Source organism: Dunckerocampus dactyliophorus, chromosome 2 (assembly GCF_027744805.1).
Source record: "Dunckerocampus dactyliophorus isolate RoL2022-P2 chromosome 2, RoL_Ddac_1.1, whole genome shotgun sequence".
Lineage (NCBI taxonomy): Eukaryota > Metazoa > Chordata > Actinopteri > Syngnathiformes > Syngnathidae > Dunckerocampus > Dunckerocampus dactyliophorus.
Window position 1 is genome coordinate 16,502,652 of NC_072820.1, and position 288,358 is coordinate 16,791,009.

The 288,358-nt window shown below is 39.8% G+C and overlaps 6 protein-coding genes and 1 long non-coding RNA gene across 17 annotated transcripts in view; 4 read left to right on the forward strand and 3 right to left on the reverse strand.

The window, feature by feature from the left end:
* agap3 (ArfGAP with GTPase domain, ankyrin repeat and PH domain 3) overlaps positions 1–47,873 on the reverse strand; it is a 179,842-nt gene extending 131,969 nt beyond the window's left edge. Inside the window, exon 1 of the mRNA XM_054763781.1 lies at positions 47,017–47,873. Within this exon, the coding sequence (XP_054619756.1) occupies positions 47,017–47,386 (370 nt within the window). The 5' untranslated portion in view covers positions 47,387–47,873. The remainder of the gene's footprint in view (positions 1–47,016) is intronic.
* Positions 47,874–56,009: 8,136 nt separating this feature from the next.
* rb1cc1 (RB1-inducible coiled-coil 1) lies at positions 56,010–66,740 on the forward strand. The gene is made up of 23 exons (XM_054763477.1): positions 56,010–56,335; positions 56,863–56,983; positions 57,072–57,198; positions 57,764–57,934; positions 58,169–58,371; positions 58,803–59,208; positions 59,299–59,469; positions 59,729–59,913; positions 60,593–60,779; positions 60,960–61,041; positions 61,129–61,193; positions 61,282–61,385; positions 61,538–61,664; positions 62,193–63,919; positions 64,010–64,190; positions 64,362–64,470; positions 64,560–64,824; positions 64,973–65,024; positions 65,631–65,678; positions 65,921–65,979; positions 66,168–66,295; positions 66,386–66,456; positions 66,585–66,740. The coding sequence occupies exons 2-23, from the start codon at positions 56,913–56,915 to the stop codon at positions 66,660–66,662; spliced, it is 4,617 nt and encodes a 1,538-aa protein (XP_054619452.1). The 5' UTR covers positions 56,010–56,335; positions 56,863–56,912; the 3' UTR covers positions 66,663–66,740.
* Positions 66,741–77,035: 10,295 nt separating this feature from the next.
* LOC129173071 (uncharacterized) lies at positions 77,036–77,806 on the reverse strand. The gene is made up of 3 exons (XR_008567154.1): positions 77,700–77,806; positions 77,399–77,589; positions 77,036–77,323 (listed from the first exon to the last, which is right to left on the reverse strand). It is a non-coding gene; the product is annotated as an uncharacterized LOC129173071 (long non-coding RNA).
* On the forward strand, positions 77,583–139,823 carry st18 (ST18 C2H2C-type zinc finger transcription factor). 8 transcript variants are annotated; one of them, XM_054763534.1, is made up of 23 exons: positions 77,583–77,680; positions 83,670–83,850; positions 104,483–104,586; positions 108,276–108,321; positions 108,985–109,021; positions 110,723–110,910; positions 115,301–115,999; positions 117,019–117,153; positions 122,195–122,285; positions 122,403–122,495; positions 122,958–123,166; positions 124,332–124,534; positions 128,182–128,427; positions 129,686–129,792; positions 131,854–131,916; positions 132,101–132,169; positions 132,380–132,442; positions 133,374–133,454; positions 135,940–136,161; positions 136,243–136,331; positions 137,438–137,541; positions 137,638–137,784; positions 137,902–139,820. In XM_054763534.1, exons 1-23 carry the CDS (start codon positions 77,678–77,680, stop codon positions 138,040–138,042), a joined length of 3,321 nt encoding a protein of 1,106 aa, XP_054619509.1. In that variant the 5' UTR covers positions 77,583–77,677; the 3' UTR covers positions 138,043–139,820. The 8 variants fall into 8 exon arrangements, with proteins under 8 accessions (XP_054619509.1, XP_054619502.1, XP_054619473.1 ...); XM_054763527.1 differs by lacking the exon at positions 77,583–77,680 and adding an exon at positions 82,623–82,730 and having other exon boundaries at positions 137,902–139,821; XM_054763498.1 differs by lacking the exon at positions 77,583–77,680 and having other exon boundaries at positions 83,594–83,850; positions 137,641–137,784; positions 137,902–139,823.
* Positions 139,824–140,981: 1,158 nt separating this feature from the next.
* sntg1 (syntrophin, gamma 1) lies at positions 140,982–219,819 on the reverse strand. 3 transcript variants are annotated; one of them, XM_054758939.1, is made up of 19 exons: positions 219,328–219,819; positions 198,931–199,170; positions 197,946–197,999; positions 196,877–197,011; positions 191,556–191,612; positions 191,364–191,421; positions 191,230–191,273; positions 188,524–188,565; positions 188,258–188,360; positions 185,267–185,349; positions 183,511–183,641; positions 180,161–180,290; positions 175,590–175,628; positions 173,630–173,746; positions 173,176–173,247; positions 171,229–171,381; positions 171,004–171,096; positions 165,252–165,362; positions 159,572–165,182 (listed from the first exon to the last, which is right to left on the reverse strand). In XM_054758939.1, the coding sequence occupies exons 3-19, from the start codon at positions 197,970–197,972 to the stop codon at positions 165,000–165,002; spliced, it is 1,578 nt and encodes a 525-aa protein (XP_054614914.1). In that variant the 5' UTR covers positions 197,973–197,999; positions 198,931–199,170; positions 219,328–219,819; the 3' UTR covers positions 159,572–164,999. The 3 variants fall into 3 exon arrangements, with proteins under 3 accessions (XP_054614931.1, XP_054614914.1, XP_054614923.1); XM_054758956.1 differs by lacking the exons at positions 159,572–165,182; positions 165,252–165,362 and adding an exon at positions 140,982–143,873; XM_054758948.1 differs by lacking the exon at positions 198,931–199,170.
* Positions 142,735–160,190, forward strand: pcmtd1 (protein-L-isoaspartate (D-aspartate) O-methyltransferase domain containing 1). 2 transcript variants are annotated; one of them, XM_054758974.1, is made up of 6 exons: positions 142,735–142,960; positions 152,454–152,765; positions 153,332–153,434; positions 153,994–154,165; positions 156,192–156,315; positions 156,518–160,190. In XM_054758974.1, the coding sequence occupies exons 2-6, from the start codon at positions 152,459–152,461 to the stop codon at positions 156,898–156,900; spliced, it is 1,089 nt and encodes a 362-aa protein (XP_054614949.1). In that variant the 5' UTR covers positions 142,735–142,960; positions 152,454–152,458; the 3' UTR covers positions 156,901–160,190. The 2 variants fall into 2 exon arrangements, with proteins under 2 accessions (XP_054614949.1, XP_054614942.1); XM_054758967.1 differs by having other exon boundaries at positions 142,738–142,960; positions 152,311–152,765.
* Positions 219,820–224,003: 4,184 nt separating the features above from the next.
* On the forward strand, positions 224,004–226,172 carry snai2 (snail family zinc finger 2). Its single transcript, XM_054767643.1, has 3 exons — positions 224,004–224,241; positions 224,318–224,848; positions 224,959–226,172. The coding sequence occupies exons 1-3, from the start codon at positions 224,163–224,165 to the stop codon at positions 225,138–225,140; spliced, it is 792 nt and encodes a 263-aa protein (XP_054623618.1). The 5' UTR covers positions 224,004–224,162; the 3' UTR covers positions 225,141–226,172.
* The last annotated feature ends 62,186 nt before the right edge of the window (positions 226,173–288,358 follow it).

A 288,358-nucleotide genomic window follows, 5' to 3' on the forward strand; every position in this document is an offset into this window, starting at 1 on the left:
TCTTCGGCACTACTTCGAATGTCCAAATGGACAAGAGACAACTGATTTCCTCTGGTGTCCATGTTTTCATAGTGTTTTCAATTTACTAAAGTTGCAATGCAATGTAATAAAAATGAATGTAATTTGGTGACTTTTTTAGGCCACCTCATTAAGCAAACTGTTCGCTCACTCGGCCCTAGAAGCTTTTGGATCCAGAGTTGAACCAAAAAATACCCTTTTTGTTCGAACCAATTGTGGAACCATGACAGTGGAAAAGCAAAGCTCTGAGAACCAGCTCCAAAAAAACCAGTCACAGTGGAAAAGGGGTAATGCTGGGTTCACACAGGAAATAATGTAAAGTGAAGTCATCAGTTCCAGAGTCAAACTGTCACCATCATAAAAACCTTTATTAAGTGTTGAGGCTATATAAGCAACATTTTAACACTTCCAACTCCAACTTCCAACAGTAAAAAAACGTTAACCCCTGTGCAATAGAGCTGCAACAATTTGGGGATTAATCAATTCCCCAATTAATCTACAACTATTTTGGTACTTGAGCAATCATTTTTTTATTTAAAAATGTAAATATCCTCTGGTTTCAGCTTCCCAAATGTGAATATTTTTAAATTTCCTTTAGGGGTGCAACGGTTCCTCAAATAATTTGAGTACCTCGATTACAAAAAATAATCAAGGATTTTTTTTTTCCTGCTTCGAAGAATCGCTTATGTCATCAACGTGCTTACGTCACACACACAAAGGACGAAGAAGGAAGCGGAGGTTTGAAGGGGCGGGAGAAGGAAACAAAATGCAAAAAAAAAAAACAAACAGAATACTAAACAGCAAGTCGAACACCGTGAAGTGTCTCCGTTGTAACGCGGCACTTACATACCACAACAGGACATCTTATATGTTGCATCATCTCCTACCAAATGGAGCGGAAGATCCCAGAAAAGGTTAAATGAACGTAGCGCAAATCAGGGAGATTAAGGTTAATGTACCTTATTAACATAACCTTAGGGCTAGCTTTCTCTTAATTACGACTACTGTCAAATGTGTGGCACTTTATTACACAATGGCAACGTTATTTATTCCAGTGACAGGGAGAGAGACGGTGACAGTGCCTAGCGATGTGCCTGCTCACAATAGTAATTATTGAACGTTAATGTGGCTCAAAATCTGCCTTTGCTACTTCAAAATTAAGGCACAAATATAACTCCATAGATGTGCACCTTCAAAAAACGTTGATCGTTAGGACTTACTGTTTAACGCAGGCACTCAACCACCACAGGTCGCCTTCGCCAACAAGCCGAAAGAAGTTTTATTTTGCTCATAGAGCAGAAGCCACTAGCCCGACCCAGACGAAGATCCACACAAGTAGTGGTGCCCAAAGTGTGGCCTAGGGGCCATTTGCGGACTATGGCTCATTTGTCATTGCATTACTGCAGAAATTAAATTAAAAAAAAACAGCAAAATGGTAATAATAAAGCAAAAGGTAAAATGAGAACAAGCTGAAATGCTGACGCCAACAGCCAATAATAACACACAGCTTTGTATTTAAAGACAAAGCTTTAAATATCACTTTTTAAATTTACTTTAAAAAACCTTTCTACAAAATAATAGATAAATACAGTATATATAGATAAAAATATAGAGTAACATATAGATACATTTATTACTCAGTTAGTTGAAAGTAATGGGTTCCACTACAGAAGGTGTTTTCATTTTACTTTGAACACTGCAAAAAGTCAATATCAGACTTCCCTCTCCCCGGCCACTTCGTCCAGCTCCTCCCGGTAGATCCCGAGGCGTTCCCAGGCCGGTTGGGAGACAGTCTCTTTAACGTGTCCTGGGTCTTCCCCGAGGCCTTCTACTGGTCGGACTTGCCCTGAATACCTCCGCAGGGAGGCATCCTGACCAGATGCCCAAGCCACCTCATCTGGCTCCTCTCAATGCGGAGTATTATTATCTTAAAAAATTAAACCAATTGGTCATTCAATATTTAGTTAAATGTTTTATTTTCTCGTCTATTTATAATTGCTGTCTAACCAAGCAAAAATGTTTTTTTCCGATTACTCGATTAATCAAAAACATTTTCAGTAGAATACTTGATTAATTTATTTCTTCAGTCATCCACGAAAGCAGACCTATTATCTTTGCGCTTTAGGCAAAACAAGATATTTACACACATTAGCTTTGACATTGGAAAACAACGATCGTCTCTTTGTATGTTGCGGACAAAACCATGAACTGTTTGTGTGCCTGGTTCATATTGATTTGGTCCATTTAGGGCCTAACCGATTACAATTAATCAAAACAAGCTTCAGATTAAGCTTCAGCCCCTGAAGAAGCGTCACATAATGGAGTAGGAAGGTGTTTAGAGAATAATACACTTAGTGGCATTTTATAGGCACTGCTGGAATTTGTAGCAGAAAGTTAAATTTCCGTTCTATGGTTATAATTACACTTCACCCTTTGTCATCATCAGTGGCCATTCTGTGGTTATTTCCGTGATTGTTTATGGGAAAGTTGATTTAAATTGTTCAAAGTGGGAGGTGTCAATGTACTTTTGAGGTAGCATGGTGCCACTGCGGCGCCCTACTTGTGAAGGTCTGGCAGGAAGCAGCAGAGAGAGACTTGATGTCTGTGCAAAATATAACAGTCCAGGGCGTGTTTTCTTCTAGAGTCAGGGTCAGCGTTTGAGGATGAAAAAGTGGTCAAAAGGGTACGTTATTTCCAATGAAAGGACGTAAGGCAACGTAAAACTACTGAATAGGGCTGCAGCTATCGGATATTTTAGTAATAGTACAGTAATAATTTATTATAATTGATTTTGTTATTTGGCCGCACGGTGGTCTAGTGGTTAGCACGTTGGCCAACACAGTAACAGCTTGGAGATCGGGAAGACATGGGTTCGATTCTCCCTTGGGCATTTCTGTGTGGAGTTTGCATGTTCTCCCCGTGTGCGCGTGGGCTTCCTCCCACATTCCAAAAACATGCAGGTGAGGTTAATTGGCGACTCTAAATTGTCCATAGGTATGAATGTGAGTGTGAATGGTTGTTTGTCTATATGTGCCCTGCGATTGGCTGGCGACCAGTCCGGGGTGTACCCCGCCTGTCGCCCAAAGTCAGCTGGAATAGGCTCCAGCATGCCCCCGCGAGCCTAATGAGGAAGAAGCGGATTTTGTTATTTCTTAAATTCACATTTTACATACAAACCCTTATTCACACTCTCGCTCGCCTCTTTAATCTTCCTGCTCCTTCAATAGACAGCTGCTTCTTCTTCTGTGGGGGTGATGTAATGCGTTGGTGACAAACGCGCTACGATTTCTTAAAGCAGGAAAAAAAATCCTTAATCCATCCATTTTCTATGCCGCTTCTCCTCAGAGGTACACCCTGGACTGGTCGCCAGCCCAGGGTGTTCCCAGCCTGTCACCCGAAGTCAGCTGGGATAGGCCCAGCATACCCCCGCGACCCTAATGAGGAGAAGCGGCATAGAAAATGGATGGATGGATGGAAAATCCTTAATTATTTTTTGTAATGAAGATACTCTAATTACTCAAAGAATCGCAAACTAAAGTACTTTTTAATTTTACTACTGAAACTATTTTTTCCCCCACTTTCATTGAATGCTGTGAAACCAACAAGCAGTATTGACGTTGACGTGATCTGATGTGAATTTTCTTTCATGATGAAACGCCATCAGAAAGAAACACCGCGACAGCTCCAGTCCCTGGTAGCAAATGTAGGATGTTTAAATTGAAAAGGGAGGCTGAAAGTTGTCTAATTCAATCTCCATGCAGGGAGAGGAGACAAGTGACGCCTTTGTATTAGATAACGTTTGTATAATGGCTATTTTTTTCCAAGCAGGTTTATGTATTTAAACTGCTTTTCAGCTCCACAACTCTTCACCACTTCTGCTGCAGAAATACAAATGTCTTGCATTCACAAATGATTCACTTTAACGAGCCGTTAAAAAGGTGCAAGGATGTTATGATGCTATCCCATCATATAATTAGGATGAGTGGTGACAGCATGTGGCTATATTCCCAATATTTGGAAGAGGACAGACAATCTTGATGGTAATTTCCTGCTGCTCCAATTGCAAATTAGCTTCCAGTGTAAGCGGTGTAAAGAGGTAAATACATGTTTGCTGTTGATACCGCTTGACAAATAAAGCGGCCAGGATTCGAAACCCTCGCTTCCCACCCCATCTTGACACACGCAGATTTCCGATGACACCTGAGTGAGAACCTACAGCATTATAAATTGGAGTCCACCCCCCGCTGCCAGGACGCCGCAGGGCACGCTGACCGCGAGTAAACTCTCCTGGCTGCTCGCATCAAAATACAGTCATGGAAAAAAATCACTAGCCCACTCTTGTTTATTAAATTTCTTGTTCATTTTAATGCCTGATACAACTAAACATACATTTGTTAGGACAAATATAACAATGATAACAAAAATAGCACCTACGAGTTAAATTTTTAGGCAGTACAGTGCTATAGCTTTTCATGTAAGAACTTAAGTGATTTTGGTTATTATCAAGAAAACCATGAAAGTTTCTAGATATCAGCTCTTAAATTAAACTCTTATGAGCTATATTTGTTATCATTATATTTGTCCAAATAAATGTACCTTTAGTTGTACCAGGCATTAAACTGAAGAAACAAATGTGGTCTAATCATTTTTTCCATGTCTGTATGTGTAGGAGAGGGATTGTTAATTATACTCTTCACATGCAAATGGTTGCCCAGCACTCTGTAATCCACAAACCCTAATGGGCCAACAATGAGTCTTGCTGCTATGGTTCTCAAGCCTGAAGGAACGCATGAAGTTCACACACCGGGCTCCTTTATTAAGGCAGGAATTATTACTACATATTCACAACATTAAATACATCTCCACTGTCTAATGAGCTACAAAATCAACACCTCTGAGAGATATTAATTTAGCAATATATATTTTTATTGTGTTTGTAGTGATGTACTAGAGGTATATTGTGTTGTAAATGACAATAAATAACACAATAAATAAACATATTACCAGTAAATTAATGACTCTCTAATAGTGTCAATCAAAACTGAGCATTATTATCTTTGTAAAGGCAGATTTTTGTTTTAGATCAAATATCCCACACATCCCATATCCCACACAAGGGAAATGTACACTGTAGAGCAGCAAGACCACAAATAATGACAGCCTATTTCAGTTGAATGTTTTTTGCCATCAATAGCTTTTTCAAAATGATTTTCTTGTCTCACTCCCATTTCTTCTTTTTGCATTTTGAAGCTCTACTTAGAGCCTCCTAAAGATCCAACAGTGCAAAATGTAAATTCTTTACATTTTTCAACTGATCTTAAAAATTTAATCAGGACTGTATAACCCATAAGACACGCTGGGTAACTTCCTGTCGGGAAAGTGTGTGCATGAGCTTCCCAGCATGCCTTGTGAATTACAATTGTTGATTTACTGCAATAGCACCTCCTCAAGCCAGTTGAAGGTTGCTTCTGTCTATGTTCTGTGCAACTCAATCTTGTCACAGTACACTGTCATTCAATGCTGATACGTACTACAGTATATTGACATTATGTAACTGATGACTGTAAACTATTACTAATCTAGGGTAAATTAGATGGTTTTTCTGCCAAATAATGGCCTAATTATGAAGACTAAAAAGCACAAAAATGTTTTTCCCCCAAAGAAATGACGTCTGAATGATTAATCACAATCACAATTTTTATTTATTTATTTATTTTACCGGCACCGCCATGAGTGGCTGCCTTTCAAGCAGCTATCCATCTAGCTACCTAATCACACATTTACCTTGGGCCTAATTACGTAGACTTTATCTATTGAATTACTACAATTGGTTTGGATTTTGTTTTGAGGTAAAAGAGCTTGTACTTTTAGTTATATTGTACTGCCCTTGCAGTGTGTTTCTTTGTGCAAAGCTCGACAGCCAGTTAACAGCTAAATGTCCTCTGATAGACACACATATTTTAGTGCATTTGTATTAATTGTATGTGTATTTTCTTGTATTTGTAAGTTTTTCTGGAAAGCTGTAGTACAGAAATATAAACCTATCAGAGTGCTGTAATAATGTTAACCATATTTAGAGAGTCGTAAAGAGGCTTTCTTTGCTCTAACTACAAAATATTTCATTTGTAAATAAGGAATTCTACTCGGAAATTCACTTATTAGTATTCCAGTATTCCCAAAAGGAAAGGTTTCGGACACATTTTAAGTGTGTGATTAGACATGCTCCCCATCTTAAAAATTGAATATACTCTGGTCCACCTTGACCTCTCATCTCAAAATAATCATGAAACATTGGCAGGTCGAGTAATGAGGACGCAATCTCTGACTTTTCTTCCCCCGCGCCCTCCCAACTCTGCCGATTAAATGCCAAATTGACACATAATGAGGCAACCACCATGGAATCTGTGCACCGCGGCCGCAGAAATGACAGCTGCAGAATGTCAACAAACGGCTAATCTGACTTTAGCCAACACACCAGCGCTGCCTTTGCTACAATAAACGCAGCAGATTCCACTCAAATCCCGACATAAGCTTGAGTCTGTGTAGCGCATATAGAAACACGGGTCAACACGACCTGCTATATTTATGCATGCAGAAGTATGTTTCACATTGTATAGTTTAGCCTGTGTCCTACAGTTCAGGGCTGTAGTAGCAAAATGCTACCAGAGGGGGTCACTGTTGTGGTATGAGAATTGCATTGCAATCATTTGCAGGTATTTTTTTCCTTTGGCTTGCATTTCAAGTAAATGCAACTATAAGATAATATAGAACAATGAAATATGAAAAAGGGCAGGTAATATAGGGACTTGTTAAAGTGTGACAAACATTCAAACACAAAGGAAAACTGTTCAAAATGCTGAAAAAATATTAAGTTGATTTACTGTAGCTTCATTTTGGAGTTTATTTGAAAGAAAACAAGCGATAAATATAAATAGATACATCCACACTGTGTCTCCCTCTGTGTAAATTACTGCACCAGTATGCACAGAGAGTCTGCAAGACTGATATTACATAAGAAGCTCATCAGTAGGGTAGTGGCCCACGCACACACACTGCATCCTCGCTGGAATCTTTGTTCGCTGTTCGTCGGCGTTTTCACTGGAACTAAGAACAAAATGGCTGAAGCAACGTGTTGCCAGAGGGGGGAAGAAAAGGGGGAAAATATGCAACAGAGATGTTGCAAATTTATGTGGAAAAATTAACAATTAATGAGCCACTACCACGTGAAAATCAAACATTAACACTAGATGCTACCGGACCTTTGCTACAGAATAAACATAATTCACGTATGATTAACAATATTTTATATTACTGTTTACCCACAATCCGCCTTTTAACAAGACAGCAGAGTGCGGTCAGCTGTGTGTGCACTGTGGTTGGGATGTGCAGTCATGTAAGAACCACAAGGTCTTTCACCTTTAAAGCTATGAGCTTGCATGTGTTCTATATCGTGGTTGACATTACATTCATATACTCACTGGTGTCGGAAAGATGTAGTGTTCCACCGCAGACCCACATCATTTCTAACGTTACCAAATATTTGATTTAATCACTCACAATCCCGGAATTATCAGATATACTCTAGCTGAAGCCATCCCGTCAGAGCAAAATGTGGCTTAGGAGGCAAAGTGGCAGTCTAGTAAAAGTGGTTTGACCACTAGATCGCCCTCCACCCAGACTGTGTCACGGTGTCCTTGAGTAAAAAAGTGATAGTTGTCTCCGGATGATTGGGTGGGTGTCGTGTCGTGTCGTAACAATTACAAGCTCTCAGACAGACTTGAGAAAGACATTCAATTCCTACAAAAATGGTGAGAGAAGAGAAAAACTGGCAAGAAATTCTGTTGTCGAGTCAAAATGTCAAAGAAATAAACTTAGGACTGCATTATTTCCTCATACATCACAGCTGTGACTATGATGTTTAGTTATTATATCAGCACATCATAGCAATGCCAACATTTTACTGCATGCTTGTCCAAACTCCAATTCCTGCAAAAATGTTTACAGAAAATTTCAACAATGTTGCAGCTGAGTTAAAACAACAACATAAACAGACGACAGACAGACAAGTTGGTTAAGACATCGGAGTATATCATAACAATCCCAATATGTCATGCATGTTGGACAAAGTGCAATTCCTACAAAAATGGTGAAACAAAACGTAGAGAAATACTGCTGCCGAGTCAAAATGCGAAAGAAATAAATGAACCAATGACTATAATGCTGGTTGGTTAACACATTACAGTGTGTCATAACAATGTCGAGATACTCTGTTTGACAAAATGCGTACAAAAATGGCGAGGGAAGCTTTCGAGAAATGCAGTCGCAGAGTCACAATGACAAAGATAAGTACATGTAACAACGTTGTGCTGGTTAATCACAGTCTATCATACTATTATATAACATTATGCTTATTAACAATAAGCATATAATGCTTATTAACAAGGCGGGTGAACCCTCACGAAGCTTTGAGGCTTTCCTTCAAATTGTGCAGGAAGAGCCGGCTTTGGTGCTTCAGTAAAAGCAACATTAGAGACAGACGTCAAACCAATGACAGCCACCACTAAGAATTAAAATACTGCCTGGATATCACATCACAGCATACCATAATAATCCTAATACTATATAACATGTATGTTTGATCAAATTTGTACAAAAACGGCAGCATCCAGAAATGCTATCGCAGAGTCAAAACACAGAAATGTAAGACTCTATTACTGCTTAATACTTAAAAGCATGTCATAACAATCCTTATACTTCATGCCAACTTGAATGACAAAGTTCAGATGCTACGAAAATGTTAAATATTTCACTTTAGACACGTATATTATTTGTATTAAAATATTTCATTTTGTTAAGTACTTCCACATATCAAAATTCATAATTTTGAGAATCTACAATGTAAATAGTCATGAAAATAAAGATAACGCATTGAATGAGGAGGTGTGTCCAAACTTTTGGCCTGTACTGTATGTCAGACATCTGGACATTAAAATAGTTAGGTAGTTGCCGGTGAATTCCTCAACATTGAACGTAAAGACTGTTTACATCTCAAAGCCCCTTGAGAACAAACTAAACATGACATGAAGCAGCCACAAAAAGACTTCAAAGACAACCAGGTGTCCCGTTCCAGACTGAGATGTTCCCACATGCTACTGTGAAGGCATGCCATAAAAGGGGGCAAAGAGAGTCCCTCACAGCACGTCACACGTTGTCGCCACACTCCTCATTTCCCGGCAGATGGACCGAGGTCGACAGGTCACAGGCTTAAAGCCCCCGTGCGGCATGCGCTTGCGTGTCGATCGACTGCCTCCGCTCGCAGCGGCCCACCACAAACCCCTGTTGACTCCACACCTACTACTTGCCCATCCATTCCACTGGCAAGCAGTTGCCTAGGCAACCCTCAAAGCCCCGGAGCCTGTTTGAGCGTGCAGACAAATGGCGGTTTTTAAACATTTTATCGTGCCAACATGACATTTTTCTAAAGTGTCCGGGTGAATTTGGGAACACTTGGAAGTGTAGTCGCATCACATGAAGATAAATAAGTGCTGTGGGCTTGAAAAAGCAGGAAAACGTCCCAATTACCAAAAGACGTCACCACCAGAGTGATGTCAAAGTGCAAAGTAAAGATCAAGTGTAACATCATGAGTGGGATCATTGCTGTTTTTAAAAAGACTGGGCTCTTTCTGGAGGACTGTCACAGTGTGCTAGTGACACTTTTTTTTAAGATACATTGGTAGGAACTGTTGCAGACACACTGAAGTCATTATTCAAAAATCCATCTTGCAACCCTGCAGTTTATTTGTAGCTTCAAATTTACATGTGTACCAAACAGTAGTCATATAAATTACATTAATATTACTGGAAATGCTGGCGTTATTTCCCGAAACCGCAAATGAAGATGTTAACCAGAAGCAGATGATAACATTATACTGTATACTGGGTACTGAGCTGCAATAATCATTTTGAAGTGCATGTGAAAGTGGAAAGGAAAACATAGCTTTCTTTGACCATATGATCATTAATTAACAAGTACTGTATATTGCGCAACAATAGCTCTCATGAACGAGTATATTGTACAACGGCTACAGAACCAATGTTGTACAAGTAATAGCAATAAGGAGCAAACTGCTTAGTCAGCATTAATAGCGATTGTAAAAAAAAGTGCAACATGTATTTTCGTTTCACACACACGTGAGTAGCCCAATTGACATTTTTAAGCGCATGGAGAGGTAGATAAAGCTGCAAGTGGTACTTCCAAGGCAGCACCTGCCATCTTGTGTTGTTAATACAAAAACTACATCAGGAGGTTGCCTACAGCCACACCCAATTCATGCGCCCGACGGCAATAGGCGACTGTGGTGAATTGAATAGATGTGTTCATTGGCCAACACTCCACCGTTCGAATTTCACAGCTTTACTTTTATCACGGTTTTTCAAAAATGTATTAATAAATAAATCATGCTGTTTTGTTTATTACCACCTATTGTTACTCAAAAATGTGCATATTGAAGCTAATTTTATGTATTGTTTTTCTAAATTAATCATTTTCAAGCATAAAAATAGCTGAATGAACTAAAATACAAATATTAGGCATTCAGAAGATGCATTCAAAGATGCTGTGAATAATATGTAGTATTCTACGCTGGTCACTTGTTCGCCGGAGCAAGAGGCCTTTTCCTGTAGGTTTGAATTATCTCACAATAGGCACAACAACACCTAATAAAAGTCCCTAATAAAAACAGGAGCCACTGAACCGCTGACATCACTTCCTGTCCGCCTGCCACTCCACTCCCCCAGAGAACACATTTATAACAACACACACTAGCACGAGTCTTATTTATGTCTTAAATGGCTTATTTACTCTTATTATATCTACTACATTTGGTAATACAAGTATAAAGGTGACAACCGGGTTATTTCATGTGTAGGGCTCCAATAATGTTCAAAACCATATTTGGAAGGTTGTAAACAGGTTTTCTATGCTCTAATTCCGAATATATTCGATTTATAGGACATTTATAAAGAATCCCACTCTACAGAAATTCACTTGTGACGGTCAGGTCTGGAACCAAATAACCGTGATCAACGAGGGATTACTGTATACCTCTCATACTATATTATGACTCCTCTGCTACTATGTTGGTGGCACAGCCACTCCTTAGCTCATGTAGCTGGTTTGAATCCATTTTAAGTTCGGACACATACTCTATATACATCCGGAACACAAGTTAGCATGTTTGTTATCCATACTGCCAAAACCACAAGTCAGTTCGCTGAAGCTTATTAGCTTAGCCTCAAACAGGGTATTGAGCAAAACAAAACACTATCAGAGCGTAGTAGTAAACCATAATAACACTCCTCTGCAAACCTAGCACTTACAAGTGTACCTCATGTTATAGCTTGTGGAGGTACAGAAAGGTGTGATATTCTAGAAGAAAATGTCTATTGTATGGTGACAAGGAATTAAAAAAGTAGCATTTAGTTGAGCACAGCTGCTGCTGCAACCATAAGCTCCAGGCAGTTTGTCAAGGGGGGTGACACACACACACACACACACCCACAAATGCGAGCGTACACAGCGGCGCCAAGCCACTCTGCACAAATCACAGCAGGAGTGCGGAAGATGGAAGGGAAACGTATTTGCCGTGTTTCGCATCGTGATGAGGCAACAAAGGCTTAATGAGTCACAAACATGACGACAAAATGTGTGAAAATCAATACACAACCAATTTTTAATACCGCTGTCTACCAGATTACGGTGGACAGATTACTGTTACACTTCCACACCAACACCAACAAGCAGGCAATCTTTATCATGACTGCCTCGGTGTTTCCATGGGTGTTGTTGTGTTCGTTTTATTCCTCGTCTGTAAACGCAACAGAGCACTGCTGTCATGCTCGCTGCAGCCGCCCACGTTCACCCTCGCAGAAAGAGAAAGCTGGGAAGGGATGGAAGGATAGAGAGGAGTGGGAGGGAGGAAGAATATAAAACCTTGCTTTCACAGCGAGATACATTATGGGCGGACAAACCATATTGGGCCGTGCTGTTTCTTTCCTACAATCCACTACAGCACCAAACAATGCATGCACATATTGAAAGACTCCAAGGTGCCACGCCAGGCATTGCTTACTACAACCGCTCAGCGACAGTCAGTGGAGCCAACAGGAAACACATACACAGACAGGTTATATTTATTAATGCACAGCTGACGGGGATATGTTTAGCAGTGATTTCCTGGTAAATTAATACAAATGAAAGAGGGGGAAAAGCTAATTTCCTTTCAGAAGCCATACTGAGACAGGCAGGTTGTGTTTATCCCTCAGGTCAGAACAATATTGATTTCTTTTCTACACAGGATTAGACCAAGGAGACACACAGAAAACATAATGTTTGGACACATAGAAGAAACAATGTCGAACCATGATAAAACTTGTTTGTTGCAGATACACTCAACAGGCAGCAAGTTACTGTAGATTATACTATAATAAAATACAGTGTTTTTATATAATGGCAATTATACACTGTAAAGCAAACTCAGATATGCTTTATAGTGTACAGCAGTGGTCTCCAACCATTTTTCTTGTGAGAGCTACTTTCACAAAATGAAAATGGCCAAGGGCTACTCATTTTTGTAACATTTATTTTCATAGCTTATTTCAACCCAAAGAAATTATATATGCTTGTTTTACCAGAACATGAACAAAATGCCGGTATCCACAACTCACATTTTGTATTTCAGAAAGCATTTCTTTCTCGTGTTTTCCCATTATTAACTGAAAACCTGAATGAAAAGCAGGCTTGCGGGTGCCTCATGTGATCGTGGAGAGGCTACCTGGTGCCTGCAAGCACCGTGTTGGCGACCCCTGGTGTACAGCTTGAATGGCAGTATTTACTATCCACTGACTCAGCACACAGCCATTACTGTCTAAATGTCTGGCAACACCAGTGAGTAACAACATCATTGTGCCTTGCCTTCAGTCAAGCATGGCGGTGGTAGTGTCGTGGTCTGGGGCTGCATGAGTGCTGCCAGCATCAGGAAGCCGCGGTTCTTTAAGGGAAACATGAATTCCAACAAGTAAGGTAAAAAGGAGACTAAACACACCTCCGAGATGACAAGTACAAGTAATTTTTACAAATTTTTCGAGGCACACAGAATATTGTGTTCTATTGCTATATAAGCATGGAACTAGGCCTGTCACAATAACAAATTTTCTTGGCCAATAATTGTCCTACAAATTATTGTCAATCAATATTATTGACATTTTTTAGACCATTTTTTCATTAATTATATGGCATAATAATGCAAGTACATATCAAAAGCAATGAACTTTAATTTCTCAGATGCAACTGTAATATCTTTATTAGTGTAAGCTATTTTTATGACACCCCGACTTTATTACCACTATTAGACAGTATGTGCGCCACTCTTATTTGGAAGGCCGGAAGTGTGAGGAATTTTTTTTTTTGGATTATGGCTAACTGACACAGCTATCGAGTGCCTCTTGAAGCCGTGGCTGATGTCTCTATTTCACACACAACTTGCACAAAGTCAGCGACCAGCCTAAAACGCTGGGTTACATTTAGTAGCACTAAAGCACAACTCACACACAGTTGCATTAGCATGCTCCGCTAAACCAAGCTAACCCAGCTAGCTTATACTGGCTATTGCTGTAAAAGCAATAGCAATAGCTTACTTACTAGCACTGGCTAGTAAGGGTATCATAGTTTATTCACCAACTTAGCCGATGTTTCCAGTTGCCGCCTCGACATGTTTAGTTCACGAGGGGACCGGTTAGTGTTTCTGAGGACATGCCACTGTGAATGAGCGGTCCGCTGGGGAAATATTTCCACACACTCTTCCCGTGCGAGCTCACCACACTATGAGAGAGCAGTCCGTGTGACGGGGAACTACCGCTAATAATTTACAACTAGGGATGTCCGATAATGGCTTTTTTGCCAATAACCGATATGTTCCAACTCTCATTTTCCGATACAGATATCAGCCGATACCAATATCAATATGTGTAACATGACATATCTTCTGTGGTGGAATTAACACATATCTGTTGTGAAGCTAACGGATGGGAACATTAAAAATGTCCATCTGTACAGAATTTTTTTAAATATCGGTTTTCATTATCGGGAAAAAAATCAGACACAGATGTCCACCGATATCACATTTTTCTGTGATATTGGGCCAATATTATCGGTGGGCCAATATTATCGGACATCTCTACTCAATATATATTCTATATATTTATAATAGGAGGGAGATCTTTGGGACTTAGTAGCTCGCACGCTAAAAAAGTGTGAGCACCCGTGCTTTAAATTATTTGAGTGATGTTTGGGAGACCAAATGAAAAAGGCCACCTATTGAGGACCACTGTACAACAGTGTAAGGATAGTGTTCAACTTTGGAGGTTCCGCTGTAGTTTAATCTTGACTAATGACCATTTGGTTCCTTAAAGAAGCTTCAAAAGTGGTAAAACAAGAGAAAAAACGTGCAAACTTGACAGTTCTCAAACAGCCCAAACAACCACTAAAGACCATCATGCAGTAATCTTGCTGAGAGAGGGGGAAATCACAGAGTCTCCTGCGGATTCAATTTAAAAAAATTATATTTTTCCACCATGCCCCAAAATGTAGTGCAGCCTGTGAGGCTTCCTTGGCCCATGCGACATGGCTCCATGAAAGTGTCTTTTTACCCTAATCCTGCTGACACTTGAGCAGACATCGGTTTAGCGTATCCCCTAATGTCTTGCTGTCTTACTAAGAGCTTTGGCTCATCTTGCTCCAACTCCAGACTTTGCTTGTCTGATTTCGTTTTGCAACTCTGCTGTGGGGATCTAAATTTGTACTGGAGTGACTCTAGTGTTGTGGTTTGTTACTGATTCTGAGCAGCTAAAAAAAAAGTCTGTTACGTGCCAAACAAAGTGGTCTGAATCAGCTGCCAATCATGTTGGACTAGATAGGACGTTCTGAGGATGACCCACATTATTGTAGGGAAAATCCATCCAAGTTGGGATCAGCATCTCATGGTCATAGTGAAGTGATTGGGAACACACTCTTTGGCACAATCTCCTCATCTGTGCAGAGGTTAAAGCAGAGCCACCCGTTCCATGCCGTGGTAGTTAAATGAAAAACAGTCTGAAGGCAATAATCAGATGTTCTGGCAGCAGAAAACTACTGAGTGCCCGGAAATGATTTCTCCAAGTAGCCTCAATTCCATCTGGATTACCCGACCATACTGACAGTGACAACACACTCCTTATGGAAGACTGCTATAAGCATAAAACCAAGGTAACCCAGTGAGGGCTTCCACTTTCCATCTGACCTCACAGCACCAATTACCAAAATGAAACAAGAGGTTCACAGCTAACAGTGTCTGCTGCATTTGCCATCACAAGCACCAAGAGTAGCCCCGTTGATAAAGAGGATGACAATGTCAGGCAACACAAAAGTGAAGTGCACGGCTAGCACATGTACCGGCTTTGGTGAGTCTTTGGCCTCATTATTTTTTTTGTGGCCAGGTACTAGGCAGCATGCACGCTCATTACTTAGGAATGAGACAAAAAAAGAGCTCTGTAGCGCTCACAAGGAGAACCTTTGGGCGAATGAAACAGGAACCTTGGACACAAAAATTGACCTTGAGGGCCTTAAATTAGCAAGTGGGGAAAGAAAAGTATGTTATGTTGATCAGTACTCTTAAAAAACTGTGAAATTCACAACTTTCACAAAACAGCGAACAAACAATGCAAATTTTATCCAAGAGGAGACTGAGGGCAGCAAGAAAATGGCGCACTCCAGCAAAGTGGAGACTGTGGAGTATAATACAGGACTGCAGCATCTAGTGCTAAAGCTATGTGTGTTTATTTTCGTCATTTGTAGAAGTTTCTAGCTGACCAGGTACTAAAAAATTGTGCCTTGTAGGTATGGATGAGACTTCAGACTACATTGTTTGATTAATTAGAAGGAAAATTAAAACACAACTGATTATATGTTTTTAAGTAGTATCTTTAACAGGATGGGAAAATCCCTCTCTGAATGTTCTGTACTTCTGTTTTAATGCACATAGCATAGGTATTCTAGGAAGTATGACTTGATGTTCGTCTTTACACCACAAAAGTCTGAATCAGCAGCACCACTATCAGCTTCAGTCAAGTTGTGCACAGATGTGCTTAATCAACAAATCAATTACACAAATCAATCAGAATTCGTAATGACCAATTAGTATGCCTGTCGAAACGTACAGTGTTTGTTTATTTAACTTCAACTCCTGAACAAAAGGTTGAAAATTTGTGAAAAACAGTCCCCTCTTCTGTGTTGCGTATGCTATTGTTTCTGATAAATACAATATATGATGACACTGTCTGACCTCCAAAGTCGGATTGGCTTAAAATTTCTCACAAAGCTCAATGGTCTTACAAAACACTCACTGTAACTTTAGGGTTTTTAGTAGGGATGAGCGAGTACACCACTATCTGTATCTGTTCACCCATCTAAATTATTCGTATCCATACCTCTACTCCGAGTGGAGTAATTTATTTTTACTCACCGTGTACTACTACAAAAAAGCATATTTGTAATTATCCACAATTAAAATAAACACGAAACAGATTAATTTACTTCCATTAGCTTTTAATAATTGGACGGTTACATCTACCACCATATTTCCCAATGCACAGAATCAGCAGGAAAAGTAAACTGCACCAGTAGCAGCATGTATAAAATTAACAAACTTCAGCATATTCTGAGTAACCAACATTAAAAAATCTGCCAATATTCACAAATAAATTGACTTCTGAATTCGCACTAAAACCCGGAGCATAGAATCTCTGACAAGATAATATATTTTTAAATATTTCTACTGCTTTCATACAAAATATAGTTTTCTGTACAAGCTTCTCTCGTACAAGAATAATGCTTGCAGACGTCAGTATATTATGAATAACCAAATAAACTAGGCTGCCCTTATTCACAATTGCAGTGCCAGTGAAATAACGTCGCGATGGGACCTTGTATGTATGGGTTCCAAAGTGCACAACAAAACATGAAAGCCCTGCTTCTCAACAAGCAAATACGGCCACAAATCCTTCGCAATAAAAGTTACGATCGACTTTGTGATTCGCCTTTTCCGAGTTGGGTGGAAAATTAGTTATCACCTGTTCACGTGATAGGAAGGCACTCCAGCGGGTGATCAAGACCTCACAGAACATTGTTGGGGCAGCCCTCCCCTCACTGCAAGACATTTATAAATCTAGAGTCCTACGCAGAACACACAACCTCATCAAGGACAGCACACATCCACAACACTCATTATTCACACTCCTACCGTCAGGCAGACGCTACAGGAGTTTAAAGTCCAGGACCACAAGGCTGACAAACAGCTTTTACCCACAGGCCATCAGGCTCCTCAACGAAGCACTCGCACACGCCGCACGCAACACACGCACACACTCATAGCACTTTATTTATTTATTTGTATTATTTATTTGTATTAATGTCTCTTCTGTTGTTGTTGCTTAATTTATTGGTATATATGTTTATGTGTTTATGTTTCTTATGTTCTTACTCTTTCATTTGTTTTCTTTCTTTTCTTGGGAGAATGAACAGAATAAGATTTTCATTGCATGGTATAACTGCTGTTGTACTATGCACATGACAATAAAACTCTCTTGAATCTTCAATGGTTCTCTGGTTCGCAGCAACTTCAGCTGGCTGTTTTTCCTCCTGGTTCGGGTGGAAACGTGCTATGTGGTTTCTCATATTTCTCGTGTTCCCCAAATATTTTAAGCTTGTATGACAAAGTTTGCATATTGTCTGGCTTTTTGTCCAGTTCATTTTTACCATCAACTACGTTAAAGCCAAAGTGCTTCCAGACGCTTGCTTTAAATCTAGCGGGTGCGGGTCGGAGTTTATGCTTGGCCATTTTGGTAGCGTCTTACACTTGGGTGCACCACCATAAACTGTCAGGGCAGCACTTCCACTTTCCGTCTTTTTGTTCCGTCAGCATCAATTATTGAAATTTATGAATTAATAATAATCGTCAATGTCCGCATCGCGATGCATCTAAGAAATCAATTATTTCCCCAAACCCTAATGAGTGCCCGGCAGCCAGAGGGAGCTCATGAGCTCCCAAAGGCATGGCTAGCAGGCATGCAATTTCCAACTGGTTGACAAGATCATTGTGAGTTTTCTCATAACTCATGATTGGCTCCTGTGAAATAAAGAGCTGCCTGGCTTTCACAGACTTGTGTGAGCCACAATATGTCATTTTGTGACGTGGACATGTGCGACTTCTAGTCCGTGCGGCTTATATATGTACAAATCTGTTTCTCTCTAAATTTAGTGGGTGCAGCTTAGACACCGGTGCATCTTATACACTGGAAATTACGATACTTATTTTGTAGTGTGGCATGGTAAAAAAGGCTTGATCAAGTGATATTACTGAAACAGTAACAACACTCCCACCTGTGACCCTAATGAGGACAAGCACATATGTATAGAAAATAAACGGCTGGATGGACAATATAAATGACTTGAGATGCATGTTTCCTGTAAATTGATGCTTCGCTGCAGTCTGTGACTAATACAAGCTCAGGAGATTTACTCTTACGGGCATGTTTTGGATGCCAGATGAGCTGAATGTAGGGGCGACCTACGTCAGCACTGCGGGCGGATGTCCAACTCCACAGTGCAGGGTCATAGGACAGAAAAACGTGAACCGCAAAAAGGCCTTTTTTCCCCCTCCAGGATCCTCCCCCCACCCCCACTCAAACCTGGCGGCACTCCAAGGCAGAGGAGTCTAATTCTGCCACCAGGCCAGACCCTGGCATCCTCTCCAGATGGTAGCGAACAGTGGGGTGAGCAGAGAGACATGTGGACAAGAGTAATGACTAGTTCATGGCCACACATCGGGTGGACAAGTCCTCCCCCCTCCCCCTATTCAATGCCAGCCAATATAAAGACTAGATGCTAGTTGCGTTTTTTCTGTGTTCTCTGCAAGCTAGAAGAAATCTCATAAAATCTTCAATACCACAAGAATGCAAAATGGCCTGTAAGGATGGAGAAAAAAAGGATGCAATGAATGCATGGAGCTGCAGCCCAAGACTGACAGAGAGAGTGCACATCACAGCAAATTTCACACTAAGCTAATGACCTGGCCCAAAAGTCTGTATTCTACTGCCATGGAAAGAGTTGCACTATTTTCTCAAGGTTTTGGAAGACTTTCAAGGGATACTCCGGCCAAAGCTCTGCCGTGTGGCACAGAAAGAATGAAATCTGAGACTTAGTATGGGATAAGGCTGCTCTAAGAAATGGTGGCATGGGAAAGTGTCCACTTTGGAGAAAAATAATCCATTCACTGATTGTTATTTTTTAGATATTTTTAATAGGATGCGGTACTTTCACAGATGTAGGTCAACTTGCTATTGCCGACATCATGTTGTTCTATAACAGTGATTATCAACTGGTGGGTCAGGCCCGAAAAGTGGGTCAAGGATCCATTCTTGGTGCGTCATAGACAACTCAAAAATTACATTAAAATATGTAATGTACAATCTCTGACTTGTTTTTTTATACTGAAGTGAAATTAAGCAATAATTAAGCAATATTTTAGGCATCTTCCTCCTTGGTATATACTCATTACAAAGTGACGTGAAAAATCTGATTTTGCGGTCTTATTTAGCACAATTTTGATATATAATTTTAATATCAGCATTATTTGTATGCAAGCAGTTATGTTCCTCCTCCTTTTCATTAGAAAATGCCTTAAAAATGCCTCTAAAATACACTTTGGACATATAATTACATGTATTAATGTTTAAAAAGATGACATAATGGCGATTTTGAAAAACATATTTGTTTGGTTTGATTTAAATAAAAATGGGCGACGACTGTTGGAAAATGTGGGTTCCCGGTTGAGACCATTTGAGATTGATCTACAACAGCACCTCTGCTGGTTGCAGCAAAGTTGTGCACCCCATTTTGCTTCTTTTGACCACGAGTGACAATATTTCCACATTTAACTTACTTACTGTACAAAGCATGACGCTATGGATCTTATAAAAATCCAAATATCAAGCCAATGTTGCTTTTTTTAATAGACCTGTATAAACTTTGCGGTCATTAGAGAACAAAGAGACTAAATCTCAGGATGATAAAAGCCCCCCATCAACAGATGATGCTATGAAGCATTCACTACGCGCAATGCAGCACTAATGTGACAAAAAAAAATCCACAAATCACCTAAAAAGCCATCTCAGTCATGTTCAACTTTGATCTGACACACGGTGATATGATTGTATATTAAAAGTAAATGAGCCAATTTTCCTTAACTGCTGCTGAAAGCACTATCAACAAATGTGTGTGACTATTAGCACTGTGGCATGGTGAGAGTTTTTCTAAAAAGTCTAAATTTAAAAGTGCAAACCTGTCTTTGAACAAAATGAAGACTGTCATAACTGCTTCATTGTAAGGTGCTCTCCACGCGGAAACGTTTTCAGGTCAAAACGGCACAGTATTTTATTTTTCCTGCCTTGCTTCCACACAGAAACGCCGTTCTGGGTGCCCTGAAACTGTATTTTTTTTTGTAAACGGCTTCCAGAGTGGAAAATCTGATAACGCTGTCGTTTCCATGTAGGCGAGCAAACCGCTTCTTTCTGAAAACGATGAAATCACCGCACTGTCACGTGACCAGAAGTTTCAACCTGACAGGTCACAACTTTGACTGGCATGACTCACCCTAGTCAACTTTCTCCCAATATTTTGTTGGTTTATACTCCAAAATGACTCACAGAAGTAATCCCACTTTGTCGTAAGTCAAGACAAGCCGGCCAACCGGAAGACAACAGACTTGTGCGCATGCGTTCTCTTTTGTCTTGTACTCCGGATGCGCTGCACACAAAGAATACCAGAATACGACATATAACTTGTCTTTCAATATTTTTGACTAACAATAGGCCATAGTCAACTACAAAACTGCAACCATTTATTTATTAATTGATTTTTAGGGGGAAAGCACGATACTGTGACTGAGCGATGTTCAAATCGCAATGTAGTAACATGCATCGCATACTGTGTTGCCTGTGCTATTACTTTTCTGACAATTACACCACATGGTGGTGCTGTTAACACTATATGTCTGATTGATTTGAAATTTCTCACACAGCTCAACGTGCTGTACAAAACACCCACTGTAACTGTAGGGTGTCACCACCAAATTTGCTCCACACTTTTAAAAGACTGACATGTGACATGTACATGTGTGTCAAATTTGAGCAAAATTGGTTGAAAAACATGGACCCAATCAAGCAAAACGTCTTTGCAAGGGCACAAGCACGACTTAACAACTAAATGCCCATAAGTCATTTGTCCATTTGTCAAATGATTATAAAATTTAGGATCTGAATCTGTATTTCAAGTTCACTAGCATGTCCAAAGCATTATGAGTAACACACCATCATATAGTGTCCTAATTTATTTACATGACTGAATCAGGTATTACAGATGTATCAATTACTCACAAGTTTACTGGGGAAAAAATTCCTGATCTTTTTAATGGAGCCAGGGTGTTCCTAAATGTGGGGATGTTCTGCAGAATATCCAATGTACTGTAGCAGGACCGAATTACAAATGAATAATTACATAGCTGACTTAGCTAGAGAAGAGGATTGGGCTGATTGGACAAATTGGTCTGCATTGAAAGTGACAGGGAGGGGAGGCTGGAAGGATGACATCCATAATTTGGGATCCTCTCTGGAAGCTGCACGCTTCAGAGGACAATAATATACATTATTGCTGCTTATTAGAAACTACATGCTTTGTGGAATTGCATAAAAACTAGGGATGCTCCGATCAGGGTTTTGTGCCTTCGATTCCGATACCAATCATCCATGAGTGAGATCAGCCGATACTGATCACATAGCTTAACTGTACCTTTTTCAATTTATTCATGAAGAGTGCTATTGGCCAGTGGCGCCATTAGACAATTCCAAGGGTCCCTGGCAAATAGGTAATTATAAAAAAAAAAAAAAAAAAAATCAACTTTCGGCGGATTGTCTTTTTTTGCCTTTTTAACTTAATTTGATGCATGCTTTGGAGTAATACGAATACATAAAGAATTCAATAACTATTTTTTAGCTCACTATTAGAGCTGTCAACTATTTGTGTTTTATTTATGACTGGCAACATTTAAAATTGTACACTACTTTATTTACCAAGCAAATATCCACTCAAACAGTGTGGCCATTGTCTTTGTGCTACTTTGTGCTCATTTTTCATTATATAAAAAGGCATAAAGTCTACATTCAGCAGTTATAATAAAAAACTACTAAGAGTTGAAGCAAATATTCTTTGAGCCTTTGTGAACAATTCAATACCAGCTGGTGAGCTAGGAGACCCACTGTGACAGTGTCACCATCACAAGGCTGGACACACTATGCGTTTATGTTCATTAAACAACCGCACGCAAATAGTGTTTTGAAGACAAGACACAGTTAGTACAGTACAATGACAACAAAGATTAAAATTGTTCAGTGACACTTGAAAAAGTTAGCACGCACCCCATGAACGTGATATCCATTTGTGGCTTCCCCGTGGGACAAAAACACATTGCTCGTTTGTTTTGAAAACAAAATGTCACTGTGGTGGTAAAAAGTCACATTGGGGGTCCGAAGACCAGAAGCTAGGACGTATAACGCTAGTTAGCTGCCGCCGATGCAAAGTTCAGCCAATTGCAGCTAGGCAAAGCATGTAAACAAAGATGAGAGACTAGTCGAACAGAGATGAGTTTGGTAATGGAGTGATCAAACACACTGGCATCAATTGCCCTAGCCTGTGGCAAGCTCAATACGAGAAGCATCATTTTGTTGGCAATCCTACGTGACACAGCAGAAATGCACGCTGATCGTTTTTTGTGATCGGCTTTGAAAGGTGTTTATCGGCATACGCTGATCACGTGTTTTTTTTACAGAAAGTGGCCAATCTATCGGAGCACCTCTAAGAAAAACCAAAGATGGAAAAAGGAATAGCAGATAAGAAGATGGTCCTTGAGGCTGCAGGCATGCATGTCCAGATGGCCTTGGCTGCAAAGCATCCAGTCACTGACATGCAGGTAGTAATGCTGCGTAAAACAGCTGGCTATTAGAAGCACCGACGGTGAGCGGTCAAGAAGTCGGGACTTGTCAGCTTGAGGATGCAGAGAAGTCGCAGCCCAGTGGGGCTGTCTAGGTAACACTGAATCAGTGTGCTATGTAGGCAACCTTATGTTCAAACTGTGCACTTTTGTGTATTTTACAGAACAATGCGGTTGCTGCTCTGGAGTTCATCAAAAGGTGTATGTTGGTCAAGCTTACCTGCAGCGGCGGGATGATGTTGGTAGTTCATCAAGATGGGCCAGAGGCAGCGGAGTATATGTGAGAGAAGAAGGGGGAGAAAAAAAGATCAGTTGATGTTAAATTGGATTTAACAGTGTAGTTGAAGGTTACTCAATTACAAATACAAATATATACAAGTATTGGGGACAGTACAGTACACAGAGAAGTGAAAATATAAGAAAATATGCCTCCTGCCCCCTTACACCTATATACAGCTTCAATGGAGCTTCCATGCTATTCCATGAAATAGCTATTTTAGCAGATATAGATTTAAAACATTGGACAATAAATGACATAGAAAAACAGTAGAAGATTAGTAACAGTAATTTATAGTCTCAGGTTGATGTCAAACTTTTTTAATTGGCAGAATCAAGGTACATATCTGCATGGTATTCCTTTGTTGACAGATACATGCGAGACACTAAAAGTCAGCTCAGTCAATGAGTTGAATAATATTCATAATATGAAATGAATAATTCATTAGATAATAACAGAGATAAATATTGTCAGGATAAGAAAAAAAACATCGCAAGCATTTTTCACATTCCTCTCATGTGTCAAACAATATGTCAAATCTAGGTGATGAATAAAGAACATTTCAACAACATTTCTTTTTCCGCAAACACGTCATTTTTTTTACGTATACGTTCACTTTCATCTGTCCAGGAGAGCAACCAGAATGTTTAACTAATGAGAAATCTTCCTTTGTCTACCCTGATGTTTGACGAAAGCTTTGTAGTAGCCCAAGACGAATAAAATAATTACATGCAATAAGTCACAAAAGTGAGTTCAGCCCTCACATTTCAGCAACTATTTTAGTATATTGTCGCATGTGACAGTACTAGAGACGATAAACTTGGAAACTTGGAAAAAGTAATCCCTTGTTTATCACGGTTAATTGATTCCAGAGGCGACTGTGATAAGTGAATTTCTGCAAAGTAGGATTCCTTCTTTATAAATTGAATATTTTTGTAGTTATGGCATAGAAAACCTGTTTACAATTTTGTAAATATGGTTTTTAACATTATTAGAGCCCTCTAGACATAAAATAACACCCATATAGTTACCTTTACATTTGTATTACCCAATTTAGTAGATATAGTCAGAGAAAATAAGCCATTTAAGACATAAACCTTGTGTTATTATGTTATTATTGTGCCTGTTGTGACATCATTTAAACCTGCCACAAAGGCTTGTTGTTCCACCGATCAAGTTCTTTATTGTTTATTTTTATTATAGACACCTACTGACCGATGTAGAATACTACATTCACAATTTGAATGAGTCTTCTTAATTCCTTGTATTTGTATGTTACTTCATTTAGCCATTTTTATGCTTGAAAATGCGTAATCTAGGCAAAAAAAATATGTAAAATTTGCGTAGTCAATTTTTTTCTACTAATAAGGTGTATTCCACAACATAAAAAGGCATGATTTATTAATTCATGTTTGAAAAAAACGTGATAGAACCACGATGTGGCGAGGGACGACTGTACTTTCGGATAGTCTAGAGAAGTTTCAGATTTTTTATCTACTGAAACTGACTCAACACACAGCCATTGTTGACTAAAAAGCTGGCAATACATGTGAGTAACAAGATAATTATGTCTACAGTCAAGCAAGGTGCCGTTAGTGACATGATCACGGGCTGCATGAGTGCTGCCAGCACTGGGAAGCTGCAGTTATTGGCAGTTCTTGACACTTGATGGTCAATACTACACGTAGGCGACATCTTCTGCATACCAATGTACTGTATTATAATTGCTTCAAGATGTGATTAATCAAAAAACTGATTCCACACAATTGACCAAATGAATGCATCATTTTTATAATAAACATTCAGCAGTCTTATGACTTTACAAACAAGCAAGAAAAATGTTTGTTGATGGCCTTGTTGAGCGCTAAAAGAAATGTCGTCATAGAAGTATCTGCACGAGATGATGTGAGATTTATGGGCCTTCTACAAACTTGTGAATTGTTTGTCTGGAACTGCTTTCAAGCCCATTGGATAGTTTAAGAAAAAAAATTGCAACATCAGAAAAAACAATTAATTCTCCTCGCCATTTCTTGGTCATATTACGAATGTGGAAAGTGTAACTATTTGGGGGTTTATATTTGGATTACAGAATGGAAACCCTTGTTGTAGAACTTTGAATGATCTGCAGCAAGGCAGCAAAATAACATAAGAAGCCCAAAACCACAAACGATAGCTCAGGCCAAAACATCTTCAGGGCACTAAAACTGATGAGATCTGATCCCTTATTTTGTCGTGACATGAATGGAGTCCAAAACCAGCTAGAGACAGTCGGTTTTGAGCTGGCAGCAACTGGAATTCAAGGACATTTTTCCGTCGAAACATGAAGATTAGAATCCAGAGACAGTAAGTACTGCTGCGTAAACCATCGACAGACTCAACCCCACAAGGGCAACTTTTGACTCTCTTACACCACACTGCAGCATCCCAGCCCCCACCCTTAAACGGCGCTCTCATTGCATTCATCTCTGGGGGTTATCCACTCACCAGACACCCATCCATGTCAGAGGCAGAGGCCTACGAGCACAATCACACATCCACAAGGGTAGCACAAACACACTCACCACACAGAGCTGCTCTTGCCACCTACTTGTATTACATAACATCATGCTACTGCCTACCCGTCCACCAGCTGAGCTCAGCCAATGATGGGAGACGCATCACCAGAGCCACAAAAAAAAACTGTAACAAATCCGCATCTACACCTCTCCACAAGGAATCCTCGTTTCATATAAGCAAGGGTTTCTACACTAAATGACCCACGTCTCTCCCAACATAGAAAACAGAGATTTCAGGCACAGCGTGAGAATGTGAGAGGTGGAAGCCAAAAGGATTTCTTTTCAAAGTGGACTACTAGTCGTGCCCAAGCTCTCGCTCGCCAACCCACTGAAAGTAGGGTCCTATTTACTAAAAGCGCCGCTGGCATGAGGAGAGACCACAGGAAGATTGGTTTTATCATGTAAAAGAGACAGAATGCGGCTTTAAATGCGCCTGGACCTACATTAGCGGCCAATTTGTTTTAGGCCAGAGCCAGACTTGGTGCCAGATTCTGACACAACAAAAAGACACTTTTTGTGGAATGAAAGCCTCTTGGAGCCAAATATGTGAAAAGCCACAATTTAGTAGTGCAAATATCTTCACAGACTCTCAATGTTAGTAACGTGAGCCATCACTTGATTACAATGTATTTTCATACTGCTACTGACACAAAACATAATGATACCGAAGTCTATTTCACAGAATATCTATGATTATTCTGAACTCCTCTTTCCACATCAGTGTCCTATTATGTAAGGTTGCTTGTTATGCAAAATAGACTTTTTAATGATGTTCCAACAATAACGTGTGTCTTCCTAAGAGCACCAAACATGAGATAAAACTAAACAAAAAAAAAAATCTATCATCACTTTTGAGAGAAGAGGCGCTCTCAAAAGTTTAGAAATAAATATGAAACCACCTCTGGCCCGCCTGTAGCCAGATGAGCCCGCCCAGTGTATACGCCCACCACTTTATGGAGGAAGAAAAAATAAAAAGCAGGCTTCACTACACATATTTTTTAAAAAGCCCAAAACGCTGCCAACAGTCAGCTACGGGCGTGGGAGCTGTACATTTTATCGTTTTGTTTCTCTCCAGCGAATAGCTTAACCTAGCATAATGTTGCTGTTAAGATGTGAGTGTAACATTAGCGCTGTAGCTCACATAGCTATGCTGGTGTTGCGAACGTTTGTGTCCTCCTGTCCCACTTTATGTCAAAATTGTGATATATGGCATCTGTGACATGGACAAACACAGCTCATTAGCATTAAAGCTACAGCCACACAAAATGGCATGTTCCCAGTAGGGTTTACTAAAAGCACTTTTAAACCGTTTGTCCAACACACTTACACCAATACAATATTATGGGACCTCTGAGACTCATTAAAAATGTGAAAAAAGAAGAATATAAAGGCCTAGCTCATCATCCCCTATCTGATGTCAGTTTATCTTGTGGAGACAGCAAACTAGTTGAGGCTGTGTTAACAGCAAGTAGTAGCACTCCATTTTGCTTCAACTGCTTCAAGGCACAATTAATTGATTATTATGCCCACTTTTGTACTTGTTAATGGTCCTGTACATTACAGCAAGAGAATGCCACTCCACACACAGGGCCCGAGTCATGCCATATTGTGCTATCACTGTTCCAGTGCAGTACTTGCTTGAATTCTTCCTCATGGGCAAACCAAAAACTGAGAAAGCGCATCATCTGAGAATAGCATCAAACTGCTGAACGGGAGCCCTTTTCATGGCCGAGTCCTCAGCGAGGAGAAGCTCATCCAAAAACAGGGGCTATTAGAAACAGCATGAACACAGCCCTGAGCAACTCCTCTCAATGGTCCTTGCAAAGTCTGTTCACCCAGAGGAGCATTCAGCCTCATTTACAACACAGCATCACATAAGCGACACTAGCATTTTTTTTTTTCAAAGGAGCAAATGTTGCTCAGCAAATACCCCATGCTTCAGAGTCTTTGCAGCTCGTACCGCAACGCAGCAAGCTTTCCATATGTTCACACACACGCATTCTGATGGCTAACTTACAAATAGATTTTAAGTAACATGTGAATGTTATTCATGTAAGCACAGGGAAAATCCCCAAACACACAAATTAGTTTTAGGATTAATGTTTATGATAAATATCACAGCTTTGTCGTCACTTGGTCATAAGCATCCTCTTTTATTAGCACACATTTGAACAGCATCACCACTATAACAAGATCAACAAATCCAGATCCTGTTTTTAATCACCTTAAGCTATTATTATAAGGGGAACATGTTTGTACATTGTAGAAATCACAGTTGAGCACCTCCCAAGTGTCATCTATTGGTGGAAAAGTCACGTACGGGTAAACATTCAGTCACTGTGTGCCAGAGAAGCTCAATTTCAGCGCTGATGTTCCAAACTATTAAGAGGCCGCTCTGTTTTAGTAGTTCCAACCCAAACGGAAGAGCGGCTGCAGTCCTTGAGGGGCCGTAGAACACACAGTTCACATACCCCGCCACATGACAAATCCTGGGTCACGGCCAGTGGGATTCAGCTGTGGAACAACTTTAGGTTAGGTTATTCCATTAAAAAAAAGAACAGGAAACAGGGGTATAAACAGCAAAGGGGGTCCTGTTACACTTCCTCTCTAGTGATTCCCAGAGAATAAAACATCTCTTCGCATCAAGCCCTCCGTGGAGTAAACAAACACATGTGACCAAAATGTCTCCAAGTTTAGCAGCACAACTCATAAGAAGAGCCGACATTTGAAGTTATTGACATGGAAAAAAAAAAAAGCACAGAAAGCAATGTGTGCATGTTGTCTGAGAAAGCCCCTATGATAGGCAGCAAACAGAAGGCCAGAAAGCATGTCAGGACACCAGCAAAACAGTGACATTGCCAAAAGGAATGTAGGACCTGGGTGATAAGATGCATGTTAAACATGTTGTAGTCGCATAAGGGCTCACATCTGAAAAAAACGCAAAGCTAACCAAAAATGAAAGCTCATGAATGCCCTTGAAGAGATGAAGAAATAAATCAGTGACTTGTCCCTAAGCTATTAAATGAATTACGTTGAATTTCCACAGCCCTGCATCCTTTAAATAGTCTGCGTTCTCTCAGTGACACAGTTCTCTAAGAGCAGCAGTAACTGGCTTCTCGGTTATAACAAGCATGCATATAAACAGGTCACACTTTCCCTACATTTTTCTTTTCAGACAAGAAAAGCCCATGAATTGTCAAAAGAAAATGGGCGACCCAATCCAGATCACTGCTTTTCTAAACGTTCTTTGCAGCAAAACCCTCTTTCGTCCCTTGCAGTCATGTCCAAAAAATGTTTGTATGCATTTGTTTATATAAGTCATCTTTCCTCCAGTTGTATAAACACTATATAATATAGCTAAGTAGAAGTAAAATACAGTAAAAAATTTTCAAAGAGAATAACGCAGAGAAAGGATAAAAATGTCTAATTTATTGGCAAGCAAGGGTGACATTTTGTCAAAAGATGCACTCATATTGTGCTGCCTGTGCTATTATTTTCTGACAAATTCAGCACATGGTGGCGCTCTTATTAATCCCAAAAGTTTGACCCTCGTTAGTCACCCACCTACAGTGGCAACTTCAAGTCCAACACAATTCGTTCCAGAACTATAACGGTTTTTATTATAAAATACTTGTCGAGACGCAGTTTTGAGTAACATTTATCATTCTTAATCGTCATGCAAGTATAAAGACAAGGTAATCAATGTATAACAACACTGAATAAATCTAAAATAAAGTAACCCATTCACAAAGAAGAGAAAGCAGCTTGGCTGGCCCGTGATCATTCTTATGTTGGTCATTAGCCGTTCTCCCTTCAGCTACGTGCTATACAGTATGTTCACATGACTACAGTGGTACCTCGGTTTTCATTATTAATTTGTTCCAAAAGGTTAGACGAAAAACAAAACATACAAAAACAGAGGCAATTTTTCCCCACAGGAAATAATGAATTAGGGTTGGGCGATATTTTAAAAATATCAATATTTACTTTAAGTACGAAACCAAAACCAACCATATCGTTTATATTGATAGACTGGATTTGAGCTGTATCTCCCTCATACCTGCATGCAGGAGGAGGGAGGAGGAGCGGAGCAGAAGCCCAACGGCTGCAGTCGTCCTGTTGCGTTCCTCGTGAAAGGAAAAGCAAAGTGGTGTGCTATTATAAAGAGGTGTCCTATCACATTGCTAAGATATGGTCCCCTTTGCAACAGTGGAAAGAACAGCTTTAAAAACCTGCTGAAAACGATGGACTCGCGATGTCCAGCAAGCTTTGCAGTCACAAGTATTTAGCACGACAAGCTCTACCACAAATGTACAAGGAAGTTAGACAGACAGTTGCTAAGCCTGATGCAGTTGACAGGTTGGTGTCCCTGGGACAAAATAAGGACATGCTTGTGTCTTCTAAAAATCTTTACCTAAAAAATACTGCTGTTCAATTTAAAGTATTTTTGAGTTGCTGACATTTTAAAATTTCCTCTTAAACTGGGCACTCCTTCATATTTTGTTCTTTTGTTATTAGCTGAGGATTTCAGCATAGCTAAATGTTTGTTATAAAGATTATATTTGACTTTTTGTATATTTATTTCAAAAAGAGAATGGCCTGCTTTATTTTAGAGGCTTTTTTTAAGATACGATTTTTTTTATGTGCATCGTGCACGACGCTTTCAAATTTCAAAAAACATCCTCATGTTCAGTATTTATTTCAAGAAAACAACTTGACACGCATATTTGGCTTTGATTTTGTCTAAACTCACTATGCTTAAATAATATTGGGATATGTATCGTATATGGATATTCAATCTAAATACATCAGGATATGAGGTTTGGTCCATATCACCCATCCCTAATGGAAATCTAATGACTCTGTTCTAGACTTCCAAAAATATTTAAAAATAATTTTCTAGAGAATGTGTATAATTACAGGCACAAAACAATGTGAAATCATTATAAATGACAAATGGATGGAACTTATCGTTGATGTGGACTTTGAGATTGAATTCAATAGTGTTGCTCAACTGCTTTATCAAATTGCTGGTACTCGCAAATTGTTATTTACTTTGTAGTCGCACTAAAAAAAATGCACAGACAATGAGTCAGCAACGTATAGGGTGCTTTGTTTGAGCACTCGACTTCATGGAACAATACTGTACAGGGCTTACGGACACATTTGCTACGTGCTGTACTATATATGAAAACCAAGGCAAAATTTTGACAACCATTTTAAATGAAAACCAAATCCTACAATAACTGGGTGTACGAAAACCAAGGTTTAACTGTGTTTAGCCCCTTTTCCACCAGATGTTCACATTTTAAAGTTCAGGGTAGTATATTCAAATCAGGCGTCAGGGGGAGTGGTATATTTCTACATAAATTCAATGTAAATAAACAGCATCTCAGCTTTTGTGATATAGGTGTAAATGTATATTGAACTTTGCTCTTTTCTTCTTTTTTTAAATTTTCCAAATATTTCAACTTTCTTCTTAAATCTTCGTAAACTTTTTTCCGTAATATTATGACGTTATTCCCATAATATTTTGACTTTATTCCCATATTATAACTTATTACCTATAACTTCCCCCTACTAATTTTCCAAAAATGTATTTTTTGTTTCTCATATTATGACTTAAAAATAATAATGCATCTAAAATGACATTTTTCCTCATTAATATTCTTGTAAAACTGTGACTTTTTTCTTCTTCGAATACAACTTTTTTCTCTTAATATTTTCACATTATTCTCATAAAATTACAGCTGTTTTTCAATTTCTGCTGCTGTTTTTTTATATAATTTTCTAACAATGTCAGCTTCTTGTAATTTTTTTCCTCGTAATTATTACATTATTTCTACAATATTTTGACTTTATCCTCACAATATAACTTTTTCCGCAACCAAAATTTCTATACAAAAAAAAAATTAGAACTTTTTTTGCTGTTTTGTTTGTTTCTCATAATTTTACCACAAAAAACACATCTTTTTCAACTCTAGGCTACTAAAATGACATGTTCTCATTAGTTTAGAACTTTTTGAAAATGCTCTGTTAAATTAAACTTCCCACATTGTCCAATTGTCCAAGAATGTGCCGCAGGCCAATAAAAAGACAGCCGCGGGACGCAAATGGCCCTCAGTCCACACCTTGGACACCCCTGCCCTGGAGAAACTTTTTTTACCCAGGTAGATTTTAGTGGAATCACAGGGGGGTATTTCAAACTACCAGGATAAATAAGAAAGTTCCTCATAAAGTTCCTGCGGTGAAAAAGGGGCTTTTGTTTGCGTAAGCTAAGCTAACCCTTGTACTCCTCAACAACTGCATACAAAACGGTGAAAATTTGTAAAAAAAAAAAAATAAAAAATTTTAAAAAAATTTTTAAAAAACCTGCACACTTCCGTGTCGCCTGTGCTATTATTTTTCTACAAATACATTGAATTGACTTAAATTTCTCATACAGATCAATGCACCCTACAAAACACCCATTCGAATCAGCACACAATTTGGTACACACCTTTAGGGAAGCACAAGCATGTGTCTGTAAAACTGGAGCAAGATTGATTAAAAAACATGGCCGCCATCTAGCAAAACCTTTGAGGACATCTGTATTATTGCCAGCATGTCTGACTGTGGGAAAGGGGTAGTGGTTCTTTAAGAGTTGGGACACCATGGAAAGATTCCGGTCAGAGAATCATTTAATCATCTTTATTATGTAGGTGGATGGGCTCTTTAGAAATGTGTGTTAGTCCATTGAAATTGGGTTTGTCCAAAGGAGTGGATTTGTCCAAGTAGCTGTGTGTCCAAAGGCTTGTATGTGTGTGTCCAAAGGCTTGTATGTGTGTGGTCTAAACAATAGGAAAACATGAAATTACAACAATGCCAAATAAAGCAGCCAAATAGCACTCACATGACACAAATAAGGGCATGCACAGTCCACATATCAAGTCATGCTAAGAGATGATGACGAACATGCTAGTCAGTGAGCCAGCTAGCAAACAACCACAAGCACATGGCTCAGAAGTGTACCCCAATCACACCACATCCAACAAACTAGCTTTCATTTAGCTTCCTACACAGCATCAATCATGCAACAACAAACACTCCTAATGCAGAAAAGAATCATCAAACTCACCTTATTGAGTCATACAACGCACACCAAGGATGGACACTTCATACCCCACATGGGAAGCAAGTTCATACTAGCAAACTGCTACCAGTGCTCAGCTAGTTCCTTTTGTAAGAAGGTTGCATTCAAGTGCATCTCGTACCTCCCAGGAACAAGTTGCTGCTGCATTCATGGACACTTGGACATCACAGAAAAGGCTACAAATGTTCTACTTATAACAGACATCAAAGTTACACAAATAGACTTTCAGACACTTACGAAGAATGTCATCTGTCATATGTCATTTACAGTCATGACAAAAAATATATACGGGTATATAAAATGAGAACCACGCCATGTTAGATTTCCAAAGACACCCTGTCCTCAGATAACCACGTCTACTCTAAGGAAACTTCATTCTTCACCGTGGTAGTCTGTCCTGTCCTACCTAACCTGGATGAGGGCGGAATCTTCCCACAGCTTGTCACGGGACTGCTGGCAGGATGAAGGGACTTGGAGGCATATGCGACTTTCCATCTGTTGCTCACTCACTGCTATCCAAACCCCTTCCCCAGTCACTAGCCATCTGCTTCCAGCCCTACCCCACTGGCAGGAAACATGAGTACTTCCAACATAGAATATGGATGATGCACACTTCTGAAAAGAAATTTAATTGAGCATCTCAAGTATTACTAAACATAATGATAAACACCAGACGATAATATAACCTTAGATAAAGAGCAGTTTACATGTTGTTTGTTCTTGGGCACTGCTTATGTAACAATTGCACTAAATGCATCTGCTATACCTAGCGCACCAAAATCCAAAGATATTATTGCACCTTACCGTTAATGAGGGATATTTGGCACTATTCTGCCACTGACCACTCCTGTATCAGGATAAAAGGTATTTTGTGAAAATCGATATATTGAGAATAAAAACATACTTATGAGGTGTCATGTCAAATGCTGCGAAAGTCCTACAATTTGGAGTTCAAGCAAAATTTACTAGAAAAATATGCCCCAAAAGTCAGGCAAGTAGTGATTCATTCCAGCAATGCATATATGCCACTAGGTAGATACTTTATTGATCTCCAAGAGAAATTCCACTTGGTGACACTAATGCTCTGCCGACCTTCCCTGTTCCCGAGTGAGTCATTGTACTTTAAATTTGTTTTATTTCGTTATTTTTAATACCGTAATGAACTTCTCCTTATACTTACTCGTATTACAGTCAGGAATGTGAAAACATTACTTAAAACATTGCCTATACAATTAATAAAGATGCGGTTCTTAACACTGAGTTGGGCCTCTTTAAGAATCCAGCTGAAGCTATTGACCCCCTCTCCAAGAAATAATGTACTTTATTTATTGAGCTTTTACTGCCTATGGTCAAAAATAAACACACCAATACTCAATTTTAATCAAGCCACTCATTTATGCAAAGGTTCCTTTAATAATAGTATTCTATCACACTTACACTATGTGGCTTCATCTCATAGCACAAAGAGAATTACTTTATAAATCATAACTTGATACGCCAGTCTCTTTTTCCAATTCACAACATCTAATCCTTAATTCATTGTCTCTTTTGTGGCAGATGACATTTATTTTTCTCTCCAGAAAACAGATGAAAGTGCTAAATAAGCCCTGCTGCATGCTTGGAACAAGTAAGTGATAAGGAAGTGATTGAAAGCCAGCTGAGTGCAATATGACACCTCAGCTGAATTAAACATTAGAATGGAGCTATTCAACACTGTCCATTAACACAGTCGGAATGACAGAACACAAACAAGACTCTACTTTTCGCTCCAAAGACTTTAGAAGTATATATTTTAAATGTTCCTTTAATTGAAAAAAAAAACCTATAACCAGCTCCATCCGGCTCCTCCACATTCAAAACCCACCAAAAAATAAGCTGGCTGTCATTGCCAGTGAGAGAGTCTTTGTTCGGCAGCACAATGGAGGACATTCTGCCGTGGAGGATAGCATCACACTCAATGAGCCAAAGCTTCGGCAGGGAGAGGACAGCATGTCAGAAAGGCACTCCACCATTCAGACCTCCAGGGCCCTCAGTCCAAGGCTGTGTTTACAGCTCACCAAGTCAGCTCATCTCCGCTGACCTGTGGTCAGCAGTCCGACCAGTGCGATCATGAATGCTCCAGAGGAGAAAAATTGTCAAAGCTAATCACAAAACACTTTTGTTTATTTATGAGAATGTGGAATATGTAAACCCTGCTTATCTGGTGTGCATCTGTCAAAGAGGGTGTCTGTTTGACTCCTGAGAATAAATGTGTGACGTAACTGTGCCATTCGAGGTGTGTTTTTCCAGCAGAGCTCTCGAGGATTAAACATTAAACAAACGCTTGATAGGGGCTGCAGTGAGAAGGTGGCTTCAGATGCTGTCGCAGATCTGAAAATATATCCCACTTGATCAAAAAAAAATCAAAAAGAAGATTGTAATTCATCAATCCCCATTCGGGCAGCTAACACGGGAGCTTCATAAGCATTCCGGGTCCTCGGATTAATCTGTGTTTCCTCACATCAGTGAGCCCGACTGAACGCGTGACAGTGGTGCTGCAGACCTCTGAGTCACATGAGATGCATTAATTAAAGCTCTTCCTGCTTTCAGTTGCTGGATCAATGTTTTGTCAAACATAGAGCAGCTAAATGTCTGTCATATGAGAGTGTTGTGTGTTTTGATTTTAACAAATATTCGGGCGGTACTGTAGAGAAATCAAAACAAGCTAAAGAAGACAAACCTAAAACAGACCCAGAGTTGCGACGAGCTGTGTACATCATAGCATTAGCTGCATTCATATTTTAAAAGGGCAAAATAAAGAATCATATTTTCTGCTTAATTTCAGACCTGGTGAGGGACTCATGAAATAACAGGCACAAAATCAGCAGGGGGCCGCACAGTGCACAAGTGGCTAGCATGTTGGCTTCAGAGTCAGGGAATTGAGGGTTTGAATCTGCGTTTGGGCATCTCTGCGTAGCGTTTGCATTTTCTCCGGATAATTGAAGACTGTAAATTGTCCATAGGCATGAAAGTGAGTATGAATGGTTGTTTGTCATACATGTGCCCTGCAATTGGCTGCCGACCAGTCCATGGTGTACCTCATCTATCACCCTATCTTGGCTGGGATAGGCTCCAGCTCACCCATGATCCTCATGAGGACAAGCAATATAGGAAATGGATGAATGTAAATCAATAATAACCACTACTTACAGCGAAGAGCAAATGTACAGTATTCCCTCCCTCTATCGCGGTTCACCTTTCACGGGCTCGCTGTTTCGCAAATTTTTTAGTGCAATTTTAGAGCTTTTTTCACAGCGTATGAACGCTGTTACAGGCCGAGTCTGGCCCTTTAAGAGGAATTGCATTGTGGGAAGTTGAGTTTTGTAGTTCTGTGCCTTAGCAGGAGGCAGCGGTGTCTCTCTATCCTCTTGCTTCTGTCTCCACCGCCCATTGTTTTCTGTGTCCTGATTGGCTGTAGACCACAGTCAATCAATCTCCTTCATGCCGTCTCCTGTTGTGGTCATGGCTACCAAACTAGCTACGTAACCTTGTGAGTTGCTTTCTTAACCACTAATACTGTAAACAATACAAGAAACAGAAGAAGCTAACCGTCAGTAAATACGACGACGGGAGCAATACAAAATCGCTACAGCCGAACAGCGCCAGGGCGATGCCGAGGCACGGTCAGTGTTGCTTGATAATTTATTGTATCGTGTAGTGTAGTGAAGAACGTTAACATGTTACTTTTAATATTCCCTGTGAATGTTTTGGTTAGCTGGCCACTCCTGGGAAGGTTCACCGCTATTCCATGTTTTCGCCATTTGTGGATAATGGCTCTCACTGTGTTTCGCTGGAGTCCCACAGCTTTAGAAATGGCTTTATAATATTTTCCAGACCGATAGCTCTCAAAAACTTTCTTTCTCATTTGTTCCTGAATTTCTTTAGATCTCGGCATAACGTCTAGCTTTTCAGGATCTTCTGGTCTACTTCACTTTTTCAGGCAGATCCTATTTAACTTTATTTAATTTTTTCGTCTTTACAGTGTTTCCAACACTTGTTTAACATACATAATAATAATAAATCATAATAATTTGAATTAATAAAATTAATAATAATAAACAAAAATACATAAAAAAAATATTTTTCCTTCCTTACAGTGCTACTAATGTTACTAACAAGCAACATTATTATTATTATTACATATTATTCAGTATGGATAATTCAATATTAACAAAATAACATGCAAGCGTGGGTACGACCACACATGGCATCATTCATTACCATTCCATTAATCCATGAATTCCCTTTCCTGAATTGATTTTTTTTTTTTATTTTAAAATGGTTATTTTTTCATGACCATAAGGAACAACAGGAATGTGATTTAAAAGTTATTATATTATATGGCTATTTAACTGGCAGTATTTACACAATGCAATATTTATTTCAGTAATGGCATTGATCATACATTTGACAAACTGTAATCTAAATCATCATCATCACTGACTTAACATTAATTCAACTAATCACCCAGAGAAACAAATTAGCTTAACCAAAAATTGTGTGGGAGTCCAACACAATATGCACTTAAGTCTTGTCCCCTGTTCTCTTTATTTGCAACAACCAGTGATACAAATCAACATTTATATGACACATACCTGTCTTTGTTTTTGGGGAACTTGAAAAATGACAAATTTGGTCTTCTGGACCGTCTATTAGAGCAATTAATGGCTGAGCAGTGTGTCGAGGAGATGTTTTCAATGCAATCTTTCCCGGTTCTGCTCACCATCATGGCAGCCAAACCCATGCAGGGCATAATACGGAAGTGGATGCTGAGTGGGCGGTCACGTTTTAACCCCAGTATGCTTGTGCGCCGTGAAGCGTTCAGGTGCACTCCTAATTGTGAGTGTTAGGCGCCTATTTTTTTTTTCATTTTTATTCATGTACCCCCATGACAACTGGTGTACCTCTTGGGATGCGCATATCCCACTTTGGGATCCTAGGCTGTATAGTATACACTAACTGAGCTACTTCATCAATGTTAGCTTTACAAATTAATATACAGAAAGAGACACGGCCGCCGGGTATCAACTGACCTTTCAAAATCTTTTACGGTTACTAATCCATATTCACAGATACAGTTTTGAAATCTAATGAGCCCATTGTGAAGACCTTCTTTGCCAGAAGTTGCTTCGACATTTTCCTACCACAGATGGCCAATAGTGATGAATGTAAACTTGGTTCATCAAATAAAAACTTAAGACATACGAACTTTGCCTATTATAACTGCCACCTTAACAGAGGTTTTCACTGAAAATGTATTGACTGGTCCCTAATTTGGATATGTGTCCGCAAACTGGCATTATTCACTGTTTTTTTTCCAAGATGGAATGATAATACAATGTGATTTTGCGACTTTCTCTCATAAATGCTGAAACATATACCTCTTCTATAATAAATCTTATACTGTAAGAGGTGTTAAAAGGTTCAACAATGTCTTTTAACTTAACTAATTCGATCCCAGCCATTTTTCAAAAGACAATCCCTTCAGTACTAGCCATTTCAGACGATTTTGACTGACCTTTCAAAGCACACAGAATATTGTGTTCGATGGCTATATACAGTAACCTACCACAAGAAAGATTAGACTCCCGTCTTTCATCAGAAAAAAAAGTCTGTTTCTACATTTTTTCCTTTTTTTCAGTAATCAGCAGGAGAAAATAGGTAATAGGCATGAACGATTCGGTTCACTACATCGATGCATCGATTTATATTCCTACAATTCAACTGCATCGATCTGGGTTCTCAAGTTTTCAGTCAGGACAAAATCTACTGTATATTGATTGATGATTAACCTTGGTTAATCTGAAACGCGTTGTTTGAATTACTCAAGTAATCGATTTGGCCCTAAACTGACCAAATCGAAATGAACCAAACACAAACACTACATGGTTTGGTCCACAACATATCAAAAAAGAGGCAAAGATGTCGCTAACTTCCTGTCAAAGCTGATGTGTGTAAATATTTGGTTTGGCCTAAAACACAATATATTCAATATTACAGATATCACCTTCATGGATAACTAAGGAAATTTAAAAAGTATTCACATTCGAGAGGCTGAAATCTGAGGATATTTATATTTTTAAATTAAAAGAACGATTAATCGAATACCAAAATAGTTGTCAATTAATTGGATAATTGATTAACTATCAAATCAATGATTAATTGTTGCAGCTCTACACAGATAATATTGACGAAGTACAGGGACTTTGGAAATCCAATAACAATCGTTACCTTTCATGTCCACCTCCACCACACTCATTAATTAGTGCGGAAAACACCTATAACGTGTTCTGTTTTGCTTCTAAAACACAACAGCTGCAAAGCAAGAAAGTAGGCTATAGTTGTTGTACCAAACCTCTTACTCACTTGCTGTGAATAAATCGTTAAGTAAATTATGTATTTTCACCTTAAAAATCACGTGGTATCCAAACCATCACAATTTGTTATCACTGACATGAACGTTTTGTGAGTGCACGATTTTATTTGCCACTATTTTTCATGAATTTAACTTTTGACTTTATGATATGGTGGTGATTTTGAGTGCACATCAACTTTAAATCTTGACTCCCTTGACAGGTTTTTAGTCAGCTCGGTGAATGTGTTATATGACTGACTTGCATTAAAATATGTTCAAGTCATATCTACAATGACCCCAGTGTGAATCTAACTTCTTCACCCTTTAACTTAGTGATCGTGATTGACTGCAGCTTAGAGTGTCACTTTGGCAGCATAAGAGGATGTTTGACACTAGGTTTGGATCATGTTTGAGGTTCATCAATGCCACTAATTGATGTCACTTAGGTCTTCATTAGACAGTAAACTAGTTGGGACTGAATAAAAAGTGTGTCTGCTGGTTGCAGCCAAGTAGTGCAAGTAGTGCACTCTATTTCACCACATTCTTGATGATCAATTAACAGATTCATCTATAATTATACCCATCCCTAATTCTGTTTGCAGATGAAACATCCTTCACAGGGTCTCTTTGGCAACTCACTAAAGAGAAAAGCTGAGGCATCAAAACACCAGCAAGAGAGCTTTGAGGTATGCCTCACTCTGCCGCCCTTATTGCTATTTGAGCACACAATATCCCAGTGTGAAGGCCTATTAGTCATGTCTTAAAAATCCCCAGTGCCACTCTGAAGCGGAAAGTGGGTTCAGGTGATTGCCCTTGCTCCAACACTGCGCTGTCAGTCGGCAAGAATGTCATCCATAGATTTCGCAGCTTTGGAAAAAGGCAGCTAGAAGGGACTGCGCCAATAATACATAACAAACGACGCTCTAGAAAATACACTGAAAAACGCACGAGTTAGTGTTCTGGAAAAACTGCTGTTGAGGAAGTGAAAAAAGTAATTTGGAGGTAAAACTTGCACACAATTCACATTCTTAGAAAGTGCTTGCTGTTAGCAACGGTCCAATTGGGAGCAGAACTCAAGTTCATAGGAACATAAATCAGGGAATACAATCAAGGATCCAATAGAACCAAAAACAAAAGAACAGTCAAAAAACAGAACCTATTATTGGAAACCAGCAGCTAACAGCTGACATTTTACACATTATTTTTGTACATTTTCATGCTTTAATTGTATTCCCTGATTGTTGGTTGGTTTTTATTGTTGTGTCTGTAAGGTGTCCTTGAGCACCCTGAAAGTTGCAAAACAAAACAGTTACTTATACACTATAACATTTGTATCAGCATTTGAACAAAATATATCAGTCTACCTCTTTGGCTCAAAAGCTACAATACCAAATAGGTAATTACACAACCGGGACAGTGGATATCTGGTTGCATTCATTAGCTTGATCATCTGAGCCTAACCATTGAGGTTCACAAAGACCTTTGTTTCCCTTTTAGCTTGGCTCTAAGGTCAACAGCAAATGTATGAAGGTTGAAGGCGTTATATAAGCGTGGAAAGAGACTTCTGTGTCCGTTCAGAGGTGCGATCGTTCCGTATCCCTCGGCCAAACACTTCAAAAGAACAGAGTTTCTGCTGCATCATCAACGCTAGCATACCAAAGATGCACATCAGCATTTAATTAAGACACTGCAGCCTCTCTCTATACCAACTGGACACAAAATCAATACTGTTATACAGTGACATGACTTCTACACCTGAACCGCTGCACACACAAGGGCGAAAATTAATTAATTAAAGCAATCCAATTAATTAAATAGCAAAGTTCAGCTCCATAAGTTGGACTGACTGCGATTGGCTGGGGACCAGTCCAGGGTGTACCCCGTTGGGATAGGCTCCAGCATACCGCCGTCCCTTGTAAGGATAAGCGCATTGAAAATGGATGGATGGATGGAAGTCGGACTGACTGACTGAAATTTGTCATACATCTCAATGCACTCTGCAAAACACCCGCTCTAACCTTATGATGTTAGAGGAAAACTTTGCCCATCATCCACAATCCTTGTTTTAGACACGTGTCTCTTTTCTGTCCGTTTTAAATATTGAAGAACTGCTAGTACAAGACAGCTAACAATGCACGTGATGGCGTTCACCCATTCAGCCCTCTATGAAAACACCTCCATGAGCATTTTATCGTTTTATATACAGGTACATGCTGTGACCATGTGGTAGCAGGCACATTCATGATAACACGTAATACTTACAGTATTTTGGTTATTTTAAGCATTACCAGAGATTCCTTCCTGTGCGTATTGATTTCGCAGAGCTAATAGCAACGAACGCTACTTCTGTCAACAATAGTAGCATAGAAAGAGCAACACTATGTGATTCTCGTAGCGTTAGCATGTAGCACTAATGCTAAAAGCTTACAGTAATTGACAAAATAAAACCAAAATGAAACAGTCACTTACAATGCCTGCTTTCATTGGGATGCTAACTGTTGAGATGGCTGTTTCTTTCAGCACAACACTTGTGCTATCCATTGAGCTAGTACAGTGGTCACCAACCACGCCTCACGCCTCGCGTAACAAACACGCGTTAGTTATGTTTGCTGTCAGCTAATGATTTGCCAAAGTTTAGCTACTCACGTTAGCTTTCTTTGGATGTATACCTATCATAACAACAGCATTACTGAAAATTGTTGGTTGCTTCTCTGGGACTGCTTTTGTGTGTGTACGCGCTACAGACATGTACAGTAATCTATCAAATCAGTAATTTGCTTGTTTTGAACCACAAAACAGAATTATTTATGAATTAACATATTATTGAAAAACCGTGATAGAGTGAAGCCGCAAAACCAGAACCGCAAAGTGGTGAGCAACGACTGTACATGAATACCAGACAGACATGAGTGACCAGTCATCTCATTCACGTCAAACGACAATTGACGGCAATGTTTATACAGTTTAATTTGTAATTGTAAAAAATATATCCACTTTTTTTTGTTCAATCTATTCTTTTAAACCACTATTGGTAACATAGGCTAGTCGGGTTGAAGAAAAAAATAATATTGAGCCGGTGGCATACAGAGAAGTAAATCTAACCAAGACGCAAAACAGTTCAGCCAAATCATTGTCCGCAAAATAAATGGTACCTTTCGGTTGGGTTTAATTTACCAAGTGTCACGTAATCATGACAAATTTGTTTTAGGATCCTTGCTCTCGGTGCTGCAGATTGCATTTTCAGCCACTTATCAAGCAACTTTGATTAGTTATGAAAACTCAAGACTTTCACGCTGAATCATCTCGGACCACTTAGTACTCCCACACCATATTTCTGCACTGCCATTTTGCTCACTTCCTGACCATGTCATTCTTGTACATTATGATGAATTATTATACAAGCTTGTTTCATTTGCAGCAGTTTCATGACATACAAGTAAAAAGAGCGCGAGAGAGAGAGTGAAGCCAACATGTCTTCAGTATTTAGAAAATGCATCCTGATTACTAATAATCACTGCGAAGTGAATAACGCATCATCAAATGAAGGTCTTATTGATAAACAAAACCGCAGGGAGACCTTTGAATGGCGGGAATTCATTTTGTGAAGGCTGCAATTTCTATTCATTCTTTCTTCAATGTTTTTCAACTAAATACATGAGCCACTGGTTGGTTTCTTAGCAACAGACTCTGAAATGATGTGAGATTGAAGAGAGAAAAAGATCTGCAGTTCTTCTGTGCAGGTGACGGCAAGTCAGACAACAACGTCTCTTCAAAAGGGCCATTAAGGCATCGAAAAAAGACAATCAACCAAAAGCTAATGCACAAAACTACCTGTTAATCCTTCTGTCACGTGGTGTATGCCTGCATGTATGGTGAGGAATATCAATTAAGTATTTTTTGTCAGAGAGGCAGCAGAGGTGAGGAAACAAGTGGTAAATTCACTACAATCAACTATCATGACAGTGTGTTACTGTTTAGAGGTAAATTCACTCATTAACTGTTGGTCTTTACATAAACAATAGGCTTCAGACTTAGCATGCAGCGCTTAAGATTTTGATTTGTATGCAAAAGTTGCTGCACGCATAAAAATGAATCGAGTGCAGCCACAGGTCTAGGGACTTTGAGCGAGTGAATATTACCACTGAAGTTCCATCTATCCGGAAATGGCCTTGACATTGTTTTCCAGACCAATAAGATTTCTGATTTTAAAATAACCAACCAATGATGCATATAAATAATTACAGAAGTAGCCTAATGAAGTGATTTTTGTCAGCATATCCCAACATATCCCCGAAGTGTTTGCTTTATGCATGCTTTCAGAAGCTTACATGATGCAAACAAAATGGCAAATCTGAGCAAGTACATTGACAATTCCTCTGTAAACAATTGCATATGTTGGTGTAGTTTAATACTTAACCATAAGGAACTCTAAACCAAACTAGCAGACCTCCCATCCTCCAGTCGGTAGGGATGGGAATTGATATGACTTTTACGATTACGATTCTGCTTAACGATTCGTTTCTTTATCAATGCTCATTTGGAAAAAGAAGAACAAACAGGTCAATCAGCATCAACTTTGTTTAATTTGGAAGTAACATGACCTTACAAACCCAACATGTAGGTGTTAAGAGGCCCACAGCCGAGGGCTACTCGATGAGCTGCCAGGGGGGTCCCCAGGAAAAAATTTTGTTTTGTAAATAAATAATTATTCTTCTGTAGAAATCAATGAAATACATGAATTATTCTGTGGCAATTACAAAACAATGGCTTTGAATGTGTAGAAAGGCGTTATATAAATCCAATCCATTACCATTATTAGTACTACATGGGATGTCTAAAGTGTGGCCCACAGTTTGTTTTTTTAATTGGCACTCTGTAGAAATAAAAATATAGTCAGCCCTCGCCACATCGCGGTTTGAATTTCGCAGCTTTACTCGATCACGTTTTTTCAAGAATATATTATTAATGAACCACTCTGTTTTGCGGTTGAATATGACCTATAATCATAAAAAAAAAATGCCTATATAAGAAAATTGAACGTATTGCTTGTCTAAATTAAGCCTTTTCAAGCATAAAAAACCACTAAATAAACTAAAATACAAATAAGTAATAAGTAACTGTTCAATTTGGAAAAAACAGCCACATGTGACTCGCTGATGCTGTGAACACCAAGGTACAGTAGGTTGGGTTGCAAGGCGTGCCTAAAGCACTTAATGTGCACTTCCAATAATGCCTTGCACACTGCCACTTCCATATTACTGTATTATCATTCATCGTAGCCATGCCATAGTTCACATTCTTGGTTGGCTTCTGGCTGCCTGTTCTCATGCCACACCTTTTCTCACCCCTGCTGTACACTGACTACTCTAGTATTGTCCCTTGAGAAGACATACTATTTGCTAAAATTCGAGGGGTGTACTCGCTAGGGCTGTCTTTGACTAAGGATTTCCATAGTTGAATTTAATTCATTAGAGTATGTCCATATGTGACTAATAGTCAAATATTGTTTTTTTTTTGTTTGATTTTTTTTAAGTGTACCGCTAATGGCAATCCCTACAAATAAACAGATCGCATTTGCAACTTTTTCCTCCTCAAAGAAAAAGGCTAAAACACTCAGATAAACAAATAACATGGTAGGTGTGCAGCATCAGTACCTTTATTTATTTAGTGACACAGAACAGAAAGCAGCTGAGGCACAGTCCTTTGCCTTTAGTCTTGCCGGTTTCGGCCGCTGTTCTATCTGCCCGAAGTGTGTGGCGGTCAACTAGCTCAATAGCATTGTCCAGTACTCCACTGTTTAGTCTTGTCTCATTGAAAATTATGACGTTGCAGTGCAAAAGTCTCTTACTGTTGATGATATAAAGTCATAACTCGACCATTTTATTCACTAAAGACCGCACATTAGGAAAATGCTCGGTAAGGAGAGTCTGTGGTGTTAGCTTGAACTTAGCTTGTATTATTCCGCTCCGTTTACATTCTCAGAGCCACCTGCGAGCACTTCCACCCATCTGAGTGGTGTCTGTAGACTCTGGTACTCTTGAGATCTCAGGGACGAGTCGAAGATTGGTGATAAAAATGTTAACGCTGCAAAATCCAATATCCAAAAGCGCTTGCCGAGTGTAAGATGTTAAACCAGACCCAATATGAGCAAAATAATAACTACAAAACTGCAAATCTGGAAGAGACACTGGGCTTCGCTGTGTGTACGCGCTGTCATCTTGATTAAGTACAGGTCTTCTGTTAAAACACACACATCATTAACACAAATGAGGCTGAATTTGTATTAAAATAGGCTATTTATTACAAAAAAAGAGACATTTTATGTAAAAATGTACGCTTAGCAGCAGTGATGGACACCCCCATGTCAGAATAATACAATCTTGTTCACATGACATTTTCATATGATTCCACCGCGGAATTGATAGTCGAATCAGACACCTCGAATCCAATCGGCGAATATTCTCAGACATCCCCAGTACTCACTTTTGTGAGATACTATATATGCACCTCCATCCATCCATCCATTTTCTATGCTGGTTATCAAGGGTCACAGGGGTATGCTGGAGCCTATCCCAACTGACTTCAGGCATGAGGCGGGGTACACCCTGAACTGGTCGCCAGCCAATCGCTGGGCACATACAGTATATACTAAACAAAACATATAGACAAAAAACCATTCACACTCACATTCATGCCTATGGACAATTTAGAGTCACCAATTAACCTAACATGCATGTTTTTGGAATGTGGGAGGAAACCAGAGTACCTGGAGAAAAGCCACGCACGCACGCACGGGCAGAACATGCAAACTCCACACAGAGATGCCCAAGCGGAGATTCGAACCCAGATCTTCCTGACTGTGTGGCCAACATGCTAAACACTCGGACTCAGTGCGGCTCTATATGCATGTTTTTTTTTTGTTTTGTTTTTTACAGAGGAATTAGGAAAAATGCCCACACTAGTTCCACACCCCAAATGAATGCCAACAATTTAAACGACTCAATAGAAGTACAATTACGGACGCCAACATACAGTTTGTAGTTTGTTTCCACATAGCAGTTCTTACTTTACAGTCACCATCATTCTTCACTGTGCAGACAGTAACATCAACCCAGATAAACCATCCAAGAGAGACCATAACAAGCCCATGACATACATGGTGGGATTTCTACTCTACATTATGTTTTGCTGTCTATCAGTTTGTGTGTTGGGGGGTGCGTGCGTGTGTGTGTGTGTGTGTGTTTGAGCCATAAGTTTCATGTGACATTCAGACAGCTTCATTGACAAGCATTCAAATCAAGGAAACAATCTTTGCAAGGGGGTCACACTATTATCTTTTGGAGTGCAATGCATTCGTGGTTCATTGTGGCAAAGGGAGCGTACGGAGACAACAAAGTATGATTGTTGACTGCGTGTTGGGCCCACAGCAACACCCCCACCTAAACTAAACCGTCAATGAATGAAGCACTGAAAGCAGAACATGGTTCCCTTGTCTGCACACTCACCTTCAATGGAGATCACATGCTCTCGGATCTGGTTCTGCAGGGCCAGGTCGTCGATGCGCTCGATCAGGTCGTAGATGGCGTAAATGTTGGGATGGACCGACTCGAACCGGTGTATCTCAGCCCGGATGGCAGCAGAGTTGGACAGAACAAACTGCGAGCCAGCTGGGCCGGACTGTGTCGCTTGCCCGGAGACAGTCCCCGAGCCGAACTGACCGGCCCCGGAGCTTGCAGACGATCCGGATCCGAACTGAGACGGGATGGACTGGGGAACCGGCACGGGCACCGGGGCCGGGACCGTTCCCGCGGTGGGCATGGCTGGCTGGGACTGCGGCGAGATACCGGACACTGGGACGCTGGATTGGTAATTCATTTTTCAGCTTTTCTTTTTGTGAAGGAGGGGGGTCGACCTACGAGACTTTCTTGTATGTTAGCAACAAAACAAAAATGTGCACACTACAATTTGCGTTGTCGACGAACAAAAGACGTCCGCGCGGGTTGTGGTGTTGTGGACAACGCTGGCTGGAGAAGCATCAATAGTTGCTCGCCGATTGCAACAAAACGCCACGATTCTTGCTCATATTCAAACTTGGTGCATACTCCGTTCTTTGGCCAGATGTACCAGATGGGCCCCCTTTTTCTTCTCGTTCCCCGACAGCCGACCACTTGGACGCGACACTCCTCGGTGGGCTGTACCGCTTTTTTGGGCCGAAGCCGCTTCCCTAGCAGGAGACAATGGGCTCGGCTTGTGCACGGCGCCCGGGTCTACTGCCTTCAATGGTAGCCTTCAATTTGGAAGTATTGTTGAGTCCTCCTCTGGCCAAGTGGTCCCTGCCCAGTACCCTCCTCCGCATGCCCAAACGTCACTATCACGTCATTGTACTTGAGATGGGGGAGGGTGTGATTTCATTCGGGTGGTGGGAGGGACAAGAGGTGGGGCTGAGAGGGGCTGATGCACATTGTCCTACCTGGCGGTTATGTAGCTGCAGCAAAAGGCAAATTTTGACACACTATAGAGCTTCTAATTCTGTCATTATTGTAAAATTGTAATAAAAAATGTTTCCAGATAGAAGCTTTTCTTCTTGGTTGTTGAATGACATATAACATGAGACTGGCAAATACGCCACCTAGAGGCTGGGAGTAAAATAGGCAGGACATCTTTTTTGAGACCAGGGGGGTTATTTTGCATTAGAACAATCAACCACACACCACCAAACACTCAATGAGTGCATCGAGTTGGATCATGGCACCTGCCAGTTTCTGTTTGTCAGCATGTTGGCAGTAATATAATGTTGCAGAAGCATTTATTACATACCATGACTTTTTACATCCTGGGTAATGTTCATAATGTAGGTGTGACCTCATTATTATTGCTAATCAGAAAATAAAATACAGAGAACAGTCATATGTGGAGGCTTGCAGTACTTACTTACATCCTGAAGGGGTGCGCGTGTGCATGAGCTGGAAGGTGCTTGTTACTGCCGTCCTTCCATAGAGAGGAAAAGCCAGCTTTTTTTGTTTTTTTGTTTTACTTTGACAGCAGCAGCACCAGCTGGTGAGCAGCAAGACAAATGCAAGATAATATACATAACATACAGTACATCTAAAAATAAGTGTAAGACCACAAATGTTTTGAAGTTAATAAAAAATAAATAAATGTGACTTAGTAATATGTGAAAACAATTTGAAAAATGTTTAACCCAAGCGAATTATTCCCTTCTTTATTTTCGTCTTTGTCTTATCAACCTAATGAGCAACCTATATTTAAAAAAAAAATTAACTCCAAAGGAGTCAGTGCCTCACCAGCCAGGAACCCCACCACGGCAGAGTGGTTAGGAATCACTGGTTAATGATAAGACTCTTTACATTTTGAAAAAAATGTGTTTAGATGGACAAATGTAGTAACTCACCAACCTGAAGGAATGCTATTATTTATTTATGTATGTATTTTTGATTGCAATATAATCTGTAGGGAAATAGCGATGCTATTACATGTTGTTAAGATGTGTGATGTGTATTCATTTTAGTTGTTCTATTACATAATAATTATTTCTGTCATTGATTATCTCACTTAAATGTGCATTTTCATGTAAACTGATATCGTACAATTTATTTTATGTTTGTCTGCTTTTTATGTGGACCTTCAGAAGATAGTTGTATTACGGTTACGACTAAGTAGCTGAATAGGAAAACACATGTTCTGGCTACAACCCTAAAGACTGTTAAGATACACTTGGTCACAATTGTTGGTATCCTTACGCCAAAAAAGAAAACAGAAATCCAACAATCCTTGCATGCATACTTAGGCAGATTTGACATGTCTAAGAAAGAGCTTGCGTTAAGGAATCTCTATTGAGCTGATGGGTCACAATAGGCCTTTTATTTAGTAAACAGTCACAGCAACAGAGGCCCCTGCTGGCATGAACTTGTATTACACCAACAGCTGCGTCAAACATAGGCCAACTGAGACAACTGTTATTGAATTCCTCAAAAGCTATGCAGAAATAGATCAGCCATTGAAGCACTGTAAAAAAAAAAAACGTTCTGAAATGTACCATAACAGATAAATATACACATTTTTACGTTGTGATCCTCACATTGTGATAGTAATCTCAGTCTTTTTTTTATTGAGCTTTCAATTTAGACCATCATATTTAGAGTTATTTCACGAGTATTCCAGCAAAAGAATATATAAAGAATACTGTCTTAAACAAACACACTCCTTTTTCTACAACAATGAGCCAATTGTGCCATCTTGCAGCATCAAGTTTGGATATTTCCAGCGCTCTGCCGCCACCTGCTGAAACAAATATGGAATGTCCCCTTACAAATTGTGCCTGCAAAGGCACTTTATTTCATAACAAAATTAACATTATTTACATCATCATGCTGGCTTGTAGAGTTTGGAACCACAAGCTGATCAAATCTGGTTTTCTATTTGTACCAGCAGCTTGTATCTTATGTATCTTATTTGCAGTTTATGTATGCTCTATGGGCTTTTATGTTCTATGGTATTTATGAATAATTCTCTGGGTGAATGAGACATATGATTATGTTGGCATGACTGTCATGGGCCATTCTTTTGAGCTAAACCACATTTGTCTTCCTGGGTATATTTTAAGATAGACGGAGGGATAGCTCAATCTATTGAGATGTACTATTGTGTCTAAAAGAAATATGTACAATCTTGTTGCAAATTATTTCAGAAAGTGATGGAATGCATTAATCAGTTACATGCTGGTATGGTATTAATCAGTATGTCGGAGCCTATCCCAGCTGACTTTGGGCGACAGGCGGGGTACACCAGCCAATCATATATATATACAGTACATTATATACGTGTAGACAAACAACCATTCACACTCACATTCATACCTATGGACAATGTAAGGTCAGCAATTTACCTTTTTGGGATGTGGGAGGAAACCGGAGTACCCGGAGAACATGGGGAGAACATGCAAACTCCACAGAGATATGCCCAACACAGATTCGAACCCAGGTCTTCCCAATCTCCTGACTGTGACTGTGTGGCCAACATGCTAACCACTAGACCACCGTGCGGCCCCTGTTCAAAATACCACTTTCACATATTTTACTTTGTCCTCTGTTTTTTCTATTGTTGTATATTATGTCAGGAAATTAAACCTATTTAAAAGCAGCAGATTCAGGGCAGGACTTTGACTAGGCCACTTTGACTAGGCCACTCCAAAGTTTTCATTTTGTTTTTCTTCATCCATTCAGAGTTGTAGGTGCTGGTGTGTTTTGGATCATGTTGTTGTGGGGTCTTTTGTGACCTCTTGGATGAGTCATTGCTGCGCTCTTGGGGTAATTCTGGTTGGCCAGCCACTCCTGGGAAGGTTCACCACCATTGGCGGATGGCTTTCACTGTGATACGCTGGAATCCCAAAGCTTTAGAAATGGCTTTATAACCTTTTCCAGCCTGATCGATCTCAATTAATCACAGTTAAATTATGCTTTAACAGGGGAGGCAATTACTTTTTCACACAGGGCCATGTACAGTAGGTTTGGATTTTTTTTCCCTTAATAATAAAAAGTTTCATTTTAAAACTGCATTCTGTGCACATGACAATAAACACTTTGAATCTTGAATTTTGTTGTGCGGATCGATACTAAAATATCGATACTTCCAATACTAGCTCTTCATGATCTAAAATGGATTTTCAAATCAAAATATTGATACTTTTTATACTTAAATAATTTCAGGTCATGTTTGTCTGAAACGTTTGTCAGTTGAAATGATGACGAAACCCTGTGTGAATTGTGATTACAGTTTTCATTCTTATAGTAGTTCTTAATAATTAATCATTTATATTAATGGTTTTATTATTTTACTTATTATTATTGTTTAAAATACCACTTTCACATATTTTATATGAGTTTGTCCTCTGTTTTTCTATTGTTGAATATTAGCTTGGCTATATTGTAAATTACCCTTTAATAACTTAAATTAATTACTAACTTAATAATTTATTTAAAAGTTTCATTTAAAAATTTTATTTTGGGTTCGAATATATATATATAAATGCATTGATGTATATATTTTTATTTAATTTTTTTCGTGTATGCATATACATGAAAACATTTCATACATTTAACATACATGCATATTATACATTGAAAAGGTGTTTGCCCCCTTTCTGATTTCTTATTGGTTTGCATGTTGCATGTTGCATGTTAGTCACACTTGAATGTTTCAGATCATCAAAGAAATTTTAATATTAGTCAATGGCAACATAACTGAACACAAAATGCAGTTTTTAAGTGAAACTTTTTATTATTAAGGGAGAAAAAAATCCAAACCTACATGGCCCTGTGTGAAAAAGTGATTTCCCCCCAAACCTAATAACTGGTTGGGCCACCCTAACAGCAACAACTGCAATCAAGGGTCTGCGATAACTTGCAGAGACTCTGACAGCTGTGGAGGAAATTTGGTTTAATTCAGCCACATTGGACGGTTTTCGAGCATGAACCGCCTTTTTAAGGTCATGCCACAGCATCTCAATAGGATTCAGGTCTGGACTTTGACTAGGCCACTCCAAAGTCTTCATTTTGTATTTCTTCAGCCATTCAGAAGTGGACTTGCTGGTGTGTTTTGGATCATTGTCCTGCTGCAGAACCCAAGTTGGTTTGAGCTTGAGGTCACGAACAGATAGCCGGACATTCTCCTTCAGGATTTTTTGGTAGACAGCAGAATTCATGGTTCCATTTATCACAGCAAGTCTTCCAGTCCTGAAGCAGCAAAAGAGCCCCAGACCATCACACTACCACCACCATATTTTACTGATGGTATGATGTTCTTTTTCTGAAAAGCGGCATTACTTTTACGACAAATGTAATGGGACACAAACCTTCCAAAAAGATCATCTTTTGTCTCACCAGACTACAGATTATTTTCCCAAAGGTCTTGGGGATCATCAAGACGTTTTCTGGAAAAATTGAGACAAGCCTTAATGTTCTTTTTGTTCAGCAGTGGTTATCATCTTGGAATTTTGCCACAAAGGCCGTTTTTGCCCAGTGTCTTTCTTATGGTGGAGTCATGAACAATTAACTGAGGCAAGTGAGGACTGCAGTTTTTTGGATGCTGTTGTGGGGTCTTTTGTGACCTCTTGGGGTAATTTTGGTTGGCCGGCTACTTCTGGGAAGGTTCACCACTGTTCCATGTTTTCGCCATTTATGGAAAATGGCTCTCACTGTGGTTTGCTGGAGTCCTAAAACTTTAGAAATGGCTTCATAACCTTTTCCAGACTGATAGATCTCAATTAATCTCAGCTACGTTATGTTTTAACAGGGGGCAGTCACTTTTTCCACACAGGGCCATGTAGGCTTGGATTTTTTTTCCCTTAATAGTAAAAAAATTTCATTCAAAAACTTCATTTTGTGTTCACTTGTTTTGTCATTGACTCATATTTCAATTTGTTTGATGATCTGAACACTTTTTCACACCACTTTTTTTTTTTTTTTTTTTTTTTTCCTTGACGGGGAAGAACGTGTATGGCAGGAGCTCTGTTGATGATACTGGAAATTTTAACTATTTTGGTGCTTTCCTGACTACACTTCATGAGCACAGGACATGGCACAGCACATGGCTGAATCCCCCATCTGAATTCCTTTAACTTGGATAGTCGAGAGGTACAGATACAAGTATAGATACCTGCTAGCAAGTCTAGCTAGTTAGCGAACTGCTGAAGTTCAAAGAGGTTGCTTAGCAACAATGTCAAACACAAAGGAAAATTATACTGGCTCTGAACTCGAAGAGGAAAATGATTCAGGCTCTGACGCGGACATAAAAATAGAAGCCCTTTTTCCAGGATACCTAGAGTTTAAGAAGGCTACCAAGGAGTTCCTCGAGGGTAGAGAGATCACGCTACCACAAATAATGCAAGCAATTGAGAAACTGCATTCAATGGCAGAGAAACATTCAGCTTCAAATGCAGTGATAAGGAATGGTATCACAAACATTATGGCAGAAAATAGAGTACAGAGTAAGTCAATCACAAACATCATGGAAGAAAATAGAGCACAGAACAAGTATATCAAAAAACTAAGAAAAGAGGTCAAGAAGTTGCAAGATGAAAATGCAGACCTGGGTGCTGCTCTTAAGGAGGTTAAATACCCTGTGGAAGATATCAAGGCTCTGCAGGACGACATTAAGGTACTGTTGAATGACAATGCTGCCTTGCGCTCTGCTCTTCAGGAAGCGATAAACCGTAAAGAAAATACAGCATTTTGCAAGGATGTTAGGGTTCTGCAGGATGACATCAGGGCATTACTGGAAGACAACGCTGCCTTGCGCACTGCTCTCAAGGATGCTATAAACCATATGGAAGCCGCCTCACGTACCGATCTTAAGGATGCTAAAGACCCCAGGGAAGAAAATACAGCACTATGCAATGATATCAACATTCTACAGGATGATATCAAGGCACTATTGAAGGATAATGCTGACTTTCGCACCACCCTTGAGGGAGAGAAAGAAGCAAAGGAGAATATCAAGGAGCAAATGAAAAACTTCATTGACGAGATGGATCAGATGGCACGAATGAATGATGTGGTCCTCACAGGGCTCCAAATCACATCCAAGTCAAGAGATGTTCCTTCAGTAAAGCAACAGATTGCTAACTTCCTTTTAACTTCCTACAGTCGAAGGAGGTGGATGTCGATGTCAACAGTATTGACACTTGCGTCCCACTCCATGGCAGGAACAACACCACACCTGTCATCATTAAGTTCACCAACAGGGAATCCAAAACTGCACTGCTGAAACAGGGAAAGAAGCTAAGAGGCACCAACGTCTACATGAATGAGCATCTCACAAAACGCAATTCTGACATCGCCAGGAAAGCACGAGACCTGAGGAAGCAAGGAAAGATTCAAAACACTTGGAGCACTAACGGGAAAATCAACATCAAACTAAAATGAAGTCCAGGAGTCGCAAGAGTGCTTGTTGTCCAAGATATCAGTGATCTGGATGCATATTAAACATTATATTACTATGATAATAAGCATAATGGAGGAAACACCCTACAAGACAGAGAAGGACTACATTCCACAGCAATAACCTCGACATAATTAATAAAAGGAACTCTTGTATACAAACCCAGCGTCACTAGCAGTGCAACACTAAAGACGATGTGGATATCAACAGGAGAGAAAGGACAGGATAAATAGAAAGGGAAAAGGAAAGGAGAAGGAGGAAAAAATGGAGAAAGGGAAAAAAAAAAAAACTTTTTTTTTTTATCATTTGTGTACCTGTATACTGTATATGTAAAAATGTGCGTACTTGTGTAGGTGCAGATGTAGGTGTATATATATGTATGCACGTGTTTGTATGTACACACATGTATTAGCAATTGATGTGCTACGAAGAGGGGGTAGGATTAAATAAGCTCTGCTTCTTCCTACTCCTTTTCGGACATATGCGTGTTCGAAATAAATTAAACCATATTGGTATATATGTTCATGTGTTTATGTTTCTTATGTTCTTATTCTTTCTTGTGTTTTCTTTCTTTTCTTGGGAGAATGAACAGAATAAGATTTTCATTGCATAGTATAACTGCTGTTTTACTATGCATATGACAATAAAACTCTCTTGAATCTTGAATCTTGAATATTGTATTTATATGTTTTAGGAGCAACAGAGTGTATTTGTTGATTTATTTCCAAAAAAGTAGAGCAAAGAGTAAAATTCCTAACACAATGCATACGTTTATCAAAATGCTTAATATTGGTTGTATGTACATTATTAATATGTATGTTATTTATTGCACATTATTTCAGAAAGTTAGTTTGCTGAAATTAAGTGTGCACTTTGATACATGTATTTTTTGAAAGGGGATATAATGCTCCATGTTTTGAGGGCAGGGTGTGCATTTCTTAAATTGTCAGTTTAAACATAAAAATACATAAAATACAGAATGAATTACGAAATAAAAAATAATGAAACAACTATGTGCTTCCAGTTTCCATTGGAATGGTGCGCCAACATTCCTAAAATAAATGTTGTTTCCTGCAGCAGAAAGCGCATCCATTCAGGCTCACTGCAGGACACTTTGACCACACCCCTTCTCATGTTGCAGCAAAACACTTGATGACGTTATTTTCCCACAATGCACCTAGAAAGTGACAATGACGTATGCATGCTCCGATGTGGCTTTCCATACATTTTTCAAGATCAAACTTTTTGAACGTTATGTTTTTTCCTACTCGTTAACACTTTTGCATTTGCATTGTGTCAATCGGATTTCCTGTTGTTGAAATGATAAAATTAAAAGAGTAGAAAAATTTGGGAACATTCGTCAGGGCATACATGTATACTGTAGCCATTTTATTAACGCTCTTATTAAATGTTGCTTTTAATTTAATGGAAGTCAATTATAAATACAAGTGTAAATGTACAATATAAAAACTGCTACTAATATAAGACATCTTGTGACAATGTGGAAAATTGGCTTCAAAGAGCTGATCGTTTACGTATCACCCACAGAAGATGACAACAACAAAACAGACCGAGCGGGTGTTAGCGTAGTTAGCTCCTCGCTTTAAACAACAACCCTTTTGCTACGCCACCCCGGCGTGGATGCTAGGAGATTAACCCTATTTAAAAGCAGCAATGTCGTTAATAATTAATGTATTGACTGTCATTAATCCAAGGCTAGCCAAGTCTAGCTAGTGTTGCTAAGGTAGCTCTATGTATGCCAAACCAATACAGCTTAGCTAGCTAGCTTTTTTGCTAGCTTGGTAGCTAGCCCACTCGCCTTAGGTAAGGTGGACAGCAAGAACAGGGATATGCGGATAAAGTGAGGTAAGCCTGTCGATTAAGCGCTATTATTTTGACATGTGGAATCACATACAAGCCAATACATCTATAGACTGCTGATGTCAGACACTGTGAATACATTTCTAAATAATCGACGGTAGCGTTCTAGCGCTAGCATGACAGCTGTGGAGGCTAATGGCTACTTAGCGCAGTTAGCGGTGTATCATTACAGACTGCTTAGCTTGCTAGCAGCTTCCAGTTGACCCGTTTCTGACAATTACTCAACTTTAATGACACCGGTTACTTGTTTTTTTACACATTTAGATGGAGATCCGCTGGTTACTTGCAAGCCAACTGCACTACGTCTGGCAGCAGCATTTGCTGTGTTGAATTCTGTCGTTGGTAGTTAACTAAGTAAATAGATTTTCCACACCGGGCCAGCATACTATGTACATAATTTTTTTTGCAGTGTTACAAACAAGTCTAGTTTCATGTAAGGATCAAAGGTCCTAACTGTAAAATGTTGTGTTTAAGATTTTGCGATTGATGTTGTGTGTGCTTGCTCTTTGCAGGGTGGAGTTGAAAGACTAAATGAGCGACACAGTCAGAGAACAGTGGCAACATGAAGTTGTATGTGTTCCAGGTTAACAATGGCAGCACGCTGACATTTGACACTGATCTCGCTGTCCAAAGGTAAGAGAGCCCACTTTGTAACCACCCTGAGAAACTATTTTGTCCTCTGGCTGTGTAGATATAACATGTCTCTATGCTTTTGTTTCAGTGTACTGGAGCTTAAACATGCCATCCAAGCGAAATATAAGATTGCCATTCAACATCAAGTCCTTGTTGTCAATGGAGGGGAATGTATGGCTGCGGAGAGGCGAGTCTGCAGCTACAGTGCTGGCACTGTAAGTACTTTTATTTTCATGTCAGCTATCTGAAAAATATATTGTTGTATGTTACCCATGAGTTTGAATTCAGAAACATTTTTTCCTCCTCGGAAAAACAGTTTTTTGTTGGTCAAAATCGAGCCTTGATGTAGGAATTTAGACAGTTGAAAGTGCTTTTAGTAAGCCCTACTTTTGTCTGTAGCTTTAATGTTCACGAGCTGTATTTGACCACGCCTGTCTCTGACAAGATTGTATGTGTCCAAGAGGCACTATCGTACACTTTATCCACTTTTTACTTATACAGTAATCCCTCGTTTACTGCAGTTATTGGTTCTAGACCCAACCGTGAATTTCCGTGAAGTAGGACTCCTTATTTATAAATGAAATATTTTCGTAGTTAGAGCGTTGAAAACAAATATTACTCTTAGAACATCATTGAAAAGTTACTCTTGCACATTAGGGGGCTTGAGTCACACCAACCAGCACATTTTAACATTAACACTTTAATATTTTACTTTATACTACTATACTTCTTCTATATTTTACTTTGATACTTTTTCTAAGGTTTAATTTCTCGCTCTAGGAAACAAACCCCATATTCCTCTTCAACAAAGAGATGATCTTGTCTGACCGGGATCCCACAATCCCCAAAACCACCTTCTCCATTGAGAGTGAGATTCAGGTGAAGGTGGAAGAGTCGCTCCTGATGCCAGCCGTCTTTCACACCGTTGCCTCTCGAACACAACTTGCTCTGGTATTTATGCTTACAGAAATATGCTTGTCGAACACATTTTAAAGAATAATGCGTTTGGGCTGTTAAACTTAATTAACATAAACACATGGAAGATGCCCCCTGGGATATGTTGTGGTCATCTAAAACCATGTTTTTGTAGCTTTGAGTTTTGTACAAGAAAATTAGTCTTTCAACAGTTGTCCAAGTAATGACACTATCATCCTGACTTTGTTGTGTTCAATCTGATGTGCACAGGAAATGTTTGAAGTTGCCAACAAACTTAGCTCGTTCTGTGAACGTTTGGTTCATGATGAACACCTCCAGCACCAAGGCTGGGCCGCCATCATGGCGAACCTGGATGACTACACTCTGTCTTATCAGAAGCTGCTCATGAAATTTGACACTGCATACGCTACATATCAGCACGACCTGGAAGAAATTAAGTTCAAACTGACAAAGTAAGTGTCGACGTAGTTGTGAATGCAGTGTTTCCCATATTGTTTTCCATTTATTTCTTTTTTTTTATTGCTTGTGCTTGTCATAAGGTGAACGCATGCACATCTAAGGTTGCACGAAATGAAACTAACATCCATAAGTCAATAACTTCGTTCTGTTGTTAAATAAGGTTTGAGATAATATTGCACATTTTTAATGACACAAACCAAAAATCTTTGTTTTACCCATCCATACACAAACGCTGAATTTTTTAAAATCTCCACTCTGGCCGGAGTTTTGCATCATGGACAATTATGCAAATTAGAGGATGCCCCCCCCGCCCGGAAACCCAACGCCACAGACATTGCAGTCCTATGGGAAACACTGGAATTTATGATACAAAGTGTTGCCTGTTTAGTACCGTTTGTGTATTTATTGCCTTTACTTATTGTAGGTTGGGGACAGCAGTCGCTGTGATGGCCAGGATACCCCTGCTGGAATGCTTGACAAAACAAAGTCACAGAGAGAACATAAAGAAGTCAGCCTCCACGTCAGATAAAGATTCAGATGCGACGGAAGAACAAAAATCGACAGAGTCCGTGCTGTGCGCCGCGGATGTTCAGAGGGCCCACAAGGTACCAGGTTTGAGCTTGTCGGAGAAGTGTCAAGGGGCTAGTGACCAGGACAGAAATCCAATGATGGACAGCGGTGGACTGAGAGCTGCTCTGCTAGATGAAGACACCCCAGAGCTTGGAAATACGTCCCAATTCAATGTCACGCTCTTAGACTGGATCAACGTGCAGGATCGACCCAATGACGTGGAGTCAGTTGTTAGAAAATGCTTTGAGTCCATCAATAGGGTGTGTCTCTCTTTACTGTTTTAAGTCTTTGTAAATTTGTGGTGTATAAAATTAATGCGCTAAAATATATTTTATTTTTTTGCCCCACAGCTTGACCCACGGATCATTCAACCTTTCCTAGGAGACTGTCGCGACACAATAGGCAAACTTGATAATCAAAACATGAAAGCTATCAAAGGGCTGGAGGACAGGTTGTATGCGCTCGACCAGATGATCGCCAGCTGCAAGAAGCTGGTCAATGAACAAAAGGAACTTGCTCAGGTATTCAGACTCGATAACTATTTAATTCCTTAGCAGCACTGTGGCTGGCACTACCCACTAGGCCTTTTTATTTTTCCCCCCCACATAAAATGAAATACAAATACAGTGGAGCTTCTAACACTATCCATGAGGTAGCACTGTATGTTTCATTTTTAGCTTCAATTGCACTTTGCCCGCAACTCAAATGAGCAGAGGAAAATGGATGGATGGATAAACTTAATCCAATTGTCTCCACATATTTTTTATGTATCTCTCACAGGGATTTTTAGCCAATCAGAAGCGTGCTGAAAACCTGAAGGATACATCTGTTCTGCCTGACTTGTGTCTGAGTCACACCAACCAGCTGATGATCATGCTGAACAACCACAGGAAGCTATTGGACATCAAAAAGAAGTGCACCACTGCCAAACAAGAACTTGCAAACAATCTCCAAGTCCGACTCAAGTAACCCAAAGCCGCCCTCATGTTTTACATGCTCTAATCCAGTGGTCCTCAAACCCCAGGCCGTGGGCCATTTGAAAAAAGAAAAATAATTTCCATTATTTCATTTTTTAATGTTTTATTTTGAAAAGTGGCCGGACTCTCTCTGTTACATCCGTCTCACTTGACGCATGTCTATTGTGCGTGTGCTAACTTTATCTCATGCCGCACAGATAGACTACTACTGTATTTTTACCATTTTTCTTTCACCTCACATTTGGTGTCAAATGCTGATACTATGTGGGAATGCATAAAGGTAAGTTTTAATGACTTATTGAGTGCTAATGTGCACATTTGTCTCAAGTTAATTCATGCTAGCGCACTGCCTTTTACCACACACGTCAAACAGCGATGTAATAATCTCTCTCTGGAAAAACTTGGCTGGAACTTGAACTGGTGGATGGTGGGTCGCCATTCATTTTGTGCTTTAACTTGATGTTATTCATCTCTTAGTTTTACACAATACATAATAAATAACATAAATTAGATCGCTATAATGTGCGACAACCCCCCCACACCCCGGTCCGTGGGAGATTTGTGGGAACACAAGCCGGTCCGTGGGTCAAAAAAGGTTGGGGACCACTGCTCTAATCAACAGCTTCGTGATATTTTTTAATCAACTGTTGCTTGATCTTGTTGTTAGATGGTGCTGCTACGTGATGCTCCATGCAGACCAGGATGGTGAGAAGCTTCAGGCTCTGTTTCGACTCCTTACGGAACTGGTGGAACGGGTGCGGGTGGTGGAGGCCCTCAACACTGTGCCCCAGATGTATTGCTTGGCGGTGGTGGAAGTCGTGAGGAGGAAGATGTTTATGCGGCACTACAGAGAGGCCAGTACTCATCAGAATTTTTGGGCCGATATCTTGACTCAAATGTGTATTATTGTGGTTGTAATGTGCAGCTGCATTGTATCATACAATGTATCGTACAAAGAGGTGTTACTAATATTTCTATTACCTTATTCAAAAATGCCCTGTTGGTATATAAATTGTTCATTGTTGTCTTTCCAGTGGGCCTATGCGCTTGTGAAAGATGGCAAACAGCTGTACGAGGCGGAGAAGTTCAAAAGGGAGACATTTGGGAAACTCTTCAGTAAGTCCAAACAATGCGTCATATCTTACTTGAGAACATTCTAATGCCACAGATCAGTTCGGCTTGAACATCTTGTACCTTCTTCAGGAAAGTCGTTCCTCAGAAATCGCTTGTTTCGAGGTCTTGACGCATGGCCTCCTACATCCTTTTGTGTAAGTCTTAATTTCTCTTGTACAAGAACATTTTCAATGGATATTTCATAACTATGTTATATTAAGTTTGGTCTCAATTTGTTCATAGACACGAAAACCTAGGCGATTTGATGATGAACTTCCAGACATCTCCCTTGACGACTTGCAGTACTTGAAATCGTGTTGTCCTGTTGAAGTGCAGCCTTTCCTAATGTAAGTTGCCAGTTGCCAAAAAAAGGAGTTAGCAAATATAGTATCTCAAGTTTACATTTTGGTTTTCTATAAAATATAAATATAATAAATAAATAAATGTAAATATAATATGCTTTACCAATTTGGTGTTAATTTGTGTTCAATTCTGGTAGGGTCCCGACAATGTGTGACTTTGAGCCCTTGAATCAGCATGTGGAGAAGTTACATCGGCTGGTCCAAGCTGCACAGAGTTTGGATGAAATGTCTCAAACTATAACTGACCTGCTAAGTGAACAAAGGGTAAGTGCAATTCAGTCACAGCTTGACTTGACTGACAATGCTCCATAATGAAAAGTTGTCCAGCCAGCAAATGTGTCTGAATTGTAGACGCACTGGACTTGGAAGTTTGCTTAAATTGTACATCCTGTCATGACACTACCTTATAAATGTTGAATGACATACTCCATATGGACAGAAATAACATTTCATGTAAATAATGGTAAATTTCTACTGTGTACTCTCCCCACGCACATAGAACGCTACTTACTGCAAGGCTAGGTAGGGCACACCCCCTACATTCAGCATCATAGGATATGCTGAACTTGATTGTGGTGTTTTTTTGGTAATCAATGAAACTGCTTGATTAATTAACTTCCATTGATAAATGAAGGTAAGTTAAAATGTCAAAATGTTCATATATTGTCAAATTGTCCTCCTAAACTTCAATATGGAAACTCCAGAAAGTAATTTATCAAAGCAGTATGAGATGTTATTTTTGAAATTTCACTTGCAGTCTCTTACCATTTGTCTTTATGTTCTTCTTTCAAGGCGCCATGTAGTCAGAGTTCGCACAGGTCAACCATGTTAACGCCTCAGTCTGCAGAAAGTCCGCCTGGGCCCTCCACAGCCACGCACTCCAAAGCCCCTACCTCTCTCAGCCTTCAAGGACCCAGCTGTCAGCCACTCCACGTTCCCGCCCCAGCCCCTTTAGAGGACCTTTCTCCAGACAGCATCGATGCACAGACATTTGACTTTGAAACCATCGGCCATCCCAACATGGATCCCGTCCTGCATCCCGGCTCCCTTGACCTGGATTCCTTGGCAGAGAGCCCCGAGTCTGATTTCATGTCCGCCGTCAATGAGTTTGTAATAGAAGAGAACCTGACTTCTCCGAACCCCATCAGTGACCCCACAAGCCCTGAAATGATGGTGGAGTCTTTGTATTCTTCTGTCATCAATGCCATCGACAACAAGCGCATGCAGGACACCACAACGTTTGAGAGGGAAAACTCCAGGATCACGGTTCTGCATCAAATTATTGACAACTATAGATCAGCTGCGGAGGAGTCCCATTCCAATTTGAGGTGTGTAAAGGATGACCTGTGTCACCTCCGAAGTCAGGTCTTGAAAGAAAAAAATGACTTTGGCTTTGCCCTGAGGAGTATGAGCACAGAGGTTTGCAACATTGTGGATGATGTCTGCCACACGCTTAAACTGGAGCTGAAAGAGGAGCATCAGAGCGAGATCGTCGCCATTCAGCAAACTTTTGAGAAGCAGATCCGCTCTCTAACGGAGGAAAACGTAGACCACCAGAATATAGTGCGAGATGTGCAGCGAGCAATGCTGGATTTGGAAGGGCTGATGGAGCGCAAAGAGAAAGAACTTACTCAGCTGGAGAGCGACAAGGCGCAGTGGCTTGACACAGAGGGAAGCCTGAAAGAGAAGATCAAGAAGACGGAACAGCTAATGTGCGATCAAACCGCAGAGCTCGAGACCCTCCTGGATTCCAGAGACTCTCTGAAAAGGCAGCTTGAGAATCTGCATTTTGAGATCGAACGCGGCCAGCAGAAGATCAGGCAGGAGTTGGAGGCTGTGGAGCAGGTGCATTTGAAGGAGCTTGAGGACAGAATGATGCAGGAACATCTGGCACAACTCAACACCCTTGCTAAGGATCGTCAGGAGGCTCTGGAACAACTTGCTGCTGAAAATAGGGCTAAGCTGAACGAGACAACAGAACAGTATAACTTGGCTCTAAAAGAAAAAGACATCCAAATAAAAGACCAGGAGGCTCATATTACTGAGCTTGCAGAACTGCGATGCAAACTGGAGATAGAGATTGCACACAAAGAGACAGAAGCAGAGGAGGTGAGGGCCCTATTGGAGGACACCAAAATGCAGCAGGCCGAGGCTGTGAGGTCACAGGTAGCCAACAAGGTGCAAGTCCTCAACGAAGAGCTCACAAAGGTCAAACAGGAGCTTCAGGTGAAAAATGAGGAGTATGAGACGGACCGAGCCAAGCTGAAGAGCCTCTTGAAGATTGAGAAGGACAATTGCATCTCAGAGCTGGTGGACAGACATGAAGAAGAGATTTCCCTGTTGCAAAGCGAGCTCTCCTCCTTGCAGCAACAAGCCCAGGATGCTGACAGGAGCCACGCAGAGCAGCTGCAGAACCTCAAGCAAGAGCTGCAACTACAAAAGGATGAGACCGAAAAGAGGCTGTTAGATAGGATTAGACAACTTGAAGATGAGTTTCATGACAGGCCAGCCTCATCAAGGTAAATGTATACAAAAACAACAAGACAACAACCATGTGCACGTGCTGATCCTGACTACAAGATATGATTCTCCTGTCGTCTGCTTTTCAGCGACACAGGGTTGCCACTGTGCGCTGAGAGTCGCACAGATGCACCTCTTTCTTTGGACTCCGCACTACAAGAGCGACTGCAGCAGGAGAGGGCCTCCCTGCAGACCCAGCTGGAGCTCCTGGAGAGGAGGAAGAATGAGGAGATTCAGAACCTCAAGACCTCTCTGATTGCAGAACAGCAGGTACTTTTGATGTCGACCCTTCACCCAGCCATCCCTCTATCATTTGTTTAGGCTCTTTGCAAGGTTTCTTCCAGTTTTGCTTTCACTGATGATGCATATGGGAAGCTTGAATACCCATTTCCTACCTATTTGTATTTTCTTTGCATCTTAAGTCTTCTTGTACGTCTTTAGACTAACTTCAACACAGTTCTGACTCGTGAGAGGCTGAAGAAGGAGCAGGTCATCAGTGAACTCACAGAGAAGCTTCAGAATGTCACCCAACAGCAGGAAAAGGACAAAGGTTAGAGACTTGCATGTTTTTGGTCTTTAGGCTGTTAGTGCATTGTTCCTTTTACCTCATTCTTCATTGTATGTTTTTGTTTTTTGTAGCTCTGATAGAGACTCTATCTGAGGACCGAGCAAGTGTCATGCAGGAGAAGAAGCACCTGGAAGAAGAGCTCAACCGCTTGCGCAACACCACTCTGGTCTCCTCGGCCATCTTCACTGGCACCCCCTTAGCCCAAGAGATCGGCGAAGCAGCAGGCGCATGCGCCTCTGAGCTCCTGGCTGACACCGAACGACTGGCCTCTGTGGCGGCCTCGAGGGATGAAGAGCACGTCGACTCCGCAGTGGAAGCTAGCATGGTGACAGTCCAGTAAGAATCATGTCCTAAAACCAACCATTTTTTAACATTGACATGAAGAGTTAGCGTACAGGTTGCTGCATCCTTAAATTGCTCTCCTTCTTTTGCGTGTGTGTGTGTGTGTGTGTGTGTGTGTGTGTGTGTGTGTGTGTGTGTGTAGTGATAATGTCCTGATGTCAGAGGAAAAGCAGAGGATACTTCTACTTGAGAGGGTATTTACGAACACACACATGTATGTAGCATAAGCCAATCTTCCACCATGTGGTTTAGTTCAGTACAACACACCACGGTACGGTTTTGATACCAGTGTAAATAGTGTGACATAGCAGCACTAAACAAAAGACAATACTGGAGCACTGCCAACATGGAAGTGACAATTCTCTTATTAGCCAACCAATAGACAGCATTGTGTCTAACTCCACCCTTACTACTGTGGTTGATACCCCAAGAAATGTTAAAAATTGTAGTATAACTGTACTGCTTTGGGGAAAAATAAGTCTAAAGCAGGGGTTTTCAGAGTTTGAGGAAGGCCTCCCCTGGGAAGCACCAGAAGAATTGATGAGATGTGTAGCAGCTTGAGAAAAATAAAGAAAAACATAATTTTCAAACCTGCTAAGCTAACTTTTATTATGTTGAAGGCAAAATTAATTGATTTTTAGTTCCTGTGATGAGACTCCACAAAATATGCTCCAGAAAATAGGGGTGGAGGGTAGGCCCCAGCTGCATTATATTCTCTGAGAGGACTTCAATTCTGCCACACTCTGAAAACCCCTGGTCTAAAGAAGCTGCACTAATCAATGATCAATGATTTGTTTCAGACCTTACATATGAAGGAGGAAGAGAACAAGCGCCTCAGTCAAAGACTGGTCAGTCAATCATTTCTGCTATGCTAGAGCTGCTCCACTAAGTGGCAGTAGCATCAAAGAGTAAAAAAACCTACTTTGAAATTGTAGCCTTTTGGATTCTTTCTTGTACGGTATGTAGGCACTGATACAGTTATAGCCCTATACTGAATGTACATAAATCACAAAATAACAGTTAGTTAATCAGGGAACTCATGTCTATATAATACATTTGACATTGAACTCATTTTATTTTTTATTTTTAGATGTCTCAGAGCATGTCGTCTGTATCTTCACGGCACTCAGACAAAATCGCCATCCGAGAGTAAGTGAATGAATCACTTCACAATTCACATGTCAAAAAAACTCACGTCAAAAAAAAAAAAAAGAAAAGATGAACCTAAAATTCAGAGCATCAGTAGATGCAGTGTAATTATACTCTTAATGGCATGATTATCCTTTGGTGCTAACAAGCCTGTGGGTCTTTACGCCCTTTTTGTTTTCATCCGTCAGTTTCCAGGTAGGCGATCTGGTTCTAATCATCCTGGATGAAAGACACGACAACTACGTCCTCTTCACCGTTGGCCCAACACTCTACTTCCTGCACTCAGAGTCGCTCACTGCCCTGGACCTCAAACCAGGTTAGACTTAGGCCATCACCACTGTACTATTAGGAAGAAGGATTTCTTTTAATTTCTTATTTGTTTTAAAGAGTATCTTTTGATTTTTAGCATCAGGGACATCAAGGCGGCCGTGGGTTCTTGGAAAGGTGATGGAGAAGGAGTATTGCCAGGCTAAAAAGGTATTTAATCTAATTACAACAGCCAATATTTAAGATAATAAATACTGATAACTACTGATAACATTATTTTATATGTATTGAGTTTGAGCTTTCTGCCTCACAAAGCTCTTCCTTTGTTCTCTTACCAGGCCCAGAACAGGTTCAAGGTTCCTTTAGGAACCAAATTCTACAGAGTCAAAGCTGTTCCATGGAACAGAAAAGTATAATATCCGAGTCATACGTGTAGAAATATATATATATATATATATATATATATATATATATATATATATATATATATATATATATATCCCCCCCCCCCCCAAGAAAATCACATTTCAGTGGAAGAACTTAAAAAAAAAATAAAAAAAAAAGACAACTATAGGTCAGCATCATGCAATTTTCATTTTAAACACTCACCTGCTACCACTTTTTTGCTTTCTTTTAAACCCAAAATTTGGTTTTGCGGACCAAATGCTATTAACGTAATTAGGGCCTTGCCCTATCCAGTGTGGCATTAAGCCATATGACTTGCGTGTAAAAACTGAACAAATTTGGATGTTAAACAATTTGCATTATCGGCATTTGTCCTTTTGTGGAAAATACTGTGTCATTATCAAGATAAATGAAAAAAAAATATATACAGTACATTTATTATTGTAAATGTTTATGGAGGTATGTTCATGGCATGCATATTGATATGTTTTCTTTGATTTTACTTATCCAGATAAGTGTCGTAGTTGGAAAATGTAGTTAATGCTGTTTGCTCCTCATGAAGCAGTAAAGGCCCTCTTGTGAATAACTGACATGTACATTACAGCGGACTGGGGGACAACAGTCACCTTTGCAATCCTCAAAATGCACTTTGAAAACAAAAACAAAACATAAAAAAAAAAAAAAAAAGGTTTTTGTTGATTTGAAAAGGGAAGTGATGGTGCTGTCATGATGACCATGTCAATGTTTCAGCACATACTTCTCCTAGAATATCGACATGTAGAAAGGAACTCTTTGTGACCGTGTTTCATGATACGACTACATTGTACATTACCCATTAAAATCTCACATGTAATAATAAAAAATGACTGTATTGTAAAAGATAGAGTTTTGAAACAATAAAGGATGGATCCCAAAATAAAGTCTGCTAAATTATTACAAGACTGGTGGTTTTAATTTGGGATACATTCATACAACAACCTCTCTTAAAAATAATGACTGGTAACTTTCAGGGCATCTCTAATAATTAATTGCTCTAATCAGGCTTTTATAATGGTCAGGGGAATTCGGCACACTATAGTGCATTCATTTAATTTAGCTTTTGAGGAAACGTTGGAGTTGGCACGCAGCTGCAGGCAACAGACTTCAAAAAGGCTTCAAATGGGGGCCCGAGAACGCCGCGGCCCTCATGGAGAAGGAAGCCCACCAACATCACTTTCCCAGTTCACAGCGGGGTGCATCGCAGCTCGCCGCCGAGCGCTCTCTTACCATGTGGGTCTTAGGGGTGTTTTAACAATGTTTAGCTCTATTTCCTCCGCTTACCATACGCCTCTTGTCACATTTGGATGGCTCCTTCATAAATTGATGGTGTGATTCCTACAATTTCGGGACAGGCCTGAATGACAAAATATGCAACACAACATTCGATACCGAGGTGGCTGGCAAGCACCGAGCATGTGCACTGGACAGGCTCTTAGTGTAAATGTTTACAACCCCCTGCTGAGCTCAGTGTTGCTGGGAGTCGCTCTCGTTAGGCTGAATGGGATGTCACGTTGCCATGTGCGCCTCTCTTGGTATGGCGCCGCCATAAAGTGAAACCTTTGAATGGCTGTCAAACTTCTCTCTGCAAACACTCGACAACCTCTCCTGAGTGCCGTCCAGTTTTAAATTGGCACTTGGAATGCAGAAAGTAGAGTAACAGGACTTGTAGTAGGGACTTTTTGCATGAATAAAATCTGATGTGACTGATTTCAACAGGAAATATGTACAAATATTAACAATAAATACGGCAACATTAGAAAATGTACATGTTGCAAGAACTATTAAAAGGTGTGATTAATATTAACAAAAAATAGTTAGGATTTGTCATAACATTTGGCATTAGTTTACTTGAAAAATATACTACCAATAAAAACATGTCCATTTCATTAGTCATGATAATTTTTTTGCATCATTTAAGATATTAATTTGAGTGTAAGTTCTAGTAATAAAATAAGTATCACTACACTTATTGTATATCAAACGATGATTGGATGCTTATGACACAAGAATGAGCGCTGTAACTACATTTCCTGGCCAGAAAACATGAGAATCCTTTCATATAACAGAAAAAATAGCCCTGCAAAAAAGAAAGCAAAATTAAAAATCACACTTAATTATTTGAACACATCAGAATGGGTCTGACACGGAAATAATGCGTTACTGCCCACTTGTGTACGGTCCTATTTGTGTTATAAGTCGATCATTATCATTCGAACTCGTCTATTTTGTGAAGTTTTCGCCAGAATGTGAATCAATGTATTTTGCCTTGAAAGTAACTGAAATTTGCTTGGCCAAGTCAAAGCTATATTTTTCTTCATTTTTCTCAAGCTGCTGTGCTCTTCCTTTAGTGCTCAGGCATTGCAACATGCTTACAGACTAGTTTGTAATATTTCACGTACCTTATTTAGCTACATGAAATATATACAATACATTGTAAAGAGTTGTCAGTATGTTGTAACTACAACCACATTTTACTGTATACATTTGTGATTTGACTTCATTAGCTTCAAGTGTACCGAATGTTTTGACTGTATGCCTCCTTATAGAATAACAAACTTTTTTTAAAGGCACAATTTTACCCTCCTATACAAATAATTATATAAGGTGAATACAGCTTTAAATGGCCCCGGCTGCAATCCAAAGGAACATCACAATGCCTTTTCTCCGCATGTCAACACAGGCTGGAGACGCTCAATGAAGGTTTAGATGAGTAAATGTGAAATATCAAGACGATGTCAGAGATGATTCACAAAGAATGTCAGTCTCAAATCTCGCCCTTTTGTCGCTGGCATCATCCGTCTTTTGCAGATAATACACAAGTTGTTTTTTTTTTTTTTATTTCATTCCCCCTCAATATCTCTGACACTCTGCTAAGATAGATGCCATTGTAAATAAACAAACATTGTTTGCCGAGGAAAATATATGCATGAACTTCAAATGACAGATAAATGAAAATAAATAGGGAAAGGCTTCACGTAACATTTTATACTGGTGAAATCTAAATGGAGCGTTGAAGAAGAGCCAAGGGGAATTAAGGCTGAAAGTGCAAAGCAAGGAGGAAATAGACTTAATGCTGTCACATTTCCGCCCCATTCATGCCTAAGAAAAAAAAAAGTGAGAGGAAGAGATTAGGTTATACAGTATATCTGCTGTCAAGTGGAGAACTTCACCTAAACACAATGATGATCAAACAGACATGCTTTAACAGACATGCTTCATAATCTCATCGCTATTGTCCCGCTCTGCCTCGACTACAGGTTGAGTAGGAAATCTAAGACAGGGCCAGATTAAATGTGTGATGAAATGTCGACGAAATATGAGGAGAGCACACTAGCACATTTTTTTTTTTTTTTTTTACCTCAATCCACATGACGAGTATAATCGCTATTAGTAACACACATCTGCATACATTTGAAATTTGAACACATTTATCGGTTTTGTATTGGAAGTTGTCACCATCTGATGGCACAGTTTTACGGCCAATTAGCAGCATGAAAGGAGAGCTTTTGAGGCTCAACTCGAATGGGGGGGGGGAAAACATGCGTAGGTTTGCTTGTGAGCCGTACCCAAATGTGTGGAAAGTTTGACTAACGAGATTGCATCTGGAGAGCGAAAAAGTGTAGCTTTTAAAGTAGGCAAAATCTTTTCACATTAAGATCAATAGCGAGGGGTAATCCCTCCAAATATAGACAGAACTGAGGAAATAATTATTCAAATAGCTGGTAGTGCAAATCGCATTAATATAGCGTGTGACACCGTTTTTGATTCCCCGCCGCAAAACAAAGCAAAACATTAACGCGCGTTGTCTTATTTCTGTAATCTGCCGGTTTACACTGACAAGTCAATAATCAATACAAATAGTTGTGAAGTGTCCCGAAATAGGCGGACGATTTCAACTCTTCTTTTTTAACAGGCGCGCATTTTGCAGCTGCAGTGCGGTGTCGAGCAAAATGACACCGGCTTTGATGGCTTGTATAGCTTTTTGAGATGAGCCTCTTTATGCCGCTTGCCGCGCCATTATGGCTTTGTTGGAAAGCTTGTTTACCTGCTGATAACATACACTGGTGGATTCGGGAGCAGCGATCCAAAAATCTGCTGCCAAAGTCACTCAAGTCTCATTGTGCTGCAGGAAGGGGAAGAATGAAATGTTTATGCGGAGGGGAATGCAAATGCTAAATGTGAAATCAAACTATGGGACCAATAAGGGATCAGAACAACTTTGCCAGGTTTTATTTTTAGACCAGTTGCAATGCTACATTTGTGCAACTCTTTTCCACTCAGAGGCTGAAAAAGCTCTTCTGATCTGACAAAAACTCTAAAACTGTTGAGGTTCTTTGTCATTTTAGCCATTGTGAAAGAAGACAGTTTCTCTCTCTGTGACATGGTACAATCGCAGGGTGTATTTAATGCCTAGTTCCAATTTTTGTCTGTTTTCAGGTTAGCTATATCTGACATCACCATGCTACATAAACAGAAAAACGCCTAAAGCAGCCACCCATAATGCACTCATCTTAAGTCAGAACATTGGGCATAAACTTCAGCCATCATCTTCTAGAATGACACACCGATACAAAACTGAAACAGAAGTGAAAGCATCCGCCAAGGATATACAGTCGTCACTCGCCACTTCGCGGTTCGAATTTCTCGGCCACACAGTTTTTCAAAAATCTATAAATTAATAAATCATGCTGTTTCATGGTTGAATAGGGCCTATTATTTAAGCAAATGTTACATGTTTTAATATCTTTCTATATTTTTTGCCTAAATGAAGCATTTTCAAGCATAAAAATAACTAAAATACATACATAAGACATATAAAAGACGCATTCAAAGGCATTCATGAATTGTAGTGCAGTTGTCGCTCATATATTGCGCTTAATTGGTTCCAGACCCGACCGCCATAAGTGAATTTCTGCAAAGTAGCATTAAATAATAATAATTTGAATATTTTTGTAATGAGACCATAGAAAACCTGTTTATGACCTTCTAAAACATTTTTTGACATGATTAGAGCCCTTACGTGAAATAACACCACTAAAATCACGTTTATACTCATATTCCCTAATATAGTAGACATGATAAGCAATAATAAGACATAATAACTCACTGTTAGCATTGGGAAAGTTCCTTGTTGTAGTATCTCGAAAGTGCTGTAATGTGGGTCGATCGCACATGACATTTAAAAAAAAAAAAAAAAAAAAAGAAAAAAGATTGACATCAGCCTGTCATCCATGTTCACTATGGCATTTGTCACTTGACTTGAGATAGAGAATAGCCAGTATGACATGCACCTGGCATACATAGACGTACACAATACTGCTAGCTTTGTTTACATCACATTGCACAATGCTTAGGCGCAGACTATGGGATCTCTGAAATGACGCAAGAGACGGCTGCCGCTTTAAGCATAGCAATATACCGAGCTACAGTAGCTAGTTAGCCTCCTGTTTATATATTCTAAAATTAAGAATGGGTTTGAGGAGGAAGGACAAAATAAGCAGCCAAAAACGTACCACTTCAATACGGAATAATAGGCCATAGTCTACCAAGAAACAGCGATCATTTATGAATGAATTAATTTTGAAAAACCATTATAGAGTGAGGGAGCGATAGTCGAACCATGATGTAGTGAGGGACGACTATTCTACACTGGTCACTAGTTGTCATCAATAATGTCACTGTAATGTTTGTTGAGACATCACCAGATTTTATCGCTGGAACAACAGGCTTTTATTGCAGGTTTGAATGATCTCACAACAAGCACAATAATCCCTAACAAAAACACTGGCTACTTTTGCGGCTGTTAACCATGCAAAGCTGAAACTCAGCTCTGAACCGATGATGTCACTTCTTGTCTGTCCGTCTTTCAGGTCTTGGTCAGGTCAGGTCCTATAGTAACACACACAAACACAAGTCTTATTTATGTCTTAAATGGCTTATTTAGTTGTGTTATGTCCATTGGGTATAGTATATAGTGTAAAGGTGACTATAGGGGTGTTATTTCATGTGTAGGGGGCTCTTAATAATGTTATAAAACATATTTAGAAGGTTGTAAACTGATTTTCTATGCTCTAACTATGAAAGTATTCCATTTATAAATCAGGAATCCCACTTTGCGGAAATTCACTTATCACGGTCAGGTCTGGAACCAGTTAATCACGATAAATGAGGGATTACTGTACGGAAATGGACGCAAATCGGTTGATTTTTAGAGTTTTTTTTAATTAACCAAAGATCAGAATTATACATACTGGAGAGTCAACATACAATCACCTAAATCTTAGAAATAAGTGGTGCTAAAGGTTGCGGAAGGTCTTTCAATAGCTTAATTACAGTTTTCATGATTCATCATGATTAATTATGCCCATTTTCACTGTATTGTTACGAACAGAAAGATAAATGAAAGGACATGATTATACAGTGTGTATTTAACATACTGTATGTTTATTAGCAGCTCCAAACGAACTGAAAATTTCAAAATCCCGCTAAAACACTGCACACCATAATCTTTGAAATGTCTCTCCACAGTTCCTCTTAACTAGGCTATAGGCTTGAGTTGTCGGTTTTTAGAACTGTACTGTAATTTTCAAACGCAGTACAGTAAGAATAGCAAAACTAAGAGATACCACACTTTTATCCTAAACAATTAAATTGGGCCATCTTGTGGTATTGTGATGGGGAAGGAGGAAGCGTTCCGTGTTTGTGAGTTGGACATACATACAGTACAGTGGAACCTCAGGTAACGTCAAAATTTACCACAGTTTTGCCTCGGTTTGTGTGCATTCTCCAGTTAGCGTACAATATGACACGCGTCTTGTCGTGTTGTTAATTTACTGCGTGAGTCCAACTGTGTTCTTAAAGGGATAGTTCGGATTTTTTGACATGAAGTTGTATGACATCCCCATCAGCAGTGTAGTGCATCAACGGTGACTTACCCCCCCGTTTGGTCCCGTCCGCCCAGTTCTGGTCGGATTTTGGGGATGAAGAACGTAGTTCTGATTAGTTGCTGGGCCACTTAAGTAAAGAGTTTGGCTCCACCTTAAAACAACTGGGACACCTCTACATATTTACACACTCATTATCAACTACAATTGTACGATTTGTTTTCCAATCGAGACCCAGAGAATGTAATGGGACTCCATCTGGCAACAACTTGAAGATAGAACACGATCAAAAACAGATCAAAACCCGCCCCTCTCATTGTGATACCTTATTTTAATGCGTCGGATTTGATGGTTAGGACAAAATAATGGGTCAAAGGGATAGCCTTTTTTGGTTGGCGCATTAAACAGGATTGGCTAGACCTTTGTTAGCCACGCTTCCCCATGCAGGCAGGTCTCCAGGGGGCCAGCAGGACCCCACAGACGGGCGACTAAGGGGGCCAGGTGACCCTGTCTCTGAGGTTAGCAGGAAACACTAAAGAGGGATGGGCCGGGAGCTGAGGAGCCACTGAGTGCGAGTGTGCGAGGCTGGTGATGGCAGCTGTCAATGGTTTGGAAGGAGAAGCAGACAGATTGTGCGTTCTGTTGGTGCAGCCAGTTCGCCACCTGGCACGCTTCTCCTTGTTAGAACTTCTTGCTGTTTCTCTCCTCATCACAGAAAATGTTGCTCCTCTTATCCTCCCGCCGTCGTCAGGGGAAGTTGGATTTGTCAAAAATGTTTAAATACGATTGCTCAATTCGGCAATTTCTACGATGATCTGTATTACCTATCCAGTTATTCCAAACGTGTATGGTATCCTTCTTCGCCATCTGTTTATTGCAAGGAATCACTGTTGTTTGAGATGAAATAATGTCAAAAAGCCCAATATTGTTCAATGAAAAGCCTTTATCTTCAGATTTGGAGTCTTTTTTAGTTAGTCTGATAGTCATAACTGTGCTACTTTTTTTCCATATTTCATGATCTGTTCTAGTTATCTATCCAGTTACCATGTAGGGCAGGGGTGCTCACAATTTCTCAGCCTGCGAGCTGCTTTTAAAATGACCAAGTCCTAAATATCTACCTCCTACTATAAATATATAAACTATATATTTACTGTCTTGTTAAATATGAGTATACTTTGTACATGTACATCGGGGTGCACACACTTTTTCAGCATGCAAGCTATAAGTCAACATGATCTCTCTTTCTATAAAAAAAAATATATATATATATATAAAACATAATATATAAAATATTAAATATAAAAATAATATCTCAAATAATAACATATATATCAAATATACCGGTAAACTTATAAACTACTATACTAAATACTAATGATTAGTATTTCACATTCACAGTTTCAAATTTTACAGGTAATCAAAGTAGCTGATATCGTTCACAAATAATTCACAATTCAATTCAATATGGCAATTAATAGAATTACACGTAATTCCTCAATAGTTGTGTACATAACCTGAATACCGGTAAAATGTCCGTCAAAATAGCTACGAAGCGTTCAATAGACACACAGTTCATGTGTTATGTCCAGTTAGCATTTGCTATCAAACATTACCGATATACAAGAAATGAAAATGATTATGCCAAAGTCAAGGCAACATATTAAAAATGTTTTAGCAATGGGCATTTTTCCAATTCATCATGAAATAATAGTTTAAGAAACGGAAGTGTAGAAAAACAGGCATTTCTTTCGTGGAGTTCATGATGCGAAGCAAAGTCCTTTTTTCGACATAACTAGCCGTTACAAGTGAACGGATAACTTTTGTTGTGGATATAAGCATCTTACCGCTGAGTTAGTTTATCCATAATCGTAATAACAAAGATGAAAGTTGCATCTATGTGTGTAGTTTGAGACGTGACGTTCACCATTGCTGCGGGGGAGGAAGAGCGAATCGGGAGCTTTATGACAGCTGACTGATGTCATATGACATCTAAGAAGTGACGTTTATGCGACTGACCCAAACTACCTTCGCGATTGACCGGTAGCTTGCGATCGACATAATGGGCACCCCTGATGTAAGGTATCCCCATGTAAGCTAGCTAAAGGGACTGTATGCAACTTGCTTTTTGAAACCAAAAAATATAAGCTAGCATCTGTTGCCAATAGTGGTTTAAAAGAACAGATTGTAAAAAGAAAAAAAAAATGCTATATTTAAATTTTTTTTTGTTATGAATTTAACTGCATAAAATTTGTCATAAATTTTCGTTTGACACAGACAAAATAACTGGCCTTCGTGGCTGTCACTCACAGCTGTTGGTATTCACGTCGATGTCGGAGCGCGTGCACACACACAAAATAAGTCTCGGAGAGGTGATCAATTTACATTAATGTTACAATTGTAGCAAAATTTTGCTACATTAGCTGACAACAGACATAACTTGTGCGTGTGTTACATGGGTCATACTTTCGTACTCAAATCAGGAAGACGACGGGATGTACAGTAATGCTAGCAGTACGTTCGAACGTTGTCGCCCTATGGGCAGCTAGAGATCATATTGCACATACACAGTCCCTTTAACAGGTACATTTTATTTGCCATTTTTCATATATGTGCTTCCTAGTTGTCCAAACAAGTAAGACGTCCTACTTGATCAGTTATCCTTTGTATGATAGCTAATTAGCTGTGCAAATAAGCTACATTTTTCTTTTGTGCAATTGGTAGCTTGCTAGTCACCCATACAAGTAAACACTCACTCCAGTGTCTTATCTATTAATTACATAGATAACTAAACACTGTTTCTTCGGCTAACAAACTAATTGAACATAAATGAACAGAAAACAGGCAGAACACAAATGACCAAGGCATTTGACAATTTTATTTGTTCACCGATAAATTTAAAAACACCTAATCTTTCAATGACCGTATGCAATGGGTTCATCCAGCTGCCTAACGGTGCCAACATTTGAACGTACCGCTAGCTTTATATCCTGCCTTCTTTCTGCTTTGAATACGACGACATAACATACGCATGCACATTTTTTATGTTGGCTGTCAGCTAATGATTTGGCAAAGGTTAGCTATCATTGAATGTATAGCTGTCACAACATGCATGTCAATTATTGAACGCCTTTTCGAGACTGCTTTTGTGTGTACACACCACTGATGTGTACATTTTAATGCAGTTGAATTCGTAATTGTGAAAAATAGACTTTTTTTTGGTACAATCTATTCCTTTAAACCACTAGTTGGAACATATGATATACGGTGGTGGTGTTCTTATATTTTTTGGTTTCATAAAATGTCATTTGGAGAAAGCTGCATACAGTCCCTTTAACAAAAGTGAAAAGAAATTCCTGGTTCCACACCAAAAACCCTGGAAATTGGTTTAGTAGTTTAGGTAGTTGGGTATATGGCCGTATATGTCTTTTAGGTGCCATGAATATTATCATTGTGCCACTGCAACTATTTTTAAAGTAAAGGCTTTTATTGACTTATGAAAAGAAATAATCTGTAACTTTCAAATCCCGTCGTAGCAGTAAACACCTCTCCATGTTTCAGTTCAGTGGTTAAGGGAAAAAAAAACAGGAACAGCTTAAAAGTACATTTAAAAATCACATTTGGCAGTCATTCCTTGTTCCAACAGGATTAGAAAAAAAAGTCTTTCATTGGATATAAATATATGCAAAGCGAGTGGCGTGGTGATCTGGGTGCCAGAGGTGGCGCTTTACTCGGGATATTCTGGCTTGGGCCTGTAAGGGACATAAATTAACATGAATTAACACATGCATGCAATAAGAAAATAATTAATTCGAGTTATCAGTCACCTCTTCCATTCCAGGAATCTGATTGACAAGATAAAGTAATGTGCAAACTGCTTTTTCAAAGCTAACAGCCTGGAGCGCCCCTCCTATTAGTTAGTCATTCCCTCAGTATCACACCCGGAATCTGTCATTTCACAATTTTCTCCTAGAATGCATATGTGCCGCTCTCACCACTCCACTACAGCAACTGCCATCTAACAAGTTGACACAGAGGATGACACCATTCACGTCCAGTATTCAGCTCCATATACAGCAAGCATCTGAGGCAGACGGGTCAAGAATATGGTACATTCTGTTCTCCTACCATTGAATTTGCTCTTCCGCAACTCCAGAACCACCATAAAGTGTCTTATACAACATAAATTGTATCTAGCGCTTAAGCGAGTAAGCTCTCCTTTTCAGTCTTTCATCTGTTAGCTAGCTAGTTTTCATGTACAGTAAGTGAGCGCTCGGCTAGCTGGCTAGTTACCCAAACGGATGTATTTACTGTCTTTTGTCGTATATGTGATTACGTTAGGGTGACCATATTTTGATTATGGAAAACCAGAACACTGCAATGAGATACTCAAATGATACTGGAAATTTACTCAGCTATGGCTCATAATTTCAATACATTTAAAGTATGCCTCCGCTGTGTGGATAGGCAATTCTTATATTACGAGTATAACAGTATAACCAAAGACACAAATTCTGATATGCTTCTCAGAGGTTGCTCAACATGTTTTATTATGCCTCAAAATAATATCTCTTTGATGTTTCAATGATGCAAAAATAACTTTAAAATCCCTGGAATTAAATTATGGCAGAAATAATGTCTCTTCTCTATTACAAAAATTGGCCTGTAAGATAATAATACACCGACCATGATAAGTGAATTTCTGCAAAGTAGGATTTCTTCTTTATAAATTGAGTATTTTCGCAGATAGAGCCTGGAAAACCTGTTTACAACCGTCTAAATAAGTTTTTTTTTTAATTTATCGAGCCCTCTAGACATGAAATAACACCCCTTTAGTCACCTTTACACTTATATTACCCAGTTTAGTAGAAATAAATAAAATCAGCCATTTAAGACATAAATAAAATGTATCATAGGCTCACATGTTAACATTGGTAGAGTCGCATTATACTTCCTGCAGAAGCTATTGTCTCTTCAATGTAACTTTACTGACACCCAGGGGCGTATTTAATAATTTGGGGGCCCAATCACTTTTTTCACAAGCTGGACTCCTCCATCTTTGATATGTTACCAAATTAGTAGTTTTTCATTTCTTAACCAACTAGTTAGTCACACAAGTGTCATAGCCATCTAGTGACCTAATCGAGTAAGTTATATTCGGTAACTTTTTAGCCCAAATATATAGCTTTTCCTTTCTGAATTCTCCAAAGAAGTTATTTTTTTGTCATTTATTTTCTTCACTGGCTCGTTAACGGTAAAGGTAAGCTATACTCCTTCATCTATCGTTTGTTAACTTGCTCTGGAGCCTAACATGTAAGTTTTTTTTACCAGCTAGATAGTAAAACAAATGAGCTATTCTCTGTCTTACATCAGGTTAGCCACACAATTGAGTTATCATTCTCTGTCTTCCATGCGTTCACTAGCTAGTTAGGCAAACGTGTGTTTCCTAGTTAGCCGAACTGAGCTGTTTTGTTTTTTAGTGGGCCATTAAATTGACCAGCATTAGGGCACTCTGCTGCATGTGACGTAACCCCCGAGAGGCTGCCCTTTGGGCGTCTTTTTGAATTAGCATTGACAAAAAGCTGCAAAAAGTCAAAGAAAAAGCAAAACATATGCAATTAATGCTTGACGCTTGCCGAGGAAGACTCGTAAAATTGGGAGCGTCATGCGCCAGTTCAAACTTCCAATTTCTTGAGACTTTGGAGGATAAATTGTTCCCAAAAATATTGGTCACATTGCAAAAATTGTAACAACAATTTTCTATCCATACATAGGAGGCATACTTTAAATGTATTGAGATTATAAGGCATCTTTGGGTAAACTTTGAGTATTGTTTGAGTATCTCATTACCGAGCAGAGTGTCCTGGTTTTTGGTAATCAAAATTTCTGTCTTTTCTTAACGCTCTTAGAACTGAACTAGAAAGTAAGTCTTTTACGTGCAATTGTATTAGTTAACGTAGCTTTTATTGTTCTTATCTTGGATTTGTATTGGTGTATTTTATTTAAGCGTGTGAAAGAATGTGTGAACTGCTGTGACTTACAGCTGTGGTTGTGATTCTGCCTCAGGACACGCTTGTATTTGTAATCTTAATGAGTTTTTATCCTGGTTAAATAAGTTAAGATAAATAATAATAAATGAAAAGTAATAAATACAAATATGGTCACCCTAAGCTAGCCAGCTAGTAAGTTAGCTAGCTACAGTCGATACTTGTCAGTCCTCCGATTTCCCCGAGAAAACTTGCGCATTTTACCCTTCTTCTTTGTTCTCCCGATTACCGGTAAATAGTTTTCTGTAAATATCTTGTATTTTACCTTTCATCAAAAAAATAAATCTCCGGTACTGCACGTTATAATCAATGAATTTGACAATGGGGTTTAGAGCAGTGGTTCCCAAACTTTCCACAGTCACGTACCCCTTCAGACATATGACTGGAAGTCATGTACCCCCTACTCCTGCACACTTAAAAAACATAAAACCGCACAATGAAACATGACATTATATTAAAAAATCATGTCTTATTTTTCCACTGCGCACACAGGCTACTAATTTAAAACCGAGAGGGTTTTAGAGGACTAAGATATCCCCTGGTAGGAAGTACACCACTATCTGTATCTGTTCATCCATCTAAATTATCTGTATCCATATCTGTACTTGGAGTGGGTGGGACATAAACCAAAAGTGGGCGTGGCTTAGCTGGAAATGTGTGGGGCTTAAATTGGTACGTTAGTTTAAGTCTGAAATTGACATGGATTGATCAGAAGTTGCTATATTTATTGTTTATTATTCAGCTATTTGTGTACTGTGTATGTGTGTAAGTGATCTGTAACACTTTATTATTTAATCATTTTTTAATGATCTGTGTGAAGTTGGTGATTCATGCAAACATCCAATGATGGCAAACAAGGAAATAATCTGTCAGCTTGTTTACTGTAGTTTTCTCAAAAGCACTGCGTTCAGTACTACGAGCAAAGTTTTCCAACTGACTTTATGTCACCAGCCAAATTAGAAGCAAGCGGACAAAAAAAACCCCAAAACATCGGCAGTGACCGACACAACACAAGCCATTTACAGCTCTGTCTTGTCAAATGCACCGCGTACTCTTCTCTCCGGCTGTAGGGAGTCTGTAGAGGGTGGGGTGGTCGCTGTGTGTGACTGGCCAATCACAGGCGTGAAGAGTGAATACATAAGTAGTTATCCAATGAGGATTTTCCTTTATCACGATTACGGATAATGATGAGCTCTACTCGTTTCATGCTCGTACTCGTTCTATTCTATTCGTCTAAAACGACTATCCAGCTCAGCCCTATCTCCTGGCAGGTTTGTCGTTTGTTTGGCAAATTTATTTGTATTTGTATGTGTATATTTAAGCGGTGACAAGCTGTGGTAAAATGGGGTTAACTGTGATCTTTATGCTCTTTTACCCTACTTTGGTCCGCAACAACTTGGAAATAATCAGTACAATGCAACTAATGTTACCCGTAAACATAATAATTATAAATAATAATGAAAACAAAGGCACATAATGTACAGAAATCAATAAGGAAATGAATTCAATACGAGGCTTATTAGTGATTAGGGTTTGAAGAATGTGTTTTACTGCCACCTGGTGTCTACAGGGTATCTGCGGGGTCTTAAAATAATATAATTCAAATTTAAGGCCTTAAAATGTCTAAAATCCTCTTAAAATCTCAAAATATGATTTTTAAAAGTGTTAAATGTATTAATGTTACTTTTATTTAAAACATGCATGTTCAGTCTCACATAACTACAAAACACAACCAAACGTAACTGTGCTGCCCGGTCAGAATTGATAATCATTTTGTACTTCTCTGCCAGTATGGGTGTGAAATGGGTTTAAATTATATTTGTTATGGTCTTAAAAAAGGATGAAAAAGTCTTAAATGTGACTTGTTGAAAACTGCAGAGACCCTGGTCTACTTCAGTACTATAAGTTAGGTTTTGTTACTGTGTGTGGTAAGAAAACGAGTGAAAGACCATAACTGCAGGTGTATTGACGATACCCCTGAGCTGCAGCACTCTGCGAGGACAATGGTGCGGCGCATTGGCAGTGAGGAGTTTGATCTTTCCACTGCCCCTCATTTTCTGGAAAACCTCCCTTATGTTCAAATGCAAAAAAATATGTCAAAGTATGAGTTAGACAAACACGTTGCTCTTGCTAGTTGCCTGTCTAAATAAGCCCTACTTTACCATTATCCATTTGTTAGCAAACTAGTTTCTTGGAAAGTTAAGTTGTACTTTTTGAAAAAATAAATCTTTCATCTGTTAACTAGTTAGCCGAATATGAAAAAAGTGCTTCTACATTTCATCAGCTAGCTACTTTGTCAAATGACTAAGTTAAAATGATCTGTTCCAGAAGCTTGCTGTGCTTGTTTATCCTGGCTAGTTTTGGTTTAAAATGTTTGTGTAGGTGACTGTGATGGTCATACATTATTGATGAAACTTTTGCTAAAGACAGGTTTTGATGTTTTGTCAAGTTTCGTCTAGTTAATGTAAAATATACCTGTTAGCAAGCATTAAATTTAGCCAATAATGCTGAAACCATTTCGACAAACTTTATCCTTCTGGTAACCCCAGACTGGACCACCGGTGTTTTATTTCAAAATTAATTAAATGTTCTCAAGTTCTTTTCTTTTCTGTTATAAAGAAATGTTATTCTCAGAAGAACACACTTGAACCTTCTTTAGGTAAGTACCACACTTTTTTATAAGACATTTGACCAAATACAGTAGTTTGAGGTTATGGTTGATGTTTGAATTTGAGGTGAAAGAACAGAACAAAAAATTGTCCTCCAGAGTTTAGAGTACACAAAAGTTGTTCTGTTAGTTGTAAGCATGGTGTCAGTCGGTGCCTGACCCATGTGGTCCTCACCGATCAGGCCTGACTACAAACTGACTGGAGCCCGGCACATGGCCTCATTTGTTCACATCCACCCCCCACCCCCCTCCCCCTCTGTGAGAGTTATGCTGTCTGTTTTTGAATGGACAGCGTTTTGCTTTGTGTGCGCGACCAAAACAGAGGGCAAAGTTAGTCAGCAAGTTGCATTAGCTTCTGCGTTGGGATTCTTCTTGGAGCCTCTTTTCGTAGCAAAGTTTTGCACAATGTTGTACTCTGTTTTCGAGCCCAATGGCGCGCTGAAGGTAGGAAAACTCTTCCACTACAAAGCTACCAAGTATAGAAAGGCGGTTCAGAGTGCAATGGGATATTTCTCATTGGTGTTTCCAAACAAGTAAAATGATCACACAGGGTTAGAAAGTGTGCAACAAAATGCCAGTGCTGTGTCGCTGAAATATTCATATGCTTTTTATCTGATCTATTTCCTAACCACAAGGTATTTGCGTGCGAATCCCTGCCACTTTTCATATTACCTGGAGGCAAATGCTATATAGATTTATACAAGTTTATTTACAACAAGAGCCAAGCCATTCCTCTGGAAACTAGGCTGCAGATCAAAGGATTGTTTTGATCTCTACTTAGCATATTTGTTTAACCTAGCCAGTGATTCTGAAAAGTGCACAAGCTTTTTGGTGATATGCAGAGCACCCTTTATCCGTCTTTTTCTTCTGTTCGCGCTGGATTTAAGTACTTTCTGTATTTAGGAGACAACTGGATTTGCCAGCTTTTGAAATGTAGTTGCCCACTGCTAGCAGTCTTGGCACTCGCAAATAGATAACTAGGTATGTTCCACTGCTAATCCCGATCGGCCTTGTAATAGTATTTGTGGACTGTACAGCGCTCAATTAGGGCATAATGTGCTATTTTTATTTTCCTTTACGTTGGATTAAATGTGAAACATGTTTGGGGTTTTTTCCACCACACTTTCCATCTTCTGTCTAGCGATGTTTTGTATTGTTTTCACTGGAATAACAATGTTGAAACGCTCTCTAAAAAAAGATGCCAGGGCAATCAGAACAGTTTCTGGAATGCTTAAGAGAATGCATATGCACACAATGCCCTAATTCCACTCTTACTTTGGGTTTGGGAAAGATGAGCCCAGGTTTAGCGAGAGCCAAAAAAGGGGGCAGATGGCTCACAAGAGGGATAAACCTGGGAAGTCATGCTGTAAATGTGTTCTACAGAAAACAATGAAAGGAGCGGACAAAGCGATTGTGACAAAGTCCTTTGGAAAATGGGAAAGCAGCTCTCTAAGGTCCACGACCATGGAGAAGCCGGATGAGCCGTCCGAGGAGACCAAGGAGGAGAAGCCATCCAAGAGCACCTGCAAGGACCCTGAAGTCGGCAAGAAAACGCCAGATAAAAGTAGCGTATCTCCTTAAGCCCATTCATACTGTCCAGCCCCTGAGCTTATTTTGTCTTGAGGCAATTTTAATTATTACTGCGCCGACTTGTTTTGTTTTTTGTTTTGTTTTTTTCTCTCTGCCGTTTGACTCTCTGGCCTGCCACATCCGGTGAACAAACAGACCACATTGTTGGGCAGGAGAATTCCTTTTGGAGGCAAAGTGTGTCTCAGATGATACCGCGTTGCCAGGAAAAGACAAAGCAAAAATAGCAAGCACAAAAACAGTCACAGGTGCATGGGAAAAAGAGGCAACCGAGTGAATGGTCACCGCGGTCCCTGGGAGGTCTTTCAGTGTTAGCCAGTGCGGTGGGTGGACTTCTGACAAGGACGTTGGTCTGCAGCCAGGTGGAGTGTGTAACTGAGAATGCTCCTGTTTATTCTTTTCACATGCTAATGTGGCTCCTGTGCGACTCTGAAAAACGGCAAAACTTTTTCTTCGAGTTAACATGTTTTGTTGTTGTTGCAGTACCTGCTCTCGTATCACAGTGGTGGTCTGATTCAAAGGCTCCCGCCTCGCCTTTATAGAAGTTTTTGAGAGGGTGCCAAGGGATGGGGATAAATAACCCCCACTGTCCATCATGAAAAATATACACTTTCAGTGCAGACAGTTTCATATATTTGGCTTCTAAACCTGTGAATACAAATTTAATGATTATGAGATGAGAGGAGTCCGTTTTGGCCAAATTTCAGTATTCCTACATTGATTCCATAAATGTTTATATTTCCAGCATTCTGGTATTAGCAAATCTAAAACCCTAAATGACATAGTTAAGAAAGTAATGCATCATTATTTACAGCAATTCAGGTCTTTTTCACACTTAATTTCTATTATCTAACGAGTTTCAAAACTTAGGGGTCATGGGTCAATTTTTATTGAGTAATATCCTGTCTTTATTTTTGATTCAGGTTTATTCTGTGTTCATTATTATTAGTTTATGTGTAATATATGATGACATTTGGGAATTTTAGAAAGTGCAGCTTATTGATATTACCTTTAACACTCAGATTTGGTAACGTTTACATACAGTATTATCTGATACATGTGCCAAATCTGTACTTTTCAAACTGTGCGGGTGCTTAATTGGTGCCCTAACCAGTACTTCAAAAAAGGAAAATATTTTGTACAAAAACGGTGCCTTTTTCTTTTGATATACAATTTGAAATTAATTGTAATTTAAATACTTCAGCGATAAAATAGAATATATATACATTTATAAGCTAATAATTGAGCTGAGAAATAAATTCAACAATATGAAATAAAATTCACAACCAATTGTCATAATTATCACAGCAAAACCAGCAGCAATACAGAACACAGGGAGTAAGATTTTTCAGTACGTGAAGTGCACAAACTCCGCACAAACTCATTCATAGTTGATACACAATTGTGGCGTGGTAGACTAAAATTACAAAAGTGTTTACTAGTTAATCCTACATGCAAGGTTAAGCAAGATTAAAGAATGAAGTTAGTTACAAGACGTGACTTGCACAGCATCACCTTCAAGCACTTGTTGCAGGTGGCTGAGTCTGCGTCTTTTCGGGTGAAGTACAACCAAACTTTCAAGCATTTTAGCGAGCTGATCATCGTCGTCTGCAGTGAAAAACTCACATCAACCGTAGCACCGTCACAACAGTTGACTCTGGTTGCTACCGTTTACTTCGTCATCGGTGCCATTATGATACTGAGTTTTGGCGCACATCCCTGTTTAAAACTACAATCTGAAGCTGGAAAACAAAATGTTTGCCATTAAAAACATTCATATCGTACTACAGCTGTTATTGATATTTGCTGAAAAACATCTGGAATGTATCAGGGTATCAATGCAACTGTCAGCAGTCAAAACAGAGATAATTTGGGCTGAACGGATGTTTTGAACATGCTGCACACATAGTTTAACACTGATTGAGAATGAGAGATGACGCTGCTACTCAAAATAAAAGAAAAAATAAGACTAATAATTTATTGGGTTTTTTTTATGAATGCTTGTCTTTCAGCATTCACACAACTGCTGATGAAATACTTGTGACATTCTAGATAGCTCATGAAAAGCCTAGTGTCTAACGCAGGGTGACAATATGGCCTCCCACCAGGGGCCTTTCTTTACCTTATAGTGCAAACGTGCTTCAAACACTGCGTCTGCCATCTGCACTTCGAGGAACTCTTCAGCATAGCCATTTAAAAAAAGAGAAAGCTCTCTCAAAGGACACCATTCTGATTTCAGCCTGTAGCCTACATTACTGCGTGTTCATTGTAATTATAAAGGAGGAGTGTTGCCAGGCTAGCGTGCGAGATGCCAGGTGCACACTACCATAATCTAGCAACTCAGAGCATTAACAACAGTATCTGCATGCTACTCCGCCATTAGTTTACTCCGGCTTTCAGTTATCCACGCTTTTTGTGCGCGGGAAGAAAGTGGAATACTTTGCGGTGTTCCATTTTCCTAAGCCTTCTTAGGTTATGTGACTGAGCCATGCTGCTGTGTGAAATTTTATCCCAATACTGGCACTGTATCCTTCTGAGGGTGTCTTGTTAAATAGGTTTACTTAGCGCCTTTGCTGGCATTTTCCGAAGATAGCAAATGCACAAACACTGTCCATGATCGGATTAGCTGTTCGACAAAATGATGTAACTCTTTGTCTCTCTTGTGTGGCACGCAGGTTTCTCCGCTTAAGTTCACTGGTCATCACATCAATATAATCCATACATTACAGCTATAATAGCTGACAGCTCAAGTTAATCAGACAGATCCAGATCCTGCCTCCAAGTACACCAAATGGAACACAAGACATGATTTAGAAGGCATTTAATTTAGAACTTTGCTTATATTCCTCCGCAGCATTGAGGCACAAGATTCAAATTGCATGTGATAAGTGTGAAGTGTTTCTTAAGCATCCATATAGAGGAGTGCAAAGTACCCCGTACCATGCCAAGTACAGCTTGAGCAATGTTTCGCACCTGAGGACATGTTGCTTTACATAGTCGCAAGGTGTGTCAAGACACAACGCTAATTACGCAATTTATGACGGAAATCAGTTAAAGCATCTCCGTGGATCACGCTTATTTACATTTTAATTACGACTATTACCTTTTCTTTATTTTTTGGATGTGACCACAGCGAGCCCAATTCCTCCCCTGCACAAGAGAGAAGCAAAAGAACTGTTTTCCACTGGCGGTTTAGATGCTTGTTTATCACTTTTAAATACCGTCATCTTTGCTGAAATCCCCTCTCAAAAGAACCTTTCACTTGCTGGAATAAATTCAAATTAAAATTTAAATCCCTCTTTGCATTTCTTCAGCCTTTTTTAAAATAGCTGCCTCCTTTTAGAAAGCTGTTTATGTAGTGATCTGTTCATAATCCAGTTTGTTTCTCAACAGCGAAAAAACACAGAAATCGTATTATCACTATCTTGGAGAGATGATGCGAGAAATCAGGGAGTATAAATGTCTGCATCTGCGGAAGTTTTTCAAGTTGCCAAGCATGGACAAATGAATCCTAGTAAATAAACCTGAATACTTTTATTTGACTTGATAAATATGCACAAATACAAGGCACATCAAATTTTCTCTTCAAATAAATGTACTGCTTTGGTGAATACACAGCATCATCTAGCGTGTATATCTTGGATAATGCAGATAGATGGCTCGTGAGAATTGTTCGGGCTTGTGACCACTGAGGAGAAAATCAGAAGATTAAACTCTCAAATCGTGCAGATCTCGCTAAACTGCTCTCTAATCTTACGAGGTGGTCACCTTCCAACCGCCTTGGATAAACAATATCCAATCAGAAATGTAATATGCAAAAAAAAAAAACAACAGACAGACATTTACATGCAGTGCCTTTTGATATCAGTCCATTTGAGATGGTGCCGAAGAGGCCACAGGGGGATATTTAATTTGCGCAGGCTAGATTGGAATTATTGTTTGGAAACAAATTATAATTGTGCCTCCAGAAAGTTAAGTAAGATCAAAAGAAAAGCAAATCAATGAGCAAGCCGTATTAATCACTCAAAGCCCAACAAACTTGCTTCATAATCAGTTTCATTGTTTGGCTCAAAGGGCATTTGCATGCTCAGTCACAAAATTGCAAATCATCCACATAATAGTTTTTTTTTTGCTTTGTATGAACTAAACAGCTTAACAACCCAACATAATAGGTAGAAATATACAGTTAAATTATTCATACCCTGGACTCATTGTATGTTAAAGTGCATTTTTATTTGGTCAGTGGTTATGTTTAATTTCACAAGAAAGTGCCAAAACGAATATAATGTATTAAGAGAGTAAAAATATATTTTTTAAATGACTTAAAAAAATATTTATATTATCTGTATCAAATGTTCTAAATGTTGAGTTGATTTCAGAGCTCTTGATTATGCCAGAAGTTGTCAGGATCCTTTAGAACAGAACAAAAGATACACTCCTGAGCAAACTTTTGAGACTGGTGAAAAGTTGCAAGAATTTACATTTCGCTCTGTTGGATCTTAGGTAGAGCTTCAAAAGGACATTTTTTTTATTGAGTGAGCAATTTATTACAGACAACCAATGAACTAAAATAGGCTGTTCATCAGCTGATCAGTAGTTTAAGACCATAGCTCAAAAAAAAGAAAAACGAAACCCCCCTAAAATAGAAATAAAATGTTCAAAAAAGGACTCAGTAATGAGCAACTAAGGCATTCTTGTTAATCACCTAAAAAATTGCTTTGGGCATGCTTGATGCCAGTGTTACCAGGAGGCTAGTGGGAATGTTACTCCAGGTGGTGAAGATGGCTTCACAAAGGGCATCCACTGTCTGGAACTGATGTTCATTTTTGTAAACTTCCCTTGCCATCCATCCCCAAATGTTCTCAGATGGATTTAGATCAGGGGAACACACATGATGGTTCAAAAGAGTGAGGTTATTCCTGTGGAAGAAGTCCTTTGTCAGGCGGGCATTGTGAACTGCAGCGTTGTCCTGTTGAAAAAGCCAGTCATGACCACACAGACGAGGGCCTTCAGTCATGATGGCTGCCCCCTGCAACATCTCCACATAGCCAGCTGCCGTTTGACACCCCTGCACAACCTGAAACTCCATTGTTCCATTGAAGTAAAAAGCACCCCAGATCATGATGGTGCCCCCTCCACTCTGCCGTGTGGAAAACATCTCAGGTGGGATCTCCTTGTCATGCCAGTAACAAGCCATCCAGACCGTCAAGGTTCCATTTTTTCTCATCAGAGAATAAAACTTTCTTCGACCTTGTGGCGTTGAAGGAGACGAGGCCTTTGAATACGTTTTTTGTTCTTAAAACCCTTCCCTTGCAGATGATGTCTGATAGTTATTGGACTGCACTTGGCACCAGTAACAACCTTCATTTGGGCTGTTTCAAGTGTATGTGATTAAGACGCTCGCGGTAATGCCACTCTTCTTCTGCGACGGAGCGCCGCGGCCATCTTGTTTACGTATGTAAGCATCTTCATCACATACACAAGAATGCACAGGCGACAGCGCGCTGGGATACGGCGGGAGACAAATATAACGCCGAGCGTTTGGTGAAGTCAGATTTTTTTTGAGGAGACATTTTTGCGATGCAAATGTATTACTCTTTTGAACACATATTGTTTCGAGAAGCCAAACTCCTTACTTAAATGGCCCCAGCAACTAAGCGAAACTACGTTCCTCATCACGGATCTCCGACCATGAACTCACGGGACCAACTGGGGGGGTAAGTCACTGTTGGTGTAGTACACTGCTGATGGGGATGACATACAACTTCATGTCAAAAAATCCAAACTATCCCTTTAAACTTTTGATCAGCTGATGAACAACCTATTTCACTTTAACGTGAGTGCAAAATGTAATTTTGTGCAATTTTTCAACTAGCCTTAAAATTTTGATCAGGAGTGTAACATTTCATTCAAAAATATTTGTTATTTAAGTACTAATGAATCATTTTAAACAGTGGAAAATATCCATCCATCCATTTTCTATGCCGCGATTCACACTTGCATTCATACCTATGGACAATTTAGAGTCAATTCAAAATATTTGTAATTAATATTGCTAACACAGCGTCTTGCAGTCTTGAGTCATTTCCAGGCAGAAGATAACCATTGAACAAATTTAAAAATGTGTCAAAGTTGCAGTCCTTGACCAAATAATAAGCAGGATTTCAGAGCACTCGTGGGACATCTGAAGCCAGACAGAAATATCTTCCTGTTAGTTGTGTCTAGACACACTATTACGGCCACCAAGGTCATTACCGAAATGCACATTAATACACACCTGTTACCATTGTCTACTTGCTCGTTTTTTGGCCCAACATCTAAGCTGCTATCTGGCCTTTAAGAGGCGTGTCTGCTTTCATTGTGCGCCTGCCTGAGTAGAAAAAGATGGGCAGAGACCCCCAGAGACGCCCTGAATGTGGATGTCACCTCCCAATAACACCACACAATGAGTTGCTGGCCTATGAACCACAAAAGGCAGGCATGGACTGACCACTCATGCGTTGATTTCTCAAATGTAAGCAAGATGCGCTCGTTTGAGGGCAGCAGAGACCAACTGGTGTAGGCTAATGAAAGATAAATTTCATTGTCATCCAGTTCTCAATTTAGACTTAACAGATAGTTGACCTTTTACTGCACAACTGTCTTTTGGCACAATATCTATTAGTGCGGTATTAATACAAAGTGCAATTTATTAATCCTTCAGGGCAGTAGTGTGTTACAAACTACAGTACTTTCTCTTCCTGTCTAATATGCATTTTTTTAAAATTCAAATTTAAAAAGGATCACAGGTGTGTCTAACTCATTCTAAAACCTTCATAACATAAATAAAATATAGTAGACGCAGAAATGTACACCGATATAATTTCTTGGATTCTTTATACCAACCACGTCACATTTGCAGCGCCACTTGTTGATAAGCAGAGTTCATGGAGCACTGTCATCACTGCCCCGAAAACCGCCCCAAAAAAAGCTAGCCACGCCCATTAGACAGTTGGCAGCATGATTTATACTCTGTATTGACTATAAATAACAAAAGACTGGAAAAACAGCGGTATCTCCTCTTGAGACTAGTTTTTTATACTACTTTTTAAGGAATGTTCTAAATGAATGATTACCCTGTATTAATATGAATAGAAAATTGAACGCTACTCTGTATTAAGTATAAGGTTGGGGGGTAGTGCCACCCTGTCACCTCCAAATGTGTTGCATATTGAAAGGGGTCATACTAGACACCTTAATTCCCCATTAATATATATTATTTATCTGACCGAGACCATTTGGACAATAACATGATAATAATCATAGTAATAACACGGGCTACTGTTCCAGCTATAAACCACGTCATGCTAAAACTCAACTCTGAACCCCCGTCGTCACTTCCTGTCCTCCACACATCCAGAACACATTTACTGTGACACACACAACCATGAGTTGTAGTTATGTCTTAAATTGTTTATTTTCTCTGATTATATTTACTATAGTGGGTAATACAAGTGTAAAGGTGACTGTAGAGGTGTTATTTCATGTCTAGAGGGCTCTACTGTTAAATGTTAAAAAGCGTATTTAGAAGGTTGTAAACAGGTTTTCTATGCCATAACTATGAAAATATTCAATTAATAAAGAAGGAACGCTACTTTGCAGAAATTCACTTATCACAGTTGGGTCAATTAACTAATTAACCCGCTATAAATGAGGGATTACTGTACTTCTACTCTAATGTATTTAGGTGATGCTACGTTCATGTTCAATGAACCCAGTTTATAATTTTACTGACTGTATTAGTCCAGAGTTTCATATTTTGAACTTTACTTTGTTCTTATCCGGATTTTTGTGCCATATAGAAATGTGGAGCTTCCCAAATTTTATCCTCACCAGCATTATTTAATTGGATTCTTATTTGTGAATGTGTTAAGGCTAACATGACTTACTTGCTGATAGTAGGAGAAAATGTTATTTTAGTTGACTATTGGTCATGATTTTTAATGAATTATTTTGCACACAGTGTTTATTTGTGAAATGCATCCAGTGGCATCACAGTAAAAGAAGCATAATGTGTTCATTCATGACATGAGATGTGACCTACAATTAGTTTGAGGGAAGAGTTGCTGCCAATATTGGTATCGGTAATAAAGGGATGGACAATAATGGTATATCGGAGGTAATTCTCTTACATGTTTACTTCCTACAGGTGTAACACCCATTACATTTGTCCATATAGTGCAGGGTTCACCAAACCTTTTCAGGTCAAAATTAGAAATTTTGTTCCTCTCTTAAACTTACATTAACTACAGTATGTCACGTATTACCTTATATAAACTAATGATAAAGCACACAATAAAATATTGCATTTTACTCACCCGATGAAAATTGATCCTCGACCCATTTTTCATCCTGATCCTAAGATTGGAAAGCCCAAATATAGTGTATGGCTTATATAACAAACTCAAACCTACACTTGTCCATAAAACATGTGAAATGTTATTGAAGTGTCTTCAAAGGACACTGAATAAACATATTGTGAGGTTGCTCACGGTCACACATGAATGGGCCCAAAGGGGATTGCAGGGACCTAATCTAATCATTGCTTTTAAGTGAGACACAGTGACATGCAGTGTTAGATCCCCATGAAAAATATACTGCATCTTTCAAAAGAATATAGCCTTTCTGCTGACATTAACATAAACATAGTTGAGTGTCCTGGAGCCATATCAACAACATGTACTTATGTTTGCTTTCTTGTATTTGCATATGCAAAATAATTTATTTTTTTTAAGAGAATTAATTCAGTCCTTTTATGTCACTTTCTGTGATGAACAGACGGCATCAAGTGTACCAACAATGAGGCTTCAATACCACCAAGAAGATGCATTTGTGTCACGCTGAAATTAACTGCAGTTTAAGATAAATTTTTTACACATCGCTCCAATTCAATGGAGCAGTGTAAATATGCTTTGTTTGGGTGTACATGCTGCCACATGACATTAGTCGCATTGTTTTGTGGAAATTGCAGGGTGCACTGTTGAGTGAGTGGAGGTGGGGAGGCAGGCGGTGGGGGTTGGGGGGTGTTGGTGAAGTTCCATCGCTGACATTTTGACCTGGCAGTGCATTAGAAGAACTCAGCAAACATATTTGTGTAGGTTTTGTTTCCAGGAGGAAGGTATGGTGCTCCTAACAACGGGGTGCTGCGACACTTCACTCAGCTTACATAATTTGCAGTAGAATGCAAAAAGCTTTTAGACACACATGTGACCCATTGTAATACCTTTCTAAATGCAATCAAACACTTCCTACAAATACGAGGCAGCACTTTTAAAATGTGCACCCTTGTTTGACATGTAATTTTGTCCAACCCACTCCTCTTTCATTTCTCCATCAGCCCACATTTTTCAGGAGATGAAATAAGCCCAACACAAACAGCAGTTTATGTTTTTACGCTGGCTAGCAATTTATTTTATTTTCCAAAACCTGTGAGCAGATGTTTGGGCCAAAAAGAGAATATTACATTTTGTGTTGAAGCCTCGTAGTCTCAAATTGTCACCAATGCATTGACACAAGTTGATTTGTCGTCTTCAAGCCACACTGATGACATGATGTAATCTTCTCAGTCTTGTTGTCGTGCCTGCAGCAACATTGTCCACATTATTTGATAAGATGCTTAGATAGATGTTTCTTTAGGTCCAATGCAAGCGCGTCTCCTCTCTTCCTTTTTAGCATCTCCCAACCGAGTGTGCCGTGGCCTTGGCTCTTGAAGACAGTTAGAAATTAGACTTTCAAATGAGGCATTAAACAAGGTGATGATCAACTGCCAGACCTTAAGTAATAATCATATTCAGCAGACTTGCGTCGCTAAATGCACAAATCAGAGGAGAGGGGGAAAAAGTGAAAATACATTATGACTACATTTTGTCTTCTCACATAAGTCCCTTGAGACTTGAGCACAGGGGGGGTGATAAGCATGTTTGGGTGGCCCCTTCCATCAGCTGGGCTAGGATCTCGGGTGGGGGTGCTTTTTTTTTATTTTTTAGAAATACCAAGCCGCCACCCTCCCCCGCTCTCTTTTGCCCCTCTTGCCCCGAGGCTCCACCCAGAAGTGTGGTCGCCTTTGTCATTGTAATCTGGCTGTGTTTGCTAAACGCTTCCACTGTTTACTCTCCGCTATGGGGGCTTGTATGAACAGGAGTCAGCAGGACGCAGGGTGACATCACTTTGGATAGATGAAGCGGGGGTTGGGTTGGAGGTGCATTTGTGATTTCTCAGGGCCCCCTTTTAATCGTTTATTCTACCCTGGCCTAGCTCAGGAGGCTAACATGGCCTACAGGGAGGAATTACACCTAATTACTTGAATAACGTCTAGGCAGCAGTCAATGGTAATCATCAAAAACCATTTCCAGGTCTTCCGTTGCCTTTCACTGATGGTTTGGTGTGACGGGCGGGGAATCAATGATGCAGGAGAAATGAAACAGACTGACAGGTAGATACATAAAGAAGAAAAAAGGGGGGGGGGGAAATCAAATTAATGGACAAGGATTTCATATCTATTTTTGTTGTTGCCGTAGTGATAAAGTCGCAGACATTGAAACTGGTCTGTTGAGCCATTGTTATCATCCCTGGCCATCTGCTGCTGAGGAGTGACATTCCCTCTCATTTGCATGATGAGTGATGTATGAGGAGGTTGGGAGGGCATATGCCTTGCTCTTATGACAAAGCCAAGGAAAGTTGTTTTTCTTCCGTTAAATACCACGGGAAATGAGGATAGACAGTAAAAATAAAGAAAATAAATAAAGAAAAATGAGTAAAAAAAATCCTACATAAACATTAACCTATGAGTCTTGTGAGCGTTAACCTTTTCCGAGCAAATGTGCTGCTGCTGAGCGCTCCTATGCTGGAGTCGAGGCGAGCTAGTGCATCTGCCTCCTTGTGTGCGCCTGTTTGTGTGTTTTGTGGATGTGGGAGTAGAGCGAGGAGGAGGAAGGGAGGGAGGGAGATGGGGTGGGGGGGGTGGCGGTGGGGGGGATGGGCGGCTGTTGATGTGCAAATGTGCATCATGTTGAAGGGCTGTGAATGGGGAGGTGTGACGTAAAAGGGACCCGAACGCAGGTGCTTATCTCGAGGCTGTCAAAGGCACAGTATGTCATATTCCCGGGGACTACCTTTCAAAGCCACAGCACCAGCGCCAGCCACCACCAGCATCACACTGGGAGGAAATCAAACTTTTGGGATCGCAGCTCTAGGTTGGTTTCAAAGTTCTTATGTACTATATTTATTTCATGTAGTTTTTGCTGAGGATCTTTGGTGTTGCATATGTGAGACGCAAAGCGTTTAAGCCTGCATTGAGACTCAATACAGCAGCTGAGAAACTTGTGTAGATTCACTGTTACCAGTTTCTTTAATGACTATTGCACTATGCTGACCTAATACTGTACATTGTTTGCCTGGTATTCAAAAAGGTCTTGCTGCAAAGCGAAGGCAGCTTTTGTCCAGGTTTCAGAGAGTTTGACGGCTGATTAAACATCTCAAACTGCTTTTTGATGAGACGTGACCCATATTTGATCATCCAGATAGCATGAGATAGTGTCTACTTTGATTAAATGTGCTTGTGTATGTATATAAGCTTGTCTTAGAGGAACACATGTTGGTATTGTGCGCACAGACAAAGCATTGTCAGGTTGCCTGTGGCTTTGACAGTGACAGCTGTACATACAAGACCACTAAGCCCGATGGTGTACTTAAACATTGACTCTTTGTTCGAATAACATATTTGTGCAAGTTGGCAAGTCGTTTATTACTTCCTGTTTTTGTATCAAGTCTCAAAAGATTTGAAAACTTTATCTGTTTCTGTGGGCGAGCTTTAAATTTGGATTAGGATTGTACCTTCTGGTCAAGACTTGTATAATTAGTCACGTCTAAACCGTGGCAAAAGTTGGGATAACTATATGCTAAGGCTGCATGTAGCGTGATAGAAACATAGTGCGCTTGTGAACTTTGGTGTTACGTGTGGGCGTAGTTGTTGATTTAAAAAAAAAAAAATCATCAGAGGGGCCTGAAAGCACTCGACAGTCTCTCAAGCAACTATTGATTTAGCAGGACGGATGGTGTTTTAATAAAGTTCATCATTCACTAGACTAGCTGCGCATTAAGGCTTTAGAATTTGCTTGGACGACCCAAACTCAAGTTGTGAAATTGTTTGTTCGAAGTCTTAAAGTAGATCCTCTGAGAACTGGAATTTTTTTTTAGATCCAACAAATATTCTGTGTAAAAACCAACAGTTATTGGCAATATTTTATCTAGATAGTTTGCACAATTAAAGTGTGTAAACAGTTCCATTTGTAAAATAAGTAGTCTAGCTTACCTCAAAAGTACATGGCACAAGTTGTGTGTCCTGACTTTGCTTAGGAGACAGGCGAAGTAAAAGCTATTAGATAAGTTACTTCTCTTTACTTTGCTTTAATTATGCAAACAGTAGAGCCAATGGCAGGGCTGTGTGGTAAAACAGTGATAAGTAAAAGGTATTATTCCTCACTGAGTCACCGCTCCCCACCCTCCCACTTTGCCCTCGCCTTTAAAGCCCAGGGAGGTTGGTTGCTACACAACGAATCAATGTGACCTCTGCTCGCCTCAAGGAACTGTCCATGGTACCTGCTGCCAAACCTTGTCAAACAAAAACAGCGCAAACAATCTTAATCCTGTACTTTTTACCACACACGCAATATTTTTCTTGACGAAAACAGTCTTTTTTCTAAATATTGAGATTTCCTGTTATAATAAATTGATTCTATACAAACATCAAAAATCAAATGAAAAACTGCTAACATCAGTGACATTGTGTTACCTGTGACCCCCATCACCCACCACTACTCAAACTTCAGTTGTTTAATCCAGGAAAATGAATTATGTGGATTTAATTCAGCGAGGTCTCAGAAATGATCCATCTGCTGTTGAGCAGCTGGCGAAAGGATAAATGTAATTAATTACTTAACTTTTGATCAGTATTCTAGAGAAAGAGTTGTTTGTGTGTCCTGGTGTGGAAGACAAACAAAATGAGGCAGCGGGGTCATTATGTGTTCTACATAATATAGCTTTTTTCAATTAATGTCAGAAACAAGTTTTTGTATTTATAGTGTGATTACTTCATATACTATTTAGTTAATGTAAAATATTGAGAATATGCATGCATTAGAATGAAAACGCTTTCATCAATTTCTAATATAACAATTATCATAGATTCAGTTATTCTTGAAATTGTTTATTTGAAAATGACATTTGAAATCTTATTACTTATTATTAATAAAAACAATTACATACAGTATATATATATACAATTTAGCAAAAATATATAAATATAAATAAAGTGGCAGAAAATCAGTTTTTTTTCATGGACTAGTTTGATTGACAAGGCAAAGTGACGAAATGAATATTCCACATTGCACGGCCTTGTTTGGACTAAATATATATTTGCGAATTTACCTTGACAACAGTGTACCTCCATTGGCTGCGACTGGGTTTGTTGGCCTAACTATAAAGGATCTGCTTATACCCTTGTGGGTTGGGAAGAATTAGGATTTATGAATTTATTTCCTCTGTTGTATTGTTTAAACAGCTTTGGTTTAGTTTTGATCCCTTCCTCTTGCCTTTGAGGCTGTTCCACGGTGTCAGCTGTTGACTGATAGTAAGAGAACTGCCTCACAGTGTGAATGAAAGAAAACTAGCGGTTGGTAAACACTGATAAGGGATAAATAGAAAGCGGTCAGGCAGAGATAGTTCTGTGGGAGCCCAGATTGTGTGCGGTCTGTTAAAATGAGATTCTGAGCCTGTCCTTTTTATTCTTCCCTCCCCTCCCCTCCCCTGTGCGGCGTTTGTCTGGAAAATCTCCAGTGACCCGGCTCACCAATCTCAGGCTGCACCATTCTCCTCTTTTTCTATTTGTTTTGTTTTTCAACAAGGGTCAAGTTGGCCAATAGACACGTTCCTGATGCTTACGGACAGCTGTCATGACTTCAAGTGCTTGCATTTGTTATGTTTTTCCATGCACAGCAACCAGAAATGAGTTTAGTTAAAGTTACCTATAACCAAGATGCTATACTATACTTGTCTTTAAAGTTGATCTGATCCTCTCTCCATCCATTCTCTTATCATATGCGATCCAAAGTAATTGTTATCCAATTCTTTTCAGTTCTTATCCCAGTAGTCATCTTCTTTTTGTCTCTTTCTTCGTGTGATTAAAAGACCTTTGGAGGTCTTTCCTGGAGGAGCACCATGTGGTGTATTTATACAGAACATAATTCAGCCCATTGTAGCCCAGCAGCTAATGAGATTGGTTGTTACGTGAATGACACAAAGGCTAAAAAAAAAGGCTTGGTGTTTCGGGTGAATATCAAGAGTGTGTCGACACACTCTCAGCACTGTGGGCGAGTCTTCCACCTCCATCATATCTTCTGCTCCATCTCCTCCATCATGTCACCACCGTGAGCTGAAAAACAAAGGCTTAAGAAAAAGAGGGGCCACCATGGTAAGTTGAGCATGCGGACATGTTAAAGTGGGGGACAAGTGCTTGTGTCTTGTGTTTGAGGCTGCTCTGTGGCCGTCTCAGATAAGTAGATTTGTGGGAGTGTCAGTGTTCCGGTGACTCAGTATAAAATGATCACATTTTGGTGGCTTTTGCTCTTTAAACTTGATACACTTTGTTGTTTGTGGACTTGGTGGTAGGTGCTAATGGAGCTATGGTTTGCTTTTTAAAAGAAAGAGTTTTTCCAAAGGTGCATATTTGTCAAAGTAAGTGAATGGTTGAAGTGTTTCTAAAAATGATAATGCTTACCGTTACTTTTTGGGACAATTGGTGCACATTTTGTACCTTGTCTGACACTTGAATTGTAGCAGTGATGGTTGTGTTACAAAATGGGAAGTGCATTAGCTTATCATGCTCTGCGGTCGAGCTAGAAAGTGGGTTAAAGTCCATTGTGTGTATTAAAGCCTGGACTTAAGTCAAATCTACATTTTGTTAAAGATTACTCCTTTTATTGATGCCCATAATCATATTCATGGACCATCTGCTGAATTGGCAAGCATAGATCAAACTCACCAAACAGCCCTCCTAACCTTTTAAGTACAAAATAGTCTGGCTTAACTGTGCGGGCCCAGAAGTGTGTGTATGTGAGAGATTGTTTGGATATTGGATAATACTTAATTTAGATCCTCCAGGCTGCTTGTGCCATATTTTATTTTATCGTGATCTTCTTATCAAGATCTCCTATCCTTGGTGGCAAACCACACGCGTGTTTGAACAACTGAGCAAATCACCAACGACGAGTTGAGCAAAATGTGGCCGTAAAGAAACTCAGGTTATAGCTATGTAGATTTCACAACGCAGTATGTCATAACTGGATGGCTGTACGAACCCCTTGAGTGTCATAAACACCGCTGAAGCTTCTTGTTTATTCTTTTGTTTTTCTTCTGAGCTAATTCCCGGCGTGCGCTCCACACAAATAGGAATTCACCACTGGGCATCCTTACCGCATGAAATACTTATGTTCGACTCATTCCAGACAAAGCTTACGCAGATTGAGAATTCATATGCCAGAGGTAAATCCGAGTTAACACGGATTTATACTGGCATGAGTTGAAGGACTAGACTTTGTAATCCAGGTGGCCAAGGGATTTTACTATACAGTGGCAAAAAATCACTTAAAACTCTCCCCAACATCCTGAGCCACAGAGCTCAATAAGCAGACAGTTTGTTGATGACATGCATATATGTGAACTTAAACAACATTATTCACTCAAAAAATCTATATTTTCCATCTGGCTCTTACGTGCACAAACAGATTTTGAGCTGATAATATCCACTCAAAAATTTAAGTTGGTCAGATTCAACGTTTTTAAAGAACTTTTTTGTAAACTCAATTGCTTTCAATGTCTTAAACATTTCTCCAGTGAGTTTGTTCATTTGTCAGACATAGTCTTACTTATCTTGGCTCTGGTCAGGTGTGTTCTGGCAATACCGCTTGCTAATGTTAGCTGCGTTCTCACTGCAACGCGTTTTTCATTAAGGTGCTAGTCATCGTAGACTTGTGCTTCGGTGATCATCTGCATGATCATGTGCATCTGCATTCTGCACAGACAGGGTTGTTTTTCTTCCAATGTGGGCACCCATATGTACCTTTAGGAGACAGAAGAAAAAAATTTCATTTTTTAAGTTAGATCACGGATTTTGACAACTGACGTTTAAGGTCATGGTCAAATGTCTAAGTGGGAGACTGAGTAAGTGTGTGTGGTATTTTTTACTTTGTGGAGATGATTTTCAAAACTCTAACATTTTAGGGGCAAGACTCTGTACAGTATGTGGGTCAGGTGTTATAATCATATTCAAGTTTAAGGTCATGGGCGGCGTTATGGTTGCTTTCAGCGTCTCTAGCTGTGGGTATGGTCACTTGCCAGGGCGTAAATATACATCAACATCAAGTCGCCTTAAGTGCTGAAAGTGTGTGTGCGGCAGAGATAGAGTGGAGTTGTTTAATGACAGGAACAGCTGACTCATTTAGAGAGCGCAGTGAAAGGTAATTAACCCTGGGAAAACTACAGCTGCCATGCGAGCTGTTCACTTCAGTACAATCTGATTAGAAATCACTGCTCCAGTCCCTGACTCCTTTCACAAGCACTATGTCCAGGGTAAAATTTTACCTTCACCCCTTAGAGATCTCCCTTGGAACACAAGAGACCTGCCTTTTGTGTGCGGGGGATTAAGCGGAACGGTTACTACGTTTTTCCAAATTGCAGACCACCTGGTTGCATTCATGCAAGCACCTCCATAAAAGGGCCTCCTTGGGCAGGCACAATGAGCAGGATTACTCTGCTCATTGTTACAGCGGGGTTGGAACTTCTTTTTCCCCTAACACCTGTCCCCCAAATTAGGCAGGTTTTGAAAAAAGCATGTTGACAACAGCATTCAAAGATTGAAACTAACACGAGGGTGCTTTGGCAGACCGGTCTCCATCTCGCCTGCTATTGATGCGTACTGTCGGCTAAGAAGATACTAATTTTATTAGTCTCCACATTTTGGTGTCCTTAATTGGATTGAAATTCACAAATAAAATAGCAGATCATCTCGGCACCCTTCATTTGAGAGGGGAACTAAAAGCAGCAGAAATTTGGTCAAAAACAGAAATTGACTCTCTGATGTCAGAAGAAACAATCCGGACTTGGTGCTTTTGTGTGGTCCGGCTCCAGATGAACTCAATTTAGAGGAAAGGCTTAGGGATGACTTTGGAATGCGATGACAGGATTCATAAAATCACCTCGGCAAAGGTGTCACCATCTGACTCTTTCATGGGCCTCTTGCTAACTCGCTCCAATAACAAGTTTCCCCTGTAGTTATGCCATCTTAACAAATCATTGAAGCGAGAGCCGCTAGCCAGGCTCCTAATTGTCTGGTAAGAATTCTGTGAGCGCTGTCCTCTTATTGAAGCTCGTCTGTCTTGGAGAGGAGATAAGATAGCGATATTTAGAAGTCCTCTTTGGCAGAAGGCACAAACACTTTCTAGGGTAGGCTGAGAGGCTGTTCTGTTGGAAATGTTTGTTGATTTTTAAGATTTTACTGTACGCTATAAATGAGAATGGTCGCAAAATTATATTTTGTAGGCTTTTTGTTGTGGTATGGTTATTTCTTTCACAGAAGCGTAACAAGTTGCATGAAAGAACATGATGTGGTTACATTTGCATAATTCAACTTGTCTGAAAAGGAGGAGGAAGAAGCAGAGCACACCGTAACTTTTACATGTTTACACTTACAATATTTCACTTGCTTACATTTTGTCATTTACACTTGTTCTCTTCCTGTGTGAGAAGAAAGGAAGGTGTTAAAAATATATCATGATGCAACTAGGAGTTAAAATACTGACACTATAAATCTTCTGCAAAATAGGAATAAATTGTTAATAGTAAATATGAATATGTTAGACTTAGTGGAGACAGTAAATAAAACAAGTAAATCAAAAACATTGAGGATAAATGAGGGTATGAATACTAGAGTAAAAATGTTGGCTAAATCGCAATTGAAAGAGAATTTCTGTATATAATTTGAGAAATAGCTTAGGTGAGTTTAGCTTGGTGATATTAAATTGAATGTGCTTCTTAATATTGTTGAATTTGGCATAATCTATGTTATTGTGGAGTTATTCTTGATTGTTGTCGAATTCCATCAAATTCTTTGCAACAAAATAATTTCAATCATTTAAAGCGGGGATGGGGAAACTTTGGGGAAAGGAGCCGTTTCCATTTCCATCAAGTGAAAAATATGGTTGAGCAAATGTGATCATTTCTGGGTTAGTTGTTTTCGGGCTTATTATAGGTTTTATTTGCTTTTAGAATTGCATGGTGGCCAGATCAAATGCTATTGCCCACCTGTGATTGAAAGGGTAAACTCACGTTTCTATTGTAGTATGTCAAACTAATACAATTAACTTAGTTCAGAAATTATATTTTTACTCTCTTCTATCCCGATGGTATTTAGGCTACCTGTCCTTCTCACAAAAAATATGTTTATATTCCCTCAGCAGAAGTTGATTTTAATCTCACAGCCAAGTTTAATTTGCTCACCGTAAAACCATTTGCATGTCAATGGCAAAAGCAATCGGGTGTTCTCTGAATCCAATTTTACCTGCCTTCCGCTGGAAATAATAAAAAAAAATAGGGGTGATCACTTTACAGGTGAAGCTGCTGCCAGCTGACCTTTTTGCTGTCGCCAGACAAACTTTATATTTGCCAGGCGGATGAAAACACGCCTACTATGGCGTTAAATAGAAAAATGACATCAAGCCACCCATGTCGTCAAACATTCATTACAAGGAAATATGAAAGTAAAAGCGTCTATCTCGTGCTCTTTATTACACATAAACAGAAACACTTAGCATGTAAAATTAATGTGAAAATTATTCCTGGGGTAAACTATAAACACAGAAGTTACCCCGCAGATTTTTTTTTTTCTCCCCTCTCCTCCTTCTCCTAGATCAGAGTGTAATTGCCAGTAATCAGGTCTGTTTGCTGCTGATAAAACCACTCTGAATGCGAGGAACCCTCTTTGTGTGATGACTCAATTATGCCAGAAGTGGCTCATCAAACCTGGCCCATCAGCTGCTTTAATAAATAAGGAGGAAAACTTGCTGCAGGCGCATTATAATTCCATTCATTCCATAATTAAATCCATTCCAGTTTTAACCCCTTCTTCGCTCTGTGTGCTTCTGGGAGGGAAATAAAAACAAGGAGTGAAGGGAAGGTGGGGGGGAGTACACACCAGACAGTGACCTTGCACAGAGCATCCATTCTGCTCCCTATAATTCACAATGATACTGCTGAAGAGAGGTTAAGAGAAGGAGGCTTGAATCAGGAGTTTTATTTTTAATGTAAGCATTCTTTCCACACTGGCAGACAGTAATTGTATTAAAAGTCTAATCTAATCATAACAGTGACATTTTCAAATCTTATTCTGTCTAATCACATTTGCCCCTTTATCTCACGCAAATGTAAATAATGCAATTAATTTTTACGGCCAGTCCAGAATCTCACTTACTTTGCTACTCTGGCCTGGCTTTTATTGCTTTTTTTTTTTGGAGTTGTGGTTGCCATCACAATAGCGGCTGTGTTAATTATACGAGAGCGTCCCAAGTGTGCGGGATAAGCAGGCAAGCAGGGGACGCGAGGACTCAAGGTCAGTGATGAATATTCGTAGCAGCTGCACACCATTAATAATAAGGAACAGCAGCATCAAACACCACAATTGCAACCAAAGTCTGCTTCTTGTTGTAGTGATGGCAGGAGGTATCTCCTTCTCCCAGCATCTTCAGGTCGCTTGGTGGTTTTGGTGCGAGGCCATGGTTATTCATGACTGCCGGACTCCCCCTGTCGCGGCCCATTCGCCCCTCTGTGGTGGGAATGCTAGCAGATGGGGTTGAGAGGGAAGGGGGGGTGTTTGGGCTCAAGGACAACAAGCAGCCAAATAGAAGATCTGGTAGACCCTCAGCATCATTGTATCCTCCCCAGCCCCCCTCCTTCTCCAGAGGGTCCAAAACTGTCCTCTGAGGAGTGTAATTTGTCTCAGACTGGGAGTGTGTGTTTAAATATTAGGGAGGGAGGGAGTGAAGGGCGCATAAATATGATTCAGCAGATGATGAACCAGCTCAAATAGTCATGAGTCTTTTTTCATATGCTAATGAATCCAGAGTGAATACCCCTCCCCTCTGACGCTCCCTTTTTTCCCCTTTTTTCCAGCTCCGTGAGCTATAATTAAGATGTGTGTGCATGTGCGTGTGTGTGTGTGTGTGTGTGTGTTTTCAAAGCTAACATAAATAAATAATTCCATAATAAGATCTGTGAAGTGAGCAGGATGAATGTACTCATTGTGTTCTACCTTGTTTTCCCTCTTGTATGTTTTGTATTAATTAGAAGACAAGTAATGTGATCAATCAATTTGCATCATCTTCGCTATTCCACGTCAGTTATTAATACATCCTGGCCCCCCACTGCTGGGAAAAAAATGTTTAAAGAGGTTACAGTTGATTTCCAAGATTATTATTATTTTTTAAAAAATCTAATTTATTTTTGTGGGTTTTTTTCTAATACAGGGGATGAACTACATGATCAGCTCCTGAGAGAGAAGTGTGCAAGCATCTATAAGTGTGAATCTGGCATCTTTTCCCACAGAGTGCCCTCCAAACAACAATCAAAGGTAAATAAATGTAAAATAAGCCAGTTATTCAGTAATATACCAGATTATTAAATCAAAAACCTTCCCCACAATGATACAAATTGAGATGACATGGCTTTACTTATGCACTCTTTGTAACACTATAGTAAGTCAGTAGTTGCTCTTGTATTGTCAATTTCTTAATGTTCTTTAGCCGTAATGCAATAAAATAGGGTCTGAGCAAAGGTTTAGTTATATTTAGCAGGAGTTGATAATTCATTTCTTTACAAAAGGCATCAAGTCGACGGTTTGTCTATTCATAAACGGTATGAGAAAGAAAGAGACGGACAACTGAAAATGCAAAGTTTACTTTTGTGTTGAGGATGTTTTGAATAATACAGTAGATCATTCTTGGGCAAATCTTATCATTTCCTGTTGTAGCCATTGTAAAGTTGTGGGAAAAAATTGACGTTAACATTTTATTTGCTTATCCTACATTTTATGAGAAAATAAGTTTAATGCAAATTAAAATAAAAAAACGTATATCCAGCATCCTAAAGCCTTGCCTCTTGCTTTAGTTTTAATTTGAATTTAACAAAAAAATCCCATAATACACTTTAAGGCTATTTTATCATAGATTTTTGTAAATTAACAATATTGGAAAATCATATTTTATTTATTTTATAAATAACTAACAGTTGTGCCTAATATAAAATTGTGTTTTTGTTGTGTGTTACATTTGAACATTTATTTGTGCTCAAAATTATTGAACCCTCCATCGCAAATTACATTTATTTACAAACCTTTTTTGTGTTTTTGTTGGTTGCTTTATTGCAAACTACTGCTGCACTTGCAGCTATACTTTACAGTGGGGATAATTTTGAGTGCAGCTGTATTTATATTTTATATGGCTATTTCATCTGATTAAAAAAAGAAAACACTCTGCAAGTAAACAAGCGTGTGTCAGTGTTGATATTTAGCTTGACTAATACAACCATCTTTGATTTTGATGAATGTCCTTAATTGTCAGAGGACGCAAAAGTCACATTTTGCTTTCAGAGTGTGTGTGTGTCTGTGTGTGGAAAAGTGTTCCAAACTAACAAGCTACATTCATTTTTACACAGGATAATGTATATTGTTGTGGAGTTGTTTGTCTCAATAGGGTGTAGTAATCAAAAGTAATGAACCTATTATGAGCAGGACCTCTGAGGGCCCAGCGTGGCATTAAGAGAGCGCCACATAAAAAGGTTTATTAAAGGAAATTAAGGTCCATCACTGCCACACCTGCTCCCCTATTATAAATGTATGACAGGTCAGTGCCTTCAATCACAACAGCAAACGAGAGAGAGGAGTCATGTTTCCCATTACCAGGGAAAAGTAACAGCGCATCCTGTGACTCACACATTTTGCTGGCTTGTGACCACTATGAGCCACCATCAGCCTGGAATAATTATGTTTAATAGGTTTTATTTGGGAGCCACTAGCAACACACGGACAGAGTGGATGGATTTTGGCGACTATTTGTAGTCTAAACACACACACACACACACACACTGCAGAGACGCTGTCCGCACTTTAATGGCATTATTATTATATAGTGTTATTAGGTTTTTAGTCACCTTTGAAACTTTACCTATCAGTCTCACTTTTTTGATGCTTTTTGAATTACACTCAAACTAGCAACATCATTTTTGGACTTTTTGTCATTTTGGTGCGTTTCTGTCAGTATAAATATGGGACATGCATTGTTGTAGATGACCACGATGTACACCCACCCCATTTTTTTGATTATTTTAATTCGTAGGTGAATAAAAGCACCATTAGAGTGTAGTTGCCCTACAGAGAAAGAGTTGGTTTGATCAACACTTCATTACAACAAATTGCAGAAGAACCTAACAGCTATCAAAATGATTTAATACTTGATTATCTATTTTGAGTTCAAATTGATTTCTTTATTTGTTGATTGGGCACATGGCACAATAAAGTGTCAAAAGACAGTAAGAAGTTGCATTAAAGATATAAACATTTTAACAATGATATTGTTTTTCTACATCTTGAAAATGATCCCGTGAACTTCTAGCATATTCCAAAGCATTTAAAACAGCTATAACAGTAAATATGCACATATTAAGAAAGTCTGAATAATTCCGTTAATGTGACAATGTAAAAAGTAATACAAATAGTCCGTATTTTTACTTAACACCTTGAGACATATTTTTTTTCCCCACTTTCTCGTGTCTTTTCTAGCTAAAAGACACCTATTGAACAAATACAAATGAACTTTAACTCAAAATTTGGGTAATGAATGAATAATTTTACTTAACTGTAGGTCACAGTTTTATTTGTTCACTAGTGATGGTTGATACCCCATATTTTGTGACCGGTACAATACCAAGTAAAACATAGATCGGTATCTTTCTAAACTGTTCTTTTTACAGACCAGAGTTTGGTAGTTTTTAATACCTGACAGTTTCCACTGCTCACTTGCAATCTTCTTCAGAGTGGTCACGTGATGAGACTGTTATCGCTGGTACCAATTCCAACAGTTAGGGAAATTAATAACATGCTACCAATATAAGTTATTAAATCCACACCGTGATTACTTATTTACTTACGCCAAAATGGCTTATTGTTAACTTTTTTTTACTCATCATTTGTACGGGCATATCAAATAAAATTATACTTATTATAGAATACTTTGTACAATCATACAGATATACAGTATTTAACTATATTTGGCTAGACCTGTTTTCTCATGGCTAGCACTAAAATTGATACTTGCATTGAGAGGTGGGAGGAAAAGCAGTTCCTTTCAATAAGATGTCATTAGGAAAATTCTAAATCTTATCAACATAGCATGGCTGAAATTAGATTATGCCCCGTGATTCATTTTAACTGCTTCTCTTAAACATGCAGTCAAACCTCAGTTTTCGTATGGCCCAGTTTTTGTCAAAAATGTTGCAAAAATGCCTTTGCCTTGGTTTCTGTGCAGTATTGCACTTAACAAACTAGTCCGTTTATGCTGTACTGTATCATTCCACAAAACCAAGTGCTCAAACAAAGCATCCTACGCGCTGCAGACCCTCTGTCTGTGCATTTTTTATTGAGTGCGACTGCCATTGGGCGAAGAAAGTTGCAAGTGGCAGTACTTTGATGAAGAAGGTGAAAAACACTCCTGAATTCAATCTCGCCAAGATGTATGGGAAATCTGCATTAGCAATAAAGTGGTTAATATTATTGGGTGTCTGCAACAAATTAATCGGAGTGACATCATTTCTTATGGGAAAAATTGCCTCGGTTTTTGTACGTTTCGTTTTTTTGCGGGATCTTTCGGAATAAATTGATGACGAAACCAAGGTTCCACTATATTGATATAGACATAGTTATATGAGAATTAATACTACTATCTGAAACCTTAGGATTGGTCACCACTATTGTTCACATTTTCATTGTTCATTGACAAGAGTTGTCAGCCTTGAGTCTGTAGTCTTGATGAAACTGTAATTTACCATATCCCCAATAGTTAGAGAAACTAAATTGTGTTTTTATTTCAGAAAAATAATGACAAGGCGCCCAGTGGGATGCACTGCAGTACAACCATGCATTTTCTGCAGTAGTTTTGCAGTAATTTATGAGCCCTCTTGAAGCTAATTTTGGTTTTAAATGTACGGTACTTAAAAGCGTGAATGAAACAAAGCCACGGTGAATTACTCTTTACATTTTATTTGCAGATGGAGTCTGACGGCGAGGAACAGACTTTAAAAACGTGCAGCACAGGTAAGCTTTCAGTCGGATCAGTTTAAACACACACACACTCACATTCCACTTATCTCCACAATTAGGGGTATCAGTTCAACAATCCAACTTTATAATAACATTTCATGTATTATCTTATTGGCCTGAAGTGCTTTGATTATTCGCATGGGAAGAACTTCATTAAATTGTAACAGGGGCTGAAATTAGTTAAGGAGTGTGTGCGTGTATAGAACGTGTGATTGAAAGCCTCTAAACTGGAAATGTCATTATGGAAGTGTTGAGGGGCCTGTGAGGCCTGTGCCGCTATTACCGCATGTTGGGAGGAGATTCATGAAAAGCGTTATTATGATTATTATTGGTCGTGCTTCACAGGAGGAGGGGTACAACTTCACACGAGTAAATTGATTTAGCCCTTTTAGATCATGTTGTCAGCTCTGTCAAAGGACGGGCGACAGTTGTGACTCAATGAAAAGCTTTTCACATCAATGAAGTGTCCGCATCTTTGTTCTTGTACTGGCAGCACCCACAGGCGATGAAGAGAATCAAATCTATAGTGAAATGCTCTTTTTTTGTTATTTAACATGCTGTACTGGTTAATCCTCAGATACCAGCCAAAGGCACCCCTAGTGTCTAGGATGGGTATTGCATGTGTCGCTTTTTAAATGGGATCTTTATTTTTGGCAGGGCTGGCTAATCAAGACTTCATGACTGAGACTAGAAGGTAAGGTTTTTACAACATGTAAAACAAATACAAACTGTATCAGAGCAGTGGAACCTTCAAAGTCAACCGCCATGAAAGTGGTACAATTTGGAGCTCAACCAAAGTCGAAATGAAATTTGGAATTCAAACCATTGTCGTACGTGACGGATTAAGGATTAACTTCACAAGAGTCCTTTGCTTTTTTTTTTTTACACCCCCACTGAAGGGTACCAGGAATGGCAAATAGGAAAGTAACGATAACCATAGAATAGGAAATTCAACTGAACAATATGTACAACACAATTAATTCAATATTTAGGACTTGCAGAGTTGCATTTTCCCCAAGTAAATGCTAAAGTAAGTACATTTTCTTCACATGAATAAATGACTGTAAGTTACAATAATGGCGCCCCCTTTGGGATGTACATGTACGACTAGTGGTATGCGAGGAAATTGCAAAGAGTGCACGGAAACATTTAATTAAATATTTCCAAGATGATACGTAAATATTCTCAGTCATTTCGTATTAAGCCAGACAATAAAATAGAACACAACAACCTGTGGCACAGCTGTGCCAAGATCGTAACAATTGCGTTACATTCTACTTTAGGGGAATTATGAACACGTATAAGTGAGGGGGTACTCAAGGTATGACAAAAAGGCTCTGGGGCTACACAAGACAAAAAAGGTTGGGAAACACTGCCCTAGGAGAGCTGAGCGACGGGTGGACAGGAAGTGACGTTGGGGGTTCAGAGTTGAGTTTCAGCTTTGCGTGGGTAACAGCCGCAACAGTAGCCGGTGTTTTTATGAGGGATTATTGTGAGATAATTCAAACCTGCAATAAAAGTCTGATGTCCCGGTGAGCAAGTCTGGCGTTTGTGTGTCTCACCGAACATTACAGTAATACTGTATTGCTGACACCTAGTGACAAGTGTAGAATATTACATGTCAGTGTCATTGAATGCATCTGTTGAATGCCTTATATTTGTATTTTTGTTCGTTTAGCCATTTTTATCCTTGAAAAATGCTTAACTTAGGCAAAAAATATGTAACATTTGCTTAAATATGCATATTTTTTAGTAATGATAGGCCAAATTCAACCACGTAACAGCGTGATTTATTTATTCATATATTTTTGAAAAACTGAGAGTGAAGTAACGAAATTCGAAGCGCGAAGTGGCGTGGGATGACTATACAATCATGTGAAAGGATAATTGCTAATAAATGAAAATGACTAGAGTAGATCGCCAAGAAATTGAATATTTTTAATCCTCCCTCTGCTTTCTTTCCTGTATGAGGGAGGATTTTTACTTCATTGCAGTTTTGTTTAGTTTGATAATGCAGTGGTTACTTCTCAGTTAGGAATGTTAAATTGTTCCTTAAAACATTGTCTGTGGAGTTATTCAAAGTGTCATGACAACCCATCCATCCATCCATCTTCTATGCCGCTTATCCTCACTAGGGTCACGGGTATGCTGGAGCCTATCACAGCTGACTTTGGGCAGGGTGCTCCCTGGACTGATCACCAGGCAATCGCAAGGCACGGTGTCATGACAACCTTTTTTGAAGTTAGACTAACTCGGAAGTCAATCAGTGTCACAGAACAGATTGCGTTGGACTTTGAAGGTTCCTCTGTGGTCGGGTTTGTCAGACTGTTATCCCATTTTGCCCCTTGTTGACCCCTCGCTGCTCCTTTTGTCCCTTTCGGTCCTTTCCCTCCAGCCCATATGGGTCCTTGGTGAGGAAGCGCAGTGCTCAGGAAGGGGTGCAGGGCGCCCCCATCAACAAGAGGAAGTCCCTGCTGATGAAGCCCCGCCACTACAGCCCCAGTGAGGCCTGTGCCGACGAGAGCGAGGACCTGGCACCGCAGAGGGACAAAGACGAGGCGAGGAACACTGACACTCCAGCAGGTAAACAGATGTCCTGTTGTTTTGTCTGTTTTGATGAACAATTGACGCTGAATTTTAAAATCCCATCTGTTGCATTCATATTTGCCTCCCCTCCCTCTGCTCGCCGAGAAAGCCAGCAGCCTTGGTCATTGTGCGGTGGAAGTGAAAGACCACACCGCCGCCACCGCCACATCCGCATGACTTGCGTCTCGCGTCCACTAAATGCAAGTTTTTGACAGCTGATCTGCCATGATATTTCTGACTTGGCGGCAGCCTCTTTGACGGGGCCAGCATTGCGACCCCCTCATCTGTTCGTCAATGGGCCAGTCCAAAGCCATTGAATCCATAGAATGAAAAAGTGAATGGGAGCCCGTGCCAGTTGATTTAAATGAGACTCCCTCCATCCTTTTTAAATTGAATTTCAATTCAAGTCGGCCATTGTGAAGAACAAATTAGCCGTCAACATTGCTCGGCGAGATTGGCCGATGTTGCTGGACTGCTTTATTCTCCGCTAAGTCTTCTCCAACATGTATCATCAGCAACACTTTGTATATTTTGATTTTTAAAATGCCCCCCCCCTTCCCTAATGACTTGAATTTTGTCCATTTTGGTGGCAGTGTCCACAGTGAACACGTGCATTCTCGCTCACCGTAATTTGCACTGATTTGGTATATTTTTAACGATGTAACTAAGCAACAAACGTAATTGTCCCTTTCAAAAGCTTTTGTTAAGCCCTCTAACACAGTCTAATACATAATTAGGCATAATGTCTACAGCTCATTATAGTGCACATGTGTGTGTCGTTAAATGGACAAGGAGAGTAGCTCAGTGGATTCATGTGGCTCAGTGGAAATGGAATTTATTTGTTTCCTGGGTTCATATTACAATGATTAAAGTGTTTTCGGGAGGTGAATCATGCCCTTTAAACTCACATGCCATTGGCACACTATAATTTACTTATTTCTGTTGATGTTTTCAATGATAAATAAATACAGCAAATATTAAGTAAAAAAAATGTAAAAATTAAAATTTCAAACGTCAAAGCAAATATTGTGTTTTATTTTTCCCTTTTAGTGGTGGGCTACCCACTGTTAAAAATGCTAAATGTAGACAGAGAATTAAACAGCGGGGAAGGCGCTCATATCTGCATTTGAACAAAAAAAAAAGGGCGTCAAAATAAGCCTCTTGTTTGGTGGATCCGCGCTGTGTTCAGCTGCAGCCAAGTGCAGGCCTGCTGCAGAGTGCCGCTAATGGCTATTCTGGAGTGACAACTCTTCACCTGGTCCAACACACAAACCATAGCAGGGATCCAAATTTTTTTCCCTTTTTCTCACTGCACTTCTCTGCACATGTGTGTGTATTATGTGTGCATGCGTGTGTGCGTGCGCACGCGCCTGTGCGTGTGTGTGTGTGTGTGTGTGTGTGTGCAGCAGTGTTGGGCCTGCACGTCCAGCTGGATGCCAAACAAAACCCAGCTCGCCTGCTGCATGAATGTAAATACATGTAGCTGGCTGTCATTTTGCACTGTGCAGGTTTGTCTTTAGACGTACGGTACTGTGCTAAAGCCTTCATCATTACATTTTCTCTTTTAACATGTTACAAATTACTTTACTAACTTTACTAACATTTTGTGAAAAGTAAAGTTCGTATTGCATGTTTCTATTAGGGATGGGCATGATAATCAGTACAGTGGATCTGTGGTAAACATCATTACTTTGTTCCAGGACGTTTGACTCTAACCAAAACGGACGCTAACCGAATAAATTTTTACCATAAGAAGTTATGTAAATCAATTAATATGTTCCAAAAAGCCAAAAATGTTAACACAAAACATGTGTGTTTTAGTTTCAACCGCTGATGACATCGTAGATGGGTGACGCAACTGACAACCGGTTCTGGTCGCCATTTTGTTAGCAAGCTAAGGATGCTAACAGAAGGTTTTGTGATAAAAATACATTAAGAACATAGTTGGCCTCACGCAGTGTATTAATAACAGGACAAGATGCACGCCATACGCTAACTGGAAAATGTAAGCAAACCGGGGCAAAAATATTGCGTACATTTTCGACATTGAACAAGAAATACGATAATCGGGGGGGGCGTTAACCAAGGGTCCATCGCACATGACTGAACTAAACTGAGTCAAAATGGAGTGCAAACCTTCCATCCAGCCGTGGCGCTATTGATTTTGAGTCAAAACTAGTTTGCTGTTGAAAGAAGTTAACATGAGGTCAGCTATGGAGAGTCTCAACTCCTCCAGGCAGGATTATTCCACTCAATACAAACACAAGCATGGAAAAAGGAGTTCAGAACATTAAGAGAGATATTCTCCCATGCCTCTCATAGTTAATTTTAACTTTTAATCGTTAATTTAAAGTTTTCCCCACTGTTTACATTTTGAATTAATAGATTCTTATCATTAAATAATAACGAATAAATACATAATATATAATTAAGTTATTTGTTTAAAAAAAACAATGACTTTTAGTGAAATTATATTTGAAATAAAACATGTATTGACTGACCACAAGAGTAATATGCATTGGACTGCAAGCATGCATTTAAGTCATATTCCCTACTTATTAGAGCCCCATATTTTCATTTTGCGGATTTTTTAAAGCTCTTTTTGTGAGGATTAATTTTACATTTCCACTCATTAATAAGTTGTCTGTTAATTCCTGTGTCTGCATATCATCATTCTGACCACCAGTGTGATCTGATTCCTCCCCAATCTATCCCTTTCTATCTCCTCAACACCACTGAATCCTACTTTTTGCGTTGCTCTCATGCTGTCTGGCCACTTAAGAGGATAGAAAGTAAAAAAAAAAAAAGCCTCACGTCCCAAAGAGCCTTAACAGAGCATAAGTTTGAACTGTTTGAGAGGATCAAGAGAGATTTGGTGGAATCAGTCCAGCTGATAACATTGCATTGTTAATCACTGACCACGACTTGAGATAAATCACTGGTGTTAATAAGTCTTGTTTCACATGCATTTTAAGGGATAACTCCTCTGTAACCCTCTTTGTCTGTTAGCACTGACAATCAGACTGTGAAGTGCACAAGGTTGGGGTTGGTCTTGTGACTTTCTCTGTGGACTAAAAGGCCATGCAATTAAAATGAGTGTGGGCACATTGTGAAGATGCGCCACAAAATAGATGTCGTTAAATTACTGAGAAACTTGTGGTCAAACATGAGGACGTTACCTTAAGGCAGGATTTCCTCAACTTTTTCAGCTCAAAACCCAAATGTGGTTCATCCATACCATTAATCTGTCTATAACGTGATTACTGCACATGAGTATATGCTTACAGGTCTTTAATCGTTATCTTACCTAGTAAGAGAATACGGATGCAAAATAGTAGTCCTGCTGGCTCAAGCACATTTGTATTATATTCTGTTTTTATTGTATATTTTAAACAACTAAAAAACTTTGAAAGAAATCCAATCTACAGCAAACATAACTGGTATACTACCTATACATATAGTACAAGCATATATTGTTTATTATTTCTTATGAAAATATGACTTCTTTAAATGTTACTGTATTCTTATAACTTTCTTCTTTATATCTTTACTTGTATTTTGACTGCATATTCCAATTTTAACAGTCAGTTTTAACTGAAAAGATGCAACAAAATGTTCACTTTTTTGACTGGTTAAAAAAAAATCAAACTACTACTAGAAACATTAATTTTTTTGTCAAGCTAATTTAAATGTGTTACGTTGTCTTAAGTTCTTTTTCTTATAAAGTGTATTTATATATTTTACGACATAATAATATCTCATTATTATTATTATTATTAAAAAACTGTTTAGAAATAGGTCAACCTGTTTAATCTTTTCTTTTATTTTTTATTATTATTTTTGTTTAAAGGAATCCTTTTTACTTTCCTCAAAACAAGAATGATGTTTTTCCATACATTTAACAGCAGATGACAACATCTTTCTGCTTCGCTTCAACTTAAAAACACACATAACTAATTATCATTGTTATTTTTTTAATGATTTCCACAGCCTGCTGAACAGAAAATCCCCTATAATCTTCATCTTAATTCTTTGGTAGACAAAGGAAAGGAAAGAAGAAAACAATTTAGTTGTTCAATTCCGTGTTTCATGTTCAGCTCTCACAGGAAAAAAAAATCATATTTCCTAAACGTTGTAAATCTGAAATGTACTTGCGAGTAATTGCTTGGGAATCTTCCGACCTTCTGTGTTTGTCGTCATAACATGTTTTTCCCATGATATTGTTCATAAAAAAGTGAGACAAAACGTAAAACCTTAAATGGATTTGTGAAGATTACAAAGATGTCAGATTGTTATCCCGGTTTTGACTGCCACAAAAGCACATGTTTGCTGCGTTAAGACTTGAATAAAAAACATGTTTGATAATGAAGGTTTCTTGTTGTTTCAGATTCAAACTTAAGTCCATTCAATGGCGTTGCTGAGAGAAACGATCGCTGCGATACAACATTAAAGTCTAATGAATCGCTGGGGTGGTCTGAGGCCACACCTGATGCCTCGCCGCAGTGTGAGGTCAGCACCCCTGAAGCCCACATGGATGAAGATGAGGAGTTCTTCAATAATGAAGCAGAAGACCAAAGTCAAGACAGGCTGAGCAGCACGTCATCGCCTCAGAGCTCCCTAACAGACAAGAGGGAGCTGGAATGGGCTTTCTCTGCCAAGATGAACGGCTGCAGTCCCTCCAGAACCCCTGACGACCCTTCACTCAGGAACAGCCACGTGAAGGAGGAGCCTCACCCAGACATGGAAGGTCCCATAGTCAGGGAAGGCCTTTTTCAGGCCGAGGCGCTGAGATACAGGCTGTGCTCAGCGGCAGAGGAGGACAGCGATGGCGAGTCCGAGGTGGAGAAGCCTCCCCGGTTGCAAGGCTGGGCGCTGGACCTCCACCAGAGAGGCCTAGATATAGGCCGCAGTAGAGTGAACCTGAGCATGTTGGAGCAGGCCATCGCTCTGCAGACGGAGCAGAGACAGGCCCTGCATCATGCCTACAGGGAGATGGACCGCTTCCTCATGGAACAAATGACCAATGAGAGGAGACACCACAGAATGATGGACATGGACAACAGGATCAGCTACCCTGCAGGAAAAGGTCAGTTCAGACAATCACAAATAGAAGCTACATATATCATTTATACATTTATCATATGCTGTTATAGGGTGGAGCAAATCAACACACTTTGTCTTAATACTACAGTACTGCATTACTATTTGATGCCATTAGCAATTATTGGCAGTTGTACACACACACACACACACACACACACACACACACATATATAATATATAATTAAATATATTACTTCTTTATTTTATAAAGTTATAGTACTATATCAAGCTTCGTTAGATTCTTCTATTTAGAGAGTTGTGCTATTTTTTAAAATTTATTTATATTATATTAATAAATGATTTAATTACAATGACTGTATTTATATAAAACGTATATATCACATGCATTTCTTTTTAATTATTTTTTTTATTTTATATTAGAATATGAATTTATGAATTAATGGATGTATCAATTAAAATGTCTTATCTCGTAATACGTTAGTTTTTGTTGATTATGATATATTTTAGTAGTAGTAGTAGTAAAACCTGCCATCATTTCTCACAGAAATAGAGAGAACTCAGATGATGAAATCCTCTTTGCCACTCAAACATTTTGGCAACCTGTGAAGTAATGCATAAACAGACTAAAATAATGAAGAGAGAGGAAAAAATGTCTGATGGAATTGCAACTACTCAGAATATTGGATTTTGATAGGAATCAAGTGGATATTTAACCATGACCATAAGTCTTAAATCCTGCTAAAGTACCGCTCATGTTTGCCTCTGATTCTTCAAATGACCGTGGCTAAATGTGTAATCCTCCATGTAATCTTTCCATGGACGGGCATTAAGAAGTGAATGCTGTGTGTTGAACTACAGCCTTAACTAAAATCACAGATTAATACATGTATTTTATGAAAAAAGAAGTGTCTGGCTTTTACATGATATTATAATATTTCAATCTCTTGGCCCGTGTACAATACAAGTGTGTGATTCCTATTGTACACAGACGTTTGCATTGTCTGTATGAATGCAGTAAAAGATGTTTTCATGTTTCCACAGACTCTCCGAGGACAGATAAGAGGGACATCAAGTGCCCCACTCCGGGCTGTGATGGCACGGGTCATGTGACTGGCCTGTACCCCCATCACAGGAGTTTGTCTGGGTGTCCCCACAAAGTCAGAGTACCTCCGGAGAGTGAGTGTGGAAATAATATTAATATTGATCACTTCATTAGGTACACCTGGCATTAGTTCATTAACGGAACAATAAGTTTGTTATTGTAGCTGTAGCTTGCACAGCATCACACTGAGAGCTGTTTCTAATCATTTGTTGAACTGTAAGGTACAGGCTTTGCAAACTTCAAAGCTTATTTCCTCAGGGGTCAGGGACTTCTATTTACTCAACTGCAGAGAGTACCAGGTGTCTAGTAGGGGTGTGTATTATGGGCAGGACCTAAAAATGCAATTAAAAAAATGCTAATAATAATTTGCCCAGGGCCGCACAGTGCCCAAGTGGTTAGCATGTTTCTGAGCAAGAAAGTGTTTCTCTAAATGTGCCTACGATTGGTTGACGACCAGTCCAGGGTGTACCCCGCCTCTCGCCCAAAGTTAGCTGAGATAGGCTCCAGCATACCCCCGCAACTCTAATGAGGATTAAGCGGCATAGAAAATAAATGAATGAATGAAAATGTTATTGAAATATTTTTGCCACAAATAAATACTTCTACTTAGTTCAAATTATTTCTAATTTGGTAAAAAATGATATATAACATTAAATTATTGGGTGGCAGTGGCTCAGGAGGTAGAGCAGGTCATCCAGAAACCGGAAGCTTGGTGGTTCGTTCCTCGCTCCCCTCCACCCAGACACTGTTGTTGTGTCCCTGGGCAAGACACTTCACCCATCTTGCCTCCAGTGCTGCCCACACTGGTGTATGAATGTGTATGAATGTTTGGCGGTGGTTGGAGAGGCATTAGGCACGAATTGGCAGACATGTTTCCGTCAGTATACCCCATGACAGCTCCAGATGTAGATTACCACCACCCGTGTGTGACTGAGGAGCGAATGAATAGTGGGTTCGCTTCATTGTGAAGTGCTTTGGGTACCTTGTAAAACGGCACTATATCAAATCAATCCATTATTATGATTATTATTAAAATAGTATATTCATTTGCATTTATAACACATCATTAAAAAAAAATTGTCAATCATACAGCCATCATACAGCAACAATAAAATTGTGTGCATGTATTTATTGTATATTTAATACGTATTTTATCATTATGAAATCATTTATATTATATTATTTACTTACATTATTTTTATGATGACATTTCAAAAAAAAATCATGACGTCGCTGCTTTACAGATGCCATGTCAACTTTTCAGGCATGGTGGTATCAGATATAGTAAAGGTCATTTCATCCATCAATTTATTCACGTGTGGCGTCTATAGGAGTGGAGGCCATTATTTGAGCAAATATGGGAAACCTCTCTGACAGGCTGTCAATCAAAAGTGATCAATATTACCTTTGGTAAAGGTTGATTCAGCTCTTGTATTGGGTCTCAATAGATTGTGTACCTAATGTTGTGACTATTCAGGTTACATATTTTCCACATAAAGTGTTAACTGCAGCAGTCATGTCAATCCTCTTAGCTTAAACGTTTAATTCCAACATGTGCATCACACTTTTACCAAGTAACTTAAAGGATTTCTCTCTTTTTCTTATTATGTGCATTGAAGTCTTTTTTCACCCTCGGCGATTGTTAAGACATTTCAACAAAACTCTCAACAAACATTCCGACATTAAAGCGTAATGTTACAAAAGCAACAAGAAAAGTAATTAACTTTCTGCAAAAGGGAAAAAAAAGGCGTATGCTCTCCGAGTGGAGGCAGTGTTTAGTGAATCAAAGGGTCGAGCTAGCTATGCCATTGAAAAAAAAATAGACAACTCCATGCCAACTAATTGGTGCAGAGAGAGAAAAGAAGTTTCTAAGGATACAGAGCGGACCTTTAACGACGCCTTTGTTTTGTAGAATGTAATCAGACGCTTTTCTTTGCACTAAGTAAAGCTATTTACATTGCAGTCTCTTCCTCTGCACCAAGCAGTTATATACGTTGCATCATTGCAATTAAGAACAAACAATTAAGTCTGATTAGTATGACTCACTGACACGCTACACTGGAGTATACTAGAGGACTTATTCTTCATTTTCTATTGGTAGATTTGATTTTTTTTCAATACATCTTGCTATAGCAGTGCTATGTCAATATTTATTTCACAAAATGTACAAAAGACAAGAATATTATATATAGAATTATAATGCAGATGATACTATTGCATTTTGTTCTGAAGAAGGTACACAAGAGCTAATAAAAAAGTCAGATGAAATGACTGTACTAAAAAGATGGTTTGTTAAAAACACATTATCCCTGAACCTAGGTAAAACTAAAATAATGTGATTTGGTAATAGCAGAAAGGACATTCATGCGCAAATACAAATTGATGGCGTGGACATTGACAGGGTGATCAAAAATACTTTTCTGGGAGTCATAATTGATGATAATATGAGCTATGGCAAGAAATACCTCAATACTGAATAAAGCAAAATTTTTTCCCCTCTATTGCTCTCTGGTATGACCATATCTAACGTATTGTGCGGAGATATGGGGAAATAACTATAAAAGTACGCTTCACCCGCTACATGTACTTAAAAAAAGGTCAGTTATGATGATCCATAATGCCACTTATGAAGAACACACAAACTCTTTTATTCCGAAAATCACAATTATTCAAATTTGCTGATCTGGTAAATTTTCAAACAGCTAAAATTATTAATGGAGCGGATCGAATAAAAGAAACAATGGCTTAAAATGAGAGATTTCAAGAAACAGTACAAGCAGTTGATGTTTACAAAGTACAAGGAAGAAGAGTCCTGAACCACTGGGTACATACAATGCTATGTCTAAACACTCTTGCACTTAATACTAATTCTTCATTTCTTCGGACTTCTTGAAGTATTACATTGTTTGTACTCACTCATCATCCAACTATGTTTCTGTCAACTATTAACCTTTTCATCAGTTATAATTATATATTTATTATTATTTATTATCACTGTTATACCAGTTATTTGGAGGGATTATAAACCTTGACTCCTATTGTACCACATTGTCATACTGCATTATCCTTTTCCCATGTATTTAAAAATTGGCCAAGAGTACATTTGGAATACAGGAAGTGAACAAGTTTATTGCCATTGATGTGTAACAGAGAGGGGGGAGGAAGATTAAATAAGCTTTTCTTCTTCCTACTCTTTTTTGGACATATGGACCTGTGAATTGCAATATGTGATGTATTCCAATGTAACTTGTATGCATGTTCAAAATAAATTACACCATTACCATTACCATAATTGATAACAAAGTATTTAGTGTCACCTACAGCGCTATTTATTGTCACATGCTTTGTCATATTTGCATAGCATGCAGTAAAATTAACCAATTTATGACTGCTCATGACAAAGTTAGCTTATTTTTTGAAAATAAATATGCACAATTACAGCAAACCCTAAAATTTGAGTAAACGCAAAACTGCATTATTGCATTAAAACAACACAAATAATGGCTGCCTAAAACGATCACTATAATATCATTTTAATTTATTGCTATATTTCCCCCACTGGCTGGGAAATGCTAAAAGTACTGTTGTCAGTTGTCACTAATACGCGTTCGTTACTGTGTATTGTTTTACTATCTCAAAAAGTTTATTAACAACAACAACAAGGATAGTAGTGGCCTAAAACTTTTGCACAGAGCAATAACCAGTGTTCTAATAACTAATGTTTTAATGATTATTTTTCTTCATGAATATGCTGGGAAAAGTCACTCGACTTCACAGTAAGGCATTGAGGGTTCATTTTGAACATCCAATTACCGTAATTGTTTTATGCACAACAAATTTAGCTTGTTTTCTGAAGCACAATATGCACAATTACAGCAAGAACTTGGTAATAACTAAACATGCCCCCAATGCTATAAGGTCCTGAACCCGAATTAATGTTGATGCTCACACATATATCTTTACTAATTACCCTTTTGCTATGTCAAAAAAGGTTATTAAAATCGGATTGTAGTCGTCTAATTTTTTTTGCACAGAACTCTCTATAATGATCAGTAAAACATAATTTATATTTCAGTCTTATTTTTTTTCGCTGATTGGCTGGGAAAGGGCTCTCAATATCATGGTGAGGCATTCAGAGTCCATTTTGAACACCCACTTACATTATGTTACCAAATATGGTTCCCGATATGGAGCTAATTTGCATATTTATCATCTCGCTCTCTTTCGTCCTGGAGCGCTTCTCTTTTTAGACTGTGCATGACAAATTTTGCTCATTTTCTAAAACAAAATGTGAAGAATTACAGCAAAAACAAAAATTGGAGTAAACAAGAATATTGCACCACAATGTAAAGTTTCAGAAATTCTAAAAGGTATTGAAGCCTTTATAATGTCATTACAAACACATGGATTTTTACTATGTACAGTCAAAAAGGGTTATTAAAACATCAAGTTTAGTAGTGGCCTAAAACTTTGACGATGAGAATTTTTATTTTCATGGGCATACCCACACTACCATCGCAATGTTAGATCCTTTCTTGATGAAATCTTGACAAACTGGTGGAGGGAGGGGTTTCATTGAATGCCCTCTACGTTCACCAGACCTCACACCACTAGAATCTGTTTTATGGGGATACCTAAAAGACAAAGTCTACGCTGTGAGATCTGCAATAGTTTCTGAAGTGAGAGCAGTCATTAAACGTGAATGCATGCAAATACCAATGGAATTGTTTCATGATGTGTGCGATTCCATTGCTTTGCATTGCCAGCAGTGTCTGGACCAGAAGGGACATCATTGTAAGAAAAGGCAGTGACAAAACAATAAAATGATGTTTGTAAATTCAATTACATTTTGAAAATTGAAAAGAATTATAATAAACAACTAGTTTACAATTATTTAAAGTGTGTATAAGTTTTTTTGGGACAACCTGTATATACACACATATCTATAAATCATTGATTGTCCAGGAAAAGTCACCCGATGTTATAGTGACCTGTTCAGGGTCCATTTTGAACACCCAAATGACCAAATATGGTTCCTGACAATAAAGCTCATTTGCATAATTCTCCCCTCTCTCTCTCTCTTTCTCTCTCTCTCTCTTGTCCTTGGACTCTCAGTCCTGGCCATGCACGAGAATGTCCTCAAGTGTCCCACCCCCGGGTGCACGGGAAGAGGCCATGTCAACAGCAACCGCAGCACCCACCGGAGGTAAATAATGACAATAATAATAATAATAAATAATGTGTTTTGCTGCAGAGACAGTGCCATTAGGAATGAGGCTCCTTGTTGGCAGATGAGCTTAAAGGTGTTTGATTCTCTTCCCAGTCTGTCGGGCTGCCCCATTGCCGCTGCCGTGAAAATCTCCAAACCTCAAGACGAGAGTCTGAAAAGCAGACAAACGCCCGATCGCTCACCGAGGTATGCCAGCTAGTGTTTAATGTGATCATGGCGGGCTGGAAAATAATTAGCATCCAAAGAGTCTGGATTTGAGGAAGAAGTGGGTGGTGGTGGTAGTGGGGGGAGGCTTGTGCAACTTCTGCAAAAAAGTGATAAAACACAATTATTGTGAGGAGTGTTTTATTTATTGAGTGATCCCTGCTGAATGCACTCGCGTTGTTGTCGGGCCTGTGAGTGAGTTCCACTCTATTAGAGATGATAAAAGAGCAGAACTCTTTGTTCCCGCTGGATTTATCACGGGCAGGATGCCCACTCCTACTATATTAATTAGTCTGGCAACCTGGCTCCGCATCGACAACATCAAATCCCAGACTATGTGTACAAAAAAACAGTGCTGGAACGCTTTCCAAAACAATCCTTGACTATGTCATCTGAGCCGTGCCGTCCATTTTCCTGACTTTTCTGTTCTGTGTGCCTTCACAGAGCCATCGGCCTGGTGAGGAAGTTCGACATGACCCAGCTAAACTACCGCCTCGCTCACCCGGTGGCTGCCTTGCAGAGCAGCCTGACAAAGGACATGGACAAGTACAGCAGGATCCGCTTTGATTACGCCAGCTTTGATGCACAGGTCTTTGGGAAGCAGCCTCTGAACAGGAGCAGCCACGACCAGGAAGTGGCAATCTATCCTGACTGTAGGTCAAAAAGCTCATTTCGTAGGTGGTGAATAGATTATGTTGTGTCATGCACTTTGTAATGAGTATAGTACATGAGCTGTATCCAAGATTCCACCTGTACAAAGACCATAATGCTCACTTTTGGTCATAGAGAAACTTTGTATGCTTATATATAGTCACGTGTCGATATTTTGCTTGATGGGTGGTGGCCATGTTGTTCAACCAATCTTGCTCAGATTTTACAGACATGTGCTTGTCAGTCCACTATTGGTGTTTGCCAAATTTGGTGGTGATACAGCTAAACACCCTAAAGTTACAGTGTGTGTTTTGTAGCTGTGTGAGAAATTTCAAATCAATCCCAGTCAAACTTTGGGGTTTAATAACAGTGCCATCAGGTGGCTAATTTGTCAGAAAAATAATACCACAGGAACACAGTATTTTTCTCCCCTTTTGTTTGCAGTGATTCAGTAGCAAAGTTATCTTACACAAACAAATACATACAATCGACACCCCATGCTTGTATAAATTAGATTTATGTTTGTCCACCACATTAGCCATAAGATTCTTTTGTGATCATAATATACAGTTATGCTCAAAATTATTCCTGCGTTTTTTTGTTTATCAGTTGAATGCATATGTTAGTCGGAAATGTTGCCGAAAGTGGCAAAAGACTATGATAAGTTGTAAAAATCTATTAAAAAAAAAAAAAAAATCTACTTTTTGTCCAGGGTATGAAAAATGCGCTTATCTGTATTTTCTTTGGAACATATTCGTATTTTGTGTGTTTAAACCTGTAAATGACCATTTTTTCCCATTTACTGCACATGTTAGAAAATCCCGAAGATGTCTTGTGTGATACATTGTGGCCATCTACAATCATGCACTTGTACTTGCAGTTGCAGGGTTTGTAATATTTTGCATCCATTGGCGAGTCACAATAATAGAAACTGCTGCAAACTAAAGCCACCATAATACAGAATAATACCTCAAAACGGAGCATTATTTTTGTAATGGTGGATTTGGTTTTGTTGTACCTAAAGTTGTGCTTGGTTTTACAGCTGCTTGTTAACAAAAAACACATTATAACATTTTTACCTCCAATGTATTATTATTACATTTGATTGGAACACCTGGTGTCTTCATGTTTGAATTATTCACCATCTATTTTTTTTTTTTTTTTTAGCACCTCAGCAGTATCCTGGCTTCCTTGTCGCTCCAGGTGGCCGCTTGCCCACCTCTGGTCAGCACAGCCCACCAAGTCATTTGAAAAAAGAAGACGGCCTCCAAGTCGCCACCACTGCCACCGCTGCCATCCTTAACCTCTCTACTCGCTACCGGGAGAGTGGTGAGTGTGTGGCCGTCCGGCCCTTGGCAACCTCTACAAAGGTAATCAAATCAGACCACTTGGAAAGGTGTTTAATGCGCTCATTTTTAAAGCAACTCTGATTTGTGTATAAAAAGGAAAGACATCAAAAGAGAGATTTTTTTTTGGCAAAGAGTGGCTCGGTGTAACCAAAAGGAAGGTTTCCTGCATGTGAAGCTTTAATGTACACACTTGAAAAATGGGTGTAATGGTATCAAAAGGAGAAGCAGACTTTGGTTGCGTATTACAGCCACTCATACCGCCTTTAAACATGTGGTATTTGGACGTCAGCTGGCGTCTAAAATGTTGAACTGTTGTCAAAAAGTGCATCCTGCGTGCTGCAGATGGCGGACGACATTTATTAGTTTAATGATCCAGCAGAGGCCCTGTTTGTCTGTCCGCACCAAGCAGTTGTCAAGACATCTCCAAAAGTTGCATTCGCACACTTTGCTCCACGTAGCTCATGGCGGTTGCGTAACGTTCGTCACATTCTGCATCTTCCATACTGTATAAGATGATTCAAGGTTGCACACCTACACCGCACACATACTTGTCCCCCCCAGCCTGCTGAGCTGAGAACGTGGCCCACTACCAGGTAACGGCCCACTGATTGAAATGAATAAAACAGTGTTAGCAAGTTGATCATCTGTTCGCATTTACAGCTTAGTTGTCTGTCTGGAGATGCACAAAATAAAGAACAGCTTTCCTGTCTGCTGGGGGAGGGGGTGGCAACGAGGAGCAGCCATATTTAGAGTGTTATATGCTTCAACATAGCTGCATATGTACAGTACATTGTGGAATATGGTACGCTGCAAAAAAGCTTTTTTTGCTTAAATACAACATGACTTCATTTATTTATATATCAGACATTTAAATTACTTGAAATATCTAATACAAACACACATGCATGATGCTAATGCAAATACTCACTTTTAATTCATTCTTGAGATTACAGTGCTCCTGTTAATGTCCAAAAAATTAAGTTTAATTAACAAAAACTAAAATAAATGTAAAAGAATCACATGAGAATATTCTTAATTTGCGAGGAAAAGTTGTAATACTATGAGAAAAATGTTGTATGTTTTTGAAAATCCAGCAGTGATATGATGAAGAAAAATTATAATATTATGCAAATTAATTTGTAATATTATGAGATATAAAAAGAGAATTTTTAAAAATAATATCCTAGTATTGTAATAATTTTCAAAGACTAAAGAGTTCATATTTAGCAAGACAAAATCTGAATTTTACAATGAAAGAGTTTAATGTGCGAGAGAGGTAATATTAAGAAAAAAGAGGGAAAATATATAATTTTATGTAAAATGGTTAGAAAAAAATCATTTTAAGTAGGGCTATCAAAGGATTAAAACTTTGTCAGGATAATCACGGTTTTCAAATTAATTAATCATGATTAATCACCATTTGCAACTATATCTGAAATATGCCCATTTTTACTGTATTTTATTGAAGGAAAGATAAATGACAGGACAGGATATATTTGTACTAACAGCTGCAAATGAACTGAAAATTTAAATCAAGAACACAAAATGCACTTTTTAAATGAAACCTCTTATTATTAAGGGAGAAAAAAAATCCAAACCTACATGGCGCTGTGTGAAAAAGTGATTTCCCCCTAAATCTAATAACTGGTTGGGCCACCCTTAGCAGCAACAACTGCAATCAAGTGTTTGCGATAACTTGCAATGAGTCTCTTACAGCTGTGGAGGAATTTTGGCCCACTCATCTTTGCAGAATTGTTGTAATTCAGCCACACTGGAGGGTTTTCGAGCATGAACTGCAATCGAGCGTTTGCAATAACTTGCACTGAGTCTCTTACAGCTGTGGAGGAATTTTGGCCCACTCATCTTTGCAGAATTGTTGTAATTTTGTCACATTGGAGGGATTTTCAGCATGAAGTGCCTTTTTAAGGTCATGCCACAGCAACTCATTAGGATTCAGTTCAGGACTTTGACTAGCCCACTCCAAAGTCTTCATCTTGTTTCTTCAGCCATTCAGAGGTGAACTTGCTGGTGTGTTTTGGATCATTGTCCTGCTGCAGAACCCAAGTTGGTTTCAGCTTGAGGTCACAAACAGATGGCCGGACATTCTCCTTCACGATTACAATACCACCACTATATTTTACTGTTGGTAGTATGTTCTTTTTCCGAAATGCACCGTTACTTTTACGCCAGAAGTAATGGGACACACTTTCCAAAAAGTTCACCTTTGGTCTCGTCAGACCACAGAGTATTTTCCCAAAGGTCTTAGGGATCATCAAGATGTTTTCTGGAAAAATTGAGACGAACCTTAATGTTCTTTTTGTTCAGCAGTGGGTTTCGTCTTGGAACTCTGCCATGCAGGCCGTTTTTGCCCAGTGTCTTTCTTATGGTGGAGTCATGAACACTGACCTTAACTGAGGCAAGTGAGACCTGCAGTTCTTTGGATGTTGTTGTGGGGTCTTTTGTGACCTCTTGGATGAGTCACTCTTGGTCATTTTGGTTGGTAGGCCACTCCTGAGAAGGTTTACCACTTTTGCATGTTTTTGCCATTTGTGGATAATGGCTCTCACTGTGGTCCGTTGGAGTCCCAAAGCTTTAGAAATGTCTTTACAATCTTTTCCAGACTGATAGATCTCCATTTATGTCATTAAAGTTATGTTTTAACAGGTGGGTCAATCACTTTTCCACACAGGGCCATGTAGGTTTGGATTTTTTTTCTCCCTTAATAATAAAAAGTTTCATTTAAAAACAGCATTTTGTGTTCAGTTGTGTTGTCATTGGCTAATATTTAAATTAGTTTGATGATTTGAAACGTTTAGGTGTGACAAACATGCAAAAAAATAGAAATCACTACGTAATCATTAATGTGCTAGTTTTGACGGCCCTAATTGTAAGATATTAAAGTTATAATGTTACAAGAAAAAATCTGAATTGTATGAAAAAAAAATGTGTAATTTTAAAAAAAGGTAATAATTTTAAGAAAATAAAATGTCATCAATTTAGCAGAATAAAATCTTATTTATCTATGTTATTTTCTAATACACCTTTGCACAAAACCCTTAATACATAGAAACATGGGCTCCCTGATTATTTCCTTAATCGGAAAGGATTTTGGTAAAACTTATAATGCCGTTTTATCATCAAGTCATTGAACAAACAAAACTGTCAAAGGGGAAACTTCCTGTATGTGACATTAAAGCCTTTTAATTTTTTTGGCTTTAATAACACTGACCTAGAAGTAGTGACAGTACCCCCCTGACACCCCCTCTCTGCTGCCAACTTGGTTGTGTGTCCTAGAAAACACATGACACAGCTGTCACTGTAAAAACTGCACACAAGTGATTATTTCTCTCTGTGTGTGTGCGTGTGTGTGTGTTCAGTAGAATTAATACTGGCTTACTTTGTCACTTTGTCTGGCCTGAGATGTGTGTGTATTATTTAAATACTTTGTTGTTGCTTGAATTTGTAGATGTTTACAGAAGAGTTGCGTTTAGCATATTGCTGCTGCCACATGATCTCGAATGCATTATTTCCATGACCTTCTTTGTCATGACTATAACATCTATTTACTTGTTTTTCCCCCTAAAGCACCGCTTAGCTGATGTTTGTATAGTGTTTGTTTAACACTGATACATTGATTCAGTGATGACTGACACCCTCTTTGCCTCCAGGACATGCACATAGAGGTGGATGAAAACGGCACCCTGGACCTGAGTATGAAGAAAAATAAAGAAAACTCAAAAGCGCACACAAAGTCACCTGTGGACGAGGCGATCCCGTCTTTGGAGTCCGTAGTGGTCAAAGGGGGCAGCATGCTGATCAGCCCCGCCTTCTCCCATCCGCTGTGTGAGAGGGACAGCTGGGATAGCCCCATCCCCGTCAACTTCAGCAAAGCTCACGTTTTACACGACAATGAGGTACATAACCAAAAAACTAAACAGGAACGCACTTTATTTCCATTTCGGCCAGTCAAAGACGAAGACAAAACTTTGTGCCAGCTTTGTGTTATCGGTGACAAAGTGTATTATTATTAATTATTAGTGCCAACATTTCTCTGCTTTTGCTCTTTATTTACCATTGTTGCTGTTTTTTGTTTTTTTTATTGAATTTCTACAATGTGCTGCAGGCTAATAAAAACGTTGCACTTTGTACACCCCAAGCTATACTCTAAGCGGACACGTCATTACTTCATTAGGGACCCCTGCACAAACTTCTCTAACAGACGCCGTGCCTCAATTAAACAAACATTAAAGAAGAGAAATTGACACATATTTATTATAATGCAGGATCATTGTTAATTTATCAAAAAATATGATATATATATATATATATACTGTATATATATAATTCAGTAAGAAACAAAATGTATCTATTTTAAAAAACATTGTAGCACTTAGTTATTCAAATGTAAATTACGTATTACGAATAACATTTGTCATATGATATAACATCTTTATTTTTATTAATAGACACCTTACCCCTTGTAGAGGCCTGGTACTTTCTGCAGTTGAGTTGTTGTTGGTAGTTGCTCTGTATATTTACTTAGTAGTAGTAGTTTTTTTTATTTTAGCTGTGAGCAGTTTCATTTTATACCAATTTTCTCCTGTTTAAATATCACAAAAATGTCTAGGATTTTTTTGTACCATTTCTTTTCCTCATATAAATTCATTCATCCATAGTCAGCAAAAAAAAAAAAAAAAAAGATGCAATAGAAATAGTAGCGCTAGTAGGAACAAAGCCATTAAAAAGCTTGCACTAAACTTCCTCAATGCTCATTGGCCTGAATGTTTCTTAATCTGGGTTTTAAGGGTTTTATTTTCTGTTAATTTCACAGGTGGCATTCGTTTGTTGTTGATATGAGGGGGTCAGCACATGTGACCCGCTTTCTATAACATCTGGTGACTCTTGTCTGGAGAGAGAAAAAAGAGGAAATCCATACGTCATAGCTGCACATCATCATATAAATACCATGTGGATTAAGTCTGACTTTAAATGGATGTATGCATTACTACTGTATAAGTATCCTTAAGCGTAATCTCTTTGCCTTGCACTATAACCCTGGGGTTTGTCCTTTAAGAGTATTACTCGGCCGACTTTCATTAATTAGTGACTTTTAGGTCAGCGCAGCTTGTCGCCAGACAGTTTGGATATCATTTTGTCTTGGTGTCTTTTAAGCAGGAGGACTTTGATCAAGTCAACATGGAGGAAAATCAAGGCGAGGCGGGCATGATGAGCTCCAAGGCCAAGATGCTGCTACGAGATTCAAAGAAAGAGCTTTTGAGGTATGTCACGTGACTTTGGAGAATGGTGTCCCAATATGAGCCTCACTTTACGTAGGACAGCGGTGCATTCCCATGCTTTGAATATTATAGTTCATGGGATGGGAGAATCGCTCTCTCTGAATGTTCTCAACTCCCGTTTCCAATACAGTGTTGCGTGGAGCACGGTAATATTTCCCAACTTCCCTTAGCAACTGAAACAACAGCGCCTCTGTGGTTGTCTTTCAAGGTCCCACATTAAACCATTTTAAATACGTCTTAGAGGTGCCACATCACACCACCCCACAAATCTACCATTTTGCTGGAATTTAGACAGTTTAAAAGTGTTTCAGTAAGCCCTACTGGGAACGCAGTTTTGTTTGTCTGCAGCTTTAATGCTAATGAGCTGTGTTTGTCTCCGCTATTGTGCACTTTTTACATGTGCACTGCAACTCTGCACTTGTCCATGGAAGTAAATGCCACCTATCACATACAACAATGTAACATTAGCAAACACTAGCAACACTAGCATAGCTATGTGAGCTACAGTGCTAACATTACACACATTTTAACAGCAACATCATGCTAGGTTAGCCTACTCGCTGAAGAAAAACAACATGATCAAGCTTACAGCTCCCACATCTGTAGCTGACAGTTGGCAGAGCTCCAGGCAGCATTTTAAGATGTGTAGAGAAGCCTGTGGTGGAAGGTTTTTTTTTGTGCTGTCATGTAATCCCAGAACTTCGAAAGTGACTGTTTGATTACCTCTTTTCTCAAAAGGGGAGCTAACAAGTGAGGGGGGTGATAGATTTTTCCCACGCTTGGTGCTCAAGGGACACATATTACTGTTAGAACGTGTGCACACTGATGCAACCATCTTAATATACATTTCTTTTGTTTTTTTTAATAGAATTATAGCGGTTGTAGGTCATATTATTTATCATAATCATGTTGTCATTTCATTTTTACATGACAAAAACCTGCTGCAGTGGAACCATGGTTAGCGTTGTTAATCAATTCAAACTCTAACAAAGGTGTGATTCTTGACGTGACTGTTCCCAAAGACACAATGTGGCAGCAAGATCAACACCTTCCTCTTCAACACCACCTTCCTGTTTTGCCATGAGTTGTTTCTTGAATTCAGTAGTTTCTCGCCTTAATAACCCAAAATGGAGCCAAAGAAAGTTGCAAGTGCCAGCATTTGATAAAGGAGGTGACATAACAGGAAGGTGGTGTTGAAGAGGAAGATGTTGATCTCGCTGCCACATTGTGTCTTTGGGAACAGTCACATCCTCAGTGAAGGTAAAAGTAACCTTAAATGTTCATTTATCCTTTTCATTCATCTTTCATGCGCATTTAGAATTGTTTTATTTATGTAAAACTGTAATTGTAAAGCTATAAAAATGTGTTTTGTGTTAACATTTTTGAAAGTCAACCGCTGATGACATCATAGACGGGCGACATAGCTGACTTCTGCTTCCGGTTGCCATTTTATTAGCAATATATTGGCAATATGTTTTAAGATAAAAATACATCAAAAATACAGATGGACTCATGGAGTATATTAATAACACAACAAGACACGCGCCTTATTGTATGTTAACCGGAAATTATACACAAACCGATGCAAAATGTTGGGGTGAATTTTCGTTTTTAACCGAAAAACATGCTAACTGGGGCAGACACTAACCAAGGTTCCACTTTCTATGACTGTAAGTGAGCTATATGACAATGGTCTTGTGCATCACTGGTATGTCTGCAGGTTCATGTGGAGAGAAAATGTGTCAAAAGTGAGTTTTGCCTCCCGTAAAAAGTAAAACAAAGAAATCTCTCGTAGTTGGAGTGCATGCTCTGCAGAGGACCCTCTTTAGTTTTTTACCCTCACTGACACTAGCAGACGTCATTAAGCCAACATGATGCCTTTCTTACTAAATGTCTACTAACTCTACCTCCTCCTCCCTGTCTGTTAATGCCATGGGAAGCTCCTCCTCCTGGTCGAGTGAGGGGCTGAGCTGGAGGTGGGAGCGGCAGGTCTGTGGGACGTGGCGTAATCTGTGTATTAAAATGTTTTGTGCCCTCCCGCAGCTGTCCGACCCCAGGCTGTGACGGCAGCGGCCACGTGACGGGGAATTATGCATCGCATCGGAGGTACCGTAATTAATTACTCTCTCGCTCTCTCATTAGCATCAGCCTGCAGATAGGATGTGACTCTGTATTGCAGGGATTTAAAAACATATCACAAATATTTCCTCACAAAAGATGATGTTATTATTCGGCAGTGTGATCAAAGAGTGCATTGTGATGACTGTTAGTGCTTTATCCCCTTCCTCAGTGTGTCTGGATGTCCCCTGGCTGACAAGACACTCAAATCACTGATGGCAGCCAACTCTCAGGAACTAAAGTACGTATTTAAAACCACCCATTTTTCTTCTTCTTCTTCTTCTTAGAGGATTTTACACTCAGGCCTCCCCCTCCTACTTGCCTCTCTAGGATGCATATTTCTACCTACTTAGCAGGAAGTTTTGGCATTTGCATCACTTGCTATTTGCATGTAAAAAGCACCTGATCACCTCATCATCATCACCTCTCCTCATGTCTCTCCATCGTGCAGGTGCCCAACACCTGGTTGTGATGGATCTGGACATGTGACTGGGAACTATGCATCGCACAGAAGGTAGCAATGGGTGAGGGGTGGTAGTGGTGGGAACATCCATGGTAGCTGTGAAATACATTTGTCAGATGCATGACATCCAAGCAGATGGTAAAAGTCTCACTTTATGCCGCAAACATGCTGTACTTTTTGATTTCTTGTTTGTTTTTTTATTGATTGAGTTGGCTGACACTTTGCGTAACCAGCGTACCGATGGGTTTTAGAGGCACAGGGAAGAGAAGAATGATGTGAAAAAGATGACATATCACATTTTTTTTCTTGTAATATTACGTCTTTATTTCTGTAATATTTGCTATTTTATTCACGCATCACAAAATTGCCTCTTTTTCTCGCAATATGATTACTTTAATTTCTTCAAATTGTGAATGTTTTCAAGTCTTCTGATCATATTATGCCTTTCATGTTAATATTATGGCACCCTTTTTGGGTAAAATTTCTTCTTCTTATCAAATTCTAACTTTTTTCTTGTAATATTCCAACATTTATTCTTTATTTATTATTTATTCTTTAATTATTGTCATTTGAAGACTTTTTTCCTTGCAATATTATGACTTTATTCTCACAAAATTATGTTTTTTTTTGGCATAAAATTCCATTTTTATTCTTGTAGTTACTACAATTGTATTGTTGTAAAATAGTTTTTTCATAATATGATTTCTTTATTCCCTTTTTATTATGTATTTTTTCAAGTAAAAGTCTGACTTTAGTCTTATGATGTCTTTCTTCTGGTAAAATTGGTTGTGATATTTCCCCGTTTTTCCTGCTAAACTTAGTAGGAGTGGTATGTTTTTCTTTTTTGTGTGCCCCTAATAGACTCATGTAGCATCTTAGTTAGTGTACCTCTGGTGTTTGATAGGTTAAACAATACAAAAGGGGTGTGATTGTGTGCTTTTTGTTAAAAGACTGAAACGTCTCCTGTCCTCTTCCCTTGCAGCCTGTCAGGATGTCCGCGTGCCAGAAAAGGAGGCTTGAAGCTCACCCCAAGCAAGGAGGACAAAGATGAGCAAGAGCTTAAGTAAGAACATTCTCCTCCTGCTCTCTATTTCCTGTTATTTCGCTTGCTTTCAGAAACATTTCAACAAAAGGGAAAAAGAAAATTGCGACGATTTGTCACACTTGGTGTGCCTGCAGCGTTCTAGCTGGAGGCCATCAAGTTAAACAAAGAAAATGGTAAGCTTGTGTGCTTACATTAGTGAATTATTTTCCAAGGATTAGCAGTGTGTTTTGTGGGATTTTGTGTATTTTTTTAAACAAAAATATCAAGCTTATCACTCTCCACTGAGTGCTTTCTTTGTAATTATATGAAGATACGTAGCCCACAGCTTAATCATCACACTGTGGGAAATCAAATATATATAATGTAATTGATTTGCTGTTGAAATCCCAAGTGTGACATACTGTATGAGCTATGTTGACTTGTACATCTGGACACTGATTTTTCTTTTTAATTACTAATGCAAGGGCATGAGCTTATAGGCATTACACTGCTATGGATCTCATACATATTAAGAGAGGAAAGTGAGGAGGGGGGGAGTTGCACTAACAAATGTCCCTAGATTATAGTAAACAGTGGTCCATATGGCTTGTCTCTATTGTCCCTCCTACCTGTGTTAGATGGATGTGATGTTTCCTCTTCCTCCTCCTCCTATTAAGTGGCAGCGTGATGTGGACATGCTGCTTTTTGCAGCAGCCATTTGGATCATCCCTGCCCACCTTTCACCTTTATCAATAAGGGAAAGGGCAGGCTTCCCCCAAAATGACATTCTTTGGCGTGAGGGGATGCATGACAATTACGTGTAATTCGTGTCACTCCATTACTGACCCGCACACCAACATAAAAACATACAAAGCATCGATAGGCCTGGAAATGCAACTCTTGATGAGGAAATTCATGTTTGCAGCAGCCAGCATCCATTAAAGTTTACCGTGGATTAGTAACTTACGGTTAATGCGATTATTTGAGTCCGTTTCTAGTTTTGGCCACTTCATTTTTAATCAGCATTTGGCTGGATTAATCAACTTAATGGTCAACAAATCTTCCGGTCCAGTTATTGAAAGAGATTGTTTTAATGATCAACCTCACATACATACAAATGTGGTTTTGTTACACTTCAACAATAAAAGTGCTTGTTATTTTATCTACAATACTCCAATAGGTCTCTCTTTAAGTACATTTAGCGGCCACACCATTAGGTACACCTGGACAATACAATGAGATTGAATATAACAGCTTCTATTTTCAAAGAAATGAATGCAGAGTTTTTCCCAGCTATTAATTTAACACTGTGTTTTTTTTTATTGCGGTTTTAGAGTCATACTGAGAGCTGTTTCTAATATTTTGACTGTCTCAAGTTGAGGTAGCCAAGATATTAGAAACAGACAGTGCAGTTCTACACCAAAAACAACTACAACCCCAATAATAGATAGTATTGATATTAATGATAATAAATACATTGTAATACTTTTTGTGCAAACATTCAGTGTATACTTTACTTTAATATTTCATAATATATGTTCAATATATCTTTTTTTTTTAAGGAAAATTGGATATATTTTGGTGAAATAAGGACACCAAAATATGAAGTTGTACACCACTGCAAACTATAACCACAATATTGTTTTTCATTATTGTAACATGTTACATTAATACATTAAAATAAACAAACACTCTTGTATTTAAAATTTCTCTTGACAGTATCACTCCAAACTGAGCATCGTCTTCCCGACTTTGCAAAGGCAGAATTTGTTAGCCACGAAATAATTATACAAATACAGAACAAATGTATTTTAATCCTTATTCAACTATTTATGAAAAGCATAATTGTATACAATTTTGTTAAATAAAGCCACAAAATAATACTAAAAATAGTACGAATAAAATATTTGTATTGTTCTTTTTTTTAAATTAAATTATTTATTAAAATCAGACTTTTATATATTTTGGTTAAATAAAGTCACAAAATAATCATAGTAAGAATAAAAAAATGTTTTGAAAAAATAGTTTCATTGAATTATTTATTAAATAATGACCACAGTGCTAATTGATTAAAATATATAAATATGGATCATAGATAGAAAATAAAATACTCTGGTTTATTAAACTATGTATTAAATTTATCATTTTATAAATTTTGGTTAAATAAAGCCACAAAATAATATTATAATAATGTTGGATATTTTTATTTAATCATTTATTAAAGGAAGAATATTATAAATGCTTCCACCCCTACAAAGGTTCATGCACGACGGACTGAAAATAATTAAAACAAAAAAAAAAGTGTCCCAAAAAATTCTGAAAAAAACATCTTCCAGTTGTTACCAAAAAGTTATATATATATTTTTTAAATCCAAGCTCTAGAAATCAGTTAGCTGGTTTCTAGAAGTCTGCTGACAGAGAAGAAAACAAAGACAGGATGGTACAGTATACCTAATGAAGTGTCAAGTGAGTGTACAAACAGATGTGTATTTTTGTAACATGCAATGTCCGTGTCTCCTGCCAGGTGTCCTGTGTTTGGCTGCGAGGGACAGGGCCACATATCGGGGAAATACACGTCCCACCGCAGCGCGGGCAGTTGTCCGCTGGCCGCCAAAAGACAGAAGGAGTCGTCTATCAGTGGCCTGCCCTTTGCTTGGAAGAGCAACAAGCAGGAGCTGCCTCACTGTCCTCTGCCCGGATGCAACGGCCTCGGACACGCCAACAATGTATTTGCCACGCACAGAAGGTCAGCTGACCCTTTCACCATACTTACATTTCATTTAGCTCATATTCCATTTCCTAATCTGTCTTTTTTTTAATACGCTAGTTTGTCAGGATGCCCGCTGAATGCACAAAGTATCAAGAAAAAGCACACAGAGGAGGAGATGATGACCATTAAACTAAAGGCCAGCAGTGGTAAGTTAGCATGCACACAACGGGCCACATCACTGGACACCTGTCACAATCTAATGACGTGCATGTTTTTTTTTATTTAAAAAAAGAGACAATAAAAGAAAATGGAAAATTATTATTGTGTGTTTTAAAAATATTATTCTATTTTTAAATGATTTTGCTTGAAATTCAACTTTGACGTTGAATTGCACTGCGCAAAGCATACGGAGAAGTGTTGAGCTTACATGGGAGGATGTAAATATTACAGGCGTTAGACAGCACCGCAAACTCCAGCCTCTAGAAGACACACATGAAAAGTCAGCATTAGTCACTTTGGCATGGCACAATTTTTGACGTCATTAGATTGTGCGAGTGTACCTAATGAATTGTCTCATGATTGTATATACCAGTGGTGTCCAAAGTGCAGCCGGGCCATGGCAAATTGTAGAAATAAAATAAAAAAAATAAATAAATAAACTTAAAAAAACAAAAAAACCTTAAAACATTTGGAAAATAGAGCAAAAAGGCATAATTTAAATAGTAAAAGCAGAAATGTTAATAAAAAATAATAAATAACAACACAAAGCTTTATATTTATATGTATATATATACAGAGGTACCTCAGTTTTCGTAAGTGTGTGAATTTTTTGACAAAAATGAATCGAAAACTGAGGCGTACAAAAACCGAGGTTTGAGTGTATAAAGTTTTTTTTAGCCTTTTAATTGTAAGACTTTTTCCCTAACAATATTATGACTTTATTCTCACAAAATGATGGGTTTTTAAATATATAAAATTCCAATTTTATTCTTATAATATTTACTGTTTTACACTCACAAAATTGTCGTTTTCTCACAATATTATGATTTATTTTTTTAGAATTCTAATTTTGGTCAAGTCATACTTTGCCTTTAGTCTTCTAAAATGATGTTGTTATGTTATGTGATGTTTTCTGGTAAAATTGGTCCTTTTTCCTTGTAATATTTCCACATTTTTCCTCATAAAACTTTTTTTCTTTTTTTGTGCATCCCTGACACTTCTGTTTATATAATAAATAAATAATAGCCTTAATAATAATAGTCATCACCATCATTTCAAATGATTACGGATGAAAATGCATGACTTTCTCCAGGCATTGAAAACAAAGAAGAGAGTCACCAGCTGGAGCAGGACATCCAAGACCTGAATGAATCCAACATGAAGATAGAAGCAGACATGATGCAGCTGCAAACACAGGTAAGGATCAACTCCGCCGTACCAAAAAGGACACACAAGCCGGGAGCTTCCCGTCTTCTCAATTTGACTCTTCTGTTTGTCTTTTCCACCCGAAAGCAGATCTCGTCTATGGAATGCAACCTGAAGACAATTGAGGAGGAGAACAAGATGATGGAGCGGCACAACGACGGCCTTCTGAAGGAGCTCGCTCGCCTTAGCCAAGCACTCATTAGCAGCCTCACCGACATCCAGCTGCCTCAGATGGTACAGTAAGCATTCTACTACCTGCCGTGCACCGGCAGTAGTACTCGTGCTACAGTGTGACAATCATATGGTTTGTTTGCGTGGTGGTATCACTAACAGTCCATGTCTTGATTCCAGGGGCCCATCAGCGAGCACAATTTCGAAGCCTATGTGAACACACTGACTGACATGTACAACAACTCGGAGCACGAGTACTCGCCGGAGTGCAAGGTCCTCTTGGATAATATCAAGAAGGCCATCAAGGGTATTCATGTTTGATCTTTGGTATCGATCTTCAGCACCGTTTCCCTGAGGAGTGCATCTCAAAGCATGTGGAAGACAACATTTTATGGTGGACCAGACATATTTGCATTGATCCTGGTGAGATGTACACTCTTGCACTTAATTATTATTTGTTTTGCTTGATTTGAATCCTTATGTGTTCATGTCATTCCTCTATGATGGCTATTTATTAATGCTATATTTGTCCATTGCTGTATTTATTATTATTTCATCAATTTGTATTTATTTCTAGAGTTGTAAAATTACTGATAAGTCCAAAAAAAATAACTAAACAAATTGTGTTTTTATTATTATTATTATTCTGCACAGCACATTCCAATTTTATGATGGTGCACTTTCGCCATCTAGTGTCGACAAACGTGTATAGCAGTTAGCTGGCCCTTAAAAGTCAAACTACACCAAAACGTTCATAGTTTTATTATCAAGCATTGCTTTTTCTATTATTTATTTCAATCTGAATGTATTCTATATTCATTTCAAAATAATAATCCTAATGCAATGTCACTCTAATTATCATTTTTATTTTATTTTTTAACTAACAGCAAAAATGCAACAAAAATCGACTTTTTTTCATTTTTCAAATGTAGTCGTTATTAAATTGCCTTCTGTGCACACACACACACACACACACACACACACACACACACAGGCGTGGTGTGCATGTCGTATGTGCCTAAATGTATATGAATTCATAAGAATAAAGTAATACTCTACAACAGTACTATGTTTTGTTTGTGGTAGGACAGTATTATGTGGATGGTGTCTAATTTCTATACAACATATACAGTACAATTATTTTCATATATAGGAGCTCATGTTCCTGATGACTGTTTTTTTTTATTCTCAGTAGCTCATCAGACTGGAAAGGTTTTTATTTTCTCTTTTAGTTGCAAACATTGTGAGGTTAAAAAGGGAAGGGAGTTCAAATACACACATAAATAGACTCCTGTTTATCTTTGAAGTGCTTAAAAAGCCTTAAAACACTCCCAAGAAGTCTCACTTATTTAACATTTTCAATATTCTTGTATCACACAAGGCAGAGTTGAATACTCGCTATTAAAAAAAAGTCATCGTGAAGGTCATCAAATTAGAAGGTACAAAATTAGCTAAAAATCAAAGACTTTATTGCTTAAAGGTGTTATTTGCACTTTTGTTTCACCCCACTGCTCTTGTTATAAGCACACCTCATGACCTTTTATGTTAACCCTTCATGTACAGTATGTTCCATTTTATTTCCCACATGTAGCCAAGCATAGAGTTCAGTTGACAGCAGCAAGAGCCAAATTATTCAATCCCTGTTTTGACCCCATATCTATTCCTAAAAACAACTGAATGACATGCTTTTAAATGTAATCTTTATTTATAGTTTTATATTTAATTCTTACCAAACAGGCACGCACACGCACACACACATTGTTTGCTCAGGAAGTTCTGTGAATAATATATTTTTTCCTCCCCCAGCCACTGTTAGTATTTGATGTTTTGTAATGTGAAACGCTTCTTTTTGTGGACCAATATTATTAGTATGATAATATGAGATTGTATTGTATTTTATTCTTTTACTTTCATTATGACGTAATGCTTTGGATTTTCAGTTGAAGTAGTTTGTACATTCAAAACTTCCTATTACTTTTACGATTTCCTAATAAAAAAAAAATCAAGATATGCGCTGTGTTGTACAGTTTGTGTATGGTAGAAATAAACTTTTCAAATGGGTCGCTTGTTTGTGTCTTTTCATTACCTTGTGAGTTAGCAACATCCAGTGGTCAAAGATGCGCATTGCACCCGGAAGTGGGTGCATGGTTACTAAATGGTATGGAATCACGGGAGTGCCAAAATTAAAAGGCACTACTTGTGGAAACACAACGAGAATCACTAATACAAAAATATACAAATGTGGAAATACAAAGAGAATCAATCATAACAACTATACAAATGTAGTCATATTTTTTTTTACCGTTGTTTCTCCTTGTTTGTATTTGTCTTTTCCACTTGCGTTTTGTCATTGCATGTTGTCATTGCATTTGGTAATACCATGCAAATACAGAAAAATGACATTTTGCCAGGATGATGACTACTCCATACGTGATTACGCGATTTCTGCTTGCAGTGGCTATGTAGTTAAGGAAACTCGGGAGCCCGGAAATAATGTGACGGACAGAAAGTAGACGCAAATACACGTTTATCAAAAGTAAATGGGGAAATTTAAATATGGTGGACGTGGACGAATTGAGAAGAGGTGTTCAACGAGAATTATGAGCAATTGCTCGGTTGGTGGAAAATGTCATGGAAAGTTTTGATAAAAAAAAAGTCTTTAAATTCTTTAAAGGCTATATCGACGTTGATGAATGCAGATATGGATGAAGCTGTGCGGCGCAATCTTTAAGAGGTAAATGCCTTACTTTATCTTATTTAAATTTCCCCCGTTTACTTTTGAATGACGGTCATTCTTCCGCATTTGCATGGTATTATCAAATGTAATGACAAAATGAAATGACAAAACGCAAGTGGAAAAGACAAATACAAAACTGGAAAAACAACGACAAATTGGAAAAAACAAAGACAATACAGAAAAAACAAAATAGTAAAAAATATGACTACACTTGTATGTATATTTTTATTATTGATTCTCTTTGTATTTCCACGTTTGTGTATTTTTCTATTATTGATTCTCTTTGTATTTCCGCACGTAGTCCCTTTCAATTTTGGCACTCCTGTGATTCCATATAAAATGGAGGTTGCGAATTGAATAGCAACTCACAACATAAGCACGTGCCTGCGGTGACAAAGACCTCGGGCCGTTCTTTGGAGTCATTATCTCGAATCGTTCTGCGCAAAGTTTCGCCCTGAATTACAATGAATCTGCTTACTCATTGTTACGATGGCAGGTGAATCCAATTATTGTCAATCTGATTGAAGTCACATGACAGGCTGTCGCGTCTCAAGCCTGTAAATGACAGCCCTGAGACTTGAGGCAGTGTTTCTAATATCTTTATTTAAGCAAGCGTGTTTGCATATATGAACTGTCACACACACAATAGTATTACACTTCTGGCCATGCTTGCTGCTACCATGCCTAATGTTAGGATTTTTTCCATTTTAGCTCAAGTACACTTTTACATGGCATGACAGAAAATCGCTGTAGAAGTGTGATCGAACCTTTGGTGTGCATTACTACAGTATCATGCTAGGTGGCAGCATGCTAACTTAGAATGTACAGTGTGACTTTTTTTTAAGGACGTTATAGTTTCACTTTCTACGACATGAGGTATTGTTTCGGCTTTTTTCAATGACATGATGAATAATATGACTTTTAAGGACATAATAAAGAACCTTACAATATTCATAAAAATGATCACATGCTCAAAATATATTGCCTAATAACTGAGCACACAGTAAGTAACTACCAGTTTGCAAAACATAAGTACATTACTTGAAAGAACCTGAATGGAGCACCTCCTCACTGTAATGGTTTGCACTTCTGTTTGAATACTTCAGTGGTAAAACAATTAAGACAGCAAATTAGGGAGAGGAAAGAGATTCTTCACCTTAATGGGACAACCTGCAGGCTGCAGTGGTTTAACTACAAACATTTTGGCCACAAAGCAGCATTAAGTCTAACAAATGATGAAAATGGGCCTGAAGACCATAAACACTGATCACCTTAATGAGCTTAAATATCCACTGTGAGCTGACTCCTTATGTTCTCTGTGGAATAAATGCTAAATTCCCCCGTAGGAAATCATATACAGTAAAGTGATAAGTCCTTTCCAAAGTGAGACAAAACCTTAGTTTGGATGGGCGATACTTCAAATATTTACTTGGTATCGGATCGTTACCAAGTAAATACAGGGCCAGTATTTTCTGATACTGATACTTTTTACTTGAGCTGTTTCAAGCTCATTGAATGATTGTGTGATTTGTCCTTTAAGTTTGTCGATCATGATTACATTTTAGGCACACACAAATTTTGTTTGTAAAAAATACAACTACAACAACAATGTAACAATATGAACAACACAACAACAACAACAACAAAAACACAAAAAGTGTGGCAGAGGTAAATTTTTGTTTTCTTTGCCTTCGTTACCCACTTCGTTTGAAACACTTTAAGTTCAGAATAAATAAACTGGAGAGGCTAACTAGTTAGCTCGGTAGCTTGCTATGCTAGCGGTGGCTGTTATGTCCCTGCAGTGATTCTGTAGCCTGAGCAACGTGATGGAAAACAAAGAATAATAGGAGTGTAAAAGTGACTATTGGGTGTTATTTCATGTATACGGGGCTCTAATAATGTTAAAACCCGTATTTAGAATGTCATAAACATGTTTTCTATGCTCTAACTGCGGAAATATTCCACATTAACATTGATTCATATATCGCTAATTCACTTATCACGCTGGTGTGGAACCAATTAACCGCAATAAACGAAGGATTACTGTATTTGTGAAAATAAACATATAAGGGAACTGAAAAATATTGATCTCACTGAGCTAGTATCAATCTGATAAAAATAGCCGTGCTATCGGTACTATTCGGATCGATCCGCCCCCCACTACTCACCTTTCAGACACATAACTGCACAGACACTAGCTCAAGGTTTATCATCATAACACTTGAATGCACGCAACAGATAGCAGTGAGATAAATAAACCGTGACGTCCTCTCTCGACGCGTCCAAAGCACGTGACCAGCTGTGTTTACATCCTGTCAGCTGTTCTTTCCTCCACTTGGACCCAAGCACTCGTCCGCTTAACTCTTCTTTTCATTTTTTCACCCCAAACACAACAAAGAAGAAAAACTGTTTGATCAGAGCTGGAAATCTTGATAAAATCCTCCATGAGGCGCCGCACTGCACCCAAAGGCGAGCAGTGACTTGATGCGACACGACATTGTTGTGAGTATTGTTCATTTGTTTCCAAGTTAACAGGTTTTGGTTCTTTTCTAAGCCAACATTATAATTAATGGTTTTTTTTTTTGTTAAAATGCGTGTTCAGTGCATGTTTAGCGTGGTTGTCTTATCAAGTGAAAGCGAATCTGCAGGTTCGTTCCAACCTGCTTTGTGTGTTTTGGTGATGGCGCACTCAGGCCCTCCGCAAGCTAACGCTAGCTAGCTGGCCAGTCCATTATTATCTTTATGGTCAAGACACATGAATAACATTGCATGCCCTGTCGTATATTTAAGCTTTGCGGCGTCCATCTTTAATTGTCGCTACTTCTCCATTTCGTCACGACTATCATTGAGATATGCATGTGGACAGCTGGTGGCTTCAAAAACCAAAACATTAGTCAAGTTATGTCACTCGAAAGAGCATCGACGAAATCTTGTTTGCTATTATTCTTAGACTTGTCGTCACTCTTGGATATTCAATGCGTAAGGGATGCCATTGAAAGCTCTGTTTTTTTAACCAACCGGTTTAACCAGTTGCTGCTAAAGATTTGGGTTAATCGCATTGCAGAGAATTGGCAGTTATTGCTGCGCTCTGCTCCACTTGGGAACAAAAGCTGCATATAAATGCACACATGCAGTCATTGTACCCCGTTTTTGGTTTGGAACCGATGCCTACTTCTCTATTTACTCGTCACAATTGTGGTTGAACAGTGAAAGAACACAGACATACACACACAGCCGTGATAAATAAGCGCTGCCTTGTCGACATGTCATGAAAAACGCTGTTGTTGTTTTGACTGTGTCGTCGATCTCTTTGATTGGCTGAGAGGCTTCTGGCTTGTGTGGCAACTACGTCACGTGGTCAACTAGCAAGGGGATTGGATGATGGAGGTGCCACTCTCAGTGGGACCCGGAACATCTGAGAATAATACAAAAACGCCTGGTAAATAGACATTTAATAACTACACAGAAACATTTTGTAAATACGACAAAACCTCTCATATTTAGAACATCTTAATTGACAACATTTTGTCAAGAAACCATCACAAAAAACTTAAACCACAATTTATTAGTTTTAGACAAGCGCTAGCTCCAGAACTGTCACGTGACAGACTAGCGACATGATGGCGGCTGCAGGTGTCACTTTTAATGGAACCCGGAAGATGTTGGAACCATGGTAACGCCACGTAGCCACACAACTAGACAAAACATTGGCAGAATCAGGCATAACCGTTTACCTTTAACAAGCAGCATATGTACAGAGCTTCAACACAACATTTTGTTTAGAAAACATCATAAAATATAAAAAAAACATGCTTAGGTTCTCATAATAATGAATCTAATTGCGAAAATAGGCGTATTTATGCATTGAGTGAGCAAAATTTAACAATTTTTTTGTCATTTCTGAAATACCTTTTGAGTGAGTAGGACATTATGAATATACATTTGTAGGTTTAATACAAAAAGACAAGCATGATTAGCTAAAATTACATGAGCTTTTGGTAATTAAATAAAAACAGGTATGTACTGCTCCGATGTCAATACACAACACATAATGTAATCAAGGGTGTGTTAGCACCTTAGGGGAAGTACACGCATAAAAGCAAATGTTTTAAATATAAATAAATATTTCCATGTGGAGGATCTCTTTTTTTTTGAGGTGGCTATTATAGTGTAAAGTCCCAATATACTACTTTATTACTTTATTTGACACCTGCCAATGTGGGCTCATTGTTTTTCATGCAATCTATAGTTCTGTATCGTTCTGGAAACACAACGGTGATGTTGAGAAGTAAGAGGAACTACAACAACAAGGTGTAATCTGCTGTTTGTGATCCTATTAATCATGACAAATGTCAACAAAACAATGGAAAGTTATGTTTTTGATGTCGTTTTTAGTCCATTGGAGAGGTTGCCTTGCGATTATGAGGCCACCTCATTACATCGATTCGAAATTGTTTCGGACCTACACTAATATAACAGATATAAACAATCTCCAGCTGACCATTCTCATATGTTTTGGTTTTGTCCAAGACTTGCCATATTTGGTCAGAAATCTGTAATACACTTCATTAGGGCTGTCTTCAACTAAGGATTTGCATAGTCAAATCTGATTAGTTAGCTTTTGCCCATAGTCGACTACTAGTCAAATGTGTTTTTTTTTTTTAAAGAGCAGAGCTAATGACGATCCTGACAAATAAACAGATCTCATTTGTGACTCTTTCCACCTCAAAAAGTCTAAAACACTCAGATAAACAAATAAACATGGTAGGTGTGCAACAAGGCCTGTCACAATAACAAGTTTTGCAGGACGATAATTGTCCTACAAATTATTGTTGATAATCGATATTATTGACAATTTGTTTGAGACAATTTTTTCATTAATTATATGGCATAATAATGCAAGTACATCGTATCAAAAGCAGTAAAGATTATTTAACATTGTAATTGGAATGTCAAAGCTTTTAAATAAAATAAATTAAACACAATAAATGCAACAAAAAAAACAATGAAAATAAAATGGACTCTATCTCTTTTAGCAAAAATTGCACTTAAATAAAAATCACAATCATCAGCAAAAACAATACAAAATAAACCTAGTCTCTGTTATGAAAAAAAAACACGCCCAATAAAAACCACACACAACAATAAAAACAAATAAAATGGAATATCAAGTCTCTGTAAACAAAATTGCACTTCAATAAATAATGAACATTGTGTATTATTCCTTAACCCAGGGGTCACCAACACAGTGCCCGCGGGCACCAGGTAGCCCCCCACGACCACATGAGGCGCCCGCAGGCCTGCTTTTCATTTAGGTGTTCAGTTAATAATGTGAGAACACTAGAAAGAAAAGTATTCTGAAACATAAAATGTGAGTTGTGGATACCAGCATTATGTGAATGTTTTGGTAAAACAAGCATATTTGATTTGTTTGGGTTGAAATAAGGTATGAAAATAATGTATACAAAAATGAGTAGCTTGTGGCCATTTTCATTTTCTAAAAGTAGCTCTCGCAAGAAAAAACGTTGGTGACCCCTGCGTCAACCCATTGACTGCCACCATGTTCAGAGCAGAGAGCTCCATACTGCTCTGAGTTTTTGGGCATTTTTGCTGAACTTTAAAGATCCACAGAATATTGAGTTTTAGGACCATATAAACATTGACACTATCTAAAGAAACTTTAGACTTGTTAGACTGTTTCTAGCCTTTCTGGGTCTTTAGATATTGGCGGTAGAACATAGGGTAGTTTCAGCAAAAACATCAGATTTTGACCAAAAACAGAGAAAACGAGCTATTTCTGCAGAGAAACAAATTCAAGTAAGTGACGGTGGGGTGTGCTGGATGTGGGGATGAATCTCTGCTGCTGACGGATCCAGACGGCAGCCACTCATCAGAACAATCCGTGTCGGGTTAACCCGACTCTGAACTGCTTCCGGTGTCAGGCTGTGGTGTCACGCCACATGGCTCAGCAACGCTAACCACTAGCTTGTTGCTTCGGCTGCCATTGTCAACTGCATTTGTGTCTACGTCACCTACATCACCCATGTCACCTATATCTTTTGAGATCGCATCACTACTACAGGCAGATCCACCACCAGACAAGCTCTGTGACTGTGTTAGCTGCCTGTATTTTTTTGTCTCCGCTCAATTTCTGCATGTGTTTCGCCATTTTCCTCACTCAACCCTCAATCTGTCTTCTTCATAGACAACGTGTCGCTGCCGGTTGGAGGAAAAGAGAATTGTTGCCCCCTACTGGGACAGAAATATATTGCCTACAAGTCAGAAATTCACACACAAGATGAGCAAGACTTTGATCTGTAGACGTCAGTCTTTGGCAGTCAACGTTACTTTTTGAAAAGACGTCAAAATAGACGTCTTTGGCATTGAAAGAGTTAACAGGCAAACAAAGAACATCAGGGAAACAAAAGTGCAGACTAGCCACAGGCCATATGCAAATCTGTAGCCACTTAATTTGACAGATTCCTAGCAAGGAACGCCAACATGTTGACCTTGTGTGGTTTCAGGCAGGATCTCTCTGGAGTAGCAATGTCGCCCCTGCGATCCGGATAAGCGTAGGAAACTGGATGGCTGTATGGCACTTATTTTACCAGCATAGAGTGTGTGCTATTTGGGTTAGCGAATGTCAATGTCCATGAATAAAATGCAAAAATCCTTACATTTATTGATGCAATGCATAATTGGCCCATTTTGTCCAGTAATTCAGAAATGGATGTAGCTTGACTAACTTTTCTAATGGGATTTCAGCCTCAGCACATATTGGTACAAAATCCTCAACAAACTGTAATGCCCGTGCTTGTGATTAAGGAAGATGTAGTCACAGATGTAATTCCAATCGTGTTACTAATATAAGATATTTTTATGACACCCTTATTTTGTTTACACAATTAGATAATTGTGACAAAGAGCAGTTTTATTTTGAAGGCCGGAAGTGTGTTGTGTGTGTTGAGAGTGGCAATTGACGGTTGATACAAGGTGGGTGCAAGAATAAACGTGCCTCTCCTCTTTTTTCACTCAGAACCTGCACGTCGTCAGTGGGCATTGTAAATGGTCCTTACATTATAAAGTGGTCCTATATATTGCGTTGATGCATGTGGTGGAAAAAAGGAGAGAATGCTTGGAGGCCTTAAGAATCATCTGACTTAATGCTTTGCCAAGACAGCACTTTATCGAGATGCCATTGCAATCTTGAACATGTCGCCGAAGCGCAACAAAGTCTCTTCGTTTCAAAGTAGCCCTCATCGGGTTCTATGAAATCGGCTGCGCACCACATCCTGAGGTTGTCCACTTGTGTGTTGTTACAAGAAGTCGGTCTTTCAGTCTCACTTTAAACAATTTTCAATGAAAATAAATATTCTAATGGATCTCCCTTTTAGTATTTTATCATTTCAGCCTTTCATCCACACAGCAATGGTGTTCTGGGTGCTCTGAACCGGTATTTTTTTAAAAACTGATTCCAGAGTGGGAAAATCTGATGTCGTCGCCATGTCGTTGTTGTGTGGACAGGCAGACCACTACTTTCTGAAAATGATGATGTCACCGCGCCGTCGTGAAAAGCCAACATAATCTTAATATTTCAACGGGCTTGACTCCCAGTCGACATTCAACTGATATGTTTTTTGTCTTACACTACACTGATATTTTCTTTGTCTTATACTCCAAAGTGACTCGCAAAAGTAATTCCACTTTGACGTACGTATAGACGAGCTGAACAAGCGGAAGATGGCGGACCCTGTGCACATGCGTTCTTTCTTCTTTTATAGTTTTGGCGTGTCACGTGGTTCTGCCTGTGTGTCTGTTTACAGTGGGTTTACATGTGGGTGTGCCTTACATATTACATTGTTTCTTACCATGATTGTTCCCGTGTGGATGTGACCATTTACTTATCCAACATTGTGTGGACACAATTTTTTTAACCCACCCTGCCCCCCCCAAAAAAAACAAAAACCCAGGAGCGTTCCCCTGTGGGGCCTCAGTGATGTCATTTTAGCATTGCATGACAAGATTACCTGTGCTGGCAGGATTCATTAAAGTAACAAGAGCTTGTGGCTGTGCTGACTGATACGACTGACTGATCTCATGAATTTCTATGTACCACTCATAGTGGCTACATATACTGTAGATCATACATTGCAGGGTAAAGTAACACCCCTCAGCTGACACACCTTGACATAAACGCTTAATATCAAACATAACAAAAACACAGGCAGTGTGGTAAGAAACCTCGTAGGTCAGCAGCGTCTCCTGCTTCTTAAAGACAAAGTAGACCATTTTTGTACCACTACATTAAATCTAACTATCTGAACATTAATTCTCTCCTACTTTACCGAACTTCCTTCCAACTGAATTTACAATATTTGAGTCAACAAAAGTTTCGATTGATAAGAAATTTAAAAAGATGCAATGAAATTTGCATATACAACAATAACTAACAAATATGGCATTTGGCTTCTAAAGGAATTAACAGTGAAACGGCAGACACGATGGTAGCCCTTAGGATTAGACGTGCCGTGACGTTAAGTTGACTTTAAGAGCTGACTGTGCCGAAGGATCTATTTGGTCATCCGACATGATTCACTGAGGTGTCCCAATGCGGATCTGAGCTGTCAGCCGTGACCCTGAGTTCACATCCAGCTCTTTTCCATACACGTCAGGGGTCAAGAGAGGTCATCTTGTGTGTTGTCACCTGACTGTTGAGGTGTAAAATGTCCACCCATGCTTGTTTAAAAGTAGCAATTTTCTCCCGTAAGACTGTACTGCAGTGGCCCTAAAAGCGCTTTATTTGTACAAGACTTTGCCTGACCCACTTTTGCTTCTTTGAACTGGAAGCGAGTCAAAGGACCAAGAAGCATGGCAGGGCGGACAGAGGGGAAGGGAGGAGGAGGAGTTGGGCTTGCAAATCAATGATGCTTTGAGAGATGGAAAATGACCTCCCGCTATCAAGTGGCCTCCGAATGTCATTTATTAGCTGAGTCAGATGATGGGAGAGATGCTGAGGAGGCAGAGAGGAAATTCGAGATGTGGATCACGAAGTACGCAACACTGGCTGTGAGGAAGAGTTGGGGGGGGTATCAAAACACAGGAGCATCATCACTCCGGTGTTTACTCCATGCAGTGTGCTGTTGTTTTGCAGAACCTTGTGAATAATGGAAATCATCATTTCACATTTGTCAGATATACCTGGAGCAATGAGGATAATAATGGATTCATTGATCATTAAGAATTTAGTTGACTGTGTGGAGTTGATTTTGCTGGCAAATTGGAGTGCAGTACCTGGCTGTAACCATTAGAGGCGCTGTTTATTCAATCTTAACTAGTTTGGCACAAATACATGAATGAACTGCAAGCTAAGAGTGAGCTCACTCTTGTCATGTTTGGTTTGATAAAAATGAATTGTAGTGAGTTTGCTCTACTAATATGGTTTGTTTGGTCAAGCGTCAATACATTCCAAGACCAAGTACGACCGGACTAAACAGGCGGACTGAGAGATGGGTCTCTAATTGGACATCTTGGCAAGCACCAACACACCAAAACACTAGATACAATGTCACCAAATGCGAGCAAAACCAAGCTGTGGTTAGCAAAACCCAATAGAAAGCTGACTGAGAAGCATTAAAAAAAAGAGTTAAAGTACTGAAACCTCCTCCTTGCAGCAGACTCTGTCCTCCTCTCCTCGACCTTAGCGCAGCTTTTGATACCATATCTCACACTGTCCTTCTGGATCGTTTAGCCTGCATTGGGGTCTCTGGCACAGCTGTACAGTGGTTCTCTTCCAACATGTCCAACCGTTCACAATTTATTTAGAGTCACAATGTTAAATCTTGGTGTTCACCAATCATTCACGGTGTCCCCCAAGGTTCAACCCTTGGTCCCCTACTTTTTATAATTTATCTTCTTCCCCTCTGTAATATTTTTTGTTATTTTGGCGTTCGTTTTCATTGTTACGCTGATGACACTCGCAGTTCAACATCACCCCCTACTGCCCTTACAGACTGTCTTCAGGCCATCACCAATTGGGTGTCCATAAATATGCTCAAACTCAATGGCAACAAAAGTGACGTTCTCCTTGTAGGCTCTAAGTCATCGCCCTCCAAGGCCCAATCCCTCAACATTAAAATTGATGGTTTAGTTCCTACCGTTTCACAAGTCAAGAGCCTCGGAGTCATCCTCGACAGCACACTTTCATTCAAATCTCACACCTTCCATCTTCTCAACATCTCCCGACTCCGACCCTCTCTCTCCCAGCACTCAACAGAAATTCTCATGAATGCTTTGATCACCTCTCGCCTTCATTACTGTAATGCGCTTCTTACTGGTCTTCCCCAGAAACTCTCCCATCAACTTCAGCTTATTCAAAACTGTATTATTACCAACATTAAATATTCTGACCACATCACACCCATCCTCAGTCCTCCTCATAACCTTCAAAGCACTTCATAACCTTGCGGCCCCATACTTGTATGACTTGATCTCCCCCCCACATCCCATCCCGCTCACTCCATTCATCATCCGCTGCCCTGCTTATTAGTGGCGTAGTGACACCTTGCCACACCACACCGGCTATCTACTAGCTGGCTAGCGACTAGCTTCACCACACTCGCCCACAGCGCTTCAGCGAGCGCCGTGCTCACAGTGCCTTACGCCACTACCGAAAGGTAACGCTACATATTGGAGGTGCCGCCACTGCGGCTGTGTTTAAGTTTTTGAGTTTGGAAAAGTTAACGCTGAGTGTAGGCGTTTGTTTCTGTGTTGCTATGTGAAAGCAATGCACCCGGGAAAGAAGTTACGCTAATGCTTAAAATGAACAAAATAAGGCAAAATACTGTAAGTATTACATGGTATCATGAAAGTACCCATTACTGCATGGTCACAGCATGCATATAAAACGACAAAACTTTGTTGAAGGTTTTTGGAGGTCTTTTAATTGCGAGCTTTGTAGGTGGAATATGTGTCCCATTACATGCATTAATTACCTGTCTTTTTTTTTTTTAGCTGTTTTTATATCTTTAGAACACACAGAAAAGAGAAAGAGGTGTGTTCATGTCGCACATGAAGATTGTGGATGATGGGCAACATTTTTAACGAGGTGCAGTTTTCCTTTAAATGTAAGCCCAGGAGTGTAACTACAGCAGTTAAACACACTGATGTTTTCAACAAACGGGGTCATGTTGCTAATTACGGTTCGGCGAAGTCGCTAGAAATGCCGTCTCCTCGCAGCACATCTCCGCAAACCTTTTTGATGTCTCGTTACATCCCAGCTGGTAAAAATTCCACCATAGAAAAAAGTCCTATGATTGTATGTAACCTGGAAGACATCTCGTTTTGGTGGCACGAGTTTCGTCAGACAATGTACGTCACATAGACCGTCCAGTCGAGGCGCGACTTCATGCATATGCTTAACTGAGCTTTACTTGGCCCGTTGATAAAAGTACAAGCGTGAATGCTGACCAAACCACATTAAAGGGACCACAAATAATCTTTTTTTCAAATTTTGGTGAACGCACACTAACTCTTCTACTCCCGAACCGCCACACATGATGATTATATAACTTGGAGAATATCTGTTTTACATGTATGCAAGCATGTATTCCAAAGCATTTTGACTACATCTCAAAGGCCTGCAGCCAAGAAGTGCACTCATTTTGAAGATGAGAATTGGACGAGAATTCTAACCAAAATGACAGCTAACATCAGCTCTTTTTTGTTAGTTAGGTAGCTATGTTTTGCATGTTTTTGGCTGTATTCATTCTGCAGTTTTCTTTCGTAGCTGCTAATCATATGCTGTAGTTCTTAGCCGACATGTTAGCATAACATGCTTGTCTAATCTTTCTCAGGTCACCTTCAGCCTGGAGATGACAGCCTTGTGACACCAGAGGCGGGATATTTCGGCCAACAATTCCAATGCCTCATTGAAGACATTTTGAACAGTCTTTCTCTTCTGGTCCTGCTTGATTTTTATTTTTTACTTTTTGACCAGTCGGCATGGGGGGAGCAGTGAGTGCCGGGGAGGACAACGACGACCTCATCGATAACCTAAAAGAGGCGCAGTACATCCGCACAGAAAGAGTGGAGCAGGCATTCCGAGCCATAGACCGTGGTGACTATTATCTGGACAGCTATCGGGACAGCGCTTACAAGGACTTGGCGTGGAAACATGGCAACATACACCTGTCAGCTCCATGCATTTACTCTGAAGTGATGGAGGCCCTCAAGCTGCAGCCAGGACTTTCTTTTCTCAACCTGGGCAGTGGGACAGGCTACCTGAGCACCATGGTGGGCCTCATCATTGGTAAGCCTCGACCCTGGATGAATTTTGCGGCTTCACTCTATCACCGTTTTTCAAAAATATCTTAATTAATAAATCTTGCTGTTTTGTGGTTCAATATGGCCTATTATTGGTAAAAAAAATGCATTCTGAAGCAGAGTAAACCCTCTTGTTATTCAGCCTGTGTGGCACACAGAGACGAGCAGATGAAACACACACGCGTACATGCACATGTCCATTTATTGAGGGCGTCATAATTATCGAACTGTTTTTTTAATCGTTTGATTCATCGATTTATCGATGACATAGATGGCTTATTTACTGTTCTGATATGTCCTACTGTATATAATAATGCTATGAAAAACATTGTTTATTAACGTGGATAACAGGAAATATGAGAAAAAACTCTTAAATGCACGCAAAGAAAAATTTATTTTCATAACAGTTTTTTCCCTGTAAACTGTAAGGCGAACTTGACTATTTTTATAGATAATTTTTAGTATTTTTAGTTATAGATTTGGAGAGCCATAGTAACCATTTTAAAGTTGATTCAAAACCAAATATTGTTCATATTTGTATTGCTTGTCCAGGTCCGTTTGGTGTGAACCACGGTGTGGAGCTCCACAAGGACGTGGTTGAATACGCCAGAGACAAACTGGACAGTTTCATCAAGAACAGCGACAGCTTTGATAAGTGAGTACGCCAACACAACAAATGTGACACGTTCCCAAAAAAATGCTCTTGTCCACCCGAGGAGCGCTGAATGTAACATCATTGACGTGTCAGGCCTGTGTAGGGATTTCAAAAACATGATGTGCTTCTTCGCATCAGTTGGCTACTTGACGGCAGTGTTGGCTTACCTCCCCCTTTCCCGCAACCAAATTGCTTCTAATCCTTTGACTGATTGATAATCAGCTTTTCTTCTATCATTTGGAAGGTGGCTCAAGTTTTATTCCCTGTTTATTTTGGCTGACAAAGCACATAAAAATGAGAAATAATGTGACAAAGCAATGATAGAATCATGGAGAATATTTATTCATCATAATTCTGGTTTTACTTGAACGTTTTACACCATTTAAAAGACTCACATGCAATGTGAAGGCGAGTTGAAAAGGAGCATCTCTGTGGCTGCATCATCTTGCTGCGCCGACATAGGCCGCAGATCCGTGGTCGTGGACTCGAGTTAAAGTTGAAGTGAGGACACCACTGAAGATGTTTTTATATATATGCTTTTTCCCCCTCCGCCCTCAAGGTTTGAATTCTGCGAGCCCGTCTTTGTGGTGGGCAACTGCTTGGAAATCTCCACAGACAGCCACCAGTACGATCGCATTTACTGCGGGGCGGGGGTGCAGAAAGACCATGAAAATTACATGAAAGTGCTGCTGAAAATCGGCGGCATTCTGGTGATGCCTATAGAGGACCAGGTGAGTCTGACGCAAGCTTTACGCTGCACTCGCATGCATTTTAAAGCTGCACATGCATAATAAATGTTTCATGTCGAACTGTGCTGATATATTTGGGGATGGCAGGGCCTTGTCATTCAGTAAAAGTCTAAGGCATTTTAATCCATGCACTATTGCAGACTTGTTGCGATGACATCTAGCCCAAAGGTTGTAATCGGCTGGTTTTAATGGAGCTGTATTGTATGCCTATCTAATTACACCTCCCACCCCAAACAAAATATAACATTAACATGCAACATGAGTTTGTGTGCACTTTAATTGTACCTTGATAGCTTTTTAAACACACACCTCTCACATTAGCAGGCTTTTTTGTGTCCTATCAACACACTGGACGTTTCATTACCTGCTGCATTAGTATTTATGTCTAATGTGATCTAATACAAGAGAAACGCATTGGTTATTATTATACAAATTAATAGGAGGAGAATGGAAATCACAACATTACAACTATACAGCTGGAGATTATAAGGACAAAGTAGTAATTATGAGAAATAAGTTGTAATATGATAAAACAGCGTGTCGCAATGTTAAGTGAGAAATATGACACAAAAAAGTTGTAACATGACTTGAGAAGTCGTAAATATTACAATACAAAATATTGAATGAGAATCAATCAGAAATTGTATCAAATACATTTTGAAAAATAATTCAGTATCAATTTTACAAGGGGAAAAAGGTTACCAATGAAGAGAAAAAGTTAAGTTTATATTATTTTTAAATACATGTATATATTTATTATACAGGGTCAGGCAAAATGATCTGACACATTTGTAGGTTAAATAAAAGGTAAATAAAGTGTTTTTATTTTGGAAAAGTACATATAATGCCATTCTGTTTCATTATGTTTTAAAAATGAAATCACTCAAATGGGATCCATTATTGTCCACACACTCAATGCAGATCCAGTAGCTGTGAAGTTGGTAACCCATAACAAGATCGTGTTTTGAGCTGGTACGGGATCATGTCTACCAAGATTGAAGTGCAAACGGAACGCTCGTTGTGGCAGTTACAGATTCGTTTGTTTTGATAAACGTTTCCACAATGAAAGCACGATGCTCACCAGTCCAATTCATGGCAGCAACTGAAAAAGAAACGAAAAACAATGGCATTATAAAGAAACAAAGCAAAATGGCATTATATGAAAAAAATGGCATTATACGTACTTTTCGAAAATAAAAACACTTTTTTGTTTCTTTACTTTATTTGCCTTTTATTTAACCTACAAATGTGTCAGATCATTTTGTCTGACCCTGTACAGTTTATACATTCATCTTTCACGACATCGCGGTTCAAATATTGCTCCCTCACTCTATCGTGGTTTTTCAAATGCGGCATAACTTTTACGCCAGATGTAATGGGACACACACACACACACCTTCTAAAAAGTTTTTGTTTCGTTGGAATATTTTCCTAAAGGTCTTAGGGATCATCAAGATGTTTTCTGGCAAAATTGAGACGAGCCTTAATGTTCTTTTTGTTCAGCAGTGGTTTTCGTCTTGGAACTTTGCCATGCAGGTCGTTTTTGCCCAGAGTCTTTCTTATGGTGGAGTCATGACCACTAAACTTAAGGGGAAGGAAGTTAACATTTTATAAGAAAAATGACCGAAAATAAGAGAAAAGGCTGTATATTTGAGAATAAATCATAAATATTACAAGAAAGAAAGTTGCATATGAGAAATAAAAGGTGTAATGTTATGAGAATAAGTCAGAAATACAGTATTACACCACAAAGATTATACGAATACAGGAATAAAGTTCGACATGCTGCAAGTCGTAATATTAGGAGAAAAAGGTAACGAGAACAGCACAAATTCAGGAATATTATGCAATATTTTACAAGAAAAAAAAAGAAGCCTTTTACAGCTATTCTTGTCTTAGGAGTATACAAAGTACATACTCTAGTAGAAGGATTCCTATAGTGTTCTACTTTAGAGGGTCTGTGTGTATGTAATTGTACGTGTGTGCGTGTGTGCGTGTGTGTTTGCAGCTGACCCAGATCACCAGGACTGGCCAGTGCACTTGGGAGAGCAAGAACATCTTGGCCGTGTCCTTTGCCCCCTTGGCCCAGCAGAGCAGAGCTGATGGGGACAAGCCTGACACTGTCCAGTTGCGTGAGTTCCTCCGGCCTGTGTCCTCACATACATGAAATGAAATCAAAAGTGTGCCTCGGTCCATCTTTGGAAAGCTAAATCAGTGATGCTTCGTCTGACTTTGGCCTCGAGCAGGACAGACTTCTCCCGTTGTAATAGTTTCTTGCTGACCTACTTAAGTTGCCTCTGAAGAAGAGCGTCCCCTCTCTCTCTTTGTCCTCAGCCCCAGTGACAGTGCGCACCCTGCAGGATCTGTCCCGCATCTACATCCGCCGCACCCTCAGAGACCTGGCCGGAGGAGGCGAAGAGGGCCAGGTCAGAGGGGTGGTCCAACGGGTCCCGCAGAAGCGCAAACGGCGGCACTGCAGACGGCGCCGTATCAACACCTACGTCTTCGTGGGCAACCAGCTCATCCCCCAAATGGTAGAGAGCGAGGAGGAGCACGGCGAGGAAGAGCACAAGGAAGCCGAGGAGGAGGACAAGGAGGAGAGAGACGCTGGCGACATTGAGATCCTCAAGCAGACGAACATGTTTAGAGACCAAATCATGGCTCTGCCGCTACCGGAGTCCCTCAAAGAATATTTACTCTACTACAGGAAGAAATGACTATTGCCCCCCTTTGTTGTTCTCCAGTACAAATGTAGCATTATTTCCACCACATCTTGATGCCAAAACTGTACGGGACAGCTGCATCACAGATCATAATGGATAATAATGTTATCATTGTCCTTTGTATAGGTTGCTTTCTTTTGATTTTGTACATAAAATAATGATGGATAATGTACACAAATGAAGATTTTTTTTCAGTTTGATCACACCAAGATGTCTGCAGACTAAAGCAAGATGTGTACAGTGGAACCTGTAAAGTGGAACATGCTGGTTGAATAGTTCTAATTTCTAAAAAAAAATGTTTCCCAATGGGTCAATTTAAAAACTTTATTAACTGTACAGACGTTGTTTAAGTACCATTTTATATAAGACTAAATAAAACACAAAAAAATGTAAAACTACTCATCCTTTGAAGACGCTTGACAGTATGACCGTATGAGAGGTGTTTGCAGAGCGATACTGTCACCTAGTGGCGTTTTATAGGTATTGCTGTACACAGGATGCAAGTCATACCCACTTACCAGTTCTATGGTTCAAAGTTATTATTTAAAACATTTTTTCCCATAAGTCATATGTGAAGTGAGTTTGTTTCTGACCAGTTAAAAGCTATATAGTACGGCTAAAGAAAACTACAATAAAGTAAAACTACTCACCCTTTGAAGATACCTGATGGTATAATATATATATATATAATGTGAATGTAATGTGAGTTAGTTATTTTTGACCAGTCAAATGCTATTTAATGAGACTAAAATAAAGTAAAACCTCTCCCTTTGAAGACGCCTGAGCGAATGAAAGATAGGGATGGTGTTTGCGGAGGTACTGCTGGGATTAATGGGTGTACTTACATTAGCATCTGCTTGGTAAAATACTAGATACAGGATGTAATTGATAGCCATGTCACATTTTCTGTCACATCGGCATTGTTGACTTTTGAGGCACTTTTCCCAAAGACGAAGTCCAAATTGTACCACTTTTGAGGTGTTCCGTTTTTGTAGGTTCCACTGTGTGTGGCAATGCAGCCATCTTGAAGCTTTAACCTTCTTTCCCCTTCAGAAACAAGCTAATTCATAATGAAGCCGAGTGGGTGGGGGGCACTTGGTGGGTTTTTCTACCTTCCTTTCGTAAGAGAGACCATGACACGGTGTCATAAACTTTTTCTACGGGGCACCTTTTAACAACTTTTTCTACAAGGAGCTGTGTGTTGTTGTTTTTTTTACTTGATGTGGTATGCATTGGAGCAAGACAACAATGAAATAATCCAAGTGTTGATAATGCATGAAAATCTCGCCAGTGTCTTGACTGGCTGGGTTATTTTAAAACAAAATATGTATTATATGAATCGATTAAAAAGGCCTACCGGTAATTGAGACTAATGTAAAGTGGTATTACTTAGCTTTTGTATTGAAAGCAATGCAAAATGCCTTTTTTAATGTAAAAGTAAACAAAGCACCTTACTGTGTGAACATTTGTGCTGCAGATTGAACTTGGATTATAGAATCTGCAGACCTTTCCTGTTACAGGTATATTATTATTATTATTATTATTAGTGGTGGCGTTTTTAAGTGCCAACGTCACATTTTAGGAAGAACATTCCAGCAGTTTGTGGTCACATACTGTATATCTTTCTTTGAATGCATTATTTAGCGGTTAAAAAAGCTGAGGTGTATGTTTGTCAAAAAACCAACATGGATATACAGTAGTATACAGTTTTATTTTGGGTTTGTTGTAGCACCTTCTTGCTGTACTGTAACTTCACACTGGCAACTGTGTACACCAAAACTCCACTGCTGTCTGTTCAATAGAGAAATATATTTAGTGTTAGAAATGTTCATTTTCTCTGCATATGATGATGACAAATACTTTGATTTTGGGGGAAATTATTAGTTTGTGTGTGATGATGTGACATTTACGTTCTGTATTTTTACTTTGAAATCAGAATGCCTTTAAGTGAGCAAGGAGGAAAAATGTCATTAAAAAAAAAGTAGCCCTCATTTTATTTTCATTGCGGCTATTAAATGACCAATAATAGACATGTATTTTATAGTACAGTGGAACCTCCAAAGTCGAAAATATTTTAGGGCTAGCTCTTTGGGGGCTGGTCTTGGTTCTTCCCGTCCCTGTGGGCCCGGTGGTTCTCTGGTGGTGGGGGCTCGGCCTGGCTCTATGGGGCGGTGCTTGCTGGGTGGTGGGAGGCAGTCCCTCTCCTTTCATGCATTCTCAGAGACAATGAGCGCATTTATGTACATGCACACATACAGAGATACCTGTACACGCGTACATATACACACTCACAGTACATACGTACACCGAGTTAAGCAGGGTGTTATTATGTTGTTGGTTTTATTACAGTGATGTCGGCAATATGATTAGAATTATTACAATTGTGTGCATTACAGTTATTGTCATTCTGTTAACTATCATAGTTAATAATTTGATTACTACTAATATGTATGACTGTTTCAATGCAGTATTATCACTGTGGTTGTTGATATTTTGTCCTCTCCGTCATGGGATTTATGGCCGTCACAGACATTTGCTGATGTAGTCCTGGTTGTTTCTGTTGTTTTGTTATTGTTGCCGCAATTGTTGTTCTTGCTGTTGTTCTTGTCTCTCTCTGTCTTGTCCCCCCTCCCCTCTGGTCCCCACACTCCCCCTCTGTTTACTTTTCTCTTCTTCTCTATCCCCTCCTGCTCCGGGCGCTCCAAATTTGCATGACAACAAAACGCAAGGGCATTTAGATCAACAATACTATCTGCCCTAATGGCTGGACAGGACAGAAATTACTCACCCTAACAGACGCCTCATGGAGAGGTAGCAGAAAGAGTGATACTGTCATCTAGTGGCCATTTATAGGTATTGCTACAGTGTGTTGATATGTCATGTTTAATTAGTGTATTGCTGAGGCACTTTTCCTCTTTGCCATCACTAGCACCCTGCTGTGTGTGCGCCTCACCCCCCAAAAAAGGAAAAATCGAATATGTGGAGTTAATCCTTGATTACTAACTTTTGCAAACATACAGGGTGTTTGACTTTGGAGGTTCCTCTGTATTATCTACAATTTCTTATTAGCCAATCAGATGGCATGTTAAAGCGAACTTTGACCCTCAGTCTTTGGTCACACGCCGACGTCTGTCTAGCCAATGACTCGCAAGCAATTCTGGTTAGACGAGCCCAAACAAATTGTGTTGCCGTTGGATTCCTCCTGCAGCGTGCAGTTCATTTAGAAAATGGTGTTGTTTCTCTGTGGATGTTTGGCACAAAAATAAAAAGGTCACAATCACAAACACTGCCTCCATTTGTCTTTTTAACGGCGCCATCTTATTTAGAGTCTACTGACAAGAGTAAAAGGTGGTAGAGATAAAGCGGCGGAGGAGCCGTGCAGGAGTCATTCAGGCAGGAGACGATGTGGTTGCAAATGTTTCTTCCTTTTGCCGTTTGAAGGCCTCACAGCATTTAGCCACACGCTGTGACTGTGCAGCAAACCAACCAACTCCTCGTGTCTATTTCATGCAGTGTAAACTTGCACAAGCCGGGAGAAGGAAGCCAACTGGTTCTTGCATGCACACAGAATGAGAGCACTGCGATAAAAGCATCTATCACATTGCGTCCTCCACATTTCACAGGTCAGGGCCTCCACCCTTTATGACATCATCAGTTTTATTTTACCCATTTTTCTTTTTTACTTCTGCTAGGGCTGCAGATTTGACTACAAGATGAATAAGCCAATAAAAAGTGAGTTTTTTTTTCATGTTCTGGCACATTTTCTTTCTTCATTTTTCTCTTAGAGGTTCTCTTAGAGGTGGGATTGATTTTCATGTATGACAGGGTAGATCAATGTTTGATACTCCCTAAGCATGAACAGTTTTTCTCTTGTCAAATCACTTGTGTGGGTTTAGGTCATCTTTTGTCTCATCAGAGTATTTTCCCAAAGGTCTTTGGCATCATCAAGATGTTTTCTGGCAAATTGAGACACGCCTCAATGTTCTTTTTGTTCACCAGTGGTTTTCGTCTTGGAACTCTGCCATGCAAGTCGTTTTTGCCCAGTGTCTTTCTTATGGTGGAGTCATGAACTGAGACAAGTGAGGCCTGCAGTTCTTTGGGTGCTGTTGTGGTGTCTTTTGTGACATCTTGGATGAGTCGTTGCCGCTCTCTTGGGGTAGTTTTGGTTGGTCGGTCACTCCCGGGGAGATTCACCACTCTTCCATGTTTTCGCCATTTGTGGATAATGGCTCTCACTGTGATTTGCTGGAGTCCCAAAGCTTTAGAAATTGCTTTATAACCTTTTCCAGACTGGTACATCTCAATTAGTCTCAGTTAGGTTATGTTTTAACAGTGGGGCAGTCACTTTATACACAGGGCCATGTAGGTTTGGATTTTTTCCTCCCTTAATAATAAAAGAAGGGGTAGATTGTAGAAGTAGATTGTCAACTTGGTTCAGTATATTTTTCATCAAAATAGTAGTCATGGCAACACGTTGTGTTGCTGCTACTGTGATACGAGTGATACTGTAAGTTTGTTTTCTTTTCCAAAAGATGGTTTAAGACAACAATGGAAAAAGCAAGTGCAGAGAATGAGCAACAGATGGACGCACACCTCGAGTTCTGTGCTTTGCAATGATCATTTCACCGATGACTGCTTTGAAGGAACAAGAAGTATTTGGCTTGAAAGTATGGTATGAATGCATTTTGAAAAAGGATGCTATTTCGACAGTACACAGGTAAAAAACAAAACAAAGAACGACGACTATGTCAAAGTTGGCACAGGAAGTCATGTATTGTTTACATAGTCTTCTAAACACTATTCCACGATAGCGACAAGGCTACAAAGCATTGTACATGTCATACTGTATAAACATCTTTAGACAGCTATATGTTTAGTGTGGGGGGGCGGCGATGGCGACGGAGAACATTCATTGTCCACGTGAGGCCACATGTATTGCCATTAAAACAGGCTATAAAACCCCTTTACGCTCACTATGAAGCCGATTTAAAACAATAATTGAAGGATCACTAACTCCAGAGTAATTTACACTTACCATTCTGTGTTTTGAATGCGATCACTCCATCTCCATGTCTTAAGGCTTAAGTCCATGTTCTGCAAGTTCTCAATCTCATTTCCAAAGGTTTCTTTCTTCTTTTCTCCTCAAAAACTATTGACACATCGCTCAAATCCTCGCTATAATCAGTGTAAACATCCTCTGTCTCATACACTGCCATGTTTGTTTACCTGAGCGATATTACCCCGATCAGGTCATTACGAAAGTGGCACCGTGCTGAGAGCTAGTTTGTCATGGCTGGCGCCATAAACTGTAAATGTTGTATTTGCGAATTTACCATTCGCTTTCAAAAATCAAACAATGTAGAACATAATTACAAACAATATACATATTTAAGCAAAGTTGATGAATCCTGTCAGGGACCCTTTAATATATACATTGCTACAAAAGTACTAAAAATTAATTAAGTATAAAATGTATACAGATAATAAATGTACATATTACATAGTTACAGTATATTAGTAATTTTGTCATCAGCTTTCTTTGCATACAACCAGACATTCCAAAACACAAATGAAACGGATCACAAGCAAGCCGTGTTATAAAAAAATCTAATTTATTAATTTAGGACACAGTATATTTGTTAATAAAACATCTGCCACAAAAATAAAATCCACTCCACTCTCTTTAAATCCTGTGTTTTTTCAAGCTTATATAATGCCAACCAAGATCTTTGCAAAGCACAAGAAGCATCATCCGTGCACAAACAGTTCATTTCCTCCGGACTTAAAACTGTGAATGACTCGATCATGACCCCAATTTAAATCTTGAGAGTTAACATGCTGGGTTTGGTGGCTCTTTCCTTTATATTTGACTTTAGAAGTGAAGATTGGAGATTGAATTATTTAAAATGGGGCATCTCATACCATTGAGTGACCCTTTACCTTTAAGAAGTCTTTTCTCGTGTATTTCTATCTTTATTTACAAGCTGGAGTCAAAACATATCCAGGAAATTAAAGGAAACAACCATAGCTTATTAATTTCTTCTAAATTTGTCCGTAGAGTTAACAATAAACGATGTAGAGAATACTACCTACAGCAGAGGTGTCCAAACTTTTTGTGTGTGGAGGCCACTTTTATACTCTTCACATTTTAATTCATGAAAACACATTAAAATCAATCCAGTGTGGGTCAAGATGGGCTAAGCAATGAAATAAATGTAAAGAAAAAACATCTTAGCTTCGTGGTACGGGTGACAAAGGGAACGTCTTTTATTCTTTACGATTATTATGTTTGTTATTGTTTTGGCAACTGAATGAAACTTTTTGAGGGATTCAACATAATCAAAAACTTATCAAATCTTGCAATGTATATCATGGCAAAAATGTACATATTTTAACAAACCTTGCTCAGTAGCGCCCCCGCCAGAGAGTGCAAAATACCCGGCACCAGTGTCCACTTACCAGGAAAATCTGACAAAAAAAATCTTCACTGTAAGACACACAGGTAGTCAGCCATTTTGGTTTGGATTTGAGCCATTTGTCATTTTTCTTTGCCTTCTGTGTAATGTTCTACTGTGGGCTGTGATTAATTTAAATAGTTAAAAAAAATTCATTAGGTTTATTTTACTTTTAAAATAAAAAACAAGCCACACGTTGGATACCCCTGACCTACAGTACTTCTCTGTGGCAGGTCAACAGATGATTTCTTAAAAATCTTAATTCTTTAAGGTCAATGCTTATTTACACATTGTTGGGGAAGTAAACGTCTACTTTTCTAATCATGTTTACTGATTATAATGGAGAGATGAGCCTCTCTTTGAATGTGATTACATCAACAGCACATATTCTGCCGCTACTGAGGTACACTAGTATGGACAAAAGCATTAAAACACCTACCGTTCATTCCAAAGGTGTTTTATGGACTTGTTCTTCTACACCGAACTTATCCAAGCATACCCTTATGGACCTTACAAGCTGAGGGCTCGCATTAATTGCATGGTGAGTCAGTTACTTTTTCTGTTTTGTACAGCTGTTTTCGACTGAAAAGTGTTGCCTTTACATGTCAGTTTTATTAGAGCATGTTCGTTGGTTTGATGTCAAAGCAGTCCGTTCTTTATTAGCTCCAGCTGACAAATAACCCATCAGTAAGTAAACTAAACAGCATAACGTTGACATAACTAAAAGTAGTAACCGGGACTTACCCGAACGCATCTTCTTCTTTAGTGTGTAAATCGTTAATCGTTAGTCTCCATTCATGCGCAAACAGCACGTCTTTTAACCGTGTTCTCCGCCAACTCTTCTTCAAATGTACTCGTACTGTTTGCTGATGCAATGTTGTCTTTCCACACTGTCCCTATCAACATTTTAAGTTTTCGGGGAAAGGACAATTTTTGCTGCATTGGCGCAGGTTCCCTCACTACTCTGTCCTTCTTCCTGTTTACATTCTTACGCGCCCACCCCTGACCAATTGAAGAAGAGAACAATGTCACGTGGTTTGTTGTGACGGCTTTGTATACACTAGGAATTTTCACAGTTCGGACAGGGAGCGTGAACGCGTTTTATTTATCACCGCTTTGTCACGTTCTGTGTTCATATTTCACAATGTGTCACCCTGCTAGGAATAAACTGTTAGAACACGTGTAATTTTTTAGAGATATTACTGAATTTCAAATTTTTCAGAGCTGTCACAAATACAAAAAACGCAAAGACGAACTAATGGCCTAAACAATTGAAGAGATGTACATATAGTGTAAGTAAACCGCTACATTTTCCTCAAAAGTGAGCAGAAATATCTTTCCAAATCCTCGATAAGCGTTTATACAAAAGTAGACCACCTGCATTTTCTTGTTGTGATGTGTGGATAATAATAATATTAATAATAATAATAATAATAATAATGTCCCAGGACATTGGCTTAAAAGGATGTTCAAATCGCACACTTGGTGTCCGTCCGTAGAGTCTTTTTGTCTGCTTCATCCCAGAAAGGCTGTAATGGGCGATTTCAGGTTTTTTTTTCCTGAGGAAGTCTTTATGGAGTCTTTTTGTCTTTTTCCCATCTTAGGCTACAGAGTCGTGACTAATCCAGAGGTGCTGCGTCAAGTGGTGAATTTCAGATTGGGGGTGTGCGAATTGCACGAGAGGCTCGACAGAGAAGGAATGCCGGCACTGGCGGCCGTGGCCTGGCTCTCCACAAACACGGGGTCCAGGCACGCCACTTTGGCAGCAAAGAAAGCGTGAATACAGTGAAGCACCGCAAACAGGTTGGAGAACTCCAGTTCCTGCAAAAATAAATAAATAACCAAGTAATCTTTACTTTTTTTTAGACTCAATCTAAAGAGTTCTTTTACCTTTGCTTCAATAGATTTGGAGTCTTGGTTTTGGAATAAAAACTTGATCTTGCTTTTGCCGTCATCTGATGATCCTTTTAGCTGAGAGAACTTGTATCTCCACAGAATTGCCTGAAATGTTATCAACCAGACACACATCGCCTGTTTATAAATGAATGAATAATTTATGTGTAACTCGACATGACACTGCTTGTAGTGTTGTATACATTTTATTACATCCAGTAGGGAAATAAAAATAACATTAAATGTGTAGCTGAGAAGCTTGCACATATTTTTTTATGCTACTAGAATCCTCTGGAGGCCAGTATCACTATCAGCTGAGGTTAGAACAGCATAGTGAAAACAATAACCAACAAGAGATACGGACAGAAAACCGCAAAACCGCAACAGAACAGCCACAAATTCCCATTTCACCTAATCTGACACTCATGTAAGACACTTCCCATTTTATTTTTGGTGCTTAAAGGAAAACTGCACTTTAAAAAATGTTTTGCCCATCATCAACAATCCTTATGTGAGACATGAACACATATGTCTTTCTCTTTTCTGTGCGTTGTAAAGATATAAAAACATTAAAAAGAGACAGCTCATTACTGCACGTATGGGACTTACTCCTTCTGTCTATACACTTGTCTGAAAAAGTCTGCAAATAACGCCAACAACACTCCATTTATACTGTACATATAATGTGACGTGCGTATTAACCAAGCTATAGCAACATTATTATCGCCACCGGACTGTTGAAGTTGTCTTACAAAACATTTTGTAACAGTCCAGTTGTGATCGATTCAATGCCCTGAGAATACAATGACCTGGATGAATGAGAATATTCACCGGCACGTAATAGCAGTAGTGCTGAGCAGCATATAATGCACTGTCGTGATTATTTTTTATTGACTATTCCAACATGTTTTAGTACAAATTGCCCTTAGTCAAAATTGTCTAGATTTTGTAGTAATAGTCCAAAACAGTATATTATGCATTTTCTTAATTACTCCAGCAAAATACTGTAAATAGCCCTCAAGAAACTATCCAGATTTTTTAATCGAGTTTTTCCATTAAATTACCTCAAACATGATGGTTCTGCTAACCTTTAAAAAAAATAGTGTAGTATTATCTAGAATCTTCTATGGACACAGCAGTCCATGTCAGGCCTGTATTCTTAGCTAGGACAGGACTTCCTGGTACCGATGGGAGTGTCCTAACGTCACATGCAGTACAAATGCAGTACGGAGTAATCTGCTGATTAATGTAGAAGCACATATTTTATCTTTTATGTCTTAATTTATTGAACAGATCAACACTAAGTGCTTTTCATCCATTAGGAAGAGTACACTACTGGCATCGCCTTTAAGAATGGTATGCAGCCAAGACAAAGTTAGATGGTGTTCTCATTTGTTATTATAACAAATGAATGGAAAAAGAAAATGAAAAAAGACAGTTTCCATTGTTATGGTTTTGTGTTTTTACAACAACCTGGAGCTACAGCTAAGTGTGTTAAATGTGACTGTAACATAAGACTTTAGGTGAATTCCCCAGAGGAAGATTTGACCTCTGCTGAGCTGGTGGTTCTGTCCTTTGTTTGTGCGCCCATTAGCAGGAATTAAACAGTTGATTTTGTGGAAGTAGCAATTAAATACAAACTGCACACACACACAAACACACAGTGGTATACTTGGTGTTCATTATGGAGTTCCCACCTCTTCCGTTGTCATTTGGCCTGTGTGCGATGTGTAAACAATATGCTGGCAACATCTACAGCACACTATGTCATCCTTGGGAGACATTGTGGCTTTTTTTGCATAAGCTGGGGCCAAAAAACATCCAAACAATATGGCCGTGCTTGTGTGCCGCTCATCTACATAATGCGTTTTTAAAACAATTGTGCCCACAGTCCCGAAATGCATGCATTGCATTAAAGTTAGCTACACTAAAGAAAAAAGACGCCATGTTGCATACAAGACTGCTAGGTATGTAAACAAGAAAAATGCAGCTTTTGTAACTCATAGCGACAAGCAGTACGTTCACGATTCAGCATTCACGACCATGAAAATTCACAGCTTTTTGGTAAAAAAAAAAAAAAAACCTCGTGGAACCTCTGTTAGTGTACTCCCCGGTTCCCGTGTTTTTTTTTTTGTTTTTTTTTTTTTTTTGGGGTTAACGTCCAAAATGTTTTCACAAACATTTTCCAGGTAGCGTACACTATAGCACACGTCTTGTCGTTATTAATACACTGTGTAAGTACAACAGTTTTATTAATGTATTCTTTTATCACAAAATGTCCTCGTCAGCAGCCTATTACCTTGCTAATAAAATGGAGACAGGAACTGGAAGTCATCTCTGTCGCCCATCATCAGCGGTTGAGTTCTTTGTTTACTAACACAGTTACGCCACAAGTCTCTGCTTTTCTTTTGATCACGACTACAAAATAACCAAAATGGAGCCAAACAAGGTTGCAAGTGAAACACTACAGAATTTAGGAAATAACTCTTAGCAAAACATGAAGATGGTGTCTGTGATGATCTCACCGTCTGTCAAAAATCACATCTTCAGTCAAGGTAAAGGTGACATTAAATGTACATTTATCCCTTTCATTCGTCATTTATAGGCATTTAAAATTGTTTTCTGCATGCAAAACTATAATCGTAAAACTATAAAATGCTCATATTTTTGGCTTTCTGAATGGATTAATTGGGTTTACATGATTTCTTATGAGAAAAATGTATTTGGTTAGAGTACATTTCGGTTTGTGTTGGACCTTCTGAAATGCATTAAAAAAGCTAACCAAGGTTCCAGTGTACGTGATAACAGGTCAAATGTACAGCATACATGTCCCACTGTTAAAAAAGCCCACAATTTTTACGTGTATGTCCTTATGCTTCACTAATAATGTTTTTTCGTCAAACGCTGAGACTTTGTTCGGCAGTCCTTGAACATACCATAGTTGATGTAAGACGCAAAAGTGAAACTTACACTGTGACTCTGATTCCATCTGTTCATCAGTCATCTTACATTATCATTCATTAGCGTTAAGTACTTATACATTTTATCATTTAAAAAGTGTTTAATATCATCTGCTCGCCTATCTTGAATCCATCAGAGGTGATTATTTCATTGGACGCGGAGAAGGCCTTCGATAGAGTGGAGTGGCACTTCCTCTTTTTTGTTTTACAGAAATTTGGCTTTAATTCCATTTTGGGTCCTACTCTGGTTACAAACTCAATCTCCACAAAAGCAAACTCCTCCCCCTCAATTCGTATGCCAAAAATATACCACATTCTTTCTTTCCTTTCAAAAATGCTATGGATTAAAACATATGGGAGTGTATATAACTGATTCTATAAACCGACTTTTCTCCAAAAATGTCTCTCCTCTCATGGAACAATGCAAATTAGACATTGAAAGGTGGTCTGGTCTCCCGATATTCCTCGTTGGTCGAGTGAACTTGGTTTAGATGGTTGTCTTGCCAAAATTTGTATAGTTTTTTCTCATATTCCGGTGCTTATTAGGAAGTGCTTTTCTAGATTGCTTAATGAATAATAAGCTCATTCATCTGGGGTAAGAAAAATCCACGCATTAGAAGAACAGTTTTACAACTCCCCAAGGCTCTAGGTGGCCTGGCATTGCCCAATCTTCTACACTTCTATTGGTCTTGTAATATTCACAAACTTTTGTACTGGATTAACAACGCAGTGGATAAAGCATGCCCCTTGTGTGTGGACATGGAACTTGCAACACGGTCAAAATTTGGATTCAAGTTAGGAAGAGCCTGGACCTCAGACCTCTCCCCCATTATTAACAATCACCTGTTTCTGCCCTCATGCACTGATTCAACCATTCTGAGGTGGTTTGACAAAGGCATAACTAAACTGAAAGACCTCTACAATCATGGGACTTTTATGTCTTTTTCCGAGCTAGCAGATGAATTTGATTTGACCAACTGTCACTTATTTTGCTTTTTTCAAATAAGGAACTTTAATCGCACTCAAAACCCCAAATTTCCCAGTTGCCCCCAGAAACAGAAGCGGTGTCTATTATTTATGGCCTTATTAGTAACAAGTGATAGCCAATCGTCCATCCCCAAGGAGTCCTGGGAGCAGGAACTAGGAACCACCGGATGATTACTGACAACTAGTATTACGGTTGGTTCAGTCTTCCTCAATTTGTGCAAGACATGGCCTGCTGCAGTGTAGTGGTGCACAAAATTCATTATACCAACTTAAAATTGTCTCGGATCTACCCTAATATGACTACCAGGTGTAAACAATCTCCAGCCGACCATTTTCACACGTTTTGGTTTTGTCTCAAACTTGCTACATTTCGGTCAGAAATCTTTAATACACTTAATATAGCATATAGATCTGATATCTCCCCAGATCATTTTTTGTCTTTGTTTGGTGACCCCTTGCAACCAGTTGCATCTAAATCCATGCAAACTGTCCTTGCCTTTGTCACTCTGCTGGCTAGACAACTCATACTTCTCAACTGGAAACTTCCTCAGCCTCTTTCACATAACAGGTGGAGAGGGGAGGTTTTACTTTACATTAAACTTGAAAAGCTTCAATTTTCCCTCAATGGTTCCATGAGCGCATTTGAAAAAACGTGGAGACCTTTTTTAAATCATATTGAATGTTTGACCCCAAGGCCTGACTGAACCCTGCCCCCTTTTTTAAGTGTATTTATTGTATTATTTATTTTGTTCAGGTTATTTAATTATTTATGTGTTGTTATCTTTAAAATGTAATTTAATTCAATTTATTTTCATATATATATTTTATGTGTGTATGTGTCATTGTCATTATTTTGTTGTAATGTACTATTTTCACTTCTGTAATCAGATGCACAATTTGTAATGTCCCTGTGTTTGGGGTGAGCTTGTGTGGAGGGAAAAAAGTGGGAAAAATGGAACTCTGGAAGTAGCTTTTCAATTTCACTGTTGTGCCGCCACCTGTGAAATGTCTCCCAATAAAGGAAATTGATTAAAAAAAGTGTTTAACCAGTGTGTGAGGCATATTGAAAAGAGAAGGGTAGGGTTCTAATGCTGAATCTAATCGAATAATTGCAACAGTCACCCTTTTTACAAATGTTGACACGAAATCACCGGAGAATGCCAACATCTAGCTAGTTGGTGGATTATTCCAACTATTCCAACTTGTTTTTGTATGGCCTCCAACCGAAACTATCCAGATTTGATAATTCATAATGACAAGCAGCCTTTCGTGACGATTCCAAAGTGTTTTCCTTCAAAAGCTCCTAAACCAAATCTATTCAGATCGGATCATTCACAGCAGCAAGCAGCAGACTATCCATTGTCATGTAGGAAAAACTTGGACTATCATACTCCACCGTGTTTTCCTGCTAAAAGTCCCTCAACCAAGTCAATTCGGAATTTGTCATATAGCAACAACCAGCTTACCATGCGCTGTCCTGACTATTCTAACATGTATTACTACAAACATTCTTCGACCCGATTTTGTCATTCATAGCCTCAGGCAGTATACATCCAATGAGCAAATGTTTTACTGCTGAACGACCCTTAGCAGTCTCGATTGTCTCGATTTTGTCATTCATAGCGACAAGCAGAATACCATGCCCTGCTATGATTTTACCAAGACATTTTACTACAAACATTCCTGAACTAAAACCATCCAGATTCGGCCACTCATAGCGACCTTCAGACTTTCTATTGTTCAGGGATGCAGCATTAGCTTACCTCTGCCTCCGTATGGCAGTGATGGTGTCCTTCACTCACCTTGGAAGCGGCATCAAAGCACACAAAGCCCATGCTGAAGTCAACAGTTAGTCCCATAAGGTGGCTCTCCATGATACAGGCATATGTTTTACACTGCGTAGAGAAGATAAGAGAGCTGTGAGCTAAGCAAAGGCCACAAAAAACTCTCTCTCCCGCTAGCTAGTGTCATTAATCTTCAACCGGAGCCTGGCGCTAAGATGAAAATCCTTTCTCTGAGTCGCCCACCTGTATCCTCTCCACTTCCAGGAAAGTGGCCATCTGGAAGGCCTTTTCCCAAACCAGCAGCTCCGACTCCAGCTCCACGCTGAAGAACATGTCCTCGCCGCTCTCCGTCTGCACACTGAAGCAGTGCTTTCTCTTGTCCACCAGGTCGTTGTCCTGAGGAGTCACATAGCTGACGCCGTGAGGGTCAAATTTACCTTAGCCACTACTTTAGTACTTTAGTGCCATTGCTAATATCAACTACACTCACTAGCTACACGTTGACTGGCTAGCACATTTGTGATGGAGTCATTCACTGCCATTGCTTATATAACCCACCTAGGAAGGGTTAAACTTTTATTATTATTCATTTCTGAACATTTTGTATCTTTGGTTCATGTCTGTATGTATTTCTGGGTTTTATTTTGAAAAAAAAGAAACAAAGGAATGAATAGCATGCTAAAATATTTCCATTAGCTTAATCTCTCTCCCTGTGAGCCTAAAAAAAAAATAAAGGTATGAAAAAAGTTTTGTTTCGCACTGAACTAAAGAATTAGTAAATCAGTATTGTAATCTGATTAAAATTACATTAAGGTTGGAGAACTGGGCCCGGTTGTTCAAAACTCGGTTATTTTTTAACCGCTGGTTAAGTACACTTAACCGACCGTTCGTTAACTTTAACGGCACCGTTATGTTGTTATCTAAAACTTTAACCGGCTTTTATGGTAAACATTGTGCATTAGACAAAAACTGATTGCTCAGTTTAAAGGTTAGCGGGCTGAAATTCAGCCACAGAGCTTTTAAGTTATGGGTAATGGGTAAAAAACAGCTAAGCTGTTAATTTCTGTTATTGATTGGAAACTAAAACCATATATTTAATTTTTTGGTGTAAAATCTACAAAACCAATGTAAAAAAAGCTGTTGAATTCAAGAAATAACTCATGGCAACTGGTGGTGTTGAAGAGGAAAGGTGTTGATCTCGGTGCCACATAGTGTCTTTGGGAACAGTCATGTCTTCAGTGAAGGTAAAAAGAACGTTAAATGTTCACTTATCCCCTTCATTTCTCATTTATATATATTTATATGCATTTTGGATTGTTTTCTGCATGTAAAACTATAAATGTATAACTATAAAAACATGTTTGGTGTTAACATTTTTGCCTTTTTTGAACTGATTAATTTCTTATTGAATTAGCATCGGTTTTGGTTAGAGTCAAATCTTCTGTAATGAATTAATAATGCTAACCAAGGTTCTACTGTACATCGATACCTGCAATACAGCGTAATTCAGTGTCATTGCTAGCTCCCAACATTAGCCGCTGATTTACTGGCAAGTGCTTTGTTAGTTGTGAGTCAGCGTAGTGAGATGCACAATAATTATTATATTTGTATGATAATTTCACCCTCTGTACAATGTATGATCAATAATTTCAAAACTTGTATAATGTACGATAATTTGACCCACTCAATACATGGCCATTAGCAAACACTAAAAAGATACATCCTGTTGTGCACAGTCTCATGGGAAGGCAGGAAAACGAACAGCAACATTGCCAGTAGTGGATTAAAGAAAGTTTCCTCCTAATGTGTTCACAAATTACGTCTCAAAATATTTATGACACAGGACCTTGTTAGGACCTGTTAGTTTATTTAAAGGTAAAACTACATCATAAGCTATACTATACACAGTATGTGGTGACGTTTTACTGTAGCAGATGGTCCTTAGCAGCATCAAATTGGGTATGTATGGTAACCTTCCTCAAAATACAGTAATTTTTAGGTGCTGGTACTATAATTGGTCATTTCCCATCTGAGTCACAGTAACTCAGTGCCACTGCTAACTAGCCACCCTGCTTAGTTGTTTTGTTGAATGTTTTACAGTGGTTAGCTTGTTTGAAAACATGAGTGGTAGTTTGACTCTGAAACACACGAATTGGACTGCTGTTATGTCCGTTTATTATGGAGACTTACCTTTAAAATCTTGCACATTATTTCATAGACAGTAAAGCTTTTCTCTGCTCGAGTCCAGTCCCATGTTGTCACCTGTAAATGAAACACTTTTAAGTAAAATGAATGTTTGTTGATGGGTGTTGCCTCTAAAAGCTTGCTACTTCACACTGAGACGTCCTTACTGTCTTCAATAATAAAGGCATGACAATGCACAGCCTCCATTCACATTAGCATACTCCATATACATCAAGTGCAACCAGCAATAGCACTTATCTATCCATCTTTGCACATCTCCATTACGTTGATAGCTTATGCCGCTTGTCATAATCACTTAAGATGGCCGCCTCAATGTAAACACATCTGATGATGATTATCAATCGCTGGATAGATCAATGCAGCACAAATGACTGGGAGCCTCCTTCCTTTTCCTGCCATGATAAAAATAAATGAATAAACAATGTGAATGAAAGCCTACCGGGGGAGCGCAGAACTTAAAAAGAGAGGAACCCCTCAAAGCGAGAAACTTTGATGAGTACATTCGGTCCTGAACGGAGTCCTGCTCCTTCTCGTCAGTCCAGCCCATGTAGATGATCTGCCCAATCCAAACATGGAGCAAAGCGATAGATTTAATAACAAGAAAAATATGTTACAAGTGATTTTTATAACACACAAAGAAATGTAATGCTAATGCTAACAGATAAAAAGTGTAACGCCTCACTACAATGCGGTTTGAACATCGCTTCATCTCTCTTTCGTGGTTTTTAAAAAATGACTACAGCTTCTTAATAGTCAAAAAATATGCATATGTAAGCAAATTGTACATTTCTTTCCCCCAAATAAAGCATTTCCAAGCATAAAAATGGCTAAATGCACTAAAGTATAAGCCATTAATACCATAACTTGTGAATGTAGTATTCTACATTGGTCACTAGGTGTCAGTAATTGTTCGGTGAGACCACCAATGAAGCACCAGACTTGAACAACCGGCTTTTATTGCAGGTTTAAATTATCTCTCAACAGGAACAGTAATTATGTAATAATAATAATAATAATAATAACAGGGGTTACTGTTGCGGTCATAGCCCACAACAAGCTAAAACTCTAACTCTGCACCCACTTCCTGTCCACCATCGATTCTACTCCCCTGCAAGGTAAACTTTTCCCTTTTTTCTTAAATTAACTTAACTTAGCTTATTTTCTCTGATGTGATTATATCTACTATAATGAATAATACAAATGTAAAGGTGATGATATGGGTGTTATTTCATGTCTAGATGGCTATAATAATGTTAAAAATGTATTTAGAAGCATAAACAGGTTTTCTTTGCCATAACTACAAAAATAGTTGAAGACAGAATCCTACTTTGTGGAAATTCACTTATCGCGGTCAATTCTGGAACCAATTAACAGCGATAAATTCGGGATTACTGTACTAGCACGGGTCCCAGCTCAGATAAATTAGTGAAGCACAACGCTAATGCTAATATGTACCAGCTCGGATAAAATTATGGAAGTGTGATGCAAATGCTAACAAGGTCAGCTCATGTAATGGAAGTGTGCTAATGTTACTGCTAGCATGTGTACCAGGTCAGATCATGTAATGCAGGGATGTCCAAAGTGCGGCCAGCAGATTTTTTTTATTGGTCTGCATCACATTCTAATATACAATTAAACAAGTAAAGTTGAGAAAAGAGCGTAAAGTTGCAATGTATAATAATGATAATGATAGGCTTTGTCACCGAAAAAGACAGCTGACATGCCTGCTGCTTTATCTTTAAATATACAGTAGAACCATGGTTAGCATCATTAATACGACTCTAACTGAAACGTCCTCTAACCGAATCAGTTTGAACTGAAAGAAACCACCATTTTCAGTAATAAGTAGTTGAACAGTTGACTCAAAGTTCAAATGCTAATGAAGCGACAGTGCTAATAGGGGCCGTGACAGTCTTCAGGAGATGAAGGGAGCCTGCTTGGGGGGTGAAGGGTGGGGGGGCATCGGCAGGGTGTTTGTTGAAAGGAAAGAAGTGACAAGTACAAACGTTGTAAAAAGACATCAAGTGTGACCATCATTCCTCATTAAAACAGACCAGATAAAACCAACATGCTTGACGGCAGACAAAAAAACAGCGGCTGAAAGATTTGAGACCATCTGTCCATTGAGCTGTCATGTGGATTCATGTGAGTACAATCTGAATGAATTAATTTACTAACACACACATACACACACACACACAGTGTGACTGAAGGCAATGAAGTTGTATTCTTATTCGTTCTCTGAGGATTATGATGCAAACATTTAGCTGAGGTTGCAACACTCGGCAAGATGAAGCGTGTCCTTTCTCTGACTGGATGACCTGCTTTCACTTTCACTTATGAAAAAACATAAAATACATTTATGAAAACATCATCTTTTGAAGCGCACACACACTCACCTGTTGGTTGACTGGAAAATTGCGGTTGATCTTCTTCACCTGTCGATAACAACATAAACAAGTCAGTCAGGGACAAATATGCCTCAAAAGTCAAACAAAACATGAAGTGCGATCATAATCAGAGAATCAGAAACGGAGATGCTAACTTAAATTGCATGTTGCAGAGAGCGTGACTCTTTTCCTATCTAGAGATACAGATTTATAGATACACAGTAGTTGGCTTATTTTTACAGCTGTATGACATTTTAGAATGCTAAAATGTGACTTAAAACATTGCCTGGACATCTAATTTAGGGTTTATGATGGCCACTATTTATTGAACAGATTATTCCATTATTTCCTTTTGGAAAAGTGCCAACCAGCATATGTTTAAATAAATAATTATAAAGTATTACAATTAAATTAAACATATAGCATATGTATTGCTACTATTTGATATTTTTTGAATGTATTATATTTGTTGGGCATCTCTGTGTGGAGTCTGTTCTCCGCCATGCGGGTACTCCGGTTTCCAGAGTAAACCGGAATGATTGGCATGATTACATGCATGTTAGGTTAATTGGCAACTCTAAATTGTATCTAAAGGTATGAATGTGAGTGTGAATGTGCCCTGCGATTGGCTGGCGACCAGACCAGCCGCCTCTCGCCCAAAGTCAGCTGGGATAGGCTCCAGCATACCCCCACGACCCTAAGGAGGATAAGCGGCACCGAACATGGATGGATGGATTGGGAGCGCAACATTTAATGAAGCCATCCAAACTGGATGTTAAAAAGATTTGATAACACCAGAGAAGGCAGTTTGATCACTTACATAAAAATAATAATCATAATTTAATCTCCTTTTTTACCCGACGGAAAACTGTCTTTAATGCCCCTCAGAGGTGACACATATTAATATCCTGTCCAATTTAAAGGTGCTAACTCTACTTCATTGTATGGTAAAAATGGAGCAATAGACATAAGTGCTGCAGTTACATGCCACTGTTATCTCGGAGCACATCACCTCATACACTTCTCTAACAGTCATACAAATTGCAGTCATTTGAGATACAGAGACACCCACACACGTGTGCAGGAAACCTAGTCATTCCTGCCTCACACCATGGCATTTCCTATAGCACGTCATGTCTTACATTGGTCCTGAAAATATATAGCTCATTATGACACAATCGAGGCTTGTTGTGTCTTTTTTAAGTTCGAAACATGCCAATTTGGTGGCAGAGGCAAGGAGAAACTCCCCATAGCAAAGAAGTGTTGAGCAGAAACAAGTTTACATTGATTGGCTCTTCATCTCCCGTTGGAGCCATCAAAGTCACCCTGAGATGAATTGTGTTCAAAATCCATAGGATTCTTAATAAAAATGAATACAAATTTAGGACCATCCCAAAGTGTACCCCACCTCTCGGCCAAAGACAGCTGGGATAGGCTCTAGCATACCGCTGACCTTGGTGAGGACAAGCAGTATAGAAAATGGAGGAATGGAAGCATGGTTGAATATAGTGGCAGTCAAAAAGGTGACCGCGATTATGGACCGTAATGGCCAAAAGTTTAGAGAATTACAAAAGTACTGTTTTTTTGCAAAGTTAGCTTCTTCAGTGTTTTCAGATATTTTTGTCAGACACTTACTATGATATACTGAAGCATAATTACAAGCGTTTTTATTGATAGTTACATCAAGTTCGGCCATCAAATAAAAGCACGCCAGTACTACATGCAGTTAAGCCACACATTCAGTCCACACTTTTTACTCTGAAAACTGGCTTGCTTCTTTGGATTTGCAGCATGTTTTTCAGAACATCCTCATTCAAAAAAGGAACAATTTCACCCAGATTCACTTATTGTTCTTCTGTTCGCACATACTCCGACAGCCAGTCCACCTTAAAAGAACTGCTTTTTTTTTTTACTTTGGCTTGGTGAGTGGATGTGGTACAGCCCACCTGGTTAGCAAACAGCATTTATCTCTAACTCCGTTGTCCCCTTAGCTATACGTTAACCTGCAAAACAGCATCATATACTACGTAACTTGATGTAAATTAATTGATTGGCTGCGTAAGTACATATGTACCAACAGAATCTTATCATCGGCTGGACAGTGTTCATCATTGTGTCATATGTTGTGCCCTGTCACTCACACAGTTGCATTGCAATATAGTACAGAATAAACTGCTATGTGTTTATTTTATTTACAGTTGAGGTTGGATTTTATTTTGTGCGCTGTATAGGTGGAGCATGCTAAAGCAGTGTGCGAATGCGCAGGCACGCACCTTAGAGGGAACATTGATCCTGACTGATGACAGCCCATTCTTGCATAATCAATGCTCGGAGTTTGTCAGAGTTTTTGTTTGTCCACTTGCCTCTTGAGGACTGACCACAAGTCCTCTAAAGGATTAAGGTCTGAGGAGGAGTTTCCTGGCCATGGACCCAAAATGTCGATGTTTTGTTCCCTGAGACGTTAGTTGTCACTTTTGCCTTATGGTAAGGTGCTTCATCATGCTGTTCTTTGATGGTTGGGAGAAATTGTTATTGAAGGAAGGTTCTTGATGATCTAAGATGATTATCGTAGTTGCAATCTTAACAGCAGCAATATCCTTGCCTATGAAGCCCTTTTTGTCCTCAGCAATGATGACTGCATGTGTTTCCTTACAGGTAACCATGGTTACAGAGGAAACCCAACAATTTCAAGTACAACTCTCCTTTTAAAGCTTTCAGTATGTTATTCTACCTCAATCAGCATGACAGAGTCATCTCCAGCCTTTGTCCTTATCAACACTCTAACTATGTTAACCAGAGAATCACTGACATGATGTCAGCTGGGCTGATATGCAGTGGAGATTGGAGATTAAGATTAAGTTCATTTTCATGACTAAGAGGGACTTTGCAATTCATTGCCCATCATTCTTCATTACATTCTGGAGTGTAATCAAATTGCCATTATAAAAACTGAGGCAACAGATTTTGTGGAAATTAATATTTGTGACATTCTCAAAACTTTTGGCCATGACTGTACTTTTTTGACCTCTAACCTCAGCCACCCCAACCGTCCTGTGTCAGATGTCAGTCAAAGCTAATCGTCATCTTGCTTAGATACATAAAAAATTCTTGAAACTTCGATGCCAGTGAAACGGAATCATGGGTAGAGATGCCACAAGGTACTCGTTTGACCTTTCACATCATACCACAACAGCATTCACAACTGTCATCAACAAAATTGTCATCAGGTGTCATAAATCATTCAGAAGCAATAGGATTCTGCTGCTGAAGAAAATGAAAGTGAAAGTTTCAGGATCAAAATGTAGCCGAACTGACCTCAGCGACCTCAGAAAACCTTTGTCTAACATCACTCAAAATCAGTAGGGTTCATATTTTGATACAGAAAATAAATATGTAAACATTTAAGGATTAGATCAAATTTGGCCTGAAATGTTTTGACCTTTGACCTCAGCTACCTCAGTTTTCCGGTGTCATACATCATTGAAAATCAACAGGATTCTTCGTTTGATGCAGAACAAAAATATCTGAAAGGGTAAAAACTAGCTGACAGCATTTGACCTCTAACATCAACTACCTTGCCCATTCATTTAAAAATCAATAGAGTTCTTCCTTGGATATAAGAACAAAAATGTGTGATGTTTTGACGATTGAATAGTGAAGGGTAAAGAGGTGACTAGGATCATTTGACTTTTCACCTCATCTAGCTCAGCCATCCTCCATTAGGATAAAATCAATAGGGTTCTTCCATAAACATACAGTATACTCTAAGTAGGAATGTTGGATAGTTTTCAAAATCAACAGTGTTCTTTCTTTCTGCAGCACAACAAACGAGGAAGCTGGGTTGAGAACAACAAATGGATGGAGAGGACAGCGCTTTAGTTGTCATGGTGACAGCACTGACGTCTCACCATGACCTAAACTCCTTGTGTCAATAGCTCTTTAAATACAAGTGAGAAGATGTGTGTGTGTGGGAAAAGAAGAAAATGAAACATGCACACACTGATCGGAGTGTGTTGTACATTTGTCACTCGCACACCTTTGCAAAAGGCCACCCAGTGTTGAGTTGTTCAGGCCATGCTGGCTGTGAGTCATCGCTGTTACGTTTAATGTTGCGTCCACTCCAATTAACTGAGGCTCCATTATTCCCAGAGGACACCCTCAGCCCTCCCCCCCATACACACACAAACACACACACATACACACAATCTTAATAATTACACATCTCGTTTTTGTGTTTTTTTTCCTACAGTGCCTGTACTGCACTTTAACAAGCTCGTTTTCATTCGCTTCAAGCCGGGGTGGAAGCGTAAAAGAATGGAGGACATGCTGGTACGAGCAAGAGCGAAGGAGCTAGAGGCCGCCCTGCTAGTTCGGGCTAGACAAACTATGGTGTTCATTTTATTCATTGCAAACACACGTGTGCTGTTACTGCATTATGAGCTGGACGTGAAGGTGTGTCTATATCATGCAGTGACATTTGCAAAAGCGGACTGTTGCACCGCTACACATCTCATTAGTGGCTCACATGGGAAATGGGAAGTAAAAAAAAAAAAAAAAGGCAGCGATTGCTTTACGCTCACGTTGTGCTTGGTGAGATTGGAGATGTTGCTGCCTGTCGCCTGAAGCCAGTCCAAGTAGTCCTCGGCTGTGGGGAACTGGAGCACACCACTGCACACACCGTCCACGGCAATGACCTGGAAAGCATTTTTCCTTGGAAAGACAAAGGAGGACAAAATAGGATGAAGACAGGAAACTTTATGGTCAGCTCTTTGAACCTACAAATACAAATAATGGGATATAATCCTTCATGAGGATGCTTTCAGAGGACATCTTTCAATATGGACCCATACTTTATTATAGATTATTGTGTAATGTCTTAATCGGGATTTATTCTGGTCATTATCGCAATAAATGTATGTACACAAGAGCCCAGACTAATCGCGTGCATTGTAACTCCGCCCACATGACACATGTCATTCAATCAAATAGTTTATTAGATAGTTTATTAGATTATAACTTCATTAGATGATCTCTTTACTGTATAGAACACAAATTTATTGATGGATAGCCCCTTGAGATGAACCATATCATTTTCAAGGGGTCCAACATGAAACATGAAATATACAATACAATACAATACAACACAATCACAAACAGCAAACACAGACTCTTAGTTACCACCCCACCTCCACATCATTCCCACAAGCCCACAGTACCACACAAAGCATCAATAATATGTCACACCGTTACTACGCCGTCCACAGAACAACAAATTCCAATACCAACAACAGCAACCATAATAAAATACAACCATAAAAAGCAGTTACATGATGTTTTAAGAAAACAAAATATGGAACTCTTGAAAATGCTAAATGAATTGATTATACGTATATTGTTAGGTAAAGAGTTCCAATCTGACGGAGCTTTAAATTTAAAAGCACGTCTGCCAAATTCTTTATTAGTTTTAGGGACAAGGAAAAAAGGTTGCTGAGTGTGTCTGACAGGATGTGAATGGGATTGAATATTGTTTGAAATAAGATGAACAGTTAAAGAGAATGCATTTGAAAGTAAATTGGAACCAGTGGTAATATCTTCTTCTATTGAGAGGTAACCAGTTCAAAGATTCATACATGGAGCAGTGATGAGTTCGATATGGGCACCTTAAAATAAATCTGTATAGACTGTTGTAAATGACATTTAGGGGTTGGAGATATGTTTCAAAAGTTTTCTGATAAACAATGTCAGCACAGTCCAGAATAGGAAGTAATACAGTAATTGACAATATTACTGACATATTACAGACAATATTTTTTCTGATATGAAAGTTAAAACAATTGATAGAACGGTAGAGTGTGGCTAGGTTACGACTTAAATTCTTTGTGATGGATTCAATGTGACACTCAAAAGAAAGCAAAGGATCGAACCAGAGGCCAAGATATTCAAATGAGGTGACTTGTGCAAGTGGTAAGTATCAGTAAAAGAAATGGTTAGATCTAAGGCACCACCAATACCTGGTCTGGTAACAAACAACATACAACATAATTTATTTTTGATCAGAATTAATTTGTTTGATGAGAACCACCTTTGAACTGAGGTGAGCTCATGTTGCAAAGTATTTTCAATGATAGATTTATTAACAATAGATTAATGAATTATGGTGTCGTCAGCTTATAAGTATACATGGCAATTAGAGCATATTTTTGGAAGATCGTTAATGAAAATAGAAAAAAGAAGTGGTCCTAAGGATGAACCTTGTGGTACTCCCGTCATAAGAATTGCATAGTCAGAGTTACGGTATGTCCATTAAAACGTACACACTGTCGTCTATTATGAAGATATGAATTAAACCAAAATAATCCTTCTTGAGAGACACCAATAGAGTAAAGTTTATCAAGTAATAAATAATGGTCAACAATATCAAATGCCTTAGTTAGGTCAGGAAATATTGTGCCAGTGAGTTTGCTGTTTTCAGAGGAGGTATACACATCATTAGTGAAATTTAACAGAGCTGTGGTTGTTGAAAAATTGGGTCTGAAACCAGATTGATAAAATATTGTAGTCAGTGATATATTGTGATAGTTGATTGAAAATTCATTTGTCAAAAATCTTTGCTATAGAGGATGGGGATTGGACGGTAGCTGTTGATATCATGTGGGTCTCCTCCCTTATGGAGTGGAGTGACAATAGCACATTTCCAGGCAGAAGGGAGAACACAGGTTGAAAGTGAAAGATTGAACAGATCGCAAAGTGGGTATAATAAAGTATTTGCCGCAAGTTTAATAAATTGAATCATTACTTTAATTAATTTAATCTCCCCAAGTCCACAATTATCCTTTAGTTCATTAATTGTACACTGAACTTCAGCAGGTAGTATTTTACAAAAAGAAAATGAACTGTTTCAGGAAGAGTTAGTAGAGGAAGTATATGCTGAGAACACACAGGAACTGCCAGCCGATGTAAAGTGCCGATAAAAAATGTTTGAAATAGCTGATGGGTCCTGAATAATGTTATTACGAAAGCGAATCTGGTTACTGATTTTTATATTTATATTTAGCTTTGCAATTGTAGTTAAGTATGAAAGACTACAACAACACAAACCACTCAAACCTTTTTTAAATGCATGTTTAGTATTCATTTTCTTTTCCATAGTTTTTAAATACTTGTTTTGAATTGCTTTTTGTTGATTCTTAATTTTGGTAACCATTACATTTCAATGTGCTTTATTTTGTTGTTTTTAACGTTTTTTGGAAAGCATCTTTGAGTATTTTCAAGTTATTTATCTATTACTTTTTATGTAATTTCTATTTATGATTTTTTAAATGATAATAATAATGATAAAATAAATAATACTAATTTCAAAATATTTGTTTTGATCAAAACGCATCAAAATAGTAATTTCTGGTTAAATGTACTACATTTTATGCCTAATATATTTGTTTTTGGAAAAAGGGAAATGGTTCATTACAGCTCTGTATCCTCAGACACCCATGCTATTCTTTTATGAGGAAAAAAAACAAAACAATTATATAAAATCATTGATGTCTGAGTGTACAGTAGTCTGCACCCATTTTGATAACCGAGCTAAAGTCTACAGGCTTTCTATCATGCCAAACAATCTCTCTTAACTCATCTCCAGCAATTTAATAGTTAATCTTCATTCTCATGCTTCATTTTCAATTAAAGCCAAACCAGTAGAATGGCAGATTTAGTTCTTAATACATATAATAAACAAGTGTGCTCCATTAAGAGTCAATGCACATACATACTGCAGTGGTAGCACTCATGAAAATGTATCCAAGCACAGCTTAATGGCTCAACAAATCAAACAGTGTGTGTGTTTAATATGTCTGCCCAAAAGCAGATGGTGACAACTTATGCTAAAAAGACAACATGAGGCTTCTGTAGGTATGTAACAGTAGCTCTTTGTTACCTGCACACATCAGAGCCTGGCATGTGCTGAGAGAGGCGAGAGTGCAGCAGTGGTATGAGTCGGAGGTCCACCCATCTCTTCTCCCAACGGAGCCCAGGGGACGTGGGCCACGACGAACAGGACAGTGTGTCCTGCCGAAGGACCAAAACACGAAAACATGACCATGATTTTTTTTTTAAGGACCTATTGCAGAAATGCTAGTCAAAGAGCCTCAATATGACAGGAGTGCTCATCTATTTTTAAGGAGTGACTGCAAAAACATGAGTCAAAGATCTTCCATATGATCGGAATGCGCTCCTGTTTTGAGGAATCTGCCGCACATAATCGATAGTAAAAGGAATGCTTTGCTGATTTTAGGATTATACAGCAAAAATGCTAGTCAAAGATCCTCTATATAAAAGCCATGCTGTTTGTAGGAATCTGCATCAAAAATGATAATCAAAGATCCTCGACATGACAAGAGTGTGCCGCTCTTAAGGACCTACAGCAGAAATGCGAGTCAAAGACACTCTACAAGTATATGACAGTAACACTCTGCTATTTTTATGAACCTTCTGCAAAATGATAGTAAAATATCCTCTATATAGCAGGATCGCTCTGATGTTTTTAAGGACCTACCGTAAAATGCTAGTCAAAGAATCTCAATATGAAAGGAACACTCCGCTGTTTTTAGAAATATACACTGGAACCTTGATTAGCTTTATTAATCCATTCCAGAAGGTGCGGCTCTAACCGAAACGTGCTCTAACTGAAAACATTTTTCCCATAAGAAATAATGTAAATCCATTTAATCCCTTCCAGAAAGCCAAAAATGTTAACATAAAACACAGTTTTATAGTTTTACAATTTGTTTTACATGCAGAAAACAATTCAAAATGCATTTAAATGCATGAAAATAATGAATGAAAGAGATAAATGAACATTTAAGTTTACTTTTACTTTACTTCATTGAAGATGTGATTGTTGCCAAAGACATGATGTGGTAGTGAGACAGTACGGACACCATCTTCGTGTTTTGTTTACCGTAAATTCCATGCACCTGAAGATAAGCCACACCCACCACATTTAAAGACAAACATATGCTGCACTTGTCTATACACCAAAGGTGTCCATGTTGTAACATAGGATATTTGCATAGAAAGACACACTATAAACCTTGCAATCCTACCTACACTCAGTGTTCCACATGCCACTTGTGTGTTTGTATGTACATCAGTGGGGCGAGCTGGCACAGTATATGCGCACAGTATATTGTAGTGGGCCAAAGGTCAACGGCCAAATTTTTGTCCCAGTCCACCTCTGCACTAACCGGAGAATATACGCAAATAATACATTTTTTATATTAACCGAAAAACATGCTAACCGAGGTTCCACTGTACTGCTAGTCAAATATCTTCTCTATAACAGGAGTGCAACGCTGTTTTTTATGAATCTGCAGCAAAAAAAAAAACGGTTTTATCCATTTTCAGTTAAAAACTATGTCATTTTGGCTGTTTGTAAGCATGAGCATTTTGAAGAAAGGCAAGCATTTGAAAACATTTTCCAAAAAGTTTTGCAAAAATGCCACCATTATTGTTTGCAAATGCTAAAAAACCTTATCTGTAAAAAATTGAGAAAAATAACAATGGCACTTCTTCAGTATAGTATATGTTTACTACATGGCTAATGGATCCTGCAGAGTGGAAATAGGCTTAATACATAAACCTCCTTCCCAGTTATCAGCATGCACCAACTCTGAATTGATGACAGAAAGTACCGTGTTATTAGGATGGTAGTTCAAGTGCAGGCCACTATCACACAAAGGAGACGAGGTCCCACTGCTCTGGTCACTGGGGATGCCTGCAAGTACAAAAAAAAACTATGATAAATCTGTGAATAAAAAAAAACAGTTTTTTTCTGGTAGGCTTCCGCTGTTCTGTGCCAATTTGTATTCAGTCGACCGTCCAGTCAACCTGGCCTATATAGGCTTATGAAAGGCTTTTATAAAAGCTCTCAAGTCTGATGACAGGATGAAGCTTTCCAATGCAAGAGCAATCAAGAGCACCACAATGACTTTTGTCATTTTGCTTTACTTTATAGTTGAGTCACTTGACATGTGGAATGTGTCCTTTTGATGTTATTATCTTGTTAAGCTAAGTAGCATCAGGACAAACATTCACAGACAGACATAAAGAAGCCATAAATATATTATACACTGGAACCTCGGTTAGTGTCATTGATCTGTTCCAGAAGGTCCGCCTCTAACCGAAATGGACGCTAACCGAATCAATTTTCCCATAAAAAAATATAAATCCAATTAAGCCGTTCCAGACAGCCAAAAATGTTAACACAAAACACGTTTTTATAGTTTTGCAATTAGGGTTTTACATGCATAAAATGATCCTAAATGCATATAAATGATGAATGAAAGGGATAAATGCACATTTAAGGTTACTTTTACTTTCATTGAAGATGTGATTCTTGATGTGACTGTAATCAAAGACACCATGTGGCAGCGAGATCAACACAGACACCACTTTCCTGTTTTGCCATGAGTTGTTTCTTGAATTCAAAAGTGTTTCTCATTTCAATACTGGAACCCAAAATGGAACCAAAGTAAGTTGCAAGTGCCAGCATTTATAAAGAAGGTGACAAACACTACTGAATTCAAGAACTAACTCACAATAAAACACGAAGGTGGTGTTTGTGCTTTATCTTGCTGCCACAAAATTCATATGAATTGTTTTATGCATTTAAAACTCTAATTGTAAAACAATACAAACATGTTTTATGTTAACATTTTTGAGAGTGAACCGCTAATGACATAGACGGGCAACGCAGCTCACTTCTGGTTCCTGTTTACAAGTTCTGGCAAGCTAATAGGATGCTAGCAAAGACGTTTTGTCTATAAAAATGCATTAAGAACACAGGTGGACTCATGCACTATATTAACAACACGACAAGACAAGTGCCATATTGTACGCTAACCACAAAATTTAAGCAAACCAAGGCCAAATTGTGGTGTTAATTTTGGACATTAAACTGAAAATTGCAAATCGGGGCGAACGCTAACCGAGGATCCACTATCCAGTATCATATTGTGTTGCAGTGCGACGAAAAGCACGTATCCCCAAATTTTATGTGGTTTTTAGCCCAAAAACATCAAAAATGAATTTTCTTTGTGGATACCTCACAAAATGTTTATGTACATGTTGTAGCAACAACAGCATAGTTTCCATTACGATTTAATTATCAACACGTTTGCTCGTGGGCTTAAACTTTCTGTTTATCTGATGATATCATAGAAAAACTAAGACACCAATGTATCCTACTGGATACTTGTACTTTCACCTACTTTCTTGTACTTTCTCATTTGATGCTGTTTTTAAGGACCTACTGCAAAAATGCACTGTATTGAATGTTCTTTTGATGTTCTTATCTTGTTCAACTAAGTAGTATCAGGACAAACATTCACAGACAGACATAAAGAAGCCATATATATTACATACCATATTGTGTCGTGGCCCAATGAAATGAACATTTTGTGTGGTTATGAGGCAAAAACCAACATATTTTTTTTGTGGCAATCTCACAAAATGTAGAGATATGTGTTTAATTGGATGGTGACAATAGGGTATACTGTGTTTGTTATGGTTTCATTACAAAGATGTGCTTGGTGTTTATGAGCAACTTTCTGTCTTCTGGTTTTGATATACTCCTGATCAAAATTTTAAGATGTTTGACTGTTTAATTGGTTCTCTTATCATGGAACCAATTAACTACTGTCATGCAGCTCCACCTAAATAGTAGCACTGATTACTAAAGCAAGATTGCTAAAGGGGGAAAACATTTTTTTCACACCACTGTACAGGCCGCACTTGACACTATGAACCTTTCAATCCTATTTATACTCGGTGTTCCCAGCGTCACTTGTTCGCGCCAATGAATGAGATGTGAGACGCATGTTTTCATCGGAGTACAACAGTTGCCGCGGTCCAAGCAATCCAAGCAGAAGCTGTAGTAATTCTACACTTGATCAAATTTACTTAAGATTTGTCAGAGCAAAACACCATCGCTGCATATGACTTCAAAATGTAATATAAGCATCCACTTTACTACTCCAATTCACTACTCCCTGAATCTGCACTCTAAGCATCATTGGAACTGTAGTTCTTTTAGTCATAAATTAGCCGCATCATTGTAAAAGCCGAAGATTTCAAAGCGTGTGAAAAAAGTTGCAGCTTATAGTCTGGAAGCAAGTCAGATGCAGTATGTGTGTACGAGGCGTGTTAAAAAGCAGAGTTGCGCAGACAGTCTCATTATAATGTACTGTATGTGTGAGCGAGGGTAGCGCCAAATCTAAAGAAAAAAAAAGGTAGCTCCAAATCTATTGTTGGCGCTCCAAATTTAATTGGAGCGGGCTGCCACAAATAAATGAATGTATGGGAAACACCGTATTTATACATGCAGGCAAGCAGGTGGTACCAAATGACTTCTCTACAAGTGAGCCAGAGCTTTTCTTACTACCACTCAAGCACACACCAGCACCCGAGTTATAAAAGCACGTACAACACCTGCTAACCCGCCAAACAACAGCCAGCAGATATGATGTCCATTTTAAGATAATGCTGATCAATGAATCAGAGTCATCAAATGACGTGATATGTTGAGCAGCTAAGAAATATGCTAAATATTTTTTTTTACATGGGAAAATATATTCAACCTCATCTTATATTTGGTATATTTACAGTATTTTTTATTTACTTACACGTGCAATCCTCACACAGAGGCAGCTTAAGGAAGGCTGGTGTCTTCTTGAGGAAAGAAACAGTCAACGTGACTTCTTCACCAGCGTTCCGCAAAACCTGAACCTGGAAGACACAACAATGTTTATTATTCATGCTGCAGGAGTTTCTGGTGACAAGTTGTTGCATAAAGTCATGACAAAGGACTTGTTCAAAAAATGTATGAAACCCGGAGTTTATGCGTATGAAAGATGCAAATCAAAAAAGCTGATAGCAGCCGACAGCTTACCACTTCCTCGTGGCGATAGCTTCTCACGTTTATTCCATTTATCTGCAAAGAACAGCACAGTGTGAGTGTAAATACAGTGCCGCTGCTGCTGCTGCTGGCAGCTCAGCCTGCTACATGATTAATGAAGCCAGCACTGAAAACTGTGAGCAGGAAATTTACGTCCATCAATACAAAACTTGATGCTTATGGCTGATAAATGATGAATCACCCGCAAGGAGAGCTTTTCTTTTTGGAATGAAGCGAACCTGTTAAGTTACATCAATATTATTGTCATTAGGACTTTTATTTGTTGTGACTACATATTTGCCTTGACAGGTCATAATTCAAACTGTTTTCTTAATTAAAGCTTCATTTTGAGGGCTTATTATTCAGTATTCCGGCAAGGGTTTGACACAATATATGGCATAAGCAGTTTAGGTCACATCAAATCAATGTAAATGCTCTATGTCTGAGCTCAATCATCCATAACAATGATATTCATTTTAAAGTACTGTATATTTGAGATAGCTTCACTGGCAAAGCAAGAACTGATTATTGATTTTGAGGGGCATCTGACACAAGATTGTTTTTAGACTTTAAAAAAGAATATTCTATGCAGAAAAAAACAACCCAATTGATTTTGAACGATAACTGAAAAAAGTCATCTGTTGGCAGTAATTCCTAAAACCATCTTTTGCAGATTTTAAGGGATCGTTATTTAAAGTCAAACCAAGGATCCTACTGATTTTGAAAGACATCTGTCAGAAAGAACGTAAGGTAGCTAAGATCAAAGCTGACATTGCTAGTTCAGTGTTGTCAGAATATAAATACTAAAAATATGCCAAAGAAAGAATCCTCTTGATTTTTTTAAAGGCTGCCTGACACAATGTAGCTGAGATAAAAGGTCAGATTGGTTGCTACTTGTTAATAATAATCTAGGCTCTGCTGGGCAAAATTTACAATCATTTTCAAACTTCAAGGGATTATTATTAGGGATGTCCAACATTGGCATAAAAATGAGACATCAGCGCATATTAATATCCTTTTATTCTGCCAGTAACTGGACCGTACTCCAAAGAGGTACAAGCTCAGTATGTCTGTGAAGTGAAATCATTTCTAAATTTTACATGTAACGTTTTGCTCTTTGCATGTACAGTCATCCCTCGCCACATTGCACTTTGAATTTTCGACTTCATTATCACGGATATGTTAACTAATAAATCATGCTGTTTCATGGTTGAATACGGCCTCTTATTAGTTAACAATACTCATATTGAAGCACATTACATTTTCAAGCATAATAATGGTTAAAAGAAGTAAAATACAAATATAAGGCATTCAAGACGCATTCAAAAACGCCGTGAATGATATGTAGCATTTTACACCGGTCACTAGGTGGAATGTTACAGTAATGTTCGGTGAGACGCACAAACGCCAGGCTTGATAGTGGGAACAAAAGGCTTTTATTGTAGGTTTGAATAATCTCACAACAGATAATAATAAATAATAAATATCTATCTATGTATGTATGTCACGTGCGACGTCCGGTATCGGTGTGATTCTCTGTCTACCCATTGATATCAAGACGGCAGCGCTGGGGCTAAGGTGACAGTCAAGCGACTAGCACGGACGTGGAGATTCAAGCCTTTGGTACCTTCCATTACCATTGGAAACGTGAATTCACTACAGAGTAAGGTCAACGAGCTGGCAAGAGGGAGTGCAGCTTATTTGTGTTTCACTGAATGGCTTACAGCTAGCAACCTAGATGCTTGCTGACTTCAGGGAAGTTAGAGTGGCCAGGAAGACAAGAGCCTGTGGAAAGCGCAAAGGAGGTGGGCTTGCACTGTATGTGAACAAACTGTGGTGTCATCCTGGCCATGGGAACATTAAAATGTCCATCTATACAGCATTTTTTAATATCGGTTGACATTATCTGGAAAAAACTTGATACCGATGTCTGCCGATATCACATGCAATATGCGGCCGATTTTATAGGTGGGCCAATATTATCCGTGGGCCGATATTATCGGACATCCCTACTAACTACAAAAATATTCCATTTATATTATATTCATATATTATATATATTTATATATATTATACTGTATATATTTATATTCATGAAACCAATTAACCGCGATAAACGAGGGATTACTGTCATGCGGCTCCACCTAAATAGTAGCACTGATTACTAATGAGAAGCAGGTAAACTGCAAGCACTGCAAAGCAGCTGCACATCACGCCAAACTGGAAACAGAAAACCACAATAAGAGCACAAAAATGAAAAGACGTGAAAACTAAGGAAAACCAAAATTAAAGTCCATCCTGTCATGACATAAAGTGCTGGTTATGTGAGGGGAGAGTACACCGCCTTCCTTCAACGCTTCTACTCTAATGTCACACCTCAGGAAGAGTCACATGTAACGTTTCTATAACTTGTATTGTATATTGCAGTAACTGTCTTATTTTGCACAAAGTGTTTATTTATGAAATGCATCCAGTAGAAGAAGCGTAACGTGTTCTTTAGTTTGAGTTTGACATTAGTTTGAGGGAAAAACTGCTGCCAATATGTGTATCGGTAATGAAGTGTCGGACAATATCATATATCGATAAGAAAGGCATTATTGAGTCGCTCTACTTTCAACCAATCTGTTCACTGCTTCATGCGGAATAAATGCTGTTAAATTGGCAGGGTAGAATGAGAATGTTCTTATCTGTACACTTTACCTGCAGAATACTATCGCCAATGAAAAGCAGCCCAGAGAGTTCGGCTAGAATACACAGAAAAAATTATGATAAAAAAACAACACTCTTCAGACTGAAGTGTGTACATAAGCCAACTAGCTAACACTACAATATACCTTTTTGTTCTTTGGATATTTTGGATATCACCACAGGAATTTTATGCTCCGCACCGCCCTATGAGACACATTAGAAGAAATGGAATGAGCGCCACAAAACACAAAACACCTGAAAGCATAACAAAGTGATCAATCAAGACTTGCTGTGGCTTCATCTAGGAAACAAGTCTCACCAGCGAGTACCTAAATTACCTTGATGCTGAGGCCAAACCCTCCAATCGTCTGTCTCCGGATCGTTACAGTTCTCTCCTGGAAGAGAGGCAGTCAAGAAGGAAGAAATGACTTTAGGATAAGGGAGGTCCGTGTCAAGAAAAACCTTCATTTTGCTGCACTTAAATGGCGGTTTTTACATGTCTGAGTTTTCTGGAGCATCTCATCCTTTCCCTGTTTTATTGTTTTAATTTACCAGCAGTTCCAGCAATCACCTGTGTTTCAAATGAGCTGCTGCCAACTTTTAGTCAGAGTCGACTGCGGCACTGTTGGAGCCCCGCTTGATCTCATTTCTCCAATCTGTTATGCGGCTAACTCCAGATCACTGAAGTGTAAAAATGACACCGCACTCTTATTAAATCTTTCCCAGTAATAATAACAAAAAAATCCCCAGAACTATGCAACTGCTGTACATATTTTTCCCAATTTTATGTTGTTGTATAACAAATAGCAGCGCACTGATGCATGAAGTGATTCTGGGGGCCCGCACACAGTGAATTTATTACATTTTCTTTGCTAGCGCATCTCTTTTTCACTGGTAAACTTTATAGATGCTCCCTGAGCTATTGTCTCAGGGCCAGCTGAGTCTTAACTTTACAAGAAAATGTAAATCTCTTAACTCCATCTTGCTTCGAAATGATACAGTGCAACCACTAAAGGAGGTCAAAGAATGGCTACATTCTACCACGACTTTCTGGAAAAATACAGTACGCCTGTAAAGGTGGAATTTGAAGATCAAGAGACATCAGTAAGTCTCGTGAGAGCATCATGAACTCTTGACAGTTTTGCTCTTACTTATTATTCTCACAGAAGGAGTAGTCTCAGTAAGGGGTGTGAAGAGAAGAAGAGTAGACACAGGAAGCTACGCAAAGTAAGCAATCGCACATTCAAACAATGAAAGTTAAAACTGGCCATCTTTTCATTTTACAGTTGTTAACTTCTTTTTACACTTGTGTGCCAACTGCAAATGTTCCAAGAATTAAAACCAAACTGTGCTTATTTTGGATTTTTGCCCATCATCCGCAATCCTTATGTGAAACATGAACACACGTCATTCCCTTTTCTGTGCGTTGTAAAGAGACAAAACCAGCTAGCATGAGGCAGCTAACAATGCACGTAATGGGATACACCTATTATCTTTTGCTGGGTTTCAAACACGTGACCTAGACGCAGTTCGCATCACTTCCAGTGAGCTAATGGGGCGCTCAGTATGTTTGTGCAATATTTTTTATATCAAAGCAAATAACGGTTCATGTCACGATTGTTATTTCTATTGATGTATTATTTGCTCCAATTATGTGAGTGTACGTGGTTTAAATAGTTGAAAACAAGACAATGGAAAAGCAGTGGAAAGCTGATCTCAGTGTCAGACATAATGAAAATCATGCTTCTAACATGTTTATTTGCGTTCTAACACCAAATCAGTCTGCATGTATATACACTAGGTCCCCAACTTACCAACACCCGACTAGCGAACACTCACGGATACGAACACAAGCCGACTGGTCTATATTTTATTTTATTTTGCCTTGTAGTCGCTCAATCAGTATTTATACTGCTACTGTACATGCTTGACCAGTAGAGGGCACTGTAACACTGCTAATGGGGCCAACTCACGCAGCGTTAGAGCTAATGGGACCAACAGAGGAAGAGTTAGACGCTGGGGAGATAAAGCTAAATGGAAAGCTAAATTATACAACCCGGACAGAGCGTGTGATTAAAGTTTATGAAGAGTTAATAGGCCTGCTTAATTCTACACCACCCACAGAACACTACCTCTTTTAGAAGAGTCTAACGACGACGACGATTTGTCCTTTTTTTCAATAACTCCTCCTCCACCACAACAACGTATGCTCGTCCACTCCTCTTCAAAGGTAAATAACATTTATCATTAAGTATTATTATATCATTTTTATTATTGTTTTTTCCATTAATTATCCTCATTTAATATTACTACTGCATCCAAACTCATATTTACATACATACACATATACTGTATATGTATACACGTAGTAGTAGTACCTATGTAGTACCTATATCATTGTTAATATGACCTTTTCCCCTACTCAAGAACAATTCAACATAAGAACGGTCATCTGAACCAATTGTGTTCGTTACTTGGGGACCTAGTGTAATCTTGAATCTGTCCCAGGACATTCTTTCAGGTGGCTGCATTTCACATTTTCAAGTTCCAACAATGTTTTAACTTTGATGTTAGTATAAATTGTGTTTCTTGTTGCTGTGTATGCTGGTGGTGGTGTGTATACCGGGCTCCGCTCGACGAGATCGACAGGGTTAGCAAACGCAGAAAAACATGTCTTCTTTGCATTTTTTGGTTGTTTCCTGAATTTTTTTCTCGTTATGATAGCCTGTCTTAGTAATAGAGTTTTCTGAAGAAACATATTTAAACAATTTCCACATGAGAGAATCGCACTTATATGCTGTATTTTTGCTCTGATTTTACATGACTTCTAGTTAGTTAGTTACAAATACGCTTATTTGCCCCCCATCTCTCTTGAGGCGGGGCTGACAACAACCGGATGTGACGTCATTTGAAACCCAGCACAAATGGGCAAAATTCCCGAAAATGTGGCCTCTTTTCCTTTAAGAAGCAGAACGTCTTTATCATTCATCATTAAAGCTAAGAGTGTTTTAGCGTTATTCACATACAGTGATATTAACGACTGTTAACTTCTTTTGACACTTGTTTGATATCATTTTTAAAAATTGATTTGTAACGCCCCCTAATGAGGAGAAGCGGTATAGAAAATGGATGGATTTGTAACGTCTTCGTCATTCATCATTAAAGTTAAGGCTGTTATAATGTTATTTACACGTAATATTAACTGAAGTTCACTTCTTTTTACACTTGTGTGACAACTGAAAATATATGTATACATAAATTTAGATGGAGTTAGTCTTCGTCTTTCATCATTAAGACTTTCTCATTAAGACTTTTGAACATTCTGCAATGAGAACAGTGTTTAGCTTCTTTTTACACTTGTGCGATAATTATTTAATTTTTGTTTTGAAACTTTATCATTTGCAGTGGAACCTTGGTTAGCATCATTAATTAATTCCAGAAGCTCTGACTTTAACTGAAAAGGATGTTAACCGAATCAACGTTCCCATAACAAATAATGTAAACCCAATTAATCGGTTCCAGAAAGCCAACAATGTCAACACGTTTACATAGTTTTAGGTTTGTAAAAACACAGGACTTGATGGAAACTGTCCTTCGTGCCAATAGATGGGTGGTGGTGAGAGTGGCGTGGGAACTTTATCTCAGCCATGGGAAGGATGTAAATTTGGGGACACATCATGAGTAGTGTACCTTTGAATCAAAAAGGGTACACTACAGTTATAGTTATACATGATCTATGTTCCCACCCTCACCTATGGTCATGACCTTTTTGTCGTGACCGAAAGAAAAAGATCGCGGATACAAGCGGCTGAAATGAGTTTCCTCCGTAGCGTGGCTGGACTCACCCTACGAGATAAGGTGAGGAGCTCGGTCCTCTGGGAGGGGCTCAGAGTAGAGCCGCTGCTCCTTCACATAAAGAGAAGCCAGTTGAGGTGGCTCGGGCATCTAGCCTGGATGCCTCCCGGACGCCTCCCTGGTGAAGTGTTCCGGGCATGCCCTGCCGGGAGAATGCCCCGTGGCAGACCTAGGACACGCTGGAGGGATTACGTCTCCCGGGGGAACTGAAAGAGGTCGCCGAAGGCCGGGAAGTCTGGACTTCCCTACTGAGACTGCTGCCCCCACGACCCGGACCCGGAAAAGCAGACGAAAATGGATGGATGGATGGTTTTACATGTAGAAAATGAAACATAAATACATATAAATGATGAATTAAACAGGTAAATGAACATTTAAGATTACTTTTAACATCATTGAAGACATGACTGTTCCGAAAGACACGATGTGGAAGCGAGACAACATGTTTTGCCATGAGTTATTTCTTGAATTCAATAGTGTTTCTCACCTCAGTAACCCAAAATGGAGCCAAAGCATGTTGCAAGTGCCATCATTTTGATAAAGAAGGTGAGAAACACTATTGAATTTAAGAAATGACTCATGACAAATCAAGAAAATGATGTCCCTTTGTTCTTGTTGCCACATCATGTCTTTATGAACAGTCAAGTCTTCAGTGAAGATAAGCGTAACCTTAAATGTTCATTTGTCCCTTTGTCGATTTACTTTATACATGTAAAACTATAATTGTAAAACTATAGAAACATATTTTGTGTTAACCTGTCTGAGAGTCAGCTGCTAATGACATCCTGACATACAGGTGACATAGCTGACATGACATACAGTAGCTGTCTTGTATTAATAACATGACAAGACATGCGCCATATTGTACACTAACTGGAAAATATACGCAAACCGAGGCAAAATTTTGGTGTAAATTTTCAATGTTAACAGAAAAACACGCAAAATGGGACAAACGCTAAGCAAGGTTCCACTGTATTATTAAAGTTGAGACTGTTGTCGGCCCTGCCCACACAGGGAAACGTTCCTGAGATTTCTTTGTTTGGCGGGGTGAAAAAATTTTAGGTCACACTGTGTCGGATTAGTAAATAGCTGCATCCAGACGGGAACGTATGACTGGGTGAAAAAGATGTAGTTCATAAGGTACACCTACCACGCGCAGACAGAATCACATCACACCAAAAGTATAGAAGAAGAAAGAATGCATGCGCACAAAGTCTGTTGACTTCTGCTTTCCAAGGCTTGTCTAGACTGACAAAGTGGAATAACTTCTGCAAATAATTTTGAAGTGTAAGACAAAAAATATCAGGAGAATGTGGACTCGGGTGCGTCATGCCAGTCGAAGTATTAGGATATTTTGTCGGTTTGTTACTTCTGTGACGGCGCAGTGACTTCATCGTTTTCAGAAAGTAGCGGTTTGCTAATCCACACAGCAACAACAAGCCGGCATTTTCAAATGTTCCCACTCTGGAAGCCGTTTTCAAAAAATACCCTTTCAGGGCTCCTTGTAGATGAAAGGCTGATACGATAAAATACTTTGCTGTTTTGACCTTAAAACGTTTCCGTGCGGACGTCCCCTTAATGTGATATTAACAGGAAAACAACTTGTTTTTACTTGAGTTATTATGTTTATATTGTGATAAAAACGCTATTTCATTCAGATGATGCTTTGATCACGGTTTCCATGGACATCCATTATGTCCCATTGTTTGGTACTTACTATGACTTTACTATGACTATTGCTATCGTAGCACATCAGCAACACACACATTGAGACAGTGTGTGAGTAATGTCAGTGATTACTTACGCTGGAATAGAAAGGTTCCCCCGACACACAGATGACATCTTGCTCCTGAATGGTCAGAATGTCTTTAGCCAAGTGCAGTCGAATATTAAACGGCTCCTCATTACCTTCTTGCATCAAATAAATCCCAGTCTTTGTCTGCGAACATTTGGAGAGATAACATCATTCATCAGGCCATGCGCCGCTAAATTAAGTGGCCATGAAATGAAATGTCGGCGACAAGTTGCAAAAATGAACATGGAAATGTAGGCGCCTTTGCGCTTGCTTGTTGTCGCAAATCCACACAATTCTTCATAACAGAAACTTTTGATGTGTGCTGCTAACAAATTAAGAAGCTGTGAAATTGAGAGGGCTCTGTTGTAATTTCCCTGCATTACACAAGCAGGAGGACTGTGCGTGTGTGCTTCCAATCACGCATATAAACATGCAAATTTGCATACATTTGCATACTACCATCGCTCCCCTCCATGGCTAATTACGATGCCTGTCTGCCCTTGACTTAAAAGGGTCTAAATAAAGGAAGCACCTTCACCTGACAAGACTACTAACAGAAAAGGAGCCACTGGTGTCAGCGTCGTAGTCAGCCAGGGACACACAAGTCATCAGTTAACAAGACAGTGCTGCATGTTTGCAATGCGTTAGCTCCACTGCAGGTCAGTTATCTTTCACTGGTAATGAGGAAACTGGGGCCTGTAACTAGCTGCGGCGTGAGGAATGGAAAACACTGGCGCTGTACTAAGATGAATGTGCGTCTGTGAGCGCCATTAAGCAGGCAAAATGAGGGCATCGCTGCACAGAGGCGGGGGTCAGAGAGCGCCTCACATGGATGAACACTGGTGACCTGTGGTGGAGCTCGCGTTGTTCGTAATTGGCCTCATCTCTGCCTCATATCGCTATCGCCGTGCTCGCCATACATGCCATCATTATCTCCAATAACATGCATGCTTATTTACACTGCAAGGACATCTCCTTCCAACCATACACAGATAGATATATACAAAAATAAAGTGGTGCCACTGTGAAAAAACACAAAATGCTCCACATTGACAGGGATTGATTAAATGTTACAAACCTCTTCATTTGAGGTCTTGAAATCCATGTGCTACCGTGCAGTGGTAGAGGGATGCTGGAAAAGGAGACAAACACAACAGATTTATAGAGTGGCTGCAGTTTAAAAAAAGCCCACGGCCAATTTAAAGTGGCAATGTTACCGTCATAACACTTATAACGAGTACTGGAATGCATTGAAATGCACACCTCAACACCCAGTCTATACACCTACAGCGGCAGAACAAAAATAACAAATAAAAATAAGAAAAAATAAAAATCGATCCTTCGGATCGAAGGACTGCAGCGATATGTTTTAACACGGATACAAAAATGCTGCAGTACAGCGGAACGGTGCCAGGACAAAAAGGCACGGTCACAGGAGAAAAATAGGCGTGAGTGACTTAATAATTCCTTGTGTCCTACCTGTAGGTTGATCATTGAAATTCAAAGCTAGGTTTGAGAAATGTTATAAAATGTTAATGCCTGTCTGAGAAATGTTTATAAAATGTATGGTGAGGGGTTTTACAGCCTTAAAACATATATAATTATTGTAAACATTTTTTTGCGGATATCACTTATTGCGGGCTATTCTGGGAACCTATAAACGAGGGAACACTATAATGTTTATTTTGTGGACTAAAAGGGCCATACAATGTTTGTTTGTCGCTTTGCAAAACCGTTTGTCTAACTACACACGCAGTCACATGCCTGTACTGCTCAAGCACCGGTAGAAAGATTCAAAATCGGGGATCATTTAGCAACAAAGAATAATTGATGGCAACAAGGTCCTTATAAATGTTTGAAGCTGTTCTTCTATATATAGAGGACCTGTCGTATTAGTAAGACAACGTCATCATTAAAGTTCCATGCCACCACATCTGCTTGAGCAAGCCTCATTTGCATCAACCAGGCCTGCTCACTTTTAATCAGACATGACTGCCACTTGACTCGACAAGCAGCGCGGAACAAAACTGGTTTCCCCGCAGCCCCCGCAGCGAGATACTTACTTCACTAGAAAGGCCCCCCCAACTGTTTTGATGTTGAGATCAGGCCATCTAACAGCCAGCTGATCCCAGATCAGAGGGGGCCTCCCCACATCACTGTGGCGCTCTGATAGCGGAGGCGGCGAAAGTAGGGGAAAGAGAGCGATTCTGTCAACTCTCGAGGGGCCTGGCTTGGGGCGGTGTACATCAGGGTATCATTCCGGTGCCACTTACAGGTGACGAGCTGCTGCAGAGCAAAATGTCCTGTGAGGAAACAAGACTGAATGTTGCTGATGAAACATTTCAGACTGTATGTGTGAGTGTATATGCTTGTGTGGAATCAGAAGCAATTGATAGATTCACTTCCCACATAAACAAGCAATTCAGTCAGGAGAAGAATGCTTAAAAAGGCCTGGCTTGTAATACCATGTCAAAATGAAATTAACCCTTATTCTTACATTCTGTTTGCAAGCACACCACAACAGGAACTGCTTGTTAGGATTCAGTGTTGGCTGCACGCCACCCTTCTGATGAGCTGCAGTGTTGCCTTACACACATACAGTATATTCCATGCATGAATCATCCACCTCTGATTATTCGGCAAGAGGAGCCTTCATATAACTTGCAAATGTATTTGTCTGAGTCCCATCTGGACCAGGAATGAGCAAGAGGAGGATCGGAGGAGAATAAAAGCTGAAATTTAAAGCGTTGACCTTCAAGCAAACAGCCCAGAAACAGACTAAAATATTAATATTGTGTTGAAGTTAAACTCAAGAGCTTCCTCACAGGGAGGTTACGTCTCTACTTGTCTGCTGAAAGAAATACATCACGTGGGCTAATTATGACTCCTAGATAATAAAGCTATGGCACACCAAAAGCATTTTATCAGGTTTTATTCATGAAGTGATTCGACTGCTACGCATGGTAAAGTTTTAATTAATATACTTGGAAAAACCTACACTATTATTGTGCATTACAACACAATTTTTGGGACTTTTTCAAAAGCTTGTTTTGTAATATACATTGCTATGTTATCACTGACTAACCTCTGACCCAAACCTTAGCCTCTAGCACTAATCATAGCCCCAACCCTAAACTCTATCCTAGTCTAACCCGTAAACAAATGCTTACCGAACACAACCACTGATCCCAGCCCAAAGCCCAATGCTAGTTCTAACACAAACCTTAACCTGTAATCCTAGCCCTAAAGCCAATCCTAGTCCAAACCTTAACTCTTAACTCTGCCCGTCTGCCCGTGACTATTCTCATTCATCCAGGTCGCTGTATTCTCAGGGCATTCAATCAATTGCAACTGGACAGTTCAGGTTGTCTAAGAAGACGCTTCGCCTCTCATCAGAGCAGGCTTCATCAGTTCAAAGATTAGGTGGAACAAACACCAGTCAGACTAGATGGGACAGCTCTAGTCTGAGGCAAAACGTCTTCTAAGACAACCTGAACAGTCCAGTTGCGATTGATTAAATGCCCTGAGTACCTAATTCTACTCGTAACCAAAAGCCCAAACTCTATTCTCCTTATCCTATTCTGCTTATGCTAACCCTAACCTCAACCTCTAAATCCTAGCCATAAATTAGGGGTGCATGATAATTATAGGACCGATAATTATCAGGCTGATATGAGGAATTATGACGTCCAACTGATAAATCCAGTAACATTAAAAAATAGCTCTGACAACCGATTTAAAAAAAGCTCCAATTAGGCAAGATTAATCTCACTGTGCTGTAGGTGGGTGAGCGTGAGCCAATCAAGCGCTCCTTTTTTGGGACGTGCTGCAAATGGCCTGTCGTAAGTTGCCCTGAGCTCACTTATGGCGATAATCATGTGGGACTTCTCACTGTTTCAGAGGAAGACATCTCGCCAAATGCTCTGCAAACATTCCACGATGAGAGAAAAAAAAATCGAGCTCCAACACATCAAACATTATCAGCCACCTGAGCGGCGTCATAGCAATCAGCATTGCTACAACGCTCTGGGCCTGAGGCTTGTTCCTATTGCTGTGGTGTTTGAAAAGTGCAAAAACTTTGCCAGAGAGGACTCAAGAGCTAAAGTGATCTGTGATTTTATCATGGAAATGACGGTGCTGGATGACCAGCTCTATCCCATCCTTGACGATACGGGCTTTTGGTGACGAGTAAACCCCTTGGAGCCACGGTTTGTACAGCTGCATGTACGCAATTTTTTTATGTTTTGTTAACTCATTAAATCCCAGCCATTTTTCAAAAGACAACCCCTTCAGTACTGGCCATTTTAGACGATTTTGACTGAGTTTTCAAGGCACACAGAATATTGTGTTGTATGGCTATATAAACATGGAATCTACCAAGAGAAAGATTAGACTCTCTTCTTTCATCAGGAAAAAAATTTAGTTTCTACCTTTTTCTGTTCTTCAGTAATCAGCAGTAAAACATTGGTACGTTTCAGGAAAATATCAGTTCCCGACTAGAAAAGGCAGAAAAACAGCTTTTTGTGAAAAGATAAATTTCAAGCATAACTTTCACTTTGACACTAATTTTTTGTGACATCTCAAATATCTAAGTAACTATCCCACAACATAAACAATACAAGATTTGTTTTAAATCAAAATAACAATTTATTCACGAATATAATACTATGAACTATTTACAATTTTCACATTTGGAACTAAATTGTGTGTGTTAACAAGTGCGTGCGTGTGTGTGTGTGTGTGTGTGTGTGTGTGTGTGTGTGTGTGTGTGTGTGTGTGTGCGTGTACATGTGTTAACATTTCCCTACAATGCGTAACCTTCTGCACACTCCACTCCTGCACACTCCATACTCTTCCACTTCCTCCTTGCTGTCGAGTGTGTTTTTACATGCAAAAGATCCATGCCGAGCTCTTATTAAATGCACTTCTGCCACTTAGTGGCCGTTTTTGTGGCTTAAAACTGCTCTAACAGTGACGTCTTTTAGTGTGCAGTTGCGTCATCACCTTTTTTTTTTTGCAAAAAAACGTAAAAGACGTATCAATACGTCTTTAAAAGACGTATCAATACGCCTTTGGGATCGGGCTTTGGGGTTTATAAAAACGTCTGTGGTATTGAATCAGTTAATAGTAGTGATGTCATGATATTTGTGGAAAGTGGAAAAATAGAGCAAAAAAGCATAACATAACTACAAAAAGCTCAAATGTTGATACTAATAACTGATAAAAACACAAAGATTTGTCTTTAAATATATGTATATTATAAATTGTTTGTTTTTATTATAACTATCAAAAGGACAGCCCTGACGTAAATGGACAAAGACAAGTAGAAAAGAAGAAAACTATGGGCTGTATTATTGTTATTTATTATTATTATTAAATATTAGCATAACAGTGGTTTAGTTGGTCTCAAAAAATGTTGCCTATAATATTTTTGAGCGTTAATTTGTGGGACAATAAACATTTGAAAATGCATCTGCATTGTTTTTGGACTCGGTTAATTTAAAAAGTTTGTTTGTCCAGTCATATTTTTTCATTTTCTGAATTCATGTTAAAATCTCATCTCGTCTCGTTCCCATGGACCCAATCTTGTACATCGCTTCGTCTCATTAGTGATAAGCATTCTGGGTGCATTTCTGAACAAATGAACAAATATGGTTCATTGTCCTAGAAAGGCTTGAAAATAAATAAAATAATGCTACTTTCTCTGTTCAATACAACAAAAGCTATGCCAAAACAACAGCCCTAAATTCTCCTTCTGTGATGTTTATAATGGTTTATTGATCAGAGTATTAATCATTTAGTTGGTGTGGGGAGTATCTGGCAGCTAGCTCAAAAACTAACTACTAACCACTCTGGTATACTGTAATGTATACAGAGCATGGGGCAGGAAGGCAACAGTGATAGGGCAAGCCGGTGATGTGTTTTAGTGTTTAAGTGCACAGAAGCAGCAGAAGCAGCCGTGTGTGTGAGAGATGTGAGTGAATCCTCATATAAAAATAAATGTTCCACCTAAAAAATGTCTCAGAGACGTTCACGTGCCCTCCTCCAACACATCTAATCATACCGTCCTCTTGTCTCTCGATGTAAGAGCCCTTTTGTTGCCTTTTAAGTTGAGTCAGCGTAACTCCTTTTTTTCATACAAGCACTCCATCAGATATTTGCAGTGCCACCAATTTGCCAAAGCCTTGTTTCTCCAAATAGTGCCTCTGACACAATGGAGAGGAGATTGGCTGAATGATGCAGAGATGCTAGCGGGACATCTCCATCTCCGAGACTCAATGATGAATGGACGCTTCTTCCTTGGAGACGAGGCAGCTGTCTGCACGGTGTTCCAGAAAATCAAGTTTTACTGGAAAATGGATGCTGGCTTCACTTCCTGTGTGTTCTACTAGCTGGAATAGACAGCGTGTGGTAGCAGAGAGAGCAGATATTATGGCAGCTATTTAGTTACTATGCTAACCCATATAGTTCATCCTTTATTTTAGGAAGCCTTTGGGTTGCCTTTGTCAAAAGGCGTGTGTGTCATGAAGCTCCTGCACTCTCCAGGCCACATGAGTGATGGGCAGAGCAGTAAATTAGTGCACTCATTTATAGGCTCAGCTCTTGGCCTTCCTGTCTGTGATGTATGTCCTCCGCCGCCAGATATCAACTTGAAACGTGTTGCAAACTTGACATGCAAGGTGACGACATGCCTGTGTCAGCATCTTTCTCCCACAAGACAGAGACTGCCTCTTTTTTTTTTCTTTAATGTCCAATTACGCTGTTTTCCCACGCTTGGCTTTATTCCGGGACACCACTAGACAGAGCAGCTTTGCATGACTCAATAAGTCATCATTTATCTTCCTGTGGTTCTTTTTTCAGACTGTTATTTCATCTTCAGCCTCAAACCAGCTGCTTGTGCTTCTTTAAGCCCCGCCACCCTACACCCCTCCTTTGATAGGACACAGGCCTGTCACGATAATCAATAAATCATTTAACAGCGCGATAAATAAAAATGAACTTAATCATTTTTAAAAATTGACATGCACAAGCGTTTTTGTTTTTCTCCTCTCTTTCTACCAAACAGGCTGGATGACAAGAGAGTTCACTCTATGCATCTGTCTCAACACCTGGGCGCGTTGGTTCTATAGCGGAGTGAACGGGAGATCCTGTCAGCCATTCAGTCTCTTTGTCCCAGTGGGGGGAGGCGGGGCGCTAGCGAGGCACTAGCGAGTGCACAAACAGTACTGCAAGTGAATGTCGTGACGAGTAACATGCAAGCAAACGCAAATGGGTGATTCTCCTGAAAGGGGCACCAGCGAATGAGAAGATTCACAGGTGTACCAGCGACAGAGCAGTTCCGGTCATGACACACAGACTACAGTGACTTGAAGACATAGCCATGCGAAAATACACTGCCAACATATTGAATAACAGAGGAAACTGTGTTGAATACTTTCTTTGTGCCTGTTGTGTATAAAACACGATCTGATGTCAATTTCGGCCTGTTTGCGCATCGTCACTTTGTGACATGAAAATGTTTGTCACAAAGCCAATTAAATAAATAATACAAAACGGTGGAACGATGATTCCCTAAGTATACTGCAACACCTCAATGAGCACCGAACGCATTTTGCTGCATCCAAAGCATGTGTCAGGATTGTGTGCTGCGGTACTGCCTTCTACTGCTTCTCTGTTGCAGCACACTCCTGAGCACCCTGATTGCTGATCATCTTCACCTGTGCCTGATTAGTTGTTCTATTTAAGCTGTGTGCTTACTCACATCCAGTGCCAGATTGTCCCTTTGCTACACCCTGTTCAGCTCCTTCCAGCTTGTTCTTGTGCATTGTGTTTTGGCTTTCTGACCCTCGCTCTGCTCACCTGTAAGTACCTACCTGCCTGCTTGACGTCTTCTGCAGTAGCTGTATTCTTTGGTACTTCTGCTAGTTTTTTGTTAGCAGCTCTTTTTGTTCTTGTCTGTATTTTTCCCTGCTCAGCTCACCTTGCTAGCAGTGTTTTTTGTTACTGTTTCCCGTGACTAGGTCCGGATGTATTTTGGTTGTACTTTGTTTCTTGTGTGGTTTTTGGTACCTTTTTGTTATCCATTTTTGTATTAAAGACCTTTTCTGTTTTCACCTATTCGACTCTGCATTTTGGATTCCTGCATCACGGCCTTGGCCGTTCATAACAGAACAATCTGGCCAAACATGGAATCCGCAGAGTTCGCACATATAAAGGCCGCACTATCCCAACAAGGTGCGCTCGTCGGCAGCCATGAGCAATCCCTCCGGGGAGTTATGGAGTCCCTGGCCGCCCTCGCCACTAGCATTAGCGCTATTGAGCAGCATCTGGGACTTGGCTCTCACCCAGGACAGTCGGAGGGTGCAGCTCCCTCATCAGAGGTTGTTCGAATCGCACCTGCTGCCAGCAGCAGTAATAGTCGCGAGCCTAGCCTCCCACCCCCCCCACGCTTTTCGGGGGAATCTATGGATTGCAGACAATTTTTACACCAGTGTACCCTGATTTTTGACCAACAACCCAGCACTTACTATTCCGACCAGGCCAAGATAGCGTTTATAATGAGCCTACTTACTGATAAAGCAGCAGCGTGGGCTATAGCGGTGAGCAAAGCTAAGCCGGAGTTACGCACCTCCTATCCTGTTTTTTTGGAGGAGCTACGGCAGGTCTTCGATCACCCTATCCGTAGTAGGGAGGCCGGTAACCAATTGTTGGACCTACGACAGGGCAAACGCTCGGTAGCGGCTTTTTCTGTGGACTTTAGAGTGCTGGCGGCAGAAAGCCGATATGATGAGGAGGCTCTCCGCGGAATATTTCGCAAGGCTCTTAACGAGCGGATCAAGGATGAGCTGGCAGTGAGGGAGTTCACCACCACGCTCAACGAGCTTGTCGACCTAGCCATACGGCTGGATAATCGCCTCCGGGAACGTGATCGCGAACGCAGTGAGGGACTACCTGCAGGATCAGCCAAGAACCACCGTCAGGAGTTTCGGCTGATACCACTAACTTCCGGAACCAGCGGAACAGAGGGAGTTCCATCAACGGCGGCCACCGAGGAGATTGCGGAGCCCATGCAACTCGGGGGAAGACGCCTGTCTGCTGCGGAGAGGTCGCGGAGGCTACGACTCCGCCTTTGCCTGTACTGCGGCGAACCCAACCACACCATCAACAGATGCCCCGCGCGACCGGCACGCCGCGCCGGATCTCCTCCTGACGTTATTAAGGAGACTGGCGCAGGATCGACCGCCGTATCTAAGTCGAGGGAGAATCAGCCTACGCAGGACCGTTGTGAGTATGCTGAAATGCCTCCGGCGTCGGCTCCGACTCCAGCAGCCTTTAAGAGACTACAGGTGACTGGACTCATTACGGGGGGGGGCGTCAATGTTCGGATTTCTGCATTAGTCGATTCTGGGGCGGATGATTGCTTTATTGACTCTAATTTTGTTAAGGAACATGGCATTCAGGGGGTTGAGTTGAGAGACCATAAGGAGGTTCACTCACTGGATGGACGCCCCTTGGCGGTAGTCACTCATAGAACCGTTCCGTTATCTCTTCAATTGTCTGGCAACCACCATGAATCCATTAGTTTTTTTATCGCTCCGTCTCAATCCGCGCCCGTAGTTCTAGGTCTCACTTGGCTCCAGATTCATAACCCGACGGTGGATTGGACGAGGGGACAGATAGTTAATTGGGGCAGTCACTGTTTTGCTAGTTGCTTACGTTCCGCGGTACCCACAGTTTCAGGTAAACCTAGGAACACTGAGAAGATTGATGTCACTGGTGTTCCCGACGTCTATCATGACCTCCGCATGGTATTTAGCAAGGATAGAGCTCAGAGTTTACCCCCCCATCGTCCATATGACTGCGCTATTGAACTCCTTCCGGGAGCACCATTACCCAATGCTAGGCTTTATAGCATCTCTGGACCCGAGCAACTTGCGCTCAAGGAATACATTGCTTCCTCTCTAGCTGCCGGACTTATTCGCCCCTCGTCCTCTCCACTTGGGGCCGGCTTTTTCTTTGTCGAAAAGAAGGATAAGTCTCTACGGCCTTGTATTGATTTTCGCGGCCTTAATGACATTACCATTAAGAACCGTTACCCGCTTCCTCTCATGGACTCCGCCTTTTCGTCTCTTCATTCGGCCAAGATCTTTTCCAAACTCGACCTTAGGAATGCTTACCACCTGGTTCGAATCAAAGAGGGGGACGAGTGGAAGACGGCTTTTAATACGCCACTCGGTCACTTCGAGTATCTTGTTATGCCCTTCGGCCTTACCAACGCACCCGCCGTATTCCAATGTTTAATAAATGATATACTTAGGGATATGATTAACCACTGCTGTTTTGTTTACCTAGACGACATCCTGATTTTTTCTAATTCCCTCCAGGAGCATATCCAGCATGTACGCCGCATCCTTCAGCGGCTGTTGGAGAATCGCCTTTTTGTCAAGGCGGAGAAGTGCGAGTTTCATACCACATCCGTGTCCTTTTTAGGGTTTATAGTGGAGAAGGACAAGTTAAGAGCCGATCCCGCCAAGATCCAGGCGGTGGTCGATTGGCCTTCTCCCAAATCAAGGAAGCACTTGCAGAGGTTCTTGGGGTTCGCGAACTTCTACCGGAAGTTCATTCGTAATTTCAGCATAAAGGCAGAACCTCTGACAAGGCTTACATCAGTAAAGGTTCCCTTTGTATGGTCTCCCGAAGCTGAGGAAGCGTTTACCAAGCTTAAAGCACTGTTTACGTCTGCCCCTGTCCTTACTCACCCTGATCCTGCCTTGCAGTTTATCGTTGAGGTCGATGCCTCGGATACGGGAGTGGGGGCGGTTCTATCCCAGCGCTCACCAGTCGACCAGAAGCTGCACCCGTGTGCCTTTTTCTCACGTCGCCTCACCTCGGCAGAGAGAAATTATGATGTGGGCAATCGGGAACTGCTGGCCATTGTGCTCGCGCTGCGGGAGTGGAGACATTGGCTGGAGGGTGCAGCCCAGCCGTTGGTAGTTATTACGGACCACAAGAACCTGGCATATATACGCTCAGCGCACAGACTCAACTCTCGCCAAGCCAGATGGTCACTGTTCTTAACAAGGTTTAACTTCTCTATCACTTACAGACCTGGATCACGGAATATTAAGCCTGATGCACTATCTAGGATCTTTTCCCCGGTGGAGTCGGACTCACCACCGGAGACAATCGTACCTGTCGCCCGGATACTCGGCGCCCTCCAGTGGGAGGTGGAGAGGAAGGTCTCAGAGGCAGCGGGACAGACGGAACTACCAGAGGGGTGCCCAGAGGGGAGATTGTTTGTTCCTGAACGACTCAGATCCGAGGTGCTGCTGTGGGGTCACTCGTCTAAGATTGCCTGCCACCCGGGGATTCGACGAACCCTATTCCTGGTCTCCCAAAGGTTCTGGTGGCCTACCATGACAGCTGACGTGAAGAAGTTTGTCGCCGCCTGCTCCGTCTGCGCCAGAGGTAAAGCTTCCCATCGCCCTCCTGCCGGTTTGCTTCAGCCGTTACCTGTCCCTGGTCGGCCATGGTCCCACATCGCAATGGACTTCATCACTGGATTACCCTCGTCATATGGCCGGACCGTCATACTCAATATCGTGGACAGGTTTTCGAAGATGGCGCATTTTGTGTCGCTCCCCAAGTTGCCCACGGCCCTAGAGACAGCTAAACTGTTGGTGAGGCACGTCTTCCGCCTACACGGGATACCTGCAGACATTGTTTCGGACAGAGGGCCTCAATTTGCTTCAAGAGTGTGGCGGGCATTTAATAAGGCATTGGGGGCGACCGTTAGTCTTTCTTCTGGTTACCACCCTCAGTCCAACGGCCAGACGGAGCGGGCCAACCAGGACTTGGAAGCAGCACTCAGGTGCGTTTGTCATCGACACCCCTCCTCCTGGTCGACCCACCTCCCCTGGATCGAGTATGCCCACAACTCGTTACCCTGCTCGGCGACAGGTATGTCACCCTTCAAGACTGTTTTTGGTTACCAGCCCCCGCTTTTCCCCTCCCAGGAAGCAGAAATTACCGTCCCGGCAGTTCATGTACACCTACGACGTGCCCGACGCATCTGGCGAGAGACCCGGGCTGCATTAACACGTACAGCAGAACACAACCGCCGGATTGCTGACAGGCACCGGGTTCCCGCACCTGATTACCAGCCTGGGATGGAGGTATGGCTGTCTTCTAAAGACCTTCCGCTTGCAGGGACCTCTCGGAAGCTGGCTCCAAGGTTCGTGGGACCTTACAAGATCAAGGCAATAGTTAACAAGTCAGCTGTCAAGCTGGAGCTCCCACCGGCTCTTAAAGTCCACCCAGTCTTCCACGTCTCCTGCATCAAGCCTGTCGCTACCAGTCCACTGTGCCCTTCGGTCGAGGCTCCACCCCCGCCCCGCATCATCGACGGTCAGCCCGCGTACACGGTGAGAGCCTTATTAGATTCGAGAAGAAGGGGGAGGGGGGTGCAGTATTTGGTCGACTGGGAGGGATATGGACCAGAAGAGCGCTCCTGGGTCGCCTGCTCCCGTATCCTGGATCCCTCCCTCATTTCCGACTTCCACTCCGCTCACCCCAATAAACCAGGTATGCCGCCAGGGGGCGTCTTATAAAAGGGGGGGATACTGTCAGGATTGTGTGCTGCGGTACTGCCTTCTACTGCTTCTCTGTTGCAGCACACTCCTGAGCACCCTGATTGCTGATCATCTTCACCTGTGCCTGATTAGTTGTTCTATTTAAGCTGTGTGCTTACTCACATCCAGTGCCAGATTGTCCCTTTGCTACACCCTGTTCAGCTCCTTCCAGCTTGTTCTTGTGCATTGTGTTTTGGCTTTCTGACCCTCGCTCTGCTCACCTGTAAGTACCTACCTGCCTGCTTGACGTCTTCTGCAGTAGCTGTATTCTTTGGTACTTCTGCTAGTTTTTTGTTAGCAGCTCTTTTTGTTCTTGTCTGTATTTTTCCCTGCTCAGCTCACCTTGCTAGCAGTGTTTTTTGTTACTGTTTCCCGTGACTAGGTCCGGATGTATTTTGGTTGTACTTTGTTTCTTGTGTGGTTTTTGGTACCTTTTTGTTATCCATTTTTGTATTAAAGACCTTTTCTGTTTTCACCTATTCGACTCTGCATTTTGGATTCCTGCATCACGGCCTTGGCCGTTCATAACAGCATGTACCAAACTCCGACAAAACGTTACACCTTATTAAACGTAAAGTGAATCAAGTGAATCAAGGAAGTGTATATGAAAATGAGCTGGTGTCTCCATTGACACACATTGTCATTGTGAACTTCAAAGTATTTCAGGGTTATTTCTCCAATTTTTTTGTCAATATTCAGACGAAGTTGAACGAAAGTAATTCAAAATCAGAAGTCCAATTTTTTTTAAAAGAGACGTTTTTTTGGCATTTTTTGTTTGTTTAATTTATTATTATGTTTGTTTAACTTATTTTATTTAAAAACTCTTGACATTCCAATTACAATGTTAAATACTCTTGAGAAATTAAAGTTTATTGCTTTTGATACAATGCCGTATATCATCATTACATTAGTGAAAAAGTGGTCTCAAAATAATGTATAATAATAATACAATAATAACAATAATATCGTTTATCTGCAATAATTTGTAGGACAATTATCACCCAGCAAAATTTGTTATCCTGACAGGCCTAATTGGACAATTTCTGGAAGCCTCTTTGACCAATTGGTGGACATTGTGTTCAAGGCACAGAGTAAATAATACACCGCCAACATTAATACCACAATATAGCGCTTGTGCGATAATCAATAAAAATACATCAACAATACATTACGATAAATATGTCAATAAAGAAGGTAAAACTTCAGCATTTAACACATAAAATTGAACAACCAATAAACAAAGAAGAGGGTCAAACTGATAAGACACCCCCAGAAAAATTATTGGGTTTTTTTTCAAGAAAAAAGCCATGATTTTATGCGAATGAAGTTGAACTATGAGGAGAAAAGCCATCATTTTACGAGACTAGCATTAACATAAGATGACAAATGCCACAGGAATGCCACACGGGCTTCTACAATTCGCAATTCTGACAAATGTTTGGGACAGTTGTGTCCCAAAAGTTGCACAAAACTTCGACTTTCAGACTGCCATCACGGGAGACGACGGCAAACCTGGTTTTCTTTTTCTTTGTTTTTTGTGATACTTTCAGACAAAAACAACAAAAAGAAGGCGCAGCCTCAACAAGAAGTGAGAGACAAACAGGAAGAAGAAGATAAACAGGAAGTTACCTGAAGTAGGCATTCGTAGCATCGCCATACTATCTAATATTGGGAGACCGGTGGAAATTTTATGAGAATAAAGTCATACACGAGCATAATAAATTAGAAATGTATTCTTGTAAGATTACGACTTGAAAAATAGAACAAACAAATATTTGTAGCCTTACAACTTTGACAGAACATTTGTTTTGCGCAACAATACTTGGACCTCGAACAATGACAGTGATGATACCTGAGAGATAATACGATTTTGATTACGCCCAACTCATGGGATGTTTTTTTTTCAGACAGATGATGTCCGTGGCTAACTGAATCGGACAACTAAATCATCTTATCTAACACAAAATTAGCACAAAGCCTTTCTGTGACACTAAATAGCATCATCATTTCTCCTAATTACACTGCATGAATGAATCCTGAATGTAACGTAATGTGCATGCAGCTTTTTTGTGAGGGAAACATCAGCGAGGCCTGAGCAGCCGAGAGGCAGTGGCGGGGCCGGGAAGCGGCACCACGCTGCGTATCGACTTCTTGAAAAGGATTTTAAAAGGCGGCGATGCTGAACGCTGAAGGCGAGGCCACGTTGAAAGAGTCGAGGGACACATCTGCTCACGGTCTAAATGTAGAAGCCTTCAACCATCTCTCAATTGCCACTGTAATTAATGATGAATTCAAACTGTCTGACGTGGAACCGCTAATCTCAGGGCGTATAAGAAGCACACATTGAGCATTTTACTGATGATAAAAGCAGAAGACAGAAAGCTGTTGTTTGTCTCTCATGTCAACGACTGATGATCATTTAAAAGAACCTAAAATGCAACTTTAAGAATTAAATCGGACTACACTAGCTTTGAATGGCTGCAGCTACTTTAACATTATCAGTCAGCAGGGTCATATTTTAATTCATCTATATTTTAAAACATGGCATAAATACTTCATTCTCATTCGGGAATCTGACTTAGTGCCACCTCGAAAGCACCAAGAGCTGCGGCATTTTGGAATTCTAAGAAAATATTTGAGAAAAATGTACCTCAAAAGTCACATAACAGACCTGTGTGTGTTTTGCTTTTACTTTGGCTTTGGTGAGTTGAAGAAGAATATCGGCAGAAGGTTCTGTGAAGTAATATGACTCACATCCTGAGGAGTAACCTGTCATCAAAGTTAAGGTAGATTGTTTGGTTGTCTTTACTGTTAATAGTGATTAACTTGTTTTTACACTTGTGTGACAATAAAAAATATATATGTATCTCAAGCACTGTGTTTTTATATTTTAACTGTGGTTAACTAGAGTAATTGTTGTGACAATGTAACTTACAACATTACTAGGCCCCTATGAAATCTGTTTTATTTTTTCCCAAATTCAGTTTTTCCATTTTCATTTTTTTAATTCTGTTTTTCTGCCTTTTACACTTATTTTACCAGCATAGCGTGTGTACTTTTATCACAGTAAAAACAATGTCTGTTATTTAAATGCAAAAATCCTTACATTTATCGATGCAATACATCATCAATAAATGGCCAATTTGCCCAGTATTTCAGAAACGGTTATAGTTTGGCTAATTTTTCTAATGGGATGTCAGCCTCTGCACACATTGCCACAAAATGCTCAACAAACTGTAATGCTCGTTCTTGTGGTTGAGGAAAATGTACTCACCAGTGCAATTCCAATTGCGTTATTAATGTAAGATATTTTTTAAGACACCCTTGTTTTGTTTACACAATTAGACAGTATGTGGCAAACAGCGCTCTGATTTTGATGGCCAGGACTGCGTTGTGTGTGTTCAGAATGTCTGTTGCCGGTTAAGATGAGCTGGGTGCATGCATGAATAAACGTGCCTCTCCTCCTTATTTCACTCAGAACTTGCACACCATCAGCAGAGATGGTAAAACGTTCGTTTGCATGAACAAGAGTTAAAATACAACATGGTGTAAACGCACTCATACAGCCTGAGTCGCGCAAAACTAAGCTATCCCTGCTAGCTTCCATTCACGCTCCGTAAGAGAGGAGTTTCAAAGTTTTTTCACCAACTTGTGCCAGTGTTTCAGGTTGCCGTTTTGACACTTTAATTTGGGTGGTGGGCTATGTTTGTGATGAGATTCCGCCACGATTGAGCAGTCCACCGAGGAAATACTTCCCCACACAAACGTTCCTTCTCCTCACAATGACAGCATTTCATTCACATGATGTCAATTTCCGCAAGATTCCGCATTTAACAGTAGATTCCGTTTTTTGGGCCAATTCCGCAATGCCGTCCGGAATGCCATAAATCTGGAAATCATACGGCTCTACATTACTTGGAAAGTCAATAAAGGTTCTATGATGGCCACAGTTTTGCCTCAGAGCGGAATGGTTGAAAAGTCAACAACATATTATTGCACTGAAAAGCTTTGCATTGAAAATAATGCTTCAAACAATTCATCAAACTTTTTATATTGAGTCTGCCATCTTCGGATCGTTACTTCCTGTTTTGAGACACCTCAAGAGTAAACAAGACACCCTGTATGAATTTATACAGTAAACTAAGAATCCATCCATACATTTTCTATACCGCTTCTCCTCTTTAGGGTCACGGGGGCATGCTGGAGCCTATCCCAGCTGACTTCGGGCGACAGGCAGGGTACACTCTGGACTGGTCGCCAGCCAATCACAGGGCACATATAGACAAACAATCATTCACACTCACATTCATACCTATGGACAATTTAGAGTCGCCAGTGAACCTAACATGCATGTTTTTGGAATGTGGGAGGAAACTGGAGTACCTGGAGAAAACATACAAAAACTCCACACAGAAATGCCCAAAGGAGAATCAAACCCAGGTCTTCCCGATTTCCAGACTGTTACTGTGTTGGCCGACATGCTAACCACTAGACCACCGTGCGGCGTAAACTAAGAATATGAATGCATTAAATGATGCAAAATAAATTGGTATTTAATTTGGCATTTCTGCCCTTCCAAAAAAGAAGAGATAATAAATGAATGCAAAGATGGAGTTATATTTTATGATATACACCGATTTATTACAATTAATCAATTAATACACACTTTGGAGGCCAAATAAAGCCTCCGCCAATCAATATGAGAAAAAAATCCAATATTATTATTACTATTTAACAGACCTCTGTTGACTTGACTTTCAACCTCTCATCCAGATAGAGATCTTGTCGTAGATGATGAGATGCCATTATGTCTCTTCACCTGAGGGCAAAGGTGTATTGTCTGCAGCTAAAGCTTTAAAGCGATCTGAAACAAACATCGGTGCTGTCATAGAGCATCACCATTCCTGGAGGATTTAATTGTGTTGCATACACACTTACTATGAAAATATTAATTGTTCGGTGATCTGAAGCAGCCAAATGAAGCAAGCAAAGGACCTAAAGCACTGCCTGACTTGAACATAAAGGCTGCAATACAATTAACCTTTTAGCTATATGAACGCTCATGTCCTGAGTACCTTTAATTTCACTCAACAGGCCATACACACACACACACACACACACACACACACACACTGTGTTCTGCTATCATAAGCAAAATTGCAATCTGGGTTAATTGCAGCTCGGGGCTATTTGACTGTTCACAGGTTGAGTGAATTGCCAAAGTTCCAAAGCTCACAATTTACAGCGCACAATGCTGCCTTCCATCAAGGCGGAAGCTGCAACCAGGCAGCGCTACTTCAGCAAATAAGAACGCTCTCTGCATTTATCAAATGTGACCTGAAATTGTCCAAGCTGGCCCACTCGCAGGTTGCAAAAGACGGCAGTGCAAAGTGCTGGCTTCAACGGAAATATTTATCTCGGGAGGTTGTGCTGTAGCCATGCTAAGCTGCGTGCTAAGCGACTGTGTATAATCTATCTCCTAATTGCTTCTCTTGGGGCGCTTCTCAGTTACGTGTCACTCTCGGCGCTCGGGCCTGTGTTGCAGTCCCGCACCTCTAAATCAGCTGCAGTACGCTGGCCACATGCAAATGAGGCCTGTGTCTTCTCCTCCTCCACTCTGTGAGAGTTGACGCTTTCGCTTCATTAGCCAGCGGTCCCCGCTTAGCCGTGCTAATGGCTTCCTGGTTGCATGACAGTCACTTTGCAGCCACGGGGGCCACGGAGAGATACATATGTCGTCGCTTTTGATCGTGCCGCTTGTCCGTTGAAGAAAGCAAGAGGCAAATTCAACATCTGGAGGGTGGCCTGCTATAAAACCACCGCAGACGCACCAGAACATTTTTCACTCAGCGGGGGAGCTCTGAGGTTAGATGGTGATGAAGATGTCCAGCAGTGCAGCCTCCCAGCGAGAGGGAACAGCTCACATATTGGAGTTTTTTTCTTTTTTATGCTTTAGTTGGTGCTCATCGCTAGAGCCAAGGGTACAGAAGGAGTCCATGACTGTCCTTCATGGAACAATCTCCACTAAAGTAACCCATCGGGATGCTTACTTGGCTCCAAGGCTTCTGTTTGTACCCTGCTCAGAGCCAAACAAGCCTGAATCTTCATTTTTCATCTTAGCAAAGCATTTTGGACAATCCTCTGCTATGAAAGGCCCTTTTCAGTTCCAAGTACAGTAACGCTTGGTGTGGAAGGAGCAACTTCTGCTGTTTGGGTGTGTTTTTTGCTTTCTCTTTGGCTTTTGAGGGATTTTTCTCAACACCTATCCCTAAAGTTGGATTGACGTGGTGCTTCGAGTGTACTTCATTAGACCACAAGGTCACGTAAAATGTTACCATATTTCATAAGACGTCAATTATAGCTGTGCATGTTTTTCTTTTTCTTTGGCTTTTTGTGGTATTTTTCACAAACCTATCCTAAAATAACATAACCTGTCTCAAAAGTCCAACTGCATTGTTGTGCACGATGCTGGTGATCATCATGAGAATTCAGTACGACGATCATCAACTTCTTAAAGGGATAGTTTGGAGTTGTATGACATCCCCATCAGCAGTAGACTATATCAACAGTGACTTAACCCCCTGCTCCATTTGGTCCCGCGAGTCCAGTTCTGGTCGGATTTCCGTGACGAGGAAATGTAGTTCTGCTTAGTTGCTGGGTCATTTAAGTAAGGAGTTTGGCTTCTCAAAACAATGGGCCTCATTCACGAACATCTTCTTAAAAGTCTTCTTAAGAAGTGTCCTTAAGTAGGCGTGGGTTGGAAACTGCGGCACATTCACGACACGTTCTTAAGTAGGGATAATCGTTCGCACCGGTGTTCTTAGGTTGATGAATGCCAACTGCGATGCACGTGCATGTGAGGCCTAATTTGCATAGGTCACCGCCTATTATTTCCTATATAAGGTAAAAAATGTGCCGTGCGCAACAGGCAGCTGGAGGTGGAGATGGCAACACGCAAGGGCAAGACTGAGGAGCAGCTGGACAACAAACAGAAGAAAAACTTCAATTGTACAGAAATAGAGGTGCTTTTACAAGGAGTGACCGAACACAAGACCACCTTATTTTCACGTGTATCCACCGGTCATCAGGCCATCCAGAAAGAGTCGGCATGGAGCACCATTGCAGGAAACATAAATGCCGTTTCCACGGGGAAACGCACCACCGCAGAGGTTAAAAAGAAGTGCTTTGACTTAAAATAGACTAAAAAAAAAAGATTATACTGCACCGGAGGGATCTGGAAGAAACGGGAGGTGGGCCATCAATCAGAAACCAAACCATTTCGGAAACTCTAGAAAATATTTACACAATCATGATGGAAAAATAAAGTCAAAATACATAGTTTGTGTGTGACAATTTATTTTTTCTGCGGTTACATTTGATTAGACGCTGCCTAATTAATACAGCAGCCCCGTGCTCTGGCTCAAGACGTGGCTGGGGGCGCATGTCGTTATCTGGGGGTGCTACGTGCGCAATAGGCACACCACATTTCATTGCGATGTTATTCTGATGATCCTGCACACCTGCAAGAACAGAGAGGGAAGCCTGAAGCCTGAAGCGGGACATCAAATATTCGTGGCTTTCAGCAAATAAATCTAATGGTCCCTTTACATTCTCTCTCTGTGCAGCGCACGTCCAGCCAGCCTTTTTTTTTTTTGTTGATGAATTGGGATTTGAATATATATTTATCCATGGAGTATATTTTAGTTGTTTTGATGATAAATAATTGTTGGGATATTTTATTTGCACTACATTTTTTGGGATCAGGTTGCAAAATCCATCATGAGGGCGATTGCGCATTGAAAGTGCAAGCTTTGCTTGTGGGTAAGAGTCCTCCTGAGCGTTCGTGGAATTTGTTCTTAGATCTAAGAACTGTGAGTTAAGAACACGTTTCGTGAATGCCAAAAATCTTCGTAAGAAGGCTTTAAGAACACATTTGTGCGTAAGAACGTTCCGTGAATGAGGCCCAATATGCTTTCAAAAGAGTATTTGCATCATGAAAATGCCTCCTCAAAAAAATCAGACCTCGCAAATCGCTCTGCGTTATATTTGCCTCCCGCCGTGTCGCTTCTCTGTTCGTGTGTATGTGATGAAGACGCTCGCACGACGCTCGCACGGAGCGCCGCGGCCTTCTTGTTTACATGTGTTCAATGCATCAATGATGCAAATGTACTACTCTTTTGAACGCGTATTGTTTTGAGAAGCCAAACTCTCTACTTAAATGACCAAGCAACTAAGCAGAACTACATTTCCTTCTCACGGAAATCCGACCAGAACTGGACTCACAGGACCAAATGGTGGGGGTAAGTCACTGTTGATATAGTCCACTGCTGAATCGAATGTCACACAACTTCATGTCAAAAAGTCCAAACTATCCCTTTAGGTTAAAATTCTCTGTGTGTGTCTTTTGCTTTTTCTTTGACTTTTTGGGAATTTTTCTCAACACCTATTCCAAAAGCTGGATTGCCCTGGTGCATGACTCCAGTGTACTTCATTAGACTCCAGTTCAGTGAGCAGGACACCAAGTACAATGTTAGTGGACTTCATAAGACATCAATTCACAGCGTTGTCTCTGCATTTGTTTTTATTTTTCCTTTTTGTGTGTTTTCACAAATCTATCTAAAACAACCTAACCTATCCCAACAGTTGGATTGTATTGTCTTGCATGAAGCCAGCTCAGCAGGCATCAACTTAAAGTTCAAGTTTAAGTTAGTGTCTGCTGAACTGGATTCATTTGCTGTTTTTTCGGCTCTTTCTGTGAAAGTTTGATCCAGTTAACTCCTATGGGAGAAATTGCTTCCAAATGCCAACAAATCAGCGGTCAACCAGCCTGTCTGCCTTGTGTCCTTCGACTAGTAGGCAAGTCTGACAGTGACAACAGTGGGAATACTCCAGCATCCATAATTGATGCTTACATTGGCTGCTTCTAGATGATGCCGCCAGACAACCTATCCCACTTGTACATTTAAGGTGATTAGCTAGAGTCTGGAATTTTAACGAGCCAGCGGGGGGTTCAGAAGTTGTGTGCGGCAACAACTGATTATTGATGAGGCACGTAGGAAAGTGCATAAAGTGCGAATGAGCTCTCTTTGTTGAGTGTCTTTTCTCGCGAAACGCTATTGATCAGGAGCTGTAGCTGTATAGGCTCAACTTCTTGTTCCAATTAGATCCAGACTGGGACACTTTAGGGTGACATATTGGGACGACACAGGCACAGCTTTTTGATTTAGGACAGAAGAAAATCAGACTAGGGCGGGCACGTGTCAATAGCATGTCTTTGTGAGACCTCCACTACATCAAACTGATTGCTCCTGACCCTTGACCCCCTGATGGTCAAGCTCATCTCAGCTCAGCTCAGCTCAGCTCAGTATTGCTTTCCAACTGAAGAGGGAGGGGATAAACCTAAAATCGTGGCTTTCGCAACTCCCGGAGGGAGTCTTAAGACACAAACCCTGTCAGCTCTCATGCATGCAGCCCATCACTGCCGCCAAGGAGGAAAACGAACCTTGATTTGAGCACACCGGTTTAGCAACATAAATCGTGTGACACACCACAGATTCTAGGAGCTTTGGACAGCCTCCCAAGCTGGACCGAAACATTTCTCTGTATTGATTTTAAGCACAAAAAGACCACACAGAAATGAATGTTATCAGCACACCTATGTGATGCTTCATTATCCATCCCGTGACACGAGGAGCAGTCCAGCATTAAAGATAAGTGTGTGATCAATTGAGGAGTGGTGCGTTTAATGTGTGTTTAGCATAATAGTCATAATATTTAACCACCCATGCTTCATGTCAAAATATATAAGGGCGAATAAAGCGAGCTTACCTGATTGAACAGGTGCTGACGTCTCTTAAAAACACACTGCCTTCCCTCTTTATGTCACTGCATGCAACGGGTGTTCATCTGAGTGAAGCCACAATGAATCCCTTGTGGCAGCATCGCCCACATCCAGCGCCACACGGCTCTGGCGAGAGGTGGAAGCAAGAGGTAAAAAAAGACCACCTAGATGCCGAATTCAGTCCATCATTGCCAGCTAAAGAAAGACGTTTCGAGGGGGTCGCTTTCCGTCAACATCTCCGCCGTCCTCTGCTGCCTCGCATCGCGCCCCCGACAGTCGACTGAAGCCGGTGATACGGGATTGGCGGTGCACTACGGTCCAGTCCACTTCGTCGTGCTCGCTCTAGTCCGCATGCATCACCAGTGTGGACCGTGACAGCATGGGTCTACTTTTTTTCGTGGTAATCCTGCGCAGTTTGGGGACGTTTGGCGCTCGTCCACAATCAAAGGCGCACTAAAGACGCGCAAAGATCTTTCTCTCTCACACCTCACACATGCACACACACTGCGGTTGTGCGTGCGTGTGCGTGTGTGTATGTGTGTAAAACACTATGACTTATCTCATATGTAAAGATTGACTGGGCACTCACAGTTTTGCAAGGAGCTATACAGACAATCTTACAGAAGTATTTGGACAATGATAATGAGTTGAATGATTTTTAGCTTTAATTTGATAAGTTTAATCAAAAATCTACAGCCATTTTATGCAAATTACCTCAATTTCCAGAGGTTCAAAAGCTTTACACTGACTTAGGTCCAAAAATATTTCGAAGAATGACAATGTGGAAAAACATGACAGTATGTATTTGATTCTGTAAACTTGTACTCCTGAACCAAGGGTGCCAATTTGTCAAAACATGCACCCCTACTGTGTTACCTTTGCTATTATTTTTCTGACCAGTACACCACACGGCCGCACTGTTGTTAAACCTGTAAAGTTTGCCTCGTAAATCGGACCGGCTTGAAATTTCTCACAGCTTACACTGCACAAAACACCTGCTGGAACTTTGGGGTGTTGTCACCACAAAATTTGGTACACACCTCCAGGGGACTGACAAGCACATGTGTGTCAAATTTGAGCAAGATTGATTGAAAAACATGGCCGCCATCAAGCACAACGCCTTCGCAAAGGCATGGGCGGGACTTAGCAACTAATTGGCCGTGAGTGATTGAGCCTTTTTCTAATGATTATATAATTTAGAGGATATTTGTATTGTATGTATGCTCGCATGTCTTTTGAACACAACCCATATAGGGCTAAACATCATCCGTACAGTCAAACTACAAATACATACAGCATTTCTCTCCTCCAATCTACACAAATGTATTATAGGGTTCATTGTTACAGGCTGTAACAATACCAGTACATATGAGTATAATGATGTACTTCAGAGAGTACTGTAGAGAGAAGCACGCGAGTCTTCCCTGTGGAGTATCTTACTTTGAAATTCCCCGTTAAGGGTCACCTAGTGGTCCTGCAGCTTCTGGGGATGCACGCCAAGAGAGGGATGGTGTGATGCTATAAATACATGTGAACGGATGATTCTTTTCAACAACAGCAGCCGTGTTTTAGCAGCATTTCAGTGAGTGGGAAGGGTACTACAGTACAATCTTAGCATATTGTTTTTCTCTCCATATGTGGTGCTCACTAATTAAAAACAGGAAGCAGACATTACCTGAACGGGGGCTTGTTAATAGTGCATAGAACTGTGATACTGAATAATACAGCACAGCAAATCCGATACAGTACTGTACCAATCGTATGCTGGCCTTTGACATCTTGAATTATTTTGAGTACAGTCAAACCTAAGTTTACGTACCCCCACTTTTCGTATGATTCGGTTTTCCCCGAAAATTGGCGCTGAAAATTTTGCCTCATTTTTTTTTTTCTGGTCTCAGTTTTCACACAGTATTGGACATACAGTAAGAAACTAGTCCGTTTACCCTGTGCTGTACCGTTATACAAAATGAAGTGCCCTACGCATTGCTGACTCACTGCTTGTGCATTTTGTGTATTTGTATACGACTGCTAAATCACCCGCCAAGGGGCCAAAGAAAGTTACGAGTGCCAGCAATTTGACAAAGAAGGTGGGATGAATTAGTTCTCATCAGGATGCAAGGGAAGTTCTCATCGACAATAAGTTCCATCCATTCGTCATTTATAACTATTTTGCATTGTTTTCTGCATGTACTGGTAAAAGTATACTTATTCTCTGTAAAATGTAGTTTTGTTAATATTTTGGAGTGTCTGGAATGGATTCATTGTATTTACATTGTTTCCCATGGGAAACATGGCTGGTATTCGTGTGTTTCAGTTCTCATCTGACCTTTTGGAATGAATTAATGACAAAAACCGAGGTTCCACTGTATTTGTGTCTATTTCCATTGCACAAGGTGGAGGCTGTCATCAATAGCAGTCACATTAATGAATGACACATGTATGTTGTGCATGCCTGTGCCTGAGCAAGCATACCGTGGGCTTTGACTTTGAGGATTATTGCCAATGTTTCTACTTATTTCTATTATGCAATCCCATTAATTGTATGACACTTCCACAATGTGAGTAGATTGTGCGGGTAAGTGTCTGTGAAATGTATTTCTCAACATTAAGCTAAAAAAAAAAAACCTTACATGCAACTTTTCTATGCAATCCAAGTTTACGAGAGCATCTCCACTAAAATGCCATTTTATGATACAGTCTCCTGACTCCTTTTTTAGGCATTAAAAAGTGCACTTAAAATTTGTTTGCAGAGCTCCAGACATCTGCGGTGACTAAAGGGTGCCATGAGATGATGAGTTAAATGTATTGTGGCTTTTTGCTGTTGATTTAAAGGGATTTGTGTGTACGCGGTGAGCATGCCAACAATGTAGGAAGCAGCTAAACCCATCATTGCATTGATTTACTGAGAAATGGAGAAAAAATTTGTATTACTGAGGAGAAAATCAACCCTTTCTATGGTGAATTTTGCCCATTAAAGGAGTCTGGCTTCGGTATTCTTTTGGGAATGCATTAGAGGACGCCAAGGACAAACCATCCTCTGTTGTGATCATGATCTATCAAAACAACGGGCTGCACTTTTCAGAATGACTCATATGACGTGGAGCACTCCTCCTTTCATTACTCTCAGCATCTGCATGCACCCGCTGAATGCAAAGAGTGCAATGACAAAATTTCTCCACAAATGACTGGCGTTCGTCCGAGAAAATGGCCCACGCCAGCGAAGGTTATCGATTTCTGGGCTTTACCTTCAGTGGAGCTTTTCTGTTGGATAAACTCAAGCCTGGAGTTGTTGCACACAGATAACCTCCACATCACCCTCTGTCATCCATGCAGAGACAAAGAAAGGGAAACTATTTGTGATCTGCAATTATGCTTGCAAGATAAGATAAGGCCTTCACAATTAACTTAACTTGCCCCAGACATGTGGGGGCTGTTCATATCTGCTGACCCAGCCGGGATCTCTTTACATCAGCATAGCTAAGCTCTTTTTGCCGGGAAGAAGTTGAACACAAGGGGGCGTCGACTGCTAACTTTGCTCCACTTTGTCCACTTGAGGTATTTCCAGCAGCAAGGGGACAAATTTGATTAGCATGGTCGACCTTGAGGGAGGGTGGGAGGAGAAGCAGCTACACTTTTTACATTTGCATTTCAAGGAGCGGTGGCTTATTGCATTAGCGGCTTGGGAATGTGCTGCATTAGCTGAGGGCTAAAGCCACTGAAAGACAATGTGACTGCACAAGTTGCATGTATGCAATGTGTCATTTGACAGCTCAACAGCCGGGGATCACTTCAATAAAACATGCACATATTAAGCACACCCATGCGCATGTAATCTACAAATTGATGCCACCAATTCAACAACCACTGCACCACAAGAATAATCAATACTCCACCAAGTAATACAACAGGGATGGATTGTATTAGTAATTGCAAGTAGAATATTGACTTACGGTTGCAGGAAAAATACTTTTTTCTGAATATGATACCATAATCAGACTTTCCTGACATGAGCACTGCAAGAGCGTACATCCCAAAACACTGTTATGCAATGAAAAACGTAATATTACAACTTTATTCTTGCAATATTAGGAGCTTTTTAAAAAAAAAAAAAAGATAGATTTTTATTGTAGTAAAAATCAGGTTTTATGTAAAATATATGTATTTATGTAAAATGACAACTCGGTTCTTGCAAGATTACTTTTTTCTTTAAAAAAAATCGAACTATTTTACATCACTTTGTTCTCATATGGTGTAGTTCTGTTTCCAGGGTGGCCTGACTTTCCTTTGTAAATCAATGAATGAATTAAAGTTATACCCGTAATTATTTTTTTAAAATATAAATTGCTTGAAAATTCTGCCAGATTGTATATTAGGAGGTGTTGTTGAATAACTAAAGTGATCAGAATAAATGCCTTTTGCTTACATTCTAGCAGAACATGAAGCAATCGACCAAGTCTGAATCCATTCATGCACACTCAAAAATGGTACAGCAAGCACCGCTTTTGCAGTACAAGCCACGCCCATTCCCTTTTTGGGGCGTCTATCCCGCTCCGTGTGTAAAAAAAAAAGACTTTTAATTGGTTTGAGCGTTTCCTGGAGGCATGTAAAAGTCAGAAGGAGGCTCCTCCTACGCACCTGATGGGGAGTATTTACTGCTCTTTACCGCAACTCTCTGCAATGCACTCACTGGTTCCAACATGACACTCCACTGGACTTGAGCAACGAGGATTTCCGTCTTTGCGCACACACTCAAGTAACGTTCGTTTGGAGTTTGCAGAGCTTAAGAGAACTCGAGAAAAGTTTGTCAAAGTTTGCTCCCAAAATGCCACGCTCGTTCCTGGTGAAGAAGCACATCAACTCTGCAAAGAAGCCAAACTACAGCGAGCTGGAGAGTCCAACAGGTTAACTTTGCAAAGTTTTTAAAAAGTTTATGTAAGAGTTCTTTTTGTGATGTTGATTCATTTTGTCCGATTTCAGTGCTCATCATGCCGCATTTCTACAAGGGCCTCCCGCTGCCTGTCATCCCCCAGCCGGAGTTCCTGAGCCCAGCCGCGTACAGCCCCATCACGGTGTGGACCACCAGCAGCCTGCCGCTCTCCCCGCTCCCCAGCGACCTCTCCCCGCTTTCCGGATACCCTTCCTCGCTCTCGTCTTCGTCCTCCACTTCTTCGAAGGACCACAGCGGATCGGAAAGCCCGAGGAGCGACGAGGAGGAGCCGCTGCTGCTCTCCAAGCTGACGGAGGGCGCGCAGGACGCGGACAAGTTCCAGTGCGCCCAGTGCACCAAGTCTTACTCCACCTACTCCGGACTGCTCAAGCACAAGCAACTGCACTGCGACGCCCAAATGAGGAAATCCTTCACTTGTAAATACTGCGAGAAGGAATACGTGAGCTTGGGAGCTCTCAAGATGCACATCAGGACTCACACTTTGCCTTGCGTGTGCAAAATATGTGGCAAAGCCTTCTCCAGACCTTGGTTGCTGCAGGGACACATCAGAACGCACACTGGTGAGTGGCTACGTTGAGGCCTCCTGCATGCACTCTTCTTCATTATTTAGTGTGTGTTGCCTCTATAGTTGTCTCACCATTTTGTCACTTCTTGTGTCATTTCCTGGCAGGAGAGAAGCCCTTCTCGTGTCCTCACTGCAACAGAGCGTTTGCAGACAGGTCCAACCTCAGGGCTCACTTACAGACCCACTCGGATGTGAAAAAGTACCAATGCAAGAACTGCTCCAAAACCTTCTCCCGGATGTCCCTTCTGCACAAGCATGAGGAATCTGGTTGTTGTGTAGCACACTGAACACAGCGGATACTCTTTCCACTAGAAGACTTTTTTTCCTTCGTTTTTTGAAGCCTGGGAGTCTTGTCAGGGGAATCGCATCCTGCTTTGGGGGTTGACAACGTGTGGTCCATTTCATTTTGCAAGCAGTTTTTGTACTCACCTACCTGTGCTTTTCATGCACTTTTTGCATGTCTACAATCTTTCATACGCCTTCACTTTGCTCTGACAGATCAAATCGAAATAGCCAAGGGAATACTGAAGCCATTGTTACTTAGGGAACAAGTGTTGTTTTTCATATTACGAGGGGGCTACAATTTGCACAATCATTACAAGAGAGATTACCAGCGCTCGCAAGGGGATCTGCTTCCTCTCTTAAAGTGCCTCAGTTTTTACTCAGCAATAATATGTATGTTTGCTTTTTTATATTTTTATATTATATTGAATGTAAGCGTGACTGCGATGATTGTATATTTACATTTGTTTTTTTTATTATGAATGCAGGATGGTTTTCATACTCTCATGACACTTTGGCAAATAAAGTCTCATGGCATTTTGTAGGAACTCTAAGCATATTCTTCTTCTGTTGGACACTTTTTTACGTATACAAAGGGTAAAATGATATTTGAAGGTGGTGGAAAAGACAAAAGGGTTGTGACTCAGCTCCAAAATCAAGCCTGTGCCCGTTCCCGGGGCCCAGCAGACATCAAACTGTGTTGAAATGTAACACATACAAGCTATATTGATCTGCACTCACTTGTTATACCCTTTGAGAGCCCACCTCTTCTTCCTTAGCCTGTGGAGTGTGTGTGCACAGGTTAAACGTGACAGTGGAACCTCCAAAGCCCAACAAGATCCGTTCCTGTGGTTGACTTCCAAGTTGGTCGATAAGTGCAAAACAGGAAAGAGCATAAAGCGAATTCATCTGTTCCAGTGTCAAACTGTTGCCATCATAAAACGTGTTGTACAACAATGTTTTAAGTAACAAGTGTCAAAAGACGATAACAAAATAAATTGACCCTGACCCTTTGAAGATGTCTGACAGACATGTTGTGCAGAAGGAACAGAGAGGTGTCACCTAGTGGCCTTTTAAAGGTATTGCAGGATCGCTGTGTACTTTTAAGTAACTGTCCCTCAACGCTTTTGTTGTGAAAGACAAAAAATGCTGTGCTGGTTAGTTAGTTCATATAGTACAGACACATTCCTGTGTGACACTAACGTTCATTTCCAGATCTATGGTTATCATCTCACTTTTCCTCTTTCCTCAGCATTCAGAGCCCTGCAAATTTTAAGATTTTTGGTTAAAAAGTTTTTTTTTTCCAAAACAGGCAGGGTTTTTTTCCACAGAAAAGTTGTTAAAATACGTGATAATACAGGTCAAAAGTACAGCATACGCGTACCACTGTTAAAAAGCCCACCATTTGTACATGTTTATATCTTTATGCTTCACTGATAATGATTTTTCATCAAGTGTTGAGACTCTTCGCTTTGTTCAGAGGTCCTTGAACACACCGTAGTTGTGTGCTTTGACTATCAGACAGAAAAGTTTGTTTGGCTTTGACAGCACTAGCTTAGACAGAGTCAATTTGGCCTCGAAACCTGTACACAAAATAATACATGATCGTACGTCATTACAGGAAGTACAACAGGCAAAGAGTGTGGATTATGCAGATGCGGCTCTTGCCTGCTCTCCTCTAGCGCTAGCGCTAGACAACCAGGCAAAAGGCTACTCTGTGATTCACATTCCATCTGTTCATCTTACATTATCATTCATTAGTCGTGAGTATTTATACATTTTATACTTTAAATGTGTTTTATGAGTGTGTGAGGCTTAAAAACCTGGATTGTGTCGTTAGTGAACAATGGCAATTGAAGAGAGAAGGGAAGGGTGTATCACTTACGCGCTCCTTTTTGCCAGAAACATATATGTGCAATTATTAACCAAACGTTAGCTTACACTGAATTTTAATAACATAAAATTGAATTTTTAATAACATAAAACTAATAACATAAAATTCATAAATATTTAATAACATAATATTTCAACACAAGGATGAAGAACATCCTTTGTGTTGAAATATTCATGCCTCACGCCTCATATGCAACGAGACAATTACCTGCAGTGAGTCACATGGTGGTAGCAAGGACAGTGGTACATGCAGAGTAAAATATATTTGAGGTGGTACTTGAACCACTGCTTTTGTGGGTAATGGTTTGAACTCCAAATTGTACTACTTTTGGAGCGTTCAACTTTGGAATTTCCATCGTAGTCCAGCACATTCAACCATGTTGCGATTTAAAAATCATTGCAGACGGCGCCGGACAGTCAAGCTATTTGTATTTTCCAGCATTTGTTTTGATAAGCCGCTGAAATTGTCGGATGTTTGCCATCAAGTATTAAATAGACTTCCCCAGGCTACGTTTTGTCTGGTAGCATATGCTATCAACTTGAAGCAGATAGAGCTGCCAAGAGAGCTTCAAAGGACGCAGCACAACACTTTCTAACAAACGCAGACAGTGTGTGTGTGTGTGTGCGTGTGTGTGTGACTGTGTGTGTGTGTCCCTATTTGTCTACTGACCTGAGACGTGCGATCCCACAACCTCACACTTGCTTGGCGCAAAGCTCCAGGTGCTCCTCAGCCTGGGCCAGGTGGCTCCAGGCTCCTGGTGGAAAGAGCAGGTGCCACAAGCAGGGCCAATGTTTTCTTTATTATTGGCTTTAATCATTTGCCTTACAGAAGGGAGAAGTGGCACAGAGGGACCACTTGACTTTTACAGCTGTTTCGCCCTCACTTCTCTTTGCCAGAGTCTGACATCTTTGATTAGGTGCAGGCTCGTCACACTGGTGGCTGGGAACAAAATATGACTGTAACCGTGCCCATTCAGTCTCATAATCGCACAAGATTCCCATTTTACATCAATTAACCGCATGGCTGATTTGTCAGATAACAGCAGCATAGATAACAAGGCTTTGCCCTTGGATTCGCACTAAAGTGGGAGGAGGAGCGATGTGGTTAAAGCATATGCAGATGTGCTCAAGCATGGAAGATCAAATAATGAGGCGTTAATGGTCACACTGGTGTGACTGGTTAGAATAAACCGAGAGTATTTGTATTTTGTTGGTCTTTTTCAACCACATACACTTGCTGGAGTTGAGCCATACATCATACATCAAGAATCAGTTTCTACACGCTATCATTCCTAAATGAAAATATACGCCACACGAATAAATACGTAATATTACTGTTCTTTATCTGGAAGCATTGTATTATTTTGCAATATTAAGACTTTTTCCTCCAAAAAAGTATGACTTTTTTCTGAAATGATGCAACTTTATTCTCGTAAGATTACGACTTTTCTGTTGAAGAAATACTACTTTATTCAAGTATCATTACTACTTTTGAATTGTAAGATTTTTCTCAAACATGTGACTTTATCATCCTAAGAGTACGATTGTCTTGTTCTCATACCATTAAAAAGGTTTTTGTAAAATATACAATACAATATATATAGTATAATATACTATTTTTATAATATTCCATCATTATTATTGTAAGATTAATATTTTTCTTAAAGACAAAATGTGCCTTTATTCTCATAACATTTTATTAGTTTTGTGAGATTATGACGTTTTCTAACAAATACTTTTTTGTTCAATAATTATGAAGTTATTCTGCTAACATTACTATATTATTCTTGTGAAATTATGACTTTTCTTAAAAAAAAAAAAGACTAAGATTGTGTAACATTTCTCTTTTTTAATAGAATCCAACTTTTTTCTCACAGCACATGCTTCATAGGCACTGTTCTTTTTGTCCTCTGTTGAAAAAGACCAGCGGTCAATTAGTCAAATGGTGTGCTTGAATGAGTAAAACAACTGATTTAAAGTTCTGAAGAAAAGCAGCCCATCCATTTTCTCCTGTGTGACATATTGTTGCATGCAATATAATGAATGCAATATAACACAAAACCTTTTAACAGTTGATTTCTGACAACCACTAAATACACAGTGTTTCCTTTTATGCTCTTCCATTCCATCACATGAATGTCCTCACGTGGCACATGTAAGTGTCAATGGGAGGGGGGGGGGACATTAAAGGGCTTGCAGTGCAAAGCAGGCTGTGGAGACCCTGCTGACTTGATGATGAATCAGTGAGTGTGATTCTTTTACGACCATCAAGTGGAACAAATAAAATTAAGGGTGTCATCTGAGGACTGATTGTCCCGGGCTGGGGAAGAAGACGCCAACCAGCCCCCCCACCTTCTCCCCGTATCAAAAAGGAGCTGACTGTCTTTTCCTACAAGCGCCTGGAGGAATGCAGCTTGTTAGGAATGATTCTTTCATTTCTTTCGTCTCCTCCTGGTGACGGCCGACTCTTCAGCCCCGCACGCTGTGCTGCTGGAGGTGCGTTTCCTTCATCTAATTGTGTTGCATCCTTTGCATCAGCGCTGTGTTTGTTGAAAAATTGGATTGACACACGCGGAGTGAGCGTCATTTAATCACCACACAGGATGGCTTCTTTCATGTTCTGCTGCGTCATGTAATCAAAACCAAAGCGGTTGTTTGACAAAGTCAAGATAAGGCGACTGGATGGTGACCCTCACTTTAGGTCAGCAATGATTTTTGTGTTGAGTGCGTCATTACGAGTCCAGATGACACCGATGAGGCTGTGTTGTCATAATCAATAGTAGCTCAAAGTGTTGCCGTCTCGCTGAGCAGAGGTCACAGATCAAAGCGGCCCGTGATATTCATGATTGGGTTCAGCGCATGCAGTAATGCACCATGTCAGCAAAATGCAGCTTTTTTAATCCTGACACTTTTCTGTAACGCCGTCGACACAGAGTGAGGGAAAGGTGGATTTCTTGAGAAGAATTTAAAAAAGATGTAAATGTATGAGAAAAAACTCTTATGTTTTGAGAATGAACTTTCTCATAGCATTAGGACATGTTTTTGTAAAATATATGACTTTATTCTAGTCAAATAAAAATGTTATTCTCATGGTATTATATTATTCTTGCATGTTCACAGCTTTATTCTCAAAACAATACGGTGTTATTCTGTAAAAAAAATTCTGAAATAATGCCACTTAATTCTTGTAAGATTACTTCTTTCTTAAAAAAACGCAACTATATACTCACAATATCATGTTTTTAAAACATATATATATTACAAGTCTATTCTCGTAAAATTCTGGGTTTATTCTCTTATATTTTTTCATCTGCTTTATTCTTGTAAGCTACAACTTTTCCGACAGACTACTTGATTCTCGTTACGACATTATTCTCGTAAAATGGCAACTTTAATCTCATAACGTTACAACATTAGTCTTATAAGATTACCCTCAAGGTACACCCTGGACTGGTCGCCAGCCATCCATTCATTTTCTATGGGTTAGCGTTGCGGGAGTATGCTGCAGCCGATCCCAGCTGACTCCGGGCGAGAGGCAGGGTACTCCCTGGACTGGTCGCCAGCCAATCGCGGACAACAAAATTGAATAAACATAAGAAAATGATAAAGCAGTATCACTATGTCTTACAATAGGAGTTAAGGGTTGTAAAGTATTTGTAGAATGGTACAATTTTGATATTTTTACATGTGCATCAGTGTGATTAACAAGTGCCACGCTTTCTTTAGTTTTTCTGTACGTACACATTAACAGTAATGGAAAAATGATATTGTGCACTATTGCAGATTCTATTCATTGCAATTTATGATGGTGAGGCTTTTTCTGTGAAGTTTTTTTTTCCACAGGCCGCACGGTGTCCGAGTGGTTAGCATGTTGGCCACACAGTCAGGAGATCGGGAAGACCTGGGTTTGAATCTCCATATGGGCATCTCTGTGTGGAGTGTGCATGTTCTTCTACCCGTGCGTGGGTTTTCTCCGGGTACTCCGGTTTCCTCCCACATTCCAAAAACATACATGTTAGCTTAATTGGAGACTCTAAATTGTCCATAGGTATGAATGGGAGTGTGAATGGTTGTTTGTCTATATGTTCTGTCTATATACTGTACTGTATGTGCCCTGCGATTGGCTGGCGACCAATCCAGGGTGTACCGTGCCTCTCGACCGAACTCAGCTGGGATAGGCTCCAGCATACCTCTTTGACCCTAATAAAGACAAGCGGCATCGAAAATGAATGCATGGATGTTTTTTTTCCACAGTTTTGGTGTGGTTGGGCTGACCAGGACGTGTCGCAATGGCGACATATATTTCACATAACACAGAGCCAGTGGATGGACCCTGCTTTAAACTGCGAAACTCAACACAAGTTTCTTCAAAGCATTGCCCGAAATGTATTAATTAGAAAAAATAGATTAGTAGAAATTCGGATCATAACACGTACCATGGACGTTACACCATATTTATGATTTTGAATCATACATTACGTTACATTTTGTCAGAGTTTGGTCAAGGTACATGTTTTAGATGCAGCAAAATGCGTTTGGTTCGCAATGAGGTGTTATCCTTCGGAAATCACAGCAGCTCAACCATAAACTCCATTACCCCGTCAGGAGAATCATCCAACATTACGACATTCTTCTAATATTGAGACATTTTTGTCAAGGAAATACTATTTTACTCTTGTAACTTCATGACATCAGCCTTGGAAGGTTAAGACTTTTTTATTGAGAAAAAACCTTTATTCTTGTGAGATGAACAAGAATACAAGAGTACTCTCGGATTACAACGTGTTTGTCAAGGAATGATTTTTTTACTCCTGTAACATTACGGCATTAGTCTCAGTAGACTTGTTGACTTTGTCAAGTTTTGTCGAGCAAATATTATTTTATTCTTGTAAGATTATGACATTATTTTTGGAAGATCCCATCTTTTTCATCGAGTAAAGACTATTTTATTCTTGTAACATTACGGCATTGATCTTGGAAGATTAAGACTTTGGTGTTGAGGAAAGATTATTGTATTCTTGTAACATTACGACATTAGTCTTGGAAGGCTTTTGTTGACTTTGACAACTTTTGTCGAGCAAATACTAGTTTATTCTTGAAAGATTGCGGCATTGTTCTTGTTTCGATTTTTTTGCTGAGGAAGGACTATTTTATTCTTGCAACATTGCAACATTATTTGTGGAAAATTCCGACTTTTATCTTGAGCAAAACCTTTCGGTTGGTAACATTCCTATTCATTGGGCAAAGTCAAACAGCTGCAGCAACATCTTGCATTTACTGTTACACTCTGATGCGCCAATTTTGCAGATTCTCAGTGTGAAAGAAACTCAAGTTGTCCTTGTCCAATTTATGCTAGAAAGCTGCGAGCAAGTGGCTGCTGTTTTGTCCACTGAGGAGTAAATGCAAGATGGTGGTTTTAGTGGCTAGAAATACAGCTCTTTGTGTCAGCCAGCTTGGACCAAGAGAATATATTGTTAGTGAATGAGTGGATGAGGGTGAGACAGTTACCTTTATTCAGTTTGGTGACAATAATGTAGGACTGGAACATTTTCTGGAAACTTTCCCGAAACTTCTAATAAGAACTTACTTAACGATTAAAAAACACGGATTCTAAATCAAACATTCCATTACAACTTGTTTGAGTGGATGCCGTTTGTTGTTTGTATTGTGGCCAAATGCTGTAGTGTATCCTTAATACTCCTATTAATAATAAAAACAAAAAATATATTTAAAAAATAACATACTCTATACAGCACTTTTTGAAATACATACTAATTAATATCAAAATTAATTATGAACAAAATTTACATTAAAAAATCAATATGCATGAATTCAAAAATAAATAAAAGTCGTCTGTTTCAGCAAATATTACATTTGCAGTTCATACAACGCAACTCAAACACAGTCTATATAAAGATATCAACATGTTCAATTCTTTATTTCTGTCCACGCTTATGTCAAACTTTGTTACTACTACGCTGTTTGCTCCAAAGGTTTGTGGTCTCCGAGCAACCAAACTGCCTATCACTATTATGTGCGCATCTGTAAACACATCACGGGGAGGTTTACACAGAGGAACAACAAACGGTTCATTAATAATGTGTTGTTATTTTCAGCAGAGGGATGGATGCATGAAATATTAAAAGCCGCCATTCCTTTTGTCAGCTGATGTTTTGACAGCCACTGAAAGTTGCTGGTAAATTGATCCCCGTGGAGAGTCACATCTTACGTCGTTTTGCTCAAACAGGGCGGCAGCTTGTCAGTAGTTAGTAATCATGAGACATTTTAGTGCAGGAAGACACAACGCTGCTTGACAAATTAAGAGAGTAGTGACATTTTCGGTAGATTAACAAGATTGAGACCATTTGAATAAGATGAGCTGGTAAACGTTTATCTTAAATTACAATATGCAAGTTTTGTTTATCCTCAAGGATCTCCATCCCAGCTTGGGGCCTCCAGGTTGGGGCAGAGGCACCACATTCCCACACAAGTGGAGATCTCTTTGTTTGACAATCAAGCAAATTCACACCTGAGAATTTCAAATAAACCCACAGAGAATTTTAAAAGCCTTATCACGGAAATGAGATTTGCTTTGTAGCTATTGTGGAGCTTCCCCAGTCATTCATTTGAATGAATATCTGCCTCTCTTGTGTTTACCTGTAGCGTGCAAGTGGAATACATTTTAATGTGTTTTTCTTGCACTCGCTGAATATCTCTGTGGTGGTTTTCGTGCTGCTGAGGTGAAACCAGGTAAATCCTCAATTCATTTCGCACCTCCCATCTGCGCTAATCAGTTTTGAGAACATCTGAAAAAATTAAAAAAAAAACTCTTGCTGCATGTATAAAGAAGATTGCAGCATATTCCCATGTGTCATGTTTTGACTGCTGATTATTTTTTCAACAGAGCTGGTGGCCACACAGCACGACTTTAAGCATGAGACGAGCCCTGAGAGTCCAGCAGACCGTGCTCGTGACCTAATTATGAGAAATCAGTGAGGAGAATAAAGCCGCTTCTCTGTGCTTTTCCGCTTAACAGCAACAGCGTGGAGAGGCTTGAAACAAAACATAACAAACCTGCCTCTGAGCAGCAGGTAGGTTGGTTATCACCTTTTCTAGTGAGTGCATTTAATGAGTTTTACTGAAATATCACCATTATGATGCTGGAAATGCATGTCTTTCAAAGCCCAGATACGAATATGATGCAAGATTGACTTGCTTGATAACTATGTGACATACATATGACATGCATCACTTGATGCTAGGTGGTTGTGCAGAGTAAATACTTTGTAGATTTAGTAGACTCCGCAATCTTCTCAGCCAGTGCAGGCTGGCTTTAGTCCAAGAGAAATTGCCACACGTACAACAAATTTAGGTGAATGTGTTTTGGGTTTTTTTGTGCATACTATTAAAGATTATTTTTTGGTTTTGGCAAAGCCTTTCTGATTTTTTTTTTTTAAATCAGCAAAAAAGAACACTGCATTGTCAAGAGCACACAATGGTTTATACAGACTACAAAAATCATAAATATAAATATATAATAATAGTCAAACCTCAGTTTTTGTACAATTTTGTTCTAAAATGTTTGCCGAACTTTTCCCTCGATTTTCGTACAATACTGCACGTAACAAACTGGTAAGTTTGCCCCATACTGTATTGTTCTGCAAAACTGAGTGCCCAAACAAAGCACCCTATGCGTTGCTGACTTGAGTGCTTCTTGTTGCTTCATTTGATTGAGTGCGACTGCTAAATAACCCGCCATGGGGCCCAATAAAGTTGTGAGTGCCAGCAATTTGATAAAGAAGCTGAGAAACACTATCGAATTTGATCTCGCCAGGATGTACGGGAAGTCAGTGTTGACATTGTTTTCTGCATGTAAAACTAATTATTTTGTATAAAATGTATTTTTTGTTAATATTTTTGGGTGTCTGCAACAGCTTAATTGGATATACATGGTTTCCTATGGGAAAAATTGCCTCGGGTTTTGCACGTTTTAGTTTTTATCTGATATTTTGGAACAAATTAAAAACAAAATACGAGGTACTGGTGTAAAAATAAATAAAACTGCATAAAATATTCAAGAAAAGGACATAAATATGAAATAAAAATATTTAAAATCTACAAATTCTAGCATCAAAGTGCAGCTTTTCAGGGACTAACATGTCTATTGTGTGTCCTCTCTTAGCTTAATGGGTAAACAGTGAAACTGAACGCTGGAGCGCCTTGAGAAAGGCCTGCCCTGTAGTTTGGCATGACATCGAGCCCCTGAATCGTATTAAACGCCATCTACCGCACATGGAAGGCTTGAATATATTCATTCAATGAATGTTCTTGTATTCTTCCTGAGGATACACTAGCTCCGCAAAGGGAATACAGTATGAAATGAGTGTGAAATATCCACAGACACACTAGGCTCCAGACAGACACACTAGGCTCATAGTCCGCTGGCAGAAAGGCCAGTTCAGCAGATAGTTTGGATTTCTTTGCCTGCCTGTCTGCTGCTTATCTGATAATCAGTGAAGGGAAAAGGTGAGCATGGAGCACAAACAAAAGGTGCTTGAATAAACTAGCTCGCGGCCACATTATTCAGAGTCGGGGTATTGTACTCGCATGACAAGCCTCAACAGGACATGCACCTCCGGAGAAGCTTCCATGTTTACCGACTGGACTCCTTTTGCTCCTTGAGGAAAAAAATCTTGACTGTGGCGTAACTTGGCAAATCACAACTTTAGATGGCAATTTCCTGCAACTTGCTCACGTAAATACAGAAATTGCTTCAATAAAAGTGAGCACGGAGAATAACCTTTTTATCAAATCCTACAATAAGTCACACATTTGTTTCTTTCATTGAGCATATGAGCGTCAGATTATTGCATTATCACTGGAAAACATGAGCATGCTCAAATAAATGAAACCATTACCATTGCTCTTTTTTTAATATTGTATTTCTGCAAGAAAAACAAGCCCCTTGGCCACACTTTGGACACCCTTTGGACACCCCTGCTTTTATAGCTCTTTGTCAGTGTTGTACAAGACTATGTAGCTTGTTAGCATCCCATCGCAAGCAAACAATGTTAAAGGAATAAAGGGGAGCGTTATTGCAGTTGGAACTAGTCGGTGTATTACAACAATCAGTAGATCTGAAACGAGAAGGCGCTCGCGGAGGTGGGCTGTCCACCCTGTGAGTCCCTCCCTCTGTAACTGGGTGTTTAACTTTCTAACAGGCAGGCCCCAGTCAGTCAGAGTCCACAATCGCACATCCAGCTCAAGAATTGTGAGCACTGGGACCCCACAGGGGTGTGTGCTGAGTCCGCTCCTCTACACGCTCTTCACCTACGATTGCGTGGCCTCCCAGAACAACACCAGCATCATTAAATTTGCGGATGACACTACAGCATCGGACTGATCACTGGTGGTGTTGAAACATCATACAGAAGAGAGGTGGCGGACCTCATAGCTTGGTGTCGTGATAACAATCTCCTTCTCAATACAGATAAGACTAAAGAGATGATCATCGACCCAAGAACAAGGGAAAAGGAGCCACATAGACCCCTGTTTATTGATGAGACTGAGGTGGAGAGGGTGAAAACCTTCAAGTTCCTTGGCACACACATCAGCGAGGACCTCACCTGGTCTCACAACACCCAACAAATTCTGAAGAAGTCCCAAAGGAGACTGTACTTCCTGAGAAGACTGAGGAAATTTGGCATGTCCACCACAATCCTGAGTTGCTTCTACAGATGCACTATCGAAAGTGTCCTTACCGCCTCCATCACTGTTTGGTACGGTAACTGTACAACACGTGATAGGAAGGCACTCCAGCGGGTGATCAAGACCTCACAGAACATTGTTGGGGCAGCCCTCCCCTCACTGCAAGACATTTATAAAACTAGAGTCCTACGAAGAACACACAACCTCATCAAGGACAGCACACATCCACAACACTCATTATTCACACTCCTACCGTCAGGCAGACGCTACAGGAGTTTGAAGTCCAGGACCACAAGGCTGGCAAACAGCTTTTACCCACAGGCCATCAGGCTTCTCAACGAAGCACTCACACACGCCGCACGCAACACACGCACACACTCATAGCACTTTATTTATTTATTTATTTGTTTATTTGTATTAATGTCTCTTCTGTTGTTGTTGCTTAATTTATTAGTATATATGTTTTTGTTTATGTTCTTATTCTTTCTTGTGTTTTCTTTCTTTTCTTGGGAGAATGAACAGAATAAGATTTTCATTGCATAGTATAACTGCTGTTTTACCATGCACATGACAATAAAACTGTCTTGAATCTTGAATATACACACAGGAAGTAATGTACTACAAGCCAGCCAATCACAGCCTTAACAGCTGAAACTGAAACGGGCTAAATGCAGCAAAATGCATATCTGAGAGCAGCAAAGCAAACAAGTGTATTCAAGAGTCAAAATGCATGCGATGTACAAAAAAAATTGTACATGTTGGCAGGTCAGCATTATTAAATACATTTACAGTAAATGTGTCCATTTGATACTTAGTTTAGACTCCAAGTCAAGACAGCGGTGGCTTGAGTCTTTCTCCATCTGAAAGACACTAAAAAGACACAGAACGTCACTCTGGATAGACGTGAACTGTGTGTTTAGCAAATCTCCATTTGTTTAGCCCTTGTTTTCTTTGTTTTTCAGTTTTTGGTTGCCTAATGTGCACCACTGCAAACCCCAACCACATTGTTAAAGTCATATGGTACCTCTAAAACTCATCAAATCTTGATATTGTGCAGGTTGTAGTTGTGTCTTTGACTGGTACTGAGCAAACATAGCAGTCACTGTTACTATTTTGGGAGCCTCACAAGGAGGCGGAAGTATGTTCTCGCAAGGCAGCTGACTATTTGCATGGATTGACATTTTGCAATTAAAAATGTCATAAACGCAGCCTCCTGCCCCACTGCCACTCTCAGAAACAGACTGTTTGCTTTTCTGAGCTAGAAGTCTTTGCCTTGCCATAAATATCCTCCGTCACTGGTGCATTCCTCCGCCTTCTTCACCTTTAGAGTGTTCTGGTGTAGATGCTCTGGCCTGCACTGATGCTTTCATGATCACAGGGGAGCTGATCCACATCCAGTTGTGTCCTGAGCCCCCACAAGACAAGAGCAGCACAGCTGATAACAGGACGCTGACTGATGTGGGATAAGGTCCCAGGCTTTAAAGGCGGCAAATGGCGTTTAGCCTTTGCATGGGAGATAATGCTAATGATGCTGAGATTAGCACTAATTTAGTGCAAACTAAGACCATGAACAACGCCTGGCCTGAGATCAGATAGTGTTGGGATGAGCCTTTTGACATTTTTATGTAAGACAGAAACTTGAGAAACACCAAATGCTACACCATCAGAATGTCATAATTGACAACCTCGGTCATAAATGCTTAACAAAAACATGCCGCTATCCAGCAAGCACAGCATTTTTTACCCCCTACGGGTCACGTGATATATTTGTGTGGCCGTTGGTTGCCGGGCAGAATTCACAAGGCTCAAGCATAACTACCCCACTGGCCAATGACAAAATTGTCACATGACAGCCACGCCCACAGCACAGAGAGTTCACATGCTAGTAAATAAATTGTACCTATAAATTGCTTACTCAAAACATTTTTTGTCACTCTAGTTTCTTCTTTTTGCACTTTGAAGCTCTACTTCTACTCAACTAGTCTTAACAATTTGATCAGAGTGTATCTACTGTATTGGGTAATACGAGTTTAAAGGTGACTCTCAGGTTTTCAATGCCATTTCCATAACTTTCGATGTGATAAACTGTTTGAAAATCCTGTGTTTGACTGTGCATTAATTGCTGGTGGCGGGGCACTGCACCCACTGCCCTTATTGCAGAGTCACCACAAGCATGAGGCACACCATTGAGCGCAGGAATGTGTATAAAGTGAGTTGGCGGACACGTCATGGTCCCTGCAGTACAACTTTTAAGTTGCCACAGACAGCTGGAATGTTCCACTGGTATGACAGAAGGTGTGTCCCATCACACGCCATTGACCTTCCCCCCATCACCCTATGCGCCATCCTCTCCTAGCTCCCCCTCCCGCCTCCCCCACTACCACACTAGAACAAATGGTGAGGTGCTGCCTAAAGTGAAGATCCAGCAGGTGCTGTGCTGTCAAAAACCACTTCGCACCTCGTGTCTCTCACACAACGTCGCTACACTCCCCCCCCTCCCCCCATCCTCTCCAGCCGGCCGTCTTGGCGGGAGGGACTCTGTGGGATCTGTTTTGTTATCAGCAGGCGGCAGCTTTGAAGTGAGTTAGGCCAGAATCTGGACTGTGTTTACTTGAAGGCCTCTCTCTTCTGTGTGTCTCAGCATGAGGTCATTTATTATGTTCAGATGACACAACTTCGTAAGGTGTGGAGAACAAGACGGGGGGCGGGGCCGAGAGCACAACAGCGTCTGGAGCACTTCTTACTCATCAGGACGGAGGGAGTGTTGGGTTTACCCCCAAAAAAGGCAATGACAGACTTGATCGCAGCTATGAAATCAGTTATTGTGATTGTGGTCTGCAGTGGCAAACACGGCATCATGAGAGGTCTTTTATTTACCAAAATGTACACAATTCTGCCTTTCCAAAAAAACAGATGCTTGTATTGGATCTCATTAGATTGTGCAGGCTTTTATGGGGGTACCCAAAGTGTTTATACTAGGGATGCTCCCGTTGATCGGCCACCAATGAGTATTGGCCGATTCTGTAAACACCTTATTGGCATATGCTGATAAATGCCTTTCAAAGCCAATCACAAAAAACGATCGTCGTATGGTGGCGACATGACAATTAATGTCATGACAGTCCAAACATGACATGCATGTGCATGTGTGCTGTGTCACATAGGGTTGCCAACACCCATATTGAGCCGACAAGGGACGCACTTGGTCCCGTATTGGCTTGAGAATCAACACTAGTCTGTAAAACCCCAATGGTTTCACTTTGACAGTTTGACACAGGCTACGCCAATCAATGCCAGTGTGTTTGATCACTCTCTTGTCAAACCTATTGGTATTCAACTTAACTTATCTAGGTTTACACGCTTTGCCTCGCTGTCACTGGTGGCGGCCTGCTCGCTAGCTAGGTGGAATTATCCACCTAGGTTCTCGTCTTTGGCCTCCAAACATGACTTTTTACCATAGTGACATTTTGTTTTTAAAACGAGCATTGTAGTTCGGAGCTCGTTTTTGTTCCACGAGGAAGCCACAAGTGGATATCACGTTCATGAGGTACTTAACTTTTCAAGTGTCACTGAACGATTTTGCTCTCGTTATTATACTAATTATGTCTTGTCCTCGAAACACTATTTGTGTGTGGTTTAATGAACATAACCACAGTGTGTCCAGCCTTATGATGGTGATACTAAGACGGGGGTCTCTTAGCTCGCAAGGTGATTTGGAATAGCTCACAAATGGTCAAACAAAATTGCTTCAACTCTTAGTTTTTTTTATTATGACTGTTGAATTCAGACTTTATGCCTTTATATAATGACAAATGTGCACAAAATAGCATAAAGACGATGGTCACACCGAGTGGAGATTTGCTTGGTAAATAAAGTAGTGTACAATTTAAATGCTGCCAGTAATAAATAAAACACTGTGTCTCTAATGTCAATTTTGCTTTTTGAGCCCAACAAAGTTTGGAATTCCTGCTAACCTGAAGCCATGTTTATCCATTTTTCAGAAGGGGAAAATACGCTTCCTCCCTTTGTGGCCAGGACTGAAATGAGCAGATCAGTACCACTCCTCTATCTGGCATCATGTAGGAGGTTGCACACACACACACACACACACACACATATACATACACACAACACTTTGCTTAGATCAGCGTTAAAAAAAGAACTGGCAATATTGAGGAAGCTGCGAGCCGAGCTCCGTCCAAAGCTGAATAATTCCCCCGAGCAGCATGCAGCAGCTCCAAACCGCCCTAATTAGAAAGAAAAAGTAGAAACAAGAAGTTGTGGTTTTGACAAGACTTGTGTTTGACAATTTCTTTGCAGATGACGTCAGGTTCTCTTCTGGCTCTCTGCAAGGGAGGAAAAAGGACAAGAAAAGGACTGACACGGAACTTCTAAAGTTGAACGCCTGAAAGGTTGTACAATTTTGACACCATACATTTTTTTCTGTTAAAATGTCCCCTAAAAGTCACAAAAAGTAATTATTTTTTTGTGATGGCACCACAGAAGGCTACCAGGGATGGCAAAAAGAATAGAACAGCAAAAGGGCGGATAACACGGAAAAGCTGTACACACGGCTCTGTTCTGCTCAGTACAATATAGCTAATTTAAAAAAGTCAGAAGTGTTAAAAATTTTCTTAAACATTTGTTCGTCCGAGTAAAGTAACATTCACAGCTGTCACTCACGGCTGTTGGTGTTCACGTACATGTCCGTGGCGCACAGGAATAAGGGATAAGAAAAATCTAATTTTGACTCCACTGGCTGCACTGTCCTAAGAGTCTACACGTATGCATTCATATATTGCCTGCTTCAGGTTAAAAAATAATCTGTCGAAACATAATAGAGTTTGAAAAAAATCTCATAAATATGCTAAACTTCCTCTTAGTAACGGCATTTGCATTTCTGCTGTTGCACAAAATTGACTCCTGCAAAGAGATGACATTATTAAACATGTTCTGCTGTTAAAAATGAGCCGTCGCCATCCAGCTGTAACATTTTTAAGGTCAAATATTGCAGTTTTCATCTTGGACATGGCAAAGACAGTTTTGAAAAGTCTTTACCCTACCCAGTGTCCATTTTTTGTGCCCTAAAATACAGTTAGAAAACAATATGTCAAATATATAACATGTTAAAATACTGAGACATATACTGTATGACTTAGACATGTCACTGGTTTCCACCTGCCCTTCAAAATGTCCTCCATCTGGGAAGTAATTAGAGAACGACTCTTCGGTGTCCAAAAAAATAAAAAAATAAAATCTATCAGTCGTTCCAAAAACACCATGTGACACACCACCCCGGCTCACCGGTGAGAGTCTCATAATGAGATTTTCCCCTCCCCTCCGCCTGTGTCCCCGTCTCGCTCGGAATACAAATTAATGTGTGCCGTCAGAATATTTGACACACGACATATATATTTAAAGGCTGTCACATCCAAATGTCAAAACAGCGGTTCTGTCAAAGATCACGTTGCACAATCTTGTTTCTCCAGCGTCAAACATGCCCATGATGTCAGTGGTGGTGCTGAAGCGCTCCCGGGTCAAAAGTCACATTCCACGTTATTTGGCGCTGTTGCATCCACGCAGACTCGCTCAACTGAAGCTAACGCGGCGCTGGAGGTCGGCGCTTTGCAAAGGCCACGGTGACGTTGATGTGCGTTGCAGCCTTGTGCAGCATCTCTGTCACTGCCTTGATATGCACACAAAACTGATTTTGTGAGTGTAGTTTATAAATAATAATGGCACAAATTTGAGATTATATATGGAGGTTAGGTTAGTAATGACCCAGCTTTCATCCCAATACAACGGAACTTCTATGGCAGAACACAAGGCTTTCAATGTTCCCATAGGACGTACAGTCAAACCTCGGTTTTCATACACCCTACTTTTCAAACAATTCGGTTTTCAACATTACAAGTAGCAAATTAGTCCATTGCTCGTGTATCATTTTGCGTAACGGAGCGCTAGCAACCCACACATTGGTGACTCAGTCTCCGTGCCTTTTTTTTTTAAGGAGTGCTACTTTCTTTTGCCCCCATGCCAGCACTATAATAAAGAAGGTGAGAAACACTGTTGAGTTTAAGAAAGAACTTGAAGCCAAGTACAAAAGTGGCGTACGCGTGGACGGTCTCGCCAGGATGTGAGGGAAGTTGCCATCAGTGATAACTTCCATTGTGGCAAAGAAAGAATAAATCAAAGAAGCTAATGTTGCAAAAAGAGAAGAGGTGCTAACCGAGATACCAAACAGTGAAGTTTTTTTTTTTGTATAGTTCAACAAAAAAACAGTTAGCAGGAGACCCCCCTCCCGCTCTCTCCCTTGCCTTCTTCCAGACGGCAAGAGTCTTCGATTAGATAAAAGTGATGTTAAATGTTCATTTATTTTTAATTAGTCATTTGTATTTTTTTCTGTAAGTAAAACTATAATTATTCTCTATAAAAAATGTTTCGTTTGTAAATATTTTTGGGCATCAGATTACAACTACAATGGATTAACAAAAACCTGTTCCACTGTAATGGAAACACAAATAATTAGTTGCAGGTTGGGGTGTCACGATACACTCAATACAATACAAAATTATTAGGTTCACATGAACGAGACGGGAAGATATCTTAACATTACTTTTAGAAAACTACAATGACAAAATATAGGACTGGACAAACAACTTTGCATGCATGACCTAACTGTTTTTAACTGCTGAACCTTTTTCCACAAATTGAAACAAAAACTAAAAATGACGACGGCAGTTGTAGCTGCTACTACTAATCATTTCTGTTGATATGTAGTTATGTAAAGGCACAGTAAAATAGATTAGTTTTATATTTACGCTAAAAGAACCACAGTTCCCATGATGCTTGAAGTGACATACCAGGAAGCAGGTCGAAATTAGACTCTTGCTATCACATGTTTATTAATAGAAGTCATATGCAGCGATCATGTTTTAAACTTGTGATGATGGGAAGTGATGCTGGGAACGCTGAGTGCAGGTAGGATTGCAAGGTTTATAGTGCGTGTAAAGCACTTAATGTGCGGTTCCAGTAATGCCTTGCACACTGCTACTTCCATATTAGGTGTACTGTATTATCATTTACAGAAGCAATGCCATAGTTCACCATCTGGCAGACAGCGTTTCTTTTAATCTTGCAAGATCTCGTGTCACCCCTCGTTGCATGCTCCAACTGTCATTAACATTTGAATATGCCTTCACATTTTAACATTCCTCACTCGCATACAGGTGTAAAAAGAAGTTAAACGGTATAATACTAACATTTAGTCTAAACTTCAATGACGAATGAGTATTTTAACTGTTACACAAGTGTAAAAGGAAGTTCACCACATTTAAGATGTAAAAACTATTAGTCTTAAATTTGATGGTGTGAAAAGGTGCATTTGTGTCTCCAGTGACATGCGCTTTTAACATTATCGTCACACAAGTGTAAAAAGAAGTATCTCACATTCTGCGTTTTTGTGTGACTTTACAGTGGTATTTTATGGTTTAACTTCTGAATTTTACCACCTTAGGGCCTTGGACTTTTGAGGATGCACTGTGATCAATTCCAAGTGTCAAACCTTCACCATAATAAAACTGTAAGGTAATCCTTTAAGTACTATTCACTATTCTCCGGTAAATTCATTAGGACTCATTAATGAACAAAAGCTTTCCTTCTAAAACAGCACTACACAAATTCCCAGATGATCCCAGCGATGAACCTCGCAAAGCTCAGAATTAACAGTGAAAGCTTTTTCAAAGAGAGCGCACACACAGACACACACATTAGGGAAGATCCATCTGATAATACTTGCGGTGTTTTCATGTGCTTTTATCTGCTACAGTTGATGAGCTTCCCTTATCATGTGTGCAGCAGCAGCAGCATCTTGTAGCCAGTAATGATTGTCTCGTCATCGCTGGTTAGCCAAGCACAGAATTAACACAAGTAACATTAGTCACTCTAAAACTCTGCAACTTGTAAAACTCTAAATTTGTCCTAATGTTTTTTAAAGTTGTAAAAACACGTGAAGTCTGCTTGCAAAATGACACTAAGTTCTCTGCTGTAATTGTGAATTATTAGCACAGTGTATGGCGTCGGTGCTTAACAGTGTTTAAATAGTACTAAAAGGCAATTTTATAGATACTACAGAAACCAGAGCAAGTATAATTGGAACATTAAAATCTAATTGTAAAAGGAAAGGGCCTGATTTTATACAAAAATGAATGTACTGCTCTTAATGTAACATATTTTTAGTTGACTTGATTTGATGATGATTTGTTTATAACTTTATGAACAGAAAATGCCCTAATTGTAACGCTTACAAATTTTTGTGGTGGAAGAACATTTGCTGTTATATTAATTTATATTTATATATTTATCCATCCATCCATTTTCTATGCCGCTTATCCTCAGTGAGGATCGCGGGGGTATGCCGGAGCCTATCCCAGCTGACTTTGTGTGAGAGGCGGGGTACACGCTAGGCTGGTCACCAGCCAATGGCAGGGCACATATAGACAAACAATCATTCACACCCACATTCATACCTATGGACAATTTAGAGTCACCAATTAACCTAACATGCATGTTTTTGGAATGTGGGAGGAAGCCGGAGTACCCGGACAAAACCGACGCACGCACGGGGAGAACATGCAAACTCCACACAGAGGTTCCAACCCAGATTTTGCCGATTGCCTGACTGTGTGGCCAACATGCTAACCACTCGGTCACCGTGCGGCCCATTGAGCTCAGTATTTTATTTTTTTTTAATACAATTTTATAATATATTTTTTAACAATAGTAATCCTCCCATTTGTATGAGTGTGTGTGGCAGGACTATAATTCCAAGGGTCCACTTTAGTTATGAGCTGTCCACTTCCCAGGATACATGTTAGCACAGGTCTGAACAGGGCCGCCCACTTACTGTAAAACACATATTTGCCCAAATGGTTGAAATATTCTTCCATAAGATCTTCACTTTCATCATGCTGTCTCACTGTAATTCATATGATGTTGCTCTTACAGGCCCCTTTTGACTCTTCTAAATCTCCTGCTTGTGTTTGGGTGGTGGTAATATGCATGCACTTATTGGACTTGACAAAATACAGGCTGGACTAGAATCCAAGAAAAAAAGGAATAAAACCTGGAAGATGACAAGTTGAGGGTGAGGTGAAGCTCCTGTGCTTGGATGCCAAAGTGAAAGCTTAGGCCATGTTTGACCTTGTCCTTCTCCGCTGAGGGTCTGTGGGTTTGGGCCAGGGACAGGAACTCCCTGTACAGACACTGTGTCTGCAATCGCTGCTACCACTCCACACTGGAACACTTTGTTCACTGCCACCAAGGAAAACCTAGACAACAAAAACACACACATTCTGGAAAAATGAACACTCCAGAGGGGTCGTTTTCTCCTCACAGCGTCTTTGCGTCGGGTTACGTCTGTAAATAATAGTCCCCTCAAGGCGGGAAATCATGCAGCTTCACACTCACAAAAAAAAACCCCTTGGGATATTAGACCTGTTGTTATCAAATCATTTTTTAAATAATTTACGGCTAGCAAAGGGCAGGGATGCAAGAGAGCAATATAACTACATTGCGACCCCAGATTTAAGTTGTTTAACTTGCTTGGGGGGTTTGGTGGGGAGGTGGTGTGGGGGTTGGAGGTGGGGATTGCAGAAATGAATCATTCTAAGAGTTTATTTGGATCACTTACTGTGAGGCAGCCAATGAAAACAACAGTTTTGTTCACACACAGAATATGCAGATAGTAAAATTTTGAAAACAATTTTTCCAATATGACTGTTTGTGTTGCAGATGTTCTGTTGAAAAATGAATTATTGTTGCATTTTAACAGAAAGAGGAACATGTACTGCAGGGTGCAACTTTTTCCACCAAGGGCCGCATACTGAAAAATCAAAGGACGCATGGGGCCACTTTGATATTTTTAAATATCCATCCTTCAATCCATCCATCTTCTACCGCTTATTCGAGATCGGGTCGTGGGGGTAGGGATGCCCAGACTTCCCTCTCCCCGGCCACTTCGTCCAGCTCCTCCCGGCGGATCCCAAGGCGTTCCCAGGCCAGTTGGAGACATAGTCTCTCTAACATGTCCTGGGTCGTCCCCGAGGTCTCCTACCGGTCGGACTCACCCTGAACACCTCCCCAGGGAGGTGTCCGGGAGGCATCCTGACCAGATGCCCAAGCTACCTCATCTGGCGCCTCTCAATGCGGAGGAGTAGCGGTTCTACTCTGAGTCTCTCCCGGATGACAGTGCTTCTCACCTTTTCTGTAAGGGAGAGCCCCGCCACCCTACGGAGAAAACTCATTTCAGCCGCTTGTACCCGCGATCTTGTCCTTTCGATCACTACCCAAAGCTCATGACCATAGGTGAGGGTAGGAATGTAGATCGGCCGTTAAATTGAGAGCTTTGCCTTTCGGCTCAGCTCTCTGCTCGCCACAACGGACCGATGTAGAGTCTGCATCACTGAAGACACCTCACCAACTTGCCTGTTGATCATCCTTCCCCCACTCGTGAGACCCCGATGTACCCAAACTCCTCCACTTGGGGCAGGATCTCATTCCCGACCCGGAGATGGACTCCACCCTTTTCCGGGCGAGAACCATGGACTCAGACTTGGAGGTGCTGATTCTCATCCCTGCCGCTTCAGACTCGGGTGTGAACCGATCCAGTGAAAGTTGAAGTTCACGGCTTGATGAAGCCAGCAGGACCATATCATCTGCAAAAAGCAGAGACTCAATCCCGCAGCCGCCAAACCGGAACCCCTCAATGCCCTGGCTGCTCCTAGTAATTCTGTCCATAAAAAAATAATGAACAGAATCGGTGACAAAGCGCAGCCTGGCGGAGTCCCAACCCTCAATGGAAACGGGTCTGACTTATTGCCGGCAATGCAAACCAAACTCTGAAACCGGTCATACAGGGAACGAACACCTATACTCCCGCCAAAGGTGGCGATTTGGGACAAGACCCAATCGGACCTCTAGTTGGTGGGACAACTTTCACAAGCATTTTGGAAGAATGGCGTGGGAATGTTCGCATGGCAAGGAGATTGTGATTGCGTTTGACTGAGCTGCTTTGCCCGCACATTGAAAGCTTCCCTGTTACATGTGCCTGCTTTGTGCTGCATAACTATGTTGTGGAGGCAATTAAACATTGACAATTTGCCACACAATTTGACACACAATAATTTCAGCAATGATAGCGTCAAAATCGATGGAGTTTTTTCTTGAGCGATAAAATGAACTACACTTCACAGCATTGTAGTAACAATCAACATTTTAATAAAGAGCATGTTTCATCCATTTTCAGCATTATATTCAATACATTTTGCTGACTAATGTGAAATAAACTCCTAAAAAGTAACGCTACTTTGCCAGCAGTCCACATCTCTTCTCGTGCGAATCCCCATGTTTTGTTATGGTGCGTCTACGGAAATGATGTCATCGGGGCTTCTGAGTGGTTATGCATGACAGCCTGTGAATGTGTATTTGTGTGGACAGAAAAAGTTTTAAAATGCCACTGTGTAGATGGAGATTTTTTTTTGACACCAGAGAGGGGCAAATGTGCGTTTTTCGTGTGAACATGGCCTCAGACTGCAAGCCAGGCCAACCCAGTGGCTTGTGGTGCAGCGTACCATTGCTAGCCACTTTAGAGGGAGATGGAGGCAGCACAGCAGGCGACAGAAGCGTGGGTGTAGCGCTAGCCAGACGACCAGGTCAAAGACTAGACGGTGACTCAGATTCTTTCTTTTCAATCAACCATTGCTCATTATCATTTATTAAGGGTGAGTACCTACACATTTTATACTTTGAATGTGAAACCTGGATTATGCATCCTTCTCTGCATAATTTGTTAGCTTTCTTCGTTGCGAGCGAACATTTTAATAAAAGGCACACATTTGTACAAATTGTGACATTTATTGCAAAACTACAAACTATTGTAATTGTAGCTTATAACCAGCACTGTAACAACATTTCTAAAAATAAAAATGAAGCAAATATAAATTATGAAATAGAAATAACAATATAACAAACGTCATCAACAAATGTGTAAACCTTATCAAGCATCATTTCAAGGTTTAAAAACCTCCCTGTTTCGGCCTCGCTCTCCTCGTGTCGTTCATGTTCTCTCTGCTTGTTTTGTAACAAAGTCCATAATTGCATTTTGTCGTATTTGACTTTTCCATACTGAGATTGTAGCTTTTGGAAGGTCCTGGAGTGCTTTATTTTGTAGCAGCTGACTTTACTTGGCTCAGCATCTCCTGCAGGAATGACACATATGCATGAATGATGGGCTTCAGCTATTAACTCATTGTAAATACAATGATAATAGTAATAGTAGTATAGTAATAGTGTGCTGAAAACAAATATAGAGTGATGGTAAAAAAAAAGAAAAGATGGGACAACGGTAGGAAGTTGAATAAACTTTGATAATGTGGCGTGCTGTCCACATATGGCCATGTTGTTTACATTTTTTATTTAGCTCATTTCCATACTGTATCCATACTGTATGCTGAATACAGTTAACATATAGCACCATGACAATTGTTGGTGTACTAGGGTGACTATGTTTCATAGCAAACAGACTTCACTACAATGTGCTGCGTTGAATGATTAGATTAGGAAACGGCAACGTCACTGTACACTCTGCAGCGGGGCTAGCCACCTGCCATGGTACTCTCTCGGCCAGTTCAGTAAAGTAGATTCCTCTTGCTACTTAAAAATACAACTTAGAATGAATAGGCTAATGTGGTCACTATCTAATCGTTGTCTAATCATTTATTAAATGCAGTAGATTGCTGTGAAGTCAGATATTGGTGTTAGCCAGCTAGTAAGAACTTGCGAAAACCAACAATTCAAAACATGACGAATATTTACGTGGAGTAGCAAATGATTGAATATATATTAAACCATGAGTGGTGTTACTGTGAAACAATAATTGTGCATAATTACTTACATTTATGTGTTTCTTTTGGTCCCTGCGCTTCCGTCTTCTCAGCGGGTGTTGTAGCTCCGCCTACCCCTTCAATTGTGGCCAGAGACCACACTTGTTATCAAGGGGTGTGTACCCTTTAGCACTTACCCCTTACCCCTCGGTTTAAGGAAAATTGGGACACCACTTGATTCTCGTGAACATGCAAAACCGAGGGGTAAGGGGGTAAAAGGAGGGGTAAGGAGTAGAATTGGGATTCAGCCTTAGAGTTTCAAAACTAGACATTTTTATGGGTATTTCCATTACACGCGTTTTTTCCATTATTCACTGGTCTTGTAATGTAATCCCCACAAATAGTGGGGACCTTTAACCTCAGCTACCTCTGCTACGTTGTGCATAAATAAAAATCATGAGTAAAAATCAGTGATGATATTTTCAATTGATGACCTGACACAAACAGATCCAACACAAAAAGACGGCTCATTCCGGCGTCGAGCATCATCTTGGCATTTTCCCCCATGCGACACAATTTGGCCATAGTTGGTCAGCTGTGTTATACAGCTGACCAACTATGGCCAAATTGTGTCACTTCCATCACAGTGGCCCCCAAAAAACGGATAGATTAGCCCATTATGTGTGTTGATGCATTTCCTTTGACACGGGAGAAGTTTGCTTGTGACCTTTTCCTGATAGAAATGAGATTTTCTCCCCTTCAGGCTAAACAAAACAAAAAAGAATCACAGCCTACTCCACCCTTTGACACTCTGACATCACTCGTCAACACCACCTGTTTACAAATCAGTCGCCAGGTCTCTTAAACTCACACATCTCTTCCTAGATTGGGTCATATCGTGTCAGGGGAAAGGGGGTGGTCGTTTGAGGGGTGTCAAACGCAAGGCCAAAGAGTCTCTCGCTGCTGTGGTCTCGTAAGCAGGTTATCTCCGCCTGCGGCAAGCCGCCACGCGCCTGCTGCACCTGATTGTCTCATCGACCACATTCCAGGTGAGGGAGCTGCGACAAGCCCGGGCAGAGCGTCCAGACTGTGATACACTTGTTCTGCAAACGCAGGTGTAGCTGCTCTCCTCCATGGAGGAGCAGAAGGAGCAAAAAAAATGAATGAGAGAAAGAAAGAGTTGTAGAGGAAGAGGAAGCATTGGGTTGCCACATCAGGTGGGCATAAAAAATAGAAACTAACTTTTACGATCCGTTTTAACCCTTTAAAGGGCACTCAAGTTTATCCCCATAAAATATTTAGATTAAAATACTTTTCCTTGATTTAGGTAACCTTTTCACCATTTTTAATAATAATTTACAAGACCGATATCCTTTATCTCATGGTAGTTTGTTTTAAGTATTGTCATTACCTTTCTTCTGATTGGCTGGGAGAAAATCACAAGGTTCTACGTACAGTCTCTTGTTACCAAATATGGTTGCATTACCTATCTCTTTAAACTGGCTTTTTTAGTGTTTGTTTATTTTTGTTCTTAATCGTGATTGCATTCGCATTTTCTCCCTCTGGTTTATCATTTTTATTTCAGCTTTTATAAAGATATATAGTATTTATCCTTGTTGTTTTGTTTTTTGTATGATTATACGATTCTCATATTATGCTACTCTCTCATAAATAACAGACAGATCTCACTCTGGTGCAGTTGTGCACTACTAAAAGCTACAAGGCGCTATAAATCAAAACTGAGCATAAATGACTTTGCCAAGGCAGGATTGTTCATACAACTGTGTAGGTGTGCTTAATGTTGTGGCCAGTGAGTTGATGTGTGCACCTGCACAATATATCAAATATTCCGATTTTTTAGCTGAAAAACAAAAGCACCAGATAATATAGGCAATTTATCTTGACAAATGACAAGTTTTGAACCAAAAGTGGTCACTGTAAGGCAGCCACCACTTTTATAGTAGTACATAATTGAGCTGGAACCACTTATTGTTATGAATTTGATTCCGCCCCCTCAAGCGGAATAATAACACAGACATGACATTTGACATTAATAACTGTCCTGTTTATGTGCTCAGACATTAGCCACCACACAGGGTTTGGTGGGGGGGGGGCAGTGATGATGTCACCGGTAGCACGGTAACAGATGCGGAGAAGGATGGAGATAAAGGCAAAGGAATTCAAAATAATATCAGTTTGGGCATGCAGTGGGTTATCACGTGCACAGAGGGATCATGTTATGACTTTGGTCCCGCTGACTCACTGTGGCTCCACTGTATGGAAATCTCACATTTCAGGCAGGATATTGTCCTGAAATAACAGGAATAATAAAAAATATAGCATCTTTTGACAAGAATAATAAAATGCAGCACATCTGACACACAGGGTCTGAACAAATTGGATATGCTAATACAAGGGGGACACATTGTGCTCTGCTTGTATTATCAGGCTGCTTTGGAGAGCGCCCACAGGAAGGAGATGTTCCAGCACTGCAATCAACAACACGTAAGACAGTCACACCAAAGAAGGTCAACTGCACATTTTTTTAAGTGCCTTTCCTTGACAATGAGGCAGCCAGAACAACACGGCTGAGTAACACAGAGGATGTGATGGAAGGTGGTGGTGGTTTGGGGGAGGGTGGGGAGGGTGCAGGTTGAAGCAGGCTGGGACCTGCTCTGGCATTAAGTTATGCCTTTGTGAGGCCGAGCCACTTGCCTGTGGCAGGTGCAGGTAGCAGACGTGACGCTGCCAGGGTTTTTCTGCTGTCAGGAGGTCGACCTGATGAGCTGTCAGAACACGTCAGACGACATGGTCACCACCCAGCTCATCTCCTTGTGCCATCCCTACCCAACGATGCAATGAGGGCTTGCTGGAAAGTCCCAGCGCTATAACACCAAATTACAGGATTGTTGTCATGCGTTCCAGTGAAGCTGATAATGCATCTTCAACAGCAATTACAATCCAAGACATCGTCTTCATGGTTTGCTGGGTCCCAAACTCAGAAAAACCCTCACATTTACAAACATCTGCATACAAACATGGGTGGCCTAAGTCCAGCCTGGCAGCCATTTACAAACACACAACTTCCTTCTGTTTGCCTCTCATAATAAAAGCACTATGGGTGAAACAATGAATAAAATAACGTTTTTAACCCAATAAACCTGCCACCCATAAAACATTGGTGTACTTTAAGGCACCCGGTTGCAGGCAGGCATCTACCAAGGCCAAACAATCCAAAACGGGGCCTCCACATAAGTGCACACCACATAAATAACCACTTGCTGCTCATGCCAACATTTTGTCGTTGGGATTGATGCATTATTCATGGAGGAATTAAGGAAGATGTGGCCTTATTGCATTATGTGAATTCCGGATCTGCACCCATTTTTTGTAGATTGACTGCTTCCATGGCCCAGTTTTGTGGGAATTGGTTGTTTGGGACAATCCAGATTACTTATTAACAAAGAAACAGAACAAGATGCTGCTGATCAACTCCAGCACCTGAAGAATGGCTCTTTATCTAGCGGTGTAGTAATCAAAAACGACTTACTGCTAACACCCACGACCACAGACACTAAAAATAACTTGAACTGAGTAGAGCGCAGACCTCCAAGGCCACACAATCTTCATTTTCACCTTCAATGTACACCTTCACAAGAACACAACTGAAACAGTCTGCTCCACATTTATCCAGACCTGCCCCAATATTGAATGGACTCTTCCTTGGCCTATGCCCCACAGCTACACGCAATGTTTTGGAAATCAATATTTAGGTGTAATTCTGCCAACTAACATAGGAACGGTAAAAAATAATTAAAATAATAATAATACCATTCTCGGTTGTGGGTGGTCATAATGTCATCATTCACTCTTCACTTGAAACTTGAAATTAATTGTCTACTTGACTATCTCAGGAATATTCCTTCCCCGACAAGCTTTGAGCATTGTCTCAAAACATTCATCTCTGAGCGGCTAAAACAGATGAGACTTTTCTCCCGTGTTCATTGAGGCACCTGTAGCTGCAAACACACACACACACGCACACACATACAGGCAGCAAGTCCAGCCATGTCAGCTGTGGGATTCTTGTGATCACAACGCAGCCGTAACCAGCGCCACTGAGCAAAGGTAAGGTCAGGCAAAAGAAGTGGATGAATGTTGAATAAATTTACAGACTTGGTGCTGGCTTGGATCATTTCTACATGGAAAAGACTATACTGTATATGGGCAAAAGGATAAGACCAGCTGGCCATTTTTACAACTACAGTAAGTGAAAGTGGAAGAAAACATGGAAGACTTTAACATTATTTGCGAAATGTATAGGAATAAGGTGCATAACATTCAACGTTATCTTAGATTTTAAGCCATACTAACCTGAGAATTCTGAATCTCGTCAGCTGCTGGAATCGATTAACTCGCACCCACGTCCACAGTAAGCTCAAAGTGGTTGAGAAAATGAATGAATGCTTATGATTATGGATGAATAAATACAGTCAAGAATCGCATAGGGTATCTATGAAGGTGTACAACTAGGATTCAACAAGCTGACTGAGTAATTAAAGGCACATTGTTTCCTATACACAGTAGAACCTCTAAAATCAAACTACTGCACAATGACAAATGTAGTCTAGTCTAATCTAGTCTGTCATGCTAGCACAAAAAAGCTAGCCATTTAGTCGCCGCAGAATCAGGAATCAAAAGAATTGCTCTGATTATTTTCCTGGTAGCACAAATTCTACATGGCCGCTTGTTGCTAGTCACAATTCATATGCCTCAACAATAACAGCCCAAAAATACAATAAAAAAATTTAAAGGGTCTCTAATAAAATGAATTCCAAAACACTACAACACAATTCAATTGCTGCTCTGTACGGACTAGAAAACACATGAATTAAGAAAAGAAAGAAAGAAGAAGACTGGATCTGGTGCGGCACTGCAGCCCCGATGCAGAGTTCCCACAAAGGCCATTTCCACACGATTACGAATATTTTTTGGACTCGCATCGAGAAATAAACGTACAACTTTGTCTTTAAAGCCGAGCTAGAGAGGAGATTTTCAAAAACTCCGACGACAGCATGTGTGTGTGGACAGGTAAAACTGACTTTTTTGGTTTATGTCTTGAGAAATGTGCAACATCATTGCATGTTTTTAAACCTCATTAAACAAATGAACATGGAGGTATTTACTTACTGGTGTCAAGTGCCCAAACGAAACACCCTAAGCGTTGTTGACACACTGTTGGTGCATTTTTTATTGACTGCTAACCCGCCAAAGAAAGCTGCAAGTGCCAGCACTTTGATAAAGACAGTGAGAAACACTATTGAATTCCATCTTGCCATTTGTCATTTATAATTATTTTGCATTGTTTTCTGTATGTAAAACTATTAATATTCTCATTTTGTATTGTCTGTACCTGTTTAATTGGATTAACATTATTCTCTATGGCAAAAATTGCTTTTTGTACTTGTTGGTCTTTATCTAAACTTTTCAAACTAATTAATAACAAAAACTGAGGTGCCACTGTATCCATGTTCATGTGGACATAGCCTTAGCTTGTTAGCTTCCCGTTTTAAGCAAACGATGGTGATTAAAGAAAGAAGAGGAGTGTTATTACATGTGGAACTATGGCAACAGTCACTAGATGTCAAAACGGAGGAGGAGGCGTTTGTGGTGTGCCAGTTGTACACACACAGGAAATAATGTACTACAAGCTGGCAAATCACAGCCTTAATGGTCAGCATTGCCGCAGCTCAAGGATTTTTTGGATGGTGCACATCACGGTACACACAGAAATTGAACAAGGAAACTGAAACAGGCAAAGTGCAACAAAATGTATATTTGAATCAGCCAAGCGTACAAGCATTTTTAAGCCATACATGTTGGCAGGTCTGCTGATAGATTAATTACAGAATAGGAGGTGTGCTCCAAGACCTTTGGCCATATATGTGTAATTCTACAATGTATGTGATCCCTGACACTAAGGATCCCAAATATTCTGCCGCCTATAAAACACCTGAACAATGAAGGCAGAGTAAGAACACACACAAAAAAAGCGATCCGCCTTCAGTGGGCTGTTTGCTTTGCTTGAATGACTTGCAGCTCCACCAGCATGGCAGTGTCAGAATAGATTAGCGCCACGGTCCATCTCCTTCCCAGCTTCACACAACACAATCCTCTTAAAAGCAGCGCATGTCACTCAATCTCCAGGGACGTGCAAGAGGAGCTGCGACGACTGGGAAATCTGCCTGCACAAATAGAGTGAGAATGGACTATTTGCACAAGTGTATAACACCATCCACCATTACAGTGGACATTTCTCTTCCAGTTTACTGTATGCAGACACTGTCATACTAGGACATGAAAGGAGACAGGTTCGAGCCACTTCATTAGGCCAATGTTAGCTGTTATTCCATATAATCATGGCTGGAGGCTTTTACAGACCCATTCAGGCTAAGAAAACAACAGGAAGTTCCTCCGTGAAGAGCCCAAAGGCAAAAGAGCTTGAGAGTTTGTCGCTTTGCAAAGCCACTTAAGCCAGCACCCAAAACAAAACAGCGTTCTGTCATGACAACAAGCAACAGGAAAAGCAGCATCGAAAACGGATGGATGGATGGATGGATGGATGGATGGATGGATGTATTCCAAAGTGACTTGTATGCATGTTCAAATAAATTAAGCCATTACCTTTAAACCATGATAATTACCATTATTGTTTAAATTAGCACAATGTACTGTATATAAATATTTTGCTCCCGAGCTACCTCTAAGGTTATTATACTTTGAAGCAGCAAGGGCAAATGCTAGGGATGAGCCGGATACTCGTCTAAACGGATAATGCATTTTTGCCGAGTACGAGCATGAAACAAGTACAGCTCGTCATTATCCGTAATTGTGATGAAAGAAAATCCTCATTGGGTAACTAATTTTGTATTCAGTCAATCCTTGTCAATTTAAGAACCACCCGTTAAACCACGCCCACTTCCGGTTTATGCCGCGCAACAGTGGCATACAGTGTTACCATCGATGGAAAGGCTGTGTGTATATGAAGAGGAGGACATTGCTCTAAGACATTGCATCACAACGAAAATAATAAAATACAATGTTCCCTCACTCTATCACGGTTCACCTTTCGCTGATTCGCAGAATTTTTTTAGTGCTTCTTTTTTTTTATGACAGCGTATGAATGCTGTTAGCAGCTGAGCCTGGCCCTTTAAGAAGAATTGCATTCTGGGAAGTTGAGTGCGTCCTGATTGGCTGTAGACCATTGTCAATCAATCTCCTTCGTACCGTCCTGCCATGTCTCCTGTGTCATCGCTAGCTTGCTTGCTAGCTTGTAAATGAATCTTCGGTTCGTCTGTAGCAATATGTTTTAACAAGGATACAAAAACGCTACAGTACAGCGGAACGGCGCCAGGACGACAAGGCACGGTAACAGGACTGAAATATGCGTGAGTGACTTAATTATTTCTTGTGTTGACCATTAAGGTTGATCATTAAAAGTCAAACGAGGGTTTGAACTTTTTTGAGAGTGTTTAAACAAGAGAGAAATGTGAGAAAAAGTTATTGCCTGTCTGAGAAAAGTGCGTAAAGTGCATGGTGAGGGGGCTTTAATAATTGTAAAAAAAATTAACTTGGCCACTTCGCGGATTTCACTTATTGCGGGCTATTTTGGGAACCTATCACCCGCGATAAACAAGGCAACACGAAGAAGAGAGACGCACAAGACCAGCTGGACCAGACGGACAACTGCCAAGTAAGTCACCATGATATTGATTGTGATACATAGAGCACATAGTGATTGATATCACAGCTATACATAGCCCATCTAGCCGTATACAAACAAAACATGGAATGTGGGCTAATACTTTACACATCAGTTGTCTCTTCGTAGCTGTTCATATGCTTGGTCTTCTTTCAGTACTTTTCGGTTTATTGGCACAACCTTCAACAATACACGTGCGGGGCATGATTTAGAACCTAGTGTTAACTTTTCAAAACTAACAACACAGTAGCAGCACCAGCACCTCTCGAGAGTGGCTTGAGGCATTGTGAGTGATGCTGAGACGTCACTCACAACGCCTATAGCGAGGCGTTGTGTTACTCCACCAGAAATATAATTTTTCGTGTTAGCTGCTAGAGTAACAATATCGCTGTAGCTTGGTTGGTATACAGGTCAGTTATGTACTGTAAATGGAACACTGTTGGCGTTTTTTTTAGGTTTTTTTTAGGGCTTTATAGTCAAAATAGGTGACTCCCATGACGTGCAATGTTAGCTGGCTTATGCTGACTCGTTTTCTCTTGTTAGAACGCACAGAAAAAGGAAAGAAATATGTGTTTTATGTGTTCATGTTTCACATAAGGATTGCGGATGATGGGCAATATCACAAAGAAAGTGAACTTTTCCCTTAAGAGGCCCACAACCAATGGGTGCCAGAGGCGTCCACAGAAAAAAATAAGTTGTTTTGAAAATAAATATAAAGCAATAATTAAATACAAATTCTGTAAAATGGGCAACATTTTACTAATAAAAATGTTATTGCTCCTTCTGAAAAGAATATATGAGCTGAGCTCTGAAAAATAAAACTACATCAGCCAGTGACAAATATAATGAAGTCAAGTCCAATGGAACTGTGCATTGTGCAAGTCTGCAGCTATCAACTATGAAGAATTGACAATTCTTTTGCTGAAAAATAAGTATATCTACTTCTTTCTGGACTTATGGTGGTGAACACACCTCTCAGGTGGGGTGAAGCCTGGACACACAGACTGAAAACGTGACATTCATTCAAAGTTATCGCAGGCTGTGTGTGAAAATGTTTCTGCATATTGGTATTATTTCCTCCTTATGATAAAGTATCAATTTTGCAAGTATTGCAAGATGCCCTATTGTCATGTCTCCTGCTGGCTGCAGTAGTGAATGATGTTGCAACGGATGTTGCGTAGCTTGCGTAAACTATGCAGCATGCATAGTGATGTCATTCAGTGCCCAATCAATAAGGGCATTTTTTGCAATTACGATTCCAAGGAATAGAAACACTGACAGCTGGTTCTCAAAACCCGATTTCGATTTGCATCCCTACAGTTTTAACATACTGTATCTTTAAATTTTGCAATAATGGCTTAAAAAGCATAAGAAATCTGCATGCTGTTAAAATATATACAGAAAAGATTCTGACTTGCATTTATACATGAATATATTAGTAGTCCCTGCTACTGTGTTTTTTACGGGTCGTTAAAAGTGCAAAAATAAAAGGATTCAGTTCATATGTAGAAAAGTTTGCCTCAACTTCCAAGAAAGATCAGCTGTCATCCTCTGCAAGAATTTAATACAGTAGTCTACATTTTGAGGCGCATTTCAATCCTCACATTGATTCCAATCACTTTGTGAGCCGCAACAAGGAGCTTCTCCTTTTCATCTCCTAGTCTCATTGATCATTGGAGCTGGGGAGCTACAGGGTGCAGGTGTGATCGTCATCCCAATGCTTCTGCCGGCTACGTGTTTGCGCCTGATGGAGTGCTTCTGTGCGAGGAGAGGCAAACATTTTCATGAGCGTACCCCGGCGTGCTGTGGAATACAGCGAATGAGTGTTGACAACATCCACAGTCATCCATAATTTATATGCGGCCCAGGCACTTCCCTGTTTCAATGGAGATTTCCACCTTTCCATATTAGCAATTTTCACCACACAACCTGAGAGGTGGGTTTGATGTGGACGCTGTGATGTTGTCGAAGAGTCTCTGTACGTGTTTTTCTTGCATCCATTTTGTCATAATGATAGACTGACAGTGGAAGCGACGGCGGCACCCCCTGAGCAACGCCGAAAAGCCCAACATTCCTGAATCCCGGCGAGGACTGCAAGTTGAAACATGCGATCAGGAGCCACCGGTGTTTTAGTAAGTACCTCAGGAGATGGTGTTAAGATGTCATGGCTGCAGGATGAGGCTGGGAATGATTGACTTTTAGCTTGAATTATTATTGTTTCACCTGTAATACGATACGATGGCGTTAAAGGAATCATTTTATCAGTGTTTGACTGACTCAAGAGAACACAATCCCTGATAGTCTAAAGTAGAGCACTGTAGCTTCAAAATCAACTGATCCGCTGGCCTACGACCCCTGCCAGTATAATATTTATCCTGGGGCATCCTTGAAAAATAAATAGGGTTCTTGCTTTACCATTATTGGAAGAGCAAACTGCATAAGGCTTATATCCGGTGGTGGCGTGATAAGAAATATGCAAGGAACGACAAAGGATTCTGAACCTTGGCTACATTGCCGCAGATGTCATTTAAAATCAATAGGGTTCTTCTCCCAAAATTATTCATCTAATAGTGACAGTAGTTGTTTGAACAATTGTGTATGGAGGGTTGTTACACTTAAACCCATTTAATGTTTGGCTCTTTAGCTAGCTTGTCAGTCAAAAATCAAGAAGGTCCTGGCTCTGAAACACATTTTTTTATATACCGGTACCGGGCCACGGCTCGGTGGTTGGGGGACCCCTGTTGTAGGGGATCTCACTGGACTGTGCAAGCCTAACTAATGTTGTGGCCTGTAATGCCAATCGCTTATGGAATGCTGCATGTACACCTTAGATCATTGTAGAGCATTTGACAGGGATTACTCACATGTCTTCACTTATGTTCTGTTGACAGGATATATAAGATAACACACTCACTGCACAAGTGGTTATTCCACTTGAAGCATGATCTAATAAAAATCGTATAGATTTATTTGCAGGTTCACTCGGGCTGCATAGATTACCACCTGCCACTCAAATCAGCAACACCTGCATCCTCTGCACAGTGCATCGCCATTTGGCTCGGAAATAGCCATCATTTTTTCCTGTAATATAAAAGTCCTGCAATATACAGGTAAGTGTGAAATCAGAGTTATGTCCATTTCTCCAAAATAATATTGGAATATAAATACCTGGGCATCACCTTTGACAATTCTCTTCCAACACTGAGGAGATCCTCAGGAAACGCCAGCAGAGACAGTGCCTCCTATATCTCCTTCTATATCTCCTATATCTTGAGTAAGCCAGAACATTCTGAGAACGTTCTATTACTCCTTTATAGAAGCATCACTGCCTTCTTATAATTACTGACTGAATTCAGTGCTGACAGTCTTGTCGTTGCTTACAGTGTTGCAGTGTTTACATTGTCTACTTGCTGCTCTATGTGCCTGCCTACAATTACCCACCCGGGGAAACATAAAGTTTTTTTAATTGAATTGAATTAAATATGCACAGTATCCTCTTGCTTTTGATGACTCTCTTTTCCCAGGCTTTATGCAGCCAAGCAAAGGCGAGGGAACTTTCCTCAACCCTCATCCAACTTAATTAAATAGAAAAGGCTCCCAAAGATAATATCCAGCCCAGCCGTTAGCCACTCACCTTTTCCCCCTTTGCCTTTCTTTAATTGAAACATTCATCACTGATTTGCCTGTGCGCCCCGCTCGATATTCCAAGCAATAAAGTGGATGGCGGGCGGTTTTACGTAGAGTCCGCTAAATAAGACAGCAGAGGGTTTGAGGAGCCAGTCCACCTGCAGGATTGCAGTGGACATGATAGAGCACGAGTGCCACTCGGGTGGATTAGTTTAACTCAACGTGCTCGGCTGAATGCTTTGGACTGGACTGGATAACAAGCGCACTGGGCTCGTCTGGTCCTGTCTGCCTCACTGCGTCTCTTGTTGCGGATTTTGCTGCAGCATTCGGGACACGCTTGGTTGCACATGACTTGCGCTTCATTTGTCCACTTCTCACATCCTTCTTGGCCCAGAGGCCTTTTTTTCTCCTTTCCTTTCCTTTCCTTTCCTTTCCTTTCCCATCTTTCTTTCTGTACAACTTGTTCTCATCCTTGACAATTCTTGTCCAAAATATTAAAATATTTTCTCTGAGTCATTCCATGAGGGTGGAAAATTAAAACTATACATCACTGATACCTTTAGAAGTTCTTCGAGGGAGGAGTTTAGCTGATTTTGGCATTGTGGGGAATTGGCATGCGATCCTCCTCTTCCTTTATACTTACTGCTACATCTGTCATATTTACACAATTTCGTTTTTATTACTGGTTTCCGATGTACAGATACTGGCCAGCGCTTCATTACCGATACCGACATCCTTCACAACTCGGTCGCATCTCATTTAAAGAACACATTATGCTGGTTTTACTGTGATGCCACTGGATGCATTTCACAAATAAACACCGGACACTGTGCAAAATAAGCCAAATACTGAAATATGAAATGTAAGTCCTAGAAAAATTGCCATATTTATCATTTAGCATTATTTAACATTTAATCTCAACAAAATGATCATGACCAGTAGTCAACTATAACATGTCCTTCTACTATCCTAATACTATCAACAGCAATGACACAATTTGGAAAGCTGCACATCAAATGTGGCACAAACATCCGTATAAGAACAAAGTAAAGTGAAATTTTTAATGAAGGGAACACTAAAATAACACCTCCTAGATCTGAATGAATGAAATATTCTTATTAAAAACTTTGTTCTTTGTATAGTTGTGCTGACAACAAAATCACACAAAAATTATCAATGGAAATCAATTTTATTATTATTATTGGGGGTGTCTTGCTGTTCACCTGTTGTCTATTCCATTTGCACAACAGCAGGTGGAATTGATTGTCAATCTTTGTTGCTTCCTAAGTGGACAGTTTGATTTCACAGAAGTGTGATTGACATTGTGATTGATTAAGTTTTCCCTTTATTTTTTTGAGCAGTTTATAATAATACTACTTGTACAAAATAAGAATGTATAATAATTAGGGGTGTCACAAGATCTTATGAGCTGTGGCATTTGGCTTTGCAAGTATCTTTTCCCCTCCTAATTTCTACATTGCCTTACATTGCTCCTCACGAGGCTCCACTCTTTTGCCGTGTGTGTATGCGAGTGGCCCCGCATCCCCCACAGAAACAAAGTGACTGTATGATTGACAAGGGGGCTCACTCTGTTCGACGTTGTTCTATGAAGCGTGTAGGTGCTGAACCAATGGACAGAGTGAACGCTCTTCCTGCCTGTTTGGAGGCGAGAGACAAGGAAAACCGACATGCATGCACATATACAGTATATGGTCAATATATGGAAGCAGGCAAAATGATCGAGTTCATTTTCATTTATCATGTGATTAATTCATTTATTTATTATTGCAAGACAGTTTTTCTGAATGAGAAACCTCATCACTCTCGTGACACCCTTAGTATAGATAGATCGATAGATATAGATTATCTCTATCAACTATATAATAATAGTACATTTAATTTATTGGTGCCTTCCTAAAAACTCAAGAAAGAACACAAGATACAGACAAAGGATACATCAACATGAACAAGCAATTGAAGGACAGTGTAGAAGAAGTCATAGGGAGCATGCAGTCTTGAACAGGTGAGTTTTAAGTCGGGATTTGAAGATGGGGAGTGAGTCAAGGCTTTGAATGATGGTAATGAGTTCCAGAGTTCGGGAGCACAGCTCCTGAAAGCTCTACTCCCCATGGTGCTTAGCGGGCAGAGGGCACAGTGAGGTGGATGGCAGAGGAGGATCTGAGGGAGCGAAGTGGAGTGGTGATGTGGAGGAGGTCAGTCAGATAAGGAGGGCTGAGGCTGTGTATAGCCTTGAAGTTATATAGGAGGAGTTTGTAATGTATTCTCTGCTTGACCGGGAGCCAGTGATGTTGCTGTGGGATGGGGGTGATGTGGTGAAATGAGGCAGTTCTGGTTATAATTCGGGCAGCAGAGTCCTGGACCAGTTGAAGTTTGTGGAGGAACTTCTGGGGCAGACCAAAGAAGAGTGAATTGCAGTAGTGGATGCGCGAAGTGGCCAGGCTATGGACAAGGATGGAGGCAGCTTGGACAGCGAGGGAGGGGTGACGATTGTGAAAATAGGTGAAAATATGTACATGGAGTGATGTTGATATGGGATTTATTTGGGGTAATACAAACATAAAGGTGACTATATGAGTGTTATTTCATGTTTAAATAATGTTACAAACTGTATTTAGAAGATCATAAACAGGTTTTCTACTCCATAACTACAAAAATATTCCACTTATAAACTTCGCGAAAAGTAACTTATCATGGTTGGGCCTGGAATCAATTAACCGTGATAAACGAGGGATTACTGGACTGTAATAAAGATGGTTTTTGAAATAGGAGAGGTGTATTCACTTTTCAGAAACACTGTGTAGGTTTTTGTAAAGATTGTACAAAATGTGTCACATTGCTTTATGTTTGTTTATTTACTATTATTTGAGACAACCGCAATTAACAACAAAATCGACAACAACAACAGGCCTGCCTCAAATTTAAGTTAGTACTTTATTTTAGGAATTGTTCATGACTGATGATAAATTGCAAATTACTTCTATTAACAGTCACATTGACTCAGGTCTTCACCCTACTGCGCAGCATTTGGAGCTAATAAAACATGTAGACAAGAAAAACCCAGCTTACATTTTTGGGGCATATCATGTTGCATGTAGTGCCATAAATAGCCTGGTCTTTACCAAGTGTGCAAGGTGTGTTTGCTGGCCATTTCCTGCACCTGATGGCACAAAAAAGAAGCTTTGTTGCCGCCATCTGGAGCGTTGCTGCAGTGCATCGACACCTGCAGGGAGCACCTGGACGTAGGCAACTGACAGGTGCAGTCATTCACTGTAATGAGCACTGTTCGGTTTACATCTCTCCTTTGGACAATGCAATTAATTCACTTTACAAGGGATTTAATGAAGACCTATGATGTCGACATGTTCTGGCGTTTTACGTTAAACCTGACATCAAAAACCTTGAAATGCATATTGTGTGCAAAGGAGGAGGGGGGATGAGTCAGAGGGGGCAGAAGATCAATGCACAGCAAAGGACTGTATTACAGTGTCTGGGAATGTAGGAGCTTTGTACAAGGAGACATAAAGAAGCGTGCCTGTTCAACGAAGGTAGCTGTCTTTTAAAGCAGCTATATCACCATGGTAATTTAGGCTAAACTCATACCCTGAGCCCGGCCAGGTTATGTCCAGGCTTTAAGCTTAAAATCGGCTACGAAAGTGAATATTTCAAGGATGAAAAAATACAGTTGTTGCTCAAATGTATTTATTTTTTAAATGGATAAGTGTTGATACAATGTTAAGTGTTGATAAAAGAAAAGACTAGTAGGGTAGGATCAGTGTTAACTCGCGCATTTACACGCTCAGCATTATTCTGCCAGCGGTCCTCCCTCGACAGTGTTGCTTTTGGCAGTATGAATCTTTTTCAACTCCTCATCACGCTCCATAACAATTACTTCATCATCTTGTGTAAAATACACCAGCTGGGATCGATTCGCTTTTAAGCGGAAGTAGAATGTGAACACAAACGCAGCACAAAGTCGAGAATCGGAATTGACACTGTAAGTTGATAACCACCGTTGTGGTACTGTTTAACTTTGTTTGGGTAACTTGGGTTTTGTTAAGCTGCATCCCGAGCACAAAGCCCGGGTTTGTTGAGCCACTTGGGCAGTATACCCTCCTTTAGCAACCCACAGCACTACATGCTTCACAACTATTATCTATTCAGCCTGTGGGGAAAAAGCATATGCTTCTTTTTTTTAACATTTCATGGGACAAAAAGAAGGGAGGCTGCGGCTGTCAAAGACACTATAATTCCCCAAGCAGGTAGTCGGCAGTCTAATTTTAGATTCTCATATAACCGAGAGGGAATAACGAACAGTGAGATGCATTTGAAAGATACTGGAAGGCTTTGAATGGCTTGCTTGTGTGAGGAAGTGATTATTGCAGCACTGCAGCAGTGAGCTATCCTATCCTATCCAAAGTGACAGTGATTCATAAGTCACTTGACATTATTAAAAATGGTCATGACGACTCAAGCAGCTGACCTTTAAGAGATGATATTTTCCATAAACCAGTGCTTTACTGTGGCATGGAGAATATTTTTAGAAATATGCGCTACATCACCGAGGGTACTTAGGAACAGTGCATATTTGGGCTCAAAAGTTAGTTAGTTGTTGAGGTTAGTTGAGGTGAGAAACACTATTGAATTCAAGAAACAACTCATGTCAAAACAGGAAGGTGGTGGTGGTTGATCTCGCAGCCACATTGTGTCTTTGGGAACGTCAAGAATCATTTGTATATAAAAAGGGATAAATAATAAATAATAATAATAATTATATATATATTTATGTATATAATTATTATTATTATTATTTATTATTTATCCCTTTTTATTATTTGTTATTATTTATCTCTTTAAGGGTTTTAAGGGCTATTTACTCATTGACTTTATACTAAAACCTTAATTTTAGAATGAGGGATTACTTTTTGTGTAGTTTAGTTCGGAAATGTTAAACTTGAGCAAATAACTCTCAAAATAAGTTATTTTGGTTTTCCCAACAAATAAAATATTGTTTAAAGATTCCACAACATCCACAGGATGCGTAATTTAAGAACTGCTAAAAAATGTTTTAACATAACATTTTAATAGCATGAGTTAAGCTATATATCCATGGAACAAGTTGACTTTTTGTAAAGACTTTTTGGCCTACTTGTAAAATTACTTTGGGCTTATTTGGGCGATTTTCAGGTTACAGGATACAGGATACTTATTCATTTTGCACTAATATGTCGTTTAATTTTCACTTATTTTAATAATATTTCACTTTTTATTGATTGTATGAAGTATTTCATTTTGAAAATAAGTGTTTTCAGCTTAAAGTTCCTGTTTATTTGTAAATATAGAAATCGTGATTTAGGATTTTTTATCAAGTAAAAAGAACTAGCAGCATAGGCAGATAATTTTACCGATTTTAAGTATTTTTTTCCTAATATCTAGTCTGTTTATCTCATATTTGGCAAGCCTTTTTTAATAAATGATCACTGTTTTGTGGTAGACTATGGTCTATTATTAGTCAAAGTATATCAAAATACAAGTGATATGTAGTATTCTGGTCACTAGGCAGCAGTAATGACACAAAACATTGAGACATTATTTACATCACATTACCATAACACTGCATGAAGTCTAGAAGTCAGTCATGGCATGTCCGACATGATAGAATGAAAAAAAGTTATCCTCTCATACCGTGTGGAAGTGATATGTTTTTGGCTTCTTAAGTTCAGAAGAAATAAATTCAAGGCCAACCGGTCCCTGCAGCATAAGAGTTGTGCAGTGAATAAACAATGAATAATAGGAGTCTAAAGGTGACTACAGGCGTGTTACTTCATGTCTACAGGGCTCTAAGAATGTTAAAAAACATATTTAGAAAGTCATAAAGGGATTTTCTGTGCTCAAAGTACGAAAATATTTAATTTATTAACATTGAATCCTATATTGTGAAAATCAATTCAGATCTGGAACCATTTCACCGCTATAAACGAGGGACGACTGCATGGAAAAGACACACCTGGCGAACCAATCTTTAATATGAATGTCTATCAAACTTGCAGAATACATGATTTTGCAGAAAAATTGAGGAACACAAACTTTGGTTAGTAGCAAAAAATAACCGCGGCAAGTCTGAAGGTTAGCCGTACTAGCATGCTACATCAGATAGCTGGGATTTCTGTCTTTCAGATATTTATTTATATGTAATAAAGATACAAAATGAATACTTACAATTCTTATTGGTTCTTTTTTGGTGTAAAGTTCCTTAGTTTGTGTGTCAGACTTTCTGTTCCTGGTGTGTGCAAGGACAGTGGTGAATTCTACCTAGCAACAAGTGGCCAATCATACCTGTGATATGACCCCCCCCCAAAAAAGTGTTGATATTTCCACTGTCAACTCAAGGTGTGGCATGCACACTATTACATCCTCAGCTATCTTCTTATAAGAATATGCACTTATCATTTCTTATGTAATGTTAAGTGCATATTCTTATACACATGATTTAAATGCAGAGCATATTTTAACACAACGAGGACAAACCATTTTTATGTAAACACAGTCTAAGCCAGTGTGAGAAGCACAGAAGCATCTCGGCCACCAGCATCAGTAATGAAAACGAAATGGAGCGGGTGGGGGTTGAGGGGTACCATGTAATGTCGTATCTGCATTCAATCTCACTCCTTGTTAAATGTGCGCCTGCTAGCTCACAGGCAGGACTTCCAGCTGGAAATGTTCTATTGAGCTTTGGGCCCATTTCCTATAATCTGCGCTTATTAAAAGCAGAACCGTCGGGCTTTATTCACACGCTGTGCAACAGAACACCACAGATCCTTGTAAAAAGACGCCAACGTGAGAGGAAGAAAATGAGGGAACGAGAGAGAGAAATGGGCTGAGCAGTTGTTCCCCGTCATTATTATCATCTTGATTCATTATCCTCCTCATTATTGGCTTCTAAGGCATGAGATGAAACGGCACTTTAGACACAATAATCCACATATGGGAGTCGTCATTTGGCTTGGTGGCGATGTGTTTTCACGAAGTGGAAAGTGGCGGTCATGAGTGACGGTGGACAAACAGCAACAAGCCAAGTGGGAACCATGAACATTTGCATGATGTGATGTAGGACTTTGACGAAAACGCAACGCGTGTTCGTGCGATCCCATCACATTCGGGGTGTAATCCGTCTGAATATGAAATGAATCAGACCTTTCTAATACAGAACATTTGTGTGGTTAATGAATCTTTTGGTGTCTTGTATCCCAGCACAGGCCTTGGATCAATGCACTGAAATCACTTTTGTCGCATGAATCCATCTAATTAAAGATTCCTCACATGTCCGCATTAATTGAAGCCATCTGTCTTTGCAAGATGTTACAAGGTAAGCTTACAAAAAGTTAAGAAATATCATAATTGGACCACTTTTAATAGAAACTGTGGGAAATGGCTAAAATGAGATATTACGTTTTGCTGTAATTTCTTAAAACTTGTGGTTAGAGCAGATTCTTTTTAATGTAACTAAATAAATATCACTGTCATTACACTGTGTGCACAATTATTAGGCAAGTCAGTATTTTTACCATATTCTCATTGTTATGCATATTTTCCAACCCCAAGCTGAATAAACTTCAATGCCTATTGGGTTTAAGCATACCAGGTGACGTGCATGTGTGTGCTGAGGGATGGTGTGGCCTTAGGAGATCAACACCCTTTATTAGGTGTGCACAATTATTACGCAGCTTCTTTTCCTCTGGCAAAACGGGCCAGAAACGAGATTTGACTCTGAAAAGTCAGGAACTGTAAAACATCTTTAATAGGGATGCAGCACTCTTGAAATTGAAGAAATTGCCAAGATTTCAGGATGTGACCACAGAACCATTAAATGTTTTGTTGCAAGTGCACAAAAGGGTCGCAAGAAGAGTGTGGAGAGAGAAAAACATGCAAATTAACGTCCAAATATTTGAGAAAAATCAAACGTGAAGTTCTCAAGAAGCCATTATCCTGCAGTGCTGTCATATTCCAGAGCTGTAATCTACCTGGGGTGTCCAGAAGTACGGTACATGGTGTTCAGTGCTCAAAGACATGGCCAAAGTAAGAAAAGATGAAACCCGACCACCACTGAAGAAGACACACAAGTTGAAAGGCTATGACTTGGCCAAGAAATATCTGAAGGCAGATTTTGCAAAAGTTTGATGGACTCATGAGGTGATCGTGACTCTTGATGGACCAGAGGGCCGGCCCCGTGGCTGCATCAGCAATGGGCAGAGAGCTCCACTCCAACTCAGATGCCAGCAAGGTGGCCTCGACAAGGGCCCTTAAACCTAATATTCACAGTGAAGAAAAAAGGTACTCCTCTCTGAACAGCGTCTGTGAGGCTTTGGTTGCTGCTGCACAAAACGTTGATGGTCAAATGACCAAAAACACTGAGAGACTCCATGCATGGAAGGCTTTTCCATGTTATTGAAAAGAAGGGTGGTGATATTGGTGACTGATTTCTTTTTGGAAATGTCACAAATATTTATTTGTAAAGTTTGTGTTGTTTGTTTATCATTCTGACTTAAAAAAAATGAAAATAAAGTAGTGAGATGGGAATATTTTAGATTTTCTTTGAGTTGCCTAATAATTCTGCACACTAATAGTTGCATAATAATTGTGCACACAAAGATATTCGCAACAAAAGCCAAAACCTCACTTTCACTTCCCTAAGTATTCAATTTTGGATTGACCAAGAGCACTGTTATTGTTAAATATTAAAACTAATAATCAGTAATGCAAATTGCCTAATAATTGTGCACGGCTCTTTCTGAGGATCAACGACCTCAGCGAGTTATGTGCACTGTAGTGATGAAGACTTTTGTGACACTTCCTTGTCATTTGTGTGTGTTTTTGGTATTTCAAAATGTTTTCGCATTTGTTTTTGATCTTGCAACGTTTATGTCAGCAGCGTCCAAAGTGCAGCCCGGGGGCCTCTCACGGAACGCTGCTGTTTTTTATTGGCTCGCGGCACGTTCTAAAAACGTAATTTCACAAGAAAACTTAACAAGAAAATGTAAACATCCGAGGTAATTTTGCAAGAATAAAGTCAAATATTAAGAGAAAAAAGTTGTAATCTAACAAGAAAAAGTCAGAATTATATTTTTTACATTACATTGTAATATTATGAGAAAAAAATTATGTCAGTTTAGTAGCATAAAGTTGAAATATTGAAGAAAAAAGACATTTATAAAAACTTTTATAAAAAAAAGTCATAACATTATGAAAAACAAACAAAACGACGAATAACATTTTTTAGAAAATTAGGTTGCAGAAAAAGTTATGTTATGTTATGATGATAAAGTCAAAATATTACAGGAATAAAATTGTAATTATGAGAAGAACATTTGCCAGAAGAAAGTTGAAATAATTGGAAAGAATGTTTAAAAACCCAGCAGAAATGGAAAAAAACAACTGTAATTTTGAGACAATAAAGTGAAAATATGAAGAGAAAAAAGGCATATCCTAATAAGAAAAAAATGGCAGTTTTACAAGAATAAATTAGGAAAAATTATGTAATTTTAGGGTGACAGTGTTGAAATATTAATGAAAATTTTAAAGTCATACTATTACGAGACACAAAGGAAAATAAAACACATTTTTGTAAAATTAGGTTGGGGAAAAGTTATAATATTATGAGAATAACATCGAGGAAAAGGCTTCTTGAGACGTCATCTGTACTTCTGTGTAGAAGGTGTCGGACGTTTCGCTCCTCATCCGAAGAGCTTCGTCAGCAAACTAATAAGTGCTGGTAGCTTAGGCCTTAAATACAGTAAGAGTGGGCGGAATTGGTGTGCCAACACCCTCCTCCTATTGGTTCGTTACACTAAGCCTGGGCGGAGCAGTGGTATAATCCTATCCTGTTATTCACACCTACGATTTTGAGGTTTAATTTGGACCCTGTGTTCAGCAGGTTACTGAGACCAAAACCCACAGCTCTTAGTCTTGCAAATGAGGTGAAGGCAGGGCCGAGCCAGAACAATAGATGCTAACAAGCCAGTATCAGAGTCGTTCATACCCAATTCAGGGAGCGACACTTCCCTTTTATCGTAGGTGTGAATAACAGGATAGGATTATACCACTGCTCCGCCCAGGCTTAGTGTAACGAACCAATAGGAGGAGGGTGTTGGCACACCAATTCCGCCCACTCTTACTGTATTTAAGGCCTAAGCTACCAGCACTTATTAGTTTGCTGACGAAGCTCTTCGGATGAGGAGCGAAACGTCCGACACCTTCTACACAGAAGTACAGATGACGTCTCAAGAAGCCTTTTCCTCGATGGACAACTCCTGTACGACTGAGAGCCTACACAGACGCATTATGAGAATAAAGTCAAAATATTATGGGAATAAAGTTATAATGCATAAAACAATTTACAAATATTATTTAACAAGAAAGCTGAAATATAAAAAAAAAAAAAAACAGAAAAAATGGGGAAAAAAAGTGCAAAGACCAAAGTCTAAACTAATAATACACTTGTTCAATATAGGATTCAATATTATATAGAATATAACATATATGTTTGAAATAGGTCTGACTGAATGAATATGGTCTCCATGCTTCTTTGCGTGGGAAACTCCCTTTTAACAATATTGACTTGCTTTCCCATCCCGCGGCACCGGTGCGTTTCCCAAAAGGTCATCTCGGTGACGGCATGGAAGGAAAAGGTTAAAGATGACAAAGCGTCCAACTAAAGAGTTTGTCTCTTCCTTTTATTGTCTTTCAAGTCCTTTTCTAAATGTAGCTTTTTTTCTTGATTGTACACATGTGGACAGAGGTCATGGGAGAATCCAAGCGCAGCTCTGCTTCACAATGCGCAAAGATCAATAAATGCATTTTTGTTTGTTTGTGTCCTGCATCAATCACTGGCTGGGAGGGGCAACGGTCATAAATACATAACAGCGACATCATATTAAACGTGTGTGTTCTCTCGCTCGCTGTATTACTGACGTTGCCATTTCTCTTAACAAGGCTTTGGCGTCTTCGCGGACGTCAATGGGATCCACGCTGGGCCTGTTCGCGGTAATCAGCCAGACTGTCTTGCTCTAATTGTTTCCAGATTTGTGTGGGAGGTCAGAGCCCCGGAGTGCTGATCCTTGCCAAGTTTATAAACAGAGCAGTGTTTCCAGATGGCCACTGGCTCCAGACTGGCTAGCAGGTTGATTGGGACCAGAATAATAACAGGTGGAGAACAGACAATGAATTCCTTGACACTTTTTTTTACCACACACACACACACACACACATTGACACAGACACACTTTCAAAAAATGGTGAGCGGCAGAGACTCCTGACGCCGTCTCGGTGGTTTGAGCTCAGCGACAGAGCAGATCTGAGGAAAAACTGCGGCAGGATGTTGAGCACATTCTCAGAGCTCAAGTCTGTTTTAACTTTTAAGCGGAGAATACGCTCACGTAACCCAACAGCCTTTTAACAAAGCCTTTATGAAGCCATGAATATGGTAAGAATGACCTTATCAGCACTTCGTAACTCATTAATAAACTTTGATGAATTACAAACATTTTCGGCACCACAATTAGGCTTAGTGTGATCCCTGGAAACTACTTTGTTGGTTTAATAGTTATCTGTTGTCACACTTTGATAATACGCTACGAGTATTTCCAGCTAGCAAAAGCAGGTCACCCATGCATTTTATAGCTAATCACAGCCAGTAATTAAGTTGCTTTATTGACCGGCTTTATAAAGTGTTAATAAAAGTTGTAGTAATTCATTATAACAGGTTAAAAATGTCTACAGTGTTCAATCGCATTCATAAGCAAGAATAGTAAAGTCAGTTGACTTCTTCTTTTTTTTGCTGATGTTTGACATTTTACAGTCTTTTTTTTAATGCAGCACTTTGCTCAAGCAGCCCGCTCGTGAGGACCTTTTCCTCTTTTTGGGGGGGTTAACGACGTCAGCTGTGAGTTGCAAAAGACGAGATTACCAAATACAGTATATGAGTGCGTCTCCGACAGGAAGCCCACTGCTTTTCTGTGTTGTTTTTGGATGCGGACTGGCTTCGTGAAATCCTTTTTCAATCTCATCTAATGAGCGTATGTTGTTTTCACATTCTTGCATATTTTCTTTTACTTCATTGTGAAACCCAAGCATATCCAAAAAGCAATCAAATTGAATCCCCAGGAAATGTACCAAAAATAAATGTGTCAAAAGTAATCTATGTACACGTCAAATCTTCACTTTCTTTGGACTCGAGGCCGGAGATGTGATGTGTTCCAGGGATCAGTTGTGACACACACACACTCATAACACACACTTCCAGCAGCAAGAGCGAGAAGGTTCCCACCGCTATCACATCATTAAGTGCAGCATGTCTCTTAATGCCTCTCTCAAGTTTTTTGTTTACAGAATCCAGTCTTTCCCAAGTCTTTGGGAAGGCTTAGCGATCTGGATTGTGGAAGATGGGGGGGACGGAGCTGAGGGGAGGGCTGCTGCCTTTCAGCGGTTTTGCTCCGCTACACTTGTTTGGGGCCAAGGCTGGCCCCTGTTTTTCAGTCAGTGTACTCGGCTCCAGATGTGCGGCGGCTCCAGAGTGGCTGCCATGTACAGTAAACGGCCATCTGAGGGCTCGTCAAGCTGTGGGGTAGAGCGCTGCGGTGTCGTCAGCCTTAGCCACTGGTATAAACGGAAATTTGTACTGCTCATATTCCATGGGGTCCCCGGGGATAGGAGAAGGAGGGATGGCCGTTCAGGGGAGAATATTTGAAAGTGAGACTGATGAGCAACGACACTGTTTAACACACACTCTACACTGTCTCAACATCCTGTTCATAAGCGGGAAAATTAAGACTTTTAAAGTTAATAAACATGTTTCACAGTCATACAATTGTAAAATTAAGTTAAACACTCTACATAAAACTCAAATAAAACTGAGCTCCTCAACCTTTGATGACGAACTGGAGAGGGAGGCAATCGACTTCAGAGATCACACTTTTTTAGACATTTTTAACTGTCGTACAAGTGCAAAAAGTCGTTCATCGTCCTAAAATAAAACTACTGGAGGGTGAGGGAGTCAATTTCATACATCATGCTTTTTTAACATTCCTCACTGTCATAAAAGTGTCGATCTACGTTCCTACCCTCACCTGTGGTCATGAGCTTTGGGTAGTGACCTAAAGGACAATATTGCGGATACAAGCGGCCAAAATGAGTTTTCTCCGTAGGGTGGCTGGGCTCTTCCTTCGAGATAAGGTGAGATGTACTGTCACCCAGGAGAAATGTGGAGTAGAACTTCTGCTCCTCCGCTTTGAGAGAACCAGATGAGGTGGCTCCGGCAACTGGCAGGACACCTCCCTGGGGAGGTGTTCAGGGCACGTCCGAACGGTAGGAGACCTCGGGGAAGACCCAGGACACGTTGGAGAGACTATGTCTCTCAACTGGCTTGGGAACGCCTTGGGATCCGCCGGGAGGAGCTGGAGGAAGTAGTCGGGAAGTCTGGGCATCCCTGCTTAGGCTGCTGCCCCCGCGACCTGACATCAGATAAGCGGAAGGAGATGGATGAATGGGTATATTTTTGAAAAGTCGTGATTGAGTGAAGCTGTAGAATTGTAACTGTGAAGTGGCGAGAGACGACTGCGTAACTAAAATAAAACAAAACTACTCACCCTTTGATGACTGACTGTAGAGGGAGGCGGTCAACTTCACAATTTTTTATCATTCCTCACTGTCATAAAAAATGCATAAATAAGTTAAACGCTACATAACAACTTTACATACAGGAATAACCAAAATAAAAGTAAACTACTCACCCATACTTCATACTGTTTCATACATGGTGCATTTTTTAAACATTCTTAATTGTCATAAAAGTGTAAAAATAAGTTAAGCGTGATATAATAAAACTAAAATAAAACAAAACCGCCGTGCCTCTTGTTACCCTAAACCAGGGGTCTCAAACTCGTGGCCCGTGGGCCATTTGTAGCCCACCGAGTCACATTTTGCGGGCCGCGACTTGTCTTCAAAGATTACTGTAATACGGCCTGCGTCAAGCCAATGTTACTCGTAGGATGCACACATAAGCCTACACTGAACTAAGGGTGAGTGAGTCACTTAAAAAATGTGGTAAAAAAATTCCACCCATTTTCTATACCGGTTGTGTTCATTAGGGTCAAAAGCTGGAGCCTATCCCAGCTGGATGGAGCAAAACATAAACTGTGAAATGGTTTATTAATTTATATGATTCACCCTATTACTGTATGAAGATATTATTGTTATTGTGAGCCATGTATCGCGTGTCATATCGTGAGGTACCCCGAGATTCCCAGCCCTACTCTCAATACTTGATACGGCCCAGCCTCACTCAGACTCGACCTCCAGCGGCCCCCAGGTAAATTGCGTTTGAGACCCCTGCCCTAAACAAAGTTGCGACAAATATTGGATAGCTCAATATATTTCAGTGAGGTAAAAGAACAACCACGAGAGGTGCAATGGTCTGCTTAATCAAACAATACAGTATTAAGTGAAGTATTTATCGCATTTATTAGTTTGTTGGTATGGTGATGTAATTGCACATGTAGTTAGATTACACTGCAAGGCATCCATCCACACAAGCAGGATTATGCTGTACTGAGGTCAGTGGAAAGAGGCTTCAAAAATGATGACGTTCCTCCGTCATCGTGCTTCTATCACTCAGAATGGCAGCCATTAAAACAGCTGAGTCATGACTGACTATTTGCTTTTCCACTGACGGCTGAAAGGCAGATGTTAATGCGTTTTAGGGGTGATGGTGAAAGTTGCTTCTCATTCATTCAGTCTGTGTTGTCTCACTGCTTTGCTACATTTTTCATGCAGCTCTTGCTCGATTCCACAAGCCGGGAGCTGTCAATCAAAGCGAAAAATAAAGCTTGCCACAGGCTGTAGCTATCATATTCTTTTTTAGATTTAATAGTTTTGACTTGCTGTGACCCACACAGAACAGTTTCGCTGTACCACACCAAATGAGGGGTAATAATCAAGGTTCGGTACATACCGCAGTTTTAAGGTCACGGTTGACTTCATTTTGAGTAAACTAAGAGAACAAATGCAAAACATAAAACTGCCGAACAGTTTTCATGATTTTTAAAATAACATATTTTTAAAAAATGCAAACAGTGTATGCATTCTCAAATAAAAAATAAAAATAATTTAATATTAGCTTCACACTGCATGTCATGCCATGGCATGTCCGACATGATAGAGTAAAAAAAAGTTCTCCTGCCATTCCGTGTGAAAGCGGTAAGTTTTTGGCGTCTTACTTTGTCCTTCTTCCCCAATCGGTTTGAAACACTTTCTTAAGTTTAAAATAAATACATTGGAGGCTAACTTGTTAGCTTACTAGCACGCTATTCCTCGTATTTAACTTGAAAACAAATTTAAGTAATATATTGTACTAATGCATATATATGCTATATGGATACATATATGGCTTATTATTTATGCACATATTGACCACAATTAGCTTGAAAACAATTTATAAGCAGCGGAATCGCCTGTCTGCCTTGCTGGCACTTGCACATGTGTGACCAGATACGTGACATGTCTTGTGTTGACTTTTTTTGACTGTTTTTCTTATTATCGGGAGAATGAACAATAGTGTGTAAAATGTGTAGTCAATTGACGACAGCTTGTCACATGCTAAGCCTATCTATGCCAGCGTGTGTGATCGCTCACGTTTCAATATCATTCAACTTTTTGGCGTTTTTGTTTGCACATATTGCCAGGCGGGCGGCATCTAGAGAGCTTGGAGCTACAAGTGGCTATTATGTTCACGGGATACATCATCGCTCATCATCACAACTTACTTTTTTAAAAGTGTCACTTCACAATCTTGCTCTGATTGTTATCATTATAATACTTATGGCTTATCCTTTAAACACTAGTTGTGTGTCTATGTTGTTCAACAGAAACAAGTAGTGTGTACAGCTTTAGACAGTGACGCTATCACAGCGGTCTCCGACAGGTAGCACGTAAGCTAGCAGTCCCTCACCAGCTGATGTTGAGTAGTTCACCAAAGAATATTTGCTTCACCTCTTAGTAGTTTTATTAGTGTTCTATTCAAACATGACGCCCGTATTTAATGACAAATGATCACACTGAGTGGAGACGTGCTTTGTAAATAAATATTACAATGTAAATGTTGGCAGTCACATAAAACACAAAAAGATCACCTCTACTTTCTTTTTATCAAAGTTTTAATAGTGCTGCAAGTTGAATACACCTGGACTCTGAATTTATACTTTATACAGGATAGATTTCTATAACAAAAATATTTAAATTGATATTTTGCTAATTGTGTTATTTTGAAGTAAATATATTATTGAACAATTAATTTCCCATGTATTCGTATTACTCTATAACAGGCATCAAATTACATTTTGGTTTCTGTCAAATAGTACAAAATGTACTTTTCTACTGGTCGCTATAGTACTATTGGACTAAATAGGTCAGGTAACAAAAGGAGGCTCGACATTTTAGACTCTCACTTTTAGTGAGAAAAATTTTGCGGACTCAGTAGCTGAATGACACAGCGGCGGCAGTCCGCACTCCCATGCAGCCCACCACCACAGCTTCAAAAAATCCTGGTGGAAACCCTGTGCACATTAGCAATGCGGTGTAAACAAAGAATATTAGGAGTGTAAAGGTGACTCTAGGGGTCTTATTTCATGTTTACAGGGCTGTAATAATGGTAAAAAAAAAACATAGTAGAAAGTCATAAACAGGTTTCCTATGTTCTAACTACTAAATTATTTTATTTATTCATATTGAAACCTACTTCTCAGAAATTCACTTATTGCAGTCAGATCTGGAATCAATTAACTGCAATAAACGAGGGACGAGTCCACCGTACCGAAAAATCTGATCTCTAATACATGTAGCATTACACCCATAACTATAGAATATCGTATCCTTACATGTACTGTATGTGCCAGAGTCATGTCTTCGAGTCACGTGACTTGGACTCAGGTCAGAATCGAGTCACAATTTTGATGACTTTGTATTCGACTTCACAATATCATCAAAGACTTGCAACCCTGTTGGCCACACAGTCATGAGATTGGGAAGACCTGGGTTCGAATCTCCGTTAGGCATTTCTATGTGGAGTTTGCATGTTCTCCCCGTGTGTGCGTGGGTATTCTCCAGGTACTTCGGTTTCCTCCTACATTCCAAAAACATGCATGTTAGGTTAATTGGAGACTCTAAATTGTCCATAGGTATGAATGTGAGTGTGAATGGTTGTTTGTCTATACGTGCCCTGTGATTGGCTGGCGACCAGTCCAGGGTGTACCCTGCCTCTCGCCCGAAGTCAGCTGGGATAAGGTCTTGAAAATGCTTGAGATTTTCAATGAGTGTGTTCAGTAAAATTTGGCCCCATTCAGAGTATTCAACCAAAGTGACTGTTATGTCATTTCCAGAAAGACACCAAATGTTCCCACAGAATCTGCCCCATTGAATGCATCTGTTAACGTACAAACAGGTTTAAGAACAATGAGGGTTTGGCTTACATTTCTGTGGGCGGCAGACTGCTGGAGAGTGGCAGTGATTAACATCGGGATGTGTCAACATGCTACCGAGAATAATTTAATATGCATTCACAAATTACGAGGTAAATGTATTTTATTTGGTAAACATTTAACAGTGCTTATGAAATGTAAGGACTCAAAAATTTCAAGTCTGCAACTTCGGACTTGACTCGACCTGTCTTTTCTTGACTGGGACTTGACTTGAAGCTTACTTTATCTGAAACTTGCAAAACACTGACTTTCTCCTGCCTCTGGTATTCAAGCTACATTCCCTCTTTATGCTCCTTTTTAAAAATCCTTTCTCACACTTCAAACTCTCGACACACCTTTAATATCTTAATTGGAGGCACTGCTATTGAACTGGAGGCATTAGTGTGCATCTCTTCTATGCAGCAGTAATGACTGTAAGTGTGAATCCCCCCAAGCCTGGGAAAACATAGAGGGGAGGAATGTGCGGGGGGACATCACTGTCTGCCCTGATGACACTCCAGAGTCTGCGTCCTCCATCTTCAACCATGACTCATGCCACTTGTATTTACATTAAGGGTGTATTATTACTAATACCAGTAATCCTGTGTGCCTTATGTGCACGTTGGTCAGCGGGGTGCCGTAAAAGCCTCCGTGTTATTACAAGAACCGTCTCGTTTATCCGTGTTGGAAGTGGGTGATTCCATTTACGGCACGCTGGAGAGCTGGAGAGCTTCTTGTTGACCCTCTACACATTTTCTTCAAGACTCATTGGTTAATAGCTCTGCTCAGAACAAAAAAGACAAAAGGTGTGTTTTCACTGGTGGTTGTTTGTTACAGGGTTACATAAAAACTACATAACCATTCCTAATGTCTTGGATAATTACAACAGCTCTATCATAAAATCAATACAAAACTGAAGTAGTCACACTTTGATGACTGACTGGGGAGGCAGGCAGTCATACATCAAGTCAACATTATTGACTTTCATATAGTGTAAAAAGAAGTTATCTTATAATAAAGCTATATGAAACTAAAATAAATCAAAATTGCTCACCCTCTGTTGACCAAATGGAGAGGGAGGCAGTCGTACATTGTGGGTTTTTTTACATTAATGATTAGACTAACTAAACTAAACAAGATTAAACAAAAAAAAAGCAAAATTGCTCGCCCTTAGATTGACTGACGAAGGAGGCAGTCAACTGCACACACTTTTTAAAACATTACTCAACAGTCGTGCAAGTGTAAAAATAAGCTACAGTGCATGCTGCTTTCTTTTGTGTAGAAGTCTCGGGTTCGATTCCCAGCTAGGAGATCCAGCCAAATGCGCACGAATAATCAAAACGCTATGTCATGGTCCATTGTTCTCTGGTTATCGTCACCCATTTCTTTTTTGACATCAACATATTTTTGCAGAGGATTTAGTTCGCTTTCCAAATGTGACAACCTTTAGGGCTCTTGTATTTTGAGACTGAATGCAATGTTCCCTTTAAGCTGTGTACGCGAGCAATTGCGCACTCCTCTTGCGTTCTCAGCGCACAGCAAATCCATGCAGCGCACAAAATACAAATCAACTTGAACTGTAAATGAAATAAACACGCAATTTATTCTGGACCATTTTGCAATGCAACTCTGTGAGTGACAGGGAACAAGCGGTAACAACATATACCACAATGACAAACACTGTCCAGCCAATGTTAAGATCCTGTTTGCACGTATTTACTTCCACAGCCACTCAGGTCACGATAGCACGTTACGTGGTACATGCCACTGTTTTGCAAGTTAGCATATGCCAGTGGGTCTCAATAATTTCCTGTCATGCCCCCACTGGGGGACAGAAATGTTCTTGCGCCCCCTGATTTGAAATACTATTGAGAACCCGATAATATCTATGAATGTATTTATCTGTACTGTACTGACTGAACTCAAATGAAACCAGTGAAATGCAACAAAATGGAGAGCAGTGAAGCATACAGTACAGGTACAAGCGTATTCAAGAGTCAAATTGCATGCTGAGTACGACAAATTCATACGTTGGCAGGTCTGCACTGATATTGAAAGTCCTCCCCGCTTCTCACGACTAAACCTACCCACCCAAGTGAAACTGGGTGAGATTTTTTTTTTTATTTTCGAATGCGAAAGGGCTGCTTTATAAAACATGTTGAAAAACCAAAGTAGCAAGAGAGTTTTCAGAGTGAAAAGTATGAAGTGAATGTGTGGTGTAACTGTGCACGAGCTTTTATTTTGATGGCCGGATATACTGGATACAGGAAGTGTTTGTTGCTGAAGGGACCGAAGGTCAGTTGAGAGTTAATTTTTTATTTACACAAAAGTAAACACATGCAACAAATATGGCATAAATTTGAAGTACATTTCCAGGATAAAATAATGCCACAACCTAATTAACAACATAAAAACAACATAAAAAGTAAACAAGAAAAAAAAAAGGAAAATGAAATCATAAACTAGGGGTTTTCTACAAGATTCAGATGATTCGTCACGGTTTGGTGGAGCTGTCAAATGCATAACCCCCAATATGCCTAGACAAGGGCAGCAGCGTGCAGATAAAAGTCTCTTTATTAAGCAGGGGCAGGTACTCACAGTTGTGCAGGAACAAAGAAGAAAAGGCGACAGAGGGAAAGGCTCTGTGAAAAACACAACTGGTAATCTTGGGCAGTTTAGCGTTTAGGTAACAGCACAGGCGAGGAGAGCAAAGGCAATGAACCAGCCCGTCCCTGACACGACACTGGGCTTATAAAGTCAACTAATTGTTATTGCCAACAGCCGCACACAATTCCACTGCGGTAAAGCGGCTGCAACATACCTCCAGCAGGAAGTGCAGCATTCCAAAACAAGAGCACAGGACAGGAAGTGTTAATTGTTTTGTCTGAGGTTGAGAATAAAGAAATCTACATTGTGGAATCCTCCTTGCCGTCTGTTCGAAACCATCCATCCATCCATTTTCTATACCGCTTCTCCTCGTTAGGGTCGCGGGGCATGCTGACTGGCGAGGTACACCCTGGACTGGTCGCCAGCCAATCGCAGCGCACATATAGACAAACAACCATTCACTCTCACATTCATACCTATGGACAATTTAGAGTCTCCAATTAACCTAACATACATGTTTTTGAATGTGGGAAGAAATCATTTTTGTGTGATGCTCAGATACATTTGAAAAATTAGGAGGAACATTGGTTGTATGTGCATTAGGATGTCATGGTTCACGGTGAGAGCGCCCCTGCAGGAGAAGACGTGACACTGCATGCAAAAATACACAAACATACAGTAAATATGAACAATTTACTTTTTACTGTTGTTATTCTTCTTGGTTGCAACGTGACCTTTTCCTCTTGGTTAGACAGAAGCAGAGCATGACCTTCGTCCCAATTTCCTCCGGGACACCCACTCCGCCCTTGCCCAGTAACGAGGCAAGGCGTCAGAGGCCTGATTATTTGCACTGACCTGGGTCTGGCTCCTCGGGGCAGTCGCCTGGGCACAGTCGAACTGGATCCATTGACACGGTGTGAGGCAGAAGGAGCAGAGGAGTGGGGGGGGAGTGCGTCCTTGAAGAGTGGGGGTGCTGGCTCCAGTCAGTCGGCCCTCCTCGGCAGGTTGATGAATGTCCAGGACTTCATGATCTTTGCCACCCAAGCCAGCCCAGTCAGGCTACAATGACTTACAGTCTCCAAGTTTGAAAAACCTCCTGCCGGCCGCCACCGCCGCCACCACTCCAGCTCCCTCCGCCCTCCTCCTCCTCAGCCAGGCAGCAAGCCTGTGCGGTCCAGAACCCTCCACAAACACTGGAGGTCTATCCTTGATCCAATCATCCACCTCCCTCTGCATTTCAACCCTTCTGGTCTGATTGGACTTATTCTACCCGGCGACACGTTCTCACAAGCTTGACCGCAAGCTGGCAAACATCGCCTCCGCACGTCTTTGGTGCTTAACAGGCATGTTTGACATGTGACATCTGACTGTGCAGGGAAATATGTGGTGATTATGTAAGCAAGGGAAACAACAAATAGAATATGTTGTCTTCCTGAAGGTGATGAAGGGGGCCACCAGCCCACACTCAATAATACGTGGGATGACTACTGTATTTGATTGACTTCCTCACTCACTATTTGTGTAGTCAGAGCAAAACAGAGGCAAAAATGTGCTCTTGGGATGCCTGTTAAAGCTCCATGGTGGCATCAGAAATGAGCATTCTTACCAAGGTCATAAATCAATGTTTTATGATTTCTTTTATCGATTGAATCATATCAACAAAGTTTGTTTCAATGGAGAAAAAAAAAAGTTTAGCAACTAGTAGAAGCAGCCGTGACGTGGGGCCCTATTACACCTGCAACTACTACTACTTTGCTGTGTTAACATTTGAATATGTTTAGCTCTGATCCTCAGGTTTGGTCAAAACTAGGCAGTGAATTGTCAAGATAATTGTTGGAATATTATTATAGGAATTATTTTCTGCTCATCTAAAATGAATATTAGAAATATTAAATATACTGTAGAATAACAAGTCAAAATGCAAAAATTAATAAAATATATATAGAATATACTAAAATATATTAATAATAATTAGAATACAGCATACCCCCACGACCCTAATTAGGATAAGCGGCATAGAATGGATGGGGTGGCATATAAAAATAGAATAAAAGTACAATTAACAAAATCATTTTTAGAAATAATATCAAAAAATAATAATATATAATAGAAAATACATTGTTTTATACAGATTTTTTTAAGTGATTAACATACTTAGACCAAATTTTCTGGCAAATGTTCATGAATATTGTATACTGATTAGACACAGGGGACGTTTTGAACTCATTAATGGCTGCTCTCTCATGCAACGTTGTTATTTAAGTCAGCTATGAAAGTAAACAAAGAAACAGCTAAAGACAAACACATTGCACAATTAGATTTGCAATTATTTGCCCCCACAATTGCAATTGGCTACGCTCATCACAATTTCAATGACGCACACGCTGCTGCACTTTTCGCCATGGCCTTTGGGTTTTCTGCCATCTTTCCATCAAGTGACCTGTCAATCATCTGCATTTTTCTTTTGTATGACTTCCACCGCATTTAATGTAACAACAGTGATCCAATAATCCCCACTAGGCGGAAAAAAGGTGTCACGGTTACGGTTGTTGGTGGGCACATGAGATACAGAGTCTGTATTGTGCTTACAAAGCAAAACAAGTGCTCATAAATAACCATTATGTACCATAGTGTTTAGCAATGGGTCACGTTACAGATGCAAAAAGCATTAAGGTTAATGCTGGTCTGATTGCGCTACAGAAAATCTTGATATGACGCACTGTTAACAACACGTCATTGGAATTAACAGGCCACTTTGAAAAACTGATTTGCAAGCTAATGAGGGCTGTAGTCAAGAAATGTGCTGGCTCCATACAAATAAGTCAAATTTCTTTGAAATAAAAGAATTTGCTGTATAGGAGCCACACTGAAAAGAAAAAAATGATTTTATGAGTAAAGTCACAAAGTTACAAGAAGAAAGGTCATGCTTTTTCCTATCTCAAGTCATATTTTATTACCAGAGTAATATTACCAGAGTAAAGTCAAATTTCCTGAAAGGAAATCAGATTTTTTTATTCAAAGAAAAAAGTCCTAATCTTGCAAGAGTCTTGGTGTGTTTTTTTTAAGGAAAAATGGTTATAACATCACAAGAATAAAAATGGTAAATTGTGGGGAAAAACTATTTTTGTATGTTATAGTTTCATTTTTATTCTGAAGACTTGTTTTAATTTTGAGGAAAATAGAATCTCATGAAAATAAAGTCAGAGTATTCTAATTAAAAAGTCCTAATTTTATTTACAGTAAAACTATCTTGGGGGGGGGGGTGTTGGGTTAGTTTGTCATAGTCATGTGGGATTTTTTGGGGGGAAAAAAATTATCAATTATTTGTGCATAGAAGTTGGAATATACTTGAAAAAGTTGTATTTTGATGTATGAGAAAAAAGTTGTCAACTTAAAAGAATGAAGTTGTGTTTTCAAGAAAAAATTCTGAATACCGTGGAAAAAAGTCATAATTGTGTGAAAAAAAAGTGATATGTCATGGGGATAAAGGTGCAATATTGTGAGCATTTTTTTAACAATAATAACATTTCATTTTTTGAGAAAAAAGCTGAAAAAAGAATCACACATATATACGTCAATAAAGAAAATGTGTATTTTCGTAGAAAAAAAAGCTGTAATCTTGCAAACAGAAATGGACTGTTCCTTTTAGGTTGGTTGGGAATTCTGACATTCACTCAATAAAATTAAAACTTTACTCTTACATATGACTTTATTTTAAAAAATTATTTCAAATTCAAAAAAATGATATCGGAGCATGAGCGGGAGATATGTTTAGGTAACCAGAACGTGGGTGAAAGGAGTCTTTGAATGACTTTTGAAAGGCAACACTGTCCCCTCACGGTTCATCCGTCTGTTCACTTTAAAGCACATGTGACTTCCGTTGAGTCGACCCCCCCCCCCCCCCCCCCCCCCCCCCCCCCCCCCCCAACAGGAGACATTCCTGACAAGCCGCTTTGAATGGCGGCCCTGTTGAGATCAGCCTCGGCGGCAGCGACGAGCGATGCCAAGGGTCCCCGCTGTGCCGGGGCTGTGACCCGGGCTCCGAGCGTCGGTCCCAGGTGACATAAAAAACAGTGGTCCCTACAGGAGCTCCACCTCAGGCTCCACAATGCTAATTGTGTCTAAAGGTAGCCTCTGGCTACTTTTCACAGGGTTACTGCTAATTGGGAAAAAAAAGAGCGTGGAATGAGGAGGAATGAGGAATGGAGGTGCTTTTTAGTTCCATTGTTTGGTCTTTTATATTTTCTTGATCGTGTTCCGATATAGTTTTTGTTTTTCTGGCGCCAACAAATCATCAACCACATCGCGCAAGTGTGGCACCAATCACTTCAAATACCTCGCTGCCCTTTTATGCTGCACAATACAGCATTATAATTCATACGACAAAAGCATACTTCAGTAATGCTCAACTTGGAGATAATGGACGTACCAGATGGTCGCTGCTCTTATCTGCAATGGTTGAAGTTAAAAGTCATAAACATTTGGCTTTTCTAAGCAGATATTTAACTGGCCTTATTAAAGCAGCACAATGTTTGCTTTCACAAAGGTTTGTATTTAACTCTAAAGGAGCAATGTTAGCACTGATGCTAGTGTTAACGCTTCTTATGTCCCGGCCGGTCCACCGCTATGACTACTATGACTGCTTCAATTCATATTCCTTCAAGAACAAAATTCGTAATCTTGCAAGATTAAAGTTCAATTTTTTTAGAAGGAAAATGAAAATGCAAAAAACAGAAATTTAAGCAACAATGTAAAAATAAAATCTTACAAATCTTGACCAATCTTACAAAAAGGCGGTCAAGTTATTTGTGGAGAAACAAGTAGTTATTTTAGGAAATTAAAGTCATATTATGAGGGAAAAAGTATTAAAAAACATGTATTTTTGAAAGAAAAAAATCCTAAAAAAAAAACGACGTGACGTGAAAAAAAAGTTTCATTTGGCATTTGGGGCATGGTGGGCGGTGGGAGGAAGCCCCTCACCTTTCACACATTTGCAGTGACGATTACACATACACACATGCGTGCACACTTATGCATACATATACAGTACATACATACATATGCACACTCACAATACATACATACCTCCCCACATAAGTCACTCATTTATCCATGGTGTTATCATGTTATTTCCCCTTGAAGGCGTGGAATATTTTAATGGCTTATAAATGTATACTACTTAAATAAAAATGTATCTAAATGCATATTATTTAAATGTTTAACGATCGCAATTCGGTCTACATTTGGCCATGAGAATGGTATTGATGGACGGAGAACGCCGTGCTTTTCTTGTTTGAGTGGTAAGAGTATAATTAACAATGTAGAGGCCTGCGCTAAGAACGTTTGCAAGCCACAAGCGCTCTATAAATTATTTCATCAAATCTAAAAGTTCCCACTTAGTTAAAGCAAAGCAACCAGAGAGCAAACAAAGAGGGGGATGTTCCCTCATTCATCCTGTCCTTACACCAGACAGATTTAACAGCAGGAACTGTAGGTCTTGTTAGCAAGCTACAGTATTTCCCAGTGCTAAGCTAAATGCTGTTAGCCAGTGAACAATGACAGTTATTCATTTTTTAATAGTTATCATATATGTAATGTTATTAAAATAATTATGCTAACAGAATACCTGTAACAGGAAACAAGGACTCACTGTGGGGTAGTCAACTATTTTTAGAGGCTTGGGGTGTTAAAAAACGAATGAAATAGCCACATTAAAATGTGACATTTGACTTTCTTCCCTGGACTTGTTGATTATCACAAAAATCTAAATGGCTACTCTAAACAAATGTCACAGCGTTAGTTATGGTATATTTTGTAGTACGGTTGTACTTGCCAAGGTTCGTGGGTCCATCGCAGCTTTTGTCTTGACTCAATGTTAAAGCAATTTTCCGGTATGAAATCTGCTCTAACTTCTTTAATACTTGGGGTAGAGAAGCGAATGAGGTATCAAATTAAAGTTCAGGTCATGCTTTATCAGATAGAATTAATCACAGACTTGATTTACATATTTCAACATTTTTAACATTGCTACTAACAGCTGACTGTTGTCATCTAATTGTCGCTTCCTCAAAGGAAAGTCTACAAATTATTTTGCTTTATAATAGAATTTGCATTTGTGCAAACGTGGTCAAATGTATGAAATGCTATTTTAGCGGGGACTGAGGACAGATGTAGGGAGTGTTAACACAAAGCACATGTTCAACTTGTGTCCTCCAAATGAATGGGCCTACTGGGAGAGCAAGGCGGGTCTCTGGGGACATTCCAGTGCTCATATTGAAACAACATGGCCAAGATCAACTGGGATCTCAAGAAAAAGGCTAGTCTCTTTTGCTGTGTCTCTACAATAAACGCTTAGGAGGAGCTTAGCTCATCCTCGAAGGAAAACAGTGGAGTGGAGCGCATGATTGACACGCATGATGACTGTGGCGCCAGGCGACCTCACTCTGCGGGCCAGTTGTGGGCTGCATGGGAAATGGAGAGCATCAAGGCCGCCGAGCTCGCTGCTTTTTGTGCTGATGTCACAAATCTAGGACTTTTTTTTTTTTCCAAATTGTTGTATTTATTTTCCCCTCACGACGTCAACGCTATTGGCTGAAGCTGCCTTGTAAAAACAATAAAAGCTCATAAAGTCAGGCCTTTCTATTTACTGGCACTAAGTTGTTTTATGTGAGTTATTGATTATACAGCATCTCGTCATAAGTATTGGGACACCTGGCCATTACTCCCACATAAAGTCAAAATATGCTTCCACGTTTCTGAGGACTACTTTTAACATTCAACCAGAGGAGGATCATCTCTGTTGTGAAGCAGTTCATCCAAATGGTATTTAATGAGCTTCTTCCACACAAAAGGCATTCAAGCATGCCTTCACACTGCCTGTAAAATCTGCCATTTTTCCGGCTTCCAGTGTCACTGTTCTGGCACCAACACAAAATGGGGCACGAGCAATATTAGCATTCGTTTGATTTAACAGAAGCCCGTTTCACACAGTGGATCCAGCTATTTTCCATCTTTGAGGTTAGTGTTAGAGCCGCTGCGTGAAAGGTTGTTTGGTATGATGGGCTAGTAGTATTTAAAACAACACACCAGATGCTACAACACATCTAACTGTCTGATGTGTCTTTTTCGTGGTCTTTTTCCCCAGTGTTGCTGTTCAGTGTGTACAACACCGACACAGAATTCGACAAAAGTTGACCCAGCAATTTTCCACCTTAGAAGGCAGG

Bases quoted from the DNA above. Each gene is read 5' to 3' on its own strand.
- snai2 (XM_054767643.1), top strand. From the start codon at position 224,163: ATGCCACGCTCGTTCCTGGTGAAGAAGCACATCAACTCTGCAAAGAAG. The intron at 224,242-224,317 runs GTTAACTTTGCA...GTCCGATTTCAG, and splicing joins CGAGCTGGAGAGTCCAACAG to TGCTCATCATGCCGCATTTC. The intron at 224,849-224,958 runs GTGAGTGGCTAC...ATTTCCTGGCAG, and splicing joins ACACATCAGAACGCACACTG to GAGAGAAGCCCTTCTCGTGT.
- rb1cc1 (XM_054763477.1), top strand. From the start codon at position 56,913: ATGAAGTTGTATGTGTTCCAGGTTAACAATGGCAGCACGCTGACATTT. The intron at 56,984-57,071 runs GTAAGAGAGCCC...CTTTTGTTTCAG, and splicing joins ACTGATCTCGCTGTCCAAAG to TGTACTGGAGCTTAAACATG. The intron at 65,025-65,630 runs GTATTTACGAAC...GATTTGTTTCAG, and splicing joins GGATACTTCTACTTGAGAGG to ACCTTACATATGAAGGAGGA.
- sntg1 (XM_054758948.1), bottom strand. From the start codon at position 197,972: ATGGATTTCAAGACCTCAAATGAAGAG. The intron at 191,274-191,363 runs GTATATTGTAGT...TGTGTATTCTAG, and splicing joins AATATCCAAAGAACAAAAAG to CCGAACTCTCTGGGCTGCTT. The intron at 165,363-171,003 runs GTGAGTGAAGGA...ATAACATTTCAG, and splicing joins GCTTTGATGCCGCTTCCAAG to GCAATTCTGTGGAGATACAA.
- pcmtd1 (XM_054758974.1), top strand. From the start codon at position 152,459: ATGGGGGGAGCAGTGAGTGCCGGGGAGGACAACGACGACCTCATCGAT. The intron at 152,766-153,331 runs GTAAGCCTCGAC...TTGCTTGTCCAG, and splicing joins CATGGTGGGCCTCATCATTG to GTCCGTTTGGTGTGAACCAC. The intron at 153,435-153,993 runs GTGAGTACGCCA...TCCGCCCTCAAG, and splicing joins AACAGCGACAGCTTTGATAA to GTTTGAATTCTGCGAGCCCG.
- st18 (XM_054763490.1), top strand. From the start codon at position 83,616: ATGGCTCACAAGAGGGATAAACCTGGGAAGTCATGCTGTAAATGTGTT. The intron at 104,587-108,275 runs GTAAATAAATGT...TTTTATTTGCAG, and splicing joins CCTCCAAACAACAATCAAAG to ATGGAGTCTGACGGCGAGGA. The intron at 124,535-128,181 runs GTAATCAAATCA...CTTTGCCTCCAG, and splicing joins CCTTGGCAACCTCTACAAAG to GACATGCACATAGAGGTGGA.